This window comes from Cervus canadensis, chromosome 11 (genome assembly GCF_019320065.1).
Source record: "Cervus canadensis isolate Bull #8, Minnesota chromosome 11, ASM1932006v1, whole genome shotgun sequence".
In the NCBI taxonomy this organism is placed as follows: Eukaryota; Metazoa; Chordata; class Mammalia; order Artiodactyla; family Cervidae; genus Cervus; species Cervus canadensis.
This window is the reverse complement of record NC_057396.1, coordinates 23,395,200-23,683,557: the sequence shown is the minus strand read 5'-3', so window position 1 is coordinate 23,683,557 and position 288,358 is coordinate 23,395,200. Positions and strand designations below refer to the sequence as shown.

At 44.2% G+C, this 288,358-nt stretch overlaps 3 long non-coding RNA genes across 5 annotated transcripts; 2 read left to right on the top strand and 1 right to left on the bottom strand.

The window, feature by feature from the left end:
* Window positions 1-108,566: 108,566 nt before the first annotated feature.
* On the top strand, window positions 108,567-230,689 carry LOC122450610. Of its 2 annotated transcripts, none has more exons than XR_006272144.1 (3): window positions 108,567-108,835; window positions 229,161-229,258; window positions 230,560-230,689. It is a non-coding gene; the product is annotated as an uncharacterized LOC122450610 (long non-coding RNA). The 2 variants fall into 2 exon arrangements; XR_006272145.1 differs by lacking the exon at window positions 108,567-108,835 and adding an exon at window positions 222,794-222,838.
* LOC122450609 lies at window positions 208,386-223,591 on the bottom strand. The gene is made up of 3 exons (XR_006272143.1): window positions 223,542-223,591; window positions 216,141-216,235; window positions 208,386-209,554 (listed from the first exon to the last, which is right to left on the bottom strand). It is a non-coding gene; the product is annotated as an uncharacterized LOC122450609 (long non-coding RNA).
* A 6,845-nt stretch (window positions 230,690-237,534) lies between the features above and the next one.
* On the top strand, window positions 237,535-244,346 carry LOC122450611. 2 transcript variants are annotated; one of them, XR_006272147.1, is made up of 4 exons: window positions 237,535-238,003; window positions 239,588-239,800; window positions 241,305-241,361; window positions 244,147-244,346. It is a non-coding gene; the product is annotated as an uncharacterized LOC122450611 (long non-coding RNA). The 2 variants fall into 2 exon arrangements; XR_006272146.1 differs by lacking the exon at window positions 244,147-244,346 and adding an exon at window positions 243,206-243,273.
* Window positions 244,347-288,358: the final 44,012 nt, after the last annotated feature.

Genomic DNA, 288,358 nt, shown 5'->3' with positions numbered 1-288,358 from the left:
TTGCTTCTTTCCTTCTGTCAGAATAGCAGGTCCCAAATTAGGTTCAGCCTAAGTCCAGGAATGAGAAGACACATGGAGAATATCTGCAACTGCCAATATACTCTGTGAACAGAAAGAAATGCTTGTGGTTCTGAGCCACTTAGATTTTAGGGGGCGTTTGTTACCATGGCAAAGCTGGCTAATATAGTTGATGTCAATCAATGATGAGGAAATTAATCATGTCTGCCTTGAGTTAAGCTTTTTTAAACTTGATTTGTTTATTTAATTGATTGTTGTCATCTTCACTTGGGGTGAATAGCATTGATAAATAAGAGGGGTTGTTTGTTTTAATGAATCCATGGAAGAATGTTGACTTTTACAGAATCCACATATTATAATTTGACAAGTCCTATGGCTGGACTTCTAACTGAATTTCCCTTCATTTATGGTTGACTAGGTCTAAACAGAGTGTGTGGTTGTCCATTCTCTGCCCTGAACCATTGAGAACACTTTCACCAACCCTCTCCAGAATCATACTAACTTTATGTGGACAGCCGTCCTTCAACTCTGACTTAATACGTATTGTCTAAGCCTTTACTCTGCCTAAGGCCATGAGAGTATACATCCATTACTTCATTTGGCCTTCCCAACAATTCTTTAACAATAGGTAATATTGCTGCTATAGACTGAATGTGTCCCCCTACATTCATATATTGAAACCTAACCCCGACTGTGATGGTCTTAGAGGGTGGGGCATTTGGGAGGTACTTAGGTTATAGGGTGGAGCCCTCATGAACAGAATTAGTGCCCTTATGAAAGAGACTTCAGAGGACTCCTTCATCCCTTCTTCCATGTGAGGACACAGTGAGAAGATGGCCATCTGTGAACCAGAAAGTGGGCTCTCACCAAACACCAAATCTATGTTCAACTTGACCTTGGAATTCTCAGCCTTCAAAACTTTGAGAAATGAATTTCTGTGGTTTGTAAGCCACCTGGCCTACCTAGAGTACCTAGAGTAGTCAGAATTGACTAAGATAATTGTTATGCACCTTTTGAGGGAATCAGAGGTCCAAAGGGTTTTCCAAGGGCACAAAACTGGTAAGAATCAAATCATAATTTAACTCAGGTTTTTTCCTTCTTGACCCAGGGCTCTCTCTTTACTATCCCAAGATCCATGGATTGCACATGTTCTATATGAGGTTACCATCTAGGATCTAATCTGCCAGGAGCTCAGAGATACAGGTACACAGACTGTTATAGGGAGATGGGCCAGAAGCTAAGGCTTCTTATACTTCATACATTTTTATTTCAATTTATTTTATTCCCAGACATAAATTCACGTATATTATATCCCTAGAATGAAAAATTCAACAAGCTAGGAGCCTCTGAACTCTAGGGAGGTAATGGTCCTTTTGGGGGAGGTACTTCTGTGTCCTCTTAGAAGAGACGCATTAGTGGAATTAAAAATATATACCTCTGCAAGAGAGTTGGTCTCCAAGGGGGCTGCAGTCTTTAAAGAACATTCTTTCCTACTGTTAATTATCTGAGAGTAGCAAGACTCGTATTGTGGACAAAACAATAATAATAATATTAATAATTAAATAATAGCTTCAGTGTCAATAAGTATTTTGCACAAGGCTTTCATATAAATTATCTGTCTGCTGTCTGAGAAGGCTTCCAAGAGCCACTTGGATTGACCCTGTCTTCACTGCTAGCTACCATCTGTCTGGGGCTCAATAGTGCATGTGTCCAGGCCTGGCCGGGCTCCATCCATCACCTCCTGCCTTTCTGCCTCCAGAAAGAACAGACACTTGATGGTCTGGGAAACCTGGCAGCCGCTGAGAGAGACCCCTTCCTATCCTTGTACCTTTAATTGACTGGACTATAGACTTGCTGGGTGACCTTGGCTTCTTATGGGGAGATGAGGAGAAAAGATAGGAGTTTCCAGTTTGCCTTTATTTGGCTTCCATACAACACTTCCCTGATGTCTCAGATGATAAAGAATCTGCCTTCAATGTGGGAGACCCAGGTTTGATCCCTGGGTCAGGAAGATCCCCTAAAGAAGGGAGTGGCTAACCACTCCAGTGTTCTTGCCTGAAGAATCCCCGTGGACAGAGGAGACTGGTGGGCTACAGTCCATGGGATCACATGGACTCTCATCGCATGAGAGTCAGACACAACTGAGAGACTAACACACACACACTCACAATTTCCACTCTAGGAAGCAGCTTTTGTGAGATCCACTACTTTCTCCCCAGCATCTGAATCACAGATATATTTCCTCAGGAGCAAAGAAGTACCAGCAAGAGGACGCAGATGGCTCAGTATACATCCATGTCTACCACTAAAGAGCCAAGGCACAGCCATGAGATGGAAGGGCATCTCCCTGTGAAGAGTGCAAGTTCTCCTTGAGTCTGGCCTCAGGTTCCTTGGATGGAAGGGCTTGGGAACTTGGCAATGGCCAGGCCTACTTAAGGGGCACTGTGGGCCATTTTGCTCTTGCAGAGAGTTTTCTGCATCAGTATGCTGTCTGGGGTGCTTCCCTTCCCTAGAGTGATGCTGAAGGGCTGAAGAAATCACAGGTCTGTTGGCTGTGTACAAAGCTACAAGTCCTGTCCTCAACTTTTCTGCACCTTTCTATGCCTGGGGAAAGGTGAGGTTCTGACTGTACTTACCTCCTAACCTCATCTTACTGACATCTACATCTGGCCATCTGCAACCTGGACCAGACTGCCATACTGGAAGAAAAGAGTTACTTTCTTTGAGACATTCTGATTCCCTCTCTGTGAAAGCTGCTTCAAGGTCAAGTGAGGAATCATACAAGACCTGGTTTCTGAGTGCCTCAGAAGGTCCCAGGCCCTATATTCTGATCCCTACCCTAGCCTGCCTTCTTGTCCACTCCTGTCCTGGGATGTAAGGCCGTGGCTGCCTGGTTGACTGTCCCCTTCTGGGAAGGGAGGTGGTCTCAACCCTGCCCTCCCACAGCCCTAGCCCTCTTTGGAGGGCATCTTATACACAGTGTCCATGCCTCTCACCACAGCTAAGAGACAAGAGTGGGCCTTGGACCCAAGGGCAGCCAACTGTAGCCTGCCATCAGCCTGGGTGGTGGGCTTGCTTTAAAACCTTTGGAACTGGCCAGTTCCAGATGACTGGCCAAATCTGGCAGATTCTGCTTCAGAAGTTGAATGTTAGAGGTACAGAGAATGGGCTGGTGATTAAAGTGGGGGTGGTAGGATCCAAAGACACCAAAAACCAGCAGTAGCTCACTCTCCGTGGGGGGAAGAGGGGGTGCTGGTGGGTGGAATGCCTTCTCCTGCAGGCGTGACCAGTGACCCAGGCACAAAGGCTAGGGTGGCACCTCAAGGACCCCCAGGCTTGTCTTTTCATAATACTGCTTTCCTGTATTCTTGCAACAATCTCAGTAACCCAATTCTATTTCTTTTTATAGAACCTGAAAGAATATAAGTTGTACAGAACACATACTTGAGAGGCCTGAATTTAAAAGGCAGAACAAAACAATTGACCAGAGGTTCCTTGGACCCCCATCAACTTGCTCACCCGGGTCAGGCTGAGATGTATCTCTGGCCCTGCCACTGGGAGTGATGCACCCTGGGGGATTGGAGGGTTCTGGGTGAAGATGATTTGAGAGAAGGGGCTCAGAGAGGGACAAGCAAGGCTGTTGAGATGGGAAAAGCTCTGACCTAAGAAGGGGTCCCTTTCCTGTTCTGCAGATACTCTGAGCAGAGGAAGGGGAGAGTTGAGACAGTGAGATGAGGATGGCGGTGAGGATAGGGTGGGATTGGGGGATGGGATAAAGGAATAGTCTTCTGCTCCTAGGATCCCAGTCTCCCCAGGCTTCAGCTCCTGGCTCAGACCCAGTCAGACAGTGGGGAGATGGATGAAGTGGACGCCCAGTGTCTGGGCCGTCCTCCTTGCTCTAATTTTGGCTTCGTGTCTGATGTCCTCACTTCACCCTCTTTGCAGCCAGAGCTGAGCCTCCCTGACCCGTGGGGGAAAATCTAGCTTTGTGTGCCCGGAAGCTCAGTAACCATGGTAAAGAGAGAGGAAGATGGCTTTTGAAGCCTGCCTTCTTCAGGAAGCCTTCTCTGCTTAATCCCAGCTGGACAAACTCTTTATTTTGAGTTATCCAGGGAATGTGAGAGCTGGACTGGCTGACTGGGAGCACCAGGAGGACAGCAGCCATGTCAGCCTTGTTCACTGATACATGCGGAATGCTTAATTAACACAGCGCCCAGCCCAGAGAAGGGGCCCGATTAGTGGTCACTGATTAAATGAATAAACAAATGGATGCGTGATTGAATATACTCTTCTTTTTTTTTTTTTTTAAGCCAAAGTATCTTTAATCTATATGAAATAGTATGCAGCTGCTAATATGTAAGAGCAAAGTCATGAACTGTTATGGAGGGAGAGGAGAGGGTCCAAACCTCTGCATCCTGGGCTCCTCCATGTTTCTCTGCATCAGTTTCCTAGGGATTCTCTGCATATTTTGAAATTCCATGTGAAACTATTCTCATTTTCCCAGTGAAGAAACAGGTCCCCAAAGGAAAAGTGGCTTGTCTAAGCTAGAACAAGCACCCTGGTCTCCCGACCCCCAGACAATTTTTCATGTGCTCCATTTAGACTGTATTAATTCACTGTGCTGCGTGCCCAGCAAACAGTGGGTGACTGAAGCTTTGGGAGGGAGGGAAAGAATGCGAGGCGGGGGAAGGGGGGGACTTGTTGATTCCCAGGCTGTGTGCGCTGGCAAGAGTCATGAGCGACATCCGCAACAAAGGATGCGGCACCAAAATAAAATGTATTGTATTTAAATATTCCCCAAGTCATTTTGTGTATTTAAGTCTTAATTCATCTCCTCTAAATCTCTCCCCGCTACATTAATGTGACGACTTTGACAGAAAGATGAATAACATTATTAAAGGAGCTCGGGAGCAAATTTCACTCATAAAAATCTCCCATTCACTCACTTGCTTTGCCATTCCCACTCCACATTCTGTTCCTGTTCACGTCCCAGGTCTCCATCCCTCTGGGCCCCAGGCTGCTGGGAGGGAAGGGGTGCTGGTAGAGAGAATCAGAGGACAGGGGTACATGTGCATTTCATACTCACTTCTAAATCTTCCCCCCTTTCATTTGAAAAATAAATTGGTTGAGCTAAACCCCAGATGTGGCAAGATCCAGCCTGGAAAGGGGAAGAGAAATCAGATCCTTGTTTGAGAAAAGCCCCCTACAGGGACACAGGATGGGCACGAAGCAGGGCCGTGACCAGCAGGCATCCTCCTTGAGGAAGCACATCTCAGGAGAGCAGGGACCCTCCCTACAAAACCCTCCTCTGGGGATTCCGCCAAACCCACACCTTTCACGATGCTGGCTCCTGCCCAGCCGGAGGCAACCCTGGAACCGGCCGTCACATCCCGCTCCTCCTCCCAGAACCCTGCTTGGCTTCACTGGCTGGGGATTTATGCCCCTCTTTGCCAAGCCGCCTTGATGGATCGCTTCCAGGATGGCAGCAGAGTCAGTGGTATTCATCTCAGCTATGTCTCAACCTTCTCCTTTAAATCATTGCTCATGCTGGCAGCCGCTTGCTCGCTCCTGACAGCCTGGCCTGGGCCTGGCTGCTCCATCCATGGGACTCCCAGCTGGAAGGGCCTGCAGGGTCTACTCTGGCAGGCGCTGGAGGAGACTCCTTTGGCCTTTTCTTACCTGCCTAAGCCTCTGTTAGGCCATCTGACATTGGGGTCGCCAGCCCTGGAGCCCCAAGGCACACCTCTGATCCAGCACTGACTATTTAACAGGAAAGTCAGCTGCTGGTGTGGTGCCTGGGCTGCTAGCTCTTCTGGCCGTGGATGGCGCTCACTCTCTCTCTGTTCCCAGTGCCTAGTGGGGCTGCTGGCCCATCATAGGTGCTCAGAGACTGTTGGATGAACTCAAATTCTAAATTGGGCAGTGGTTACATTCTCTTTGGAAAACTATTTGGCAGTATCTACTAAAGCCAAGGGCTTCTCTGGTGGCTCAGTGGTAAAGAATCCGCCTGCCAATACAGGAGACACAAGAGACACAGGTTTGATCCCTGGGTCAAGAAGATTCCCTGGAGGAGGGAATGTCAACCCACTCCAGTATTCTTGCCTGGAGAAGACTATGGACAGAGGAGCCTGGCGGGGTTGCCAAAGAGTCAGACACGATTTAGCAACTAAACAACAACTGAAGCCAAACATACACACGCTCTGTGGCTCAACTGGACATGTATCCCACAGAAATGAGTGTGCATCTGTCTGCCCAAAGACATGCACAGGACTCTTCATGGAAGCTTATTCCAAACAGAACCAAACTAAAGGCAACCCATAGGTCCATTCACAGTGAGATGGGCAAGTAAATTGTTGTGTATTTACACAAGGATCCCATGACCCCTGTGCTATGTAGCAATGAAAAAGAATGAGGTCCTAGTCACACGACAATATGGGTGAATCTCACACAAAAGAAGACACAAAACAGCATATATTGATTCGAATACAGGTCAGAATAATGGTTATCTTTGAGAGGTGGGAGGACATGATGGCTATTGATTGGGAGGAAATATAAGGAAGTCTTCTAGGGTATTGGAAATTTTCTTGATCTTGCCAGTGGTTGGTTACATAGGTGTAGACACAGGTAAACATTCACTACAGATGTACCCTTATTATCTGTAATCTTGTAAGCTATATCTTATTCAAAATGGTGAAGAAAACGTGGCAGGATACCCAATCTTTTTGCATCAAAGTCTGTGCCTTATTGCACATGCATTCTACCTTCTGCATGTCCAAAACCATGTAACACTACCACACTAAGCTTTTTCCATGTTTTATATTATGAAAACAATTGATGTATTGCATATACGTTTTCCAACTATGCAAAAACATGCCCACCAGAAATTTTTATTTTCTTATTTTTTTGATGTATTACTTAAGTATAGTGGATTTATAGAGGCTTTCCTGGTGGCTCAGATGGTAAAGAACCTGGCTGCAATTGCAAGAGACATGGGTTCAATCCCTGGGTCGGGAAGATTCCCTGGAGAAAGGAATGGCTACCCATTCCAGTACTCTTGCCTAGAGAATTCTATGGACAGAGGAGCCTGGTGGGCTAAAGTCCATATGGTCACAAAGAGTCAGACATGACTGAGCGACTAATACTTTCACACATAGTTGGTTTATAATGTTATGTTAATTTCTGCTGTGCAGCAAAGTGATTCAGTTACACATATATGTACATTCTTTTTCATATTCTTTTCCATTATGGTTTATTACAGGATATTGAATATAGTTTCCTTTGCTATACAGTAGGACCTTGCTGTTCATGCATTCTATAATAGTTGGCATCCACCAGAAGTTTTAAACATATCAATCATCTCCCTTCCCTAATACCCTGAGTGAAAATTACTGCACTAAAGTGTATTTACCTCTTAGCATAAAACATATTCATTACTTCCCAAGACTATGTCTCATTAGAGTGAGATGGTGGGTAAAGAGGATGATTGCTAACTCATAAAGGTGGGGGCTGGGGACCATCATAGAGCAGAAGCAAAGTGGGCTTGTGTCCAAGAACCTCAAAATTATTGAGAGGTCTATATGCAAGACTTTACAAGAAGAGCAAAGGGCTAGAGCAACTCTTACTTTATCTCAGCTCAGTTCTCTGAAGACTGAGATGTGTATGTCCTGTGAATGCAAATGTGACTGGGTATCCATGGAGGCTGACCACCCAAACCATAGGAGTCAGTTTGAGAGAAGAGACAAATGATGTGGGGTTGGGCGGGAGGGGGGTGGTGCGGGGAGGAGAGGTGAAGTGTCAAAGCAGAGTCCAGAAATGAGAGGTAGTTCATATGGGTGAATTTCAGATTGCCATTTGTTCACTCCTCACCACCAAGATCTTATGCTAGAGCCCTAAGAAGAAAACCACTGAGGATATTTTGACTTAGTTTATAGAAAGCTCAGATCAACTTTGATTGAAAATAATAAAACTTAACAAGTGCCTTGTAAGTTTCCTTCTAGAGCTAAAATCTATGATTCTATAGAAAACAGCAACATTAAAAGACATATTAGCTAACTTTTATTATGTTTGCTAGGTTTCAGGCACTGTTCTAAGCATTTTGCATATATAGCTCATTTTAATAACCATATGAAGCACATACTATTATTAGCCCCATTCTACAGATAAGGAAACCAAGTCATGAAGAGTTAATGACCTTGCCCAAGGTCACACCCTCATAAGTGGTAAATCTGGGATTCCAACACAGATCTTCTGGTGCCAGAGCCCAAGCTCTAAGCTCCCACTGCCTTTGACAAGGAGCAGACAAAGGGATGTTCTCTTCAGAGCTCTCCAGACAGTTTATATAGATGAGGCTCCTTGCAGATTGGACAAATCCTGCCAGTGAGGGCCAGGGCTCTGTGGGATGACAGTATAACACCAAGTGCCTCCCTGAGTTGAGGTGGGGAGCAGTGGGAGGCAGGGTGAAAAGAAAAAGGAAAGGCACTTAAACCACACACACCACAAAGCATAAAACAGGAAGCGGTGCATGCTGCTTTGCCTTCAAATAAGGCTCAAATAGTTACTGTGCGTTTGACCTCAGTTAAGTTACTTAACATTGCTGAGCTCAAGGGCTCCATCTGCAAAATGGCGGGAGCAGTAATCCCTCCCTCCTGGGTCTACCACGAGGATTGTAACAACATGGAGTCCTGGCAGAGTATAGGGCATGATGAGTTCACTCTATGTGGTTGCTAAAGCTCTTAGATTGGGTCATGAGTTAAATGCAAATTAAAACTTCTTGTCCCTGGGGTTTTGTTTGGGGGGAGTTTGCTTTCCAAGGGGGGAGACGAGACAGACCACAGCAAAGCCAGCGAAAGAGTGTTCTAATGGGCTCCTTAGGATGTAAACGCAGTTTGGAACGAATACCGTCCTTGTTCCATTTGGGAGGGGTACCCATGGGATCAGGCAGGAATTAAGATACCGTGTGTGTGTGCCTGGAACTCAGGATGGGTGCTTCCCTGCCCGAACCCCTAGGGAAGACAGAACCACTGAGCTTAAGGGAGGGAGGGACCTGAGTTAGAATCCTGGCCTTGTCCCTCACCGGTTGGTGACCTTGAGCAGGTGGAGTTATATTCTCTGACTTACAGGATGAGCACAGGAAAAAAAATATACAGGGCTCTTGGTCCAGGGCCCGGCACACAGTCCCTAAGGGGTGATTAGTATTGGAGACATACAGTGATGCCATGGGAATGTTTGGAACATCCTCTTCTTAAACTTCCAGGAAGGGCACTGTGTCTGCCGCCTTGCCCTCTTCTACCAGAAGGAATGACCTTGCTGAATCTTCCTCAGTCCCTGGATCTGAAACCCTAAGAAAGTCTCTTTCCTCTCTCCCCCGACTTGGGACTGAACCACTATAGTAGAAAGTGTGCTGAAATGAGAGTCAGTTGGACTAGACTTTCAGTGATTTACTCAACAGCTCTGAACCTCAGTTCGTTGTTGCTGCTGCTGTTTATCTGTAAAGAGAGAAGGGCTATATCTGAAAGTGTAGTTGTGAGAACTAAACTAGGCATCCTCTGTAAAAACTGATGGCCAGTGTTCATAGAGTTTGCCATGAATCTGGGGGGTGGGCTTTCTTTACTGCCTAACCTCAAATCCCTACGCATGAATGCGTGCTTAGGCGCTCAGTCGTGTCTGACTCTTTGTGACCCCATGAACTGCATCCTGCCAGGCTCCTCCGTCCATGAGTTTCTCTAGGCAAGAATACCTGAGTGGGTTGCCATGCCCTCCTCCAGGGGATCTTCCAGACCTAGGGATTGAAACTGCGTCTCTTACGTCTCTTGCATGACAGGAGGGTTCTTTACCACCAGGGCCACCTGGAAAGCCCCAAACCCCTATGCATCTCCCCTTTATTCCCTAATGGGGACCTTTTCCTGCCCCAGTGGGTGCAGCATATTCTTGTTCTGCTCAGCAGGCACACTCAGGCCTCAGCCCCGGCATATCACACACACACACACACACACACACACACACACACACCCTCCCCCCCCACCCAACACACACATGCGTGCACGCACGTCCACCAATGGCTGTCATGGAGAGAAATAGCAGCAGGAGGAATTCCCCACATCCTTTCTCCTCATGTCACTTTGTTCTGCCTGCACAGGCAACAAATTAAAACAAGAACCCCCCATCGCCCAGAGCTGCCTGGGCTTCTGCCACAACGGCTCTAATAATAGCTGAGCAGAGAGGCTCCCCCCGTCCTTCAGGTCCTGGAGCGAAGAGGCAGCGCTTTTCATTGGCAGCCAGAGAAGTGGCTGGGAGCTTTGGCTGTGTTTATTCAATGCGACTTTGGGGTGATTATATATTGTTTCTTGTCCTCTGTCTAAGTGCTTCATCAGAGATAGGGGGGTGGGGGACAAGGGTGAAGGGGCAATAGTAGGCAGAAAAGCAAAAAGGAAATCCAAGTTCCCCAGGAAAACACACACGGCACGCTCAGTCAATGCAGGCACCAGTACACGGCAAAATTGAACTTTCCCTGCCTCACCGTGGTCTTTGAAAGCATTCAATTATCTGTCTGCACCTATAGAAAATGTTAGGGATTGCTTCCAGAAGCCTTTAAAAGGGTCTATACATAACAGAGAGGCACATACACTCTCAGCGGCAGGCAGAAAAACAACAACAATCTATTCATTTACCTTTGAAAAAGCCAAAAAGGTATAAATTCTGCCCAGAAATCAATCTCCCTCTCTCTTTCTTTCTTTGTCTTTTGCCACATCCTTTCCCCAACCTCTCACCCCATCTCGTGTTTATTTATTTATTTCTCAGTTAAGACCACAGAAACAGCCAAAGAAGGCAACATGAATGCAGAGGAAAGGAGCCAATTTATTTCGATGGAAATGCCCGCTCTGCTCAGGCAAAGCAGAAGCTTCTGCAACTGCTTCCCTGCGGGCCTCTGATCTGAACTGAAGGATGCAGCACCCACTACCTGTGGAGACACAGCGCCCATCACTTTAAGGAATGCCTCCTCTCTAGATTCTCCAAACAAATCTTTGATCTCTGAGTCTGTGATAATCAAAGAGGATCTACTGTTTCTGTTTTTCAAATAAGTTCATTAGCATCGTTTCTTTTTAGATTCCTCACGTAAGGAGTATCAGATGATGTTTTTCTCTCTCTGTCTGACTGATCTCACTTGGTATGACACTCTCTAGATCCATCCACGTTGCTGCAAATGGCATTACTTCATTCTTTTTCATGGCTGAGTAATATTCCTCTGTATACAGAGAACAAACTTATGGTTACTAGAGGGGAAGGATGGGGTGAAAGGATAGTTAGGGAGTTTGTGATCAACATGAACATACTGCTATACTTAAAATGGATAACCAGGACTTCCCTGGTAGTCCTGTGGTTAGGAATCCACCTGTTAATGCAGGGGACATGGGTTCACTCCCTGATCCAGGAAGATTCCACATGCTGTGGGGCAACTGAGCCCATGTGCCACAACTACTGAGCGCACATTCTAGAGCCCACAAGCTGCAACTACTGACGCCCTCACACCGTGGAGCCCATGCTCTGCAACAGGAGAAGCCACTGCAACGAGAAGCCCTTGCACTGCAACTAGAGAGTAGCCCCCGCTTACTGCAACTAGTGAAAGCCCACACACAGCAATGAAGAGCCTGTGCAGCCAAAAATAAAAAACAAAAATAAAATAGATAACCAAGGATCTACTGTATAGCACAGGGAACTCTGCTCAATGTTACGTGGCAACCTGGATGGGAGGGGAGTTGGAGAGAGAATGGATACATGTACATGAATGGCTGAGTCACTCAGGCTTCCAGGTGGTGCTAGTGGTAAAGAACTCACCTGCCAATGCAGGAGACATAAGAGACACTGGTTCGATCCCTGGGTCAGGAAGATTCTCTGTAGGAGGGTAAGGCAACCCTCCTCCAGTATTCTTGCCTGGAGAATCCCATGGACAGAGGTGCCCATCGGGTCACAAAGACGTGGACGTGACTGAAGTGACTTAGCATGCATGAGTTGCTCTGCTGTGTACTTGCAACTATCACAACACTGTTGACCTGCTATATGCCAATATAAAATAAAAAACTTAAAAAATCTTTGAAGTAGATGTAGCTCCTCCTACTTCACAGATGAGGAAAGGGAGACCCAAAGAGAGAATGGAGTCATTAAATAGCAAAACTGGGCAGCTAGTTGATTCCTGTTTCTCAATTCAGGTCTCTTCCTAACCCTATCCATTTCTGTTTTTGAACCTGGACTATTATATTATCTATCATGGGAAGAGACATCACGGTGGGGTCAACAGATAATGTGCGAAGTTACCCACTGCCACAAAAGGAAACTGGCTTGCAGACAATGTTTATTAAAGGCTGGAGGACATTATGATTGATAAAAATAATGAAGATGAAATTGATAAAGGTAATAATGAAGGATGGGGCAGAGTGTTGACTTAGAAGGTGAGTGCTCCAGGACTCAACTCAGTCCCCTTGCTTCCAGCTGTGTGACTCATCCAAGAGTTACTTCACCTCTCTGTGCCTCCGCTTCCTTCCCTGTGAAGTAAAGAGGTTGGGACTAGATGAATGGCGTTCACACTGGGCTCAGAGGAGTCACTGGGACTCTAAGGACTCTCAGGGGTTGCTGGAAAATGGGTGGATCTCAGGAATCTGTTTCTACCAGAAAATTCTCAACCTCTTAAAAAAAAATCTAGTTTCTGTATCATGGTTCTGCAGGGTAATTCATCAGAAAGAAGAGTTCTAGTGTTAATGGGGTGGGATCTAAAGGCTTTTCCTGCTAGAACATTCTGTACTGTGATGGTGCCATGACTTCCAGAACCCAAGGAGCTCATTTGCTGTCTGAGGGGCTTAGCGTCCCAGAAGAAATGACTTATGCTGGGTAAACAGCTCTCTGCTGGGCAAGGAGAGTCTGCATCCCTCTCATTACTCGAGCGGATCTGCACTGGGAGGACAGAGCTGGTAGGACGAGTCAGAGATAGAAATGGTGAAAGAGAGCAGAGAGTCTGAGGCTGGGGAGGCCAGACCTGACCATCAAGGACAAAGGGCACATCACCCAGTGAATGATCGGAATCACAGAAACTGGATGGGAACTGGAATCTGAATCAAAGCGGTGGCTGCCCAAGACAGAGCAGGCAGGGCATAGGACCATGTTGTGAACATCGTGACATCTGCCTTGCCTTTTTTTTTTTTAAGAACTTTTTTGATGGGGACCATTTTTAAAGTCTTTATTGAATTTGTTGAAGTATTGCTTCTGTTTTATGTTTTGGTGTTTTGGCCATGAAGCATGTTTGATCTTAAGCTCCTTGACCAGGGATCGAACCCTCATTCCCTGCATTGGCAGGTGAAATCTTAACCAACGTACCATCAGGGAAGTTCCTCTGCCTCACTTTTATGGGCAGGAGTACCATGTGTTCAATGTAGGGATATGGGATCCTGATTTGTGCCCCACCATCCCCACATCCCTGTGGATAAAAACCCAGGATGGCACAAAGCGTTCTCTGAGGCCTAAGTGTGTTTCTTAAAATGTTAAATGAGCCAGTCGGTTCCAAATCTTTTGGAGCAGAAGCAGTTCATTACATCCATATGATCAAGAGTCTAATTGTGAACCACAAAAGCACAAGTTGGCAGCATTTTGGAACCAAGAAACCTTACAGTAGCCCAACTTTGCTACTGCCTAAAATCAAGGCCGGCTTTTAGGGTCGGTTTGCATTTGGAACACTCAGCTCAAAGCAGATGGAATGGGCAAGATGGACCCTTTCCCAAGACTGGGCTGATGTCCTGGGAACGACTGCCTGGAAGCAAGGCTCAGAGTACTGTGCTGGGTGTGAATTGGCTTTACTAACATTAAATTTGGTGAGGTTGCTGCGAGGACCAATTACAACCCATCTGTTCCCAGCTACACGCATCTGAGAGGCTTGCTGAAGAAGGAATTTTGTTTCTGAAATGTGTCTGAAAGGTAATCACACTTACGTTTTCAGGGTTCTATGTCTGTTGTGTCTAATAAGTGAAATACTGAAGCTGTATAAGAGTCAGTTTCATTTGTCCCAATTTATAGATGAGTAGACAGACTGAGATGGCATAATGTAAGGTGGCATCACCAACTCAATGGACATGCATCTGAGCAAACTCTGGGAGACAGTGAAGGACAGGGAAGCCTGGTGTGCTGCAGTTCATGAGGTCACAGAGAGCTGGACATGACTTAGCGACTGAACAACAGCAGCAGACTGAGACTCAGAGCACCAAGTGACCTACTCAGGGCTTTTCAGTGAGTTAAGGGCAAAACTGGGGCTGAGACCCCATCTCCCACCACGAGCCTGGGCTCAGCTTCCTGGGGCCAACTACTCCTCCATGGACCCACGTCCGCTGAGCTCCTTAATCTGACCTCCTGAAGTCTCACTGACCCCCAGGGCCCCAGCTTTAGCATGGAGGGATTGAGGGTAAGTGAGAGAGTGACTTTCCATGACATGTGACTTGTCGACCAATTTGAAGAGCGTTTTCTTGGCCAGCGCTCTAATCCCAGTGCTTGAGTAATGCCCTGAGACCACATCGATCGGGATCCAGGAAATTCTGACCTGACCACAGCACGTTGTAATGGCCTTTGCCCGGGTGACCTTCTCCCTGTCAGAAAATACATCTTTCCTGCAAGTCCCTAGCCTGCAAACATCACCCGCAGCCAGCTTATCCCAGACAAAGGGCTTTTGAAACGGTCCAGATAATGCATCAAGGGGAAGACTGTTTTCCAAGTGTGTAATTCGTCCACTATTAACCTGCAGCTGTGGCGATGGCCCTGCCTTTGATTCCCGTCTCCAGTCAGGGGCACTTCTGTCACATAATGCATTGCATGATGCATGCAGAGGACAGGGAGCAGAGGCTTGTCATATCTCCTGAATGTCAATGACCCCTTCTCAGGCTGAGTGACACCCTGCTGGTTGCCTGGCTGTGCTGCAGGCCTGACCCACTGTGAAACGTGTGGTCTTCTTGGTTCTGCCAGAGAAGTTGTCCTGGAATGAGGGACATTCTAGAAGGGAGTTGGCATCTCTGGCCATCTGGAGCTGTGTATTCAGGAAGGATGAGACTTGACAAGAATACATGGCCTTCTCCTTTACACCTTAGAAAGGTGTCTCAGATACTCAGATACTAACAGCACTGGGAGGCTGTGTGCCTTTGCAGAAGGGACGCCCCTCTTCTGGGCTTCATTTTTGTTGTACACAAAATAGAAGGATTGGACTGCGTACTTAGTGTCAGATGAACTGATTCTATTTTTTTTTTCCGGATAGTTGTCTGTCTTGGATTAAATTAGATCTAAAAAAGCAAGGTGATAGGAAAGAAGAAAAGGAGGAGGACTGGGAGAAGAGGAAGAAGGGGAGGAGGAGGGATGAGAAGAAGGATGCTAAAGGCTGGAGTGAATTCTTAGTTTTAATCACCAAAACATGTGTGTACGGGGTGAGAAAAGAGATTTTTACCACGATCCTCCTGTCTTTTCCTTTCCTTTCTTTCCTTGTCATCATTATTCTAGTCTTAGAAAGTTTTCTGACCTCCCATGAGCAAAGCTGTGCCTGGTGTTCAAAGAAGCAGGACCAAGTGAAAAGGGCCTCACACGGCCCCAAGTTTCCACAGGTCCCGGCACTGGAGTGTGTCCAGCAGGTGGGAGCGGGCCTGTGAAGCACGAGGATGAAAGAGGCAGTGGATGACGAGCAGGCATCAGAGCCAAAGCACGGGTTCTGCGCCACTAAATGGACCAGGCAGCCGGAGGAGGTGGGGGGCGGGTCAGCACCAGTGAGAGTTTCAAAAGCGATGGGAGGCAAACGCTGAGGTCTTCCAGACAGTATCTTCAGAAAGGTGTGCACAGGGGAGGAGTTCAGTTGAAAATCAAGCCAGTTCAAAGACACCGGTTTTGGACAAGTAACTCTCGGCCACTGGCCAACTTTCAGAGTTAACCAGCTAATGTCTGGCCCAAGACTGATGGTCTGTTTAATTTGCTAATTCGAGAAATCATACACTAAAAGCAAAAACTCTTCTTCATTAAGTTCCCCCAAACTAAGGAGGGGCCCACATGAAAGAATAAAAATCAGAAAAGCAGAATCACATTTAGATTGTCAAAGGAATGTATTTCCTCCCATCTTTGGGCTCCAGTTATCCTCAGGATGGCAATCAGATGGTTCACCTGCAGAACTTCTGGAAAAAAAAAAACAATATCTGGGCCTCACTCCAGCCCTAGTAAATCCAAGATGAAGCCTCCCCAAGGTCTGGACCAAGAGTTAGTCTTGCCTCTTGAGTGTGGGTACCAGAGGATGTCAACCGCTCCTAAAACAAGAGCAGTAACAACTGCAAGACTTGGAAACAACTGCCCGGGAATGTGTGCAATCAGGCCAACTGTTTGTTTGACTAAACATTAAACATTTCAGGGCTAGACAGTGAGTTCCCTACCTTCTACAAGCTTTCAGTGCAGGGGGTTTGTCCAAAAGTCATCTCTGTGTCCCCAGTGCCTAGCACATGGTTGATGCCCAATGCATATTTGTTGAGTGTATAAGGCGCTACTGGTAAAGAATCCACTTGGAATGCAGCAGATGCAAGAAATCCAGACTCGATCCCTGGGTCAGGAAGCTCCCCTGGAGAAGGAAATGGCAACCCACTCCAATACTCTTGCTTGGAAAAAATCCCATGGACAGAGGAGCCTGGCAAGCTACAGTCCATGGAGATGTAAAGAGTCAGACACGACTGAGCACTTGTCAGTCAGTCAAGGGAATAACATGAATGTGGAATGAGTCTTCCTTTTGGAGTGGTGGAGTAGAAAGAGCCCAAGTTCTGACATTAGACATCTCTGTTCAAACCCTGGTTGTATGACTTTTTAATCCGAGTTCCTTGGGCAAGTTGCTTCCAATTGTGTTCCCCACTGGACAAAATTGGGGCCCATGGAGCATCCCTGTGCTCCACAGGGATGAATGAGTTAATCCGTGTGAATAGGCATCGACCCGTTTATAGCACAACATTCAATTAATACGAATAGAACAAAGTTCCATCTGGGCCTCTGATGTCAGATACTGGTTCAATTCCCCTGATGTTCATATGCATCACTTGAGACCCCACAGCCTGGAAATGCAGGAGGAATTAGAGACGGTGGCTCCAAAATAGCTCCCCTCAAGTACTTCAGCATCCTCAAATAAGACCAGAGCCAAAGCTATACTTAATGCTGAGTGGCCTTGATTAAAAAAAAAAAAAAGTCTCATTTTCCTTTAAATTCATCATCAGACAACACTCCCTTCTCCCAGAAGCTGTACAGGAGTTTGGGTTGACACGACACACCAATGCAGCAAGACAACATAATTTAAAGGAGCCCTGTGGCTTGTACATTTGAGGCCGACTGCTTCGCAGCGTTTGAGCCCATGCTCAGCGAACAGCTGGGAGATTAGGTACTAACGAAAAGGAAATGATTTGAAATATCCATGCCACGCTCCCTGCAAATCAGAGCGCTGCGACTTGGCAAGCTTCATCTTTCCTCCCCACCCCTGCCACTGAAATGTGTCTCCATACAGGGCTGTCTGCAGAGCGGCACTGAGATGTTTACGGCTCTCTCCCTCTTGGCTTCTGTGTCCGCTAGTGTGATAAAGGTTTGGCTTTGTTGTATCAAGTGAAATCACAGAGCTGAATGTTCTCCTTGTCTAAGAAATACTGCGTATATTATATTAGGTGGCCCCTTTGGGTGCCGTGATTCACCTCACTTATAGCTGTACCTTTTGGGGACCATAGAAGATGGTAGAGAAGGAGAGAGGAGCTACAGGGAGGTTGGAGCACATCACCTGGCCCAGCCCCCTGCCTCTGAGCAAGGACCTGCCTCTACCTTGTTCTAACTAGAGTAGCCTGGCCTCTGGGGACTTCCGCCAGGGACTGACGGGTCCTATTTGCCCAATCCAAGCGGAATCCCCTTGATCATCTAAAAGTCTTCCTCTTGGCCAAATCAAGCAGTTGCATTTCTGTTTTCTAAGGTTCCAAGTCTTCTCTTCTTTCATCTGCGTGTTAAGTCGCTTCAGTTGTGTCTGACTCTTTGCGACCCTATGGACTGTAGCCCACCAGGCTCCTCTGTTCATGGGATTCTCCAGGCAAAATTACTAGAGTGGGTTGCCATGAAGGGGACCCTCCTGACCTAGGAATCAAACCCAAGTCTCTTATGTCTCTTGTAATGGCAGATGGGTTCTTTACCACTAGTCCCACCTGGGAAGCCCCTTCTTTCATCTACTCAACTCTAATGTTAGTTTTCTTCTTAACTGGTCTTCCCCTGGAGACAGTTCAAATTGGAAAAAGAACTGTGTTGCCCCTTTCTCCTCACACCGCCCCCCCTCCAGTACTTCTCAGGGTCCTATCCTCTCAGAACTTCATAACTTACAAAGAAGCTACTTGTCACTCTTTGAGACAGGTGCAAATAATAAGCAGGTAAATAACAAAGATGCCTGTGCTGGTACCTTCCTGGCCCACTCAAGTCAGGGAAGCGTTGCTGGGAAAAAAGACTATCTCTGCCTGATGAGGATTGGATCCTCCATGGTAATGTTGGGACTTCCCTGGTGGTCCAGTGGTTAAGACCTCCCCTTCCAACGCAGGGGGTATGGTTTGATTCCTGCTCAGGGATCTAAGATCCCTCGTGCCTCCTGGCCAAAAAAGCCAAAACATAAAACAGAAGCAGTATTGTAACAAATTCAGTGAAGAATTTCAAAAAATGGTCCACATCCATGGTGAGGTTGAGCTAAGGCAGGAAAGGAGAATATTCATTCAACAAACAACTGAGATCAGCCGGACATTGTGGATCAGGTTAGCCTTTGCTGCTTCCCAAGTTCTTTGCCTCTCCCTGGTATCCTGGTGTCCAGCGCCTCAGATGAGAGAGCTTAGCAGACAGACAGCATCTTTTAAAGAAGACAGAGGAGGGGAAGCTGTGAACACACATGCTTTTTGTTGCTGTTACGACTGCAGATGCTGCTCTAACTAGAGCGCTTGTACCCCTGGGGGTATGCGGTGGCAAACGAGGCGATATAAAGGCACAGAATAAACAAATGTATCTTCCCAGGGCATCAGTTTTGCTTGAAGATACGGGGTTAAACATTTTTATATTAGAACAAACAGATATGTACTGTGGCATGGAATGCAAAATTCACATGAATTCCTGAAATAAAGCATAAGACTTCAAAGAAACGTCACTCTGGTGGCAGGCTGCTTCGGGCTCTGCCCCCAGACCCCCTGGGGGGTGGGGCTGTTCTCAACTCCTCTGCCAGGAGGAACTTGGATGGGTGGGAGCATCTGAAAGGATCAGGTGTATCCCACCTCTGAGAGAGGGCAGCCTTCCCCACAGAGCAGAGCGGGGTGTCCCTTGGGCTCCAAAGCCCACCGGGATGACTGTGTGGGAGCCCCAGAACCATGGAATGAACTAGAAGAGGGTGTTCTCAACAGCAGAGGGGCCTGGCAGACTGCTGCAGGACAGCTCAAAGAGCTTGCTCCTGTTAGAGGAGGACAAAAATAGCCAATTTCTCCCCGTCATGGAGATGCATCACCCCGGGGCCTGTCACCTCCTTGGAAGAAGTGGGATGGATTACAGTTATGGAAAGGCAGCAACTAACTCACTTTTATTGCAGGAGAACTTAGTCCCCGGCTGCTCCCAGGGGACAGACACACTCACACACTCACCAACACATGGAGGCTCCACGCACCTACCTGCTGTCCTCCGAGCCAGCCAGACTGAGGAGAGAGAGCAAATGTGATTAATGGGGCCACCCCAGGGGACTTGCTGGATGGCAAGCAAACGTGCCATACCACGGAGCCAATTTCAGTAACAGGTTTAAGGGAGCCCTGAGACGAGGCAGGGGGAATGCAGCTGACTCAGCCATTCCAGCCTCCTCTGGTCCAGAGGGAGCCTCAGGAGTAAAGGAATGGAGATTACTGCAGAGACCAGGGCCAGGGAGGACTTAAGGCTCACACCTCCATGGGCTGGCCTGAGGGTGGGAAAATGCAGGCATTACTAAGGACAAGGGGGACTTTTTCCATTCACAGAGTTAACATAGTTCTTGGTCTTAGACAGTGTCAGAACAAAAGACCACGCTCAATATTCCTAGAGTGCTTTACGTTTTCCAAAGCATTTCCATAAACATCATCTTATTTAATCTTTATGCTAATTTCATGAAGTAGGGATATAAAGGCTTGGAGAGTTCATTGTGGTTGTTTTTTTTTTTTTTTGCTACTGGACTCTAGAGTCAGGGCTGGGAACCTGGGCTTGGCATTGAGGTCAGTGTCCTCTTCACCCTTTCATGCTGTCATCAGATGTGATGACTATCTTAGCAGTCAAGGCTCTTGATGTTGAAACAGAGGGTCCAGGAGCAGGTCCAGGAGCAGATCCAGGAGAGGAGGGGCTTCAAGGTCTGAAAGCTCAACGGGCTCAGAGTCAGCCTGTTTCTGGATTCCCCCACGGGCTACCTGTGTGACCTTGGACAAGTTCCCTAACTTCTCTGAGCTTTTGTAAAATGGGGATGACCTAAGTACACCATGTGAATGAACAAAATAGCTTATATTATGTGCTTAGCACTGTATCTGACACACACTACTTTCTCAATAAAAATGAGATATTAAATATCTCATCTTTATTGAGAAAGTAGTTTCATTTTGAGAGGAAAATAGTTTCCACTTGCTTGGACAGGAAAGAGAAAATCTCTATAGCACCATGTCCATCAGAGATTTTCAGAAGATGCTGTTAATCTGAAGGAGGCAGCAATAAAAATCTAAACCCTAGAATGAGCTGTCAATGGAACCGAATTTGAACTAGCATCTGTTTATAAGGGCTTCCCTGGTGGCTTAGCAGTAAAGAATCTGCCTGCAGTATGGGAGACCTGGGTTCAATCCCTGGGTTTGGAAGATCCCCTGGAGGAGGGAATGGCTGCTCACTCCACTATTCTTGCCTGGAGAATCCCATGGACAGAGGAACCTGGCAGGCTACAGTCCATAGGGTCGCAAAGAGTTGGACACAACTAAAGTGACTGAGCTCACACACACACACACACACACACACACATATATATATATATATATAAAACACAAAAATACGTTGAAGATATTTTCTCAATCTGCACCTGGGGACATCCCCAGTGACTACAGCTGGGTACCAATGAGAGAAGAGAGGGCATCAGAGAAACTTCTTGTTTTTCTTGTGTGAAATAAGCAGATGGATCGCAGTGGGCTGAGAGGAGGGCAGGACCACCTATAGGTGATCAGGTGTCAGGCAGGACGCCTGCCCTGTCTGGGTGTGGCTTCTGTGGGTGCCACTTGGGGAAGGTGTGCATTGTCCATCTTCAGTACTAAAGCAAGAGCGGGTGACGTCCTATTTGTGAATGCATTTTCCCTGTACTCCTCCTGCTAAGAGAGTCTGACTCTCAGGATGCTCCTTTGAGACCAGATCAGAGGGCTAGGCTACTCACACCAGAACTAGCAACTGACCCCTCCTTTTACAAACAAAAACGCAGAGGCCCAGAGAGGGAAAGGCATCTGCCTTGGAGCCACACAGCAGTCTCTCATCTTTACCCCACTGTCTGGGTCCCCTCAGGCCCCCCAGAGCACTGTCTCCTGCTACTGACCTGGCTCCAAGCCTCGGACGCAGGCGCCAGGGAAGGTCGAGCCCCATCTGCCCAGCGATCTCCCCAGCTCCAGGCTGCACGCCAGCCTTGGGAAAAGCATGTCTTCTGAGGCTCCCTGAGTCCTTGACCAGGACTCCGGTACAATGCAAACAGGAGAACAATAGGGAGTGTGTGAGGGAGCCCAGCCGGAGAGGGTATTGATCATGTTTAAAAAAAGCAACACACACAGAGGAGCCCAGAAAAAAACCTTCCCAACACACCAGCTGGCTTAGCTAATTAGCGCGGGTGAGCCCGTGTCAGCCGCCAGCTCGGAGCCAGGAAGAAAACAATTCGCTCAACAAACAGAACATCTAAGAAGGAACAAAAAGAAAACAGCCTCTCTCCCCTAACCTCCGGAGAGTCCATGCAGCCCAGGGAAGGGGAGGCGATGGGGCAGGAGAAGTTCTGAGGGCAGGATGGGACTTGGGGTGAGGATGCTCTCAGGAGAGCATCAGCATCATTTAAACCAGGGATTCCCTGCAGGGCAAGGGGCCGAGGTGGCATCCAGGCTGCATCAGGGGTGTCAGAGAGCTGGGGGCTGAGCTGCCCCTTCCTCTCTGCAAAGGGAATCTTGTCACCCCCTCAGAGGGCTGACTCTGAGCCCTGCCTCTCTCTCCAGGGGTCTTCCTCACCCTGCTCACAGCTCCTTTTCTGGACAGGTCACAGTTCTGGTGCGAGCAAAGCCAGGGAGCCATTGTTGGTCCCACTGAACTCGGTCAGAAGGCCTCCCTGACAGCAGGCTAAGCACAGCAAGCAGATGCCTATGGTCCCATGGAAGATATCACCCGTGGTACTTCCTCTGGAGGAAGGGGAGGTGGGTGAGGGTCAAGGGACAATTGGACAATTCAGGCTCCTCGAATGAATTAATTCAGGTTACTTGGGGTCAAAGCTACCAAATAGTGAAAAGAGAGGCAAGGAAGCAATGTTGGAAGGGAGGAAGAAAAATGGGTGAAAGGAGGGAAGGAGGAAGAAAGAAGGAAGGAAGGAAAGATGTAGTAATTAAATGCTTCTCTCTTCTTTCCCCCCTGGTTTTCAGTAAGATCTTTTATTTACCACCTGTTCCCGACCGTATCACGTGAACACAGGTAGCCAGGTACCTGAGTAGGCTGGTTGGCTTTGTAAGTGTAGAACAGCCAGTATGTATAGAAATCATGTACCTCAATGATTCTTTAATAAGAAAATTTAATGAGTAAAAAAAGACTTCAGGTGTGTTTGAAATTTCTGCCCTTGGCTGCATTCTAATCACTGAAAAATATCTGTGTATTTTACTCAAACGTGGACATGCCTCAGCAGTCCTCAGGTACATTTGTGAAACCAGGCTTTTCACCCCTGTTGCAAAGCTAAGGAAATGGGCCATGCATTGTGTACCCAGGAGTCGTACCGGCAGACTGCACAGTGCTGGGCACCCACGCCCGAGGATTCCCTGGGCTCTGCAGATGGAGATACACCGTGAGCACGCTGTGTGTCCCACCGATGTATCTGCGACTCCTCCTCTCTGCTTCTCAGGCCCCATTGCCTTTTCTCCCACGTACTAGGAGCCTTCTGATCAGAAAGAAGCCAAGATCCGGAGGTTGATTACCCCTCTATTTCAGAATCCTGAGCTAGGATAGAATGTGCTAGAACAGAAAACACGTTGGAATTGAATTCAAGCACTTGTGCTCGAGTCTCAGCTGCCCCACTTCCTGACAGTGTGATACTGAATGAATCACCTCATCCCTCTGGAGCTCAGTTTCATCATCTGTAAAATGAGGAAAAGTACAATAGATAGCCTTCGGAAGTATCATATTAGAAAAATGGTAGCCCAGAAAGATTCAGAATATAATTTTCTATTTCTTTAAATTTTATCTATTTATTTACCTTTGGCCGTGCTGGGTCTTCGTTACTGTGTGCAGACTTTCTCTAGTTATGGTTAATGGGGGCTACTCTCTAGCTGCGGTGCATGGGCTTCTCATTGCGGTGGCTTCTCTTGCTTGTTGCAGAGCAAGGGCTCTAGGGAGTGTGGGTTGAGTCATTGTGGTGCATGGGCTTAGTTGCCCTGTGGCATATGTGATCTTCCCGGACCAGAAATTGAACCTGTGTCCCGTGCATTGGCAGGCAGATTCTTAACCACCAGACCACCAGGGAAGTCTTCTTTCTATTTTTCAAATAACATCATGGATGGATCTTTAAGAGTATTGTTGCCAGCATCACGACACAGAGATCACGGAGGCCTACTGGGGATCTTTCCCAATCCCTCAGATCCCATCTGCTGGTCTAACCTCCTCTCTTCCTCTCCTCCAGATCCTAAGGCAGGTACTAGGCACGGGTAGGGGTGGGAAGTAAGGCTATGAATTAGGAGGTCCCTTTGCGGAGTCTCTTCCTGTAAGTGTAGACACGATCATGTTCGTGTCTGTGTGTTTGTAAATGTACATGTGAACGAGGCCACGTTCATGTCCATCCATTTTTTGCTTTTATGTCTCAGTCAATAGTTTTTGGCAATGCCTTTGCAATACCATGAACTGCAGACAGGAAATAAGACCCATCCATTTGTGCTGGTACAAGCTAAAGATTTTCTATAAAGTGCCCACATTTCCAGGCTGGGGGAATGGATTTCACTGCAGGGAAAAAAAAAAATATTGTGAGGTGAGAGAGGTGCAGCAAAGGAAAATATTGGCCACTTTAATGATTTACAGAAGCATAGAAAACCTCCTCGCCTGCTGAGATTTCATATTTCCCCTCCTGCCAGTAAGGGGGCTGGGGCAGGGGGTCTGATTCGAGCTGTCATGTGCGGAAGCGTGAAAAAGCCAAGCCAAGGCTGGCCCCTTTCTGAATATTCTGTAAGCTCCAGTTAAGGCACTCTCTGACCCAAGGAGAAGGGGCTGGGCTGGAGAGGATGGAAAAAGGAATAAAAATGGATACTCATTTTAGGGGTGACTACTTGGTCTCTGCATAGGGTATAGAAAACTAGCCCTGGAAGAGATACTTAAGAAATAGGAAGTGACTTTTCCAAGATCAGCACTCTCATTTGTAGAGAAACTGAAACCATACCCCATTCCAAAATTCTTTGATCTATATCCACTATTAATGTTATCATTATTGTTAGTAAATTACCATCACAAAAAGACCACTGAGGGTTTCCTATGTGCCAGGAGCCATACTACCTGTACGAACACCGTCTTGTTTAACTGTCATACTATCTTGAGAAAATACGTGTTATGATTTCCACTTTAGATGAAGAAATTGAAACCCAGAGGGAGACTAAATAACTTACCAAGATCATGCGGCCAGTATGGGACAGAGTCAGGGCTGGAGCCAACTCCAGAATCCATGCCAGAATCACTTTCTTGCAGGTATTTCTGCAAAGCAGGAAATGTGTGGACAGAGTCGTAAATGCTACTCCCCAGAGAAGTTCCTCACCAACAAAGAAACACAGTCAAAGTCTCTGGCTTGGGCAATTTAGAGGATGGTGGCTTTAGAGCAAAGCCCAAGGTGGTTAGAATTAAACGGTAAACAAATGGGAAGCAGCCCCTTTCCTGTACGGTTGCAGTAATCTGAATGGCTTGCAGCAGCGAGTCGTGGGAATTGAGCTATTAATAAAGGGAGTCAGCAGAATGATTTACAATCAGACATTAATATGGAGATTTTCATAAACACAATAATTCACACCCAAGCAGAGTCATAAATGTAAAGTTGCATTAACTATTCTAGTTGGCATGGAATGCCACACACAGTGTGAAATTGAACACTCCATTGTACTCTAATAATGGACTAATGGAAAAAAAATTTAGTGGGGGGAGGGAGGGGTAAGGGTAAGGCAGTGGGGGACCAGATGCTCTATATTTCAAACTTGCCTAGGCCTTGCAAGAACCATCCCCAAATTCTGCTCTTGCCTTCCAATTTAAAAAAAAAAAAAAAAAGGGGTTTTATATTGGAATAATTTTAGATTTACAGGAATTTACAAAGTAAAGAGAGTATTATATATCATTCATTTTCCCTATATTTTACCATCTTATGTAACTGTGGCCTATTTGTCAAAACAAAGAAATTAACACAGTATAGTACTGTTAATTAAACTCCAGACTTTATTAGGATTTCACCAGTTTTTTCTTTAATGTCTTTTTTTTCTGTTCCAAGATTCTAAGCAGGATCCCACATTGCATTGAGTCATCACATCTCCTGCATTGCTGTTCTGTGATGGTATTTCATGACCTTGACAGTTTTGAAGGGTACTGGTCAGGTATTTTGTAGAATGTCTCTCAATTTGAGTTGCTCTGATGTTTTCCTCACATTTTGGTTGGGGTCTGGGTTTTGGGAAAGACCACCACAGAGTGGAATTGCCCTTCTCATCACATCATACAGGGGGTACATTATATCCGTGTGACTTATCGCTAGCATCGCTGACCTTGATCGCTTGGGTAAGGAGGATGGTATTTGTCTAGTTTCTCCATTCTAAAGTTACTATTTTTTTTCCCCCTTTCTGCATTCTATTCTTTGGAAACCAGACACTAAATCCAGCCCAGGCTGAGAGGTGGGGAGGATTAAGTTCTACTTCCCAGAGGGGGAAGTTTCTACATATATTATTTGCCTTACACTTATCAAAAATTAATTTTACATTGAACTCTTTAAATTTTATTATAAAATTCCCTGCCTTCTTAAACACATTATTTTGAACATGATTTGACTTTTTCTTGGTCATTTCCTATTCTAAGTATACTCTAATCCCTCCCTCTCCAAATGTGTTCAGCTCTTACCCTCCTTGACCTCTCTGTAGAATTTGACATGGTTAGCCCTCTTACTATGGAAAAAAAAAGAAAATTTCTCCCAATTGCCTTGCCATTATTCTCTTTTGCTTTCTCTTCTTCCGTCTGAACTCATCACCATTCCAAATCTGTCTCATTTCAGTCTCAATCTCTGCTCCTTTCCTCCCTTCCCCCACCCCAGTAGTTGTACTCTTCGGGCCTTCTGTGGTCCTCACTTCTCTCTCTCTCCAATGTTCCCCTTAGCAATCCTGTTCCCTAGCTGGCTTCAGTTATGAACATTATTCACAGGACTCCCACATCAATATTCACCCCTAGCCCTATCTCTATGGCTACCGTGCCCCAGTCTCAACTCCCTTCTGACCGTCTCCACCCACATTTTCCTCTAGCTCAAGCTCATCATCTCTCCACAGTTAGGGGACGGTCTCAGCTGTTTTAACAGAATCTGTAACAGTGGTCTAAACAATGTGGAAGGTTTATTTCTCACTTATGTGCAAATCTGAGCTGGTAGAGGTCTGAGAGGAGACAAGCAGTTCTGGCGGGGCCTCGTGTTGTTTTAACATAATGTTTTGGTGGTACCCTCGCCTGCATAGCGGAAGCTGGCTCCTTGCTGCTGTGTTTCTATACAGACCTTCAGGAACAAGGACTAAAGAGTGGAAGACAAGTATATTTTTAAAAGGGAATGATCTGGAAGAGATACACATCACTCTGCTCAGAACTCATCAGTCAAAACTTAATCACATGGCAATACCCAGTTGCAAGGTAGGATGGGAAATGAAGTCTCTAACTGCACAACAGAGAATAGAATAGATATTGGTGTCATATACAATCTCCGGAACTGAAGCCACCATTTTGCTTTATTTTCTGACTCCTATAACTCCTGGCCTACTTCTCCTCTTATTGTCTTAATTTGTTGTTGTTCAGTTGTTAAACTGTGTCTGACTCTTTTGACCCCATGGACTGCAGCACACCAGGCAGCGGTCCTTCACTATCTCCTGAAATTTGCTCAAAAAATCCATTGCGTTGGTGATGCTATCTAATCATCTCATCCTCTGCCACCCCTTCTCCTTTCGCCTTCAGTCTTTCCTAGGATCAGGGTCTCTTCCAATGAGTTAGCTCTTTGCATCAGGTGGCCAAAGTATTGGAGTTTCAGCATCAGCATCTTCTTAGTATTTGTTATTATATTTATACTTATGGGTGCTCATTTCAGGAACGACAATTGGAAACTTGGGTAGCTCTGAGAGTTCTCCTGATTTCCCCTTAGAAACTTCTCTCATGTTCAAGATCATTTATTCATTCTTACTAACACTGTACAAATTCAGGCTTTCACTACCTCTCTTTTGAGCTCTTGTAATCATTTCATAAACAATCTTCATGTGTTCAGTTTCTTGTTTCTCCAAACCATCTTCAGTATAGCTACTGGTTAATCTCAGATAACATAGCTCAACTCCTCACCCCATTCATACATTTTCTGTGGCTCCCTATTGCCTAAATCCAGAACTGTGGTATTGGAGAAGACTCTTGAGAGTCCCCTGGACTGCAAGGAGATCAAATCAGTCAATCCTGAAGGAAATCAACCCTGAATATTCATTGGAAGAACTGACGCTGATACTCCAGTACTCTGGCCATGTGATGTGAAGAGCCAACACATTTGAAAAGATTCTAATTCTGGGAAAGATTGAAGGCAAAAGGAGAAGGGGGCCCAGAGGATGAGATGGTTAGATAGCATCACCCACTCAATGGACATGAATCTGAGCAAACTCTGGGAGAAAGTGAAGGACAGGGAAATCTGTTGTGCTGCAATCCATGGGGTTGAAAAGAATGGGACACACAACTTAGAGACTGAGCAACAACAAAAACATTGCCATCTCAGAAAAGTTCAAATGCCCTAAATCTATCACTCAAGACCTTCCACAATCCCTCCCAGACTCTCTGCCTTACCTTCATTCTCTCCATTTTGTTCTGCACCATATGCATTTCCTTTATATGGCAAATCCTACCTCAAGTCTCACTCCCTGTTACTTTGTCTTACTAATAGGATAACAGCTAACTGTATTGATCACTTGTATTGAGTCCAGCTAAATATGTTATCTCATTAAATCTCACAACTCCGGAAGGTAAAGAAATAAACTGTTTTACAAACAAGGAGCAGAGGCTCAGAGAAGCAAAGTAGATTGCTCTTAATTATTTGATTAGAATGTGACAGAACAGAAGTTTGAGCCCAAGCCTGTGTGACTCCAGAGCCTGTGTTCCTAGCCTAGACCCTCTCCCACCCGAGTCACTGCTCAGGATGCTCCTTCAACTAGAAATGCCCTTTCCTCTTATCAACTTACGGCAAAATCTTATCCATTTTCAAAGCCTATCTTAATGCCACTTCTTCCATGAAGTCTTCCTTCAATCACCCAGGTGGAACTTTTGTCTCTTCCCTCTGATTCCTACAGCTAGGTATCTGTGCCTCTCTTTCAACATTTGGCATCTCCTACTTCACATTATAGTGTCTGTAGATATATCTTAATTTTTTCATACTAGACACTGAACCTGAGGACAACAATATTATTGGGCAGGATAGAGCAGTTTTATTCACTTTTTTGTGTCTGAAGTAGAGCATTTATTACTTAAGCTCAACCCCCACATATAAATACAGCATCCAAAATATTTCTCAAATCAAACTCTCCTTTCCCATTCCTAACACTGCTTCACTTGTTCAGGTCCTTTTACATGTCTGTCCTATATCATTGCAATTATTCCTGGGTGTCCTACTCTTATTATCCCCTCCATACAGCTGTCAGAGCAATCAGTCCTCATCACAGGCTTCCAGACTGAATGCAATGTACTCTAAGCACCCTAACCTCTATAAGATTAGCACAACTCTCAAGGATGTGGACCGTGCTTGTCTCTATTGTCTGGGTTGTACTTGCCCTTTCTTATGCTCTAGAAATATTGTGCACACGTAAAAGGTTTCACACTTTCATGGCTTTCTCAGACTGTTCTGCCTTTCAGAAAAGTTCTTTCCCATTTCTCTTTGTTAACTCTTACTTCAAGACTCACCTTGGTCAAGATGACCTTTCAGTTCAGTTCAGTCACTCAGTTGTGTCTGACTCATTGCAGCCCCATGGACTTCAACGTGCCAGGCTTAACTGTCCATCACCAACTCCGGAAGCTTATTCAAACTCATGTCCATGGAGTTTGTGATGCCATCCAACCATCTGTCGTCCGCTTCTCCTCCTGCCTTCAAACTTTCCCAGCATCAGGGGCTTTTCAAATGAGTCACCTCTTCGCATCAAGTGGCCAAAGTATTGGAGTTTCAGCTTCAGCATCAGTCCTTCCAATGAACACCCAGGACTGATCTTTAGGATGGACTGGTTGGATCTCCTTGCAGTCCAAGGGACTCTCAAGAGTCTTCTCCAACACCACAGTTCAAAAGCATCAATTTTCCAGTACTCAGCTTTCTTTATAGTCCAACTCTCACATCCATACATGACTACTGGAAAAACCATAACTTTGAATAGACGGACCTTTTTTGGCAAAGTAATGTCACTGCTTTTTAATATGCTGTCTAGGTTGGCCATAGCTTTTCTTCCAAGGAGCAAGCATCTTTTAATTTCATGGCTGCAGTCACCATCTGCAGTGATTTTGGAGCCCAAATAAATGAAGTCTGTCACTGTTTCTATTGTTTCCCCATCTATTTGCCATGAAGTGATGGGACCAGATGCCATGATCTTAGTTTTCTGAACGCTGAGTTTTAAGCCAACTTTGTCACTCTCCTCTTTCACTTTCATCAAGAGGCTCTTTAGTTCTTTTCTGCTTTGTGCCATAAGGGTGGTGTCATCTGCATATCTGAGGTTATTGATACTTCTCCCAGAAATCTTGATTCCAGTTTGTGCTTCATCCAGTCCAACATTTCTCATGATGTACTCTGCATATAAGTTAAATAAGAGGGTGACAATATACAGCCTTGATGTACTCCTTTCCAGATTTGGAACCAGTCTGTTGTTCCATGTCCAGGTTGCTTCTTGACCTGCATACAGATTTCTCAAGAGGCAAGTCAGGTGGTCTGGTATTCCCATCTCTTTCAGAATTTTCCACAGTTTGTGGTGATCCACAGTCAAAGATTTAGGTGTAGTCAACAAAGCAGAACTTTGAACTTTCTTGAACTCTCTTGCTTTTTTGATGATCCAGTGGACAACTTGATCTCTGGTTTCTCTGCCTTTTCTAAATCCAGCCTGAACATCTGAAAGTTCACGGTTCATGTACTGTTGAAGCCTGACTTGGAGAATTTTGAGCATTACTTTACTAGCATGTGAGATGAGTGCAATTGTGCAGTAGTTTGAGCATTCTTTGTCACTGCCTTTCTTTGGGATGGGAATGAAAACTGACCTTTTCCAGTCCTGTGGCCACTGCTGAGTTTTCCAAATTTGCTGGCATATTGAGTGCAGCACTTTCACAGCATCATCTTTTAGGATTTGAAATAGCTAAACTGGAATTCCATCACATCCACTAGCTTTGTTTGTAGTGATACCCCTTAAGGCCCACTTGACTTCACATTCCAGGATGTCTGGCTCTAGGTGAGTGATCACACCATCATGGTTATCTGGGTCATTAAGATCTTTGTTGTATAGTTCTTCTGTGTATTCTTGCCACCTCTTCTTAATATCTTCTGCTTCTGTTAGGTCCATACCATTTCTGTCCTTTATTGAGCCCATCTTTGCATCAAATGTTCCCTTGGTATCTCTAATTTTCTTGAAGAGATCTCTAGGCTTTCCCATTCTTTTTTTTTTTCCTCCACCTCTTTGCATTGATCACTGAGGAAGGCTTTCTTATCTCTCCTTGCTATTCTTTGGAACTCTGCATTCAAATGGGTATATCTTTCCTTTTCTCTTTTGCCTTTCGCTTCTCCTTTTCACAGCTATTTGTAAGGCCTCCTCAGACAACCATTTTGCCTTTCCTTTTCTTGGGGATGGTCTTGATCACTGCCTCCTGTACAATGCCATGAACCTCCATCCATAGATGACCTTTAAGAACTCCATATCAGGCTGGCTCATTTTCTCACCTAGTTTGTTCATATCTTGTCATGCCCAGATCCAAATCTTTCTTAGATGTACCACTTAATTGAAAATTATCTATTTGTGTGTGTCTGCTAATCCATTTGTTTTTACACTTTTTGAGGTCAGGAACCATACTTTGGTCATCTTTGTCTTCCTTGTACCTAAGTTGGTACATATATTAGGTAATCAAGTATAGAGTTGGTCAAATGAATCATAAAAATCAATGATTGTATTATGCCTTAATACAGTGATACTACCAGCCCTACTGAAGTTCATGTGGATTACTGCCTATATTGAAGGATCCCATTTTCTATGTTTTCCTGCAGCCTGTCTGCTGTCATTTCACACTATGGTGAGAAAACCTGCCTGGATTGGCTCTTCTCCCAGTAGACTTTATTGAAAGTCCTTATAAGAGAGGACTCTTGGTATGAATCAGAAAACCAAGATGGCTATGATAGTACTGGAACAAGAGTGTTTTATAAGTGTTGTGGCAGCAGCATCAATTCTACGTGATCAGATCTTTGTTCCATTTTGCTTCTTGGTATATTCTGGCTCTAGGATTCAGGTAAGAGAACCCAAACCAACTGGGACACAGAATGCACCATTTTGCTCTTTCTTCGCATGGGACCAAAATAAGTCCTAGATTGACCAGGACTATTCTAGACATACTGTTTCTGCATTCACACATTTTATCTGGTTTGATCCCCAGAAGATCCCTTTGCTGCTGATGGACTATTTGAATTTTACAGATAATAAAAGAGACGTGAAGAGGTTAATGGGCATATCTAAGGTCGCAAAGTCAGTAAGTCACTGAGTCATGCTGTGAATTATGTGTCTTCACTCAAAATCCAGTGTTCCTTCCTCTATCTCACATTTCACATGATTTTCCTGTGGGAAAATTGTATTTACATAAACCAGTGCTTTTTCAAGATCTTAGTTCCTCGACCAGGGATCCATTGTGGTTCTGGTAGTGAAAGCATGGAGTCCTATCACTGGACTGCCAGGGAATTCCAAACCAACACTTTTTCAAACCACAGCTTGCAAACCATTACTTAGTCATCAAATAAATTTAGTGCATACCAAAAAATCCATTGAACTGCAAGGAGACCTAACCAGTCAATACTAAAGGAAATCAACCCTGAATATTCACTGGAAGAACTGATGCTGAAACTAAAGCTCCAACACTTTGGCCACCTGATACTAAGAGCTGACTCCTTGGAAAAGACCCTGATTCTGAGAAAGACTGAGGGCAGGAGAAGGGGGTGGCAGAGAATGACTTGGTTAGATAGCATCACTGACTAAATGGACATGAATCTGAGCAAACTCCGGGAGATGGTGAAAGACAGGGGAGCCTGGTATGCTGCCGTCCATGGGGTTGCAAAGAATCAGACACAACTTAGTGACTGAACAACAATAAAGCAGCATTCAGAATGGAATGGGAAGGGATGGATAAGATCTGATAAAAGTATGAAATATCAGAAAGTGAGTATTGTTTATGAAACTTTTGTCCCAGGTTATAGTATAAGATATTCTTCTTACTCTGAGTTACAGTTTTTTTTTTAAAAAAGGAAACAGGTTGAATGTTTTTTTTTTAACAACCTTATCTAAAACTAAATTGCCACAGTGACCCTCTATTGCCAAATATGATATGAGTTTCTGTCCCTGTCTTCTCTGACTCTTGGTAGAATATGGTTCCTTCCTCTATTTTTAGCATCATGAAGCACTTGTCTCCCTTGGCCCTTTAAATCCCGCTTTTTCCTGGTACCTCCATCTTTCTGACAGTCCTCACTTTAGCACTTACATTTTGTTATTTTCGAGAGTTCTTCATGACCCTTTTTTTCTTCCTGTTCTGTCATCTCAGCGCAAGTTCAGATTTGACCATCAAATAAAAGCCGATATAACCGTTGATTCATGCATCTCACCCTCAGTCACCTCCCAGGTTTCCGACTCATGTTTTGAACTCTACTGTACATCTCCTCCTAGACAGTGTCCACATGTCTCTCAGAACCAACGTATCCAAATGAACCCATTATTGTCCCTTCAAATTCACTCTCCTCCCCCTGTGTCAGTAGGGACACTCCCATTCACCCAGTCATCCAGGCTAATGACCTGGGAGCCCTTCTTGACTCCTTTCTTCCTCTCCCGCCTCAACATCTAATCAATTGCCCTGTGCCGTCAATTCCGCCTCCTCTACAACTCTCCAAATTGTCTGCTCTGCCACTTTCTTAGTTCACAGCCTCATTATCTCTCATTGAACTCCATTCTCTCTCCTCCAGTCAATCTTCCACACTGCTGCCCCGATTTCAAAAATGCAAATCTGACCACACCGGTTCTTTATGTAAAATCAGCCTGTGGCTTCACTGGAGTGTGGACTAGACAAAGATCCATGCTTTTCGGCATTCCTTGTGAGCCCCTCCAATTCTTTCACCTCCCGAGAACCTCCCCTCTTGCCTGTTCTTGCGTGTCCACCCCGCCCCCACCAAGCTTCAGATCCACCTGCTGAAGTCCTATTTCAGGTTGAACCCCATTGCCACTTCCCCTGTAGGGTGCTCTTCTTCAGAAGCATTTCCTGTGTAGATACCTGGGTGCACCCATGACTTCAGGACATTCCCTCAATACACATTGCCTCTCAGATCACACTAAATTGTAATTGATTATTTGCATTTCAGACTCTGGCACTCTACCGTGAACCGTTCAAGAGCCAGAATTATGTCTTATCCACTTTCCTCTGCCTGGGGCACTGGCATATAGTAGGTGTTCAATAATGTTTGTAAAATAAATGAAGTCTCAGTTCTGCCATTTACTGGCTGTTACTTTGAGCAATTCCCTGAACCTCTCAAGCCTCATTTTCTTCATCTGTAAGTGGATAGAAACTAATGATTATCCAGTGCTTCTATGCGTCTTTAAATACGTTATTTAATTCTTACCACACACCTCATCTTATAAGTCAGAGAGATGATTCTTCATCTTATAGGCAAGAAAAAAGAAACTGGGAGAAATGAAGTAAATTGCAGTTGGAGAGCTAGTGGACGTAAGGGGGTCATTGTCAGGATTTGAACTTAAGTCTATCTGGCTTCAGAGCTCTTTCCTCTACATTGAGCTGCCATTAGAATGGAGATGAGACCACCCATCTCACAGGGATTAAATTTCTAAACTGTTAAATGCTGATTAAACTGTGAGATGATATTATTGTCATTAAGGTGTGTCATGGTCTACATACGCATGGTCAGAATTCTCAGAAACTGAATATCGGAAATCACTTCATTAAAGCTGGCTGCAAAGCCCCATGGAAATCAGACACCACTCTGGGGTTCTTTCTGCAGAATCCCTGCCCCGTGCCTGTGGATGCAAATAAATGGTGGCCACATGACAGGAGGCCCAGTAGAGCGTATGGATGCTGTGCCCAGCAAAAAATCGCCACGGGTGTGCTTGTCGGTTACAGGTTATGCCACCTTACAAATGCCCAGTTGACACAATTGTATTTTAGAATCTTCAGGCAGCTTTGTTGTTGCAACAGTCCATTTAGAATCCTGGCGTCATGCTTAGGGTCGCGAACTGCACTGCTTTTAGCTTCTGCCACCAGTTTATGAATCATTCTGTTTACAATCCTATGGATGGTGTCTGGGTGGCACGCTTGCAGAAAGACGAGGATATATGGCAGTGCCTGCCTCAGGACACATCAGGGACCACCCAGAGAGGCAAGAGGCAGGCTCAAAATATATTGCACTGAGCTCGCCAGTTAGTCACCCAAAGCTAACAGGAGGGTCCTGAAAGGACGGCTGCACAAGGGCATATGGCGCCACTGGACACCGGACCATCTGAATTACTTTCTCCCACTGATGGCAGGGATGGCAGGAAAGACAGGATTGTTATTTTTACTGACTGGGTGAACTGCCCTGGTGGTGGAAGGTTAGCTCCTTAATTTTCCCTTTCATCATTTGAACGTTACTTAATTCCATCTAACATCATTGCTTGTTAAAGTCTCTAGTTTTTTATTGCTGCAGAGAAACATGCTCTAACCAATCTGGACAAACCATGGACATGTCTGTAATTTAATGTCTGCTGACCCCAGTTTGTGGGGCTTTTTCTTCAAGCATGTTTTTCTTGGGTCTGTAAACCCTCACTTACACCCCCCCTGACAGCCTTTTCCAAACTCAGTTCATTTTCTTCTCAAGTTAATTTTTAAAAATTGGAGAAAACTTTACAGTGACGCTCTGCAAAAGCTGTGGAGAGAGACTGTGCTGAATATGGAATCAAATCTTAAAAAAGTTTGCCTTGTTTCCTAGGAACTATGAAATGTTTTCTATAGTGCATAACAGCTAGTTCAACCCTATATGCTGAAGCAAATACTCCCAATTTTGTCTCTTCAGAGACAGCTTCCTTTGAACACTCAGCTCTGCCCCCAACATGGTAGTCCATGATCAGTTTTGGGGTGCAATGACTAGGGATGAATCTGACTGTTCTTAAATATTGTCAGTGCTGGAAACTTCCTCATATACTAAGAAGTACTGTATTTACAATAGTCTGGCTTCTACATCACAAGTAGATAGTGAGTCGTCCAGGTTCATCAACAATGCATGTAGATATCAATTTGTTTCCAGTTTCTCTTGGGTCAGAGCTATCTTTAAATCTTTTTTTCTCTTTTCCCAGAAAAAGGAGATGGTAGATTATGGCCCCTCAGCAGGTGGTGCTGCACCTTGCAGAATGGCCATAAGATATCAGACCAGTTGGTAGAATACACTTGGTAGTCATGGCTTTCATCCTAAGGGTTCAACATCCCAACTTGCAGACCGCCATGTTTACCATGAAGGGGCACGCACGTGGGCATGCCTGTGTGTCACCATTTTAAAGATGGCAGGAGTGAGGCCAAACACACTAAGTGATTTTCCTTAGGCTGAATAGTTTGTAAGAGTCAGAACAGAAGCCAAGACTCTTCATTCCCTGTTCCAGCTCTCAACACACTGGCCCCAAGCTGTTTCTAAACAGGTTAGAGGGAGTCCACTTCTAGGGTCCTCTGGTCTTCCTGCCTCCATCTTTTATAACAATTCCTGTTGTCTTTGGGAGCTAGGCACACCTGTGGGGAACCAAATCCCATAAACCTGGCGCCTGAGTTGTGCCCCTGAGAGGCTGTGACTGCACAGATAACAACGTCGAGCAAGAAAGCTAATAGCCCAGCATGGCTCACGGCAGTGTTCTGAGCTTACCTACAGGTTCGCTGTGGCGTTACTTATGGAGATGACAGATTTACTGTAGCTCAACTTAATAAAATAACATTTATGGGAATGTCTGCACAATTAGAGCACACTTCAGGTCATAAATATGCTCCAGCCAAAGCCACATCGTCCACGTCCCCCTGCTTTGGGACACCGCTGTTCTTTGGAGATTGATGAGAACTGTGGCAGGTCATGAGCATCTGGGATACAGGGGAGGTGCCCAGAAAAGGAGAGGAGCAACTCCCCAGTTCTCAGTAGAGAATTCTCCTTCACAGCCCGTTCCTTCTGAATATCCCCCATCACAAATTCCTCCACTGGATCCAGCTCTCCCAGTTCGCCAGCACCCACAGACAGCAGAGCACACGAGAATTTAGGCAAGTAGACACTTGCTTCCTACTCTCCTAATTCTGGGTGTGTCCTCCTACCTTCCTGGCCTCCCTTGTCTCTTCTTTAAAATCTGGGAGTTGGGTTCATGATCTCCAAAAGACTAGGATCAGTTTGTTTACTTGGGGTCACTCAACAGTCTTGGATGAAAGCAAAACTTTGGGTCAGCATGATTTTGGAGGATTACCTCTGGATTTCATAGCTTTGAACTCTGTCTGACTGCTGTCTCTGCCTCCTACCTCTGGACAGCAGATAGTATCCAAGATGCTCCCCAGACTTGGAATTTAACAGAAGTGGTCTGGTTCCCCCAAAGTCCTGTCTCTCCCATCTACCATTATTTCCTATGGGGCTCACACAGAGGACACGCTAACTAGTGAGGGGGATAGTTGATGGTTTGATTCTATTAAGTAGCTTGCTGCAGAGTTTTAAAGCTGTGTAGACAGTGCGTGGATGGAATTGCTGAAAGCCTCTGGGGGGTAAGCCCAGCCTCAGTGTCGTAATGACCAGCTGGGAAGTGAAACATGTAACCAAACAACGGGCTGCTTTCTTTTCCACCTTGCCAAATCTCCAGTGTCACTGATTTTCTTTTCCCACTGACTTAATTGTTTTCTCAACGGATCTGACTCACTTCACAGATTGTTTCCAATCATGCGGACACAGCCCAAGTTGCCAAGTACGGTGGTTCCTGTTCCCTGCAATCCAGAGAGGAGTCCGGCTGACTCACCACACACTACCAGCCTTGTGACGGGGCTTCATCACACCCGCCTCTGGGTGCAGAACACTCTGCTGCTGACATGGAAATAACAGATGCTGGGAGACAGACACACAGAGAGACACACAGACATGCACACCGTATCAGGCAAGTGTGGTTAGGATACGGTGAAGCTCAAAGGACTGGGCCTCCTGAAATTTTGTAAATAGCCACTAACCCAAGACAAATCAGGCCCATTAATAATGGAAAATGCCAATCTCATTGATTTACCTGTCTTACAGTCCACTTGCTCTTCTTCTCAGGATGACAAACTCTACCTCTGATCGCCTTACCTTCTCTAATGCACAGGCCAGAAGCTGGGGCTGGCCTGGATGAGTTCTAGGAAGCCCAAGGCAGAGCTCCAGGGGATGGGGGTGGAAATGCAGTCAAGAGTTTAATTGGGAAGAAGAACTGGTCAGTAAGTTACAGAAGCATATCCAAAGGGATCACTGAAGCAGGGAAGACCTGAAATGGTTATAGGGAAATAGAGCTCATAAGAACCAAGACATAGAGAGGATGGATATAGGGCACCATATGCTGACATGAGTAACCAGAAAAGTAGGCCAGCAGAATGCGCAGGACAGGCAGCCAGGATGCTGGCTAATTTACCAAGAGCTCCCAGCCTTTGTGGTGTGGGCAGGCTAGTCTCGTGACATCAGAGCTGTGGCATGGCATAGTTATTTTACAAAACCATTTCTACTAAACTGTTTTGACTCTAGTTGAACATAGCCATCTTGTAATTCTAATAATTCCATTCCCAAATATATAGAAGTGCACATATTATACAACACAATCCCTGTTAAAATAATTAGAATAGCATTGTTCATAGTAATCAAAATATGGAACAAACCCAAATGTCTATTACCAGTGAAACAGATTATTGTGAATTACTCATGCAGTGGGATAGTATACAACAATGAAAAATAACAAACTGTATACAAACATATTATTGAACAAAGGCCTTGTGTGTGAGCCTAGTTACACAAAAATTCCAAAACAATAGCAATGAATCTATGGTGATTACAGTCGGGAGGTCCCTTTTGGAGAGGAAGCAGGGTATTAGTGACTAGAATGGGGACTAAGGAAAGCTTCTGGAGTGCTGTGAATTTTCGAATACTTCATCTGGGTGGGAGAGTTACACTAGTATGTCTACTTTCTGTGTGTATTAGACTCTAATACAAATCTTTATAAAAATTTTAGGCAGGTTATAAAAAGGAGGGCAAGAAAAGTTGACAGAATGCTATAAACACCCTCTGCAACCAAGTACCTTTCTCACATGAATGAGCAGGATCACACCTATGGATCCTGCAGGTTTTGTCTTGCCTGGTGTCTGAAGGTGCTTGGTCTGTGTGATCATCTCAGAAATTGGCAAAGAGACTGAAGAATGGGGGGAGGCGCAATCTGCGTATCCATGCCCTTCACCTACAGAGGAATGTATGGAAGAAGGCACATGGAGGGGACAGTAGGAGAGGGTGAAGGTGAATGCACCTGCTCAGGAGAGGGGAAAGACTAGCAAGGGGTTGCAAGCTGGGAAGGGGGCCCATGGCCTCTCACATCTGGACTCTGAAACCACCATCTGATGCCACGCCCCTCAGAAGTGCCCACGCTAATCACCACCAGCTGACACCCCCAGCCACATCTGCAGCACCCCGGCTAATCACTGCCCACGATTGCCTACACCTGTCTTCCCCGCCCGCCAGCCCCCAGCCACCTGCCTACCTGCCACTTTCGGTCCTCACGCTAAATCAATAACAAGGACCTCCAAGGGCTGCCTCGCTTCTTGGCTCGTGCCCCCCCTCCCCTGAAGCCCACTTCCCCTCCTCCCCTCTCCCAGCCCGATCCATCTGCCTGAGCTCAGATCGTCTCTGGCAGGACTGGCAGGCCGGCTTTCCTTGCAGACGGCAGGGCTCAGCCTGGTTTTAGCAGCTGCCGACGATGCAGTTTAAGAATCACCGTGTCTGGGAAAAGTCCATTAAAATACAGTAACAATGTATATTGTGCGGTGACCCTGGGGGCACCCAATTCCACCTTGTTAATGATCTCTTTGAAATAGCCGAGGCTATGGAGAGAGACACGGTTCAGAGGTCCCCAGCGCTGTGTTGTTAGGACACGGCTGCATTTGCTATGTTTGGGCAACTTTCCGGAATCACTCTCATGTTAATGGGGGCAGGTCCTCAGAGACCCACACAACCAATTAAAACGCTCTTCAGGAGTGTCTGTATCCAGTCACTGGGCAGATCTGTGAATATGAAGTCTGGGGAGGAGAAAGCTGAAGATCTGGTCAACTATTCCACGGTGAATGAATGTTCTAACTGTGAATCTCATACTTGTAGCCCCCACAAATTAAGGTGCTTGGATGAAAGTTACCTATTCAAAACACACCCACTGCCTTCACAGAGGTTCTATACGGTGCCCTCGACACCCTCGATCCCTGGGTTGGGAAGATCCCCTCGAGGAGGAAATGGCAACCCACCCAGTATTCTTGCCAGAAAAATTCCCATGGGCAGAGGAGCCTGGTGGGCTACAGCCCCTGGGGTTGCACAGAGTCCTCTGTAATCCACCTCTGACTCCTTGCTTTCCCACTAAGGAAGGAAACTGAAAGGCCAGTAAAAGGACATTATGAAAAGTGCTCTTTTAGATCTTCTCTATTTCACAAATAAAACCTTCCCTGACTTGATGCTTTATTATCGCTAACAAATTACTTGCAGTGTACCTCCTGGCAGATAAAACAAGCCAGTGTGTTTTGACACCTAGGCTGAGAAGTGCGGCCGGGGAACACAGAAACCCACAGCTAACCACACGATAAGGAATACAGGAGTAGCAGGAGAGAAGGATGAAAGAATTTCTCGGAAGGAAGACTTATTGAGCATTCAATAACGCAGCAAACATTTAATGAGCACCTACTTGGTGTAGGCTGTCTCCTAGGTAGAGGGCATGATTGGCTTATTTTGCAAGGGTAATGGAGTTTTCCACTACCTTTTTTTTAAACTGTGGTATAAGTCACATAATATAAACATTTTTAACCATATCTAACAGTACAGCTCAGTGGCACTAAGGACATTCACATTGTTGTGCAACTCTCACCGTGATCCACCTCCAAAATTTTTCACCTTCCTCAACTGAAAGTCTGGATTTAAGAATAGTTTAAAAAATCATCTAAGCAGAGATGGGCAGAAGACAGGCAGGGATAAAGACGTTCCAAGATATTTCATTCCTGTTTCCTTCCATTCCATTCCAAGCATTTACAGATGATTTTGTGACCTTAGTCCCAGGATTGGAGAATGTGAGAGTCTAAGAGGGAAACCTACCACTGGTTCATGCACTCACCTGCCTTCACCTGGTCATGGTGTCTTGCTAACCCACAGGTTTCATTCTGGAGAGATGTTGGGACACTGACTTTTAAACAGTGTCCCTCCTATACCCTTACCACCATGCCCCTGCTAATGTGAACAGGTTATAGAAGCTCCCAAATGAGGAATTAAGAGACATAGGTTTTAACGCCATCAGAGCATAATAATTTAAGGAAGACATTGAGGGTCCAAGGTGTCACACTTCCATCATTATAAAGGAGCTATATTCCCAGGGTCAACAAGGAGGATCTGCAAGTCAGGACTTTGCATTTTTTTAGAAGAATATTGCTGTTAAAACATGGACCCCTGGGAACTAGAAAACATCTTTCCCTAGCATCTATATAATGCTTGGCCACTGTTCAGGCCTACTCAGTCCTCACATGATGCGACAAAACTCTGTTCACTGTTTTTAAGCCCTGAACACACCTCCAAGCCCACTGCTGTCTGTGAACACAAGCTCTGTCCTTTCCTACCTCCCACTCTCTCCCCTTTAATTGACCAATTTTTCTCCCATTCCAGAATCTTCCCTAGCCTTCCATCCATTTGTCCACTCTAGCCACATTTGCTTCCCTTGACCCTGTGCCCCAGGCCAGCCACTTCATAAGCTCACAGTCACTTTAGGAGTCTCCACACTCCTAACCCATCAGTCCCCTGGTGCCAGAACCCAAACTCAGCCAAGTGTTACATGCTGTCCGACCAAATGCATGGAAGACAACCATGCATTCATCATTAGTTAGCTGGACCATCTTCTCTTCAGGAACCCATTCATCCAGCTTTTATTGACTTCCCCACTGTGACTCTTCTGAAATATTTGCATCCTCCCAAACCTGTACTTTCCCCTCACCTTTAATGTGTAAGGGCTGCGGTAACAATTTTCACTTAGTAGGATAAGCTTCCCTGGTAGTTCAGCGGTCAAGAACCCACCTGCCAGTGCAGGGGACGTGGGCTGGATCCCTGGGTCAGGAGGGAAGTGGCAGCCCTGTCCAGTATTCTTACCTGGAGAAGTTTGGACAGATGAGTCTGGCAGGCTACAGTCCCTGGGGTCACACAGACTTGGACACCACTCAACAACAACAACAAAGAGTTTTAAACAACAGAAATTTGTTTCTTCACGGTTATGGACACAAAAGGTCCAAGATCAAGGTGTTTGTAGGTTGTTTCTTCAGAGGCTTCTCCTTGGCTTGCACATGGCCCTCTTCTTCCAGTGTGAGTCTGTGTTTTAATCTCCTCTTCTTATAAGGACACCAGATTAGGGCTCACCCACCTGCCCTCATTTTATCTTAATTACCTCTTTAAAGGCCTGTTGTCAAATAGTCACATTCATAAGTATTGGATTTAAGACTTCAACTGTGGATTTTGGTGAGACACAATTCAACCCACAACACCTACCCCCAACAGACGAATTTGCTTTCTGTTTGTTGGGACATCAGAACCGCTGACTTTTTCCTCAACTGCCCTGCTTTGGACTCCAATTATTCCCTGTCTTCACACATTTCCCATTTCTTTCTCTCAGCTCTGAGGGGTTTTTTTGTTTGTTTTTACTTTTTTCCAGCTGAGCTTCTTCACTGTGGCATGAGGTCTTCCCTGGTGGTCAACTGGTAAAGAATTTGCCTGCAATGAGGAAGAACTGGGTTCCATCCCTGGGTTGGGAAGATCCCCTGGAGAAGGGAACGACTACCCACTTCAATATTCTGGCCTTTAGAACTCCATGGACTGTATAGTCCATGAGATTGCAAAGAGTCGGAAACAGCTGAGCGACTTTCACTTCTTCATTGTGGCATGAAGGCTTAGTTGCCCTATGGCATGTGGGATCTTAATTCCCCCACGAGGGATCGAACCTGCATTCTCTGCATTGGAGGGTGAATTATTAACCATTGGATCGCCAGTCAAGTCCCTACATTCATTTGAATAATAGTTTCTCTGGGAAGATTTACTGGGTCCTCTGGGCAGGGTAAATCCTTTCTTCATCTACAATGCCATTGTATTTTGTCTCAGAAGGAAAAAAAACTAAGCTTTCTAGAAGGCCTACTACATGCCCATTGCTATGCCAGCCACTCAGCCACTATATTCTTTCTTTCCCTTAAAGGAGTATTTCTTTCCTTTACACCGTAAATGTTTCTATTACAGAACCTGGCAAGTTTCTAGGGATTGTTTCTTTCCATCTCCTTCTCTTCTAGAGAGAGTAGCTATGCCCGGCCCTCCTCTTTATGCCTAGCACCCTGGAGTGAAACCTGGCACACAGAAGGAACCTAATCCAGGCCTGTTGAATGATCGAATGAATGAATCCTCTTTGTAAAAACTAAACTCTCTTGACCCCACTTAAGTTCTTGATCCCCTCTCCTTCTCTGAGCCCTTCTCCATGTATTATTCCTTTTCTTTTGCATCTTTAATATCTTCCTTTCCACTGGCTTAATTCCTTCTACCTGGTATACATCTCTTCTGCTTGAAAGGACATTTTTTTCTTCCTGCCTCGCTGCACTGGGGTTTCAAACGATCATAGTTCCTCCTTTTCCCTACAATCTAACTGAGAGAGAAGACCCGCCCCCATCCATGCAGATTATAACTCAGTGGGTCTATTTTGAGATGCTGGTATATTTTAAAGTCTTTCTAGATACCAGGTGTAAGAGCTTGGAATCTAAGCTCTGGGCTTCCACTTTCTTACATAGTTATCCCTTAAAAAAAACAACTTTCACTGTCATCGCCAAAACCACTCTCTGGAGGTCTTCAGGAATTTCAGAAGTTCCATCTTCTCCTGGGGCCTCTGTGTGAACTCAGACCTCTGGTGAGTGCATGACCCCTTCAGTCTTGCTACAACCCCCTCCTGGACCTCTCCTATTCCCCATCCACAAGGGCTGCTGCTTGTCCTTCTCCCATGTGCCAGATGGAGAATTCCCCAAGGACTGGTATCTTCCCTTTTTCTTTTTCCCCTCCTCATTTTCTTCTTGAATGATTCTATTCACTTTTCTAATTTCAAGCGCTTTGGTTCTACAGATGATTTCTGAGTCTAGATCTCAAACCTCGGCCTCACTAGAGTTCTTGGTTCACATTTACACTTTTCTTAGGAAGGGTCCACCTGAATGTCCAACACTCACTTTACCCATGATAGGTCTGTTTTGGATCATCCCAAAAGCAAAGCTTGCGACAAGGAATGGGTGCAGGGAGTCTATGTGAGAGGTGGTCCAGGAGGCCGGAGCAAGGTAGCAAGGACAGGGGAGGCAGGGGTAAGGGAGCATCCAGAGAAGGGAGCATCCTCAGGATGAGTGCTCTGAGCAATGCAGCCTCCATCCCTCTGGGACCTCCTGAGAAGTGGTCAGAGGGCTCTCCACACTGTGCTCCCGAAGGACCGAAGGTGGAGCATTGATTCCCTTCCCCGTTGGTTGGCAATTGTCCAGGGGATCCTTTTCCCCTTATTCTCGGGTTGCTCCTATGAGCAGGGCAAGAAGACTCCTAGGGTTTGGAGATGGCTGTGTGGCACAAAGTAGAGAGACGCCCAGGGGGCCCTTGAGGGGAGATGCAGGCAATGTGCAAGGTGATTGAGGCCATGTGGATCTCTCTATTACAGTAAATATCCCAAATGTACTGTGATCAGAGGCAGACCTCTCCCAAGTCAGCTCAGCCAAGAATCAAGTACAAAACTGTGAAACTTTCAATTCTTCCTCTCCCTTTTACTTAGCAGTTATCAGAACCTCATCCCCTTGATTCTAACCAGACCTGCTTCTCAACAGTGTTCCCGCATTGCTTTCTCACCAGCAGTCCCATCCCTCAGACTGTCTCATATTATATCAACATTCATCTACATTGCCTAGCTTCCACTTTCCCAAACTTCCTTACACCTCTTGCTAGATTCTTCTTCCTAAAGATGAAATTTGACATCAGTAACCTGCTAATAAGTCTTCAATAGCCTCAATGAATTGCCAAAATATGTTCAACCTCATAAACCCGGAGTTCAATGCCATTTTTGCTCTGAGACTACATCAACAGGGCTAAAATGTCATTCTTATTACTCTTCTTCCTGTACCTTCTGTCCAGGAGGTTCTTTGACTTCTTCAACCCCACTGCCCTGATTTCTTCATCTATGTCTTCTCCTCTTTCTCCCTGCCCATAATTTGTTAGATTCCCCCACAGCCCCATACACTGTAACGGTTCCAGTCTCATCTGTCCTTCCTGGCCCACAAATGCTCCTTAATCCTCCTTGAAGACAAGGGAAGTCCACTTCCCCTCTCTCTAAACCCTCAAACACTTAATCTCTTCTAGTTTACATCTGATTTCCCTTTTATCTTTTCACAGTGCAGTGATTTTCAGCTTGCCTTGCTTCTCAAGTTGAGTGTGACCAGGTCCTTGGTGGCAGGGTGGCAGGGGGTGGGGGGTGTAACTACATCGTCTCTGATTCTTCTACAGCATGAAGCATGGTGTGATGCACAGTCAATGAAGGGAGAAAGGAAGTCAGGAGAAGGGGAAGAGAGGGCAGTAAATCTGATCCCCCACTGAGAAACAGACTGCACAGTAGAGCAAATGTTACAAGCGAAGTAAGGTCTGGCATATGCCAACCCACCCACCTCTCCAACAGACTCCCACCTCCTTGAAAAGGACTTTATTGTTGCTCATTATCTCACCTGCCCTTGCCGCTGAGTGCCCCCCTGGAGTCAACCTCCTTCTGCCGGAGACAGCTGTTCCTGATGTCTGGGTAAAGGTTGTGTAGATTTCAGCTGGGGGCGGGGGTGGGGGGGCAGTGGCGGAGCTGGCAGAAGAAAGATCTTTTGCTAATTCCAGATGGCAAAGGTGAAAAATACATAAAGGAAGCATGCCAACTGTTTTCACACTACCCCTAAGCTGTGTCAGCATTATGTCCACAACAACCAGGGGAAATTAAAAAAAGAAAAATCAGTCCGTCAGACATTGCTTTGACTACATTATGTCAAATACTTGGTATCACAAATGCTGTACCTACACAAGGCTGTCAGATGGACTGAATGCACCAGTATATTTGTCACTCTATTGATGGGATTTAACCAGATAGCCAGTGTCTTTCTGCACCTTAGTAGAGTCAGTTGCTCTCCAGAAGTCTTCAGATATCCCAAATGACTGGTGGTTTTGGTCAAACAAGAGGCCTGACTCGCTCATCAATGACATGGCCAATTCACCTGTGAGTTTGGCTGTGTGCCGAGCCAGCCTCCGTCACAGGCTAGCCACACTTAATTAAATCAGCAGTCAGGAAGATTCCATTGCTCCTCAGTTCCTGGCCGCATGAATGGCAGAGGGCCAGGAATAGGGCCCGTGGGATTATTCATGAGCTGTGGTGAATCACAACCAACTAACTTTTCCTCCTTGCCTCATGTGCCCATTAGCCCAGAGACAGATCATGATGCTTATTGCTCTCCACATACTTTGATTAAAAACTAGTGAGGGCCGGGGATAAATTAGAAAGGATGTGGAGATAAACTTTGGGACCTCCTACCTTTCCCTCCAATGAGGTTATCCTTCATTTGAGTCATTTGTGTCAGTCCCCTCTCCCCCCAAAGCAGGGTCACCTGCAATAATGTTTATTTACCTACCCTGTGTTATTGTGCACCTGCCAACTCATTTATCCATTCAACAAATAGATGTGGGGCACCTCTGATGGGCTCAGACGGTTCCCCATCCTGTTAGGACAGTCTCAATCACAGGAGAGTTTTGTACGTAATACCTTCATTTAAGGGAGTGAGCCAGGAACTTCCTTGGGTCTTCCAGTGGTTAATAATCAGCCTACCTACCAATTCAGGAGACAAGGGTTTGATCCCTGGTCCAAGAAGATTCCATATGCCCCAGGGCAGTTAAGGCAGTGGACCACAACTATTGAGCCCAAGCACCACAACCACTACATTCCACATGCCTCTAGAGCCCATCTTCTGTTTTTGCAATAAAAGGAGAAACCGCTGCAATGAGAAGCCCACACACCACAACAAACAGTATCCCCCACTCGCTGCAATTAGAGAAAGCCCACACACAGCAACGGATACCCACTGCAGCCAATAAATAAATAAAAAATTTTTAAAAATAATAAAGGCATGAGCCAAAGGGTTGGGATTATGGGTACCCTGGCAGGCCCAAGGAGGAGGGGTGATTGTGTGGGGCATATAGGACTTCAGGACTTCAAAAATCAAAACAGGAACAGATCAGTCATCTTCTCTTTCTCTCTTGCTCAGAGGCAGGGCCCTTCTCTTACCACTCAGACAGGACTCTGTGTGAAACATGAAAAAGATAAAGTTCCCCATCCTCAAGGACATTATAACTGATGGGATTCCTTGCCTCACTCACCCTTATAAACCAGAATGAAGGACAGGACCATACAGAAAGTAGATTGGTCTCATCTCTCCCTCCCAGGAAAAGCAAAAAGCAGAGCTCTGCCCAGGCCAGCCATCCCAGCCGTAGCATCTGTTCATAGTGTCCTATCTGTCTTGGAACCCAACGAGTCCACCATGTGATGGATGATGTTCCACTTGATAGGGAATGGAACGAGCCATGATTTGTCATTCACCATAAAGTACTGCTATTTCATCTGCTCCCATTCCCCGGGACGCAGCTCTGGCTGTTTGCTCTATGCATCAGTTTATAGTTTATCCTAAGACTAATGATGCTGTATTTAAGAGGCAAGGTGGGGCTGTGTTTTTGTGTTCTACCAGCAGAGGATTACATTACTGATTGATCGTACACCGTTGTCTGAGGCAAAAACATTTTGAATTGATACCCGGATTTGGACTACAATCAACTTCCTCGACAATTGCCTCTTGGTACTGAATAGATCAAGGAGCCACAGCTTTCTAATAGGGCCTCAAGGAGATTTTGACAATCCCTGCTAGAAGTGAGCAGTTTGTTGCAGTGAATGGGAGGCAGATAGATCATCCAAAGGGCTGGCTTGCAGCTTCCAGGAGCCTGAGGATTTGCCCTAAGACCTCACGAGTCCAGACAGCTGAAATGCGGCAGGAACAATGATGTGCTGGTGAATTGTGACAGTCAGCTCTCTTAAGGAAAAAGTACAAGGCCTAGTTGGTAGCACTTGCCAATTTCTATAGTGTAAATACTCCCACTATCACTGCTTTCAAGCTAGCAATGCCATGTTCCTGAACACAGATTTGGGAAGAGATGGCTCATAAGCTGGTGCAAACTGGCTTCAGCACAAGATAGTGACTAGTGTGTATTACTTACACTTACCATCTTGTTCCAGCAACGTTTTTTTCTGATAAGGATATTGGGGCTCAGAGAAGGTATGTAGCCTACCCAAGGTCACAGAGCTGTAAAGAAGTTGAATCTTCTTACCCAAGGGTTGCACTCTTTTCATTATCTGTAGTCCAGGGCATGGAGCCAGCTTGTTAAGGCTGGTCTCTGATTCCAAGGTCTTTTGAGGCAGCAGGCTGCTGCTACAAGAAAGGGTAGAATCCAAGGACATGCACTTTACATCTAAATTTTCATCGTTTCAGCCCGATTCTTCCCATTGTTGCCACCTCACTTACGCTAGTGGGGAAATTCAGGTCTGCCTCTGAACTTATTTGTCAATCTCTAGCCCCAGTAAATTTCAGGAAAAGGATGTAAACTTCCATGGTGACTCTTGCCTGGAATCTGGGGAAGGAACAAGATGACCCTTAGGAGATCCCAATCAGAAGAGCCCACGAAGCCAACACAACAATCAATTTGGCCGGAAGACTAAATCACTTCCCCTTGGATTTGTTTTCTCCGTTTCTAATTTTCCCACCTACCGTCTGTGCTAGTTCATTTCCTTCCTGAAATTCTGAAGCAAATGAGGCAATGGCAGTGAGGAGGGGGGCAATGAGTGAGGGGGCCTGGGCAGGGACCCACCCTGGTGCTCTGGCAGGCAGGTTCCAGTGAGTGCAAAACAGCGGGGCACTGATGGCCATTAATATCCCCAGAAGAAATGCTGAAAGGCCAACAACCTAATTACCACTTATTCAGCATATTCAGCTGGTCCTCAGCTTCTTCTAGCAGTGTGTCATGCTATCCTGAAGTGGGGAGTCTGGGAGAAAAGGGGAATTAAGAGAATCAGCTAGCTTTTCCCCACCCACTGCCCTACCATCCTGTGATGGGGATGTTGGGCAGCCCATAGGCGCTGCGGGTCCTGGGAAGGCCCTGTGGCTAGAGTACCAAGGCAAGTAGGGTGCCCTGGGCAAGTTCTAGATGGTGGAGAGCAGTGGTCAAGGAGGTTGGCTGCTGATTCAGAAGCTCCACAGCTGCTCAAGATTCTGCGGGGCAATCGGAGGGGAGAAAGGACCGTAGGCTGCCTGCAATTTTCTGCTTCCGAGAAGGGCTGTCTTCTGGACAGCTCACGAGCCCAGGTGACTTCCTGAGAAGGCAGAGGAAGGAGGCGATCCAGCCAGTCTTTCGGGTACTCCCACCCAAGGTGCCCCGGGCACTCTCACCCTCATTCCATCCCAGGAAAATGTAATAGTCTGATTCTGTTTCTAGATCAGGAATAGTTTCTAGATCAGGACAGGATAGTGGGGAAGAGATCAGTGCTGCTTCCCCCCACCCTTCTCCCTGGTCCCAGCTTGACTGGCAGCCTGGGCAAAGAAGAGCCCATTCTAAATGCTCCCTGGGGTCCAGAATGGAACTCATTACATCAAACCTGCCGGTCGCCAGCAGCTCTGCTTTGTGAGCTGTGAAACAAATGTTTATCCACCACTCAGTGAGGTTCAGAGCTATTTAAGGAGCTCAGGGTATTGAGCTGCAGGCAAGAGCTGTGTGTGTGAGGCCAGTGCTGGCACGGAGCGAGGCGGGCACAGTCTGGGACTGGAGCCGCCCCCTTCCACGAGTCAGGGCAGAGCGATCGTAACAAGACTGGGGTTATGTGTCGCCTTTCATCTTAAGCCCCTTCCTCTCCTTTCTTCCATTTCTCCTTCCTTTTCCTTGTCTCTGATTCTCTTCCCTCTCCCTTCTATCACTTTCTTTTTCCTTATTTTCTCTCTTCCTTCCTTCCTCTTCCTTCCCCTTCCTGTTATCATTTCCTGCTTCTCTTCTCTTGGACAGGCCTTTGGAGTCCTCATCATACTTTAATCTGCCTTGTTCTCTCTTGTGGAGACAGTGAGGAAATTCACAAATTTACTCACAAATTTATAGAAGAATAAAAGAAAGCTAAGCCTCTACCTTCACAAAACTTCCAGACTAAGGAGAACTTCTCACAGTGTGATCCTCAAGGGTATTTGCCAGTAAAGGAATGGAGCGTGGTAACAGAGCATGCCCAGCCTAAGTTCCACAGGGATTTCTTGAATGACATACAGGCCAGGGTCCTCCAGATCCTAGCATCACTGGGCAGCATTTCTGGTTTTGAAAGGGCCCTGAAGATCACGGTTATATATGAAAAAGCTGAGACTCCCCTGCACTGGTTTTCATAGTTTTAATGAGGTGTCTACTCAGCTTGTATAGAAATGGCTTTTATTTTAAAGATAAGTGAAGAGGGGACCCAAGGAGGGTTGACAGATGAGGCTAAAGGAGGTGGCCTTCACTGCCAGGGACCTGGTGATACATTGTCAATTATTCTCCACATTAACTACCTTGATCCAAGGGTTATGTATTGGCCACCCCAAGCAGGAGCTTAAGAGAACAATGATTATTCCTTTTGTTCACAGATCTGGGAGTTGCCTGGGCTCAGGGCAACAGTTCTCACTGCTGCTTGTCCTTTGTTGTTGTTCAGTTGCTCACTCGTGTCTGACTCTTTGCCATCTCACGGACTGTAGCCCGCGAGGCTTCCCTGTCCTTCATTATATCCCGGAGTTGGCTCAAACTCATGTCCATTGAGTCGACATGAGCCGAATGCTGCTTGTTCTAATCTTCCCTTAATTCTCCTAATCATGCAGGGAGGTGGAGGTTACTGTACCCATATCACAGACAGGGAATCTGAAGCTCAGAGAGGTTAGGAAATCTGTCCTGGATCACAGAGCAAGAAAGTAGGAACTCCAGGATTTAAACCCAGGGCAGCCTGATTTCAAAGTTTATGCATCCCTAGTTCTTCCTGGGTGAGGGAAGCTCTCACAGTTACAATTAGGAGGTAGCTAGGACTGGGGGCATCCTGCAGGCTCTTCATTCCGCGTGTTTGGAGTCTGGGCTGGGAGAGACACAAACCACCGGAGCTCTCAGGGATCTTGTCTCTCCTCTGTGGTCCTCCCACATAGCTTCTAGGAGGCCAGAGTTCTTACAAGGCTGCTGAAGACTCCCAGAGCGAGCATCCCAAGAGAGAGCAGCAGAATCCAAAAGGCCTTTTCTAATACAGCCTTGCACACCACACAGCATCGTTCTGGCTGCATCCTAACTCTCGAAGGCAGGTACAGGGTCCTTTCAGGACGTCCAAGGGGAGGAGACCTAGACTCTACGTTTTGACAGAAGAGTGTCAAGGAGTTTGCGGCCATGCCTAGAGACCGTCGTCTATTGTTAAACTGTTTCTTAGGTTCAGAGGGTTATCTAGCCCTGTCCAGAGGTACTGCAGTGTTTCAATGCAGGTACTGCAACTGAACTGCCTGGGCTCAGGTCACTCAAGCTTTGTGGATTAGCCACGTGATGTTGGGCAAGTTACTTAATATTCTGAGTCTTGGTTTCCTCATCTGTTAACTGAGGTTAAATAATTCTTCACTCACAAGATTGTTGCAAGGATTAAATTAACATATATTAAGAATTTAGGGCTTCCCAGGTGGCACTAGTGGTAGACCCTCCTGCCAACGTGATATGTAAGAGATGCGATTTTGATCCCTGGGTCAAGATGATCCCCTGGAGAAGGACACAGCAACCTACTCCAGTATTCCTGCCTGGAGAATCCAATGGACAGAGGAGCCTGGTAGACTACAATCCACAGGGTCACAAAGAGTCAGACATTACTGAGCGACTTAGAACGTATGCAATAACTTAAAACAGAACCTGTCATATTGTTGGCATTCTACAAGTATTAGCAGCTATTATTATTATTATTCCCATTTTATAGATGAGAAAATTGAGGTGCCAAGAGGGTAATGATCAGCCTCTGTCATGTAACTAGGATTTGAACATAACCCCAATAGACTCCAAAGCCAAAAAGCCTCCCTGAGTCCCTGATAGCAGCACTTTTTCCTTCTTCCCCATGAGAATCTTTCCTAACATTAAGATTCCTTTATGTATGGGGATTCGGAATTTGGGCCCCCAGAACTTTGCAGAAGGTCCTACCCTGGACTTGTGACCCCTCTTGATTCTGACCATATTAGTCAAGCTGCATGGCCATGGATGGGGGGAGCCAGGCTCCCAACTTGGCCTGCCCTGTACATGTCTGACCTTACGGGTTGAGAAGGTAGAGATATGAGGAGACGGTCCATAAATAGCAGAAAGAGCACCTTGTGGCATTCAAGGACTGGGGAAACCACCCAGGATCTGACTACAAAAGGCAGGCATTTCTGAGTCTCTGCATCTTGATTTCCAGCTCTGTAAAGGCTACGGCTCTGTCCACCATTAGTTTGTTGCGAGAGCCTGAGGGTGATAAAGCTCCCAGTGAACACCCAAGTCCTGGCCACGTGTCGGTTATGAATTCAGCCCAGCAGAGGATGAGGTGTCTGCCTTGAACTATCACCCCACTTCAGAGTCCATATTAAGCTGGGGAGTGGACAGGTCAGCCCTGACATGGAGATGGAAGACCATCACTTTGGATGATGTGTCCTGGGGAGGTCAGCTGGTGGGGGCTTCAATTTGCCTGTCTGCCTTTCGGGCAGGTGAATACACTCACACACACTCAGACACACGCAGATATGAATGCATGCAATCTGTGCACTGATAAGTGTGGCTCACACACATGTCCACACATGCACTCACATACACACAGCAGCCTTCAGACCCCTGCTCCAACAGAAGTGCTTCAGATAAACGTCTATTGCCACCAGGCCCAGACCTGCCCTCTGGAAGCTGAGGATTGCCTGGAGTCCCTGAGGGCCCTGCTGGAAGGACACCTTCTTTTGGCTTCTAGAATATGCAGCTTCTTTTCAGCATCCACTGCCATGAAGCCTCCAGCCCCACATGGGCTCCAGAGCCCAGCCCCTGTGTAAGTTGCCTCGTGCTTAGATAGCCTCTTCTTGATCGCGCGTCATCTCCTGGCTTTCTTCTTCCTTTCTCTGCTTCTTCAGCCCCTCTTTTTCATCCTCTGCCGCTGTCCCTCCGTGGAAGCCTGCAGAGGGCATGTGAGCCCTTCCCAAGGCCCTTGAGGCCTGTGCCCTCTCTCTGTCACCAAGGAAGGAAAGGAGGTGAGGTGAGTCTCTGGGGTCCAGCGCAAGAGCAAACCCCCAAGCTGAAGAGGCACCCTGCTTTCCATTCCCAAATCCTGAGAAGACAAACAGCAAACTCCATAAACCCAAAACAGAGCTGTTTAAAGAATAGGGCCATGAGTGAGGTGGCGGGTCTCACCCCCCCATCCATCTGAAGGGAGGAAGGCAGGAGGGGTTGGGCTCCTGAGCATCCTGACGCTTGTTCTCCCCTGAGAGGGGATTTGTTTCTCGCTCAGTGAGAAACCGCATTCTCTAGGACCCACAGGCTGGGAGTGCAGGGCGCAAGGCTCAGCAGAGGAACTGAGGCTGGCCAGGCCACAGAGGCACGTGAGTGTGCGTGCAGGCTTAGTTACTCAGTCGTGTCTGACTCTGCGACCCTAAGGACTGTAGCCAGTCAGGCTCCTCTGTCCATGGAATTCTCCAGGCAAGAATACTGGAGTGAGTTGCCGTGCGCTTATCCAGGGGATCTTCCCAACCCAGGGATCAAACTCACATCTCTTATGTCTCCTGTACTGGCAGGCAGGTTCGTTACTGCTAGCGCCACCTGGGAAACCCATGTGGCCAACACGCATAATCTCACCTGGGTGAGCCTAAAAGTGCATCTCCAGGTAACATTTCAGGCTCTTCAAGTCAATTTGATCCTCTGAGCTCAATGGGGCATTACTGCCACTCCATTTCTCAATGAAGGAAATTAAGATGCTGTGGGGTTATGACTGGTGGTTCACTGTGACTCCCACCAATGTGAGACGGGCAGAGCATGGCCGGTTACTGATCACCAAATACTCTGCATTAACTTCTCACAGCTGTCCCAATCTCTTCTCCTGATCCCTGAGGAGTCCACTGGTCAGGCCCATAGTGTGTAGGGGCTGGGCAGGGCATCCCACAGGGGTCTTCCTGAGCCCACCCCTCCATGCTGGTCTCCAGGGCTCCTGGCTGAGGGTTCCTGATTAAAGAAAGTAACCCTCCCCAAAGCAAGGCGTGTATAGTCTATCAGGGCTTCACATCCCCCCTTCAGCTGTCCTGCGTGTCTTTGCAGAATTGGTCCTATTGTGGTTTTATTGTTATAGTTTATTTATAGTATTTGTTTTATACTATTGTTTTATATTGGTTTATACTGTTATTACTCCAGGCCTCAGGAAAACTCAGGGCACTGAGTTGAAGGGGCCTGCTCAGACACCTAAGACCAGAGAGTGGCTGAGCTGGGCGTTGCCTGAGAAGGAACCCCGAAGTCAGGGACACCACCAATCTGCCCTGGTCTCTCTTTGGCTCACAAGCCAGTGAACCTCTCTTTGGATTTTCAAAATTGTAGAAGCTGGATTTTGTCCAAAGTTGGGACAAAGCCAGCCGCCTTGAAGCCAGGTCATTCAGAGCAAGGGGCTTGAAGGGCCAGGGGAGGCAGCCAAGAGCCATCCTTTCCCTCTAGCACATGCTTGTACACACACACACACACCCACACACCATGGTTAGCTGGGAAAACTCGTGATTCTCTTCTGTCTTTTTCTGTTCTTGTTGATTTGGGTCAATAAAATGTGTGTGTGAGAAAGACCCAAGAGGGGGAATAAAAGTTCCAACCTCCAGGAAAAGGATAATCCGTTCAGCCTGATCTCCTAGGAAGAGCAGGCATGGGCTTTGAGGGTGGATGTCAGTGGTGTGTGGATTGGCTGCAAATCCCTGTGGCCCCGGCGGGAGTCCCTCCAGGCATCCATGGGGCTCTGTGTCCCCTTGGCTCCCTTCCCATCTGCTTAAACCACAGCAACTCTTTCCATCTCAGCATAGACCGTGACAGACTGTTTAAACCCCTCAGGAGAGGGGCCCTCTTTGCTTCATTTTTCTCTAACACCGCTGACCAATGGGTAGGCATGTGGGACAGACAACTGTCAACTCGGCGTTCTGTGATACGAGGGGAGCCCAGAGTCCTTTAGCCCCCAGTTGTCTCGCAGCCAGTTTGGTTACTAGAAATCCCACAGGGCCTGCTCTCCTTTAGTGCATCTCAGTCATCACCTCCTTATGGCCCCTTCAGGATGTGGGCAGAGGAAGTGGAGGTGAAGAAAGGAGAGGGGAGAGGAGGTGGGGACGAAGGAGAAGGAGTTCCTTTCTGCTCACTCTCTGTCTTTCAAAGCTGGAACTGGGGAAGTGTGTAGCCCTGGAAGGAGAGGCTGCTTCTTCACATGGTAGGAAGCCAAGATGGGTTGTCTGAAAGCAGACACATCCTGCCCACCAAGTTCCTCTGGGAGGCGGTACAGGGCAGTGATGAGTGGGTTTGGGAGTCAGAGCACCCTGGCTTTGAATGCCAGACTCACCTTTCACAGAGCTCTATAACCTGAGGCTAATTAAATCCTCTGAGCCTCAGTTAGGTCCTCTGAAACCTGGAGATAACACCGCCACCACCCCCAGCCTCATAAGGTTGCTCAGGATTAAATAAGACGATGTAAAATATTTGGCACATGCTTAGAACATAAAGGCTTCCCAGGCAGTGCAGTGGTCAAAAATCTGCCTGCTAATGCAGGAGACATGAGAGATGCAAGTTCAGTCCCAGTGTTGGGAAGCTCCCCCGGAGTAGGAAATGGCAACCCACTCCAGTATTCTTGCCTGGAAAATTCCATGGATAGAGGAGCCTGGCGGACTACAGTCTATGGGGTCACAAACTGTCAGACACGACTGAGCACACACATAATCCCACAATTCTAATAGCACATAAAAGGTGCTCAATAAATAGTCATTATTATGAAGCCCAGAATACTGTCATTTGGGAGTGAGGGGATGAAATTCAAATTGTAACGATAAATGGTAACAATTGTGAAGGGCTTACAACGCTCGAGGCGGTCCTCTAAGGATTTTACATGTATTAACTAAGTGAATTCTAACAACAGCCCTGTGAGGTTGCTGCTATTATTTGCTCCATTTCACAGATGGACAAGCTGAGGTGAGAAGTTGAAAAACTCTGCCCAACTACATATGGTGGAATATTATTCGGCCTGAAAAAGGAAAGAAATTTGGACACATGGTGTTACATAAATGACCCTTGAAAACACTACGCTACATGAAATAAGCCAGACACAAAAGTACAAATACTGTACAATGCTGCTTGTAGGAGGTACCTAGAACAGGCAAATTCATAGAGACAGAAAGTAGAATGAAGTTTATCAGGGCAGCTGGGAGAAGGGGAGATAGGGGTTGTTCATGGGTTCAGAGTTCATCATTTGCTAGATGAAATGTTCTGGAGGTCTGTGTGCACAACAATAGGAATATACTTAACACCACTGAACTGTACACTTAAAACAGTCAAGGTGGTGAATTTTATGGTATGTGCATTTATCACAAATATTTAAAAGATATGTGTTTCATCCTACTTGTAAAATGTGATTTAGACACACAGCTATGAGTGTTTCTATACACACACACACAACCATAACTGAACATCTTCCCTCCAAAGTAGTAACAGAGCATGTTTGTGTGTATTAGAATATGAGTTTATAAGTTTTCCATGTCTTCTGTAGCAACACATGAGTCTGCAATAAAATAAATTTATAAAAAGGAGAGTTTTTTAAAATAAACACTATCAATAGTATTTTTTCAAAAAGAAAGACCTAGAGAAAAATACCAGCACCTACACCACTACGACCACCAACAAAACATGTCCAAGGGAATCGAGCTAGCTGTAGCAGGGCCTGTAAGATGGGGGAACCACAACTATTGTCTTGAGTTATCATGAGGAGTAAATGCAATTGTGTTTCTAAGTGATCAGACATATTGTCTAGCCCCTAGAGGTGCGCAAATATACATGAGTGCCCCTAGACAGGCCATTTCACGCTCTAGCTTTTCTTTCTCCACTTCTGGGAAACACTGCAAGCCGAGAGTCACTGGCTGGCACGGGCTTGGAAAGGGAGGAAAAAAAAATACCTTCCTGGTCCTAAGCATAGCTAGTGGCACATGCGAGTGGCCGAGTTAGTCCTGCCATGCCTCCATCCCTACTGGAGAGAAAGGGAAGGCCTGTAGGAGGCAGGGGGATGGACCCAATGACTTCACAAAACACATCGCCTTCCCTCTCCCTGGCCTGCTCCACCCCCACCACATGCTGCTGCTGCTGCTAAGTCGCTTCAGTCGTGTCCGACTCTGTGCGACCCCATAGACAGCAGCCCACCAGGCTCCCCCAGCTCTGTTCTGCCACAGACTGGCCCGTTCAAATTGGGTGCATCCCTCCATCCTCTCATTTGCTGGCGGTAGGGAATAAATCAAGGCAGGGCTCCTGCAACTGTCTCTTTGGAGTTTAAAACAGGCCCCTCTCCCCTGCCCAGAAACCCGGGTCATCGCCTCTCCAGGCCCCCTCCCACTCTGGCTGCTGTTTTCAGCATGTATTAAAATGCCTCTCCAAGGGGTGCTTTAGAGGCACGCATGGCAGGGGCAGCGATCTAATACCAACCAGACAGCCGGACCCCTGGGCGGGCAGTTTTGATAGCCCCATCCACGAAGAAACTCACGGAGAAAGCAGGGAAGCAAACGCCTTTCCATCAGCCAGAACACGCTAATCGCCCCCAGGGAGAAGGGCAGAGTTCACCCAGGTAACAGGTGTGCCTTGTCTTAATGAAGACTGACTGTTTGCCCAGAGCTGCCTGCAGAGGTGGGAGGAAGTGGGGGAGAAGGGAGGTTGGCTGCTTGGCTCGGGACTGGATGCCCCCTAATTAGAGGAGCTTGCTTTGTCCCCTCCACGACCCTCCCCAGGGCTGGCCATGCCACAAGAAGGGGAGGTAAAGGGTATCCCCCCAAATAGTGCTTGCCTGAAAGAATGGTGGTGACTGTGATTACTTACAGGAGGTGTATTGACTTTGTGGGGTATCACTGACCTTCTTACTGCCCAGAAAGGTTGAATTAGGGGGGCCGCAGGGACAGTGATGGGACAAGCGGGAGAAAACAGGAGGACAAAGTAAGAGGAGAAGGAAGAATGCAAGTGTGCCGTGGGAAGGGAGATGGGGGATGAGAGCTGGGGGTGAGCAGCTCTGAGCTCCATTCGACATCAAGTGTTTATTATTTGTGTGGCGCTGGCCTGGGCAATGGGGACACAGGGAAAGAATAACCGTGGTCCTGTCCTAAATCCGGCTGGGGAGGCCGCCGCGTAAATAGGCAATTACTGCACAGTGCGAGGCTCTGCTGAGTGTCGTGGGAGCAGAGAAGAGGGAGAAGTCTGGAGAGGAACCAAGAGGGAGTTAGGCAGCTGAACTAGGCTGTCTCCCCACTAGGGCCACAGATCAGTTGTCAAGAGTGGGCAGCAATGCTTGGGGCTTATAAGAGGCTGTTTACCTTTCAACAGACCTAAGCTCCCCCCTTCCTCTTTCCTTCTCAGCTGCACCTCCTGCTAAGGAAGCAGCAACATGATCTCTGCTCAACAGATGGATGCAAGAGAGCACGGAGATTTCAGGGACTGGCCCATGGTAGCTCAGTCTGGTTTGAGTCCAACTGTCCTGTCCAACATCTCATCCGTCTTTCCTTCATCCAGACTTAACTGATGAAAATCACTCACCGTGGAACTGATCAAAGTTGAAAGGATGGAGTTCTGGAATGACCAACCAACAACCAAAACTAAACCATGACCCAGACATTTTGCCTAAAGCTCATCACAACAGTGCAAACTGGGTGTCGGTTTCCCATGGGAAAACAAGCTCAGAGAGGTTAAGTAACCTGCCCATCATCACAGTTCTCTAGAGGCTGAGCTGGAATTTCAAGCCAGGTCTCGGTAACCCACCATCCTGTGTTCTATGTGCCTTCACATTTCAGGGCAGCAAGGCTTCTAGTAAGAGTTAAGGGGAAGACTAAGGATAAGAATGAGTGGAGACGGCATCTCAAAACTGATCCAGTGCCGAGAGCTTGAATCTCAGTTAATTCCATCCTATGATTTATTAGTTACAAACAAGGGGTTGGGGAGGACAACATAGTTGTGTTGGTTTTGTGTTGTGATTTTTTTTTTTTTAATCTTTGAGATGTCCCAAAATGTTTACCTTGTAAATTTGTTCAGTGGAGAGGTGGGTAAACACAAGCTTTCGGAATGCTATCAGCATGGCCAGCCAGAAAGCCAGGCAGGTTTGCAGAGGTAGATGTAAGACACTGCACACAGCATGTGGGGGCGGCGAGCCTCCGCGAGCAGGAAGCATGACCTCAGCATGTAGCTCGCAGCCCCCACCAAGGCCAGAGAGAGGACAGGCATGCGCTGGGCTGCCTAGGTGGTCCTTCGGGCTCCACTCCACCCCCCAGGAGTGCAAGGCCAAACTGTACACAGCACACCCATTTCAAGCCTCGCTGCCTGCAGTGAAATGCTGTCTCCATGGGTCAGCCTTTCCCATCTCAACAGCCCACGTTCCCACTTGACTACAGAGCTTTAATCAGGCCTGGCCCCAATCAGACATGCAGTCCTAGCATTCGAAATGCATCCTGGGTGACCACAGGAGAAGGTCAAAGACCCTGGGAGGGAGACATGGGCTCTATCTGACAGCTCGATGGGAACCTGGGAGGTAGTGAGCACCCTGTCACTGGCAGCATCCAAGAAGTCATCAGATGGTCATCTGCACAGCCTAGTGTACTTGCAAAGGACACAGACTCTAGAATGACACTGGTCTGAGTTGGAATTCTGGCTCCACTGTTCACTGGCTTAACTTCCTCCACCCTCCGTTTACCCATCAGCAATGGGGGTTAATAATGGCTTCAATCATCTCCTGGGGTGGCTGTGAGCAGATGGTGCATGAATAGGGCTAAGCACAGAGCCCAGCGTTTTGTGAAGTGCTCAGCAAGTAACAAAAGCGATGAGGTAAAAGCAGTAGAGATGCTCAGGTGAGGAGGAGGAGGAAGACAGAGCTCGCAGGGAGGCATTTAGTAAGGAGGGATCTCGGTGGGTCCAGCCAGAGCAAATACCACCGTACTAGCTGTGCTCCTCTCTGAGACTCTAAAGAGAAGACCCTCTTAGATGGTGATCCTTTTATTCCACAATGAAACCCACCCAATCCCCCTACCTCCCTTGTGAGTCAGATGCTCCCTAACCACACCAGGTTGGACAGCGGGATGCAATTCTGCCAGTCAGAGCGCTGCTTTTCAGCATTTTGCAAACCACTGCCTTATTGGCTGTAAAGGCAATGATATCAAAAAGACCTCAGGGTGACTTCAGAGTTGGGAAAAATACCTGCCCCTAAGTCATACCCTCTGCCCTGGGCTGGGGGTCAAACCCCTCCCTCCTCGCACCCCCAGGAAATTCCTTCTTTCATTTGCTATAAAGTGATTTCTGCTGAACTGTGTGTTTTTGAAGTGGAAAATTGAAAACGCACGATTCATTCCCAAAGAAAACGGTGAGTTCACAGATGAGAAATCACTCAGGCTTTTGGTCCAAAGGGTTACTTGGCAGGTGTGAGGGGGGCAACCGCACTTTCTCCCTCTCTGAATCCAGAACCAAGGACAGACTAAGAGCCAGAGAAATGGGGATCCAAACCTCACCTTTATTTCTGATCCTGTTAAATGAGATGGCGTGGCTCAGGTCTGGCCAAGATGACTTGCCACCGCACCCCTGAACTGATCTGATCCCCTCAAACATCAGGATTCCCTGGTTGGATCAGAGTCTGCCCCCCTTGAATCTCACCTCAATGCTGACAGCTGAGATTCTGTGTCCTCTGTAGACAAACCAATTCCAAAAGGGAAGAGGAGGAGGAAGAGAGTAGGTCACACATAAACCTGAAAGTGACAAATCACTCTGCTGGGTGAGGAAGGGGACAGCAGGGGGCCAGGGGTGTTACTCCAGGGAGGGCCCTCCATGTGGAAGCCAGAAAATGAAGGGACAAGCACTGCCCAGATTTTTGTTTCCTAGACAATTAACCAATTGGGCTGAACATTTTTTAGGGGGTCGGGGGAGTCTCACAGGTATATCTGTTCATGCCTGGGGACAGCGGTCCTGCTACAAATGTACACGATATCCTGCGTTCCCACAACATAGCCAGACCAATGTCCCATCCACATACAGCTGGTTAATGATGACCATGAGCAGGTGCTCAGTACTCCTGATTTTATAAACAATGAATTCCCATCAACCATGTTCATGCATGCTCAGTTACTTCAGTCATGTCCAACTCTTTGTGACCCCATGGACTGTAGCCAGTCAGGTTCCTCTGTCCATGGAATTCTCCAGGCAAGAATACTGGAGTGGGTTGCCATGCACTGCTCCAAAGGATCTTCCCAACCCAGGGATCAAACTTGCGTCTCAGGTGGATTCTTTACCACTGAGCCACTGGAGAAGGCCCCCGTCAATCACATTCCTACCCAAATTTCCTGGGAAACCTGAGTACAGTAGGGCTTCATGGATATCCAAACATTCTTAATAAGGGTTTGAAGCATCTCAGTGCAGTACCCGTGGCTCAGGAATCCCCAGCCCACGACCAGTGACTTGGAGAGGTCTCTATGGGCTGAACTTTTAAGCCTCTGGTCAGCCATGTGTATGGTTGTCCTGTCCAAGAGAGGGAATGTGCCAGTCACCTGCTCTGCCTTCTTAAGGCTGCTTCTCCAGCATCAGGGTCTGCTCTCTCATGTATCTTCCTGGTTCCATAGTAAAACAGGGATGGCTTTGCTCCCAGGAGGCCCCGAAATGGGTCAGAACACTACGTTAATCAAATCTCCTCCAAAGCTCTCCTGCACCCAAGGCTGAAAGTTCAGAGCCTGTTCTCTTTCCATCCCAAATTTATGTCCAGTTGCATGGCCCAATATACTCATCAGAGGTTCTGTAATGAGATTTAATAGCAACATGAAGATACTTCAATAATAAAATGCATAAAGAGCTAATAAAAAATGCATAAAGATTCTTCAATAATAAATGCCAAAATAAGATGCCCCAAATTTGTATGTAAACCCTTCCCATTATCAAATTCCTAGGGAACAATTTAGAGAGTAGAGTCCCAAAGAGATTAAAGTCCAAAATCAAAGTATTTAGCCCCTGTGAATTAAAGTCCAAAGGGAGCCCAAGCTGCCCAAGTTTAAATCAAGTTCAAGGCAATGGAGGCCCTTTCCATTTTCTCACTTAGCTCCATCTCAGACAAGTGCTCTTGGTGTCTGAGCAGAATGGGGATTCCTTAAGTGGCTAGATCCTGAGCTGCCTCCGCAGCTCCTCGGAGAAGTAGTTCAACCCCAAGTCTTTTTTTTCATTTTAACAGTTTTTAACCCCAAGTCTTTTATGCCCTCTATTTTTAAGAGCCCAAAGAACTAATAGCACATTAAAAATGATCAAACTCTGACCCCAGACCAATACAGTTTAGAAGGTAAGATGATGTCAAGTCCTCAGTACAGTGGCCCAGGCAGAATTATGTTCCCAGCACCAGTGCTCAGGTTGCCAACGCCCATAGCAGAGCATCATGGTGCTCGTGAGAAGGCGGACAGCCAGAGAGGGTTCTGGTCCAGCCTCTGCACAAGTCCCAACGGCGCGTGCCTGCAGCCCAGAGTTCATGACCTTTGCCTCCACTGCACAGGGTTAATCCTGGCACTCTTCCAGGGATGCTCCACTCTTCCCTCCGGCTGGGAGGCCACACATCCTCACTGGTTGCATCTCTGAGTTTCCTCAGTCAGAGTTAACCCTTCCCTGCTCTAACCCTCCAAACCGGGACCAGAATCTGGAGAGTCACAGTATTGTATCCTCACCTGAGCCAAGATGGGTCCAACAGCATAGACTTTCCGGTTCCACTCACCTCTCTTCCGTCCACTCCTACCGAGTCCTAGTGGGTCACAAACAGAGAACTGGCAGAAGGAGAGAGGGAGAGAAACCCTCCACATTCCTCTGTTCCAGATAACAGCAGGCAGGGAAGACACTGCAGCAGGTCTTACCCAGGGAGAGGGCAAATAGATGCAACTCTAACTGAAGCTGGGTGCCTTGACCACGACACAGGATTGGGCAGTCTAAGCAGGTTGAGTTCAGTTCAGTTCAGTCGCTCAATCATGTCCGACTCTTTGCGACCCCATGAACCGCAGCACACCAGGCCTCCCTGTCTACCACCAACTCCCAGAATCCATCCAAACCCATGTCCATCAAGTCGGTGATGCCATCCAACCATCTCATCCTGTCATCCCCTTCTCCTCCTGCCCTCAACCTTTCCCAGCTTGAGGGTGTTTTCAAATGAATCAGTTCTTCGCAACAGGTGGCCAAAGTATTGGAGTTGCAGCTTCAACATCAGTCCTTCCAATGAACACCCAGGACTGATCGCCTTTAGGATGGACTGGTTGGATCTCCTTGCAGTCTGAGGGACTCTCAAGGGTCTTCTCCAACACCACAGTTCAAAAGCATCAGTTCTTCAGCACTCAGCTTTATAGTCCAACTCTCACATCCATACATGACCACTGGAAAAACCATAGCCTTGACTAGATGGACCTTTGTTGGCAAAGTAATGTCTCTGCTTTTTAATATGCTGTCTAGGTTGGTCATAAATTTCCTTCCAAGGAGTAAGTGTCTTTTAATTTCATGGCTGCAATCACCATCTGCACTGATTTTGGAGCCCAGAAAAATAAAATCAGCCACTGTTTCCACTGTTTCCCCATCTATTTCCCCTGAAGTGATGGGACCAGATGCCATGATCTTAGTTTTCTGAATGTTGAGCTTTAAGCCAACTTTTTCACTCTCCTCTTTCACTTTCATCAAGAGGCTCTTTAGTTCTTCTTCACTTTCTGCCATAAGGGTGATGTCATCTGCATATCTGAGGTTATTGATATTTCTCCTGGAAATCTTGATTCCAGCTTGTGTTTCTTCCAGCCCAGCATTTCTCATGATGTACTCTGCATATAAGTTAAATAAGCAGGGGTGACAATATACAGCCTTGATGTACTCCTTTTCCTATTTGGAACCAGTCTGTTGTTCCATGTCCAGTTCTAACTGTTGCTTCCTGACCTGCATACAGGTTTCTCAAGAGGCAGGTCAGGTGGTCTGGTATGCCCATCTCTTTCAGAATTTTCCACAGTTTATTGTGATCTGCACAGTCAAATGCTTTGGCATAGTCAATAAAGCAGAAATAGATGTTTTTCTGGAACTCTCTTGCTTTTTTGATGATCCAGCAGATGGTGGCAATTTGATCTCTGGTTCCTCTGCCTTTTCTAAAACCAGCTTGAACATCTGGAAGTTCTCGGTTCATGTATTGCTGAAGCCTGGCTTGGATAATTTTGAGCATTACTTTACTAGTGTGTGAGATGAATGCAATTGTGCAGTAGTTTGAGCATTCTTTAGCATTTCCTTTCTTTGGGATTGGAATGAAAACTGACCTTTTCCAGTCCTGTGGACACTGTTGAGTTTTCCAAATTTGCTGGCATATTGAGTGCAGCACTTTCACAGCATCATCTTTTAGGATTTCAAATGGCTCAACTGGAATTCCATCACCTCCACTAGCTTTGTTCATAGTGACGCTTTCTAAGGCCCACTTAACTTCCCATTCCAGGATGTCTGGCTCTAGGTGAGTGATCACACCATCGTGATTATCTGGGTCGTGAAGATCTTTTTTGTATTCTTTTTTATTTTCTTCTGTGTATTCTTGCCACCTCTTCTTAATATCTTCTGCTTCTGTTAGGTCCATACCATTTCTGTCCTTTATTGAGCACATCTTTGCATGAAATGTCCCCTTGGTATCTCTAATTTTCTTGAAAAGATCTCTAGTCTTTCCCATTCTATTATTTTTCTCTATCTCTTTGCATTGATCACTGAGGAAGACTCTCTTATCTCTCCTTGCTATTCTTTGGAACTCTGCATTCAAATGGGTATATCGTTCCTTTTCTCCTTTGCTTTTCACTTCCCTTCTTTTCACAGCTATTTGCAAGGCCTCCTCAGTCTAAGTAAGAGTCGAGTCTAAATGTTATTTAAAGTGTCATTGGACTTTTAAAGCTGGAAATTGTTTATCAAAGTCATGGATCTGTCTAAGCATAGATCAGGGGTAGTAGAATAACATCCCTTTTGAATAAATGCCAGTGGACAGTGGGAAACAATGGAAATCTCAGTGCTTTGTGATTTCATACCACATGTGAAAAAAAGTGAAAGTGTTACTCACTCAATCCTGTCCTACTCTTTGGGACCTCATGGACTGTAGCCCAGCAGGGTCCTCTGTTCATGGGATTCTCTAGGCAAAAACAGTGGAGTGGGTAGCCACTCTGTCCTCTAGGGCATCTTCCTGACCCAAGGATCAAACCCAGGTTTCCTACATTGCAGGCAAATTCTTTACCGTCTTAGCCACCAGGGAAGGCCATGTGAAACTTTCTCAAAATCCATGTGACATCCCCCTAGCACGTGATCTGTACCTCCCTATGGATGCTTCTCTAACCTGTAGTGTGTTCATTTGTGGGCACATCTGTTCTCTGGTCAGTAGGCTGGAAGCCTCTTGAGGCAGGTGTCTTCTTTATCTGTCTCTTATAAGTCCTACCAGAGTGCTCAATAAATATCTGAGGATAAAGTAAAGGAAAGGAGATTAAAGGTAGTAAAGCATCCATGAGATTCTCTTGCAGCAAAGATCATTGGCCTTCAATGGAACCAGAGAAGCATGAAGTTATCATAAAACTGACGGGGCAGTTTCCCTTCTTTTGGAATGCATCAATAGTCTTTGAATCCTTTCCCAAGATGACCCTTTGGTGCAGACTCACTTCTGGTCCCTGGTCATTAGGTCAGATCAGTAGAAATGCTACAGCGCCAGTGGAGAGATCTTGGGATGGGGTGTCCTGTGGTCCTAGTGCTGGGCCCAGGGATGCACGCCTAGAACCTATAAGAGGGGATGGTGTTGTCTTCTCCGGGCTGTTACAAAGAGACCGTGGAAAGGGCAGGTCTCCAATGTGACTGTCAGGTGCTGGCAACTGCCCACACTTCAGCTGCCCTTGCAAGGCCAGAGAAGTTAGTCTCTTTCTCTTGCTTCTGGAGATTTCCCTACCAGGTTGGGATCAGATGGCAATGTAGATGGCCTAGAAGACCCTGCCCTCCCTTTCCTCACAGCCTACACTTTTAAGGAGAGGAAGGTCAATTAGTTGAAACAGAAAAGTGGGATTTCAACACTTTCCCCTTCAGAACCCTGCTCATTGCCCTCCTTTACCCTCTGCCTTCACACTCCTTTCTGTCAAATGGGCTCAGAGTGGGTACTGAGAGGCACACCATTTTCACGTTACTCTGGCCTGCGACTGTGATGAAGTGGCATCAAAGCCTCTCTTGGTGTTATTTCTCTAATCTGGTGTGTGTGTGAGAGAGAAAGAGAGAAAGAGAAGGTTGGAGGTGGCGGGGGAGAAAGAAGGAGATGGGGAGAGGAAGATGGGCGAGGGAGTTTTTCCATCTCTATATATTTTTAATCACATGAATAATACACACTCATTGTAACAAGTCAAATAATAGAGATGTTATTCAGTAAATCATATCACCTTTTCCTGAAACCCCAGTGTCCTTGACCCTCAGCCCTCACAATCCTCTGCTTCTACCTAACCCTTCAACCCTATTAGAGACTCCTATACACACGCACACGCATGCACACCACTTCCTCATCTCCCCTCTCTCTGCAGCCCCACTAATCTCTCTCAGACATATTTGTTCCTCACTCCTCTATAGGCAAAGCTGATCAACATCCCAGTTGCTACTCTGGTCTGGAATTCACTGAACTGTTTGACATGTCCTTCACTTTGGAGAATCCTGAAATAGCCAGAGTAAAATTCCCTTGGCAGCCACATTTCTCTCATATGACTACAAAGAGTCCCCTCCCCAAAAAGGAGACCCCTCCTGCAGGCACAATCAGGAAGCTTGTGGAGCTGACGGGGAAAGGTAGGACTTTGAGACTAACAATGAAATGCATCTGAACATTTCCAGGGCTGAGCAAACCATATGTCTTTATGATTTGTGTCCTGGTCCCAGAGGCATCCCCAGCTCTATTGAACACCGATGGAGTTATTTAGGATCATAAATAATATTATCAGAGAGGGTCCACTGGGTAAACAGAGTCAGTGTGTAATTGTCGGAGTACGATATTGATCGTTCTTCACTGACTAATGAATTATTCTCTTTAAAAGCCCACAGAAATAGTGCACAGCATTTCAAGGTGTTGGGGCCTCTGTAGGATTTTCCTGAAGAATGGCTACTGCCTAGTGATGCTGGCTGCTGGAGCCAGAGAAGAAGGCTTCTTCAGCCAGTCTCCAGTTTCAAATTTCATACCCCACCTCCACAAATCTCACACACTGCAGATCTATTAATATCACAGAAGATGCCCAAGATGTGGGTGCCTAAGTATGGGCTTCCTGGCATACAATTTTGCATATTGTCTATAACGTATTTTTTTCATGCTCCAGGCTTCCTCAATGACCTCCCAGTGGCAGACTAAAATCATGCTTTTAATACAAGGCTACTGGAGGGAATTTCAAAAGATAGAGGATGATGTTAATTTCTGCACCTATGTGCCCATCTTCAAAGTAGAATCTCTAGCTAAACATCTATACCTTGACCTCTTTCCCAACCTGAAAATTTTCCACGCAATTCTTGACCCCTTGCTGATCCTTATTTTCTTAACTATGGAATGTCTTTTCACACATCGCCCCACCCTCATTTAGCTGTTGGCTTGTTTGTCTTTTTCTTAATGGTTTTTCTGAATTCTTTGTATTTTGGATGCTAATCCTTTATTGAATCAATTTGTTGCAAATGTACCCTTTCCATCTGTACTTTGTGTTTTCGCTTTCTTTATGCCATTGTTACGGTGAACACACATTCTTAATTTTAATGTAGTTAAATTTATCAGTCCTTTAATTCATTATTAATGCATTTTGTGTTTTGTTTAAGAAATCTTCCCTGCCTCAGCGTCACAAAGATAGCCTCCTTTATTTACTTTTAAAAGCTTTAAAGGTTGGCCTTTCACATTTAAGTCTTCAGTGTATGAGGAAGTTATTTTTATGATTTATGTATCAGCTTCCAATTTCACTTGTTTTTAGTAAATACAGGCAGTCATCCCAGCCCCAATGTTAAGTTGTCTCTCCTCTCCCTTGGGAGCTGCAAGGCCATTTGTCATACATTAAGTTTACCTATAGGAATGGGCCCATTGCCAGCTCTCTGATTCATGGGTCAATTCTTCTACTCTTGTATTGATAGCACAATATCTTAAAATCACATGAAAATCTCCTTCTGCTCATTCTGCCCCTCCCCAGTGACACTTTGATCCAATCTAATCATCAAGACTCACCTGCTCCTTCACCTCTTCTCAGATTGCCTCAGTTCTTCCTGCCTCTTCCTCGCCCTCAATCTCTTACTTCTACGTTTGCTTGTGGTGGTGGCGGTTTAGTCGCTAAGTCATATCTGACTCTGCCACCCCATGGATGCTACATGCATGCTACACTCCACTCTGTAGCCTGCCAGGCTCCTCTGTCCATGGACTTTTCCATGCAAGAATACTGGAGTGGGTTGCCATTTCCTTCTCTAGGGGATCTTCCAGACCCAGAGACTGACCCCTTGGACCCATGTCTCCTGCATTGCAGGTGGATTCTTTTACCGTTGAGTCACCAGGGAAGCCCCTACATTTGTTTACAATTTATTAAATAGCATCATGTGGTCCCTGCTCCCACCCCACCCCCAACACTTCACTCAGTACCAGATCCCCAGTAGATGTCATGAATACCTATTAAAAAGATTCAAAGAGCAGTCTCAGCTTAGATCTTCAAATCTCAATGGACTCGTCCACCCTGAAAAAAAAAAAAATCACTTGGGCCCTTCAAGATGAACTACACATCTTAACCACAAATTATCTTTTTCTGACCTAAGTAAACACAGTGGAGCTAGTGAGGCTGAAGAAACTCTGCTCAGGAGCAGAAACCAGCTACCCATCTTCCCCAAAGAAATCAAGGAGAGCCAGGAGCACGGGGGCACATGCTGCAAGAGCCAACCTCTACAGGGTTGGAGGTGGTCCTGGTGCCATCCTGAATCCCCAGGTGCCAGATTGCCAGCCCAGGAGACTCAAGTTCTTTGCCAAACAACAGAGAGAATCCTTGGAAACTCTTGTACTTGCTGCCCCCACACCAGCTTACAAAACCACCTCAGTCTTCCTATTCAGACCTGCATCTTTAGGCCACAAAGAAGACTGCCAAAAAAAGGACTCCTAGCAACTAGGAACACAATCTAGTCTTGCGAAAGCCCTAAGGAGAAGGAATCTTCCTGCCACTGGCTACTGTGAATTGCTCTGCAATACAGGTTCCAACCAGGTGGGGGAAGTAGAGGTTCACACTGATGTAAATGTCAGGGGACAGGAAGCGGGAAGTAGCAATGGGATGTACTTGGTGGTTGAGAAACAACTTGCCATACCTCATCATTCACTCAACAAATATTTGTAAAGGACCTACTGTGTCCTGGGGCCTCTGCGATGTGTTGGAGACTCAGGGTTGAAGCAGCGCTGCTCCTATCGGCTTTCCGGCACAGTGCCATGCCCAGGATGGCAGTGGGCACAGTGGCTGTGAAATAGACTCCTTAGCTACAACTCATTTGCCTTTTTTTTTTCTTTTGAGTTCAGTCTCCAAGTTAATTCAGAGCAAAAGACAGTTACTTAAATCCAGATATTTTATCTTAATGTGGGTAATTCCCATAATATCATACATTAAGATGTCTGAGTTCAGCTGCCACCCAACAGGCGGCAGGAATGTCGCTTCAGATCTGTTTTATTACTGCATGTGCATATGTTTCTATTTCGTTTATGGCACATGGGAGGCTGTCGCTAAATCGGTCTTGCATGCCAAGTGTAGGAATAGAAGCCTGAAGTGAGATCCTGACCTTATATAAGGTAGGCGCTCGGTGCCCTGAGATCGAGTGTGTGCCCACCTGTGTCCTGGTGTGTGTCTGTGCATGTGTGCGTGTGTTTAGGGCCTCAAAGGAGGTGGAGGAGGGAAGAGGAGAAAAATTTCTGACCCCACCAAGGACCCCTATAGTTCAGCCGTATCACTAGCAATTAGAAAAGTCCATCTGAAGGTACCAAGAGCCCATTGCATCTCAGAAGTCCCCATGGAGGCTAACCCAGAGGCTTTCTACTGAGCCTCATCCATTGGCAGTAAGAAGGTAAATTGCAAGGAGGGCACTTTCCGCCTCTCAGCCCTCCTCACCCCACCCAGTCATCTCAGCCAAATTAGCAACGCTTCACGGGACTGTTTGTTTGGGGCTGAAGCTGCTGTTTGCGCTCTCTTGTTCACTAAGATAGGCTGGGAAGCTGCCAAGCGGTTAAGGATCGTGGTTAGCCTGTTACTTGAACTGCTTTCTTCTGGAATATTAAAAGTTTTACAGCCTCAAGCAGTGCACTTTGGCTCCTAGTAATTAATACCGATTTTACCATAATATCTTATTTTTATGGACATTATCTTGTTTTTCATGAGCTGCAAAAATATCACTGCAGCTTATGAAATACATTATAATATCTCGCTTTGTGCAATCATATTTGTGTCATTATCTGGCCCCTGGAGCAACTAATTTAGCCCACATGATACAGAGCAATATTTATTCTGACTATGTCACACATATAAGCAGGTCTAGCCTTGGTCACAAATGTGTCCTTCTAAAAGGGCTACCTCCTTTGACCTTGCTTGACCTCTCCAGGCAAGCCTGGGTCCTCCAACCCCCTGACTTTATTTTCACATATTCTCATTATATTTTTTATCACATTGCATTACATTTGTATATTTCTCTCTTCACATATCATGAGCTTCTTGAAGACAGAAGCTATATCTTTTCACCTCTGTGGCTTTGTTCCTGTGTCAGAGGCTGATAGGTTGTATTTATAAGCATTTATTGAGTGACTGATTGACTGCAACATTGTTTAGCATATTAAATAAGTTTATATAGACAAAGAACTTAGCAGAGGACTTTACAGAGAGTCGGCATCCAATATATACTGGTTGTTATTAGTATTATTATAATAATTAATGGGAAGTCAAGATCGGTCTCCCTGTAATTTGTACCTACTGGTCCTAGTTCTATCCCTTGGGTTATGAGCCAGTGTTGGAAAGCCTAAAACTGCTTCTCTCAGCAGTAACCTAGCTGAGCTCCTGTCCGATTTCTGAGCAGTGACTGCAGTGGGGACACTAGGTCCTGTGGGAAGTGGGAGGGTAAGTTGACAACTCAGGGCGCCCTTCTGCCTTGGGGAAAATACTCATGTTTGTACGGAATATAAATGTTTACAAGGAGTTTGCAGAAATGCTGTTTTATTTTATCCTCTTTAAAAGCCAGGTATATCACTTTACCTGCAAAATTTGCAGATAAATTTTGGAAGAGGTCCTGCCCAAGGCCACACACAATACCAAAGGCAGAAGTGGAATTTGAATCCAGGATTTCTGATATATACGCGTGTATATTTCTGCATATACGCACACACCCACACTGCCCTGCCATGTCCTTTAAAGTCGCCCTTCATAGTGGTGGCTTCAAAAGATAAATGGCAGAGATAGACATAGGTACCCCAAAGTAGCTCATCCTGGCCTGATTTGGGGCAGAAATGCTGCCCTTGCCATCCCACTAGGTAACTGAAGAAGAGCACTTACCTTCCAATCCCATCTGCCCCTTCAATTTATGCCTTTGGTCTTGGCTGTGGCCCAAAGTCTCTCTGATGCTGTCTTCTCTTGATACCTTAATCCATTCATGGGGTTGACAGGCATAAAAGATGGAGCATATCTCCTCTAACTGTCAGCTGACTGGACCGCTAGGGTGGATGCACACCACACTGGTGGCCAGAAGAAATGTTGTCTAGTGCTGGCACGGAGGGAGGGACTTGTGATTGAATTATTTTACAGCCTCAGTTTTGGGGAGAGTAAACCTCACTCCGTGCAGAGAAAGGACTCTACACCCTCCCACAGACTCATAGTATCTGAGACAGTGGTCTTCACAGTGTAGAGGGAAAAGCAGACTCCAGTTTGACCGCTGATAAATCAAGTTGCCTTGAGCAAGTGACATTCCCACTTAGAGACTCAGTGACCTCTTCCATCAAATGGGTGGAGAAAAAAAAGAGCTACTCCAAAAGAGCCATATCAGTGAAGATGGGGAAAAGTGAACCCTTGTATACTGTTGGTGGGAAGGTAAATTGGTGAAATAGTAGGGAGGTTCCTCAATAAACTGAAAATAGAAACACTATATGTAGTGGAATTCCACTCCTAGGTATTTATCTGAGGTAAGAAAAACACTAATTTGAAGGCATACATGCACCCCCATGTTCAGTGCAGCATTATTTATGATAACCAAGAAATGGAAACAGCCTAAGTATCCATCAAGAGATGAATGGTTAAAAAATATGTGATATATATATACATATATAATATGTATATATAGTGTAAAGTGAAGTCGCTCAGTCGTGTCCAACTCTTTGCGACCCCATGGACTGTAGCCCACCAGACTCCTCTGTCCATGGGATTCTCCAGGCAAGAATACTGCAGTGGGTTGCCATTTCCTTCTCCAGGGGATCTTCCCGACCCAGGGATTGAACCCGGGTCTGCCACTTTGCAGGCAGACGCTTTAACCTCTGAGCCACCAGGGAAGCCCAATATGTATATACACATGCATATATATATGGGGTGTGTATAATGAAATATTACTCAGCAACAAGAAAGAATGAAGAGAATGAAAGTTTGCCATTTGCAGCATCATGGATGGACTTGGAGGGTATTATGCTTAATGAAATAAATCAGAAACAAAAAGACAAATACTATATATTATCGCTTATAAGTGGAATCTACAAATAAAACAAGCTAGTGATTATAATAAAAAAAAATAAGCACACTCACAGATATAGAGAACAACCCAGTGTTTACCTGTGAGGAGAGGGAAGTGGGGAGGGACAAGATGGGGCTAGGTGAATAAGAGGTACAAAGTACTATGTATAAAATAAGTAAGCTACAAGGATATTGTACCGCCCGGGGAATATAGCAGATATTTCATATTGAGTATAAATGAAGCATAACCTTTAAAAATTGTGAATCACCATGCTGTGCACCTGAAACTTATATAATATCATAAATTGACTGTATCTCAATAAAGAAATAAAAATTGAAATTAAAAAAATTTTAAAAGACCAGTGAGATGATGTATAAGAAAAGAGCTTTGGAAACTAAGGTCCATAAAAGTGGAAGCGATCATCCTGCTAAAGGTGACTTTTACAAACTTTCCATTTGTGTCTGTCATCTTCCCCCAGCTTAGCCTGTCCGTGACTTTTACACATCTCTTCCATGTTCTAGCCGCGGAACCATGATGACTCAACCTGCTCTATAAGATGACGACTTGCTGGGGCCAAGGCCATCCTGTACTCGGCCCGCTCTTTGGACTATCATGTGTAGAAACAGCATAAGTATGAGTCAAAAGGATTTTTCAGTTTTTTATATTAGTCATAGAACTGATTAGTATCTCAGTAGTTTTTATGAAACATTTCTTGTATTCTAGTCTATCTTGAGAAATTTTATGGGGGTGGTGGTTTGTGTGTGTGTCTTACAGTTCAACTTCGTAGACTTTAAAAAGCAACAAATTTTAAAGATACCATACTTCTGCAACAAGCATTTATTTCTCTTTCAGGGCCCCACAGATTGCATGGTTAAATCCACTGAGCAGTTTCCTTAAGTATCATACTTTTCGGGTCTTTCAAGTTTAGTGACAAAGGGGAGGCACAAGAAAAATTTCAAGTTTTTTTTCTTTAATATTTTTTTATTTAGCTGTGCTATGTCTTGGTTGTGGCACGTGGAATCCTTAGTTTCGGCGTGAAGGATCTAGTTCCCTGACCAGGGCTCAAACCCAGGCCCCCTGCATTGAGAGCACAGAGTCTTAGCCACTCGACCACCAGGTAAGTCTCTTTTTATTGTTTATATATTTTATTTATTTGACTATGTCTGTTCTTCATTGCACCAAGGCATGTGGGATTTTAGTTTCCTGACCAGGTATTGAACCCACATCTCCTACATTGGAAGGAAGATTCTTAACCACTGGACCACCAGGGAAGTCCCAAGAAAATTTTCAAGTTTTTGTTTTATAAATGTTAATGTACTGCATGTGATATATACTGAAAATGAAAAATGTGGAATACAGTTTTTATTTTGTAAATGCTAATGTATTAAACCTCTTGTACATTGAAAAAGAAAAAAAAATGCAGAAGGCAGCATCTGACCTCATGATCTGGAAGCCATGCAGAACCCAGAATAGCCCAATGGTTATCTAGCTTTGGATAGCAATTCACTTAAAATGCACTTTTCCATAAAGTCCTTGCCATTAAAAGTGTTACAATTTTAAATCTCAGTAGCTTCAGGTATTATATATCATATAAACTATCTGAAATCAGCACTGACCTCAAGGAATCATGAAATCTCAGAATAAGAAACCAGAGAGGTTATCTTTCTAATTCAACCCTTATGCAATTACTCTATATGGTTATGCCTCTCTTCATGACACAAACATAATTATAACTTCTCTAAAGGTGGAAAATGCTTCTGGTCCATCTTTGTGTCTCCCATCACAGTAAGTTGAACATAAGCAATGCTAAAAAGTTATTTTTTGAATGAGTGAGTAAGTTAATAGAGAATAAATGAATAAAGAAATGAACTTTACTTGCATAGCTAATGTGCCTTTCAGTTCAGCTAGTACATGAGCTGCCTTACTGGTTGACCATGACTTGAAATCAATTTACTCACTCAGTAAATGTTTATTCACTCAATCATTCATAAATCATAAATATTTACTGAGTACCTACTATATGCCAAACACAGTTGTAGGCACTCAGAATACATCAGTGGATAACACAGAAAAAAGCCTACTCTCATGAAACAATTTTCTAATGAAAGATAAACAAATGGCTGATCCAGTTGATTGACTTTTAACAGAATAAGATAGACTGAATTTCTCACTGCTGATTTAGTTTTCACAACATTTGGGTACAATATCATAAAATTAATTTGTTGACACCTACTGTTTCTAGACACTCTTCTGGGCATTTTGGGAAAGGATAGATTGATAGCATACATAAAGAAATTAATATTTAGGCAATGTGAATAAATAATACAGGTACCACAAACTTTAGTTCATTTGATTCTTCCTACCACACCAGTGATCTGGGCTATTAAATGTTTATATTCCCCAAGGACTTTATGGAGTTCATACATCACAGTGTGTGCTATGCAGATTTGCATTCGTCTGTCATTTATTTTAGAGGATGGTAGAACTGACAATAACTCTTATCTGTGTGTCTGGCCATAGCTGACAAGATCTCCCTGGGACCAACTGTCCTTTCCACAATGTGCACACAGTAAGATTATTCTTTGGTTGGAAAAGAAAGCACTGTTTGCAAGGTCAATGATTGCTTACTCCTTGACTGGGACCCAGGTTGGAGGAGTCTTTGCTCCAGAAGAGTGGTGTCTCCCACTGCCTCCTCCCTTCCTTCACATGGAACCTTCTAAGGCCAAATGGTGGCTCATCTGATGTGACCCCTTCTCAGTTGCCAGTGGTTCTGTTTCAGGATTGGAATAAAAATTGGAGTTGGGTCTGTGGTATCAATTGAACTGTCCACTAACCCCTTTATCTGTGAACTTGTCTGTGGGTCTTCTAACACCATCCTTACCCCATAGAGATACACATATGGTAGACAACAAAGGTGCTTCTCTTTATTCCCAAAACAATAGCTTACTTTAATATTAAAAAACCACCTACAAATCAAGTTGATTTGTGTTTTACAAGGTAAGGAGACACATTTTTATTGTTTATTTGATGCTTTGAAATTATATAGGTATACATTTGCAGAATTAATGCAACTTGAATATAATGCATAACAATAATTGATTAATTTATGTCATATATATTATATACATGTGTTTATCATGGAATATATATCTTCTTTTACATAAGGAAGCATTTATTTCATCTGTTAGCTGTCTGCCAACCTTATCTCTCACTGAAGGATAAGATCTCACAGCACATCCCATGGCTTAGATTCAGACTTTTATTCCTAATAGCACTATATTAATGCACACAGTGGGTACTCATTGCATATTTATTGAACAATGAATAAATTTTTAGAACTATCAGTTCAGTTCAGTCTCTCAGTCGTGTCCGACTCTTTGCGACCCCATGGACTGCAGCACGCCAGACTTCCCTGTCCATCACCAACTCCCAGAGCCTACTTAAACTCATGTCCACTGAGTCGATGATGCCATCCAACCATCTCATCCTCTGTCGTCCCCTTCTCCTGCCTTCAATCTTTCCTAGCATCAGGGTCTTTTCAAATGAGTCAGTTCTTTGCATCAGGTGGACAAAGTACTGGAGTTTTAAAAGTATAAATTATTATAAATACTAGTTTAAAAAAACTGAGGATCAGAGAGGTGTCTAAAAGTCTAATCTAAATCCTATTTATATACAAAAATAATAACATGAAACTAAAGGCCTTAATTTAATCCTTTAATATTTATGACAACTGCACTAATAAAGTAAGGGCTTCCCTGGTAGCTCAGTCAGTAAAGAACCTGCCTACAATGCAGGACATGCATGAGACCCCAATCTGATTCCTGGGTCAGAAATGTCCCCTAGAGAAGGTAATGGCAACCCACTCCAGTATTCTTGCCTGGAAAATCCCATGGACAGAAGAGCTTGGTGGGCTACACCCCATGGGGTTGCAAAGAGTTGGTTACAACTTAGCAACTAGAATCACCCCTGATTACTGCCCTCGGGTTGGTCTACCTCTTTTCTGACATCCATACTGCTTAGGGCCTTACATGTTTGCTGCTGTTGCTAAGTCGCTTTAGTCTTGTCCTGCCAGGTTCTTCTGTCTATGGGGATTCTCCAGGCAAGAATACTAGAGTGGGTTACCATTCCCTTCTCCAGGGGATCTTCCTAACCCAATGATCAAACCTGTGTCCCTTACATCTCCTGATTGGCAGGCAGATTCTCTACCACTATAGTTAGCTGGGAAGCCCTCTTACATGTTTATTATGACACTAATAAAATAGTCAAGCCTAGTTTTTCTATCCTCTCATGACTGAGGCTCAAAGGATAAAGAAACTGAGATTACAAGGATAAACTCATTTATTCAAGGTCACACAGCCAGTAAGAAGCAGAGGAGACCGGAATGTAGCCCAGGGGGACGTCTACTTACCATATCATGTCTTCTGAAAAGAAGGCACTCACTAAATACTTGCTGAATCAACAAAGTATTTATTGAGGATCTATTTTGTACTCAGCAACATACAAGGAGCTATGGAGCAGTAGAAATGTAAAACACAGTCACTGCTTTCATGGAGCTTAGCACCTAGCTGGAGAGTCTTGTTATCCACGAGCAAGTAATTAAATAATCATGAGAAGGGCCAAAATAAACAGCTAAGACCCTAAGCAGCATGGAGTTCAGAAAAGGGTAGACCAGCGCAGGCGCAGTAATCAGGGACGATTCCAGCTGAGTTCTAGAAGGAGTCAGGAGCACTTGTTCTGACACTGGCGGTGGTTCTGCCTTCAGGACCGCTGACTTGAACGATGCCCAGAGAAGGACTGGGCTTCCCCAGAAGTTCAGCAGTAAAGAATCTGCCTGCAGGGCAGATGCTGCAGGAGATGCGGTTCTGATCCCTGGTTGGGGAAGACCCCCTGGAGGAGGCCACTCCAGTATTCTTGCCTGGAGAATCCCATGGACAGAGGAGCCTGGAGGGCTACAGTCTATAGGGTCGCAAAGAGTCAGACGTGACTGAAGCAACTGAGCCCGCATGCATGGAGAAGGACTATCTTTGGCGCTGAAGTTCTTCATTTCCCTTTCATCCCTGTTTGGCAAAGACAAGCGGAGCGGCCACCAGAGGAGCAGGGGGAAAGCCATGCTCTCCTGAGCAACCCCATTTTAGGCACAAAAGCCCTTCTTCCTGGGGCCGCAGTGGGGGACTGCCTCTATTAACTGGGGCCCCAGGCCCTTAGGGCACCACTGCCAGGAGGAGCCCAGGGAGAAAGGTTTAAGGGGCAGACTCCCTTATCCCCAGAAAGTTGCCCGGACGATTTAATTAGTGTCCCCAGCTTATTACATCTGCCACTGTTTCTCCCCAAGGGACACAGCCGGGCCTCCCTAGGCTGACTGTTATCTTTCAAGAGCTCAGAGCGGAGTGCTTTTTCAGTAACCTCATCAAAGGATAAGCTAGGATTCAGATAAGCTTTTCAAGGAGGAAGTCAGGGTTATAATTTTCAGAGACTTCTGAATGTCACCTCCAATTTTCGACTCTTCAGTTCAAATGCCAGTTTGGGGGAGCCGGGCAGCCTCAGATATTGAAATGGCAACCTCTGACCTCAGCCCTTCTACATTCCTGGTCATCTTAGAGCCTGGCGGATCCAAGAGTTGAAAGTGCTAGAGATGTCTGACTTTATAATAATTCTGCTTCTCAGAAGTGCAAATTACACAGGAATTGGTGCTAAACTCTCCATTAACTACAGAGTCCAAGGAACCTTTAGTTTCCCAAATTACCTGTCAGTTTCTCTGCGACGCCATATAATTCTGTCGTTTAAGGGGGGGAAAAATGGTTGTAATTTGAAATTTCAGTGAAATTTCTAATTGAATCTGCATTTAACTTTGAAGACTTGATGTTTCTCCATTTCAGCAATGGGTTGAGTCACATTGGAAATTTCAGTTTCACCTTCCCCTGAATTCAACAGCTCCTTTTTTCCTCTCTCAATTGGGAGTATTCATTATGGTAGCACCAGCTGTTCATACAATCTTCATCCTGAAACAAGACCTTCAGAGATTCAATCCACCCGCCGCTGCCTCAGTAATGGGGGGGCCGGGGGAGTAAGAAAGGAAAACTAAGCTCAAATTATGTTTAAAAAATAATTTATTCCCTTTAAAAAATTGTAAATGATAGTACATCACAATTATTCTTGGAAATAAATTCAAGTGACTGACAGTCCTAATAGTAGTAGAGTTATAGGATGTTTTGGTTTCATGGTTTTTCAAGCTTTCTCCCTGAGGAAGCTCTGGAGTGTACACAAAGATGGAACGGGGAAGGAGGAGTGTCTTATTTTCTTCCCTCATTTGAACCAGAAGAATTCTATTTTTTAATCAAGGTATAGTTGATTAAAAATATTATATTATTTTCAGATGTACAGCATAGTGACTCAGTATTTTTTCAGATTGTACTCTATTAAAAGTTATTACAAGATAATGGCTATGATTCCTTGTGCTATATAGTATTTCTTTGTTGCTTATCTATTTTATACTTTCAGTTTATATCTGTTAATCTCCTACTTCTGGTTTGTCACTCCCCCCTTCCCTCTTCCCTTTAATAACCACAATTTTGTTTCCTGTATCTCTCTACCTCTGTTCTGCATATACTTTCATTTGCATTATTTTTCAGATGCCACATATAAGTGATATCTTACAGTATTTGTCTTTCTCTTTCTGATTTAGTTCACCATGCATAATATTCTCTAGGTTCATTCATATTGCTGCAAATAGCATTCTTTTTATGGCTAGGTAATATTCCATAGTATATACCATATTTTCATCTAATCTAATCGCATTTAATCTCATCTTATCTATCTCATCACATCTACTGATGAGCACTTGGTTTGCTTGGCTACCATAAATAGCGCTGCTATAAACATTGGGGTGCATGTGTCTTTTGGAATTAGTGTTTTGATTTTTTCCAGATATATCCATGAGTAGAATTGCTGGGTCACATGGAACTCAGTACAATTAATTAACACAATTAAAAGTGAAGTTCTTCTGGTTGAAATTGTCTGTTTGATTTTTGCTCAAGAGTTCACTTAAAGCAGGAGTTCCCCAGCTTGGAAAGGTGGACAGAGTTTGAAGTCTACTGAACATACATTATATTATAACTTGGGAAACTGAGACCAGAGAGAGAACTTTAAGTCTCTGCCAAAGCTATCTGCTCATTTAGCCCACAAATATCTGGGGGGAGCCACTTGTGCTAGGCGTGTTCTAGGTACTGCAGTACAGCAGTGAACTAAACCAAGTCTTTATCCTCAGAGAGCTTCCATTTTAATGGGAGGTGACAGACAATGAACCAGATATCACGATACACTTTGTCCTGTTTGTGTGTGCTCAGTTGTTAAGTTCTGTCCAATTCTTTGTGACCCCATGGACTATAGCCCACAAGTCTCCTCTGTCCATGGGACTCTCCAGGCAAGAATACTGGAGTGGGTTGCCATTTCCTCCTCCAGGGAATCTTCCCAACCAGGGATCAAATCTGCATCTCCTCTGTCTCCTGCATTGGCGGGCAGATTCTTTACCACTGAGCCACCTGGGAAGCCCAAATATATACTCTGTCAGGTAGTGCTGACTGTTACAAAAAATTAAAATATAATAAGAGGAGGAAAAATATGTGGGGCAAAAAATAAAAATTAAAAGTAAATAAATATGTGCTTCAGATGGGATATGCTTTTACATGGGTTGATCAGAGAAGACCTTTGTGTAAGGTAGCATAAAAAGACCTGAAGGAAGTGAGGAAGTGGGTAATGCAGATAACTAGAAAAGGAGCATTCCAGCAGGGAAACACTGGCAGAAAAGGCTCCTGCCTGGAATGTTCTAGGAACAACCAGAGCTGTGGCTGAAGAGTAGTGAGCAAGGGGGAGGCCTTGAAAAGGGCTCTCAGACATCAGAGGGGCCTGATCATTTGGGATGCTGTAGACCCTTGCTGGGAAAGATTGAAGACAAAAGGAGAAGATGGCAACGGAGGATGAGATGGTTAAATAGCATCTCTGACTCAATGGACATGAATTTGAGCAAACTCTGGGAGATAGTGGAGGATAGGGAAGCCTGGTGTGCTGCAGTCCATGGGGTGGCAAAGAGTCAGACATGACTGAGTGACTGAACAACAACCAATAGACCATAGCAAGCCATTTGGACCTTATTCTGAGCGAGCTGGGAGACTTTGGAGGATTTTAAGCAAAGAAGTGACATGATCTGACTCAGTTTTGCTGAAGGATCACTTTGGCTGCTAATTGAAGAATTGGCTATAGTGGGGCAGGGATGGAAATAGGGTCCAAGTGAAGAGGTTTTTTCAGTAACCCGGGCAAAAGATCATGGCAGCTTGGACGGGGTGGTAGCAGTTAAGTCATTAGGCCCTGGATATCTTCTAAAGATTGAACCAAAATGATTTGCTGTTGACTTGAATTTGGGGTGGGAAAACAAATGACAAGTCAGAGATTATGCCAAAATTTTATGGCCTGGGCAATTGGAAGGCTGGAAGCATCATTTTCTGAAATAAGGAAGACTAAGGGAAGAGCTGACTTAAGTAGCAAAATGAGGGCTTTGCTTCGGATGTGCTGTGCTGTGCTAAGTCGATTCAGTCATGTCCAACTCTTTGCAACCCCAGGGACTGTAGCCTACCAGGCTTCTCTGTCCATGGGATTCTCTAGGCAAGAATATTGGAATGGGTTACCTTGCCGTCCTCCAGGGGACCTTCCCAACCCAGGGATCGAACCTGTGACTCTTACATCTCCTGCATTGGCAGGCAGTTTCTTTACCACTAGCACCACTTGGGAAGCCCTTGCTTTGGATGTTCGAAAGTTAATATGCCATGAGACAGCTACCAGCCTTCAAATAACAAAAAAATTAAACGAGCACCAAAAAGTTTTATATATATATATTCCCTTCCATCTTTCAGGAGAAACACAAAAAGTAAAATAGAGTCAATTTGCAGGTAACTTGTCTGCAAGTAGTAGCTCATGCACAAGCTGATTTGAATTCGGCATACTAATTTTCTTTTTATTGAGTAACATATGCAGAGGAATGCAAGCTCATTTTAGCAACATTCTATGAAGAAAAGAGGTCTGCTGAAACTTGACCATCACAAAGTCTGTCTAAAGCCTACAGGAAGCTTGCTTATCAAAGTTATACACAGCACTCAGCTGGGAGGGATAGCTAATAACTCTGATGACAAAATCTAGATTCAAAAGGCAGACTAACAGGGAAGGATAGAATATACAAGATGAAATTAATCAGAATGACACTTAAGATCCCACCCTTAGATCCAAAACTATTTGTGCAATGGGAGAAGCCTCAGTCAGTCAGTTCAGTCGCTCAGTCATGTCCAACTCTCTGCGACCCCATGGACTGCAGCACGCCAGGCCTCCCTGTCCATCACCAACTTCTGGATTTTATTCAAACTCATCTCCATTGAGTCGATGAAGCCATCCAACCATCTTATCCTCTGTCATCACCTTCTCCTCCTGCCCTCAATCTTTCCCAGCCTCAGGGTCTTTTCAAATGCATCAGCTCTTCACATGAGGTGGCCAAAGTATTGGAGTTTCAGCTTCAGCATCAGTCCTTCCAATGAACACCCAGGACTGATCTCCTTTAGGATCGACTGGTTGGATCTCCCTGCAGTCGAAGGGACTCTTAAAGAGTCTTCTCCAACGCCACAGTTCAAAAGCATCAATTCTTCGGCGCTCAACTTTCTTTATAGTCCAACTCTCACATTCATACATGACCACTGGGAAAACCATAGCCTTGACTAGACGGACCTTTGTTGACAAAGTAATGTCTCTGCTTTTTAATATGCTATCTAGGTTGGTCATAAATTTCTTTACAAGAAGTAAACGTCTTTTAATTTCATAGCTGCAATCACCATCTGCACTGATTTTGGAGCCCAGAAAAATAAAGTCTGACACTGTTTCCACTGTCTCCCCATCTATCTGCCGTGAAGTGATGGGACCAGATGCCATGATCTTACTTGTCTGAATGTTGAGCTTTAAGCCAACTTTTTCACTCTCCTCTTTCACTTTTATCAACAGGCTCTTTAGTTCCTCTTCACTTTCTGCCAAAAGGGTGGTGTCATCTGCATATCTGAGGTTATTGATATTTCTCCCGACAATCTTGATTCCAGCTTGTGCTTCTTCCAGCCCAGCGTTTCTCATGATGTACTCTGCATGTAAGTTAAATAAGCAGGTGTGACAATATACAGCCTTGATGCTACTCCTTTTCCTATTTAACCGTCTGGTTGATTCCATTGTCCAGTTCTAACGTTTCCTTTCCTGCATACAGGTTTCTCAAGGAGCAGGTCAGTGTCTGTATTCCGATCTCTTCAGAGATTCTCCACTGTTATGTGATTCACCAAGGTTGGCCTGGCAAATAAAGAAGAAAGATGTTTTTCTGGAACTCTTGCTTTGTCTGATCATTCTAGGCAGAGTAAGCAATTATATCTGTCCTCTGCCTTTTCTAAAACCAGCTTGAACATCTGGAAGTTCATGGTTCATGTATTGCTGAAGCCTGGCTTGGAGAATTTTGAGCATTACTTTACTAGCGTGTGAGATGAGTGCAATTGTGTGGTATTTTGAGCATTCTTTAGGATTGCCTTTCTTTGGGATTGGAATGAAAACAGACAATTTCCAGTCCTGTGGACACTGCTGAGTTTTCCAAATTTGCTGACATATTGAGTGCAGCACTTTCACAACATCATCTTTCAGGATTTGAAATAGCTCAACTAGAATTCCATCACCTCCACTAGCTTTGTTCGTAGTGATGCTTCCTAAGGCCCACCTGACTTCACATTCCAGAATGTCTGACTCTAGGTGAGTGATCACACCATTGTGATTATCTGGGTCATGAAGGTCTGTTTTGTACAGTTCTTCTGTGTATTCTTGCCACCTCTTCTTAATATATTCTGCGTCTGTTAGGTCCATACCATTTCTGTCCTTTATTGAGCCCATCTTTGCATCAAATGTTCCCTTGGTATCTCTAATTTTCTTGAAGAGATCTCTAGTCTTTCCCATTCTGTTGTTTTCTCATTCTTGCATTGATGCTGAGAAGCTTCTTATCTCTCCTTACTCATTTCTTTGGATTCTGCATCAAAAGGTATTATCTTCTTTCTCTTTTTTGTTGCTTCTCTCTTTTCACAGCTATTATGTAAGGCACTCCTCAGACAAATCCATTTTGCTTTTTGAATTCTTTCTTGGTATGTCTTATCCCCTGTCTCCGATACAATGGTCATTAACCCTGTCCCATAGTTGATCAGCACTCTGTCTCTAGACTAGTCCCTCAAAATCTATTCTCACTTCCCACTGTTAATCATAAAGGCCATTGATTTAGGTCATTACCTGAATGGTAGTGGTTTCCCAAACTTCTTCAATTTACGTCTGAATTTGGCAATAAGGAGTTCTTGATATGAGCCACAGTCAGCTCCCTGTCTTGTTCTTGCTGACTGTATGGAGCTTCTCCATCTTTGGCTGCAAAGAATATAATCGATCTGATTTTGGTGTTGGCCATCTGGTGATGTCCATGTGTAGAGTCTTTTCTTATGTTGTTGGAAGAGGGTGTTTGTTATGACCAGTGCATTCTCTTGGCAAAACTCTATTAGCCTTTGCCCTGCTTCATTCTGTACTCCAAGGCCAAATTTGCCTGTTACTCCAGGTGCTTCTTGACTTCCTACTTTTGCATTCTAGTCTACTATAATGAGAAGCCTTAGTTTTTCAGAAATTCATATAAAACAAAGTAATGGGTGATTAGTTGATGGTAAGCTCATTATGTAATAGTATGGTACATGACTTTCAACAAAACCAATGTAACATTAATAGAAATGTAGTATCCTGAGTAATGAAGTTGATAATCTCATCCTACTGTGCACTGAACTGTCCACACACATAGGGCTAATTGTGCTCTTTTCCAGTGCCATGGGCTTCCCTGGTGGATCAGATGGTAAAGAATATGCCTGCAATTTAGGAAATCTGGGTTTGATCCCTGAGTAAGAAAGATCCCATGGAGAAGGGAATGACTACCCACTCCAGTATTCTTGCCTGGAGAATCCCATGGACAGAGGAGACCACTACAGTCCATGTGGTTGCAAAAGAGTTGGACACAACTGAACAACTAAACACACACATCCAATGTCTTCACTGAAATAATAGCAAGAAGCAACAGAATAATGGTCAGAATATAATGGGCTGGAAACTCGCATGGCTTTCAGAACCTATCTATAGTGATTGCTTTGGGGAGATGAGCACTGAGAGAACTGACTTTATATCTCTCAAGTTGATGATCTGCTCTTAGTTATTCCTCACTTTTGATTACTTCAAGCCGAGGGTGTGGGCTGATGCTTGTCCTCAGACCGAAGAGTAGGTCTACCTTTTACCCATTCTGAATACCACATAGCCTACTTGTCTTAATCAAAATACATTGGATCCCATGGACATGTAAACAGTTCTTTTGTAAAAGATTTAAGTGATCATCCCCAAAGAAGAAAAGGAAAAAGTAGAGAGGAAAGGGAAAATAGAGCATGGTTTAAGCTTACTCGTCTCTAATACCACATAAAAGGATGGGGACCTAGGCCTTCAGAAGGCATCCAACATAAGTGCTCTAACTCTCCTACATTCGCCTCTTTGCTCATCTTCTTTCTCATAGTCCTTGCCCTCTAATTCCTCCCTGAACTGGTATTTCTGTCCCATGTGCCTATTCTGGAGACTAAATTAAAAAAGGGCCCGTCTACAGTTCACTGACTTTTATGTTCTGCAGCCTTAGACATTCTCCTCTGCTCAGGTTCTTAGTGGCTCCACAATGGGGGAGAAAGATAAGCCCTATGCTGCTAATATGGTGGAAGAAGGCTTGGAGAAGATCCTCAAATTAAGTTTGTCACAATGACAGTTCCTTTCCAAAGACGACCCATCAACCATCAAAAGCATATGGCTCTTATTGACATAAATTTGACCTTATTTGTTGCAGAGATAGCTGGCTTCTGACCTGGAGATTTGATACTGGCAAACAGTTTTGCCAGTTAGGAGTTATAATTTCTTAGCCTCACTTGAAGCTAGGAAGGACCATATGACAAAAGTTCTTACCACTGGAATGCAAACAGAAGTGATAGCAACACCTTTAAATCTTGGAGCTTAAAAAGCGAATGTACATCCCCCAGTCTCTTTTTTCTAATCCATCAGCCAAATGCAGAGGGTTTCCAAGTCCCTAGACATGAACAGAAACATACTAAAGGACTTTGAACTCTAAATACCATCAGCAATGGCTTCCAGAATTAACTTGTTAAGTGAATAAGAAGACAAATTTCTCTTGTACTAAGCCGGATTTGGGGGACTTATTTGTTACAGAAGCAAGAGTTACTTTAACTAATATATTATTTCTTTGGAAAAATAACTGTGGAACCAAATGCCAATTTCTTATCACTCTAATCTCTGGTGGTGGAAGACAGAGGGGGATGGTGCTCATCCTAACTCATAAGTCATGAGGAACAGTTGAAGAAAGCTGAAACTCAGAAGCCTTGTGTGTTTGGGGAGATGGTGGTGATTATTAATTGATAGGGAAGGATTAATCAGTTATTGGAAGTTACAGGAAACCCAATTACCTTCAATGAATGGAATATCTTCCCCAAATGGCACCATATGCATGCTCCATGAAACAGGCATCATATTTACCTGGTTCACTGCTGTGCTCTCAGAGAAATCATAATAGCTGGCCCAAAAGTTGATACTCCGTCAGTTCAGTTCAGTTCAGTCACTCAGTTGGGTCTTACTCTTTGCGACCCCATGAATAGCAGCACGCCAGGCCTCCCTGTCCATCACCAACTTCCCGGGGTTAACTCAAATTCATGCCCATCGAGTCAGTGATGCCATCCAGCCATCTTATCCTCTATCATCCCCTTCTCTTCCTGCCCCCAATCCCTCCCAGCATCAGGGTCTTTTCCAATGAGTCAACTCTTCACATGAGGTGGCCAAAATGTTGGAGTTTCAGCTTCAGCATCAGTCCTTCCAATGAACACCCAGGACTGATCTCCTTTAGGATGGACTGGTTGGATCTCCTTGCTGTCCAAGGGACTCTCAAGAGTCTTCTCCAACACCTCAGTTCAAAAGCATCAATTTTTCAGTGCTCAGCTTTCTTCACAGTCCAACTCTCAGATCCATACATGACCACTGGAAAAACCATAGCCTTGACCAGACGGACCTTTGTTGGCAAAGTGATGTCTCTGCTTTTTAATATGCTGTCTAGGTAGGTCATAACTTTCCTTCCAAGGAGTAAGTGTCTTTTAATTTCATGGCTGCAATCACCATCTGCACTGATTTTGGAGCCCAGAAAAATAAAGTCAGCCACTGTTTCTGCTGTTTTCCCATCATTTCCCATGAAGTGATGGGACCAGATGCCATGATCTTAGTTTTCTGAATGTTGAGCTTTAAGCCAACTTTTTCACTCTCCTCTTTCACTTTCATCAAGAGGCTTTTTAGTTCTTCTTCACTTTCTGCCATAAGGGTGGTGTCATCTGCATATCTGAGGTTACTGATATTTCTCCCAGCAATCTTGATTCCAGCTTGTGCTTCCTCCAGCCCAGTTTCTCATGATTTACTCTGCATGTAAGTTAAATAAGCAGGGTGACAATATTACAGCTTGATGTCCCTTTTCCTATTTGGAACCAGTCTGCTGTTCCATGTCCATACTCTAACTTGCTTCCCTTTCCTGCATAACAGTTTCTCAAGCACCAGTCAGGTGGTCTGGTATTCCCATCTCTTTCAGAATTCTCCACTGTTTATTGTGATCCATGCAGTCAAAGGCTTTGGCCTAGTCAATAAAGAAGGAATAGATGTTTTTATGGAATTCTCTTGCTTTTCTTATGATCCAGCAGATGTTGACAATTTGATCTCTGGTTCCTCTGCCTTTTCTAAAACCAGCTTGAACATCTGGAAGTTCATGGTTCATGTATTGCTGAAGCCTGGCTTGGAGAATTTTGAGCATTATTTTACTAGTGTGTGAGATGAGTGCAATTGTGTGGTATTTTGAGCGTCCTTTAGGATTGCCTTTCTTTGGGATTGGAATGAAAACAGACATTTTCCAGTCCTGTGGACACTGCTGAGTTTTCCAAATTTGCTGGCAATTGAGTGCAGCACTTTCACAACATCATCTTTCAGGATTTGAAATAGCTCAACTAGAATTCCATCACCTCCACTAGCTTTGTTCGTAGTGATGCTTCCTAAGGCCCACCTGACTTCACATTCCAGAATGTCTGACTCTAGGTGAGTGATCACACCATTGTGATTATCTGGGTCATGAAGGTCTGTTTTGTACAGTTCTTCTGTGTATTCTTGCCACCTCTTCTTAATATATTCTGCGTCTGTTAGGTCCATACCATTTCTGTCCTTTATTGAGCCCATCTTTGCATCAAATGTTCCCTTGGTGTCTCTAATTTTCTTGAAGAGATCTCTAGTCTTTCCCATTCTGTTGTTTTTCTCTATTTCTTTGCATTGATTGCTGAGGAAGGCTTTCTTATCTCTCCTTGCTATTCTTTGGATCTCTGCATTCAAATGGGTATATCTTTCCTTTTCTCCTTTGTTTTTTGCTTCTCTTCTTTTCACAGCTATTTATAAGGCCTCCTCAGATAGCCATTTTGCTTTTTTGCATTTCTTTTTCTTGGGGATGGTCTTGATCCCTGTCTCCTATACAATGTCATGAACCTCTGTCCATAGTTGATCAGGCACTCTGTCTCTCAGATCTAGTCCCTCAAATCTATTTCTCACTTCTACTGAATAATCATAAGGGATTTGATTTAGGTCATACCTGAATGGTCTAGTGGTTTTCCCTACTTTCTTCACTTTGAGTCAATAAGGAGTTCATGATCTGAGCCACAGTCAGCTCCCTGTCTTGTTCTTGCTGACTGTATGGAGCTTCTCCATCTTTGGCTGCAAAGAATACAATCAATTTGATTTTGGTGTTGACCATCTGGTGACATCCATGTGTAGAGTCTTCTCTTGTGTTGTTGGAAGAGGGTATTTGCTATGACCAGTGCATTCTCTTGGCAAAACTCTATTAGCCTTTGCCCTGCTTCATTCCATACTCTAAGGTCAAATTTGCCTGTTACTCCACTTCCTACTTTTGTATTCCAGTCCCCAAAATGAAAAGGACATCTTTTTGGGGTGTTAGTTCTAAAAGATCTTGTAGGTTTTCATGGAACTGTTCAACTTCAGCTTCTTCAGCATTACTGGTTGGGGCATAAGAATACCCCATCTTAGATTACCGTGATATTGAATGGTTTGCCTTGGAAATGAACAGAGATCATTGTGTCGTTTTTGAGATTGCATCCAAGTACTGCATTTGGGACTCTTTTGTTGACCATGATGGCTACTCCATTTCTTCTAAGGGATTCCTGCCCACAGTAGTAGATATAATGGTCATCTGAGTTAAATTCACCCATTCCACTTCATTTTGGTTTGCTGATTCCTAGAATGTCAACGTTCACTCTTGCCATCTCCTGTTTGACCACTTCCAATTTGCCTTGATTCATGGACCTAACATTCCAGGTTCCTATGCAATATTGCTCTTTACAGCATTGGACCTTGCTTCAATCACCTGTCACAACCACAACTGGGTATTGTTTTTGCTTTGGCTCCATCCCTTCATTCTTTCTGGAGTTATTCTCCACTGATCTCCAGTAGCATATTGGGCACCTACTGACCTGGGGAGTTCCTCTTTCAGTATCCTATCATTTTGCCTTTTCATACTGTTCATGGGGTTCTCAAGGCAAGAATACTGAAGTAGTTTGCCAAGCACGGTGACTGCGATGGAGCGGCCGAGAGGAGCTACCCCACGCCTGAGGTCAGGGGCGGTGACTGAGAGGAGCAACCCCGCGTCCAAGGAGCAGGGGCTGCGAGGGCGCAGGAGGGCCGAGAGGAGCTACTCTACATTCAAGGTCAGGAGGGGCGGCCGTGAGGAGATACCGCTCATCCAAGGTAAGGAGCAGTGGCTGTGCTTTGCTGGAGCAGCCATTAAGAAATATCCCACGTCCAAGGTAAGAAAAACCCAAGTAAGATGGTAGGTGTTGCGAGAGAGCATCAGAGGGCAGACACACTGAAACCATAATCACAGAAAACCAGCCAATCTGATCACAGGACCACAGCCTTGTCTAACTCAGTGAAACTAAGCCATGCCATGTGGGGCTGGGTCATGGTGGAGAGGTCTGACAGAATGTGGTCCACTGGAGAAGGGAATGATACTCCATAATATTAGCTAAATAAAATTCTAAAAATAATGTTTAAAAATCTGTGCATTTGCCAACAACAAAACAGTGTGGCTTGAGAGTGATTTTCCCATTAATGAAAGTTCCATACCAAGTCTCAAAGAATGTTGGAAGGCTGGGCTAGATAATCTCTCAGCAGATGCTTTCCAATGTTTAATATCCTCCATCTCAATACCTTTCAAACCACTCAACCATCCATTTTATCTTTTGATCCTCATAACAAATCTGGGAAATTATCATCTCTCTTTTATAAGTTTAAAAATTGAAAGGTTAATGACCGATCCAAGGTCACCCTGCTTTTCAATGATGAAGCTGGAGCTAAAACTTCAGTCACTTAATCCCTGGGACAGAGTTGTCAGATGCTTCCTAATTCTGAAAATAAAGAAATAGAGAAAAATAGCACCCTTTATTGAGTGCTTACAGTGCTAAGAATGCTACACACACTTTCTCAATAATCATAACCACTTTGTGAAAAACACACTATGATTAATCTGTTTTATAGGGAGCATGTAAAGCCTAAAAGAATAAGTAAGCTTACACAGCTCAAAGATTGTAGACCTTAGGTTGGAACCCATTTGTCTCACCCAGGCCTATACTCTTAAGCTCCACAACTACCACCTTCTTGGGAGTTCATGGAAGACTTCACTGGGGAGGTGGGACTCAAACTAGTCACTAGAGTTTTAGCCTATCCAGGAATTGGCCACAAAATATTTCTTAGGAGCAAGAGTTCACATATATTTCTTGTGCCTTTGAAGTTCCTGATGATCTCCAAGGAACCTAGAATGAGGACAAGGTTGGAGGAGAATGGGAATCCATCTACTTATACCTTTCTAGAATTTTTAGATGGTGTGTTGTTTTTCAGTTGTTAAGTCATGTTCAACTCCTTACAGCCCCATGTACCACAGCATGCCAGGCTCCACTGTTCTTCACTATCTCCTGGAGTTTGCTCAAATTTGTGTCCATTGAGTCAATGATGCTATCTAACCAACTTATCCTCTGCTACTCCCTTCTCCTTTTGCCTTCAATCCTTCAATCTCCTTTTGCCTCCTTTTCCCAGCATCAGGCTCTTTCCCAATAGTTGACTCTTTGCATCAGATGGCAAAGTATTGGAAATTCAGTTTCAGCATCAGACCTTCCAATGAGTATTCTGGGTTAATTTCCTTTAGGATTGACTGGCTTGGTTCCCATGGTGGGAAAGAACTCCCTGAGTGAAAAGAAATCACAATTGGGTTTAGAACTTGAGAGTTTAAAAAGTCAGCAGAGAACCCAGAGTTGCTTTTGATGGTTTTGCAGGGGGGTAGCTATTCTGACCTTTGAACACTGCTGAGTAGACCCTTCAGTTCAGTTCAGTTCACTCACTCAGTCATGTCTGACTCTTTGTGACCCCATGAACTACAGCACGCCAGGCCTCCCTGTCCATCATCACCACCTGGAGTCTACTCAAATTCATGTTGATTGAGTCAGTGATGCCATCTAACCATCTCATCCTCTGTCGTCCCCTTCTCCTCCTGCGCTCAATCTTTCCCAGCATCAGGGTCTTTTCAAATGAGTCAACTTTTTACATGAGGTAGCCAAAGTATTGGAGTGTCAGCTTCAACATCAGTCCTTCCAATGAACATCCAGGACTAATCTCCTTTAGGATGGACTGGCTGGATCTCCTTGCAGCCCAAGGGACTCTCAAGAGTCTTCTCCAACACCTCAGTTCAAAAGCATCAATTCTTCAGTACTCAGCTTTCTTTATAGTCCAACTCTCACATCCATACATGACCACTGGAAAAACCACAGCCTTGACTAGACGGACCTTTGTTGACAAAGTGATGTCGCTGCTTTTTAATATGCTGTCTAGGTTGGTCATAACCTCCCTTCCAAGGAGTAAGCGTCTTCCAATTTCATGGCTGCAGTCACCATCTACAGCAATTTTCAGTTCGGTTCAGTTCAGTCCCTCAGTTGCGTCCAACTCTTTCCAACCCCATGAATCGCAGCACACCAGGCCTCCCTGTCCATCACCAACTCCCAGAGTTTACTCAAACTCATGCCCATCGAGTCGGTGATGCCATCCAGCCATCTCATCCTCTGTCATCCCCTCCTCCTCCTGCCCCCAATTGCTCCAAGCATCAGGGTCTTTTCCAATGAGTCAACTCATCGTGTGAGGTGGCCAACGTATTGGAGTTTCAGCTTCAGCATCAGTCCTTCCAATGAACACCCAGGACTGATCTCCTTTAGGGTGGACTGGTCGGATCTCCTCGCAGTCCAAGGGACTCTCAAGAGTCTTCTCCAACACCATAGCTCAAAAGCATCAATTTTTCAGTGCTCAGCTTTCTTCACAGTCCAACTCTCACATCCATACTTGACCACTGGAAAAACCATAGCCTTAACTAGGTGGACCTTTGTTGGCAAAGTACTGTCTCTGCTTTTTAATATGCTATCTAGGTTGGTCATAACTTTCCATCCAAGGAGTGAGCGTCTTTTAATTTCATGGCTGCAATCACCATCTGCACTGATTTTGGAGCCCAGAAAAATAAAGTCTGACACTGTTTCCACTGTCTCCCCATCTATTTCCCATGAAGTGATGGGACCAGATGCCATGATCTTAGTTTTCTGAATGTTGAGCTTTAAGCCAACTTTTTCACTCTCCTCTTTCACTTTCATCAAGAGGCTTTTTAGTTCATCTTCACTTTCTGTCATAAGGGTGGTGTCATCTGCATACAGCAATTTTGGAGTCCCCCAAAAATAAAGTCTCTCACTGTTTCCACTGTTTCCCCATCTATTTGCCATGAAGTGATGGGACCAGCTGCCATGATCTTTGTTTTCTGAATGTTGAGTTTTAAGCCAACTTTTTCACTCTCCTCTATACCCTTAAGGTGGCAGATATAGACTAGCTATGTAGACAGAAGGACTTTGAGAAGTTTCCAGTTACAGCTTGCACCACCTGCTCCTCATGGCCATGCCACCATTGTCTCTAACCTCCAGTGCTCTTTCTCCTGTATGATTCTTGCTTTCACTGCAGCCCTGTCCGCTTTTTCCCCAAGCAAATATTGAATCTTGCATCAGATCCTTCCCTGGAAACTTCAAACTTGGACATTTATCAAAAAAGGAAAACAATTACATTGCATAGGGAGCACCCAACTTCAATGGCAACCCCAGCCCCTGCCCTCTGATTCCCTAGACCAGCCCACCACTGCGGTAACTTATTTTCCTCTTGGTCAGATTCAAGACTCTTCTCCCAAACACTGAATCCCATCCATTTTGGTTAAGCGACACTAACTATATTGTAAGTAATAGCCGGCCTGCAGCAATGTCGCTAACGGGTCTGTCTGTGCCTGGTTATGAATGGGCCCATCCTCAGCAGCAGTCACACTGCTCTGGGCTGGGAGCTCAGCCCATCTTGCAAGGTCAGACCTCATTGGTTTTTGGACGGTGGGGAAATCTCCTAGGAAAACCTAGGATGTGACTGAATGGGCTATCCCATAGACGACTATCTCTCCTGGAAAGAGGTCCCTTTTTCTTTTCTGGGTCCAGGGTCACCAATGTCTTCCAAAGCCAAGTTTTTAAATACTTGGATGCAAGACTCAGGGTAAACCCTAATGGCTACCTCCTGGCCTCAGATGGTATGCACAAGAGAAATATATAAGGGATGTCTTTGCCCATCAACAACTCTGACTACAGCTTTATTCTTCATGTGCATCCAGCCTAGCAAAGCATCAAACACAGAGATAGCAGTCAGAGCATTTGTTAAATATAGCTTTATTTATTGAGTGCAAGGATGATGCTAAATGCCTTACAGATTTTCTTCTGGCTAAGGTTCCTAGCAAACCTGTGCAGGAGATGATGTGATTTGGCTAAGACTTGTAGAAACTAAGGGTCCAGCAGTTTCCCATCCTAGAGTACTACAATTGCTGAGAGGTGGAGCTGGCACTAGGTACTGACTCCAAAACTCAGTTCTCTTAAGCACTCCATCATGCTCCTTCTGAAAAGGGAAAACAATTGCTCTGTCAGATGCATTTTCACACCTGATCTTAAAAATCTGATCCAAGGGATCCATACATAAGTATGTGTGATTGTGTGTATGTGCAAATACACACATCTAAGTTTGTACTAGAGAAAAGGGAAATGATTCTGAAATAGTGGTTTGGGGGATGAAGTACCCATTGCCCTCCCCAGCTAGTCCTCCTGCCCTCTATCCCTGTAGCAAAAGGGATGACTTATAGATCCTTCAGCCCCTGAGTCTGTCTCTCACTTTTTCCCACTCTCACCCTTGCTTTTGTCCCCTCCTTCATTCTAAGCTATTAATTTTAGGACACTTTAGCTTGGCTTATTTCAAACCCAACTTTTTCCTAATAGATCTGACAGCTGAACTGCACTTCCCCAGTTTCTGACCCTTGGTAGTCTTCATGGATCCCCCCATCAAGTGTTTCCCCTCTAACAGGCTCAGACACACTCCTTGGCTGAGCTTTGGATTGGTTCATACAACCCCTTGCCTTCTTTCATTCAAGCATCATTCACGCGACAAATATTGCTTGAAGGCCTCCTCTGATCTGAACTTGGTTCTAAGAACCCATTGGTGAACACGACCATCTGAACCAACCCCTAAGTGGCTCACTGTTCACTGGGGAGACAGATAAGTAGTCAGGCAAAGATTATAGGTAGCAGAGAAAACAATAACTTTTCTGTTAAAGCTCGAGGCAGAATTCATGAAAAGTAAAGAGCTCTCTTCTGTTTAGTAATATACCTTGATGGGTCATATGTGGAAAAAAGTCAGGCCCAGATCCTGACCTGCCAGGAGGAGAGAATCCAACAGTTGCTAGTGGGTCCTTAGTGGATTCTTCGTTCCCCTCAGGGATCAAGCCTGTGTTTGCTGCATTGTAAGGTGAATTTTTAACCCCTGGACCACCAGGGAAGTCCCCCTGCTCTGTATTTTAAAGAGGAGTTTTAATCCATTTAGGTAGCCCAAGCAGGAAGAGTAAAGATGCTAGAAGGAATATAAATTGGGAAAGCCAAGCACATTTGGGAAAAGAACCCAACACCAAGAAGAGACAAAAGTCAGAGAAGGTGATGGTGGTGGGAAAATTCCAGGAACTTCTCAAGCCAAGCTAGAATTTGTTCTAAGTTCTTCGCTGTGTGCTACCCCTCTGCCTTGCCATTTAGCCCGTCAGTAGAATATGTGATACCAAAGTAGCCTCTGTTTGTGGCTTTGTGTAAATTATTGGACAGGACAACAAAGAGAAACCTCACCTTCTTCACATCACTTCTCTGTTGAGACCAGGATGGTAGCAGAACATGGCGCTGAGAAAGTAAAGAACACTGAAATTCCAGACCACGGTTGGTCACAGATGAAACTCCAAACAGAACCAAAGAGAAATGGAGGAGTAGCTTCAGACATGGATGACAGGGACCACTCCCTTCACACACACCTTTTCACAAACAGACTAGACCTACAGTAGTTCTCAGCCCTGACTGCATATCAGAATCACCTGGTGCTTTCAAATATGTGAATGCTCAACCTCATGATTTAATTTTTCAGAGTTAGGACCTTAGCATCAATACTTTCTGAATCAGAGAACAATGGTCTTTGAAGGAAAGAGGGGCATTCAGACCTCAATATAATGTGGTAAGTGTTGAAAGAGACATCATTAAAGAGAACCAAGGAACAGAGAAAGGGTAATGATGTATGGAACTGAGGCCTGAGGACTGAGCAGGAATCAGACAGGCAAAGGAAAGAAGGTGAAAATGGGACAATGTACCAGGAAGGGGAAAGAGTAGAATTGAAAGCAGAGCTCAAACTGTTACAAGGAGCCCAGGAAGGCTGAAGCTTGGTGTGTGTATGGGGGAGGGAGGAGCTAGGCAAATAAGGAGGGAAGGGTATATTAGTAGTGAGAAGTAAAGTCAAAGATCTAAGGAGTCCACATCATGGAGATTCCTGTGTGCAGTTAAGAACTAGATTTTTTTCTAATTCCTTTAGGATCTGTTATAAAAGACAATACCTATTTCCCCTTCACCCTCTCAATCCCTGCATCACTTCGCTCTTGCTACATAGCAAACTGCCCCAAACTCAGTGAGTTGAAACAACAAACCTTTATTATTCCTCTCAAAACCCATAAGTCCACTGGGTAGTTCTGATTTGGGCCAGGCTTAGCTGATCTTGGCTGGGTTCACTAATGAAATTGTGGTCAGCTGGTGGGTAGGCTGGGAGACAGCTTGTCCAGGATGCCACATTTGTGTCTGCTGGTTGGCTATTGGCTGTAGTATTGGAGTGACAGGGCCACATACCTCTCATCATTCAGCAAGCTAGCTCAGGCTTTATACATGGCAATGCCATCTTCACAGGAGAGCAGAAGCACACGAAAGCTCTTGGGTTCTAGACTTAGAACTGGTACCCTGTCACTTCTGCATTTTATTGGCAAATGAGTTTCTTTAAAGTTCAGTCCAGATTTAAGGGATAGAAGAACTGATAGAATTGCAAAGTCACATTGCAAAAGGCATGAATACAAAAAATGCAGCCATTTTTGCAATTGACCTACCACACTCCTGTAAGAGCCCTAACAGCCTCCATAGTTTCCTCCTGGTTTGAAATGGGAGGGGGTTCAGAAACACACTACTTTTCAGGAGCCATAAAATAACACAAATCCAGCCACAACTCACAGCAACCAACCAGCCACAGGCAAGGGCCAGGCTCCCAGTCCTAATTGCTCTGCCTAGTCTTCACAAGCCATCGATTTTCTTTTTCCCATCCTCTGCATCTCCAGTGTTATTTTCCTCACACCACAAACTGTCTGTTGTTTCCTGTGTCCCTCAGGCCTCTGTAGGCATTTTCTTTTACATCAGCACACAAAGAAGAAGCATCACTGCCCCAGGCAGCCAAAGTGAGTGTCAGGGCAAGACCAACAATCACAGGCTCTACTGGTGACAGGAGGTGGGGATTTCCCAGGGAAAGCTGGGTCCTTGCATGCCAACCCTTCTGAGAGGCAGAGTGCCGTGGCTTAGAGCTCCCCAGGCCTTTTCCCCCGCTCCATCCTCCACAAGACTGTGTGACAGAGCTCGTCAGCACCTGGCCAGTTGGCCCCCAAGGCTCATAGCAGCCACATCCCTTGGCCAGTCTCCCTTTAGACACCATGTCCAGCCTGGACTCCTCATTTAAGGAATGCAAAGGAAAACAAGAGACAACGTGAGAAAGAAATGGTGCCTCGGAGGACAGACCAAAGGAAACATACTCATGAAGAAGATAGAGTGAAAGGACAGGAAGGATTTTAGTCATTGACTCAATGTTTTAGAAAGACTAGCATCAGTGGGACAGTGACTTCCTGGCTATCTTTTCTGACGAACAAGTAGGAAATTCAAGACCAAATTCAGCAGGAAGGAATTAGGTTAGACAGAATGGAGAATTTTCTTCTGCAAGAGCTGCAGTAAACAGGACACAAGACAGAATTTAGGCAAGTCCCTTCACCTGAGAAGTTTCCAGTGTAGCTAGAGATTCCACAATGATGTTCATACACTAGTGAAAAGGACTGGCCACTGTAACTTCACTGTACAAATGTGAATGGTCTGGCAAGGAGTCTAATTGCAATGAAATTTTAAAGAAGGAAAAGGAGCTACGTAAATCTCTGTGGAGGTGGCAGGACTTGAGTTAAGAAGGACGTGTATAAATAAAAGCAAGAAAACAGCTCCTCCTATAAATACAGGAACTGTTTTAACAAAGGAAGCAGGTGCCGCTCTCATTTGTTGGGAAGTCTCCTCAGTCCTGGGCAAACTGACAGCATCGATCACCCCAAAGCAAGGGAAACTTGAATTCACAGCATCCATGGGAACATTAAAGAGGCCATTTTGACAAGATGGTAGGATTTAGGTCAAAAGCGACCCTGAAAGCTGAGGTAGGAACAGGATGGTCTTTGCAGGCTCCTTTCGACTTGTTAGTTCTACCACCTCTGTCTTCAGGAGACGTTTAAATTTCCTCAGCTTTGGTCATAAATGTCTCACTGGCCACATATCCATCAGAAAACTCCGTATTTTGGTTCTGTTAAGTGACTTAGAACACAGTGTCTTCCCCCAGGGTGCTCATAGGAAGACACTCTTAACAAAGTAGTATTACTTGTGAAGAATTATGTTTCAATATCTTGTACTTGGTAGGACTTCAATAGGTGCTTCTGGGATAAATAAATGGATGGGTAGCTGGATGGATGGACAGACAGATGGAAGGGAGGGAGGGAGAAGGGAAGGAAGGAAGGACCGGAGGGAGAGAGGGAGGGAGAGAGAAAAGAGGTGAAATTGAATGCAGCTTTGTGAATGGAATGATGGATGAGTGAATGGATAAATAGAGGAATTATAGTGGCTAAAATAATAAAACTATAAGAAGTTATATAATATGGCTAGAAAAAAAAAGTATAAAACAAAGTTGCATTTTCAAGTTTTTGAGACTGACATGCCAGCAATATCTTTTTACAGACACATTATATAACACAACATTACCCAGCCACACACACACATCACAGCTAACAATACCTCCATGTTCCCCTTCCAACTCCTCTCTACTCTCTTTCCTCTGCCATCACCAACAAAATGTTTTAGATAAAACTAAATTAGTTCTATTACTCCCACTAACATGATGGGTCCTTGGACTCATCACCTCCACCTCCTAGCCTCATTAACTCCATCTGCATCAATGAGAGGGTTGAATCAGATGGTGCCCACAGTCCCTTTTAGTGCTAGGATCATAAACCATTGTCTTCTCTTAATTTTAATAAAGTGAAAGAGAGGACATTTACATAGCACAGGAGCAGTATTTTGGGGCACGTCTATAAATTCCGAGTTGGGAACCACTGAAATAATATGGTATTTTCTACACATATGAGATAGCAAGTCAGAAAGAAGTGAAAGGGGAGGCTCCCCTTTTGGTGCTGACCATAGGACCTCTGCCCCCTCCTCTCCCTGAGAGAGGAACTGAGCCTGGAAAAAAAGGATGTGTTTCCATTGTCGCCTTCAGTCTGGCTCCATGTGGCTGGTGTGAAGTTGTACATTTTGCAGCTGAAGGCAGTGGGCTCCCCAGGATAATAGCAGCTGTTCAAGTGCATATTAGCACTCGAGATGCTTGATAAGAGGAATTAGAGTACCGCCCGGTTTCTTTATTTTTTATTTTTTGCCTGGCTGAATCAATAATTAAGTGTATTCTAATAGTGCAGTTTTGCTCGAGATTCTCATTTGGCTCAGGCATTAGGTCTAAATGAAATATTTAGTTGACAGGATACAGTTATGGAGCAAAACCACATTTCTGTCTGTATACTTTAATTTTTCTAATGATGAGAAACCACAGTCTGTCTTCCAGCCCTGGCTGCTGTGGCTTTCCTGTCATTTCCTCTTCCAGGGAGAAGATGAAAATCCCTCTTCCTCCTGCAGGAAAAATGCGAATGTCACATCCTAGCGACCACTGTCCTATGAGGCCTGGAGCCATGAGAAAATGTTACTTCCACCCATTTTTGCCTTAATGCAAACAGACTCATCAGAAAGGCATGCTGGGACCTTTGCCTTAGGCAGTGGGTAAAGAAAAGAAGCTGGGACCATGAAAGACCAGGATTGGGGCAGAGAGAGCCTATTTGGAAGAGACTAGCACCTCAATACATGAGGACGTGTAACACACAGCGTGTTGTTGGGCTGGGGTGATGCATAGGGATGCTCTAACTTAGACATTCCTTTGCAGTCAAGGGATGCTCCAAGTTAGAGAATGGTAGCTCCTGACCCAGGGGACCAATCTTTTCAGGGCAGAACCAGCCTATGCTGGGAGCTCAAAGACAACTGGGCCCAGAAGGGGAAGGCACAGGCAGTTAGGGCTCAGCTGGGCAGGCTATGGCTCAGAGCAAGCCTGCAATCCTAGCCTCATCCTTGCTGTGTGACACCGGAAAACCCCCTTTATATCTCTGAGCCTTTTTTCCTCAACTGTTGATAAAGCACCACGACCATAAAGGACCACCCAGTGATGGCTTCTTACAATCTGGTTCCAGCAGACAGGGACATCTAAAGGTCACAGTGGATGTATCCCTGCCCCAAGACAATCCTGTCTTCATTTATTTATAGGCACCATCTCTCACCCATGAATCTTCCCCTCCCCCTGCGCTTGTTGGACCTCAGAAAGTCATTCTACAGCCTTCCTTCACATTTCACTTTATTTCAGATTCAAGCAGTATCCACTGGACAACATTTTCTCACATTCAACCTAAATCCACTAAGCTCTTTCATAGAGCACATCTCTGCTCTTTGCTTGTCAGAGTCCACAGCTCCTTACCCAACCCCATCCTCCCCACCTCTGTCTGGAGGAGTCAAACGGCTCCAAAGAGAATCATCTTGGAAACAGCTCAGTGCCACGAGCCTTCCCCAGGTATTTCTGCCTTGCAAGTCCAGGTTGGAGCCCAGACAGGTACCAGCACACAGAAAAACAGAGACTGGGGTCTCAGATCATCAGCTCTGCACAGTTTGCTTTTCTAAGTGCCTCTATTCTAGAGAAATATTTTGTATACATTTGCTTCAGAAATTAGAAAAGGAGGGAGGGGTGGGAAGGGAAGAAAGACAAGTGATGTTGATCTTGAAGCCAGGCAGGCTGGGTTCACTCTGAGAGTGTTTGAGAAGTCAATCCATTCATCTACAGCAAAGTGGGCCATGCAGAAAAGGAATATTTGTCTAATATTTGCTCAGCCTATTGCGTCTTGCTGTGTATTCCCAGGTGTGCTGGCTTTTGGAGAAAGTTAATCTCTCTGTCTTAAGACCTCCCTCTCTGTGCCATTTCTGAGCAAGAGGTACAGAATATGGGGTTTTTTTGTTTGTTTTTGTGTATTTTTCTTATCTTTTTTCTTCTTTCTTTCCTTTTGGTTGTAGCTGGGCAGGTTGCTCCCTGTTGCCAAAGCACAAAGTATTCAGAGCAGGGGCAGGATGGAGAACAGAGGATGCCTTTTCCGTGGCCATGGATGAGAGGATGCCTATTCCGTGGCCATGGATGAGAGGATGCCTATTCCGTGGCCATGGATGAGAGGATGCCTATTCCGTGGCCATGGATGAGAGGATGCCTATTCTGTGGCCATGGATGAGAGGATGCCTATTCCGTGGCCATGGATGAGAGGATGCCTATTCCGTGGCCATGGACGGCCATGGACGGCCTTGGATGGCCATGGATGGCCATGGAGGGTATTCTCCTGAGAGTCTCTGTGGACCAGACACAGGAAGCACATATGCTGAAGTATCCACGGACAGAGCTGTGGAGGAGAAGTCTGGAGCCATACTGGACACCACTGGGACAATCCTCGGCATTGTTAAGTGTTTGTGATGCTTTTTCACAGCAACATTGCATTTTGATCCCCACAGCAACCCTGGAAGGTGAACAAGGCAGCCAGAGCTATGCCCAACTTCCAGACAGGCCACACGGAACCCAAGATGATAGAATAAATGGCAGGGGTGGTATAGTGATATCTACAAGATTCCCAGCTACTAGTAGAAAGAAGTAGAAATTAATCATTTCAGAGTTGCCAAGCATTTATCAAAACGTACCCCAGGAAGGGAAAGAAAAGAAAACAAAAACACCAGTGCTCTTACACACCCCTCTGCAAAAGCCCTGTCTCCCTGGTACTTCACAATGTTCCACCCTACCCCATGAAATATCTTTCATGCCAGTGTTTACTTGTAACCTAGAGGGAGCATAGTCCTCACTTCTGAGGCTTTCTTCTATGGAGGAGCACTGATTAGCATAGCACTCCTTCTCCTTTCCTTACCCCCTCTTCCCTAGACAGGAGGGGTGGATAACATCTCTGCCCCAGGAACTGACTGACTGAAGCATCAGTCAGCCAACTCTTCTGACATCCATCTCACCTCTCTCTTCTAGGTCAGTGTCTGGAAGCCCATTGTTTTCACATATTTAAGTCATGTCCTCAAACTAATCTGTGTTGATAACCAAGGTGATTGTGTTGAGCTCTGTCTTCTGCCCCCTTTAAGAAAAGAGGGAAGGAGGTAGGAAAAAAGGAAAGAAGAAATAAAAAGTGAAGGAAGGAAGAAGGGAAGAAGGGAGGGAGGGAGGGAGGGAGGGAATAAAGGAAGGGAGACAGAGGATAGGAAGGCAAAAGATTAGAAACTTCTATGGACTGTAGAACCTCACACCATCTATCTTATTAGGCCTCATTTGATCCATAAGAAGCCTAAGTTTTCTCTTCCATTCTCATTTCTCCCAGGAAATAAGAGACAGTTCTGCTGAGGGTCTTATCTCCTTCCACTGTCCATGATCAGCAGCTGAACTGGGGCCCATAAATCAGAAGACATGCCAGTCCCAGTTGTCATTGATTATGCTTCCTCTGACACTACATTTCCCCCTGACTTGAAATACATGTCAAGGCATGAATACATGCCTAATCCACCTGGATGAAAGGTCTGATATAGAACCATCTTCTAGATCCCACTGTCACTTTATGAAAATGCCCCCACTAAGTCTGATCAAAGGACAACTGTGTGTTTTGAATGCTCATAACTTTATCAGATAAAATCCCAGAACAAAGAGTTACTGGAATTCTAGCTAAGCAGCAGATAAGAAAAGAGAAGAACCATATTTTGAGGCCCTGTACACTATGTGTGATATCCCTGTTAAATAATCACAAAAAGCTTCGGAGAAGCATGGGTCTTAGATTTACCATGGAGCAGAAAGGTGCAAATATTATGGCTTTCACTAAAACTGCTGTCTCAGTTCCCAACCCACCTTCCAGGTCTCTGCTGAGTCTGCTTTTCTGATGGGACAGCTGAGCAGACACATAGGGCTTTGGAGTCCTAAGACTTGCACCACATTCCAGCTCTGCCATTTCACTATGTGTGATCTTGGGAAGATTACTACTAAAGCTCCCTGAAGCCTCAGTTTCTCTTTGACAAAATAGAAGAAATTACACCTAACTATACAGCTATTCTAGTGGTTCAATAAAATACAGTCACTTACTTCAAATATGTTTGTCTTTTCCCTTCCATTTCACTTTCTTCTGTCTTCTGCTTTCACACTTTCTAGGAAGTACATTCTTTTTTTATTTCACAAATCTTCAATTTATCTTTTTTAAATTTTGGTCACAATAACTTTATCTTTCAAGAGTTCTTTCCTGTTATGATATTGTTCCTTAGAAAAAAAATAGTATCCTGTTCTTGTTTCTGGAATACAAGAAACAAGAAGTATTCTCTTTCCACAGATTTTACAGGGATTCTTTTTCCTCGTATTTCTCTTCTGCTCCCTATGTTGCTTTTTTTCCTCTGAATTTCTTTCCCTGATAGTTTGGGCACTGCTTTTAAGTTTTCCCCAAATGTGTGGTGATCCTTGGTGGTCCTTAGGATGAGGCACTAAAATCTGACTGGAAATTCCATGTGTGTGAGGTTGTCAACCTCTTGGGTCCACTAGTCTACAGGGCAGTACCCACATCTTTGAGATTCTCAAACATCAGTGTCCACAGGGCTTTTTTCTGGGAATAGTCTTTCCCAGAGCACAGACCTCCTACCTCCTGACAGAGTTGAGGGAATAGAGAAGAGGAGTAGCCACTGGAAGAATTCAGAGTGTACTTTATCATAATATCTTTTTTCCACAGTGCATCTCTTTACCTTCACCCTCACCTCTTGTCCCTAATATAGAACTTCCCTCACTTAATTTCTCCAGAAGACAAAGCTTTTTGCCAGGTTGGAGAGGTATAGTCATTTGGCTGCAGAGAATGAAGAAGATCTGGGGGTCCAAATGCTCCTTAACTCATCTCCCTGTGTGCACCTCACTCCTGATCCATGCCCTCAGGACTCTGGTACTCCTGATCACCTAAGGCTTCCAGGGACTGCCTCTCACTTCTCATTGGCAAACCTCTCTGCTGGCTCTCAGATGTCAGCTCTTCAGTCTGCTGCATCATTAACACTCCAGCCTGCTATCCATTGTCAAAAAATTGTTGATATCTTTCATTCTTTGCTCTACCATCCTACTTGTCTGATCCCTTTGTTGCCATGGATTTCTTCTTTATCTATTCCTTGATGGTCATTGGAGCATGGCAGGGAGGAGGCTGGAAAACAGCAGGTAGAAAAATACCTGTTTAACCTAAAGGGGAATAGCTTCCTCAAAGGGCTATCATCACATCTGGCCTATGATAGAGGCTGAACAAATGTTAGTTTCTTTAGAACTCCCTGCTTCAGGCTCAGTGCCTTTAGCTTTTTGATTAAAATGACAACGGAGGACTTATCACCTCCTTGGATGATGCTATTTATGAGTGTATTTGTTTATTTTCTGATGTCCTGCACTAGAGTTAAAAAGCCATTGAGGCAAGTACTCATCTGTCTTGTTGTCCACTGAGGCTGCAGCATCTGGAACACTGTCTGATATTGAGTAGGTGTTTATTGTCTGAGTGACAGACTAAGAGAATAATTAGAAGATAGTATTGGAAAGGGGCTTCCCTGGTGGCTCAAATGGTAAGAATCTGCCTGCAATGCAGGAGACCTGAGTTTGATCCCTGGGTTGGGAAGATCCCCTGGAGAAGGGATTGACTACTCACTTCAGTATTCTTGCCTGGAGAATTCCGTGGACAGAGGAGCCTGGCGGGCTTCACAGTCCATGGGGTTGCAAAGAGTCAGGCACAACTGAGCGATTAACACACATGCAGTATTGGAAAAAGACAAGTTGGACCCATACTTTGGTGCCAAAATGAGGACTCTGGGCTGTATTTGATGAGCAATTAGAACCCGTCCAAGACTTTGGTGGTGCGAAGTTGAAGTCACCAAAGCCATCTTTAAGGATGAGGAATCTGATAAGTCTGTGAGCTTGAAGCAGATTTAGAAAATGGAGTGGAAACCAATTAAGTCCAGTAACATCGAGGAGAAAGAGACTGAGGGTCATAACTCAGGGAATAGCCGTGGGAATAAATAGCATTGAGAGATGGGCAGAAAAAGTGGCCTTCGCTGTCACAGTGTCAGGGTAAGTTGGCTGCCCCAGGAATGCCCAGCCCTGCCCTCCTTTCCCCTCGTAATACCCTGGACACGTTTGCAGTCCCTACCAACCAGATCTGGAGCCACGGCCGGCTGCTTTGCTTCGTGCTTTCCTCTCTGGCCGCCGCCTTTGCTGGATTTCTGCTCAAGGAGTAGCCCACAGCTGTCAGTTCAGTGGCTTCTTCTTTCTTCCCTGGTTAATTTTAAACTTGGGGTTTGCAAGCGCTGGCCACTACCATTGTTTTCAGTTCCCCAAAGCAGATTTAGATCTGATCACTGAGTTAAGGCAGACAGAGGCGAGCTGCTGCGTAGGTTCTGCCTTCATTAATAAGTTTCCCTGACAGCAGAAGGAAGTCTTTCTAGTCAATTCTTTGTAGTCAATTCCTGATCATCATCCTCCTGTTGTTAATATTGTTGTTAAACTCCCGAAGTCACACTGAGTGAAAGCTAATTATAATAATTAACAGAGAACTCCTGAACTTGTCAAACTGGTAATTATAAACCACAGGGACTTTTATCATTAATAGATGCCGAGGAAAGTGAAGGCACAGGGGTGCTGGCAGGGAGAAGCGCGCTTGAGATGTTCCGGTCTGGAGCCAAATCCAAGTGCCACCGGGATGCACGGACACAGCTTCCCTTGGCTCTGTGCCCAACACTGAGGCTGCCTGTGGTTTCCTGCAAACTAGCCCCAGTCATTCCACACACACACACCTTCTGTCACCATGTCTGAGAGGACCCAACGTTCCCCACCCACAATACACTCTCCTACACATTCACATATTTAAAAGACAGCAGCTTCTCTACCGGGGCCTTTATAGTCATTCAGTCCTTCATGCATCAAAATCTTTTTTTTTTAATTGAAATATAGTCAAGATACAATGTTGTGTTAAGTTAATGCATTGAAATCTTATTGAGCATTTACTAAGTACCTGAACTTACTTTAGGCATCAAAGATAAAATTGTGAATAAAATACAATACTTGGAGACTTCCCTGGCAGTCCATTGGTCAAGACTTCACCTTCCAAAGCAGGGGGTGTGGGTTCGGTTCCTGGGGAGCTAAAATTGCACATGCTTTGAGGCCAAAAAATCAAAACATAAAACAGGAACAGTACTGTAACAAATTCAATAAAGACTTTTTGAAAAGATGCAGTTCCTGACTTCAAAAATTTGTAGTCTAATGAATAAAAGGTGAGGATTCAAAAATACAATAAACATTTATAATTGCTCCAATGAAGGCACGTGCAAAGTGCAATGAGAGAACAGAAAAAAGGTTTATCAACCTGTCAGAAGAGGGACTGACCCTGGTATCAAACCAACATAGAACCTGAAATCTTGTTTCTAAAGCAGTGGTTCTCATCATTTATTATTCCTCAATGCCTTTAAGAACAGGCTGGAAGTCATGGCCTTTCACTCCAGAAATGAGTTCAGTCATTTTTGCTTAAATGCAAGATTGTTCCTGGAATTTCAACTCTTTACGGAGACCCTAAAGTCCATTCTAGCTCTGTTGGGGGAGTCTATCACTCACTATGCTAAAATCTCCTGCTTTTGTAAGCACTGAACACTGCCCAGTACATAGTAGGTACTCAATAAGAGACAGCTTTGATTATAGTCCTACTACCTCATGTTCTCTATGGAAGAACTTTATAAGATAAAGTATGAGGAAGTACTTCACTAGCTCCAAAGAATAAGGTGCAAGCTGGTTGCTATTATTGACAAACACTGGTTGATTCAGTCTGGTCACTGCCCTGTGTGCCCAGAGGCAGCACCCATCATGGCTTCTCTCCTGCCCTTTCCCAGGGCAGAGAAGGAGCCTCAGCTTTTCCCTGAGGAAATGATTCTTTCTCCCTTCTCCAAAGCTGGCCTAAGGCATCATAGGTGCCTGAGCGCTTCCCCATAGAAGCCTTAGGAATAGCCTGGTTTCCCCTGACCCTCCCCCAGACTATGGGTGGAATGAATTCTGCTCTGCTCCTGGGTGTGGTTTCCCCTCCCTGCCACTGATGTGGTCATTAATAGAAACAACTGCAGAGGGGTGGCTTGGAAACCTCTGCTGGCCTTCCTCCCCCAGCAATCTCCCCAATTAGACCAGCAATCTAAATAAAAAACCACTCCCTTGTAAGGCAAACATCATCTCAAGACAAGGTCCTCAGGACGCTCTTCTTAACAGATTACTTCTCCCAAGCCCTATCTAAACCCAAATGTGGGAAGTATCATAAAAAACAATTCTGCAGAGTCAGCTCAAAGGCCACCCCAGGGCCAGGGCTCAGGGTACAAAGGGGAACTTGGGCCATCCGAGGGACCCTGGTGACCCAGGAGGAGGGGGGAGATGCTGGCTGGCAGCGTGTTCCGTGTCCTAGCTGGGCTCCCTTTGAAATTTGGGGGCTTCTGCTGGCCGGCTGAAAAGGGCCAAACGGGTTCAAGTTAGGGCAAGGTTGGGCTGGCTTCGAAGTCCCAGGCCAGGGTGTATTTTTAGCACAAGCTCAAAAAATTGTCAGAAAAACTTGCAAGGGCTCCAGGGCCAACAGCAGCTTTTGGTTTTGGCTGGAATGAGAGGGACAGAAACCACATGCCTCAGAGGGACACAGAAAGGGGGCTGGGGGGCGGGTGACCAGGATGTCCTGGGGCCTTACTGCGAAAAGAGTGGAGGTCTCTGTGGAGGACCCAGGAAGCTGGAAGAGCAGATAGAAGTCAGGACGCTCCGCCAAAGTGTCCCCACTTCCCGACAAGTTCTGTGTCTCCTCTGCTGGAAGGGAGAGAGGGTCAGGCTAGGTTAGCTTTATCTGGGTCGCTTCTTGCCAGAGCCACAAAAGACCAGTTTCCTCCACGAGAGCTTTTGTTTTCTGAAGGGGCTGCGGCTCATCCCGGGAGGAGCCATTGTTTCTGCAGAGGATTTTTAGATCAGCCACTGGCTTTTGGCACCCTTCTCCTCCGAGTTCTCCCCCATTCTTTTTGTGCGGGGCCCGCTTTCCTGGACATAAACAACAAATGGTCCTATTCACCCTGGAGATAAGATTGTGCTTCTCCCAAAGTCACCGCTGTCCTCTCACTGCCTCTGGAACTGTTTGAATAATGAGGCTCCTGGAGAATTCATGTTGTTTTATCCTTTTCTTCCCCGAGATTGGAGATTCCCTAGGCAGGCCTGGTGGGCAGTGCCTACCGGGGGTTACCTGGGGGTGGTTCACGCAGGGCAGCAGCCCAAGAGAGCTTTTCTTCTTGCTGTACTGGTCCGGGCTCCATGCAGCTTTTTAGAATGTTTATATATACTGGTTTCTCTTCTCTTCATTAAAAAAAAAAATTTTTTTTTTCTTGCCAAGTCAAACAATGACTTTCATGCAAAGAATTCCCAGTCCTCCCGAAATGGTAGACCGCTTCAGCCTGAGATTTTTTTTTTTTTTTCCACCTTCTAGAAGCTGCCATGGCTCCAGCAGACTTGCAAAGGGAAACGGACAGGATATGTGCCAGAGTGAGCAGCCAGCTTATTATTTCAAAGCGCTCCCTCCTTTGAGATTCTGTCCTCCTCGCCAGTCCCCACTGGACTTAGAGCTGGAAGACCTGGATTTGAGATCCAGCCACACTGCTTACTAAGACTGTGTGACCTTAGGTGAGGCAATTGATTTATCTTTTTTTAACTTGCTATCTTACATTGGAGTATAGTTGATTAACAAGGTTGGATATTGGGTGTACAACAAAGTGATTCAGTTATACATTTACATGTATCTATCTATCCTTTTTCAAAAATTTTTTCTCATAAGCTTGTTACAGAATACTGAGCAGAGTTCTTTGTGCTAACAGTAGGATACATGCACCCCATGTTCACTGCAGTGTTGTTTACACTAACCAAGTCATGGAAGCAACCTAAATGTCCATCGACAGAAGGATGGATAAAGAATATGCGGTATATATACACAATGGAATGTTACTTAGCCATTAAAAAGAGTGAAATAATGCCATTTGCAGAAACATGACCTAGAGATTATCATGCTAAGTGAAGTAAGTCAGATGAGGCACTTTAAACCCTCATACTTACTGTCTTTATCAGAGTTGGAGGCTAATTCTGATTTCATCTGTTTGTGATGGGACTCAATAACAATAATGGATAGGAAAGTGATCTATGAACTAACCACTGAGAAATGCATGTAAAGTGCTCTGACCATTTCTTAGTACCTCATTAAAATAATCATGATTATTATTATAATAACCTGTTTAAGGGTAAACAACCAGTTTTGTTTTCAGACTTAGATTTAAATCTTGGCTCTGCTATATATTAGCTGTGTAACTTTGAGCAAAAGATTATTAAATTTTTCTATGCCTTAATCTCCTTATTCCTAAAAATGGGCATAAGACCATCTAATTAATAAGACTGTTGGGGGAGTTTAAAAGAGAGAACATAGGAAAAGTGTCTGCTATGTGGAAAGTTTCTAACAAATGCTGTTCCTTTTTCTTTTTACCTTTGATTAATTCCTTTGGGTATTCTTTCAATGTTTATTGAACATCTTTTATAAGCTGGATCTTGTGCCAAACACTTGAAAGTCAAGAGATAAAGATTTGAGAAATGCATTGTGTGGCAAGGATGGGAAAGATACTATAGCAATTCAATGGGCTAAGTGGTTTATACAACCAACTGAGAGGGACAGATGAATCCTGTCTAGGAGCTCAGATGGCACTTGACCCTGGCCTTGAAAATGTGCCCAGGATGTCTCCAAGGCAGAGACACCAGGAGAGGGCATTTCAGCAGCGAGATTTTGAACAAAGGCTCTGATGCCTAGAAGTGTATGATCTGTCAGTGGCAGGAGATGAGGCTAAAGAAAGCAAAAACCAGACTAGAAGCGTGCAAGCAATCGATGCAGAGACATTGGACCTTATCAGAGGGCATTGGGAAGCCTCTTAGAGGGTATAAGCAGGGAAGTGACATGGTCAGATTTGCATTTAGAAAAGCTGCCTAGCATCTGAAGAATGGCCTGGAGAGGAAGGGGAGGCAAGCAGTAGGGTAAGACTAGAGGCAAGAACCAGAACAAGAGGCAAGTGGGATAGAAGTGATTCGGGGGACAGATAGGGCTCAAATTAGGGAACTAGCAGCGGGGAAGAAGAGGTTTTGGACTCAGTGAAAATTCAGCTTTGTGAAATAAAGGAATAAGAGTTGACTTGGGTGTCTGACTCAGGAAAGAGGGAGGGTGGTGATCCCATGAACTCAGAGAGGAAACAAACTTGACATAAATGATCCCCAAATTTTTTTCCCCCAAATGTGTTTTATTTTTCAGACATCAGAGACACTGGGAATAGGAGTGACCTTGTGATCAGCTAATGATGTTCCTCTGATTAGGGATGAGGTTAAGGGGTTAATATCCTCAACCCTTTTAAGGCTGAGAGAAAAAGAGTGCCTCCCTTCATGTCCCATTTGTGTACTTTGGAGAGCCTTAGATAAAACAGGAGTCAATGTAATTGTTTCAAGGAGTATGAACATTGCTATATTATTTTATAACTACTTTACAACTATAACTACTATATTGTATGATATAATGTGGTAAAATTATAATATTGAGTTATTTAAATATTATTGGAATTATAGGCTTTTTTTAATGTTGCTTTGATATTCTGTGTTTTCCAAATTTTCTATCATGAACATAAATGTTATAAAATATCATTATTTATAATTATAAAACAAATATCAACCCAATAGAAATATGAGCAAAACACTTGAATAAACACCAAAAAAGATCTCCAAGTAGCCAATAGACATACAAAAAGATGTTTGACCTAATTAGAAATCAAGAGAACACCTTTTAAAACTCACATTGCAATTCCACTAGACAGGTAGCCAAATGGTAAAATGAAGAAGATGGAAAATATCAAGTGTTGTCATGGATGAAGAACAAATGTAACTCTTGACCATTGATAGTAAGGAGTCAATTCATAGAATCACTTTTTAAAACTTTTTGGTAGTTATGGTATTTATACTATTGTGGAACATATGCAAACCATGATTTAGTAATTCCACTCCTAAGTATAGAACCAAGAAAAATGTGTACATATATTCAGCAAAAAATATGTACAAGAGTTTTTATCGTAGAACTATGTTACCAATCTGGATAGTATACCAATATCCACCAATAGTACAATAGATAAATAAATTATGGTATATTAAGACAATGGAATACTATACAGTAAAGAGAATAAACCTTCTACTACTGTATGTATGTAACAATAGGAATAATTCTCAAGATTATGAGAATTCAAAATTCTCATAATTTTGAATAAAAGACAACAGATATTTATATGAAAACAAAACCAGTTCATGATGTTTGAAGTCTGGATTGTAGTAAGTGTAATTTGAAGGAAGCATGGGAAGGATTTCTGGATGCTAGTAATGTTTTATTTTTTAATATGTGCACTGATTATATAGATGAATAATCACTTATACAGATGTATTTCTCAGAATTCATTGAGTTAGGTGATATATATACTTTTGTGTACATATGTTATGCTTTCATAAATTTTCATCTAAAAATACTAGAATTGAAGGGATTGTTGATGATGGCCTGTAGCATCAATACTAAGGAAGACTCCGTCTACCTTTTTCAGCCTGGAGTTGGTATCTGAAGATGATGTTAGGAGATCAGAACTGGTGCTGGGAATAGTAACACAAAGTCAACATTTCTTCGTTTATTAAGGCCTAGGCTCTGAAAAAATCCTCTCCTTCTGATAAAAGAACAGTATCTGAAAAGGTGGTATTATTACAGATTCTACAGGACTAAAAACATGAAGCTAATATAAAAACTTTATACCAATACATTTGAAACTATAGAGGTAATGAATATATTCCTTAAAAACATAACTTATTAAAACTAACACCAAAAGAAAGAGAATATGATAGTTCCACATCTAATCAGAAGTCAAATCTACAGTTAAAAACATTGACACACACACACTTCAGACCTAGGTCGCTTCTGTATTGAAATCTACAAATTTAAAGCAACAATTTTACAAAAGCTTTTTCAGAAACTTTAAAAAGAGGGTGTGTGTGTGTGCTTAGTCAAGTTTAATTCTTTGCGACCCAAGGATTGTAGCCCACCAGGCTCCTCTGTCCATGGGATTCTCCAGGCAAGAATACTGAAGTGGGGAGCCATTCCCTTCTTCCCATCAGGGGATCTTCCTGACCCAAAGAGCGAACCCAGGTCTCCTATATTGTAGGCAGATTCTTTACTGCCTGAGCCACCAGGGAAGTCCCTAAAAAGAGGGAATACTTCCTAACTCATTTAAGAGTAGCAAACCTTGATATTAAAAGCTGACAAGGATATTACGAAAGAGGAAGTCTAAATTAATCTGACTCACAAACACAGATATAAAAATCCTGAGTAGCATCATCAAACAGAATTCAGGAATATGTGAAAAGAAGACTATTAAGACCAAGGAATATTTACTGTAAAAATGAAAAGCTGATTTAATATTTGAAAACAATTCTAGTTCACAATAATGATAGGAAAAAGAAGAAATTTTATACAGCCCTCTCAATAGAAGCAAGAACGATTATTAATAAAATCTAACACATATTGATGATAAAAGCTCTAAGCAAAACAGAAATAGAATAAAATTATTTTATGAGAAAAAATAACTATAAAATAGCAATCACCATCCTTTTTTAAATTAATTTTTATTGGAGATAGTTGCTTTAAACTGTTGTGTTAGTTTCTGCTGTAGAGCAAAGTGAGTCAGTTGTATGTACACATGCATTCTCTCTTTTTTGGATTTCCTTTCCGTTTAGGTCACCACAGAGCACCAAGTAGAGTTCCCTGTGCTACACAATAGGTTCTCATTAGTTATCTATTTTATACACAATGGTGCACATATGCTAATCCTAGTTTCCCGATTCATTCCACCCTTTCTTCTCCCACCTTGGTATCCACACATCCATTTTCTATATCTGTATCTCATAAAAAGGAACAAAATTGTGCCATTTGCAGAGATGTGGATGGACCTAGAGACTGTCATATAGGGTGAAGCAAATCAGAAAAAGGAAAGAGTATCATAAAATATTGTTTATATGCGAAATCTGGAAAAATGATACAGATTGACTTATTTGCAAGGCAGAAATAGCAAGCACCATTCTTAATGGAAAATACTGAAGATATCCTTTTGACCCTTTGAAAGGGGGAATAAAGCAAGGGTTTGCTTCGATTCAAAATTGTAATAGAATTGGTTAGACAATATCCAATGGCTAGACAATAGCCAATGTGAAAATTTTTGGAAAAAAGATCACAATTATAAAGTGATAACTAAACCTATAAAGAGATAACATTTGCATATAATACTGTTTTGTACATAGATAATCTGAAAGAGTATACAGATAAATAATCAGAATTCTAAAATTATTTAGCAAGTGGCTGGATATGAGGACAACATACAAAAATCAATTATATGCTTGTATAATATAAACAAAGAGTTAGAGTATGAATTGTTTTTCAGATAATTATAAGACATTCATAACAGCATCAGCAAACAAAATACCTACGATTAAAACTAATGAAAGATATGAAAGACTTCTACATATACATGTAATTCCACCACCTTCAACAACAAAACAACAAGCAAAAAACATACCAAAAGAAATCCCTATAAAATGTTATTGGAAAAATGGGTCTAGATCCAATGCATGCATGCATGCATGCTCAGTCACTCAGTCATGTCTGACTCTTTGAGACCCCCTGGGCTGTAGCCCACCAGTCTCCTCTGTCCATGGGATTTCCCACGCAAGAATACTGGAGTGGATTGCCATTTCCAACTCCAGGGCATCTTCCTGACCCAGGGATTGAACCTACATCTCCCTATCTCCAGGACTGCAGGTGGATTCTTTAGTGCTGAGCCACCAGAGAAGCTCCCCTAAATTCAAAGAGATACAAAAAATTTTCAAGGATTAAAAACCAAATTGTGCAATGATATCATCTCCAAGTTTAGCTATATATTCAATTTAATCCTAATCAAAATGCCAGTGAATTCTCCCTTCTTTCCTGTTTTCTTTTTGAAATTGAAAATATTATTCTACAATCCATATGGAAGTGCAAAAGGTCAAGAAGTTAAGACATTCTTGAAAAAGAACAAAAAAGTAGAACATATCATTAAGTGACAATAATTAAGACAGCATAGTATTAGCACAAAGATAGACAAATAGACCAATGGAACAGAAGAGAATCCAGAAACTACTATGCATAAATGATCATTGGGTCTGACATTGCAGAATAGTAGAGATAACGCAATCTTTTCTTTAACGGTGCTAAACCCTTGGATATCCATATAGAACAAAATAAAACTTGATTTTTATAATATAACATATATAGAAATCAATTTCAGATGGCTTATTTATCTAAAAGTAAAAGGCAACACCATAAAGTTTCTACAAGACAATCTAAGATACCATCTCTATGAAAATGTTAGTCACTCAGTCATGTCTGACTCTTTGCCATACTATGGACTGTAGCCCGCCAGGCTCCACCATCCATGGGATTTTCCAGGCAAGAATACAGGAGTGGGCTGTCATTTCCTTCTCCAGGGGATCTTCCTGACCCAGGAGCAAGAAACAAAAAAAAAAGGATTATTTGAAAGGACACAAAAGTGTTAAACATAAAGGAAAAGATGAATAAATTGGACTGCATAAATTGGACCTTCTATTCATCAAAAGATACTATTAAGAGAGAAAAAGCAGGTACAGAGTCAGAAACATTATTTGCAAGCCACATAAACTGACAAAGGACTCAATCCAAAATATGTAAAGAACTTATAAATCAATAAGGAAAGTACAATTATTTAAAAAGGATGAGAAAGATACTTAGTAAATGAGAATATTTTAATGACCAGTTAACAAATGAAAATAATTAAACTCATTAGTAATTAAGGAAATGAAGACTAAAACCACAGTGAAATACCACTACATACCCGCCAGAACAGCTAAAATTACACAGATTGGTAATAAGTAACAAGTGTTGGCAAGGGTGTGGAGCAACTGGAACACTCATACTTTGCTGATGGGACTGTACTTTGGTAGAATTATTTGGAAAACAGCTTACTACTAAACTTAAACTTATGCATACTTTGTGATCCAGCAGTTTCAATCCAAGGTATGTGTAGAGTAGAATAATGCATATATGCATAAAAATACATGCACAAGGATATTCATAGTGACATTGCTCATAATAGTATAAACTGAAGCAATTCAAATTCCACCAACAATAGAATAGGTAAATGAATGTTGTATATTTGTACAATGGTATACTACCCAGCAATGAAAATAAACTACAAGTGTATTCAACAATGAGAATGAATCTCCCATGTATGTGCATGTGCTGTCACTTCAGTTGTGTTCAAATCTTTGCAGCCCTATAGACTGCAGCCTGACAGGCTCCTCTGTTCATGGGATTCTCCAGGGAAGAATACTGGAGTGGGTTGCCATACCCTTCTCCAAGGGATCTTCCCAACCCAAGAATCAAACTCGTGTCTCTTACCTCTCCTGCATTGGCAGGTGGGTTCTTTACCACTAGTGCCGGAAGCCCCTCATGTGTATGATATGGATCAAAATAAGTCATATGCATCTAATATACTTAGTATGATTCCATTTAAAGTCCCCAAAACAAGCAATACCAGCCTGTGATCTCAGAAGTGAGGATAAGAGTAACCTTTAGGGAGAAGAGAGACTAGTGATGAGGAGGGATTAAGAAGAAGGTTTCTGAGGTACTACAGGTGTTTTATTTTCCTATCTGGGTAATAGCTTCACTGAGATTTGTTTTATGATAATTATAGAGCTATAGTTTCATGTTGTATACATATTTCTGTATGAGTATTATACTTCACATGCTTATTTTTAAAAATTAAGAAAAACAAGCATGAATATCCATACTAAACTAGAAATAGTTTAAGTTCTGGACTACCTCCATGGATGGGAAAGAAAAGGTCAATGGAGTTTTGTGAGGAGAGGATAAATTCATGAAAATGTGGGTGTACTTCAAATAGTAAATTCCCAGAAAATGAAGCTCCTTTTTAACAAAGTCAACACACAACCTCTTTCTCTTTTTTTTAAAGTCTTCATAAATCATGCAAAGCAGGCTACTTGCCTTGGCAGCTCCATCCTAAAATTACTCAACACACAGAGTCATGTGTCCTCACCCATTTGAAAGTCAACAAGTCTCAGCCAGAATTCTAAAAGTTGGTAGGATATTTCTTCTGTTGTCAGTTTCATTCTGCAGCTTTGATATATTTTAAAGATCACTGGGCTTGCAATCAGAAACTTAGGTTCAAATATAAGATAAAGATCTCTAGTTTGGCAACCTTTGGTCCTGGCAATGGTTTCTGGACAACTCTGAGCCTCAGTTTCCTCTTATGCTTGATGAAAAGGACACACATGCTTGCCTCCCAGGGCTGTGAGCAGTAGTGATTCAAAACACACACACACACACACACTCTTCAAATCTTAAGGTGTTGTGTACCTAGAAGGGATTGCCCCCTCCTCCTTGGCTCCCATCTCCTTGGCAACCTCCTTTTCAGGTGTCACTATCATCCTGGCCTTTAACCCTCCTCCCTCTGTCATACCAGGAAAGAATCTGATATTAGTCATTTATATTCCAAGGATTGATTGATTATTCTCCAACTGGAGCTCAGCCAGGCGTTTGCATTTTATGTCTTTTATCCCTAATTGTGGCATGAAAGACTTTTTCTCTTGTTAAAAAGAATTTGAGACTTCAGCAAGAAGGTGGTGAGCTCTAGGGGAAGGGAGGGGGAGCTTGAAATCACATTAGCCAGATTCTGCTGGTTCTGAAGGTGAGTTTGATTTAGCCCTTTTCAAGTGCCTTTTGTTTTGCTGGAAATGGCATGGAGCAGTAGCCAGAGGGACTGCCCTACTAAACGGTCCCTGCCCTCCTAGATAGGGTTGGAGAATAGACAAACAGCACTCGGGCTGTCGATGTCCCAAGTCTTGCAGAGGGTAAAAGAGAGCCAATCCCTCAGTTACTATCTTTGACCCAAAGCCTGTCTGACTCCTGGAGAGATAGGCTGCAGCCCTGCCTCCTGTCTCTCCCCTCCACTTCCTGATTTGAGATCAACTGTGTCTCCTTCTGCACCCCTAATCTTAGCCTAATCCCTGACATTCCTTCCTTTTGTCCCAAGATACCATGCTGACTTTCAGTTTGATTTTATTACGCTTTTAAAGACTGTTCATACCTTAATCCCCTTTATCTGGCATCCTGGCATTTATTCTTAGAGCTTATTTACTATTTCTGCATCTGGCTATCACATTTCAAAGCCAGAAATATGTTTTCCTATAATGTTTCTTCTTGGTAAATAAAGATGTTGCTGTCTCAAAGATGTTAAAAGGAAAGGGAAGTTGAGAAAGTTACAAGAAACTGAAGAGGAATTGGCCGAATGAATTGATGCAAATCAGACACCCAAAGATAGCAGAAAGGAAAAGCAGAAAGGAGCTTACTTGTCTATGAAAGAAACCTAACTAGGGTGGAGAGAGGGGAAACCCCAAGATCTTTTCTAGACCAACAAAAAGTACATGAAGACGACTTTGATGTAGACGTTCTGGGCAGAAACTAAGAAAAGAATCTCTAAGATCAGATTCTGAAAGTTGTGAAGGGAGTTCTTTGACTCAGCATTTAGAAGCAGAATTTGGGCAGCCAGTAAGAAATGCAAATTTGTTGAGAACTGAGCTTCAGAAATGAGACAGTGGACCTGTAACTGAGGTACCATGAGCAGCTCACACTGCAGTGAAATTCTTTTGCAGGGAAGTATCAGGCAAGGGCTTCCCACGTGGCATTAGTGGTAAAGAACCCAGCTGCCAATGCAGGAGACGTAAGAGAGTTCTATTTCTGGGTCAGGAAGATCCCCTGGAGGAGGGCATGGCAACCCACTCCATGTCTGGAAAAGCCCATGGATAGAGGAGCCTGGCCGGCTACAGTCCCTGGGGTTGCAAAGAGTCAGACATGACTGAAGCGACTGAGCATGCATGCATGTATCCAGCAAGGAAGAGACTGAGAAAGTAGGAGCCAGCCTCAAGGACAGGGCTAGAGAGAGGGAAAGTCTGATTCTCTGGGAGGTGGAAGAGAACTGTGAACTGAAATACACATGGGCTTTCTTCTTCACTGCAAGAGGAGATGCTTGTTTTTTGCTTTAAGGGGAAGTGTTCCAAATCTATTCATCCCAGGAAGTACTGTGGAAATTCACATTTCCTCTACTCCCCTCCCATCCTACTGTCTCTCCTTTCTCCCCTTTTCCTCTGGATATGGTCATGATTCCCCCATCTCCACCTTCTGGTCCAGATCTCCTCATCCCTCTCCCCTTCAGGATCTATGAATTTGAGGCTCCTTTCCCAAATCATTTGGTCGGAAAGAAATGGCTTCTTGCAGCATTCACATTAAAATTTGAAGATGAGGAAGAAAAAGAGAGGGGGAAAAAAAAAGTAGCTAAATTAGCAATGTTCACTCTGCGTGATTTTGCTTTAATCCAGGCCTGTGAGCTTGACAGGGCTCAGAATAAACGAAAGCAGATGTGTCCATCACACCAGCAGATATATTACTACTAATCCCAGACAAGACGGCAAAAACACATCATGCCTGGCCCCCACACTGTTTCCCTCTTAATCCGCTTCTAATTGTCCTGGGCATGCTGCCTGCACACCTCTGCACCGCCCCCCCACCCCCCTTCCCAGGCAGTGCCAGTGCTCCTCTGGTTTCCACTCTCCCTGGAAGAGGCCAGTGTCATGTCAAAGTGACTCTTTGCAGAGTTAGAGCAGCCACAGAAATCTGGGGTTTGCCTGTGGTTGAAGAAGATGTAATAGGAAGAAATCAGCTGAGGGCCTGGAACTGGAATCCTGGTGTCAGTTCTCACAATTAGCTATTAGAAAGGGTTAGAGGACATAGTTTATATACAAGTTATTTATCCAATTCCTGACACATAGTAAGCTGGGTAAAAGTTACCCTCTTTAACTAATAACTATCATATATTGACTGCCAACTCTGTGTGGTGCAGGCTTCCCTGGTGGCTCAGTGGTAAAGAATCCACCTGGCAATGCAGGAGACGAGGGTTCAATCCTTGGGACCAAAAGATCCCCCACAGAAGAAAATGTCAACCCACTCCAGTATTCTTGCCTGGGAAATCCCATGGACAGAGGAGCCTGGTTAGCAAAAAAGTCAGACGCAACTTAATGACTAAACCACCACCACCACCCTGTGTCATCCACACTGATTAATCAACAACAACAAAAAAAGTACATCTAAGTAATGCTTGCTAGTAAATGCTAGTAAATGCTCACCCAGTCAGGTCCAACTCTTTGTGACCCTGTGGACTATACAGTCCATGAAATTCTCCAGGCCAGAATACTGGAGTAGGTAGCCTTTCCCTTCTCCAGGGAATCATCCCAGCCCAGGGGTTGAACCCAAGTCTCCCACATTGCAGGTGGATTCTTTACAAGCTGAGCCACAAGTAGCTATTAAAAAAGAAAATGTCTGACAGTACAGAAATTAATTATTAAATAGTAAAGATACCCTGTCTTGGCATCAGTTCAGTTCAGTCAGTTCAGTCGCTCAGTCGTGTCCGACTCTTTGTGACCCCATGAATTGCAGCACGCCAGGCCTCCCTGTCCATGACCAACTCCCAGAGTTTACTCAAATTCATGCCCATCGAGTTGGTGATGCCATCCAGCCATCTCATCCTCTGTCGTCCCCTCCTCCTCCTGCCCCCAATTGCTCCAAGCATCAGGGTCTTTTCCAATGAGTCAACTCTTCGCATGAGGTGGTCAAAGTACTGGAGTTTCAGTGTCAGCATCAGTCCTTCCAATGAACACCCAGGACTGATCTTTAGGATGGACTGGTTGGATCTCCTTGCAGTCCAAGGGACTCTCAAGAGTCTTCTCCAACACCTCAGTTCAAAAGCATCAATTTTTTGGTGCTCAACTTTCTTCACAGTCCAACTCTCACATCCATACTTGACCACTGGAAAAACCATAGCCTTGACCAGATGGACCTTGGTTGGCAAAGTAATGTCTCTGCTTTTTAATATGCTGTCTAGGTAGGTCATAACTTTCCTTCCAAGGAGTAAGCGTCTTTTAATTTCATGGCTGCAATCACCATCTGTGCTGATTTTGGAGCCCAGAAAAATAAAGTCTGACACTGTTTCTACTGTCTCCCCATCTATTTCCCATGAGGTGATTGGACCAGATGCCATGATCTTAGTTTTCTGAATGTTAAGCTTTAAGCCAACTTTTTCACTCTCCTCTTTCACTTTCATCAAGAGGCTTTTTAGTTCCTCTTCACTCTCTGCCATAAGGGTGGTGTCATCTGCATATCTGAGGCTATTGATATTTCTCCCGACAATCTTGATTCCAGCTTGTGCTTCTTCCAGCCCAGCATTTCTCATGATGTACTCTGCATATAAGTTAAATAAGCAGGGTGACAATATACAGCCTTGACGTACTCCTTTTCCTATTTGGAACCAGTCTGTTGTTCCATGTCTGGTTCTAACTGTTGCTTCTTGACCTGCATACAGTTTTCTCAAGAGGCAGGTCAGGTGGTCTGGTATTCCCATCTCTTTCAGAATTTTCCACAGTTTATTGTGATCCACACAGTCGAAGGCTTTGGCATAGTCAATAAAGCAGAAATGGATGTTTTTCTGGAACTCTCTTGCTTTTTCGATGATCCATCAGATATTGGCAATTTGATCTCTGGTTCCTCTGCCTTTTCTAAAACCAGCTTGAACATCTAGAAGTTCTCAGTTCAAGTATTGCTGAAGCCTGGCTTGGAGAATTTTGAGCATTACTTTACTAGTGTGTGAGATGATTTCAATCATGCAGTAGTTTGAACATTCTTTGGGATTGCCTTTCTTTGGGATTGGAATGAAAACTGACATTTTCCAGTCCTGTGGCCACTGCTGAGTCTTCCAAATTTGCTGACATATTGAGTGCAGCACTTTCACAGCATCATCTTTCAGGATTTGAAATAGCTCAACTGGACTTCCATCACCTCCACTAGCTTTGTTCGTAGTGATGCTTTCTAAGGCCCACTCAAATACCTCTCCTCAGGAATCAACACGGTTAATTAAGCACAGTTAAAAGCTTGCATATGTGTGTGTACATATAAAGACATGAATATACATCTATGTATGTTTTTACATAATTGGTATCCTAGTATATTATACCATTATACAAACTTTTCAAAATTTAATATCTTGTCAACATCTCTCCTATGATAGTGCCTACAGATATGTTTTATTCTTTAAACTTCAATATGGTAATCCCTTTTGTCAGTGTATCATAACCTATCATTTTTAATTAGAGAACTATATGGGGTTTGAATTTTACAGCCACAAAATGGATTATGCAAAAAATAGTGACTCTACTCTTTTCTGTAACTCTTTAAGTAATCTGTATTTCAATTCCTTATTTTGTGTGGCAACTGGAAAGATAACCTCGTCAATTCTAGTAATCTCATTTTAGGATTCACTCAGTAATTCAGGTTTAAGGTCAGTAACTCTAGATTTCTTCCTTTTGAACCCTTCTCCCACAACCTTGTCTACATTCCGGGGTTCACAGGGCAATCATGATACGCATAGAGCCTCTGGTCTGTGGCCAGCCGTGGTGCTACCCTCTGAAGTGTACTTATTCACCCACTAGGTTGTTGATTATAATCTCTCCCACTGAGAGCTGGTTGTATGTTCATCTGCCTCCTCCTAGTTCTGTCAACTTTGGCTTTATATACTGAGTTTACCAAAAAGTTCATCCAAGGGATGGTGGGAGGGAGGTTTAGGAGAGAGGGGTTATATGTATACCTACTGGTGATTCATATTGATGATGGCAAAACCCAACACAATATTGAAAATCAATTACCCTTCAATTAAAAATAAACAACTTTTAAAAAATTAATTTATTTAATTAGAGGGTAATTACTTTACAATATTGTGGTGGTTTTTGCCATACATTGACCTGAATCAGCCATGGGTGGACATGTGTCCCCCATCCTGAACCCCCCTCCCACCTCCCTCCCCACCCCATCCCTCTGGGTTGTCCCAGTGCACCAGCTTTGAGTGCCCTGTTTCATGCCTCTAACTTGGACTAGTGATCTGTTTCACATATGGTAATATACATGTTTCAATGCTATTCTCTCAAATCATCCCACCCTCACCTTGTCCCACGGAGTCCAAAAGTCAGTTCTTTATATCTGTGTCTCCTTTGCTGTCTTGCACATAGGGTCGTCGTTACCATCCTAAATTCCATATATATGCATTAATATACTGTATTGGTGTTTTTCTTTCTGACTTACTTCACTCTGTATAATAGGCTCCAGTTTCATCCACCTCATTAGATCTGATTCAAATGTGTTCTTTTTAATAGCTGAGTAATATTCCATGATGTATATGTACCACAGCTTCCTTATCCATTCGTCTGCTGGTGGACATCTAGGTTGCTTCCATGTCCTGGCCATTATAAACAGTGCTGCGATGAACATTGGGGTACACGTGTCTCTTTCAATTCTGGTTTCCTCAGTGTGTATGCCCAGGAGTGGAATTGCTGGGTCATATGGCAGTTCTATTTCCAGTTTTTTAAGGAATCTCCACACTGTTTTCCATAGTGGCTGTACTAGTTTGCATTCCCACCAACAGTGTAAGAGGGTTCCCTTTTCTCCACACCCTCTCCAGCATTTATTGTTTGTAGATTTTTTGATAGCAGCCATTCTGACCAGCGTGAGACAGTACCTCATTGTGGTTTTGATTTGCATTTCTCTGATAGTGAGTGATGTTGTGCATTTTTTCTTGTGTTTGTTAGCCATCTGTAGGTCTTCTTTGGAGAAATGTCTGTTTAGTTCTTTGGCCCATTTTTTGATTGGGTCGTTTATTTTTCTGGTATTGAGCTGGATAAGCTGTTTGTATATTTTTGAGATTAATTCTTTGTCAGTTGCTTCATTTGCTACTATTTTCTCCCACTCTGAAGGCAGTCTTTTCACCTTGCTTATAGTTTCCTTCGTTGTGCAAAAGCTTTTAAGTTTAATTAGGTCCCATTTGTTTATTTTTGCTTTTATTTCCATCACTCTGGGAGGTGGGTCATAGAGGATCTTGCTGTGATTTATGTCAGAGAGTGTTTTGCCTATGTTTTCCTCTAGGAATTTTATAGTTTCTGGTCTTCCATTTAGATCAAATAACATTTTTAAAAATTCAGGTGTTGCAGAAAAACTCAAATGAAGTTTTTGGCCAACACAATATTTTGAAACTGTTATGGATTGCACACAAATTATGCAATATTTTCCATCTTTTTTTGATGTGGACTTTTTACTGTTACAAAATGAAATGACATTAATTATATATACTACATACTCCAGTATTCTTGCCTGGAAAATCCCATGGACAGAGGAGTCTGGTGAGCTACAGTCCATGGGGTCCCAAGAGTTGGAGATGACTTAGCGACTGAACTATCACCACTACATATGATATTGTGTATTTGTAATGTCTTGCCTTAAAGTCTACTTTACTTGATGTTTATATAGTTAACTACACCAGCTTTATTTGAGTTAGTGATTACTTAGAATATCCTTTTCTATATTTCTGTTTTTAATTTTCAGTGGCTTTTAATGAAGAATACCATTTATAAATAGCATGTAGCTGAAGTTTATTTGTTTATCCGTTCTTACAAGCTCAGTTTTAATTATACTACTTAATGATTTCATTTATAATGTAACTCTTTAAATTATTTATCCCTAGTATAGCTTACCAATCTAGTCAGCACTGTCTTTCATTTTGGTTTTTGTGTTCTGTTTCATGTTTTTATTTGTTTTTTATTCTTAATTTCTTGCTCCCTTCTAAATCAATCAAGTTTATTTATAATCAATCAAGTTTATTCATATTTCAATTTTTCTCTCTTTTTGTTCTTTTATTTGTATATTCTTTTGTTGCTCTTTTATATGGAGATTTAAAAAATGATTTTATATTCTTTTAAATACTGAATATTTCAGTATTTATCCTTAATTTATTACAGTGCATTTAAATTAATGCTTACATTAATTTTTAAACAATGCAATACTCTTACAACAGTTTAATTTAATGAGATTCCCTTCATTCTCTTTGTGCTATTGTTGCCCAGTAGTTTAGTTCTATATGTTTTAAATCTGACATGTGTTTTAAATTTGCCTTTCAATGCAGAGGGTGCAGGTTCAATCCCTGATCTGGGAGCCAAGATCCCACATGCCTTGCAGCCAAAAAACTGAAACATAAAATAGAATCAATATTGGAACAAATTCAATAAAGGCTTTAAAAATGGTCCTCATTAAAAAATTCTTTAAAAAAATTAATATGACTATATTTAACTACCTTACTGCAAAATTCAGACTTAAATTGAAGAAAGTAGTAGACCATTCAGGGATGACCTAAATCAAATCCCTTATGATTATATAGTGGAAGTGACAAGCAGATTGAAGGGATTAGATCTGATAGATAGAATGCCTGAAGAACTATGGATGAAGGTTCATAACATCACACAGGAGGTGATGATCAAAACCATCCCCAAGATGAAGAAATGCAAAAAGGTTGTCTGAGGAGGCCTAAAAAATAACTGAGCAAAGAAGAGAAGCAAAAGGCAAAGGAGAAAAGGAAAGATATACCCATCTAAATGCAGAGTTCCAAAGAATAGCAAGTAGAGATAAGAAAGGTTTCCTCAGTGATCAATGCAAAGAAATAGAGGAAAACAATAGGAGAAAGACTAGTGATCTCTTCAAGAAAATTAGAGATACCAAGGGAACATTTCATGCAAAGATGGGCACAATAACGGGCAGAAATGGTATGGACCTAACAGAAGCAGAAGATATTAAAAACAGATGGCAAGAATACACAGATCTATACAAAAAAGATCTTCATGACCCAGATAATCACGATGGTGTGATCACTCACCTAGAGCCAGACATCCTGGAGTGCAAAGTCAAGTGGGCCTTAGAAAGCATCACTACAAACAAAGCTATTGGAGGTGATGGAATTCCAACTGAGCTGTTTCAAATCTTAAAAGATGATGCTGTTAAAGTGCTGCACTCAATATGCCAGCAAATTTGGAAAACTCAGCAGGGGCCACAGGACTGCAAAAGGTCAATTTTCATTCCAATCCCAAAGAAAGGCAATGCCAAAGAATGTTCAAACTACTGCACAAATGCACTCATCTCACACGCTAGCAAAATAATGCTCAAAATTCCCCAAGCTAGGCTTTAACAGTACATGAGCCATGACCTTCCAGATGTTCAAGCTGGATTTAGAAAAGGCAGAGAAACCAGAGATCAAACTGTCAACATCCATTGGATCATAGAAAAAGCAAAAGAATTCCAGAAAAACATCTTATTCTGTTTCACTAACTAGGCTAAAGCCTTTGACTGTGTGAGTGAAAGTTTCTCAGTCATGTGTGCCTCTTTGTGACTCCTTGGACTATACAGTCTATGAGATTCTCCAGGCCAGAACACTGGAGTGAGTAGCCATTCCCTTTTCCAGGGAATCTTCCCAACCCAGGGTTCAAACCCAGGTCTCCCACACTGCCAGCGAATTCTTTACCTGCCACTGGGGAAGCCCTTTGATTGTGTGGATGATAACAAAATGTGGAAAATTCTTCTAGAGATGAGAATGCCAGACCACCTTACCTGCCTCCTGAGAAAACTGTATGCAGGTCAAGAAGCAACAGTTAGAACCAGGCATGGAACAACGGAGTGGTTCCTAATTGGGAAAGGAACACCTTAAGGCTGAATATTGTCACCTTGCTTATTTAACTTGTATGCAGAGTACATCATGCAAAATGCCGGGTGGGATGAAGCAAGCACAAGCTGGAATCAAGATAGCTGGGAGAAATATCAATAATATCAGATATGCAGATGACCCCATCCTTATGGCAGAAAGCAAAGAAGAGCTAAAGAGCTTCTTGATGAAAATGAAAGAGGAGACTGAAAAAGCTGGTTTAAAACTCAGCTTTCAAAAAATGAAGGTCATGGCATCCAGTCCTGTTGCTTCATGGCAGATAGATAGGGAAACGATGGAAACAATGACAGATTTTATTTTCTTGGGCTCCAAAATCTCTGCAGATGGTGACTGCAGCCATGAAATTAAAAGACACTTGCTCCTTGGAAGAAAAGCTATGACCAATCTAGACAACATATTAAAAAGCAGAGGCATTACCAACAAAGGTTCATATAGTCAAAGCTATGGTTTTTCCAGTAGTCATGTATGGATGTAAGAGTTGGACCATAAAGAATGCTGAGTGCCAAAGAATTGATGCTTTTGAACTGTGGTGTTGGAGAAGACTCTTGAGAGTCTCTTGAACAGCAAGGAGATCCAACCAGTCCATCCTAAAGGAAATCAGTCCTGAATATTCATTGGAAGGACTGATGATAAAACTGAAGCTCCAAAACTTTGGCCACCTCATGCGAAGAGTTGACTCACTGGAAAAGACCCTGATGCTGGGAAGGATTGGGGGCAGGAGGAGAGGGGGACGACAGAGGATGAGATGGTTGGATGGCATCACCGACTTGATGGACATGAGTTTGAGTAAACTCCAGGAGTTGGTGATGGACAGGGAGGCCTGGCGTGCTGCAATTCACTGGGTCACAAAGAGCCAGACATGACTGAGCGACTGAACTGAACTGAACTGAACTGAGTGCCTTCTGGCTTTTATAATATACGTTGAAAATTTATCAGTTTATTGTTATTTTTGCTTGTCTTTTTTTTCTGAATATTTTAAGATATTCTCCTCATTTTTGGTTTTCAGCATTTTGACTAGTACATGCTTAGATGAAGTTTTTTAAAATTATATTCTGAGTTTTTTTGAATCTATAGGTTGATGACTTTCATCAGATTTGGAAATTTCTCAGTGCTATTTCTTCAAATATTGCCTCATTTCATTATATATCCTCACTTCTGGTGAATCAAGTACATATGTGATTTTAGACACCTTTGTGTCTCTTAAGCTCTATTCAGTCTAGCCTTCTTCCAGGGAAGAGACTTCTAGACTTTTTCAAAGGAAAAGAAACTCAAGCAGACAAAAGGGGTTTTGCTGACTTGGGAAGACATAAGCAGAATTTGTCGGAGGCTAATGTGACTGGGATTTGCAGGTCATAGTACTGTAGAGGAGAGAACTATGCAGATGGAGAGCTTCAGAAATCTACCTAGGAGTATTCTTGATTCTTAGCTGAGTATTTATTATATATTATCAAGTGAAATTCCTTGATGCTGCAAAAATTACAATCTTTAGTTTGCTACAAGTTAAAAAAAAACACTTTAGAATTCATATAGAACTGGGAGACATCTATATTCCAGTCAATCACAGTAGAGAGAATTTACTGAATACTCAGGATATTGAATAGAGATCCCAATAGAATCATTTGTTAGTAGGTAAATTAAAGGTGTGTACATGCAAAAGTCTTTGAAACATCTCAAAAGGATCAAGCTGAACAACAAATAATTTAGCTACTTCCACCCTCCCCCCCAGCCCCAAATAAATGCTCTTTAAGCACATTAACAAAATCCAGTCATTCAACAGTGTAACATTCACAACGTCTAGTATACAGTCATAATTTATAGACATATCAAGAAGTAGGAGAATACAACTCATAATCAGGAGAAAATCAGTTAGCAAAGCATAGTCAGGAATAAGAAAAATGATGTAACTAGCAAATAATTTAAAACACTTTTTTATTTAAAAAACTCAAGAATTTATAGAAACTATAATCATAATAATTATATTAATTGCAATTCTAAAATAGAAACAAATGAAACATCAAAAGTTCACTGGGAAAAAAATATACATGTTCAACTGATTTTCAACAAGGCAATCCAATGGGGAAATGGTGTTGAAACAACTGGATATCTGTTTGGATAGAATGAACTTCATTTCTTAAGTCTCAACATGAACACATATTTACTCAAAATGGATCATGAACCTCTGTAAAAGATAAAATTATGGACCTCTGAAACAAAAGAGGAGAAAATGTTTGTGACCTGAGTATAGGCAAAAGTTTCTTAGATGGAACACAAATGAGAAAATAAAAAATTATAAATATAACTTCAGCAAAATTTTAAATTTCTACTCTTCAAAAGATTTCAGTAAGAAAGTTAAAAGACAATCTATACACTCAGAGAATATATTTTACGTGTATATACATATATATATATATATATATATATATATATATATATATATATAATGGCAAGGCAAGAGGCCCTGGTTCAATTCCTGAGGCAGGAAGATCCCCTGGAGAAGGGATAGGCTACCCACTCCAGTATTCTTGGGCTTCCCTGGTGGCTCAGATGGTAAAGAATCTGCCTGCAATGTGGGAGACCTGAGTTCGATCCTGGGTTGGGAAGATCCCGTGGAGGAGGGCATGGCAACCCACTCCAGTATTCTCATCTGGAGAATCCCCATTGACAGAGGAGCCTGGGGGTCACAAAGAATCGGACACAACTGAGCGGCTAAGCACACAACACACACACTATATATATTTATCTGATAAAGAACTTGCATCTAGGACATATAAAGAAGCATTATAGCTCAATAATAAAAGCACAAACAGCTGCATTTTAAAACACGGGCAAAATATTTGAACAGAGCCTCACAAAAGAAGATATGCAATAACCAATACCACCTGAAACATACTTAATATTATTAGTCACCAGGGAAATGCAAATTAAAAACCAAATAGAAAAGTATTCCATACCCATTCAGTTCAGCTCAGTTCAGTCACTCAGTCATGTCCAACTCTTTGTGACCCCATGGACTGCAGCACGCCAGGCCTCCCTGTCCATCACCAACTCCTGGAGTTTACTCAAACTCATGTCCATTGAGTCAGTGATGCCATCCAACCATCTCATCCTCTGTAGTTCCCTCTCCTCCCTCCTTCAATCTTTCCCAGCATCAGGGTCTTTTCAAATGAGTCAGTTCTTTGCATCAGGTGGCCAAAGTATTGGAGTTTCATCTTCAGCATCAATCCTTCCAATGAATATTTAGGACTGATTTCCTTTAGGATGGACTGGTTGGATCTCCTTGCTGTCCAAGAGACTCTCAAGAGTCTTCTCCAACACCACAGTTCAAAAGAATCAATTCTTGGTGCTCAGCTTTCTTTATAGTCCAACTCTCACAACCATACATGGCTACTGGAAAAACCATAACTTTGACTAGATGGACCTTTGTTGGCAAAGTAATGTCTGCTTTTGAATAAGCTGTCTAGTTTGGTCATAGCTTTTCTTCCAAGGAGCAAGTGTCTTTTAATTTCATGGCTATTAGAGTGGTTAAAATTTAAAACTCTGACAATGCTAAGCCTTGACAAGGATGTAAAACAACTGGAATTCTAACACATTGCAAGTGGGAGTGTAAAATGACACCATTTTGATAAACATTCAACATTTTCTTGTTTAGTTAAATCTACACCTACCATTTAACCAAGGAACTGCTCTGCTAAGTATATAAAAGAAATGAAAAGATATGCGCACAAGAAAGTTCAGTTCAGTTGCTCAGTCTTATCCAACTCTTTGTGACCCCACAGACTGTAGCATGCCAGGCTTCCCTGTCAATCACCAACTCCTAGAGCTTGCCCAAACTCATGTCCATTGAGTCGGAGATGCCATCCAACCATCTCATCCTCTGTCGTCCCCTTCTCCTCCTGCCTTCAATCTTTCCCAGCATCAGGGTCTTTTCCAAGGAGTCAGCTCTTCACATCAGGTGGCCAAAGTTTTGGAGCTTCAGCTTTAGCCTCAGTCCTTCCAATGAACACCCAGGACTGATTTCCTTTAGGATGGACTGGTTGGATCTCCTTGCAGCCCAAGGGACTCAAGAGTCTTCTCCAACACCACAGTTCAAAAGCATCAATTCTTTGGTGCTCAGCTTTCTTCATAGTTCAACTCTCACATCCATACATGACTACTGGAAAAACCATAGCTTTGACTAGTATGAAAAGGCTCATAAGAAAAGTCTATACATAAATGTTTATAGCTGCTTTATTTACTATAGCAAAAAATGAAAATAACCTAAATGCCTACCAATAGGTAAGTTATTATAGTATATTTATATAATGCAACACTGTTCAGAAAGCAAAAGGGCCAAACTTCTAATACACACAACAATATATATGATTTCAAAACATTATGCTGAGTGAAATAAGCCAGACACAAAAAGATGTTCTTTTTCAAAAGGCAAAATTTATCTACTAATAAAAAGCATATTAGTAGTATTCTAGAGAAATCTAGAGGAATCAGAGGGGTCATTGTCTGCAAAAAGTCACAAAGAAAATTTAGGGTGATACAAATGTCATTATTTCATTCTTTTTGATGCCATTTACAGCGAGATGGATGGAACTAGAGATTATCGTAAATCAGAAAGAGAAAGACTTTCTTATATGTGGAATCTAAAATATAATACAAACCACTGAAGCAATATCTATGAAACCAAAACAGACTCATGGATACAGAGAACAGATTTGTGGTTGCCAAGGGGAAGCAGTGGTAGGACAGGGAAGGATTAGAAGTTTTGGATTAGTAGAAGCAAACTATTATATATAGGATGGATAAACAGTAAGGTCCTATTGTATAGTGCAGGGAATTATATTCAATATCCCATGACGAACCACAATGGAAAGGAATATGAGCAAGAATATACATACATATTAAATATATATGTATAATCAAAACACTGCTAAACAGAAGAAATTAACCCAACATTGTAAATCAACTATATATCCATAAAATTTTTTTAAAAAAAGAAAATTGGGGTGATAGAAAACATGTATATCTTTTTTGGAGTAGTGATTATATGGTTGTAAGCATTTGCCATGAAGTTTTACAATTCAAACCAGTTGCTAAAATGCATTATTGTATGTAAATTAAATGTCAGTAAAATTATTTTAAATATAAAAGAGAAAAATTTACTGGAAGATCACTTTTATCCTGTAGAGGCCTTTTAGGATTTGTTAAGCAGGTTTACTTCAGTTTTGTACTACTCTGAGGATGTAGCTAGGACTCCTAACATTTGCCGCTTATTAGGATATGACCTTTCTTAGCTCTTGACTGAAAGTCTATGGGGTTCACCAAGATATTTCCATTTTATTTATGTCAAAATTCTAATCTTTACCTCCCAAATTGTGGTTCTTTTTCCAGAGGTTCTCCTTATGCACAAATAATTTAGAAATTATTCAAAGAACTAGGAAAATATCATAGATTTGGGAGACTCAACTGCAGGTCTTTCCTTTACTGTTATAATCTTTCAGTTAAAGTTTCTCTTGGCAGATCTAAACAATGAATGTCTCTTCTGCTTAAATAAACCACCACTCTCTGTGTGGGTTCTCTGCACCTCAGTTTAGAAAATGCCTTTGGGGACAAAGTGAGTATAAATGAAGTGTTCACTTCCTATATTATACTTCTGCTATAATCGTTCTCTAATGCCTAGAAAAAAAGTTTTTATATTTTTTATCTAGCTTTTAGAGTTGTTTATGGAAGGTACTGCAATCTGATTGGAACCAGAGTTTCAGGTGTAGTCTTTTAAAATCAGTTTTGCTCACACTTACAAAGTAAACAGAACCAACCACAGAAGAAACAGATAATTAAAGGGACAGAAATAGGAATGGGATACATTCACAATAAGAAAAAAAAGAAAACATGGAAAAATCAAAATTATTGCTAGTGTATGTCTTTGTTTTTTTCTGGAAACTATTTTTCTGTTTATCTTTGATATTTTCTCCACTCTTTTTTCCCCCAGAAATTCTTTTATTCAGAACAGAATTCTATTTACCAAGTCTCAACTTTGTTGTAACATAATATAATCCATTTATTATATTATCATTGATTTTCTCAATTTTTGTCCAGAAGTACCCAACTTACTTTGTCCATTTTATTATTTACTGGTTCGTTGATTTCCCTTCATAGTTAACACTAATAACAGATTTGCTAACTCTTTGTTGCTTTTTGATTGCATCCTTTTATGGCTGCAATGACCTCTCAAGTATATATCAAGTTCTCTTCTGCTCCATTATCATCTCTCTTTCATCTGTGGTCAGCTCTTCTTGTTCACCTTGCACATTTACTTCCTATCATAGGTTTTAGTCATATATCTAGTGGTTGTTTATTAATACTTATGAATGAAGAGCCCCATTCATTTGTTTAGTAAGCTGATGTAGGTTTCATGAGCCCAATCCTTATGTTTGCAACTGCACATGGGGAAGATTTACTGCAAATGTTGATAGGCAGTTATCTGCAGGCTTCTGGGTAAAGACTAGGCAAGCAGGCAGGCTGCTGCTACTAAGTCGCTTCAGTCCTGTCCGACTCTGTGCGACCCCACAGACAGCAGCCCACCAGGCTCCCCCGTCCCTGGGATTCTCCAGGCAAGAATAGTGGAGTGGGTTGCCATTGCCTTCTCGGAAGCAGGCGGGCTAGGAATAGTGAAATTTTCCAAAATAAGAGGGCAGCATTCTGGAGATGGAGTAATTTGGGAAGCATTTTTCTTTTGAATGGAGCTACATTCTTTCTTCTCACTCACTCCTTATTTTCTTTTTATGTCTATCTACAGCCTCACCTATCAAGTTTATGTCTTCTTGCTTCCTTTTACAGTATTTCCTGGGAGATTGGGGTTGAGCAAAGAAAGTGTAAGGGACCTACCTATTTTGATAAATTGGACCACTTAGGGCTGTTTCTACCAAATTTTATCTGAAAGTCTGATGGGCTGAATTCAGTGGTTTGGGGCTTGGTCTGGGACTACTGAGATTGTGGGTAATCATTTCTACAAAGAAATGTGAGAAACAGCCCCAAGCTCAGAATAGACAAGGGTGTGTCTTGGGTTTGCAAAATTTTTGGAAAAAAAAAAATAGCCTCCTATTAAATGGTCTGAGCCTAGAATCTGAATCTAGCTTGCTGTGTTTCAGGGATGGGGTTAGGGAGAGCTGGTTTACTTCTTTTCAGTGAAGTCTATCCAACTATACAGTGGAGCTGGGAGAGATTTGGAGAGCGGGAAGGCTGAGCAGTATCTGTTGCTTGGTTTCTTGGTTTTCAGACACAAATGAGATTATAGGGTACCGATCCTTTTAGATCTTTACAAATCACAATGATCAGTTAGTATTTTGATGTCTGTTAAGCAACCTCTTTACGATTTATAAGATTTCTTCATTGTATTTAGTCTCATTGTGAAGCTAGGCTTCATCTCTTTCCCACTAAGGAAGCCAAAAACTTTCAATCCTCCTTCTCTTCATTCTTTGGCAGCCCCAGTATAGGCAGGTGAATAAGCTCAGCACATCAGAGGCTTCTGCCCTGAAGTTTGGCACGCGTGTGAGTGGCAATACGATGATGAAGTGATTAGAATTCTGTCATGAAGTTAGCAGTGATGGCAGATGTAGTGAAAAGAGTGGTGTCCTGGCCAGACTGTTTTCTCAGCAGAATAGTTACTGCCTTCCTTTTCTTTGGCCCACTATAGAGACCTCAGCTCCATCTTGTTTATTACCCAAGGCTGCTCTTGTAGTTTTTTCTGTCAATTCTGACGACATTCCAATAAAACATCATTTTGTTAAGATAGCAAAAATTAGTTTCTATTTCTCACAAAATGACAGCAAACTAACTGATAAGAATTCACTTTCAAATTGAGAAGCAGCAAAGCACAGGGAGGCGTCAGACTGCCTGGATTTAAATCTCCAGCTTTGCCACTTACAAGCTCTGTGAACTAACCTGTAGATGTATCAGTGTCTCCTTTTTAAGTGTGGATAATAACAGTGCCAATCTCACTGGCTTGTTTTAATGCTTAAAGAGTTAATGTGTGAGAATGACTCGGAACAGCGCCTGGCACAAAGTAAGCACATTGTAATTAATACGTCTCCAATAAAGTATAGAAAAGCTGGGATTGGGTATCTAGCCTAGATATAGCAGAAAGCAATGAACATCCTATCACAATTCCAAGATGGAATCTTAGTTTATGGCACACAGCAGCAAAATAGTTAAAGATTACCCAGAGTTATCGGAATAAAGTGTTCATGGAGGGCAAAGCTTGGGAGATTGTTGTTGCTAATGCAAAGACTACAGGGTAAAGGAATTACTTATCTTGGCATTTGACAATTTTTTAAAAAGAAAATGAAGCATTTAAATTTCTAAATTCTCAGGCTTTCTACGAACACTGTGAAAGAATAAATTTTTAGTTGCATCTTTAGGACTGAGATAAGTGAATACCAAATTTATCAGAGATTATTTTTTTCCCCTGCGGACTGCCAAATTGTGGCATCTGTTGAATTAACCAGCTTGTAATGTCTCTTCAGTAGGGCCGTGTATCAGGAAAAAAGAGAACACTGAAACACTGGATTAGATGTATGTCGCAGGATTAGGAGATGTCTTGGTATATAGAACCCTTACCCATCACTGAACTTCCCATGCTCTTGGAAATAATCTTCCTGTGCCATGAATGAAAGAGCTACCTGACAACAACAAACCATTTTATCTTTCAGCCTACCCTCTCTAACCCCTCACACACCCTTCTTTTCTCCAAAGTCACAATTAAATTAGATCACAGCATACCCTAAGGAGGAAATGATAAATAAAATCAAAGAGAAAAATCTATTTCAAAGAATTGCAGGACTTCCATTTTATTTGCAAAGGTCTTTGGAATGTGTGTGGGAACGAATTTATGGGGTTCTCACCAAACTGGAAGGAGGCTTCCCAGATGGCGCAGTGGTTAAGAATCTGTCTGCCAGTGTAGGCAAAGCAAAAGATGCAGGTTCTATCCCAGAGTTGGGAAGATCCCCTGGAGTAGGAAATGGCAATCCACTCCAGTATTCTTGCCTGGAAAGTTCCATGGACAGAGGAGTCTGGCTGGCTACAGTCCAGGGAGTTGCAAAGAGTCGGCCATGACTGAGCAGCTGAACACACACACACCAAATTGGAAGAAGCATAGCTTTAGATTGGACTCAAGTTATCAGTATGAATGGACTTACTAGACAGCCTAGTTTTTGTGTTCTTGCTGGTTCGTGTTGTAATAATTTGTATATCTTTTTAATGAACATTTGCATCTGTGTTCTTAACTGATCCTCACTAAATAAAATCCAAATACCAAAAATATTTTGATCTAATGTATATAAAGGAAGTTTAATTTGGAGGGATGTAGGAAGTCTGAAATTAATCACAATGCAACCAACCCACTTCCTAAGTCCCTAGGAAGGACCCAGGAAAAAAATCTCTCCTCAATGAAACCTTGAGATCAATATTGGTAAAAGAAGTATGAGCATCTTTGAGAAACACTCTGATGACTGTTCTGTGTAGTCCAAAGATGTTGAGGAAGATGCTACAGTTAAAATAGGCCCCCAGGTTTCAGTGTGATGTGAGGATTTCAGAAGGGGGAAAAAAAAAGCAGAGACACTTAACTGGCAGAGGCAGAATGAGCTTGATTACCATTAACGGAAGGAAGTATCATTATGGTAGATAAAATGGTCTAACCCACAAGATCATTGATGATGGTTGATTGCTCATGGGATCTTTTGACTGTAAGGACTGGTTCCCCAATGAAGAATGAATAAGGAAATGCTATGCTAATAAAAATGACCCCCAGGTGTCAGTGGTTTAGCAGTTAAAAGTTTATTTCTCTTGTACATAAGTCTGCTATAGGTCTGAGTGACTCCCTTGGGCTTTTGATCATAGAGTGACTAGAGGCCAAGCTTGTTTCATGTTGTGATCTGATCTCTTAGCTTCCATGGTAGAGGAAGAGACTGCATCAAGAGCTTATGCCTGCTTTTCTGGGCTCCAGCCAGAAGTTTCACATGTCACTTCTGCTCACGGCCCATTGAGCAGAGCTAATCACATGGCAGCACTTAACTACAAGGGGAAAGGGAAATGGATAGACCATATAGAATGCTTGTGAACATTACTTTTTCTGCCATACCTACTGAAGTCCTACATTATGGATATTACTGAATAACTGGAGGCCTGACCTCAACTACCAGCATGTTATGATGATCCTGATCCTTCATGCAATTCCTAGACTCAAGTTCAAAGAAACAGAAACTTGCAAATGAAGACTGGGTACGCTTGAGGGACTATCCTGTAAAAATATCCAAGTGTACACTTAGAATCTTCCCCTTATTCTTCTCCAAAGGTAGATATGGATATTTATCCTCAGAAAAAGATAGGTATCTAAACTTTTTATGTACATTACCCATCAGGTCTAAACTGACACTACTGCTTATGTTCTCAGAACTCCACAGTGATCTAATACCCAGAATGGAAGCTTACACAAGACAGGTGACAAGTGGAGTTTTGATCTAAAGCATGGTAGTGGGCCAATGGTTATCAAAACACATGTCAATAAATGAAATAAATATACACAGAAATGGTCCTCTATCAGTACCCTTTACCAATGGAGGGAGGGAGATCATGAAAGAAAGAGACAAGAGGAAGCCTCTACACTTTGTGCTTCCTACCAAAAAAATAAGCCAAAACACAAACCACATCCTTAGGAGAATCATGGAAATCAGTGTCACCATAAAATACTCGAAAAGCACTTCAATTCACAGGCCCATTTGGTTCTTTGGTTTATCCTGCCAAGGGTAGATGAACCTTGGAGAATGGCAGTGGATTATTGTCAGTTTAATAATGTATGACTCTAACTGAAGGTACTTTTCCTTTCATGGTCTCCTTATTAGAACAAATCAGTATAGCCCTTGATATTGAGTATGAAGTTATTAATCTGACAAATGCTTTTTTTCTCCTCAATTTCCAACAAATGGAGGACACTAGAAGCAATTTTCTTTTACTTGATGGGACAAATGTACACCTTTATGACTTTCTCAGAGATGTCTCAACTCTCCTTGACTAGGACATCTCTTTTTCCACTTTGCCTGGAAAGAGTGATAAGCTGAGTTAAGGAACTAGGTGTTTGCTAATGGTTTAGCAAAATTATTTATAAGTTAGAAGGATCAACATTTGGGGATTGGAAGGATGATATTGTCTCTTGTGAATAATCATCAAAGTTTCCTACTGCAGAGAGTCAGATGGTATTAGCTTTCTTCTACAATGCTTGCTTGTGGTAGACAAACTAATGGCTCTTCATGGGTGGCCATGCCCTGATCCCTGGACCTTATTATGTTTTGCTACTTAGCAAAAGGAATTTTTCAGATGTGGTTAAGGCTTTGGATCTTGAGCCTGGAAGATTATCCTGTAGTATCCTACTGGACCCAATCAAATAACTTAAGTCCTTAAAAGTAAAGAACCTTTCCTAAAAGAAGAGTATGAGGGATGTAATAAAAAAGCCAGGAGAGATTCAAAGTGTGAAAGGAATTCAACTCACAATTACTAGATTTGAAGATGGATAGAGGAGGCAATACAGGGGCCTCTAAATGCTGAGAACAACCTTCAACTGACAACCAGCAAGGAAGTAGGGGCCTCAGTCCTACAACCTCAAGGAATTGAATTCTATTGACTCCTTGAATGAGCATTAAAACAGATTTTTCTTAGAGCCTCTAGAAAGAAATACAGACATGCTGACACTTTGGTTTTAGATACAAGAGACCCATGTCAGAGTTCTGACCTACAGAATTGTGAGATTAAAAAGTTGTGTTGTTTCAAGCCATTAAATCTGTGGTAATTTTTATGACATCATTAGAAAATTAAATATTGCTTATTATTTTTATGAACAAAGCAAAGTTGTTATTGGGATTCTATTCTTCAGAGTACATTCTGATGATCTGAATAAGTGGACAATATGGAGTGCTATTCCACACATGGAACACCAGATCCATACAAACATGGGACCAAGAGCTGACAGAAACACAGACTAAGAATAAGGATGTATCCTCAATAATTTGTAGAGCAGCAACCAATATCCCTATCCCCCAATATGATATATCAAAGGACCAGTTAGCCTCCTGTTGGCAGGTTGATTACAATGAACATTTATGTTATGAAGGGGCAATGATTTACCCCTTTGGAAGAGAAAGTTATTCTGGATTAAGAGTTTCTTTCCTTCTTAACATGTCATCTATGATCTAATTGTTGCCTTATGCATCATAATGACAGTCACACATTACTATTTCTTATCAAATAATTCAAATACTAGTATTAATAATTGATATTTGTACAGAAAAGAATTGACAGTGGATCGATACCCATGGGATTCATTGATCACAACATATGCACATCACCCAGAAATAGGTGACTTTATGGAAAAAGAATATGGACCTTTATAAAAATCAGTGCCAGTTGTGGGGGAATCTTGGGAGATTAGAGCATGTGGTCTAGGGTGAATTGGGTGCTTTGAGTAGGCAACAAATATATTGTGCTATTTCTACTATTAACCTATTGAAGAAATGAAGATGTGACAATGTATGTACATAGAGTGGTGAGGGGCTGTTCAAGGTTCACAGTTACACCCATAATCTTGATTTTGTTTGTTTCCCTTTCTTGTAACTGTGCTCTGTGTGTTTAGCACCTCCATGGTAACAGTTTATATTTTAAAAACACTCATGTGAGGGGCACTGTCCTATGTGACTTATATGGAATATCTCATTTAGTCATCATAATGACTCCATTGAAGTACTATATTGTCCACATTTTGCACATTAGGAAATTGAATGCAGTGAAGTGGTAAATGGTGGAACTGGAGTTTGAGTGCTCAGGCCCTTAACCACTATGCTACAATACCTCTCAATAGAGGAATGTTCCCCTGAGGAAATACAATTATTTAATCAAGTTGGAAGTTGTCATTGTCTCCTGGATGTTTTGGGTTTCTCATGGTCCTGAGACAACATGCAAAAAAATAATAATTTTGTAGTGTTAGATAAGATGGCTAATTCTCAGTATCAAGATGAAATAAATAAGGTTTCTACTATAAAAGGGGTGGAGAAGGGAATGGCAACCCACCCCAGTATTCTTGCCTGGAGAATTCCATGGACAGAGGAGCCTGGAAGGCTACAGTCCATGGAATGACAAAGAGTTGGACACAACTGAGTGACTTATAAAAGGGGAGGAAGAAAGAGAAGGAAGTAAATTCAGAGGCTCTTCTAGTACTCCTCCCAGTACCATTGTTTGCAATGGTGAAAATTCATAGGAGGCTCTACGCTCAGGATTATCAAGAGCTCACTTCCCTCAGAAATGAATGTCCTATGCACCACCTCACTCAGGAAGGAATTCCAACTAGTTAAGGTGCTAATTAAAGACCATGGAAACAGGAATTGGTAATAGAGAAAGGAAGTCATAAAAATTAACTACAATGTCATAATCAGCTTTGGAAAAAACAGACATAGCCTTTATCTTTATTTCTTTATTTGTGGTGTGATATATTTCACTTTCTTTTTCTTTCCTTTTTTTCATGAGTTGGTATAATGTGCATTGGTGGTGGTGAACTTCACAACTTGGTGAGCCAACCCTAAGACAGCATCACCAAAATCCTGTACCCAAAACTGGAGCAAGAGCTGCAAGACCGTAGTCTGTCTATCTTTGATCAAAGGTAGACATTTCATTTGTATAAAAGATAGGTGTCTTTTATTGAGTTGCTTCTCTTCCTTTCTTCTTTCCCTCCTTTGTTTATTTTTATTGTTCCTGATAAAATTTTAAGATTTAAGGAACAGTAAATGGATTTTCACCAACCAAAGGGATGGACTGCAATAGAGATTCAGCTTTTCCCACTGCTCTCCGACATCAAACTCCTTTCTCATTGTAAAGGAATCACCTATTATGCAGTCTTAACCTCCTATACTACTGACACTGAAATATCAGTTTCATCCTCCATTCCCTAGCAAGGAAATCACAGGAACAAGCCTAGACTTTGCCAGTAAGGTGCACCTAACCTCCCCACCCCAGATTTTAACTCTTGAGTAAGTGACAAGAAAATGAAAGATAGTTAGAATTCATCTACACCGTCAATGACAAAGCCCAGCCTCTGTTCTTAGTAATGTCACAGGAAGCACCTACAATTTTTTCAAGAGCATCAGAAGTGGCATCTGTTTCCACAGGAAAAGAGCAATGAGTAGAAAGAGGCTGTGTTGGGCCCAACTAAGGAAACTTTGGGTGGACCCACGCCAAAACTGCCAACTTAGTAAGAGTGCTGGCTTGTTGCTGAGGAGATCCCTGCAAATCCATCCTTCTTCATGACATCAAGACTTCACTAAGATCCTTTTTTTTCTAACAAAAGTAGGGGTGAATTCAGAGTCATCAGTGATTTCTAACTATTCATTTAATATTTTTAAAAGAAGATGATGACAAAAATGGAATGATCTTCATTTTTTCCATTAATTTTCCCATTAAAAAAAAAAGACATAGCAACTGGAATATCAAAATCAAAGAATCATGGAAAACATCTATAATAAAAGGAGAAATCATGAAATCCGGATATATACCCAGTATGTAGGAACAAACCATCAAAGAATAGTCTAATATCATCAGAACAAGTGATATTAACATCTGTGCTGAAGGAAAAAAGGAAAGGCAGTTGAGCTCTCATGGCCCCAAGGATATGAGAACTTTAAGATGCCAAAAGGATTTGCATTCTGGAGGCCCAGTCTGAGAACAGAGGCCAAAAGTGGGGAAGAATTCTACAGGAGCCAATTTGTGGGTGCATGCAAAGAGACAATGCAGTATTGGCTGTGCAACGTGGGTGAGTACAATCATGACAGATGGTGCTGAACCAGTCTGGACCCTAAAACCTGGAGCTAACCAACTAAATCTTGCTTCTGAGGCAAAGCATCACGCCAAGAAACTTCTGGGAGTAGAAATCCAAACTGTGCAGAAAAGGACTATAGAGGCATAAGAAGAGGAAGCTTCAAATAAAAGTAAGGGTGGACTTGGGAGAGGAGAAGAGAAGAGGGCAGGATGAACTGGGAGACTGGACTTGACTCCCAGTCAATTACTCCCAGACTGGGTGGCATATCCATTACTAAGTATAGAATAGACAGCTAGTGGGAAGCTGCTGTACACGCAGGGAGTTCAGCTTGGTGCCCTGTGATAACCTAGATGGGGGGCAGCGGTATGGGGCAATGTTGGAGAGAGGCTCAGGAGGGAGGGGATATACATATGTACATATCTGTGTGTGTGTGTGTGTGTGTGTGTGTGTGTGTACACACACTTGCAGCTGATTCATTGTGTTGTACAGCAGAAACTGACATAACATTGTAAAGCAAATATATCCCCAATTTTTTAAAAGAAAAGTAAGGGAGCGGTTGGAACAGTCGTATTTTGAGAAATATGAAATCCAAACAAAAGCCATGTTTTCAATGAGTTTGCAAAAGAGCAGAGGAGAGAACACTAGTGCCCAGAAGCTGGAAAAGCTGTCCAAGCCACCTTCCCCTAATTAACTCTGTTTTCCGTTTGTACTCTCCTAGCCTCCTGGGCTGGAGAAGGCAATGGCACCCCACTCCAGTACTCTTGCCTGGAAAATCCCACGGACGGAGGAGAGTCGGACACGACTGAGCGACTTCACTTTCAGTTTTCACTTTCCACTTTCTTGCATTGGAGAAGGCAACCCACTCTGGTGTTCTTGCCTGGAGAATCCCAGGGACGGGGGAGCCTGGTGGGCTGCCATCTATGGGGTCGCACAGAGCCAGACACGACTGAAGCGACTTAGCAGCAGCAGCAGCAGCCTCCTGGGCACAGAAGAAAACCTATGGCCACGCTAAGGGGTACAGCTTCAGGCTATTAAGAGGCAGTGGGTGGTTTTAAAGACAGAAATAGCAGGACAGGATTTGAAATGTTTCAAGATAGCAATTTGTTAATGACCATTCTGACCATGTGAGATGATACCTCGTTGCAGTTTTGATTAGCATTTCTCTAATAATGGGCAATGTTGGGCATCTTTTCATGTGTCTATTTGTCATCTGTGTGTCTTCTTTGGAGAAATGTCTGTTTAGATCTTCTGCCCACTTTTGATTGAGTTGTTTGTTTTTCTGGTATTGAGCTGAATGAGCTGCTTGTATATTTTGGAAATTAATCCTTTGTCAGTTCTTTTGTTTGCTATTATTTTCTCCCATTCTGAGGACTGTCTTTTCACCTTGTTTATAGTTTCCTTCACTGTGCAAAATCTTTTAAGTTTACATTAAAAAATCTATAAATAATACATGCTGGAGAGGATGCAGAGAGAGGGAATCTTCTTGCATTGTTGGTGGGAATGTAAATTGATACAGCCATTATGGAGAACAGTATGATTTCTTAAAAAAAAAACAAAAACAAAAAAAATAGTGATAAAACCACCGTATGACCCAACAATTCCACTACTGGGCAAATACCCTGAGGAAACCATAATTGAAAAAGACACACATGCCCCAATATTCATCATAACACTATTTACAATAGCTAGGACATGGAAGCAACCTAGATGCCCTTTGACAGATGAATAGATAAATAAGTTGTGATACATATATACAATGGAATATTACTCAGCCATAATAAGGAGCACATTTAACTTAGTCCTAATAAGGTGGGTGAACCTGGAGCCTATTATACAGAGTGAAGTAAGTCAGAAAGAGAAAAACAAATACCATATATTAATGGGTTATATCGACTCTAGAAAGATGGTACTGATGAACCTCTTTGCAGGGCAGCAATGGAGATGCAGACATAGATAACAAACTTGTAGACACAGTGGGAGAAGAAGTGGGGTAGGATGAATTGAGAGAGAAGGTTGGAAACATACACTACTATATGTAAAATTAGATACCCAGTGAAAATTTACTGTATAATGCAGGGAGCTCAAATCTGGGGCTCTGTGATAACCTAGAGGGGTGGGGTGCGATGGGAGGAGGGAGAAAGGTTCAAGAAGGAGGGGTCATACATATACCTATGACTGATTCATGTTGATATATGGCAGAAACCAGCTCAACATTGTAAAGCAATTATCCTCCAATTTAAAATAAATTAAATTTTTAAAAAAGAGAAAGCAATTTGTGATACCTATGGCAAACATGGCAGATTGTCCATACCCATCCTGATGTAGGAGATAGATGGGCTCCAGGTTAGACATTTACAACTGGCCTCCTGTTTGCATTTCATGGGGCTTGAAGAAGTGGGCCTCAGGCTGGATACTTATAACCGTTTGCACTTCCTGAGACAAAAGATAGATGGGCTCTTGTTAAGGCATTTACAATCAGCCTCCTGTTTGCCCTCCAAAATGGAAGTAACAACAGAAACAGGGTAAATAGCCAGTGTTTGTCTCTAAGGTAATAATCATGGCAAGGACAAAGAGGGGCAAAACCCTGTTTGAGGAAAGGATTAAGGAATCTTTGTTCTCCTTTCTTTTGGGGACAAGGCAGACACTACACATGCACAGATCCTTGTGGGTCAAAAGCGAGGGGATAATTCCATACCATAATGAGCCTTGCTCCTCCCAGAAGCCTTCACTTCAAGATTTATATTGGCTGAGGGGTGCATACACACCCAGGGGAGGTCCCCGGAAAGGTCAGGTGTAGAAAAAGAAACCAGATATTATGCCTGAAGGAATACAAAGACCCAGAAGAACTGCCTTATATAAATGACTTAACAGCCTCTTTACTGCCCTCCTCCTCACTAGGGGGACGGCCACACCCTTCCTCTCCCGGTGTGCGTCCTGTCTTGCTTCTCTCTCATCTAAACAAACTGTTTATGCGCTGTCCTGCTTCTTATTGTGCTTTGTCTCTAATAATAAACTTTGTACCTGCATTTACAGCTTCTGCCTCTGTGATAAATACATTTTCACTGGGGGCAAAGATCCAGGGAAAAATAGCTTCTAGCCTGTAGCCTTGCTGGTCTGGTGGCTAGGATTCCTGGTTCTCATCCAAGCTACCCAGGTTCAATTCCCGGGCAGGGAATTAAGATCTTGCTTCACGCCACCGCTCACTGCTGCCTCACCGAGATCAATCCCACTCTCTTTCTACTGTGCCTTTCTGTATTGTGGATGGTAGAATGCCAGGAACTGCAGGACCTAGGCTTTTTCAGCTGGATTTCAAGATTTAGCTTAAAGCAATCACATCTACTCACGCAAGATCTAGAAGGTAGAGGTGGGCATCCTTTCAGGCATCTGCTGTCTTCTGCTGGCAAGCATGACCATGAAGTAGGGCATTTGTGCACTGTGTTCCATCATCCAGTCATTCGATTCTCAGATGCCAAAACATTGGGCATAAGGCATCCTTTTTCCCAGTGTACTCTGGCAGGACTGATGTGGCTCTTAAGCCAACAGTTACAATACTGGCAATACTCTGATTCCTGGACTTTACCTAAAACCAAGTTTTCTAGGGTTTTTATTCCTAATCCCTAACCTTTCCTCTTGGATCTAGGAAGCAGCTTCCCAAGAGGATGAACTCTTGATATTTTTCAAGTCTTTCTAAAAGCGCAGTCTAGAGCATGCTCTTCCAAACTTTTCAAGGCTACCCAATTCTCTGTAATTCATCTTTTTTTATTTTTTATTTTTATTTATTTATTTTTTTTGCTTTAAGAAAGATATCATGGTTTCTGTAGCTTATCCCAGGTTTCTACTAGATCAAGAACTGCAGTGTCAGGGGAGAGGGGTCAGGGCAATGAGGGAAGACTCCACAGTCTACAAAGGACTTATAACACATCTTGAGAGACAGATGTAAATTAAATAGAGAGGAAAGTGGACATTTCAAACTAAAATGGAATGTTTAAGCAAATGCGCAGAGACCAGATTATCAATATTTTTCCACTTGTGACAATAAGGAAGCCAGGCTAACCAGAAAGAAGGTTATGTATAAAGGACCTTAGGAGGATGATAGGATGGGTGGAAGGAGATCATAAGAACCCTCAAAGCCAAACAGAGGATTTCATGCTGGATAGAATAGCAGCTGGATGAGCAGTGGGCTCTTGAGAAAAATGCAAAGATGAGAAAGATAAGTACATTCAAAGTGGAGAGTTGAGGAGTGGGGAGTTCCCATCCAGGCTGGGATGTTGAATTTATCCAAATGTTGAATTTATCCAAATAAAGTTGACAGTTTTTGCTTCTGCGGAAGAGTCAGGCAATATGAGGCTCTAAAGCCACCCCCACCCCCTTGCCCATGACCCACACCAACAGCAGACAATTTATATCAAACGTGACCCTCTTTCTTGAGGTAACCAGACTCAGCCTCAGAACTCTTCGCACAAAGCTCCAAGCAGTCATTAGCAATCAATAGGACCTGGCATGAGAAATAAAATCTACTAGTTGTACTCAATGTATTAAATGCTGTTCTAGCAAATCCTAACAGTTATAATAAACTATTAACATACTCTGTTTATTTATTCACATCTTTCATTGTAAACACAATTAACAATCTCATTCTTCTTAGACACAAGAATGATTTTAGCCATTGAACTCTTAAAAGAGTTACATAAAGTTGTCCGTGACTAAATATAGGTTTCAGAAGGCATAAGCAGATTGTGTCAATAGTCTGTCCCCGTGACAGGCTCTGAAGTACCTCTAATTCCTGTTAACATTTCCATGCACCGTATTAAGTTTGGAATCAGTGACATGTGTTTAGCATTACATGTAGTACAAATTCTAAGATTAATTTTTAAAAGATCAAATAAACAAACACTCAGAGATGCAGGCAATTCTTGCATTCATCTCATTCTTATCATTTGTCACTGTCAACATTTAGAACTGAACCAACTAGAGGCTTACAGATTCCTTGGCTGTAGTGATCCCACAAGAACCAGCCCAAAAACATTTGGGAACATAAACTCCAAAACTTGCAAAATGACAGAATTGTCATCCTGGACTAGACATCAGTTCTTGGGAACATTAGGTGACAGAATGGGTTTCCCCAATGTCTCAGTGGCAAAGAATCCGCCTGCAGGGCAGGAGACATAGGAGATGGGGGTTTGATTCTCTGGGTGGGGAAGATCCCCTGGAGGAGGAAATGGCAACCCACTCAAATATTCTTGCCTGGAAAATCCCACGAATAGAGGAGCCCAGCAGGCTACAGTCCACGGGTTTGCAATGAGTCAGACGTGACTGAGTGACTGAGCACACACAAGCACAGGTGTCAAATATTTTTAATGGGCTTTGGAGACAGAGTAACCTAATTCATAGGTGCGAGAGGACCTCAGTCCTATGGGGGTTAATAAAGCCCAGAAGTGAATTTATCAGTGTAAACACATGTACTGCAGATACCAAAACAAGAAGAGTAGTTCCACTAAGTGAAGGCTTGGTGATATTTTCTTTAAAATATCCTAAAAGGAGCTGAATATAGGGGATAGAGAGCTCTGCAGGTGCCCAGGAATATACGGATCTGAGCATCTTTTTATGCAAATTACATATGAAATCTTGTAACCAAACTCAAAAGAAAATAACTCATGGAAAAACAATCTTTGAGATATCAGTGATGATAACCCCCTCTCCATCTTCACCACTATGACTTTAGAACAAGCCGCCATCAACTCTCCCATAGATCTTTGCAGTAGTCTCCTTGCTGGCCTCCTTGTGTCCACTCCTGTGAAATATTTTCAACATAGAAGCCAGAAGGTAAATCAGACCATCCCAGTCTTCTGCTCAAGGCTCTCAGATGGTTTCCATATGATTTAGAGCAGTGTTTCTCAAACTCTAATGTGCATCAGAATCACCCATCAAGCTTTGCATCTACTCTAATAATCAGTGATGTTGAGCATCTTTTCAAGCACCTTTTCAACATCCATATATCTTCTTTGGTGAAATCTCTATTTAAATCTTCTGCCCATTTTTTAATTGGTTTGTTGTTGTTGTTGTTTATGTTGAGCTGCATGAATTAAAACTACAATGAGGTTATCACCTCACACTGGTCAGAATGGCCATCATTAAAGACTACAAACAATAAACACTGGAGAGGGTGTAGAGAAAAGGGAACCCTCCTACAGTGTTGGTGGGAATGTAAATTGGTACAGTCACTATGGAGAACAATATCAATCAATCACTTCAGTTGCTCAGTTGTGTCTGATTCTTTGCAACCCCATGGACTGCAGCACACCAGGCTTCCCTGTCCATCACCAACTCCCAGAGCTTACTCAAACTCATGTCCATTGAGTGGGTAATGCCATCCAACCATCTCAGCCTCTGTCATCCCCTTCTCCTCCCAACTTCTAGCATCAGGGTCTATTCAAATGAGTCAGTTCTTCGCATCAGGGGGCAAAAATATTGCAGTTTCAGCACAGGGCTGATTTCCTTTAGGATGGACTGGTTGGGTCTCCTTGCAGTCCAAGGGACTCTCAAGAGTCTTCTCTAAGACCACAGTTCAAAAGCATCAATTCTTCAGCTCTCAGCTTTCTTTAGAGTCCAACTCTCACATCCATACATGACTACTGGAAAAACCATAGCCTTGACCTATAGATGGACCTTTGTTGGCAAAGTAATGTCTCTGATTTTTAATATGCCATCTAGGTTGGAGAACAGTATAAAGGTTCCTTAAAAAACTAAAAGTAGAGCTATCCCACTCCAAGGCATATATCCAAAGGAAACCATAATTTGAAAAGATATATGCACCTCGCTGTTCCCAGAAGCACTATTTACAATAGCAAAGACATGGAAGCAACCTAAATGTCCATCAATGGACGAATGAATAAAGAAAATGTGATACATATATACAATGGTGTATTACTCAACCGTAAAAAAAGAATGAAATAAGGTCATTTCCAGTGACATGGATGGACCTAGAGACTGTCATATTGAGTGAAGTCAGACAGAGAAAGACAAATATCATATGACATTCTTATATGTGGAATCTAGAAAAAAGGTATAAATGAACTTATTTACAAGACAGAAATAGAATCACAAATGTAGAAAACAAATTTATGGTTACCAAGGCGGAAGGGGGAAGAGATAAATCTGGAGATTAGAATTGACATATACTATAAAAAGTGTATGAGAAGCTATTTATAGCATAGAGAACTCTACTCCATGCCCTGTAATGACCTAGATGGGAAAAGAATCTAAAAAAGGGTGGATATAGATATAGATATATAGGTCTATATGTATATGTATAACTGACTTTTTATAAATATATATTTATATATATAACTGATTCACTTCACTGTACAGCAGAAGCTAACACTGTCAGCCAAGTATACTTCAATCAAAATTAATTTTAAAAAATAAGTTTAAAGAAAATCACCACGGGGGCTCAGAAAAAAGAAATCAGCCAAGAGGCTGTTACAACACAGATTACTGGCCCCATTTCTAGAGTTTCTAATTTATCAGGTAATGGGAAAAGCCTGGGAATATATTTTTTTAAGTGAAGTATATTGATTTATAATGTGTTAGTTTTAAGTGTACAGCAAAGAGATTCAATTATATATTATTCAATATATTCTATATATCTATTATTATATTATGTGTATGTGTGTGCTCAGTCATGTCCCACTCTTTGCGACCACATGGACTATACCCCGTCAGACTCCTCTGTCCATGGAATTTTCCAGGCAAGAATACTGGAGTGGGTTCCCATTTCCTTCTCCATATTATATTATATTTTATATATATATATACTTTTCCAGGTTGTTTTACTTTATAGGTTATTACGAAATATTAAGTATAGTTCTCAGTGCTATATAGTGGGTTCTTGTTGATTATCTGTTATATATACTAGTATATATATATTAATCTCAAACTCACAGTTTATCTTTCACTCCCTTTCTCATTTGGTAATCGAAAGTTTGTTTTCTATACCCATACATCTATTTCTGTTTTTTGTTTATAAGTTCATCTGTATCACTTTTTTTTTTAATAAAAAAAATTTCTGACCACGCAGTGTCAACTGCAGGGCGGTGGTCTCCTGCCCGAGGTGCCCCGGCAAGGTGGGGGGGTTAACGGTCTCCCTGGGGAGACTAAACTCCAATACTTTGGCCATTTGATGCCAAGAACTGACACATTGGAAAAGACCCTAATGCTGGGAAAGATTAAAGGCAGGAGAAGGGGACGACCGAGGATGAGATGGTTGGATGGCATCACCGACTCAATGGACATAAGTTTGAGTCAGCTCGGGGAGTTGGTGATGGGCAGGGAGGCCTGGCGTGCTGCAGTCCATGGGTTCGCAGAGTCAGACCCTGATTTGAACTGAACTGAACTGGGGCGTCAATCAGGCCGCTGGGATGTCCGCGGACCCTCCCCAGGCCAGACTGGCGGAGGGAGGCCCGGCAGGCCCCAGGGCCCAGGAAGCCACCAACGGGCGAGGACTAGCGGGCGTCGCCAGGACCGGAGCAAGGAAAGTGAACGGCTGGGGGGCGCCTCTCTAGTTGCGGCCCTTGGGACGCTGGGCGGGCGCGGGGCTGGGGACGCCCAGAGGCCGGCCGCCCTCACACACCCGGCCTGCCCGCTCCCGCCCACCTGGAGGCCCTGGGCGGCCGCGCCCTCCGGGCGACTCCCGGCGGGAATATAGGCGGCTGAGGCCTGAGCTCCAGGGAGGAGCTGCGGCCTCCTCCCCAGGGATGCCTGGCTATGGCAACCTCCACGCCAGCTGTGTCAGTTTTTTTAGATTCTACATCTTAATGATATCATATTTGGCTTCGTCTGCCTTACCTAACTTATTATGATAATTTCTAGACCCATCTGTGTTGTTGCAAATGGCATGATTTCCTTCTTTTATGAATACTATTTGATTGTATGCATGTGTCACATCTTCTTTATCACTCCTCTGCCAATGGACATGTAGGTTGCTTCCACATCTTGGCTATTGTAAATATTTCTGCAACGAACCTTGGGTTGCACATACCTCTTCAAAAGTTTTCTCCTGATATAAGCCCAGGAGTAGGCTTGCTGGTTCATATGGTAGCTCTATTTTTAGTTTTTTAAGGACCCTCCATAGCTTTCTCCATAGTGGCTGTACCAATTTACATTCCTACCTACAGTGTAGGAGGGTTCCTTTTTCTCCACAACCTCTGTAGCGTTCATTATTTGTAGACTTGTTTGATGATAGCGGTTCTGGCTGGTGTGAGGTGATATCTCACTGTAGCATTGATTTGCACTTCTCTGATGACTAGCGATGTTGAGCATTTCTAACACCATCCCAGGAGATGCTGCTGTTGCTGGGTGGGGACCCAAGTGGCTTCAAGGCCACCGATGTAGAGCGAAAGCTAAGGCCTTACACTGGGATCTGGCCATGGGGGTCTGGTGTCATCACCACCCTGACCTCAGTTCCTGTTACTTTTTTCTTTAGTCTGTTCTGGACTCCATGGCCCCCTTACCCATTCTTGAGCCAAGCGTACGCCTTCCTGCTCAAACCTCTTTTCTGAACACTTTCCCCCAGGTAGTTTCACAGCACATTCTTCACCTCCTTTAATTCCCTGCTCAGAAGGCACCTCCATGAGGACCTCCCTAATCATCCTATTTAAAACTGCACACTTCATCTCTCTCCAGCATCTTTATTCCCTTTTTATGATTTATAGTTTTTCCATAACATTTATCACCAGCTGACATACTACTATATTTTACTTATTTATACTTTTCTTTTTTGTCTTCTCAACCACCAGCTAGCACTAAACTGTAAGCCCCATCAGGATAGGAAGCTTATCTTTTTGAAAAACCTCTTTTGTTCACCACTATAGCCTGCTTCCCAGGTGATGCAGTGGTAAAGAATTCTTTTGCCAATGCAAGAGATACAAGAGAAGTGGGTTCCATCCCTGGGTCAGGAAGATCCCCTGAAAGAGGAAATGGCAACCTGCTCCAGTGTTCTTGCATGGAAAATTCCATGGAGAGAGGATCCTGGCAGGCTACTGTCCATGGGGTGGCAAAGAGTTAGACATGACTGAATGAGCATAAAACAATTCTTGGTGCATGATAGGTGTTCAACAGTCATTTAACAAGGTGAATAAATTCTGAGAAGTAAAAGGAAAATTTAGATAAGTTTAAGTTCCATAGAAGCCAAGCTAGAAAATAATCATAGCTAGATTTCAAGATAAATAATATTGAATAATATAAAGTGCTTCAAGAAGTTTGAGTAAGATTGAAAAATGAGGAAATGTCTTTTGTATGTAGTACATTTTGTATTTTGTTTAAGAAATTCTTCCCTACCTTGAAGCAATGAGGTTATTCTATTTTGTCATCTAAAAACAAAATAATTTTTAAAATCTTTATTTTTTATTTTGAAATAATTGTAGAGTCACAAGAGGTGCTAAAAAATGTATGTGGACACAACAGGGTAAGGAGAAGGTGGGATGAATTGAGAGAGTAACATTGAAACGTATGCATTACCATGTGTAAAATAGAGTGGCTTTCCACTTTAAGCCAGTGGGAAGATGCTGAATGACACAGACAGCTCAACCCAGTGCTCTGTGACAACCTAGAGGGGTGGGATGGGGTGGGAGTGGGGGAGGAAGGCTCCAGAGGGAGGGGACATGCGTATACTCATGGCTGATTCACACTGTTGTACGGCAGAAGCCCATGCAACATTGTAAAGCACTTATGCTCCAATTAAAAATAAATTTTAAAAAACAGCAGGAGTTTAGAAATTACAGGGCATAAAGGATATTTCTTCCTCTGCTACCAGTACAAACTTCAGGAGGAACCTCCTCACCAACCATCTCTGTAAGCAAGAGAGGGTCAAAAAGAACATTCTCCCCTTCTATCCCATAGTCATGGCCATCAGGTAGATGTTTCTGCCTCTTAAACATGAGAAAGGGTAAAGATAAAAACCATTATATTAATAACAAAGTAATACAACTTAGCAACTGAAAATCAACAACAAAGTGTGTTTTTAAATATATATATATATATATATATATATATGGGGAATCTCCATACATGCATCCTTCACCCAGCGTTAGAACTGGGGTGAAATACCAGGATAAAGAAATTGACATCTCTGCAATTTACAGAGCATATTCAGATTTCACTGCACTCATATATATGTACCTGTACATACATGAGTGTGTATTTGTATCACTCTAAGCAATTTTATTACAAGCGTAGCTTCATAGAATCACTGCCACAATCCCTATACATAAGTGTATAGTTATCACAAGACTCCCTTCATGCTACACCCCAATAGCTACTTCCTCCTCTCTCTACCCCTGTCTCTGGGAAGCATTAATCTGTTCTCCATCTCTGTAATTATGCTATTTCATGAATGCTGTATAAGTGGAATCATGTAGCATATACACTTTCAACCATAACTTTTTAAACTCGGCATAATTTCCTCGAGGTTCATCCAAGTTGTTGCAGTTATCGAGTTTATTCCTTTTTGCTGCTGAGTAGTAATCCAGAATATAAATGCACCACAGCCTATTTAATCTTTCAGCTAATTAAGGACAGTGGATAGTTTCTGTTTTGGAGAAATTGCAAATAAAGCTGTTATAAATATTTTTGTACAAGCTTCTGTGTGAAAATAAGTTTTAAATTCTCTGGAATAAATGCCTAATTGTATGATTGTTGGGTGAATTTTTAATTGTAAAGGAAATATCAAATTATCTTCTGAAGTGGTTGTACCATTTTACATTGCCACTAGAAATATATAGGTGAACCAGTTTCTTCCCATCCTTGCTAGTATTTGGTGTGATTTTTTGCGTCAACTATTCTGATAGGTGTGTAGTACTGTCTCACTGTAGTTTTAATTTGCATTTCCCTAATTGTTAACGATGTTGGACATCATGTGCTTATCTGTCATCTGCATATGCTCTTTGATAAAATGTCTGTGCATGTCTTTTGCCCACTATCTAATTGGATTTTTGTTTTTTTATGTTGAATTATTATAGTTCTCTATGTAGTCTAGATATAAATTCTTTGCAACATTGCAAACACTTTCTTTCAGCATGATTTGTCTTTTTGTCCACTTAAGAGGATCTTTTGAGAGAAGAGCTTTTTAATTTTTCCTTTATGGATTGTGTTTTTGGTGTCAGGTCTAGGAACTTTCTGCCTAATCTTGGAACCCAAAGGTTTTCTCTTATGCTTTTTTCCCTAAGATTTGGCCCATGATTCATTTTGATTTATTTGTACATAAAATGCATGGTTTAGAATCAAAGTCCATTTTATGCTTATGGATAGCTCTAGTACCACTTAGTGAAAAAGCCCTCTCTTCTCCTTTAGTTATTTTTGCCCTTTTATCAAAAATGTGTTGGGTATTTTTGTGTGGATCTATTGCTGAGTTCTCTGTTCTATGGCACTGATCTATATGTCTATCCCCCTATTAATATTACATTTAATTGAATACACCGTGTGCGTGCTCAGTCACTTCAGTCGAATCTGACTCTTTGTGACCCTTTGGACTGTGGCCCGCCAAGCTCCTCTGTCCATGGGATTCTCCAGGCAAGAATATTGGAGTGGGTTGCCATGTCCTCCTCCAGGGGAATCTTCCCAATCCAGGGATCGAACCTACATTTCTTTTGTCTCCTGCATTGACAGGTGTGATCTTTACCACTCACACCACCTGGGAAGCCCATTGAATACCCTAGCAATATAGTAAGACTTAACATTGGGAAAAGTGGTTTCAAGCACTTAGTTCTTCTTTTTCAAAATTGTTTTGGCCATTCTAGAGCTTTTCTCTTTTCATAAATTTAAAAATAAGCTGATTTACAAAACAGAAATAGAGTCACGGTGTAGAAAACAGACTTATGGTTACCAAGAGGGATAAGGGGATAAATTGGGAGATGGGGATTGACAAGGCCACCTGATGTGAAGAGCTGACTCCTTAGAAAAGACCCTGATGCTGGGAAGGATTGAAGGCAGGAGGAGAAGAGACGACAGAGGATGAGATGGTTGGATGGCATCACTGACTCGATGGACATGAGTTTAAGCAAGCTCCAGGAGTTGGTGATGGACAGGGAAACCTGGCGTGCTACAGTCCATGGGGTCACAAAGAATCAGACACAACTGAGCAACTGAACTTACTAACTGACTACTATTATAAAACAGGTAACTAATAAGAACTCACTATATAGCACAGGGAACTCTACTCAATATTCTGTAATGACTTATATGGGAGAAGAATCTAAAAAAGAGTGTGTGTGTGTGTGTGCGCATGTGAGTGTGTATCTGATTCATTTTGCTGCACAGTAGAAATTAGCACACATTGTAAATTAACTATACTCCAATGAAAATAAATTTTTAAAGATAAAACCAAAAAATACAATAAAGTAAACTTGTTTGTTTCTACGAACAAAAGAAAACAAAAAGCCCTGATATCTGTTTCAGCTGATTCAAGCTTACCATTTCTTTAAGAACTGAAAAATGTTATGCCATTTCTGTCTGCTTCATGGGTTCAGATAAGACATCCTCTGTCATTCAAATTGGTGATTTTTAATAATGTGTCACTTATCTCTGGCTGTTTTTAAGTTTTTTCCCTTCACCATTAGTTTTCAGAAGTTTGTGATATTTCTCAGTATATATTTCTTTTGGTTTATCCTATTTGGGATTCACTCAGATTCTTGGTTCCATAGGTTTTTGCTTTTCACCAGTTTGGAAAGTTTTCAGCTATTATTTCTTCTGGGACTCCATTGATATACATGTTAGATATTTGTTGTATAAATCCCTGATACTTTTATTTTTTCTTTAGTCTATTTTCTCTTTATTGTTCAGATTGAATAAAGTCTATTGATTTGACTTCAAGTTCATGGATCTAGTGCTCTGTCATATCCACTCTGCTATTGATTCCATTCGGCAAGCTTTTCATTTAAGTTATTGTATTTTTGAGTTTATTTCTCTTTGGTTCTTTTTTATGACTTCTATTTTTTTGCTGAGATCTTCTATATGTTTCATTGTTTCAACAGAATCTGTAATTGATTATGGGGCATTTTGTCTGAGTTGCTTTACAAGTCTTGTCAAATAATTCAGCATCTCAGGATTGGTGTCTGTTGACTGTCTTTTCTTTTCCAAGTTGTGGTTCTTCTGTTCTTATAAAGGATGATTTTTTTTATTGTATCCTGGATACTTTGGTTATTAAATTAAGAAATTTTGATCTCATCTAAATCTACTTTTGCAGAAAGTTACCCTTTTTAAGTTTAACATATAGGTTCTGCCCTACTTTTGTGGTGTTAGTTCTAGTAAAAGTTCAGTTTTCTGGGTCCTTACAATGTTGTTTTCACTTGCTTTGTTCTTGGTGCTATTGAAATATTTGCTCAATGCCTGCCCCACTGTCTGCAGTGGCAGAAGGTATTCCCTTAGGCCACCTGTTACTGAGAGACCTTTGACAGAGGAGAAGAAAATCCCTGGGCCGGGGCCTCCCTATACCTCTAGGGGGAAAGCAGGGAGACACAGATCTTCATGGTTGTTGCCGCTGTTGACAGATGGGATAAGCTGCCAGTGTTCCAGTTGTTCAGTGGTGGCTTAGACAGCTCAGAGCTTCACTGTTTCCCGTGGATTAGGTCACCCACTGGGCCTGGCCTATGGAGCAAGGGCTGGGTGGCCTGGGGACTTTCTGCTGCTGCTGTGAGCAGAGTAGACCACCCACCAGCATCCTGGTCGTGGAGCAGGGTTGAGGGGGCTGACCTTCTTTGCTGCCACTGCTAGTTTCCTAGTGATGTAGCAGGGGTTGAGATTCCTCACTAGATCTCCGTTGGCTTTGCCTCTTTTTGGTCCCTTGGCAGTAGAGAGAAGATCTTCTTTTTCCCCTCTGTTTATGCCTGTCAGTGGTTCTGGGTTGCAGCCTTCTCCAGTGCCCAGTACAAGGATATATGAGAGATATAAAACAAAACAGACAAAAACAAACCAACCCAGCCCCCCACCCCCAGCAAGGAAACTCATCACATTGTTATTCCTCAAGTCCTGAGGTCTCTAGCCAGTCTGACTTTTTCTTTCCAGCTTTCAGAGTCCTTTTATCGTTGTCTGTTTAAAAATTCCTGGGTATTTAGCTATATTTAGAGAGAGAAGAAGCAAGAAAATGTCAGTCTATAGTATCTTGTTCTGGAACTGAAATTCCAGAAAGCAATATAATTTTGACTTCATAATCAGGTCTTTAATCCATCTGAAATTGATTTTAGTGTATGATGTGAGACAGATATCTAATTTCTTTTTCTCCCATATGGATATCCAATTTTCTTGGCACCATTTTTGAAAAGTCTGTCTTTTATCTAATTCTCTGCAGGATCACCTCTGCACTGTATCAAGAGTCTATTGCTTGGCTTGCTATTCCATGGCATTGCTCCCTTTTGCTATCGCTGCATCAGTGCAACACCAACCTAATTAACATATTATTTATAGTAGGGCTTGATATATGGTGGTGTAAATATTCTAACAAATGTTGTTTTTATATTTATTTTGTACCCAACAAACTTGTTAGATTTTTCTTCTTACATTTAAAAATTTATCTATGGAAATTTTTTCAATTTTCTACATGCACAGTTATATTTAAGTGATGACTTTTTTTTCCTTTTCAATCATTTTCTGGAGCTGGGGTTAATAGAATTCCTTGTCTTGTTCTTGCTTTCAAGAGGAAAGCATACGGAGCTTTACCATTAAGTATGGTACTTGCTATGTTTGCTAAGTATGATGTAGATATGTTTTATCAAAACAAAGAAGTTTCCCCTCCATTTCTACTTTGATAAATGTTTTCTTTATCATGAATGGATAGCAAATTTTATTAAAAAAAATAAGGTAATCAAAAGGAAAAATATTAACACTAGTTAAAAGAAGGCTGGAGTGCTTATATTATAATTAGACAACTGGAATCATAGCAAAGAATACTATAATAGATAAAGACCTTTAAGTCTTAATGATTAACGGGGTTGATCTATCAATGTGTGTGTGTATATGCCTGTGTGAATTGCTCGGTCATGTCCAACTCTTTGTGACTTCATGGACTGTAGCCTGCCAGGCTCCTCTGTCCATGGAATTCTCCAGGCAAGAACACTAAAGTGGATAGCCATTCCTTTCTCTGGGGGATCTTCCTGACCCAGGGATCAAGCCCGGGTCTCCGGCATTGCAGGCAGATTCTTTACCATCTGAGCTACCAGGGACCCCCTAATCTATCCACAGTATAACAATTCTAAACATTTATGTTTAGAATATAATAATAGAGTTTCAAAATACATGAAACAAAGAAAAATAAACCTAAGAAGAGAAATAGACAAATCCACAGGTATAGCTAGGGATTACTCTTGGAAATTTTTCCTCTTTAAATACTTGAGAAAACAAGTAACATGAAACCAACAATGATATAAAAGACTTAAACACACTATCAAACAACTTGACCTAACTGATATCCATAATATATTCCATCCAACAAGAATAAATTACACATTGCTTATAAATGTAAACAGAACAATTGTCAAAGTAGACCAAATTCAGCCCAAAAGCCAAAAAAGTAAATCTAGATAAATTTAAAGGGATTCAAGCCATATAATGTATATTCTTTGACCAAAATGGAAGTAAGTGTGAAGGTGTTAGTCATTCAGTCATGTCCAGCTCTTTGCAACTCTGTGGACTCTGGCCCTCCAAACTCCTCTGTTCATGGAATTCTCCAGGCAAGAATACTGGAGTGGGCTGCCATTCCCTTCTCCAGGGGATTTTCCCAAACCAGAGATTGAACCTGAGTCTCCTACATTGAGTGCATCTGAGCCACCAGGGAAGCCCAATGGAAGTAAATAGAAATCAAAAACAGAAAAATATAAGGAAAATTCTAAAAATTAGGAAACCAAATAACACATTTCTGAATAACCTATGAACCAAGGAAGAAACCAAAAGACAAAATCAAAAACATTTTGAACTGAATGAAAACACAATGTATCAGAATTTGTGGGATTATTAAAGCAGTACTTAGAAACAAATTTATATCTGTAAATATCTATTTTAGTAAAAATAAAATATCTCAAACACATAACCTCAGTTTTCACCTTCACAAACTGGTAAAAAAATAAACCTAAAGCAAATAGAAGAAAAGAAATAATACAGATCAAAGCATCACAGTAAAAAAAAAAACTTAGCAGCTTTTAAAATAAATATATGTATATGTATAAGGTAGTAATAAACAATAAATATTGTTTAATAATGACAAAACTGATAAGCCTGTAACCACACTAATCAAGGGGGAAAAAAGAGAGGACACAAGAGACTAATATCAGATATGAAAATGGATGTCACTACAGATTCTACAGATATTAAAAAGGTCAGAGGGAATTATTATGAACAATTTTATGCCAATAAATTTATTAACTTAAATGAAATGTAAAATTCCTTGAAAACCACAAGCTATCAAAGCTCATTCAAGAAGAAATAGCCTGAATAGTCTTACATCTATTACAGATATTGAATTTGTAAATAAAAACCTTCCAACAAAGAAAACTCCAGGCTCAAGTGGCTTCATCTGTGAATTCTGCCAAATACTGAATGAAAACATTAAAATGATTCTACTCAAACTCTTTCAAAAAATTGAAAAAGGGAATATGCACCAACTCATCTGAAACTTAGTACAGTTGATACAATGATAACAATGCAAAGACATTACAAAAAAAAGAAAAACTACAAAACAATATTTCCCATAAACCTAGATACTATAATTATAAATAATATTTTAGAAAACCAAATCAATAATAACATATCTTGACCAAATAGGATTTATCACATGAATTATTCCATGAATCAGTGTTAAAGTTGCTTTAATGTTTTAAAAGAATTAATATAAGTCACCATATTACCAAACTGAAAGAGAATAACCACATAATTATCTCAATAGATGAAGAAAAAGCATTTGAGAAAATCCAACTTCTATTTTTCATTAAAAAAAAAAACTCTTAGAAAACTTCTTTTCCCCCCTCAGATCAAGAACAAGATAAGGATATCCAGTCTCATTATTTTTATTCATTATGTTGGAATTTCTAACTATTGCAATAAGGCGAGAAAAAGAAATAAAAGGCATCTAGACTGATAAAGAAGAAGTAGAAATATTTTCACATACATATACATATGATTCACATACAATAAGATTGTACATCAAAAAAATTGGATGCAATCTAAAAAAAAGTTACTGAGACTAATATGTAAGTTTAGCAGAACTGCAGGTTGCAAGACCAATATACAAAATTCAACTGTATTTCTAAATATTGACAATGAACAATCATAAATTGAAATATTTTTAAAAGATAATATCACCAAAATATGAAGTGACTAGGTATAAAACTGGCAGAATATATGCAAAATCTGTCACTGAAAACTGCAAAAAAATAATGCCAAAAGAACTGGAAGACCTGAACAAATGGAGAGAAATAGCTTATTCATAGGTTCAAAGGCTCAATATTGTTAAAATGACAATTGTCCTTAAGTAGGTTCCAAGAATCTCTATTGAAAATGCCATAAGGTTTTTCTTCTTTTTATAGATTTAGACAAGTTGACTCTAAAAGTTATATTGAGTTGTAAAGGTAGACTAGCCAAAATAAACTTTAAAAGGAAGTGCAAAACAGAGAACTAACTCTACCTGTTTTTAGAATTAATATAAGGGTACAGTAATTAAGATAATGTGATGTTGGCATCAGATAGACTGACATATCAATGGAACAGAATGGAGAATCTAAAAGTTACACACACGCACACATACACACACATTGATTTTTAACAAAAGGGCAAGGGGGCTTCCCAAGTGGCACTAGCAGTAAAGAACCTGCCTGCCAATGCAGGACACATGTGTTCAATCCCTGGGTCAAGAAAATCCCCTGGAGAAGAAATGACAACCTACTTCGGTATTCTTGTCTGGAAAAATCCCATGGACAGAGGAACTTGGCGGGCTGCAGTCCATAGGGCCTCTAAGAGCTGGACACAACTGAGCAATTGAGCGCACACACATACCAAAGGCAATTCAGTGGAGAAGCATAGTCTCTTTTGACTTATGGTACTGGAACAATTGGATATCCACAGTGCAAAAAAAAAAAAACAGAAAAAAAGAATTCCAATCAATATGCAAAAAATAACTTGAAATAGATAACATATACCTAAATATAGTATACGATATATACATAAATGTAAAAGTAAAAACTATGATGATTCTAGTATAAAAACATAGTAGCAAATCTACTTCTTTGGATATTATACACTCTTTTTATTCTTTTTTTTTTTTTTTTTCCTTTTTTTTTTTTTTTTTTTTCCAAGTGGGGTTGTCATACATTGATTGAATCACATGGAATTTACATGTATTCCCAATCCCGATCCCCTCCCACCTCCCCTCTCCCACCCGATTCCTCTGGGTCTTCCCAAGTGCACCAGGACCGGAGCACTTGTCCATGCATCCGCACCTGGCTGTGATCTCTGTTTCACCATAAAATAGTATACATGCTGTTCTTTTGAAATATCCCACCCTCGACATTCTCCCACTAAGTACAAAAAAGTCTGTTCTGTATTTCTGTGTCTCTTTTTCTGTTTTGCATATAGGGTTATCATTACCATCTTTCTAATTCCATATATATGTGTTAGTATGCTGTAATGTTCTTTATCTTTCTGGCTTACTTCACTCTGTATAATGGGCTCCAGTTTCATCCATCTCATTAGAACTGATTCAAATGAATTCTTTTTAATGGCTGAGTAATATTCCATGGTGTATATGTACCACAGCTTCCTTATCCATTCATCTGCTGATGGGCATCTAGGTTGCTTCCATGTCCTGGCTATTATAAACAGTGCTGCGATGAACATTGGGGTGCACGTGTCTCTTTTAGATCTGGTTTCCTCAGTGTGTATGCCCAGAAGTGGGATTGCTGGGTCATATGGCAGTTCTATTTCCAGTTTTTAAAGGAATCTCCACACTGTTTTCCATAGTGGCTGTACTAGTTTGCATTCCCACCAACAGTGTAAGAGGGTTCCTTTTTCTCCACACCCTCTCCAGCATTTATTGCTTGTAGACTTTTGGATAGCAGCCATTCCTGACTGGCGTGAGATGGTACCTCATTGTGGTTTTGATTTGCATTTCTCTGATAATGAGTGATGTTGAGCATCTTTTCATGTGTTTGTTAGCCATCTCTATGTCTTCTTTGGAGAAATGTCTGTTTAGTTCTTTGGCCCATTTTTTGATTGGGTCATTTATTTTTCTGGAATTGAGCTGCAGGAGTTGCTTGTATATTTTTGAGATTAATCCTTTGTCTGTTTCTTCATTTGCTATTATTTTCTCCCAATCTGAGGGCTGTCTTTTCACCTTACTTATAGTTTCCTTTGTTGTGCAAAAGCTTTTAAGTTTCATTAGGTCCCATTTGTTTAGTTTTGCTTTTATTTCCAATATTCCCTGGAGGTGGGTCATAAGGATCTGCTGTGATTATTCGGGTCAAACCACTTGTAAAAGAATGAAACTAGAACACTTTCTAACACCATACACAAAAATAAACTCAAAATGGATTAAAGATCTAAATGTAAGACCAGAAACTATAAAACTCCTAGAGGAGAACATAGGCAAAACACTCTCCGACATAAATACACTCTTTTTATTCTTTTGGTGCTGAATAATGTTTAGTGGTAATCATCTTTCATTTCTATCTTCTTCTGTGCCTGTCTCTAGATCTCAGGGGCTGGAAACCTATAACCTACATCTCTCAAACTCTTTAACACTGGATTTTGAAATGCAACTTATGTTCTGCCAATAAATATATATAATCTGGAGAGCAAGACTGAGGAAAAGACCTTTCTTTCTTTGACAGTGGTGATGGCTGATGTACAGGTTGTAAAAACCTTGAAGTTTGCAGCAGCTGGATACTTTTTCACTGCCATTCTAACTTTTGTTCTCAATCATTCCAATGATTTAATAAACTCCTAATTCCTTGAATTTATATTTTAGCTTATTGAAATATTTTGTTTCTGTTTTCCTGTGCTGAATCATGAACAATATATTCTAAAATGAATAAGATATATGTTTAAGTTATCAAAACCAAATGTGAATAACCTAGTCCTCATATCACATAACCCAAAGATCTTACAACACTAACTCCATTAATTTGTTATTTCTAAAATTAAGTTGCAAGATTTTTATACTTATTCTTTTGTATATTCACTGTTCATGTGGATTATCCACTTATTTACAACTTTCCTTTCTCTTGATTCCTTTCTGCATTTTATATCTTCTATCTGGAATAATTTTCTTTTTGCCTGAAAGACATCATTTAGAATTTATTTTACTGAGGGCTTGTTGAAAACAACTCTGTTTAGTTTACCTAAAATGTCTTTATTTTTTCCTCATTTTTTTAGTTTATTTTTTTATTGAAGGATAATTGCTTTACAGAATTTTGTTGTTTTCTGCCAAACTTCAACATGAGTCAGTGATAGGTATACATATATCCCCTCCCTTTTGAACCTTCCTCCCATCTCCTTCCCCATTCCACCCCTCTAGGTTGATACAGAGCACATTTCAGTTTCTGGAGCCATACAGCAAATTTCTGTTGGCTATCTATTTAACATACGGTAATGTAAGTTTCCACGTTACTCTTTCCATACATCTCACCCTCTCCTCCTCTCTCCCCATGTCCATAAGTCTATTCTCTATGTCTGTTTCTCCATTGCTGCCCTGTAAATAAGTCCTTCAGTACCATTTATCTAGATTCTGTATATATGTGTTAGAATACAATATTTATATTTCTCTTTCTGACTCACTTCACTCTGTATAATAGGTTCTGTTTTCATCCACCTCATCAGAACTGACTCAAATGCGTTCCTTTTTATGGCTGAGTAATATTCCATTGTGTATATGTACCATAACTTATTTATCCATTCATCTGTCAATGGACATCTAGATTGCTTCCATGTTCTAGCTATTGTAAATAGTGCTGCAATGAACAATGGAATGCATGTATCTTTTTCAATTTTGGTTTTCTCAGGGTATAAGCCTAGGAGTGGGATTGCTGGGTCATGTGGTGGTTTTATTCCTAGTTTTTTAAGGAATCTCAATACCATCTTCCATAGTGGCTGTATCAATTTATATTCCCACCAACCATTCAAGAGAGTTCCCTTTACTCCACATCCTCTCCAGAATTTATTGCTTGTAGACTTTTTGATGATGGCCATTCTGGCTGGTGTGAGGGTGATATCTCATTGTAGTTTTGATTTGCATTTCTCTAATAATGAGCAATGTTGAGCATCTATTCAAGTGTTTGTTAGCCATCTGTATGTCCTCTTTGGAGAAATGTCTGTTTAGGTCTTTTTCCCACTTTTTGATTGGGTTGTTTGTTTTCCTGACATTGAGTCATATGAGCTGCTGGCATAATTTGGAAATTAATCCTTTGTCAGTTGTTTCATTTGCTATTAATTTCTCCTATTCTGAGGGTTGTCTTTTCACCTTGCTTGTAGTTTCTTTTGGTGTGCAAAATCTTTTAAGTTTAATCAGGTCCCACTTGTTAAATTTTGTTTTTCTTTCCATTACTCTAGGAGCTGGGTCATAGAGGATCTTGCTTTGATTTATGTCATCAAGAGTTCTGCCTATGTTTTCCTTTAAGAGTTTTATAGTTTCTGGTCTTACATTTAGGTCTTTCATCCATTTTGAGTTTGTCTTTGTGTATAGTGTTAGGAAGTATTCTAATTTCATTCTTTTACATGTAGCTGTCAGTTCTCTCAGCACCATCTATTGAAGAGGCTGTCTTTGCCCCATTGTATATTCTTGCCTCCTTTGTCAAAAATAAGGTACCCATAGGTGCATGGGTTTATTTCTGGGCTTTCTGTCTTGTTCCATTGGTCTATACATCTGTTTTTGTGCCAGTACCATACTGTCTAGATGACTGTAGCTTTGTGGTATAATCTGAAGTCAGGAAGGTTGATTCCTCCAGCTCCATTCTTCTTTCTCAAGACAGCTTTGGTCATTTGGGGTCCTTTGTGTTTCCATATGAATTGTGAATTTTTTTGTTCTAGTTCTGTGAAAAATGCCATTGGTAATTTGATAGGGATTGCATTAAATCTGTAGATTGCATTTGGTAGTATAGTTGTTTTCACAACATTGATTCTTCCTACCCAGGAACATGGAATATCTCTCCATCTATTTATGTTGTCTTTGATTTCATTCATTAGTGTCTTATGATTTTCTGTGTACAATACTTTTGTCTCCTTAGGTAAGTTTATTCCTAGATATTTAACTCTTTTGTTGCAATGGTGAATGGGATTGATTCCTTAATTTCTCTTTCTGATTTTTCATTGTTAGTATATAGATATGCAAGTAACTTCTGTATATTGATTTTATATCCTGCAACTTGGCTAAATTCACTGATTAGCTTCAGTAATTGTCCAATACTATCTTTAGGGTTTTCTATGTACAGTATCATGTCATCTGCAAACAGTGAGAGCTTTATTTCTGCTTTTCTGATCTGGATTCCTTTTACTTCTTTTTCTTCTCTGATTGCTGTAGCTAGGACTTCCAGAACTATGTTGACTAATAGTGGTGAAAGTGGACACCCTTGTCTTGTTCCTGATCTTAGGGGGAATACTTTCAGTTTTTCACCATTGAGAATAATGTTTGCTGTAGGCTTATCATATATGTCCTTTACTATGTTGAGGTAGGTTCTTTCTATGCCCATTTTTTGAAGACTTTTAACCAGAAATGGGTGCTGAGTTTTGTCAAAGGATTTTTCTTCATCTATTGAGATTATCATATGGTTTTTATCTTTCAATTTAATATGGTGTATCACATTGATTGATTTACATATATTAAAGAATCCTTGCTTTCCTGGAATAAACCCAACTTGATCATGGTGTATGAGCTTTTTGATGTGTTGCTGAATTCTGTTTGCTAAAATTTTGTTGAGGGATTTTGCATCTACGTTCATCAGTGATATTGGACTGTTGTTTTCTTTTTGTGTGTTGTCTTTGTCTGGTTTTGGTGATGGTGGCCTCGTAGAATGAGTTTGGAAGTGTTCCTTCCTCTGCAATTTTTTTAAAGAGTTTTAGAAGGATAAGTACTAGCTCTTCTCTAAATGTTTGATAGAATTCTCCTGTGAAACCATCTGGTCCTGGGCTTTTGTTTTTTGGGAGATTTTTTTATCACAGCTTCAATTTCAGTGCTTGTAATTGGGTTGTTCATAATTTCTATTTATTCCTGGTTCTGTCTTGGAAGATTGAACTTTCTAAGAATCTGTCCATTTCTTCCAGGTTTCCATATTACTGCCACATAGTTGTTCATAATAGTCTCTTATAATCCTTTGTATTTCTGCATTGGCTGTTGTAACCTCTCCTTTTTCATCTCTAATTGTGTTGATTTAATTTTTCTCTCTTTTTTTCTTGATGAGTCTGGCTAAAGGTTTGTCACTTTTGTTTATCTTCTCAAAGAACCAGCTTTTAGTTTTATTAATCTTTACTACTGTTTCTTTCTTTTTCATCTATTTCTGCTCGGATCTTTATGATTTCTTTCCTTCTACTAATTTTGGGATTTTTTGTTCTTCATTTTCCAGTTGCTTTAGGTGTAAAGTTAGGTTGTGTATTTGATGTTTTTCTTGTTTCTTGAGGTGGGATTGTATTGCTATAAACGTCCCTCTTAGAACTGCTTTTGCTGCATCCCATAGGTTTTGAGTTGTCGTTTTTTCATTATCACTTGTTTCTAGAAATTTTTTTATTTCACTTTTGATTTCTTCAGTAACCTGTTGGTTATTTAGAAATGGGTTGTTTAATCTCCGTGTGTTTGTGTTTCTTACAGTTTTTTCCTTGTAATTGATATCTAGTCTCATAGCATTGTGGTCAGAGAAAATGCTTGTTCAGTTCAATTCAGTTCAGTCACTCAATTGTGTCCAACTCTTTGCGACCCCTTGAATCACAGCACGCCAGGCCTCCCTGTCCATCACCAACTCCCAGAGTCCACTCAAACTCAAGTCCATCGAGTCAGTGATGCCATTCAGCCATCTCATCCTCTGTCATCCCCTTCTCCTCCTGTCCTCAATCCCTCCCAACGTCAGGGTCTTTTCCAATGAGTCAACTCTTCGCATGAGGTGGCCAAAGTATTGGAGTTTCAGCTTCAGCGTCAGTCCCTCCAATGAACACCCAGGACTGATCTCCTTTAGGATGGACTGGTTAGATCTCCTTGCAGTTCAAGGGACTCTCAAGAGTCTTCTCCAACACCTCAGTTCAAAACCATCAATTCTTCGGTGCTCAGCTTTCTTTATAGTCCAACTCTCACATCCATACATGACCACTGGAAAAATCATAGCCTTGACTAGATGGACCTTTGTTAGCAAAGTACTGTCTCTGCTTTTTAATATGTTATCTAAGTTGATCATAACTTTCCTTCCAAGGAGGAAGTGTCTTTTAATTTCTTGGCTGCAATCACCATCTGCAGTGATTTTGGAGTCCCAAAAAATAAAGTCTGACACTGCTTCCACTGTTTCCCCATCTATTTCCCATGAAGTGATGTGACCAAATGCCATGATCTTAGTTTTCTGAATGTTGAGCTTTAAGCAACTTTTTCACTCTCCTCATTCACTTTCATCAAGAGGCTTTTTAGTTCCTCATCACTTTCTGCCATAAGGATGGTGTCATCTGCATATCTAAGGTTATTGATATTTCTCCCAGCAATCTTGATTCCAGCTTCTGCTTCTTCCAACCCAGCATTTCTCATGATGTACTCTGCATATAAGTTAAATAAGCAGGGTGACAATATAAAGCCTTGATGTATTCCTTTTCTTAGTTGGAAGATGCTTAAAATGATTTCAATTTTCTTAAATTTACTGAGGTTTGGTGTGTAACCCAGGATGTGGTCTGTCCTGGAGAATGTTCCATGTGCATTTGAGAAGAAGGTGAATTCTTATGTATTTGGATGGAATGTCCTGAAGATATCAGTGAGATCCATCTCATCTAATGTACCATTTAAGACTTATGCTTCCTTATTAATTTTCTGTTTCGATGATCTGTCCATTGGTGTGAGTGGGGTGTTAAATTCTCCTACTATTACTGTGTTTCTGTCAATTTCTCCTCTTACGTCTGTTAGTATTTGTCTCATGTATGGAGGTGCTCCTATGTTGGGTGCATAGATATTTACAATTGTTATGTCTTCCTCTTGGATTGATCCCTTGATCATTATGTAGTGTCCTTCCTTATCTCTTGCAATCTTCTTTATTTTAAGGTCTACTTCATCTGATATGAGGATTGCTACTCCAGCTTTCCTTTGCCTCCTATTTGCATGGAATATATTTTTCCATCGTCACACTTTCAGTCTATATGTGTCTTTAGGTCTGAAGTGGGTGTCTTGCAGACAGCATATATATGGGTCTTGTTTTTGTATCCATTCAGCCAGTCTGTGTCTTTTGGTTGGAGCATTTAATCCATTTACATTTAAAGTAATTATTGATATATTGTCCCTATTGCCATTTTCTTAATTGTTTGGGGTTGGTTTTGTGGATCTTTTTTCTTCTCTTGTATTTCTTGCCTATATAAATCCCTTAAACATTTGTTGTAAAGCTGGGTTTGGTGGTACTGAATTCTCTTAACTTTTGATAGTCTGAAAAGCTTTTTATTTCTCCATCAGTTTTGAATGAGATCCTTGCCAGGTACAGTAATCTTGATTGTAGATTTTTCTCTTTCAGTACTTTAAATATATCCTGCCATCCCCTTCCAGCCTGCAGAGTTTCCACCAAAAGATCAAGCTATTAAGCATATGGGGTTTCCCTTGTATGTTACTTGTTGCTTCTCCCTTGCTGCTTTTAATATTCTTTCTTTGTGTTTAGTCTGTATTAGTTTGATTAGTATGTGTTTTGGCATGCTTCTCCTTGGGTTTATCCTTTATGGGACTCTTTGTGCCTCTTGGACTTGATTGACTATTTCCTTTTCCATGTTGGGGAAATTTTCAACTATAATCTCGTCAAAAATTTTCTCATACCCTTTCTTTTTCTCTTCTTCTTTTGGGATTCCTATAATGTGAACATTGGTGCATTTGATATTATCCCAGAGGTCTCTGAGACTGTCCTCAGAGACTGTCCTTCTTTTTACTTTATTCTGCTCTTCAGAAGCTTTTTCCACCATTTTATCTTCCAGCTCACTGAGTCGTTCTGCTTCAGATATTCTGTTATTGATTCCTTCTAGAGTAATTTTAATTTCAGTAATTGTGTTTTTTGTCTCTGTATGTTTGTTCTTTAATTCTTCTAGGTCTTTGTTAATTGATTCTTGCATTTTTTCCATTTTGTTTTCAAGGTTTTTGATCATCTTTACTATCAAATTATTCTGAATTCTTTTTCAGATAGTTTGCCTATTTCCTCCTCATTTATTTGGACTTCTGTGTTTTTTGTTTGTTCTTTCATTTTTGTAGTATTTCTCTACATTTTCATTAATTTTTTTAAACTTATGGTATTTGAGGTCTCCTTTTCCCAAGCTTCAAGGTTGAATTCTTTCTTCCTTTTGGTTTCTGCCCTCCTAAGGTTGATTCAGTGGTTTGTGTAAGCTTTGCATGGGGTGATATTTGTGCTGAGTTTTTGTTTGTTTGTTTGTTTGCCTGTGATGGGCAAGGCTGAGTGAGGTGGTAATCCTGTCTGCTGATGATTGGGTTTGTATTTTTATGTTGTTTGTTGTTTAGATGAGGCATCCTGCATAGGGTGCTACTGGTGGTTGGATGATGCCAGGTCTTGTATTCAAGTGGCTTCCTTTCTGTGAGTTCTCACTATTTGATACTCCCTAGGGTTAGTTCTCTGGTAGTCTAGGGTCTTGGAGTCAATGCTCCCACTCCAAAGGCTCAGGGCTTGATATACAATAGTCTGGGTAAAAGGCATCCAAGAGATGGTTGGACAACTTCTTGGGTCTGGAATAAGGGCACCTTCCTCAGCTCGTCACTCAGCCATCCTGAAAGGTTTGCTTCATCTCGAGGGTCTCCGAGGACTCAGCTTTACATTTGGGGTCCTTCTGAGATAGGAATGGGAGTCTGCCAAGAAGAGAGATCACCACGAGTGCCCTGGGCTTGGGGGGTGGGGTGGGGGGGGCAGGGGCATCCCTTTGCCGAAGAAGTCACACGAGTTTAAAGTGTCTCAGACGTTTTGAACATGGAGCATGCATGGATCTGCACAGGAGGCACTGCGGCCATGCCCGGATCCCATCATGATTCTCAAGGAGCTGCTTTCCTCATTATTAAAAGATATTTTACTAAGTGTAGAATTGTTCACTAGCTATTAATTTTGTCAGCATATTTAAGACATTATTCCTTTGCCATCTAGTTTCCTTTAATATTGTTGAGAAGTCAGTACTTAATCTAACTCTGATTCATTTGAAAATAACCTGTATTTCTTTAAATCTTCTATTAAGATTTTCTCTTTGTGTTGTTCTACTTTGTGTTTAAGTGTTTTGTAGATTTATAAGACTCCTTGAATGTATGATTTATGACATTCATTGGTCCTGAAAAATCCTTAGCCACTATCTCTTCAAACATGGCTTCTGTCCTATTTTCTCTCTTCTCTCCTGGGATTCTGATTAAACACATGTTAGCCTCACTTTATCCTGTGTATCATCTGACTACTTTATTTTCTACCTTTTTGTCTCTTCATGTCAAACATAGGCTACTTTCTTCTGACATATCTTCCAGTTTACTAATTTTTTTCTTCACTTGTGTTTAATCTATAATTAAGCCCATTTCTTCATTGTAATGGTTAGATTTTACAGTTTTAGAAACTCTATTTTTAAAAAAGACCTACTCTGTCAATCTTTATAGCTTCCTTCTCATACAAATACATTCACACTTCTTTTTTATTTCCTTAAACAGAGCATTATGGATGTTATGCTACACTTACCTTTCAGGAATAAGAGATTTCTTACCCAGCTGATGAGAATGTTGTTGTCTGACAATCTCATTGGAACTTGCCTTGATTGAAAAGAGATTCCTTATCTCAGTTAAAAAGAGGTCCTTCCTACAGCTGAGTCATATCCAAGGGTTGGTTGTAATGGGAATTAATAACCTAAATCCCTCCCTCCAATTCAGGGTATCTCTGAAGAGCCATCCTACCTTCAGAGTTTCTCCTAGTGTTGGCTGAGGTCTAATGAGATAGAATTTCAGTCTGGTTTCTTCCTCTTCTCAATCCTACTTTCTTTTCTTCCCCCACAGATGTTGATCCCTAATAAGCTTTCTAACTTTAATATCCATCTCAGAGTCTAAGTCCCTGAGAATTGAGGCTGCAATCCAGATTAAACATAGTTGTTTTATAACTTCTGTCTGGTCAAGATACTGAATTATTTGTTGATATGTTTCTATTTTTTTGTTTGTTTGTTTGTTTTCTGTTTTTCTACACTTGTTTTGCTCTTTACAACTTGGCTGTCTTTGACTTTATGATACCCATCACACTTGAAATAATTACTTGTAATATTTGAGGACAAAGGGAAGTAGTTGCTCTTCTTTGGAGCCAATTTGCATTGCTTCTTTCAAGTGCCATGGGTATATGCCATCCTATGCTGATTCTATGCCCAAAGGCTCCTTGAACCATCTAGGAGATTTGAAACAAGATTGCAGAACTGTAGGTGGGCTGGATTCCTTCTGATTCACATTTATATATATCCAGCTTGTTGAAGAACATATCACCTATTAAACTTCAAATCTTGTGCAGATATTGGATTTTCTCTTCTTTCCCCTTCTTTTCATAATGAATTCAAAAGAAAAGTTCAGAATTCACCAGACTGGCCAATGCTCTCAAGGCAAAAAATGTCTTCTGTGTTGGCTTTACCTATCACATTTTCCTTTAACTAATTTTCCCAGTAGTTTCATACAACTTCTTACCTACTTGATACTTTTAAGAGGACTTGTAGTTTTCTCTCAACAGGTAATTAGAACCAAATAACCTAGCCCATTATTATAGAGAATTAAGAGTACCAGTTCCACTCATTTCATGCAGATATTTTGACATATGATATATTCATGAGTGTTGGGGAAAGAATTGAGTTAGCCAGAATCTAGCAGTGGATATTAGTTTGCTTTGTTCAAAAAGACTTCAAGCTTCCTTCTGAGCCCAGAAGACGAGTGCCAATATGGATGAGTGATGTCTACCATGGTCACAGGAGGTGGTTAGCCACAGCAGGAGAAATCCTTGAGCCAGATAATTCTGAAAACCTCTTCCAATTCTATGGCCCTCTGAGTTAATTAATATAAAGGTCCATTTTCCCCTAAACTTCAGCTAATCCTCTCATTTTATAAACTGCTCAGCCTGATTTTAAGACTCTCTCCCTGGTCTTGTCCCAACCCATACTGCCAGACTCTCCCGCTGCTACACCATATGCACCACAAGTCTTAGTCAATCAGACTCTTGTCCTCCCCTGAACATCTTTCAAGCTTTCCATCTCCAGCAACTTGACTCCGAGTCTCACTGGTTGGAACACTTGCTCCCAATTATACACGTAGAAATTCTAGATATTCTTCAAACTTAGCTCAAATCTCACCTCCTCCGTTAAGTTCTTCTTGGTCTTCCTACTGGATTGCTCCTTCCTTTGATCTCTCAGAGCTTTGGAAACCTTTCCAGCTAACTTTGCCTTTCTCTTTTTCTATTTGGCTCTTTCTTTAATCTCTTGTCCTATGTTGTTAGGTGCAAGAGATTCAAGCTGGGACTGCCTTATCTTTGTACCTAACATTGCTTGATACCTCAAGTATCTCCTTCCGGAAGAGAAATTTCTGATGAAGAAGAAAAGCCTTATTCTTCAGTATTACTTGTTCTTAAGACTTGGGCAATTGAGGCTACTCATATTCTGAGGGGTAACTCTAGATCCCCTGAGTTGTGCTCACTTCTCCCCAGAGTCCTGGGACAGCTGTTTGTAGGGCCCATACTGAAGCATAGATGGTAGGACAAGGGGCCACATATTTGCATTGGTGCCAGAATCAGAAGCCAGGAGCCAGGCATGCCTGGGTTGCTATCACCCACCAGCAACAGAACTGGCCAGACCAAGCATAGTTGAGCATTTAAAATACATTAAAGGCCTGCTGCCTTTGAAGTTGGAAACTATCTCTATTTAATCAGAGAGAAACAACTTTTCAAAAGATTTTTTCCCCTCTTTTTTACCTTCAGCTTGCTGGCTTCTCCTGTGGTTAGTAGCATGAATAAAACATGCATATCCCAATTAAATCTTGATTTAATTTCACTTCTTTGCAAAGCTGATGAACTCCAGTGCTTTCATAAAGACACTGAGCATTAGCATTCTTTTGTTATGCACAATCCATTCTGAGGAACAAGGGGCTAAAAATAATCAGCCGCCTCTCTCCTGGCCTTGCCAAGCTCTCAGTGAGTTAGGGAGAAAGGAAAACACACACACGCACACACAGAGACATCTCCAGCCAGGCTAATCCTCCCTGTGGAGGCCCCCTGGTAATTGTGGAGAATGACAGCACATTTGACCACGAGGAATATCCTAGGGTTGGAAGGCAAACTCTGTCTGCACCAAAAAATACACCTTCCTATAGACTCGGGCACTTCACCTGGAATAGCCAGCAGCCCATAGTGATTAGAGAGTCCCTCCTACTCCTTACCCTGCTTCCAAGGAAGAACCAACAGAAAGTTCTGGACTGAACTGCACCATCCCAGAAGGCTGACTGAGCTTCTTGGTTACCACTAGCTTTTGAGTTTGAAAAACACAAAATTCCCCCACAAGTTTATCTTCATCATTTCAAAAAATAAATGTGTGTTGAGGACTGGAAGGAAATGCATGAACATGTTTGTCAGTGGTTATTTCTGGATGTTGGGATGATGGATCATTTTTATATTATTCTGCATGCTTTGCAGTTTCTAGACTCTTTTTAATAAGCAGAAATATATTTTATCATCCAAAAAAGTTAAAGAGACACGTATATTGAGCCCTCTACTATATTCTAGAAAAACAATCATCTCAGGAAGTGTCCTTAGCTTCAAGGAATTTTTGCTCTACCTAGGGTAACTAATAGTAGACAAGGTAACTAATAATCAGGACTAAAGACTGAGCTCTCGGTTCCAAGTGGTCTGGAGAAATAAATATCTCTGAAGGTAGCAAAGGATAAAGAAGATCTTCCAGAATAAGTGACACTAGAAAACTGGATCTCAGGGTCCAAGGGGCTGTGGGAGTCATTGAACTACAGTCATTGAAATATAGGGACTTGTAAACCGACCCTATATTTCATCTTCATCAGTCCCAGGAAATGATCCCCTGGTGAACACAGTCAGTATCTGACCAGAGACTTGATACTGTCCAAGTCAGTCTGATCCATGTTTGGATTTCTAATATTGCCTGGAGGTTCTCTCCCATATTGAGCTGAAGTGAACCTCTGGTGGCTCTGACTTGCCTTCTGAGATCATATATACTAGATCCTCTACCTCTTCTACCAGATGATTTCCTTCCCATATTTCGCATCAGCTTTCACATATTTCTTCTGAATTGTCCTTCTTTTCTTGCCAAAACAACTATAGATTCTTCAGTTGACCTAAAATGGCATGACTTCCAACTGCCAAGGGCTTCAAAAATGGGCAAAGCTCACACAAAATGAGAGACAGGGGAATGGACATGCTCAGCAAGGAAAATGGTACAAGCAAGACATAGATTTTGAGAGAGACCAAGTACATAGACTGGCTATGAAGAAATCCACCTATCTAGGGCTGAGTTTAACTGGGGAGTTGGCAAGAGGTGCAGGAGGAGTGGTAGGAGGCAGGTTCCCTGGGGAAAGCCTGAATTGTAGACTCCACATGCCCAACACTGAACAATCTCAGTCATTCTAAGAGGAGCCTGCTCTGAGATTAAGAGAGTCTTTTTGTAATCAGGTCCTATTGCTTCATGAGAGCCCAGGCCATTGTGGACTCAATAGGGGGAAGACCAGAGAGAAGACAGCCATGAGAAGATGCTGGGTATCTAGTTACTGAAGATGGCTTTTCCCCCAGCTTCCAACTTTCTCTGTGATCTGACCAGCAAATTATAGACAATATACAGCTGACCTGTGGAGAAAGACCCCCTGAGGTCTCCATGTTCTTGGGGAATATGTCTATCAGTTTAGTCAAACTGGAGCTGATTAGCAGCGACAAGTTTCAAAGATCTTATCCCTGAGATACAGGTCAATTTCATGGCTTGTGCAAGGAGGATGCTAGAAAGGAGGAGGGACCACAAACAACATGAGAGGCCTGAGCAGGCACTGGAGAGAGATCAGAGGGTGTTGGAGGACAAGTCTGGGGGTAGAATCCTCCCTCATCCTCATATTCTTCCAGTCTCATTGAGTTGGAGTGAATATCACACGGTGGATGGATGCAATGGAAATGGTTCAGAGGCTCCACATACTCAGGATGTCATGATGATGAAAATGCAAGCCTGGCATCTGTGGGCCCTGCAGCAAGAGTCCTAAGGAAGGAGCCTGACTGAGTTGCCCACCCATCTCCTCTTTCAACACTTGGTTCACTCTGTAAGTCAAGGCTGTATATTGTCACCCTGTTTATTTAACTTATATGCAGAGTACATCATGAGAAATGCTGGACTGGATGAAGCACAAGCTGGAATCAAGTTTGCTGGGAGAAATATCAATAACCTCAGATATGCACATGACACCACCCTTATGGCAGAAAACGAAGAACTCAAGAGCCTCTTGATGAAAGTTAAAGAGGAGAGTGAAAAAGTTGGCTTAAAACTCAGAATTCAGAAAACTAAGATCATGGCATCCGGTCCCATCACTTCATGGCAAATAGATAGGGAAACAGTGACAGACTTTAGTTTTATGGGCTCCAAAATCACTGCAGATGGTAACTGCAGCCATGAAATTAAAAGATGCTTGCTCCTTGGAAGAAAAGTTATGACCAAACTAGATAGCTTATTAAAAAGCAGAGACATTACTTTGCCGACAAAGGTCCATCTAGTCGAAGCTATGGTTTTTCCAGTAGTCATGTATGGATGTGAGAGTTGGACTATAAAGAAAGCTGAGCACCAAAGAACTGATGCTTTTGCATTGTGGTGTTGGAGAAGACTCTTGAGAGTCCCTTGGACTGCAAGGAGATCCAACCACTCCATCCTAAAGGTATCAGTCCTGAATACTCATTGGAAGGACTGATGTTGAAGCTGAAACTCCAATACTTTTGCCACCTGAGGTGAAGAACTGACTCATTTGAAAAGACCCTGATGCTGGGAAAGATTGAAGGTGGGAGGAGAAGGGGACCACAGAGGACGAGATGGTTGGATGGCATCACCGACTTAATGGATGTGAGTTTGAGTAAACTCTGGGAGTTGGTGATGGACAGGGAGGCCTGGTGTGCTGCAGTCCATGGGATCACAAAGAGCGATCAAGATACACAAAGAGATATGACTGAGCAACTGAACTGAACTGATAAAACAAGAGGCCCTCATGAAAGTATGTGAATATCCCAGACCACATATCTAAATTCCAGTCCTTGGCCTTAAGGCTCTGAAAGTTGGTCTTGAAGAAGGGGTGTGAGATTCAGGGGTGTGTCATGTTCTGTAATAAAAGCCAGGGCTGGGCCCTCTGAGCATGGACCCCAGAGCCCTGGTGGCATAGGACCAATGACAGTACCGATGAAGGTCTGATGACCCTAAAACACTGAAATAGAAGCCAACCACACAGTCCTAGCCTCAAATCCTAGCTTTAACACTGCTTTCTTAGTCAATTAAACTCTTACAGTCATAGACTCCTCCTAGACAAATCTGAGAGTGCACACCTGCCTTGCGGAGTGTTTAATGAGACAGTGTTACATTTCTGCCAAATATCAGCCTTCCAATGAACAATGGTTATTGCTACCTTTAACATAAAGTCACTCAGCAAGGGACAGGAAGCTTAGAACAGTGAGAAGACGGAGCCGCATCCTTGGGGGAAGGAATGAAGGAGAGTCGGGAGAGGCAGGTGACGTCTCCCCTGGGGGGGTGAAGACCTTCTCAGACAGCTTTGGTAGAGCCAATCTGTCCAACCCTGAACCTGGGACCACAGCTCTCAGGCCTTTGAATTTGTTTTGTGTTATTTCATCTGAGCAGGTTCCTGCCTCATGTTCAGGGGAAAAAAGTCTGCTGCTTTTTAAAATTTCCAGACCATCTCCCTCTCTCCACTTTGCACAAGTCCAGTCCACAATGAAGATTTCTCCTACACAGGCTGTACACCCGAGGCTCCGAGCAGCTCACACCAATAAACAGACCCCCGAGACCCAGGAGGCGCACACTGTGAGAAATTTACACGCTCATAAACAGACAGGTCTGCTAATATGTTTACAGGTCGGGGGTCTTTCTCCCAAATGCAGACGAGATATGCTGCAGTAAAAGGGGAAATTGTTCAGTCCTATCTTCCAAGCACGGACCAGGGAGGAATCCCTAAGACCAAGTTGACATAGCTCATAAATCTCCCACATTGCTGTTTGTCCCAACTTCCATCATTTCAAGCAACATGTGGGATTGTCACATTTTAAGAAATAAATAAAATGAAATTATACATTCGCCTTTGTGATCCTGATGTGCAGATTACATGTTATTACATTATGGATCTCACACCCTTCAGTGCAATTGCGCTAGGGTACGATTATTGGATTTTGATGTATTGCCAACCTCAAACCCAAATAAATATTTTTCTCCACTAAGTGATGCTGGGAGGGAAGGCACTTCTTAAACATAAAGCCTATTTGGGTGTTTTAGTGAGAAATGAAAGGAAACCAAAGTGAAGAAGAACAAACAGGCTGGCTCTGGGCTTCCACGGCAAGTCTTGTACATATAGTTCCCTAAACCCCAGAAAAAATAAAACAAACAAACAAAAAAAGAGACAGAAAGGAGACCTGAAGTGACTCTAATTCTCAGAAGAATCCATGCACTTGATCAACAGACTGCTATGTGCTATGTGCCAGGCATGGTTCTGGGCATCAGGGGTAGGACAGAGAAGAAAGCAGACAAAAATCCCTGCCATCTTCATGAAAGCCCGCATTCTAGTAACAAGAAGACAAAATCAACAAGTGAAATATATAGCACACTAGTGGGTAAGTGCTTTAGAGAAAAATCAGTTTAGTCAGCAGGGGACGGAATGTGGTACTGATTTTTTTTATTTTTTTATTGTGGTGAAAATCACATAATATAAACATACTATTTTAACCATGTTTAACTCTACAGTTCAGTAACACTAAGTACATTGTTGTGCAACTCTTAACATCACCCACTTCCCAAATTTTTCACCTTCCTTCACTGAAAATCTGTCCCCACAAAATATTAACTCCCAATCTCCCCTCCCCAATACTCCACCCCCCACTTGGCCTCTGGTGTCTATCAGGGTACTTTCTGACTTTATGAATTTGACTATTCTAGGCACCTTGTATAAATGGAATCAAAGTGTTGGTCTGTACCTACTGTATATTGGAGTGCATTTTAAGATTAACTTAATATACCTCCTGCAAACAGATTGTACCTTTTCTTTTTAATGGGTAGTCAGATATGGCCTTCTGGAAAGAGTGACATTCGACAAAAAGCCCAGTAAAAAGTGAGACAGACAGCCAACCCTGGAGATACTTGTGGGAGAGAAGCACATGGAAGCAGTTGGAACGAGTACAGAGACTCTGAGGCAGCAGTGGACCCAAACCTTCAGAAAAGAGTTGAAATGTAGCAGAATGAGGATGAGCAAGGGATAGTGACATGCAGGAGCAAGATCAGAGAGGGGATGGGGGATGGGATGGCCACACTGATAGGGTCTCGTGGGCCTCTGTCAAGACTTGGGACTATCTTAGGTCTGTTGTACAGCGACGGATGAAACAAATGCCACCCCAGCTTTTTCAGAAACTATGTATAATGCTGAAGCTGTAAGCAGCCAACAAACTATGTACAGTGTGAGAAATGTCATAAGTGAGGGAGGGGTACTGTAGGAGTGATGGGTAAGTCAGCAAGAGACTTCTTCCAGCCCTCCATCCTGGATACCTTTCTCCTGAGAGTCTGGTTATTTGAAGGCATAACTCAGAAAAGCGTCTGACCTCCCCTCTTTTCTGCCCTTGCGTGTACAAGGTAAGCCTCTTCAGTCGTGTCTGCTTCTTTGCAACTGCATGGACCATAGGCTTCCAGGCTCCTCAGTCCACGGGATTCACCAGGCAAGAATACTGAAGTGGGTTGCCAAGCCCTCCTCTAGGGAATCTTCCCGACCCAGGGATCAAACCCACATCTCTTATGTCTCCTGCATTGTCAATCAGGTTCTTTACCACTAGTGCCAAATGGGAAGCCCCTTTCGGCCCTTAATGTAGTTTAAACCACTGACAAACTTGAGGAACAAAAAATATAAAAACAGACATAGGATTTAATGTGGTACAATTTCACCCCTCACATTGGTCTAAAGAAATGTAACTTTATGTTGTTAAAAAATATGTGATCCTCTGATTTCCTTGATTGCTTTTCTGCTTTTAAAATCTGTAATCATGAAGATGGTCAAAAGGTACAAATTCCAGTTATAAGAGTAAATACCAGTAACTTTATAAGAGTAAATACCATGAATGTACAACATGATTAATAAAATTAACACTGCTCTATGTTATATATGAAAATTGTTAAGAGAGAAAATCCTGAGTTCTAATCACTAGAAAAAACTTTTTCTTAATTTTTGTACCTGTATGAGAAGATGGGTGTTTACTAAACTTATTGTGATAGTCATTTTGTGATATACTTAAGTTAAATCATTATGCTGTAAAAGTGCTGTATGTGAATAAGGAAAAAGTGAAAAAAAAGAAATTATTCATATTAAATCTTTTTTAAAAATTAAAAAATAAAATATGTAATCAAATTATTTTATTTGTTTTGGGGGGAATATCAATTTCTTTTAGTTGTTTCCAGTTTTCTCTATCATTTGTATTTCTCTTTTATGTTCAGTGTTTCAAATACCATTTATTTTGAAAGATTTTAAAATACCAAAGCTGTAACTGAGTACAGTGGAATTTGTTTCTGGTATGATGTTAATATTATACTAGAAAATGTATAAAGCATTGTTAATTTTATTACTGACACATACAATATGTTTACAAATAAACTATGGTATTGATCCAAAAAAGGGGGGGCGTGGATCTGAAGGAGACCTCTTAGAAGGCAAATGGTGTTTCTGAAGACGGACAAGGCCAAAGAAAGAGGGAGACAGAGAGGTCTGTCTGACTCTGAAGACTTTTCCAGTGGAGAACCTCCTGATTGCATCTCCCCACAGCCTCACCCCCAGTCTCTACTGGAAATGCCAACTGGAAAGGCTAGAAAATGAAATGGGATGTGAGGTCAGGGTGGGAGAAGGTAAACATTATAATCACATCATAGAGGTGAAGGATCAACTTTTTTTGGAAAAACTTACAAGTCAAAGCCAGCAAAAGAAGGCCTGCGGTTCCCATGGGTCAAGGCACTGTGGATCAGACTACAGAGTCATGCTCTAAGGAAAGGATGCTACTTACAGTACAAGCAGAGCAGCATGGTAACAGGATAAACAGGCCAACCCAGGTGCCAGGCAGACTGCGTGTAAATGCCAGCTGAGTAGGGAGTTATCTAAGAGTGCTGGCTGTTAGCACCTGGAAACTTGGTGAAAAGGTGTATTCGGGCTGCTGGGAGAACGGGGACTCCAGTCCCATAGGAGGTTGAGTTAAAACCCAATCTCTCCTATTAGAAGATGGGAGCTCTTGTTGTTGGTCCATTCCCAGGAGATTTGAGCTTCAGGAAACATCCCTGAACAATCTACTTGTCTCTCCTGTTGAGCTAAAAACAGACCCTGAGCAAAAATTGTCGTTTCATACTGTTCTGTTCATGGGGTGCTCAAGGCAAAGCTATTATTTTTCCAGTAGTCATGTATGGATGTGAGAGTCAGACCGTCAAGAAAGCTGAGCATCAAAGAATTGCTGCTTTTGAACTGTGGTGTTGGACAAGACTCTTGAGAGTCCCTTGGACTGCAAGGAGATCCAACCAGTCCATCCTAAAGGAGACCAGTCCTGGGTGTTCACTGGAAGGACTGATGCTGAAGTTGAAGCTCCAACGGCCACCTGATAGGAAGAACTGACTCACTGGAAAAGACCCTGATGATGGGAAAGATTGAAGGCAGGAAGAGAAGGGGACAACAGAGGATGAAATTGTTGAATGGCATCACCAACTAGATGTACATGAGTTTCAGCAAGCTCCAGGAGTTGGTGATGGACAGGAGAGCCTGGCATGCTGCAGTCCATCGGGTCAAAAAGAGTCGGACACGACTGAGTGACTGGACTGGACTGAACTGAACAAAAATTACTGAACCATAGCAACAAGAAGACTGATGCTCCTGTAGCATCTTAGAAAGGTATAGACAATCTTGTGATGGATGGAAAACACTTTAGGAAGCTTTGTGTAGTAGAGGGGGCTTCCCAGGTGGCCCTAGTGTAAAGAACCCACCTCCCAATGCAAGAGATGAAGGAGATGTGGGTTCAGTTCCTGGGTGGGGAAGATCCCCTGGAGGAGGGCATGGTGACCCACTCCAGTATTCTTGCCTTGAGAATCCCATGGACAGAGGAGCCTGGCAGGCTACAGTCCATAGGCATCACAAAAAGTCTGACATGACTGAAGCGACTTGGCACACAGGCACATTAGTAGAGAACTATGCAGTTGCCAGAGTATCACTGGCTTTCATGCCAGAATTGGTTCTTGGACGTGGAGAACATCATTTCACTCTCTGGCCAGCCAACTCTTTGTCTTTCAAGTAAGGCTTTTCAGACTCTGGTTTTAGAAATCCAGAGGACCCATTAGAAGTGTCCCAAGTGCCATTGTAGTATAAGAGGAGGCCTCAAGGGAGCCCCTCTGCAACAGTTTGGAAGCAGTGCTGTCTTCTGTCCAGAGAAGCACTACTTTGCGTTTTCTTTTTCTGTGAAAGTTTTCATCTGAAGAGATAGTTATGATGGATTTTTTAAAATAGCTTGAAAACTACTGAACTATGTATTCATGTTACATCCTTTTCTCACCCAACCACTCCTACCACATCAAAGCAGTGCCATGCTTAACCTACTCATCCCTTTGGTTGAGAGTCCTAAAGGGAGAAATGTCTTAACTTCCCTTTGCCATTAATTCATTATTTTTCTGCCTGGTCGAAAGTTTAGCCTAAGTCTTTCCTGCTACAAGAACACTAAAATTTGCTGGAAAACTGCCATTGCTTTTGTCTGGAACCCTTCCTGTGGATCCCTTCCTCCCATCTTCACTGGCTAACTTACAGTCACTCTCCAACTTAAAGCTCAACATTCAGAAAACTAAGATTATGGCATCCGGTTCCATCACTTCATGGCAAATAGATGGGGAAACAGCGGAAACAGTGTCAGACTTTATTTTTCTGGGCTCCAAAATCACTGCAGATGGTGATTGCAGCCATGAAATTAAAAGACGCTTCCTCCTTGGAAGGAAAGCTATGACCAACCTAGACAGCATATTAAAAAGCAGAGACATTGCTTTGTCGACAAAGGTCCATCTAGTCAAGGCTATGGTTTTTCCAGTGGTCATATATGGATGTGAGAGTTGGACTATAAAGAAAGCTGAGCACCCAAGAACTGATGCTTTTGCATTGTGGTGTTGGAGAAGACTCTTGAGAGTCCCTTGGACTGCAAGGAGATCCAACGAGTCCATCCTAAAGGAGATCAGTCCTGGGTGTTCTATGGTAGGACTGATTTTGAAGCTGCAACTCCAATACTTTGGTCACCTGATACAAAGAGCTGACTCATTGGAAAAGCCCCTGATGCTGGGAAAGATTGAGGGCAGGAGGAGAAGGGGACGACAGAGGATGAGATGGTTGGATGGCATCACCGACTGAATGGACATGGGTTTGGGTGGACTCTGGGAGTTGGTGATGGACAGGGAGGCCTGGCGTGCTGCGGTTCATGGGGTCGCAAAGAGTCGGACACGACTGAGTGAACTGAACTGAACTCTCCAACTCAGTATAACTGCCACTTCCTACAGGATGGCCTTCTGGGTGCTCCCTGGGCTTCTTCCCCCATACATTGCACTCAAATCACATTTATCTTTAGTTCTCCTATACTCGACTGTGATTGTTTTGAGAGCAAAAAATAAATCTGTCTTAATTATCACTGCCCACCTAGCCCAGTGATTGCTATGTGCTTATGTGCTCAGTCACTTCAGTCGTGTCTGACTCTCTGCAACTCTATGGACCAAAGCCCGCCAGCCTCCTCTGTCCATGGTTATACTCAATAACAGTATTTCTGCCATAAAACCTATTATCTGTTAAATTTATACCATATTCTAGGAACTGTAGCAGGCAAATAACACTCACTGTTTCACCTACTTCTTACACAAACCCTTGAGGGTAGGTATTATTTTATAGATAAAGAGACTGTGTTCAGAAAGCTTGAATGGACCTACCCAAGGTCACCAATGAATAAACAATATCATCATCTACATCTTGGCTTTTGAAAGGTGTTAAAGAGTAGGATTTAATTATCTCTACATTCTCCTATTTTCCAAAGTAGAAAATAAGGCCAAAGTGGCCCATGTTTAGGTGAGAGTCTAGGGTAAAGGCTGGTGGTAAAGGACCTGCCTGCCAATGCAGGAGACATAAGAGGTGCAGGTTTGACCCCTGGGTTGGGAAAATCCCCTGGTTGAGGGCATGGCAACCCACTCCAAAAGTCCTGCCTGGAGAATTCCATGAACAGAAGAGCCTGGTGGGCTGGCTACAGCCCACGGGGCCACAAAAGGTTGCACACAACTGAAGTGACTTAGCCCGCCCGCTTGCTCTAGGATAAAGGTTGGCCCCCTTACTCGGATATAAGAATATGGGTGGGATTTTAATCTGTCACTCACTGCTCTCTGGAGAATAAAGAAGTGGAACAGAGAAATCGTTGAGGGGTTCATAAGGTACATATGGAACACACCTAGCAGTCTTGAGAAGATTTCCAGAATATACCAACAGTCACTCATTAGCTCACAATAGAATGCAGGAGCGCCTGATATATATACACCCCAGTTCAGTTAATGCAACCAAATATTTAAAAATCACTTTTAACAAATGAGTCACTGAGGACTTATTCAATTAAATAAACATTTCCTGCAGCCCCAATAAAGGCAGGGCACTTTGGTCTGTATTACAAGACACAAAGGGGCTTACCCGGTGGCTCAGTGGTAAAGACTCTGCCTACAAGGCGGGAGCAGTAGGAGGCGGAGGTTTGATCCCTGTGTCAGGAAGATCCCCTGGAGGAAGGCTTGGCAACCCACTCCAGTATTCTTTTCTGGAGAATCTCATGGACATAGGAGCTTGCTGGGCTACAGTCCATGGCGTTGCAAAGAATGGGGCACGGCTGAAGTGACTTAGCATGCACGCACAGGATACAAAGGGCTGAGGCCACAGCAACCTCCCTTCCTGTGCTTCCTGCAACTCCATGTGAAGACCTCTGGCTCTACTCCAATGTGCTGGATTGTAATTGTGCCTTTTTGGCCTCTCTTCCCCACAAAATGCTTCCTCCTTCAGAGCCAAGTCACAATCTTACACACCTCAGTATCCCAGGACCTACCGTGCACATTGCACAAAGCATCGGTTGAATTGGATAAGTCAGATCTCAGCCCCCAGGGAGCTAACACAGAGAGACAAAACATGGATCAAGTTTATATGCTGGGCAGAAAGTGATGGGTCTTCCAGAGAACTAGAGCATTCCCTGGAAGTCCAGGGACAATGTTAACAGTGGGAGACGGGGAGAGCCATGATTGCCACTATTTGAGCAAAAAGAATGGTGAAAGCAGAGTGTGGTGGGAGTACGTAGGGTGAGGATTGCATGGGGTGGTCATGGAGGACAGACTGGAGGACCTTGCAGGCCACAGCAAGAAGGCAGGGCTTTACCTGTGGCAGGGGATCCTGAATGGTTTTGAAGAGGGAACACGGCACGGGAGTCTTGATGGTTTAGGAAGGTCACTCTGCAAACAGTGGGCAGGGTGGGCACAGCACAAGGAGACTGGGTAGGGCTGCTGGTTGGTAAGCTACTGCAAAAGAAAACAAGAGAGGTCCTTGCAGGGAGGAGAGGAGGGACAAAGGACGTGGAAGTGACAGGAGTGGGACTGTGGTCACATCAACAGACTTGACAACTGACTGAGCGGGCAAGGCAGGAGAAGAAGTGAGAAGAAACATGCTCTAAGGTTTGGCCCTGCCCACAAGCGGGAGAACTGTGCTAGACAAACAGGTAAGAAAAAGGCAAGTTTACATAGACTAAGGTGGGATAGGACACATCTGATTTTATGCACCTTGACTTTGAGCTGTCAAACTACATCTTAATTCATCACTTGTGACCCGTGCGAATTTCTCTTTGTCTCAGTCTCTTTAGCTGTTGTTGTTGTTGCTTATACGCCAAGTCGTGTCTGACTCTGTGACCCCATGGACTGCAGCTTGCCAGGCTCCTCTGTCCGTGGGTTTATCCAGGCAAGAATACTGTAATGGGTTGCCATTTCCTTATCCAGGGGGTGTTTCGGACTCAGGGGGCTAACCCATGTCTCCTGCACTGGTAGGAAGATTCTTTACCACTGAGCCACCAGAAAAGCCCCCTGTATCTGTTAAGAAGGGATAATATAGGATTTATACACAAGCTTGTGGTGGGAAAATTGCACACATGCACACCCACCCATGCATGTGCCTGGCACACAACAGCCCATCTGCCAGTACTGTTAGTATTGTTGTTAGGCAGGTGGACATGTCCCGCAGAATGACAGAACTGCAAATCTGCTGCTCTGGACTACAGCATCTCTTCGTGAAAGGATTCATCATAAGATTGCTTTAAGTAGAACATCTCTGGGCTTTTAAAAGGATTTTTTTTTTTCATTTTACTTACATTTCAGAAATCTATTCAGTGCGTTAAGTGAGGCACCCCCCTAGTTAAAATGACACCACTTCAATTCCTCAATGAAGACATTCTTTGAAACAAATTCCCTCTTGAAAAAGTCAGCCAGGACAGACAGAAAAAGTGTGAACTCCTCAGGGCTGGTGGCTTAGAGAGAGGTGGATGGCACAGGGGCAGGTGGGGCAGAAGTAGATAAAAACCCTTTTGAACAACGAGGACCTTGGAGGGTCTGGCGCCTGGGACAGAGGATAGAGCCCAGGGGAACCCCAGGGGAGCCCACCCCAGGAGAAACACCAATGTCCCAGGTCCCTCCTCATCCACAAAGACCTGATCTGTCTGCATATGAGCAGGAAGTTACTCCTAAGAACACAAGCCACTCCTTTATTAGCTCATCCCCTGATAAAGTACCTGCTTGGTTTCTCACTGTTGCCACTTGCTAATATTGCTTGGCCCAAAAGTTCGTTCAGGTTCCCCGAGGCTGTCACAGAAAAACCTGAATGCACATTTTCGCCGACCTAATATAAATCCTTATACGTGATGTCAGTTAGAGACGACTTCTTGGAGGAGGTGGCTTCCTAAAGGAATAGAGGCAGGAAGGGAGGGGACTGCAGCAGAGGGGAAGTCTGTGGACACCTCTGGTGCGGGAAGGAGGAGCCGGTGGGGACTACAGCAGGGACCTGGGGATGCTAGAGGCTCCTGTGCCCCGTGAGGTCAGCTGGCGGCACCCCAAGGGTTAATGTGGGATAAGAACCAGGCGGGGTGTGGAGGTCTACGTGTTCCCCACCCTGGGAGCTCTACAGGAAACTGCCTAATAAACCAGCCCAGAATCCATCTCCTGTTGCATATTTTATTGACTTGAAATTTTTTTTTTTTAATCAGTGGACTCCCAGAGCCAGATAGACTATAAAATAAATAAATAAAAAGACTCCAAGGCAAATCCAGGAACAAATTAGCCCTGTGCTTCCAGCCCCTCTACACCACCCTTCCTGGCCTCCCAGTCACAGTCCCCCTTCTTTATTTCCAGCTCTCCCTTCCTAGACATGTGAGGTCTGATTGATCAGGAAGGATTGTAAATGTGAGATTTATAGGAAGAGGGAGACAATTTATACCAGAAAAGTTTCTATCTGAGATGCAAGTGATTTATAAGTTTATTTTTTAAAAAGCAAACATGGAGACCCTTGTAAATAACAGCTTTATATATTAACTTTCTGATGCAGCCTCCTACCTATGAATGAGTGAACAGCATTAAGTTCCCATTTAGGAAACAAGAGCCTAAACCCGCTGGATTGAGGGACATGATTTATCAAATGCAGCCTGCTCCATTCATCAGAGCCCAGCTCCAGGATTCAGTGGCAGTAAGACTCTGCAAGCTGCTCCAGGGTTTCCTCTTTGGGTGGTATCTCTTGCCTTCATCTTTATTTATTTCCAAAAGAAAAAAATGTTGCAACTGATTGAACTGACTGATTGATATGTCAGTGCTGAGATTTATGAGGCCGGGCCCAGCTTCCAGGGCTGTCTCCTTATCCCGAGTCTTTTCTGATGTAAGCTTGGCCCCTCACCAAAGATTTGCATATGCCATGTTCCATCTTGTTCACCGTCTAAATTGCTGTATTTCTGGTCAAATCATCACCTCCTCTGAATCTCCTGGTCAAATCTTCGCCTCCTCTGAACTTCCTCCCAGAGGAGAGTTCCAGATTGGCCCTCCAAAATTTTTTACCACCAAAATATCCTATCAGTGATGGCTATGGGAGGCTGAGAGCCCCAGAAAATCAGATCTGTAAAAGGCCAGCAGGAACTCCTCTTTTCAACAAGGGGGACCACAGCTCAGAGATGTGGAGGGACTGATCAGAGTCACACAGCAGTCAGGGGCCAAAGTGGGAACAGAAAAAGGTGGGATGTGCATTTGTTGATGCCATGTCCAGCCCTCTTCCCACCACACTGAGCTTCACCAGAGAGCACTTACTTCAGGGTCTATGAAGGAAGCTTCCCTTATATCTCAGTTGGTAAATAATCTGCCTGCAATGCAGGAGATCCCGGTTCAATTCCTGGGTTGGGAAGATCTGCTGGAGAAGGGATAGGCTACCCACTCCAGTATTCTTGAGCTTCCCTTGTGACTCAGCTGGTAAAGGATCCTCCTGCAATGTGGGAGACCTGGGTTCAATCCCTGGGTTGGGAAGATCCCCAGGAGAAGGGAAAGACTACCCACTCTAGTATTCTGGCCTAGAGAATTCTGTGGACTGTATAGTCCATGGAGTTGCAAAGAGTAGGACACGAGTAAGCGACTTTCACTTGCACTTTCATGAAGGAAGCTGAGCTCCCTGGAAGTTTCCCCAGATGAGTGCCAGAGTAGGGGGCAGGAGCCTGAGCTTTGGGGAACTGTCATTGTTCACAGTGATGTCCTCCTCTGCCTGCACCGTGACCGCTGGGACCAAAGCTGGGAATCACAATCATCATTGCAGAAAGGCTCCCCCATTTGTCCATCCTGATTTCACGGGGCCTCCCTCCCCTCCACAACTCCTGACCTACGCATCGTTCTCGGACTTGCTCTTGCCCCAGGTCCTGAGATAGTATTACCCCCTCAACAAGCATTGTTTTGCCCTTTCGTCCTTTCTTATCTGCCCTCCTTTAATCTCTGACAGCATTTGTCTCTACCCCTCAGTAGACACTTAATCACTATCACACATAGTATCTGTCCTGCAATTAAGTGCTTCACCAGGTCCCCCTATGTGTTGGCTTTTGTCTCATGGGTATGCCGGGCACTGTGCTTACCAACTGACCCGTGCCAGCCAATGATCCCTGCCCCTCTTGGATGGGGCCATGTAACCGGTTCTCGCCAATGGACTGGCCAAGGCAATAGGAGCTGGCACACCTCCCCCAGCTCTACCTGCCTCCCTGTGGTAGCCTTGGAGACCATGAGCAACAGAAGATGCAGCCCCAGAATGCAGCAGAGTCCCCCGGTCCCCATCTGACTTTACGTAAACAATCAACAACATTTCTCATGCCAAGCCATTGAGATTTGGGGGTTCGTCACTGAAGGATGTACCTTCCTATACTGATTAAATTAGTTATTGCTGCTAACCCCAGTTCCGCCACTAGTGAACAGTCATTTTTCCACCTCTGGGCCTCAGTTTATTCACTTTTTTAAAGAGAGGCCGTTAAAATGTCAACTGCTGTATATTTCACACTTGCTATATCCCAGGCCATGTACTATGTGCTTTATAAGCATTAATTCACTGACTGATAATGACTGTGTGAGCTAGATTTCATTGTACTCTTAGAATGAGGAATCTGCGTTGGGGTGGGGTAGGCTGCAGAATGGCAGGCACCTCTTCCAGGGTTGCGCAGCTACTAAGTGGTGATCTGAAGTCAGAACATAGGCAATCTGACCCCAGTGCCCCATACTCTTACCACCATGCTTTATGACCACTAAAAATCCCTCAAGCACAAGTCTTCCAGAATATTAATATTGATCCCTCACTCTCTGCTGGTATGCATAACTTACAAATCAAATTGTAATTTATTTGAGCATAGAAGTGATGGGCTGCAGCAGCTCACAGACATGCCCTCCTCCTGAGCCTAGAACCCGGTGAACACGGAGAAGGTGTCTCTCAAATCCTGCTTGAATGGAATTGCACGACTCTGAAGTCAACTGAGATAAACATATCTCCTGCTTGGCAAATCTGACTCCAACCGTGGGATCGCATTAGGACTAAGACGATGAAAACTAGAGTCATTCAGCCTGATGATTTGATATGTGTCCTTCATTCCTCTGGCATACAGTAGACGTGCAGCTGCTGTGACTGCAAGTCACAGCCTCTGCTCGCTGCGAAATTATAGTCCTGCCTGAGAGTGAGCTTCACCTGAAAGCACTAAAGTGGTTACCTGATAGCACTACGGTGATGTGTACGGAGAAGCATTGACGCCCAAGTTCCGGGGAGTACTGCTCTCCATTACTAGTTGTGTGCTGGGAAATGTTAAACAGCTATTTGTTCCTGGGAGGAAAGAAAGCCCTAATCTGTGGCGTTTGCCCATTTCCATGGTGTAAATACTCTCACCACGGCTGATTGTTGTTTAGTCACAAAATCACGTCTGACTTTTTTGTGACCCCATGGACTGTAGCCCACCAGGCTCCTCTGTCCATGGGATTTCCCAGGCAAGAATACTGGAGTGGGTTGCCATTTCCTTCCCAGGAGATCTTCCCAACCCAGGGGTCAAACCTGTGTATCCTGCATCTCCTGCATTGGCAGGCAGATTCTTTCCCACTGAGTCACCTGAGAAGTCCACCATGGCTGATTTCAAGCTTACCAAAGTGACGTCACTGAACGCAGAGTTAGAAGACGCACAGTGAATTCTGGAGATGTCTGCGTGAGCAAGCTCCAATGCCTACTGCATACAACATGCAAAGGGTTCTTCCTTCCATCTCTATCGAGATATAAATCAAAGAGAGAATCATTTGGGAGCAAGTGGAATACAGATGAGAGCTCAGAAACAACTGTCTCAGGGTTGAGGAATATTAGATACTAAGGCTATACATGAAATGTCCTTCTGTGTGTGAAGGTTTTTGAAGGCAGGGAGAGAGAACAGATTCTCATCTGTCTCTGCTGGTTTATGTCCAGGTATGCCTGCAGGCAAATGGCTGGACCAGGTGACCTCTAAATGTCACATTCAGCCTAAGGATACTGTGATGCTGGCAGAATTTGCTCCTAGCTTTCTTCTGCCACTAAAGACATGCCAGGCTTTCTGGGGACCAGAGTCAGTAGTACCAGTACACCCAGTAGAATGCCATCAGCAAACATTCCCTGCAAAGTTGCTGACCTAGTCTTGAGCAGGTTAATTGCGGCCAGTGGGATGTTCAGCTGCCAGGGGAATTTCTAAGACTCTGGAGTCCACACTGCTGGAGAATGCAGACATACCAATGACAGCTCCTCACTCCTAAGGATAGCTACCAGGTCTCCCTGTGCTGGGCTTCTCTCCCAGGGTGCTCAGACCCTGGGAAAAATCCCCCCAGTCCAGACCCTGGCTAACCCCGCCCTGCAACACCCGTCCAGCCCAGCCCATCCTAGCTCAGTGGCCCCCGTGTCTGGCACAGGAGCCCTCCCTGCATGTTTATCAATCTCAGGGCTCACAACTGTAGTCCGGAGTCTCTCCTGGGAGAGAGCAGATAATGTCACAGGCTCCTGGGACCTCACAATGGCAGGAGACAGCAACCTGCCAAGGAGGAAGGAGGATGTGGATGGGAGCTGTTCACTTCCCATACACAGGAAGCTTCTAAAAGAGGGAAGACTAACCCTCTCTGCAATGAGCTCCCATGTGAAGGCATCACTTCCCCAGCTGGGAGAGGCTGGTGCCAAGGAAGGGCTCTGGTGAGACCTGTCCTACAGACTGGACACATTTCCGGAAGCAATCTAGATGGGCCCAGGGTCTACTCCTATTTTAAGGGGTACAGCTCCTACATTAATGGCTTGTCATTCTGAAGTAACTGAGAAATAAAAAGATGGGTTAATTTTCCTCAGGTCAAGTCTCAGGACGCAGAGTCAAAAACAGAACCCAGCAAAATGGCCTGGCAAGCACCATTAACACTTGGAACAGAGGCAGAATTAGATGCTCGAGTTCACAGCAAGTTGCTTATGAAGGCAGATTTAGGAATCAGGCCTTTGATCCGTGGTTCACCACTTACATGGACCCTGGTAAATAATATTCAATACGAATGATGACCCACTGGAAGCATAGTTTTTCATGGAAGAGTCTATGGATTAATTTGGTGGCAAAAGGAAAGCTGGGCTCAGCAGTTGTCTGGCTTTTCCTCTGGTTCTCTCCCCTACCTAATCAAAGACGAGCTTTTGTAAATGCCACACAGATTCTCCCCTGAGCCTGTCTCTCTCCTGCAATCTCCATTTCTCCCAGATACCTTAGTTCTACCATCTATCCATCCACCCACCACTTGTCCACTCATCCCTTCATTTGCCCATCACTCATCCATAAACCCACCCATTCATTTAATTACAATTTATTGAAATCCTACCATCAGAAATTCTGTTGGAAACTTGGGATGCTTTAGATTTTGTAGTGCTAAAACCAGAAACCCTGGAGTCAGATTAACTGAGGTTGCAATACAGACTCTATCAGCTTTCTAGCTGTGTGGTCCTTAACCCTTTACTTGACCACCCAAAGTCTTGGTTTCCCCACCTGTAAAATGGGAGTAATACTACTCTCTGTTTAACGTTATGCTGAATAGTAAAGAAAATACAGGGCTTCCCAGGTGTCATGGTGGTAAAGAATATACCCATCAATACAGGAGATGGAAGAGATGTGGGTTCAATCCCTGGGTCAGGAAGATCCCCTGAAATAAGAAATGGCAATCCACTCCATTATTCTTGCCTGGAAAATTCCATGGATGTAGGAGCTTGGAGGGCTACAAGCCACGGGGCTGCAAAGAAATGGACACAACTGAGTGACTGAGCACATGTGCAAAGAAAATATCAGTTCAGTTCAGCTCAGTCGCTCAGTCGTGTCCGACTCTTTGCGACCCCATGAATCACAGCACACCAGGCCTCCCTGTCCATCACGAACTTCCGGAGTTTACTCAAACTCATGTCCATCGAGTCGGTGATGCCATCCAGTCATCTCATCCTCTGTTGTCCCCTTCTCCTCCTGCCCCCAATCCCTCCCAGCATCAGGGTCTTTTCCAATGAGTCAACTCTTCTCATGAGGTGGCCAAAGTATTGGAGTTTCAGTCAGCATCAGTCCTTCCAACGAAAACTCAGGACCAATCTCTTTTAGGATGGAATGGTTGGATCTTCTTGCAGTTCAAGGGACTCTCAAGAGTATTCTCCAACACCACAGTTCAAAAGCATCAATTCTTCAGTGCTCAGCTTTCTTCACAGTCCAACTCTCACATCCATATATGACCAATGGAAAAACCATAACCTTGACCAGACGGACCTTTGTTGGCAAAGTAATGTCTCTGCTTTTTAATATGCTGTCTAGGTTGGTCATAACTATCCTCCCAAGGAGTAAGCGTCTTTTAATTTCATGGCTGCAATCACCATCTGCACTGATTTTGGAGCCCAGAAAAATAAAGTCTGACACTGTTTCCACTGTTTCCCCATCTATTTCCCATGCGGTGATAGGACCAGATGCCATGATCTTAGTTTTCTGAATGTTGAGCTTTAAGCCATCTTTTTCACTCTCCTCTTTCACTTTCATCAAGAGGCTTTTCAGTTCCCCTTCACTTTCTGCCATAAGGGTGGTGTCATCTGCATATCTGAGGTTATTGATATTTCTCCTGGCAATCTTGATTCCAGCTTCTGCTTCTTCCAGCCCAGTGTTTCTCATGATGTACTCTGCATATAAGTTAAATAAGCAGGGTGACAATATACAGCCTTGACGTACTCCTTTTCCTATTTGGAACCAGTCTGTTGTTCCATGTCCAGTTCTAACTGTTGCTTCCTGACCTGCATACAGTTTTCTCAAGAGGCAGGTCAGGTGGTCTGGTATTTCCCTCTCTTTCAGAATTTTCCACAGTTTATTGTGATCCACACAGTCAGAGGCTTTGGCATAGTCAATAAAGCAGAAATAGATGTTTTTCTGGAACTCTCTTGCTTTTTCGATGATCCAGCAGATGTTGGCAATTTGATCTCTGGTTCCTCTGCCTTTTCTAAAACCAGCTTGAACATCGGGAAGTTCACGGTTCACGTATTGCTGAAGCCTGGCTTGCAGAATTTTGAGCATTACTTTACTAGTGTGTGAGATGATTTCAATCATGCAGTAGTTTGAACATTCTTTGGCATTGCCTTTTTTGGGGATTGAAATGAAAACAGACCTTTTCCAGTCCTGTGGCCACTGCTGAGTTTTCCAAATTTGCTGGCATATTGAGTGCAGCACTTTCACAGTGTCATCTTTCAGGATTTGAAATAGCTCAACTGGACTTCCATCACCTCCACTAGCTTTGTTCATAGTGATGCTTTCTAAGGCCCACTTAACTTCCCATTCCAGGATGTCTGGCTCTAGGTGAGTGATCACACCATCATGATTATCTGGGTCATGAAGATCTGTTTTGTACAGTTCTTCTGTGTATTCTCGCCACCTCTTCTTAATATCTTCTGCTTCTGTTATGTCCATACCATTTCTGTCCTTTATTGAGCCCATCTTTGCATCAAATGTTCCCTTGGTATCTCTAACTTTCTTGAAGAGATCTCTAGTCTTTCCCATTGTGTTGTTTTCCTCTATTTTTTTGCCTTGATTGCTGAGGAAGGTTTTCTTATCTCTCCTTGCTATTTTTGGAACTCTGCATTCAAATGGGAATATCCTTCCTTTTCTCCTTTGCTTTTTGCTTCTCTTCTTTTCACAGCTATTTGTAACGCCTCCTCAGACAACCATTGTGCCTTTTTGCATTCTTTTCCACGGGGATGGTCTTGATCCCGGTCTCATGTACAATGTCATGAACCTCCGTCCATAGTTCATCAGGCACTCTGTCTATCAGATCTAGTCCCTTAAACCTATTTCTCACTTCCACTGTAAGGGATTTGATTTAGGTCATACCTGAATGGTCTAGTGGTTTTCCCTACTTTCTCCAATTTAAGTCTGAAGGACTTAAGGCCAAGAGAAGCTACCCCATGTCCGAGGTCAGGGGCAGCGGCCGAGAGGAGCTACCCCACGTCCAAGGAGCGGCGGCTGCATGGGCGCAGGAGGGCGGAGAGGAGCTACTCCACGTTCAAGGTCAGGAGGGGCAGCCATGAGGAGATACCCCTCATCCAAGGTAAGGAGCAGCGGCTGCACTTTGCTGGAGCAGCCGTGAAGAAATACCCCATGTCCAAGGTAAGAAAAACCCAAGTAAGACAGTAGTTGTTGCGAGAGGGCATCAGATGGCAGACGCACTAAAACCATAATTACAGGAAACCAGCCAATCTGATCACAGGACCACAGCCTTGTCTAACTCAATGAAACTAAGCCATGCCGTGTGGGGCCACCCAAGACTGACAGGTCATGGTGGAGAGGTCTGACAGAATGTGGTCCACTGGAGAAGGGAATGGCAAACCACTTCAGTATTCTTGCCTTGAGAACCCCATGAACAGTATGAAAAGGCAAAATGATAGTATACTGATAAGAGGAACTCCCCAGGTCGTAGTGCCCAATATGCTACGAAGATCAGTGGAGAAATAACTCCAGAAGTAATGAAGGGATGGAGCCAAAGCAAAACAATACCATTGTTGGTGTGACTGGGATAGAAGCAAGGTCCGATGCTGTAAAAAGGCAAAGGCATAGGAACCTGAACGTTAGGCATGAATCAAGGCAAACGATGGAAGTGGTTCAAACAGGAGATGGGCAAGATGAATGTCGACATTCTAGGAATCAGTGAACTAAAGTGGACTGAGATGGAGTGAATTAACTCAGATGACATTATATCTACTACGTGGACAGGAATCCCCTGTAGAAGAAATGGAAGTAGCCATCATGAGTCATCAAAAGAGTCTGAAATGCGACTTGGATGTGATCGTCAAAAAAATGACCAGAATGAATCTCTATTCATTTCCAAGGCAAAACCATTCAATATCATGGAATCCAAGCCTATGCCCCAACCAGATAATTGCTGAAGAAGAAAGCTGAAGTGACGGTTCTATGAAGGACCTACAAGAACCTTTTAGAAATAACATCCAAAAAAGATGTCCTTTTCAACTAGGGGACTGGAATGCAAAAGTAGGAAATCAAGAAGCACCTGGAGTAACAGGCAGATTTGGCCTTGGAGTACAGAATGAGCAGGGCAAAGGCTAATAGAGTTTTGCCAAGAGAACGCACTGGTCATAGCAAACACCCTCTTCCAACAACACAAGAGAAGACTCTACACATGGACATCACCAGATGGTCAACCCCGAAATCAGATTGATTATATTCTTTGCAGCCAAAGATGGAGAAACTCTATACACCCAGCAAAAACAAGACCTGGAACTGACTGTGGCTCAGATCATGAACTCCTTATTGCCAAAGAAAATATATATGCATATAAAATAGTACAGTCCCTGGAGACTAACAGTACTCACGAGCCTGTCCTTACATGCTGTGGAAGAGAACTAGGAAGATGGGATGTAAACCTTGACTTAGGAAGCTTTGAGTCAAACTCCAGATCCAAACTGGCGAGTTGGATCCTGACGACTAGAGAAGACAGAACGCTAGTCTACTCATCTCTCAGGCTCTCCCCTTATCCTCTTGGCCATGGTGGCTCTGCATGTGTCAGATCAGCTAGATCAAATGAGCTTCATTTCCCAGAACCCCTCTCTGTATGTTTCTGGTTAGACAAGCCACGAGACAGATTTTCCTTAAAGCTTTGGTGGGCGGACATGGAGCCACAGCCATGGCGGTTTTGACATTCAGAAGCTGGGACAGGAGGTCTTTGGGTTCACTCACTTATCAGCTCTCACCTCTCTTTGATGCTGGGCACCTTCCTCTGGGCCCTCCCTCAGCTCCTCCAGTGACTGGGTCTGGTAATTTTTCACCCCATCGTGAGAGTAATCACCTTCACTGTGGGTTCCCTGTTTCTTCATGCCTGGAGGTGGCGAGAATGGGCACAGATTCCAGCTGGTCCATCCTTGCAGATTCTAGCTTTTCTTGGAAGTTCAATTTGTCCTTCTTTCCCCACGTTATGTCTTTCTTCCCTTCATGGCTTCCCTGGTGCCTCAGATGGTAAAGAGTCCACGTGCAGTGCAGGAGACACAGGTTTGATCCTTGGGTCAGGAAGATCCCCTGGAGAAAGAAATGACAACCCACTCCAGTATTCTTGCCTGGAGAATTCCATGGAATGAGGAGCCTGGAAGGTTAAGTCCTTGGGGTTGCAAAGAGTCAGATATGACCAAGCTACTTTCACTTTCTTTCCCTTCATGACTGCCTTCCTATGGACATGAGGCTCCAGCATCAGATGAAATTTAGCAGCCTTACAGAGACTAAGCAGTTCCCACAATTGTGTAAGGTCCTACTCTCGTAACAAATCACTTAGACATGCAGGTTGATAGGTACATAAATAGATGGAGAGATAGAGATGTGTAGATATAAATGCATATATATGTATATATGTGCATATATCTGTGTATATACAAGTACATGTATATGCATGTACATAAGCGCATACATAAATGCATGTATATGCACACACACACACACCCCTCTTAATGGTCTACTTCTCTGGCTAACCATCATCTTCAAGAATCTTCTTTCACATAGCAGCCATGTCTACTAATATACCTCTCTCCTCCCCTGGGGGTGGGGAATATCTTCAGACTGATTCCTAGGGCCCCGCAGAAGAAATTCTCAGAGAGCAATATTGCTTCATCCCTTCCCTCTTCCATTGCTTCCCCACTCACCACCTCCTGGACAAACTGTAGCTTCCATTCTGGAGTCTGTCTTGACCTCTCTGTGGACTCTGGCTCCCTTGTTTCCTGTCTTCTCTTGTCCTACAGAGGATAACAATGGCAAACTCAGATCTTGAAAATGACTAGATAGTCCCAGTGCTGGTTAAGAACTCACCATTTATAGGAGCTACAGTGAGGCAAAAAGGCAGGGCACCTCCTGAATAATGGCATCTCTGTCTTAGCCTTCTTCTCATTTTGCTTTACCCTCTGCCCCTTATTGGTCTTATCTGCTCTCCAGTCTCACAAGTACCTATCTGTAGACTCAGGCCCTTGCAGAAGTTGTAGGTCTTTCAAGACTGGAACATTTCATTCATCCTCCACCCCCATGGCCCACTCTCAAGTCAGTCTATCTTTGTGGCAGTGTTACTTCTAGTCTGTTCAAGGCTTAGCTCATGGTACCAGTTACCAGGGCTAACAACGTGGGCGCCATCTTTGATGCTCCGCCTGCGTTAGCGGCCCTCAGTATTCATGCATCATATCCAATCAGAAGCCCGTGGTCCTGCACGTTTATCTTCCCTCCTAATATCTCTCAGAGGTGCTTTTTTCTCTGCAGTCCCACTGCTAGAATCCCTAATTCAGACCTTCCTTCTCTCTCTCGTGTTTTATTTCAAAAGCTCCCCAACTGGTCTTCTCAATTCCTGCGTGACTCCATTTTTGTCCTTTGTAAACTCTGCTGCCAGCTTAGTTCCCCTGAAATGTAACTCTTACCTTATTCTTCCTCTGATTAAAAGCTTTGAATTATCTCTCCATTTCCTAGTGAATTCATCCACAACTTCTTTCAAGAAGTTCAAGACCTTATACAATTTGATCCCAAACCCACCCTTTCAGACTTATTTTTCCATTGCTCCGCTGCATGTACCTGATACTTCCTCCCACCCAACTGAACTGTCTACCCTGCACTGAAACGTCCTATGTTTCCCTATCTCCCACCACTTTGTTTCCAATCTCTGCCTATGAAATCTGACCCATTTTTCAAAGTCCACCTCAATTGCTACCTCTTCAGAGAGTCATCTGAATCCTCCCAATTTGTCCCCCATAACATTTTGTCCTCCTGCAGGACCATTCACCTCAATCCTCCTGTCATGTTTATAAACCAGTCAGAACCGTGGTTCTCTTCATTTTTATCCCCACAATACATAAATGCTTGATAGTTCAACCAAGCTGCTGCCCCCACCAAGCCTATTCCCACTCAATCTCACTTCATGTGTCAAGGTTGTCGATTTTATTACCAGGAAACCATCTGCATATTCCTACCTGCTTTGCTCACCATGCTTTATACCTCAGATTAGAGGTAAGTTAGACTTTAGACTGGCTTTTAAATATCCCCAGCTGATTCTACTACTGCAGCCGATGCCTGTAACATTTATTTATAACTTTACAAAATTGGCTGTGGTTAAGATATATAAACCCGAAGGGGGCTCGTGCATTTCCAATACATTAAGGTATATTTAAAACATGCTGTGTCTTATCAGAGGCTTTAAAATACACATTACTGCAGGAGCTGGGAAGACAGGAGCAGGGTAATTGGCTAATGAGAATTCTGAACAGTGACTGGAAATATGGCAGAACTGCCCTTTGAGAACTGTGCTCGCACCTATTAATGAACTTTATCCAAGGCTCTAAAACACAGCCCTGTGTTTCAAACACAAGCCCAGGAGGCTGTGCGGCATGAATGCTGTTGCGTTAATTCACACCTCGTTATGGTGACTGGCACCAGCCATCAACACTGGTCAGAAGAAAGCTGCTGAAAAGTCCTTGAATAATTACTAAGGCTGGGTTTATATTATACCAGGTGCCAGGTGTTAATAGGGAAGGGCATGTTTTTCTAACTCAAAGCTTGTGCGTATGTTAGCGGGGATGTGGGGATGTATGTGTTTACATGATCACAATCATGCTTGAGCATGTGACTGTGAACACCACATTCTGCCATTTAGGAAGGACCAGGACATTGTAGAAAGAAGGGTGATGTGGAAAATCCAACAACTTTCCATCCTGGGACAGGACTGTAGATGCCAGATAGAGCTTCCCATGGTTCACAGCCCCACAGTAAATATTCCGATTAAGAGTAGTTCAAGTCCAAGCCATGAGCACTGTAAAGTTGGCAAACCGTTGACCTTGTGTTGCAACGAACAGCCATTCCCTTCACCTTAGGAGGGCAAATGGCAGCTTCCCACTGAGCCTCTACAGTGATCATCCAGAGCATAGCAAGCTACATTGCCACATGTACTTGCTTTATTGGGGTGCTGTTCGTTCAGCTTGCCAGCTTTCACTGAGTTCTCTGAATGCCCTCCTGTCATCTCTATGGGGGGGCCTCCCACTGCCTTGTTTTACATCAGCCCAGTGCTTTGGTCACAGACCATTGGACTGAAGAGGACACTGGGCCAATTCACTCAACTGTGCCCCATTGTTGCAAATCCCACTTCTCTGCTGATGATTCCAAAATCTGTATCTCCATCCCATCTCTCTCCCTACAAGTTCATTTTTGTCCAATGGTTCACTGGACAGAGAGATCTATCCGATGTGTGCCAGGTGATAACTCATGCAACCAGTCCCAACATAACATATCCTTTTCCTTTAGCTCTTAGATCTAAATACCTATGTCTGCTGACTTTAACTCCAAAACAGTTTAAGCTCTTGACCTGGACTCCTGCAACAGCATTGCGGCCCAGCTCTCTGGCTCCAGCCTCGAGTCCCTCAGGTCTGTCTTCCACGAGGGTTTAAGCACAGCTTTCCCTAAGGGTTATAACCTGAACATTAAAACCCACTCCCCTCATCAGTGTCTCCCTAGCATTTATAAGCTCCCCTTTCAGGCTTCAGCCTACTCCTCTACCTTCTTGCCCCCCACTGTGTGCTTTGCCTTTCGATAACACAGGACTACTGCACTTTCTCCAGATGCTCTTTCACCATGAAGCCTAGGCCTCTGAGACTGTATTTTCATATGATCCCTTCTTTATCTCTCCATTTGACCAATTCCATCTCAGCCTTTCAGACTCCACACAGTTACCATCTTCTGGGAGACATGCATGACTCCCAGGCCCCTAGAAGCTGACTAGGGGCCCCTTTTCTGCACCTCTCTAATAGCCTGGTCACATCTCCATCATTAAACTAAGCACACTGTAATAGAATGATTATTTTTTTAGGCTTTTCTGACCTAATAGACTGTTAGTAACTCGGGAATAGAGACTATATATATTTCTCTCCCCTTTGTATCTTCAACCCTTGATGAATATTTTTGAGTGACTGTATGAATAAATGAATGAATGGTGTGTGTGCATGTCAGAGATTGTTCCATAGGTATAAGAGGGGAGAAAGATCTATGTCAATGAATAGAAATTTTTGAAGCCATTGGACTCCTTGAATCTTGAATTTAACCCTGGAGAGATCAAGAAGGAAGCAAGATTATTTTTTTCAGTTTTATTGAAGACATAGTTGATGTATCACATTGTTTTATCCTAAGCTGTACAACATAATGATTTGATGTACATATATATTGCAAAATGATCACCACAGTAAGTTCAGTTAACATGCATCACCCCATATGGTTACAATTTTTTTCCTTATGGTGAGAACTCTTAAGATCTATTCTCTTAGCAACTTTCCAATATACAATAGAGATTATTAACTATAATAACCATGCTGTACATTACATCCCTAGGATATTTTTTATTTTATAACTAGAAGTCTGTACAATCTGCTTCCCAGGTGGCGCTACCAGTAAAGAATCTGCCTGCTAATTCAGGAGAACCAGGACACACAGATTCGACTCCTGGGTCGGGGAGATCCCCTGGAGGAAGGCATGGCAGCCCCATCCAGTATTCTTGCCTGAAGCATTGCATGGACAAAGGAGCCTGGCAAATTACAGTCCATAGGGTCGCAAAGAGTTGGACACAACTGAAGCTACTCTACACACACACACACACACAACTTTTGACAACTTCTACCCATTCTGCCCACCTTCTACCCCTGCCCCTGGCAACTACCATTCTCTTCTCTGTCTCTACAAGTTTGGTTTCTTAGATTCCACATATAAGTGAGATCATACAATATTTGTCTTTCTCTGACTTATTTCACCTTGCATAATGCCCTGAAGAGTCATTCATGTTGTCACAAAGGGCAGGATTTTGGAAACTACTTTTCTTTGGCAACTCTGGAACCCGAGGCTTCTGCCCATCTAAAGAGTAAGCAGTTCCTTGTTCTGTGCTCGGTGCTATCCAGGCAAGACAGTTTCCTGTCCAGCGGGGCTGCAGGGAGCCGTGCGGAGAGGGGGGTGCAGGAGAAGCCCAGGACTGAGCTGACACGGGCCCCATCACTCACTCTGCCAGGGTGAAAGTGAAAGTGAACTCAGTTGTGTTCGACTCTTTGCGACCCCATTGACCATACAGTCCATGGAATTTTCCAGGCCAGAATACTGGAGTGGGTAGCCTTTCCCTTCTCCAGGGGATCTTCCCAATGCAGGGATCAAACCCAGGTCTCCCACATTGTAGGCAGATTCTTTACCAGCTGAGCCACAAGGGAAGCCCGGTGTGGTGATGGTTTAATTATTAAGCCATCCAACTCTTGAGACCTCACAGACTGTAGCCCACCAGGCTCCTCTGTTCATGGGATTTTCCAGGCAAGAATACTGGAGTGCATTGCCATTTCCTTCTCCAGGGGATCTTCCCGACCCAGATCTCCTGCATTGCAGGCAGATTCTTTACCTATTGAGCTATAGGAATGTCCTCTGCCAGGAGCCCTTTGGCAAATTTCAGCACCTCCTGAGTTTCAGTTTCCTCATTTTGAGTTAGAGTAATAATTCTTGCCACTCAGGGTTGTTTTGAGAACTGAGTCAATGAGTGTGATGACTTAGAACTGTACTCAGTAAATATTCAACAAGTAGCAGATGTTACCATGAATAGTAGCGTGACATCAATTTTAAAAATCACCAGCTCCTCCTAAGAATGATATCCTTGAATCAGAGTTTTCTCAACCTCCACACTTTAACACTTTAAGTAATTCTGTGTCTTGGGAGACAGTCTCTTCAGTTATAGGAAGTTTAGTGACATCTCTAGCCTCCACCCGCCAGATGCTGGTAGCACTGTGTCCCCCCGTCACCCAGTTATGATGACAAAAGTTTTTCCAGGTGTTATCAAGATCCCCCGAAAGCACAACTACCTCTAGTTGAGAAACACTGCTTTAAAGAGAGAGGTAACCTCTGTTGCTTTGAATTTGGGCCTCAGTTTCCCTGTCTGTAAAGTAAGGAGAGCAATGTCAAGTCTGCTGTTATCATGGGAAGAAGAAAGATGGCCCCATTATAGAACCAGGAAAACGTCTACCATAAAGCTAAGCCAACTGAGCTATCAAAGTATTTGGTGGAAGTGGGGTGCTCTCTGGGCACAGATGCAAAGGCAGAAGACAGCAAGACAAGGAACTGGTAACAACAAAGGTCCATATAGTCACAGCTATAGTTTTTCCAGGAGTCATGTACGGATGTGAGAGTTGGATCATAAAGAAAGGCTGAATGCCGAAAAATTGATGCTTTCAAACTGTGGTGCTGGAGAAGACTCTTGAGAGATCAAAGCAGTCAATCCTAAAGGAAATTAACCCTGAATATTCATTGAAAGGACTGATGCTGAAGCTGAAGCTCCAATACTTTGGCTACCTGACACAAAGAGCCGACTCATTGGAAAAGACCCTGATGCTGAGAAAGATTGGAGGCGGGAGGGGAAGGGGATGACAGAAGATGAGATGGTTGGATGGCATCACCAACTCAATGGACATGAGTTTGAGTGAGCTCCGGGAGATGGAGAAGGACAAAGGAGCCTGACATGATGCAGTCCATGGGGTCGCAAAGAGTCAGACACCACTGAGGGACTGAACAATGACAAGTCTAGTTAACTTGATTTTTTAAATTAGATAAACTTTCAGCCAGCAGCAGAAGCACTTACATGGCACAAACCAGAGGCCTGAGATATAGCCATACCTCCCGCAACATTCCCAGCTGGTAGGAGCAAGGGTACAGGAAGGCCTCCCTGTTCCGTGCAGCATCATCCATTAGAAAACAAAAAAGGTACAGTAAGTGCCACTGAGCTCCTCCATTAATTGCTAAGTAAGGGGGGGAAAAAAGAGAAGAATAAAGTGCTTTTACCTGCTCGGCTGGATAATTAAAAGCTGCCTGAAGCACTGCTAACCTTTTTCATTATGGCAGTGTTCATTATAGAGCCAGAAAGAATTAACTACAATGCATTATCAGATATCGAAAAATATTAATAGCAAAAGTGAGAAAGGGAAAGGAGGAATTTTGGGCGAGTTAATTAAACCACACGTCCTCAATGACTTATTAAGTGACTGGTCGAGCTTCCTGGAGCTCGGCGAGTCCCAGAGAGCTTTCGATGTGCCCCTGGCTCCTCAGGAAATGAGTTTTCAGCCCGTGAAGCTGTAGTTTTTTTTTATCCTCTATTGCAAATTTTTCTTTCTTTCTTTCCAAATCTCACCAAGTGTGTCAAGTCTTGGATGGGGACCGTCTTGGAGCCAATAGCAACGGGAGCTCATTGAGAGCTCATAAAGGTCACTACTTTGGAACTGCATCGCAAGCCAGTTCACGGCATTGTTCAGCAAAACCCTTTCAGCTCTTCTGTAACCGAACAGGTGAGAACAGCTTATAATGAGGTCCCTTTGCTGCTTCTGTAACCAAAGCCCATGAATGAGTTCAAGACAGGCCCGCCTCACCAATCGTATTCCCTTCTACAAGACACAGTGCTACAGCCTGGCACAGTGCATAGGGTTGGGATGGGACCCTGGGGCCTTGAGAGCTGCTTAGAGTAAGTGTGCCGCTATTGACTCCAGAAAAATTGGAGCAGCCAATAGTTTCATGGAGCAGTACATGTTAGGGCCCTGCTGCAGTGGCAGAAAGTCCTGCCGAGCAAGGACCATTGTACTAGGAAATCTTTGGGGCATTGAGATGGCATCCTCTGCAGTTTAAATGCTTATTACAGAAAGGCATACCTATGACACCATCCTCCATAGAGCTCTTTGAATGAGCACAACTGACATGACAGTATGGGGTAAAGATAGTACATGTGCAGAGAAAACATCTTCGATGGCAGAGGGAACAAGAAAGGGAATAAAAGCATTTTCATTTAGCAAAAAGCAAAAATTGATGATGAAGAAAATGTAGTATTGATTTCTTTTTTCTTCCTGCTGGCATTGGAGCTTTCAATGAAGTCATAGAGCAACTGGGACTCCAACTTTGGTCCTACTTCAGCCTAATCTTGTTTTAAGAGTCTAGTTTGCGTGATTACTAGAGACAGGAAGAACGTTCTCCTTTGGCAGAGTGAGGGTATCTTTACTCCAACATGCCATCGTGACAATCAGACATTGTTCTGTTGACTCCCATCCTGCCCTTGACCCTGGGCCATACCTTGGCCTCAGTATGCTCTGCTCAGAAACTCAGCAAACAGCGCCACTTGCCCAGGGAAGAGCTTTCTAGGAAGTGGGTGTGAGTGATGGTTTATCAAGCTGCAGCCTAAATGGTTCATGGGAACAGGAAAGCTTCAGCTTATACATGAAAGAAAACAAAAATGCTACAGGGGCAGGAAGAAAATGTTGGGTGAAATCAATAAAGTCTTTGAAATAGGCCCAATGGTCATGTCTCTTCCTTACCATTATTAAGAGCTATGTTTGCGCAGATAGCTTCTTGCATTTTGCCAGCCCACTGTTGTTGTTTTTTTTTAATTTCTTTTATTGAAGTATAGTTGATTTACAATGTTGTGTTGATTTCTGCTGTACAACCAAGTTATTTAGTTATATGTATACGTACATTGTTTTTCATATTCTTTTCCATGATGGTTTATCACAGGATACTGACTACAGTTCCCTGCACTATATAGTAGGACCTTGTTGTTTATCCATTCTATACACAATAGTTTGCATCTGCTAACCGGAAACTCCCATTCCTTCCCTGCACTACCCCACCGCCTGTTTGGCAACCACCAGTCTGTTCTCTATGTCTGTAGTCTATTTCTGTTTCATGGATAGGTTCATTTGTGTCATATTTTAATTTCATGTATAAGTAATATCATAGGGTGTTTGTCTTTCTCTGTTTGACTTGCTTCACTTAGTATGATCATCTCTAGATCCATCCATGTTGCTGCCAATGGCATGATTTCCTTCTTTTTTTATCAGCCCACCATTTCTAAGCTGCAGGCAATGAGGGCTCAAGATTTTCATCAACAGTGTCTTCTCCCTGTTAAATGAGTTGTACATGGAAAGTATTGAGAACAGTGCCTGGCACTTAGTAAGCACTCAATAAATGTTATTGATTCTTCAACATTCTGTATCTTTTTCTGGGACTTGTCATGAACTTTCAATACCTTGAGATACCCTGAAAGAAGAAACCTAAGGATTACGCAGAGTAGGATATGAACACTGAATTCTGAAAAAGTCTTTGGAGGCAGATTTCTGTATGGAATGACACAGGCGTATTCCCCATATTGGCAAGAGTCTTAATTTTCTGGTTTCTAATCTATCCTTCTGGGTGTGTGTGGAGTGAAGAAGCTAAGAATCACTTGTAAGTGATTTCCAGATTTGAGATCAGGGTTAAAGTGAGTCACCTCCAAGGATCTGAGCCACTCCACAGGGTCTCTGACACCTCTGCCTTTTTCTAAGGCATGAACATAAGGATCTCCTTTACTCAAAGGTCCAATGAAATCATTTGACTTAGGACTATGTGAGAAAACTTTAGAATTCAGTGACTTGGAGCTTGAAAGTGAGAGTGAAAGTTTCCACTTTCCAACTGTGTCCAACTCTTTGCAACCCCATGGACTGTAGAGTCCATGGAATTCTCCTTGTCAGAACATTGGAGTGGGTAGCCATTCCCTTCTCCAGAGGATCTTCCCAACGCAGGGATGGAACCCAGGGATCTTGAAGGAAGTAGAAAAGAGGCTGCCCAGGGCTTTTCATAACCAGGCAAGGCTTCCAAACACATCATGCTTATTCCCACCTCTTTAACTCAGCTCACTTCCCACAGACCCCTTATTCTTCCTTGTATCTTTCAAGTACCATCTACCAAGTTCAACACAAGGTCCACAATCCCAGGAAGTCCTCTTTGAGGGAGCCGAGTCTTGGGTGACATTTTTTCCTCTTAACCTCCACAGTATTCCTTGAAATTTCCATACCCAACTACTCCAGATTGGTCAGTCTATACGTTTATTCATTCTGGAGAATTTGACAGCATTGTGATATAAATCTCTTTTCCATCTCGTTGGACACTGGAATGGTCATTATAAGTGCCTCTCTGGTTGGGTCCACTGAACTCTCACTATCTTTCATTCATGTCATATTTCAGCAAGTATTTTAGAGTGCTTTAGTGAGTTATTCAGTTGTTGTCCATTCTATTCATGAGCACTTGGAGGGAAAGCATCATTTATTTATCTTTATATATTTATCATGCCTGGAACAAGCACATTCAATCCGCGTTTGTTGGGTCATGGTGAACTGAATTGAATTGAACTGCACTTGTTTTTTTCCATCACAGGACCGAATTTGATACTGGGCAAAGTGTGGGCACACACCAATTATTTGCTGCTGGGCCTGAATTAAACCCCTCAATCCCCCATTCAGCCCCTTCACACCATGCCAAAGTTACATGACTTTATAATGAAGAAGCACACGGTTTTCTGGGCTTCAGTAAGCTTACTTGGACTTCCCTGGTGGTAAAGAATCTGCCTGCAATGCAGGAGACACAAGAGACATGAGTTTGATTCCTGGATCAGGAAGATCCCCTGGAGGAGGGCATGGCAGCCCAACCCGGTATTCTTACCTGGAGAATCCCACGGACAGAGGAGCCCGGCGGACTGTGGTCCACAGGGTTGCAAAGAGTCAGACATAACTGAAGTGACTGAATGTGCACGCATGAGCTTACTTACCCTACCAAACCTTTCTGGCCACCTACCAAGTAGACAACCTTGAGTAGTCAATAGCTTCTATTTCCCCTCTTATCTCTATAACTTAATTTACTTCTATATTCTAGAAACCACATAACTATCTGAAAAGAAAATACACATGTGTTTTGAAACTCAAGATTTCCAGGCATTCTGTATAAGGGAGCTTTCCTCAAATGCCTCATCACCCATGTGAAACCCACTGATACCTCCTTCAAGCATGGAAGGTATCACTCACTTCATTTGTGACTTTGGACAAGCAATAGCCTCGCTGGGCCTCCTGTCTCTTTTTATGAGGTTAAACCAGATCCTCTCCAAGATCATCACCTTCCTGTTCCAATAGCAGTTGCCTCTGATACCCTGTGGAAGACCTGGTTGGTTAGCAACACAGACATTTCTAACTCCTTTCTCTCTTGCCCTCTGTTGCCTTGTTATTGCCTTGCTATTGATGGGGGGGAAAAAAAGACCTATATTTATTCTCTCAGGTGCTCACACAATATGAACAGCCATGTGACAAATTCTCAACAGGGGCTTCTGGGGAATTTTTTTTTTTTTTTTTGCTTTCCAAGGTAAAATGGACAGATATGATGTCCTTTCTTTCTTTGTCCTGTCTTGAGTGAGGAGTTGTTAGCTGTATAATGATAATGAAGAGGCAAGAATGAGGATGAAACATCAACATATCAAGGACAGCGGTGTGCCTAATTCCTTGTTAACACATAGACACAGAAATAGCTAATTAAATGATAATACCAAATTAAAAACTGAACTGCCTTAATTCTTTACATTATTTTGAATGTACAGCTATGGTCCAGACCTGCATATGACTAGTATATTTACATTGTGACACACTTCTAACTAGTTTTTTTTAATTGAAAAGTAACACATGCACATTCTTAGGAACAATATTTCAGAACAATATAAAGCTGTGGGATCATCTCAGTGAAGGAATCTCTTGTGCCTTCAAGAATTTAAATTCCCATTTAGGCAGGAATTTTGCTGAAAGTTTTGCTGAAAGCCTCTCTGACACATACCAATCTAATTTCTAGTCAAGTGGGTTCATCAGATAAATCACTTTATTCCTTTGGGTCCTCTCCACGAGTATAACTCCAACTTGACCAAGTTCACAGGAACACATACACACACACACACTCCCACACACAATTTGCAGAGTGCTTTATATCACACAAATTTCCACGTACATTATCACATTTGATTCCTCTATCAGTCCTGTGAGATTTGTTGTTCTATAATTTCCCCTGTTTTGTACATGAGGAAACTTAAAGTGAGTTCCCATGATCTCACTCAAATGCAATGGGCTTCCCAGGCAGCACTAGTGGTAAAGAATCTGCCTGCCAATGCAGGAGACTCAAGAGACACAAGTTCTATCCCTGGGTAGGGAAGATTCCCCTGGAGAAGGAAATGGCAACCCACTCCAGTATTCCTCCCTGGACAGAGGAGCCTGGCAGCCTATAGTTCATGGGGTCACAAAGAAAATACTTTTACATAACTCAGTGGCAACTCAGGTTAAAATTGTGCACCCCATATCATCAACAATGGAAGCTGCCAGCTTTACCTTTTCCCTGTGCTGGGGCTAAGGCTCAGAATTTCTAGAACCTTAGAGGAAGCTCCAAGGACCATAGAACCCCATGGGAAGCATCATGTCGGAGAGGGGGATTCCCCTGCCCCATGGAGCTCAGCAGCCCTCAGTGGGAAGGAAGCAAAGCCTGTCCCCGCTCCAGGGCCTGGAGCACAGGGTAATTAACAGGGATCGCGGAGTTGGACAAATGCAGACTGACGGCGGGCTTACCTTCCCTCTAAGCTGCACCTTGGCTAACATGTTGTACAGCCAAACCCGGCCTCCTTGGCATGTTGTTCTTTCTCATTAATAAATAACTGCCCGAAACAATTACACTTCAGGAAACTAACCTTATTTTTCTCTTTCCCTCAGAGAGCTACCAAAAATTAAAAGCAAAGATGCTTAAATCAACTGGAGGGCTTCTGGGCAGACATTCCTAAGTGCAATCTGTCTAATGGGAAAGAGCTTTCTGGGGAAGGGCTGTCTGTCACTCTGCAGCAACCCTGCGCAGGCCCACCAATAGCTAAAGACAATACACATTTCCTTCATGAGAGCCTGGCCCTCTGCATACCTCAGGATCCACCTGGCCAACAGATGTAATTTGCCTCCCTATTCTAGCTCCTTCTGGAGCTGCAGGCATATGTCATTCTTTTTTTCTTTTTTTTTTTTTTAGCCAATATAGTATCATGAAAAGGTTGCAATATTTCAGCATCAAGCAGTTCCAAGTTTGAGTCAGAATTCTACCACTTATTAACTTTCATTTGACCATTTCGTATTATTTATCTACTGTCGCATAACAAAATACTCCAAAACTTCAGTGGATGAAGACAACATGCTTTTATTATCTTTCCATTTCTGTGGGTCAGGAATTTAGATGCAGCTTAGCTGGGCCTCTGCTCAGAGTCCCCCAGGCTGCAATCAGCATGTCATCTCTCGAGGCTCCAGCAAAGAGGACGTGAATCCAAGCTCACTCACGTGATTATTGTCGGGATGCAGCTCCTCCCAAGCTATTGCCTGGAGGCCTCCCTCCATTCCTTGCTGTGTGGACTTTCCCATAAAGCAGCTCACAACATGGAGGCAGGCTTCCATCAGGACGGACCAGCAGGAGACAGATGGAGGTGACAGTCTTTTCGTGGCTTAATCTCAGAAGTGACACCCCGTCACTTCTGCCATATTCTGTTTGTTAGAAGCAAGTCTCAAGGTACAGTCCACACTCCAGGGACAGGTGTTATACACGGACATGAGTGCCGGGGAGCAGGGGCCCTGGGGAGCCACTGGGGCACCTACCCACAGGAGCTTCTGAACCACGGTTTCTTCATCTGTAAGGGAGCACTGTAATAGCTCCCTCAAGGTAAGGAGAAAGAACCAAATAACACAGTGTTGAGATCAGCGCTTAGAAGAATGCAGGGCACACTGTCAGTGACTTCCAGAAGTTAACTGCCCCGCCTCTCCTCAGCCTGTCATGTCCCAATGATACATTTAGAGATTTATGTGCAAAGAAGGCTACAAAGTCTCCACTTCCAAGGATGAAGCAAAGGGATGCAGTGAGCAAGTCAGAGGGTCCCAGGAAACAAAACTGAAGGCAAGGGAAGCATTTGAGTTCTCTGGATGGGTCAGAGGCAAGCCTTCTCCAAGGCAGATGTTCAGAGGGAGTCTGGCTAAGGTGGCTGAGACCTCAAAGCCTGGATGATGGTGAGGGTTTATAAACAAGGACCAGACTAAGAGCAAACAGCCTCATGATCAGGACCCCTGACTCCCTATCACTAGTTAAGCCCACCACCCTCCCCTGTGGTATCTGACAACTCTATGAACATTTTTGAGTCAGGGGTGGGGGCAGGAAGTGGGGGGGTCCATACATTCCGAGGTCTCCTCTTCCCCCAAGGTCAGCGGACTCTGGAGCAGGCTCTGAGCGTTGATCACTTCCACTTTCCTCCTCTAATTCTCATCAGTTCATTAAAGCTTGACCTTCTGGGCTTCTCTGGCTACTCTGGATGTCCAGCCTGAGAGACCATTATATTTTAAAGGCTGTTAAACTGTCCAATGATATTTTAGCTTCTTCTTTTTTTTATTTGATAGCGAATCATCCATCACCTGTGTAAACTTCTAAGTAAAAACTCGGAAGAAAAAGATGGAGAATTATATAAAATTATGGTGGGATAAAGCAGTTAAATTTCTCTCTATCAACTGAGGCGAGGTGAGATGATGGTCAATTATCTTTTTCCACTCACTGATAAATCGCCCGCACCATTGAGACTGTCAGGGCCTGACTCATGACAAGCAGAGGAGGGCGTCAACGTGACCGGAGGACCGGGAACATAGAACGGTCTTGCAGATGGCCTTTCAGCTTCTTCCAATCCAAACCTTGACTTCCTGGCCCAGAATACTAGTCCGGGCCCTGACCATGTCCTGGGAGCCCCCCACCCACTTCTGACCACTGCCCCAACTCTATCCTTCCTCCCTCTCGTTATGCTCAGAAAGCAGCATCACCCACATGAAGCTCTTCACCAAAATCTCTCAAATTGACCTCATTATTTTTCTCTCACTTTCCTTATCCAACTTAATGGTACCATTATTCACCCAAGTTATTTAACTAGAAACTTCATCATAACCCCAAACACCTCCCTTTTCCTCATGTCCCACCACCCATGCACTCATCTCTGAGCCTGTCCTGTTGTCTAACACAGTGATTTGTCAACTCCAGCCCCTCCTCACCATCCCCGCTGCTGTTTCCTGGTCCAGACCCTTATCATCTCTTCTGTAACCTGTGGGAAAAGTCTCTTAATTGGTCTCCATGGCTTTAGTGTTTCCTCACAAATACGCAAATACTCGGGGCTTCCCAGGTGGTGCAGTAATGAATCTGCTTGCCAATGCAGGAGACACAGGACACACAGGTTCGATCCCTGGATCGGGAAGATCCCTTGGAGGAGGAAATGGCAACCCACTCCAGTATTCTTGCCTGGGGAATCTCACGGACAGAGGAGCTTGGCAGGCCACAGCCCATAGGGTCACAAAGAGTCGGACACAACTAAGCCCAGGACAGAATACAAATACACATGCATACACTCCACACTCCTTCCAGTTTGCTTTTAAGGCACCTTATGATTGCATCTCCTTCCCACAGACTTCAGGAAAAAGCTAAGACTCCTCACCCAGCATGTGATTTCCTGACACCCACGTGCCATCACCAGACGGCGGAGTTAGTAGTTTTCCTCACATGGTCTGTCTTATGTCCACAGCTTTGTCTGTGTTTGTTCCCCAAACCAAGTTCTCTCTGCTTCCTTTCTAGTCTAGCTGATCAACTTCTCCCAACCTTTGAGATTCAGCTCCAAAGTCACCTCCTTCACCAATTGTTTCCTAACCTTCCTCTAGCAGTTAGCCAAGCTCCTCTTTGTGTTCTCACAGAACCGTGCAACTCCTCCACTGATTTCTGACTTTGAGGGATATATATCCCCTTGCTCTTGGACTACAGGGTCCCTAAGTAAAGATCATGGCTTGCCTTCCAGCAACTAGCACCATCGTTGGCTCAGGGGCCGGCGAGTGTCTGAAAGAGAAAGTCACTCAGTGGTGTCCGACTCTTTGTGACCCCATGGACTTCTCCAGGCAAGAACACTGGAGTGTTTGCCTTTCCCTTCTCCAGGGGATCTTCCCAACCCAGGAATCGAATCGGGGTCTCCTGCATTGCACTGATCAGGAAATCACCAGGGACAGTGGAAGAAGAGAAACCAGATTAAGACATTGCTCTACCGTCTCTCTGTAGCCTCAGCAAGATTTCTGTGTCTCTGAGCTTCATTCCTTATCCATAAGTGTAAATGATATCTACAACCTATGAGCATGGTAGAAAGAAAATAAATATGACTTAGGAAATGAATAACTATTAGGGAAATGAGGAAACAAGGGGTGTTTGAGACGAAGCTGAAATTTCTATAATGACTTGGGTGAATGAAGGTACCATAGAGGAGAGAAGAAATGTTAGACCAAAAATAGTGTAGTAAAGAACCCAACACATAGTAGGCATTCAATTCTCCCTTCCTTGTGGGAGTCTAACAGCTGGAGAATAGGAAGAAATAGTGTGTCCCTTACATGTCCACCATCTCATTTCTTTCCATTTCAGTTCAGTCACTCGGTCGTGTCCAACTCTTTGCAACCCCATGGACTGCAGCACGCCAGGCCTCCCTGTCCATCATCAACTCCTGGAGTTTACTCAAACTCATGTCCATTGAGTCGGTGATGCCCTCCAGCCATCTCATCCTCTGTTGCCCCCTTCTCCTCCTGCCCCCAACCCCTCCCAACATCAGGGGCTTTTCCAATGAATCAGTTTGTTCTTTTACTGACCTGGATAGATGCCAAGGCCTGTGGTTGGGGCAAAAACCCCTCTGTTTGATATTGTCATCCCTGATAGACTCAAACAAGCTCACTGAGATGTCTGATCATCTCCCAAAGTGACTCTGAACTTGCTTGTCTGGCACTGTATCATGTGTCACGCAAACACAGCTGGACAGGCCGGTAGGGAGGACACGCCCTCGTAAGTGTCCTCTGCCAGCATGACACCGAGGGACCCCACCTGTGACAGAAGGACTGAGAAGCAGGCCCATGAGTGACAGTAGCTGATCTTGGACCCCCAGTTTCTGGCCCTGACACAGCTGGACCTGCCCCCACTAGGAGTTGCTGCCTGGGGAACAATGTGGGGTAAAGTAAGAAGTGCCAGCTGGGAAAGCAGGCCATGGAGGTAGAAGGGTTGGATCAGGCTGGAATGGCCCCATGAGCCAGGCAGCAGTGTTCAGAGAGTTCCAACAGTGGAGAAAGAAACTAAAAGGACACAGCCCAGGGCCCAAAAACAGGGAAAAAACAGGAAGACCAGACAACCCTAAGAGCAGAGAGAACCCATGTGTAACATGGAGTGTTTGGCAAACAAACAATCCAAATGCAGAATTTGGTGGGCTGAAATGGGATGGAGGATACTTAGCTACAGTTGATGCTGAGTCTTCCAGCCTTTTTTTGCAAAACAGACAAGCCCTGCTTGGATAGCGATGATTTAAAGGCACTGGACTGAACAAGAGAAATGGCAGTGCCTTCACCCATGAGGGTAGGTCCCACCGTATATAAACATCCCGATGAGTGGGCGTGTCAGCCTCCACTCAGACCCACAGGCGTCAGCAGAGCAACTGGCATAAGAGGATTCTGATTCCTACTGCATCCCAGCTGGAGAAAGCAGCTGGGTTTTCTTTTTAAATTTGTGCTATTTTTTCTTTTTATTATTTTATTGCCGCATAGTTGATTAACAATGCTGTCTTAGTTTCAAGTATACAGTAAAGTGATTCAGTTATATATTAATTTCTTTCAGATTATTTTCCACTATCTGGTTACTACAAGACATTGAATATAGGCCCCTGTGCTTTACGGCAAGTCCTTATTGTTTACATAGTTTATGTACAGTCATCGTATCTGTTAATCCTGTACTGTTAATTTATCCCTCCCCCTCCTTTTCCCTGATAACCATAAGCTTGTTTTTTATGTTTGCGAGTATATTTGTGTTTTGTAAACAAATTCATGTGTATCTTTTTAGATTCCACATATAAGTGATATCACATGCTATTTGTCTTTTTCTGTCTAACTTCACTTGTATGACAATCTCTGAGTCCATCCATGTTGCTACAAATGACAGCATTTCATTCTTTTTTATGGCTGAGTAGTATTCCATTGTGTGTGTATATTATACATATATTATATATACATACAGAAATGTATATAATATCTTACGTCTTCACCTGTTCATCTCTTGATGGACGCTGAGGTTGTTTTCATGTCTTGCCTATTGCAAATAGTGCAGCTAGGTTTTCTTAAGATGCTTGAAGAAGAACTGGGAGCTATAAAGTAACCCAAAATGTTGATGCTTCCAATTGAGTTTTCAAGTTTCTTATTTAATATGATTCCATTTATAGTAATTTAATTTATCGCAACCATTTCCCTACATCTTTTGCTGGAAAAATTTTCTTTGTCTAAATCTAAATTTCAGAGGAGAAATGCCTGAAAATTCTTGTTTGTGTCCTTATGGAATGATTTGCTCCCCAAAGATCAAGCATGGAGACTGAAAGTAGGAAAGCATAGACTTCCACTTTGAAGTGAAGGATAAAATTGGACTAAATTTGATAAAATACAACTTAGACTAAACTGGTTGTGTCAACATATGACATTATATGATACCGAACAAAATGGACTTTGGTTATTGCCTTGTGGAACCATTGTATTGAGGTTTGGGATTATGTAGACAGATGCAACCTTGGCAATTTCCTCTGAAAGTCAATCTTGGGATGAAAAAAAAAAAGAATGAAGTGGAAGAGAAAAATCCATCCTTTACCATTTGGAAAATCAGAATCAGTTGGTCTGGAATCAGGAAAGATGGGGAAGACAGGCACCTGCCATGGAAACAGAACAGCAGCTGGGCCGGGATCTAGCTGAGAATAGGGCTATGAAGTTGGGTTCATGCTCATGGATTCTGAGGACAACCAATGCTAGAAGCAATGAACTGCTATTATATTGAATGCTTTAATTAATGCTTATTAAAAGTCATAGTCTGACCTCAGTTGGGCTGATGGGAATTAGGAAAAGCTAAGCCCCATGGTTAAGAAGAAGCCAAGAGAAGCCTGGATGTCCCTCTCACTTAAGCCAGTTTGGAGTTAACAGTGACAACAGCCTTCAGCCAAAAATTTAGGACTAGACAGGCAATGATCTCTGTGCGATCATCAGCAATAGGGACAGTAGGAGGGCAGGAAGATTAGTGGACTAAAGAGACCAGAGAATATTTTGAAGTTCTTATTCCAGAAGAGAAATTGTGTGGATGGCCACTTTGATGGGACTAATTTGGGGCAATTAGGCTAGCGGGAAATCCTACCAGGTATTAAAACTCTCTTGGTTGCAAGTGAGAACAATCAGCTCTGGCTAATTTAAATTTTTTCCTTTAAAAGACAGGATGGAAGATATATTAGAAGGATAGTCGGGACATCTCACTGAACAGAAGGTAAAATTAGGCAATCAAAACTCAAGATTCTCAACTATATGAGTTGATGGAAGCTTATGCAAGGTGCAGACATTAATGTGGCTAGTTTCTGATTTCCAATCAAATTCTGTTTCTTTTTGTTTCAAAAAATCCAATTCAAAAAGAATCAGAATGGCTTGAGGGTCAGTAGAGACCTACCCATATGTGTAACTAGTTATCCCTATGTATAACTAGAGGAAGAATATCTTCACTCTTCCCACACTGTTTGGGCCCATTAAATAAGAACTGTTTCCATAATAGGAATATCAACATGTGTTCTCCACCATTTACTGTGACCCCTCTCACTTCTCTCCAAGAAGACACTATTAGTTTTCTATTGTAGAACAAATAATCAGAGACTTAGTGACCTCAAAGTGCATGTGTTAATTACCATGTTTCTGTTGGTCAGGAGACACAGCTCCACTGAGTCCTCAGCTCGTGATCTCATTCATAGGCAGCAAAGTGTCAGCTGAGATGTGTTTTCATCTGAATGTTCAAGTGGGGACAAAAAAGCTTCCAAGCTCATTCACGTTGTTGGCAGAATTTATGTCTTTGTGGCTGTAGGACAGGGGACCCTGAATTTTTGCTGTTGTCAGTTGCCCATGTATCGTAAAGGCCATCCCACTACCTTGCCCTGTGAGCTTCCTTCAGTGTAGTGGCTTCCTCCATCGAGTCAGCAAGGGATATCTCTCTCCCAGGGGACAGCTTATTGTTGTCGTTCAGTCGCTCAGTCATGTCTAACTCTTTGTGGCCCCATGGACTACAGCATGCCAGGCTTCCCTGTCCTTCACAATCTCCCAGAGTTTGCTCAAACTCATGTCCATTGAGTTGGTGATGCCACCCAACCATCTCATCTGCTGTCACCCTCTTTTCCTCCTGCCCTCAATCTTTGCCAGCATCAGGGTCTTTCCCAATGAGTCAGCTCTTTGCATCAGGTGGCCAAAGTATTGGAGTTCAGATTCAGCATCAGTCCTTCCAATGAATACTCAGGGTTGATTTCCTCTAGGATTGACTTGTTTGATCTCCTTGCTGTCCAAGGGACTCTCAAGAGTCTTCTACAGCACCACAATTTGAAAGCATCAATTCTTTGGCACTCAGCCTTCTTTATGATCCAACTATCACATCCATACATGATTACTGGAAAAACCACAGCTTTGACTATACAGACCTGTGTCAGCAAAGTGGTGTCTCTGCTTTCTAATACACTGTCTAGGTTTGCCATAGCTTTTCTTCCCTGGGGACAGCTTAGCCTCTAAGAGCTTTTACCTATTGAAGTTAGGACCACTCCCTTCTGATTAACTCCCAATCCACTGATTTGTAAGCTTAATTACTTCTGCAAAATCCCTTCACCTTTATCATGTTCCACTGACCAGAAGCAAGTCACAGGTCCCGCTCACGTTTAAGGGGAGAGGATCATACAGAGCATAAGCCTGAAGGGGTGGGTATCACAGGGCCACCTTAGTGTGTATCTGCCCAGGGACTTGGAACCAATGAGATGGACAGGGAGTAAGGCTTTGATCTCCTCTTGACATGCATATTCTCTCACATCTCACCTTTTCTCATCTTCCTACACACAGGTCACAAGATTTCTTGTCTCCTCCATGTAGTAAGCTCACCAGGGCAGGCCAGCAGTCGCTCCATTTTCTACCTATGACGAGGAAATTTCCATTCAGGAGGGAAGGAAAGAAAATTCATGTTCCAAACTTCATTAAGCCTCAGATCCAAACTTTATTTTCCTATTCAACTTTGCCACCCACAAAACCGATATATTGATCCCTGATTCCTTTCCAGTTGTTTCAGAACTCAGAGAGGAGAGCTCTGATTTATTAGAATCTCGAATGCCACTTGGTATTCTGAGGTCTGGCACCAAAGTCATGACCATTCTCAGTTAGACAGCCACCCTAAGATGTACCTCCCCTATGCCCTGACAACTCAGATGTAGAGGGAATGGAAAACTGGTTTTGGTAGTTGCAGGCACCTGACACTTATGACACTTTAATATAAGGGAGGAAAAGTACAAAGCGTGTCACTTGTCTTGGAGATTTAAAGGCTCCTCTACACCTCATTTGCACCCTGATTTTGGAAAGGGTATAGCTGCTACAGCAAACAACTAGAGTATTTATTAATGTACGAAGGCCTTTCCTCCATATCCCATCCAACCATAAACTCCCTCCATCTCTGTCTGTTTGTGTGTTTGTTTTTGACCCCTCTACCTCTTCTGACAATAGGGAGGACTAGGCTGTGTGTGGCCATGAGCATGCCATCCACAAGCATGCCTGTGTCTGTCACAACTCCAATACCCTCCAACGTTTCCTGGGGCCACAAATCTCAACACATCACCCTGTCCCACGAGTCAGGGACAGGTTAATTGAGAATGAGGCAGTCCAGACTCTAAACCTGCATCACCATTCCCCAACAAGGAAGAAGCAAATTCACAAGAGTCACCACATAGAAGCATCCTAAAGAGAAACTGAGGCACAGAGAAGTTGAGTAACTGTCTCAAGACACACAGGAGTCGGCACCCAAGCGGAAAGTTGGACTTGTTTGTTTGTAGCTCCTGATACCACATAGCTCCCTTAATACAGAGCTGAGGTGTTTAACCCCCCACATGCTTAACATCTCCTGGGAGACAGGCTGCTGACGTAAATAAACCAGGAACCCAGGGGCCCTTGGGGGGTCAGCTCCTGGGACACTTTAGTTAAGGCGGTTAATAACCACAGCAACATGATTTATTACTTAGCACTCGAAAGGAACTGGCTGTCACAGCAGTACCTCCTGCCCCAGTCTAGCTCCTTCATTTGCATAGGTAATGGTCATGTTATTAACAGCTCATTAGTGTCAGGCCCAGGTGACCAGAAAGACAGACTCAGTGGACCAGAGGGAAAGAGCCTCTTGCATTTCAAAGAAAACCCTATCAAGAGTCTTATTCCAGGGCCAAGAAGGGGCTGGTGTGACCCAGACACGGCTGGGAAGGGTTCTAAATGAGGAGGTCCCTTTCTTAATGACAAAGTATAACTCCAAATAGCATTGCGTGCATGCACGCTCCGTCACTCAGTCGTGTCTGACTGTTTGCAACACCATAGACTGTAGCCTGCCAGGCTCCTCTGTCCATGGGATTCTTCAGGCAAGAATACTGGAGTGGGTTGCCATTCCTTCTCCAGGAGCTCTTTCCAACCCAGAAATGGAACCTGCATGTCCTGCACTTATTGCATCTGCAGGCAGATTCTTTACTACTGAGCCACCTGGGAAACCCTCCTAAATAATATTAAATAAATGTTAAATTACTCTAAATAAAGTCTCAGACATGATCTCCCCTTGATAGGATGTGATAGAAATGGCATGTTACCTCTGCAGTCTTCTTCCCCAACACACAGGACCCCAGTCTAATCATGAACAAATCACATCTGAGGGTCATTCTGCAAAATATCTGACCAGTCCACCTCAGAACTGTCAAGGTCATTAAAAACAAGGGAAGTCTGAGAAATGGCCAAAACCAAGAGATATGTTGACTACCGGTAATAATGTATTTGGCTGCGATCCTGGAACAGAAGGACATCAGATAAAGGCTAGGGAAATTCAAATAAACTGTGAACTCCATAATAAAAATTTGTTAATATTGGGCCATTAATTGTAACAAATGCACCATACTAATAGAAGATGCTAATAATAGAAGTAACCAGGTGTGGGTTATGTGAGATCTCCCTGAACCATCTTTTTCTATAAATCTAAAACTGCTCTAAAATAAACAGCTGGATTTTATAACTCTCTTGTTATACATGATACAGTAGAACCTATGCCATGTTATTGTTCAAACTATCAGTGTTGGTCCTCAATGCCTTAGTAAGGTAGGGAGAATAGGCATCTTTACCTTTCCTTTACAAATGAAATAACTGAGATTTAGAGAAATTAAGTGACTTGCCTATGATCACATAGCTATTAAGTGTAAGAGATTAGTTTCATTCTCAGGCTTTTCAACTTAAAATGAATGTTATCATCTCAGAGAGAACAAGGATAAAGAAAAAAGACAGTGCAGGTTTCTGTCTAACAGCCAGAGCAGTTGGCAGTAGGGGCTGTTGATAGGGACAGATGAGAGGTCAAGGTCAAGGTCAGCCAGGAGTTCACGGTCATTCTTATAGGTCTCATATTATGAAACCTTAGAGTGAGAAAAAAAATCAATCAAAAAAAAAATCAACCTTTTTCATTCTCATCCTTTCCCAAACCTCCCCCACATCCTACATATGGAAACACAATCCAGAATTCTTGTGGAAGTATTTTTGTTGACTCAAAAAACAAACTGACATGATGACCTTTCATCCTTTTTCTCTTTACTTGGACCTCTAAACCTCATCCCACAGAATGTCAGTAACAGCCCCAGTGTAGAAAAGATGTGGTCCAGGTTTGCACAAAATGAGTCAAAGGGCAATCAGGACCCTAAATCTAGCTCCATTTCTGCTTCTTATACTTTCCTCCAGCCCCTGCTGTTTTCTAATCCATCTAGAAGCAAACAGGAGAGACTCAGCCATAAGCAAGTTTGGAGACATAGAGAGAGACATTGGTGACTAGGCCCTGCTATTGCACTCAGAAGAAAATGATGTAAGAGGAAGAAAAGAGACTGATTGTATGTGAGGCAAATACACTGAAATGCTCCTGATTTTAACCCAAATCCAAACCAGTTGGCCTTGGGACAGGTCATTTTCATCTCTCTGTGACCCAATTTCCTCTTCTGGACAATGACAGATCTGGAGGAGCCAATCTCTAAGCTGCCCCTGAACTTGGGCCTTCTGTGGCCTAGCTCAGGATCACAGATCTCATTCTGCTGATTAGGCTGGGCTCTCCTTGACGGGAAGAGAAGCCGATGAAAATGCAATCAGAGGGTGATAGACACACTGAATCAAAGTCATGATGTGCTTATTTTGATGAGTTGGAAAGTCCCTGGTCCCTTCTCTACAAGAAGAAAATGTTCAAGTAACCATGAAACTCACCACAGATTATTCAGCAAATGCCCACTGGCTTTATCATGCTACACTGCATAGAGGATTGGAGACAAAATGGGTATTGGGGACATCGAAAAGGCATAATCAATTTTTTAAGAGCTTATAAGCTCCCCCTATACAATCCAACCCAAGAATCACAAATATCAAACTGTCTGCTATGTCCTATATGTAAATATTTTATAATGAAGATGTACGTGAGGGTCAGGGAGGGAAGGATTGGGAGTTTGGGATTGGAGAAGTAAACTGTTATATATAGAATGGATAAACAACAAGGTCCTACTATATGACACAGGGCTTCCCCTGGTGGCTCAGATGGTAAATAATTCACCTACAATGTAGGAGATCCAGGTTTGATCCCTGGGTTGGGAAGATCCCCTGGAGGAAAGAACGGCATCCCACTCCAGTATTCTTGCCTGGAGAACTCTATGGACAGAGGATCCTGGTGGGCTACTGTTTATGGGGTTGCAAAGAGTCAGACAGGACTGAATGACTAACCCTTTCATATGCTATATAGCACAGGGAATATCAATATAAATATATATTCAATATCATGTGATAAACCATAATGAAAAAGACTATGAAAAAAGGTGCATATATATACATATGTATAATATATATTTTGTGTATATATATATAGGATGTATTATACATACACAACTGAGTCACTTTGCTGTATAGCTGAAATTAACACTACATTGTAAGTCAACTATACCTCAATAAAATTTTAAAAAGATGTACATGAGGGTGCACATGTGAGTGCATGTACTTGGAGGTTTATGTGCACAGTCCTCCTGCCCTGACTCACCCAGTATCTCCCCTTGCCTTATCACGATAATCTCCTGGAGGAAGAAAGCCCTGCGAGATGAGAATTTATCCTCTGGGATGCACTAACCCCCAGTGAGGCCCGAAGCTGCGGGAGAGCCAAGCATCTGATGAAGTCTTCGCCAGATCTTGGCCTCAGGAGTTCAGGGTCAGCAGATAGCAGTGGGGGGGTGGGGGGGTCCCCTGTTCTGCTCTGTGCCCTCCTCGACCATGCCTTCCTCCTTCTTTTCTACTCCTCCCCCAACCCTGCTCCCCGCATGCATTTCCCTCCCCTTCCGGCTACATACTGCCATGTCCCAGACTCTCCTAAGGACAGCAAATTACTCCTATCATTTTTAAAATGTAATCAACTGCATTTGATCCAGCAGGTGCTTTTGTGAGTATGAGTTTAAAAAAAAAAAAAGCAGATTGAAAAAAGTGGATAAAATATAAATTAAAAAAGAAGAATGGGTCTGGTTACAATCAATAACCACAGAATTATTGACTCCTCTTCCCATTACACTGTGATGCCTCTGTAATCTTGCTGGCAGATTCTATAAAGGACGCATCTGTGCAAGATGAGATGTCCATTGTCAAAAGTTATAATTCTCTCCAACACAACTCCCATAACAGCAGCTAGGCAGTTTCTGCAGAGCGATCTGGTGTCTGGGAACCACATGACATCACTTTCTAAAACCCATTTAGTGTCTCTGCCCCAGGCCCTCTCTGTCCTAAGCAAGTTGGCAAGAGGAAAGGAAGCAGAACCAGAAGCTGCACCCTGGCCCAGCCTGGTGTCCTGAGTTCACGCATTTCAGGCTCTCCTTGGCCCTTCCAAACCCCATTTTGGAGAGGCACATGCCTCTACCCTTAGTAGGAAACAATTGGATTATTCACTGAGGAAAAGCTGAAGCTAATCTCTGCTTCCCTGTACAAATTCTCCATGTGGGACTGTGGCTCAAAAGAACAATTTGGCTGAGGGGCAGAGCTTGGAGTTGGTTTCCATGGGTTTCTCCAGGGCAGGCGAGGGCAGGTTGTAGTCATATATCAACTAGGGAAAGCAACTCGCCTGCACAAGGCCCCAGGAAGCCAAGCCCCAGACCTACCAGGAGTCAAGGAGAATCTCCAACTGGGAGCCACGGACCCCGGCAGGCAGCCGCTGGCCCAGGGAGTCTTTTGGCAGTCCATGTTTAATCCCCAGGAGATGGTGTGGCCGAATGCGAAGGGCACTGGTCTGGGAGATGTGTGACCTTAACAAAAACCACCTCTGAGCCTCAGCACCCTCACTGCAGAGGAGAGTGTTGACGGGACAGCCTAACAGGCCCTTCCAACTATGTGACGAGTGACAGTCTCTCCTTCGATGCTGGGTAGGGGTGGGGGCTGGAGCTTCCATCACCTCTCAGCCTTCCCAGCCTGCGGGCTGATGCCCTCGGTCTGACCCCAGGAAGAGCCCCCCCTTCTCCCCAGAGGGGTTCAGGAGTCCCCCTGCTGAAGCAGGACTACTGGAAAGCCTGGGTGGTCCCTGCCCTCAGGGACACTCTGTCCAAACGGCAAGCAAAGCTCTGCTGGTTTTGATGATGAAGATTTACAGCCAGAAGTGAGTTTCCCTGGCAATATTGTCTGCTGCCTTTATGAGCAGCAATTACATAGCATTTGGTACCTGGGAAGGCAACCGGCGAGAGCTGAAATGGTGAAATGCTCTATCACTCCAAGGAGCACAACGCCTTTGGTAATAAATATTGACGTTCATTAAGACAAAGCCAGAATTCAATCTGTTCTGGGGAATTCTCTGCTTCCGGCCTCCAGAATGGCCCTTATTTACAAGATGTCCCTGAGGGAATGAGACAGGCTGGCTCACCTTGCTCCCCAAGATACATTTTATTCAACCGACTCGTCCTGGGCAAACGTGCATCTGACAAGCCAATTTGAAAATGAATTTGGTACATTTTTTGAGTTGATTATTTATTCTGAAAATGAATGCCTGCTCTGGTCAGGCTGACAGCTCTCAGGACGAGAGAACCCATGCTCACAGCTCCCGTTCCTTGCTTCCTCCCCAAATAAAGGGGCACAGAATCCAGAAACCCAGCTCTCCCAGCACTGGGGCAGGTAGCCCCTCCAGCCTCACTCACTGGTGCCCAGCCCAGCCTAAGTTCACGCTGCTGGGGGAAGGCCAGCGTGCAGAGACCAGGCTTGTGCCTGGGAGAAGTGGCATGGTGTGAAAGCTGGGCAGAGGGAGGGGGCGTCTACCCGCTCTACCCTACTGGATGGTTTGATCGGGCAAACACTTGACTCCCCCTGCCTGGAATCATCATGAGGTCCCCAGGAGAGACCCAGGGAAAGGGTGTTGGGAAGGGAGGGTCTTTCTACACCATTTAACTTCCATTCTCCCTGTTCCTTACTTTCACCATTTCCTCTAGACTGCCATCATGTCAAGATACCTTGGCGAATTTCACTAAAAGGTAACATTTTAGAAGGATGCGCTGAGAGGGCACCCCCTTCATCCCTCCCCCTCCAGATGTGCTTCCCAGAACTCTCAGGGACCCTGGCTTTCTAGTATAGTCCTAGAAGACTTCCTGTAAGAAGAGGGCTGTGTGGGAAGGATGTAGGAAGCATGTTTGGGAGATTTTGAGCTGCTCATGGCTAAAACCTCCCTGAGAGAAGTTAAGGTCATGGAAGGCCTTGAACGCAAGGCTAAGAAGCCTGGACTCAAAATTTGCCAAGGTGATTAGGTAGCTTTTGCTCAGTGGCTTTCAAGTTACTTTGAGATCATGAGACCATTTGTTCTAATGTACTTTTGTCCAGAGCCTCAATGTACAAAGTAGATAAATGTGAAACTATTCCAATCAAACAGATGGAAGACCCAGAGACCTACCCTCTCCCTTCACTCAGTATTTAGTCCCATTAATATCAGGATCACCTGAGCTGCTTGTTGAAAATGCAGGCTTCTAGAACCCTTCACCAGACCCACTGATTCATATCCTGCAGAGGTGGTGTCCTGGAATATGCATTTCTTTGTACCACTCTTGGTGGTTGGCAAAGCGCACGGAAGGTTGATCATCATGCTCCAGGGCTTGGCAGGACAGAGGGTAAAAACAGATGCATACCTGATTGGCAGGTAAATCCTTCCCTTGGCTTGACTGTATCCTGACCTGTGTTACTCACCTCCCTACCACGCACTCTGGTGCGTCTGTGTTCTGGGGCCTCATGTAACTGTTCGTGGTGCTGAACCTGGAGAGGCAGGGAGCAGAGGGAACAGCAGTTATAAAAACCCCACCAACCCCTTAAACCCACACCACTGCTTAGGGCCTCTGTGGCACTAGACACCACAGGCTCTGCAAGCACATGTTTTTAAAGCACCTTGAAATCTACATGCCCACTCCCAACTCCTAGTGTGAAAAGGCTCATCCATTTCCCAGACCAGCTGCAAGAGCAAATAGTTCAGGAGGTTGAAATCAAAGAACCTCAAACCAAAGTTCTTCAGAGACCTGCTCTCTCTGGAGCAGGCCGGGGGGCGGGGGGCAGGGGGGTGGGCAGACCCAAGGGGCCCACACTCAGGGGTGCGGTGTGGCTGGAGAGCGGTTTTTCCAGAGCACCAACCTCCAAGCCAGAGCCTGCATGACCCCCACCCGCAAAGGGGCAGCTCCTGCCCGCTCCATCGTGTCATTATTCTGCTTTCCAGATGGAGGGGAGGGGAAGCGGCCCTGAGCAATTAAGTGTCTAGCCTAAGGTCACGGAGCAAGTCAGCGCAGGCCCTCAGAAAGCACCAGCTCCTCCTGCGGATTTAGGCAGCGAGTGGGCAACATGCCCTCGGGCATCTGCCTCACGGCACCTTCATCTTGCCTGCCTCAGCAGCCTGGGCTGGCTCTGCCACTGCTCCCACACGGCTCAGCCAGCCCGTCACCACCCTGATCTAAGCCTCCCCTGCCACCCCCAGCCTGGGGCCTCTGGAAATCAGGAGACACCTGCCCAGGTAGGTGACGGCTGTCACGAAGCGAGCCCAGAGAGGAGGAGGAGGAAGAGGGGAAGCCGCAGTATCCGGTTTCATCTTTACTTCTCAGCCCACTAATTGGGGCAGTGATGGGAATGTGAGAAATACAGGCAGAGTCTCACTAGGATGACAGGGCAGCTGTAAGCCCAGCAGATGGGGTGTCATTGGACAGCCTGTTGTTTGGAACTGACCCCCCAGCACCGTCACCTACGGCCATCACTCCTCCTCCTTTTGAGAAACTGCTTCCCTGTCACATCGGCTGTGTGATTCTAACAGGATGTTGATAACCCCAAAGAGCAGAGATGGTGTGCAGTCCAGGTCCAGCCAATTACTGCTCCTCATGCCCTTGGGCATAGCGATGGTTCAAGGACGGACCTTGGACCATGTCTGGCCAATCACTGTTCTTCCCTGGGATTTCTTCCAGTCCAAGTATTGCGAGGAGGGTGTAGCTAGAGATGGGAACCTTCCCTGACACCTGAGAAAGACCTCTCTGCAGAAGGAAATAACGAAGCCAAGCAGAGACAGGTAGGGTGTAGATGCAGAGAAAAAGAATCCTGGTGACACCGTCCGAGTTCCTTAATCCAGTAGAAGCTGAAGTTCGCAGACACATGTGCCAGTAAATTCCCTTTGTTAAAATAAGATAATTCAAGCTGAGTTTTCGTTACTTGCATCCAAACAGTCCTAATAAATGGAGAGAACCATAGGGCCAACTGTCAACCATAAAACAAGCTGTTTAAGTTGGCATTGAACGCTGACCACAGAGGACAGCAGGCAGCAGGCCTAGAAGAAACTGACTCTGAGCTGCCCCCACTTTTATGACTTGGGTGATGGGATTTCTTGCTCCTTGAGGTTTTACCAAAGGGCAGTAGCCCTAAGGGCTCTCTTGTACCCTATGGAATTGGAAGAGGGAGTGGGTAAGTCTAGCCAAGAGCCAGCCATGGAAGGAACAGGTAGAGTTAGAGCAAAAAAAAAGGGGAGGGGGGAGAGAGAAATCTTCAAAAATGGTGCATACAGATTGAAAACCCCTACTCTAATTTGAGGCCTGATGAATGGAACTGAAACAACACTCTGCTGCTCACTGAAACTATTCTCTCCAAGGTCAACAATGACAATCTAACTGCTAAATCCTACAGCACAACCTCAGTTGCAATGTGTCCCCACCTGTCTACAATCCTAGAGCACAATTCTTAGTGCTTTCTTTCTTATTTTAAAAAATATTTATTTATTTCCCTGGTGGCTCAGATGGTAAGGAAACTGCCTGCAATGCAAGAGACCTGAGTTCAATCCCTGGATCGGAAAGATCCCCTGGAAGAAGGCATGGCAACCCACTCCAGTATCCTTGCCTGGAGAATCCCATGGACAGAGGAGCCTGGCGGGCTGCAGTCCATGGGTCACAGAGTCGGACACGACTGAGTGAGTAACACACACACACACATATTTGTTTATTTATTTGGTCTTAGTTGCAACATGTGGGATCTCTAATTGTGACATAAGAATTCTTCGTTGTGGCATTCAAGATCTTTGATTTCAGTTGCAACCTGTGAGATCTTTAGCTGTGGCATGTGGGATCTAGGTCCCTGTTCGGGGATCGAACCTGGACCCCCTGAATTGGGAATAGGGAGTCTTAACCTCTGGACCACCAGGGAAATTCTAGTATTTCCTTCTTTAAATGCCCTTCTCCCTTGAATTCCAGACTCTGTGCTAACCTAATCCCCATAGTGCCAGGACCATTCTTGTGTCTCTAAGGATGGCTGGTTTTTCTTCTCCCAACACTAAAGTATAGGCACTGCTCCAGATCCTCCCTTCCAGCCTACGTTTCTGCAGAAACTGTTCCTCCTGGGCCAGAATCGTTAGCCCTGATCCCTCTCGAAAGCTCCAATTCCCACTCCTAATTCAAAGACTCATCACCTTTTATCACATCCAGGGCATTCCCTGAATTTCTTGGTTCAGGGAGTGGACCCACAGTTCCCCCAGTAACTCAGGTTCCAAACTTGAGAGCCAGCAAAGACTCTTTTCTTCCCTCCGACCTGCACAGCAGGTCATCCTGGTCTGTAATTTCGTCTATGAATGTCACAACCTTCTTCCCAGGCTCTTTATTTCTCACTGTTAGTTCCTTAATGTCTTTATCACCTTGTACCTAGACTTTTGCAACAATCTTTTCTTTGCTCTAGTCAAACATTTTATTCAACAAGCATTTACAGTACAGGGTGCCTTTTATCGACCAAACCCTGTGCAATCTTCACATTCTCTAATTCATTCCAGACACTACAACCAAATTCATCTTCGTCAAGTACTACTTTGATCACATCATCCTGGGGCGCTAAAGCCTTCAGTGGCTCCCCATTGCCCACTGAGTACAGCCCCCATTCATCAGCCTGTCATTCAAAGTCCTCCATAATTTGTCCCCAACCTACCTTTCTGGACTTATTCCCTACTATTTCCTCTACATAGGCCTTATATTCCAGTCAACCTGATCTATTTATTTTTCTTTAAACAAGCATTGCAATTTTCCACTTCTGAGTTTTTGCCTATTCCATTTCCTCTGCATGAAAGTGCCCCCCACTTGTCCTGTGTCTGCTCTTATTCATGTCTCAGAGCTCAGTTCAAACATGATCACCATCTCCTCTTAACACATCTGCCAGAAGTGATTGTTCCACCCTTTAGAATCCTGTTTTTAGCATTTGGATTTGATGCTTTGCATTGTGGATCAGTGACCTGTGTTCTGATTCCCCATCATCAGAGTTCTTACCTGAAGCATCTGTATGAGAATCACAAAGGGGCTTGCTAGAAATAACAGGCTCTGGGGACTTCCTGAGGGTCTAGTGGTTAAGACCCTGTGTTTCTAGTGCAGGGGGTACAGGTTTGATCCCTGGTCAGGGAAGCTAAGATCCCACACGCCGTGTGGCATGGCAAAAAGACAAAACAGGCTCTGGCACCATGCCCAGAGAACCCACATTCTCAGCATGTACCCCAATGATATTCTTGTGCATTCAGATCTGACAGCAGCAGCCCTGTGAGACTGTAATTTTCCCAAGGGTAGGGACCACATCTTACCTGGCTTCATAAACATCAACACACCTGGAAACTCAAGTGGAAGGGAAGCTCCGAGATCACTGAGTTCAAACACCAGTCCAGTGCTTGACTATCCTCTCAACATCCCTAATAAGTTAAAATTTACTAAATTTTTCTAATAGCCCAAGTTTTCACAAAGAACATTCATCAGTGTTTAGTCTGATCACTGCGGAGACCCTACTTTATTAGGAGAACCTAGCTCAAGACTCAGAAGAAATCTGTCTCTAATATTGGTACCTTAAATGTTTGTCATTTTCATGAGAAACTTAGATTCATTTTTGTCTCCTGGATACCGAATTCTGTAATTGATCTCATTCCCTTTTTGTGTTGACCATGGGATACCCGTGGTAAAATCCATGGCCACCACCAGCAGACGGATGGGACTTTATTATCCCACAGGGAGCCTCACATTTGTCTCATCACCTTCTCCTAACCTTGTTTTACTTTTGCATCTTCTTCTTTTTTCAAACCAATTTTTTACTTTATCTTGCCATATCATTTGCATCTTTGCAAACTGTTTTAAATCCTTTGGTAAGAAGACAGTTATAAATAAATAAGATAAATTCCTGAATCTATGGATGTGCAAATGCTTTCTGATTTTTTTTTTTAAGATGAGGAGAGAAATTGGGTTGAACGATGAGTCCTTGGATTGGCACTTCTGACAGAAAGCAGGGCCAGAAAGAACATATGGAGTAAGTGATGCTCTAAGGTCAGAGTTGTAAAAAATTAGGACTTGCAGAGAAAACATGGATTCAGAAAGGATGATGAAGTTTTAGAACAGGAAGAAAAGAGAGTGGTTTTAGAGTATAGTCATAAAAGGCAGAAAGCAAGGAAAAGCTTTTAGAGCAGGAAGAAGTAGTTAAAACAGGGACAGTTACAGAGAACTAACCGTGGGGTCTTTATACCCAGAGAACGGAGGTCCTAATGCATTGTAGTTCTGAGGCTCCAGTACAGAAGGACTCCTGGTGGGTTCAGAAGGCTGTGTGGAGGAATGAACTTAGGGTCCAGGGAAAAAAGACCTTACCTTTCCCATGATTAAGAAAACTAAAGAAATGCCTCTGGGCTAGAATTGGAGGTTGAAATAAGAGTAAACAAGAAGGAGAGTCAGAAACAATAATAGAAATCTGTCCCACATTGAAGGCATGCCAGATGAATTGAATATGTGTGCCTGCAACTTTGGTATATTGAGGTCCATCTCAGTATAGTTATAAACTGTGTGCAGTTTAAGTACTAGAGTTGAGGTGGAGAGAGGGAGCAAAGCAATTATAGGAGAAACTGTTTTTTTAATTGAAGTATAGTTGATTTACAATACTGTGTTAGTTTCAGGTGTACCAGTGAAACAATTCATTGATATATATATGTGTGTGTGTGTATATATATATATATATCTCAATATGCCATGCTGAGTCAGTCATTTCTGACTATTTGTGATCCTTTGGACTGTAGCCCACCAGGCTCCTCTGTCCATGGGATTTCCCCGGCAAGAATACTGGAGTGGGTTGTCATTTTCCTCCTCCATGGGATCTTCCTGACCTAGGGGTTAAAACCGCGTCTCCTGCATTATACACATATTTTGCAGATTATTTTCCTTTATAAGTTATTATAAGATATTGACTCTAGTTCCCTGTGCTGTACAGTAATTCCTTGTTGCTTGTTTATTTTATGTATAGTAGTTTGTTAATCCCATACTCCTAATTTATCCCTCCTTCTCCCTTTCTTAGGAGAAAGTCTTGACTTCAGAAGGGCAGAGAGTGTCAGACTATCATCTGTGTAGCATGGAAGATGCCTGGGCCCATGGCCTACACTCCCACAGATGCTGGTAACTGCTAAACACCTTTGGGCTGCCCCAACTCAGGATCACAATGCGTCAAGCAGGCACCTCAGTGGGTATAAACTAGTCTTCATAAGCGTGTCTGATTCCAGCTCACAATCTAGGGCCCCAAAATATCATCAAACATAAGAAAAGAGAAAAATATTTATTGAATGGTTGTTCCTTTTTTTCATTCAATACTTATTGAATATTTAATGATTACTGAGCACTGCAGTAGGGAATGGAGATATAAAAGATACTAACACATACTTCTTGCCCTTAATAAGCTCCAAGCTCAGGGAGAAAATCTACGTGTAAACAAAGTACTACAGTGTGTGGTATGATTAACGCCATAGTTATGCAAAATGCTACAGAATAGATAAGATCACAGAGGATGAAACAACTAACCCTGCCCTGGGAAGGTAGAGAAGGGGGCATATTTATCCAGGGTTTTGAAGGATGAGTAGGAGTTGTACAGATAGAAGAGAGGGAACAGCAAACATCAAGGTACAAAGGCCTGAAAAAGAAGGGGATGTTTTTGAAACTCTGAGAAGTTTGAAACGATTAGAATAGTGTGGAATAAGAGTAGCAGGAGACGTGACCAATTTTGGAGATGGGCTGTGATGTTTCCTAACATGATATCCGAGAGTTTAGACTGTCTTTCAGGCAGAACAGTAATCTCAGACATGTTTGAAAAAAGAAGAAAAAAAAAAGTGACCCTCGAGTAATCAGCATCACCTGCTGGGAAATTTCCAGAATCCTGATATCTCATGGCGGGGGTCCACCCTGGAGCTATCATCAGAGTGGCAGGCTCTACATGCCTGAGGTCCAAGGAGAGGCAGAGAGGCTTGAAAGGGAGCAGGCCAGCTGCAGGGTTAACACTGTGAATGTAGCAGAATGTAGGGTGGGGTCCAGAAGCCCTGTTTTCCCTGGCTGGGAGCCAGGAATAGGCTGAAAACCTCTTGGTTCTGAAGCCCCAGTGTGGGCCTTCAATCCTTGGGTCCAGTTACTTTGCACAACAGCAAGAGTGAATTCGCATGCCAGGGAAAAATGAAAGGCTGTACTTCCTCCTTGGAATCAAGTTGTTATTGTTCAAATGCATTATTAATGACCAGGGCTGCAATCATTTATAACACGGTCATCACAAAAGCAGCTGTTACCATTTACACATAGCTCTCTGCGAGTGTGTTATTAAGGTAATATTTTACCATGCATGCGACTTGCTCAGGGGCTGCATGCCTAATGCTCAGCTTGAACAGATCCCCCACTCCCTTCTCAGAAGTAATCACTCCTTCCCTTTCTTTATGGAGACGCCAAATGCCAGGGAACAGAGACAGGAAAAAGAGATGAAAACAGGAAGCCTTGAAGAATGGAAGCAGAGACGCAGGCCATGTTTCCCCACCCCCACCCCCATCCTCTTCTCCTCCCCTGCCTTTTTTTTTCTTCTGAATGAAAAATAAAAATGCAGAAAACCTCAGGAGCCTTGTAACTTCCCAATTTTTGTTTAAAAATAAACCCACTGTCGCGGCTGTCACCACTCTTGTCTGCAGAGCGTGAGTTCCAACCCCACAGCCTAATATTTATATACAAGAAAGTAAATGCTCTAAAGAGAACAAATAAATCAACTTAGATTCTGCAAAAAGAGCCTAGAATTTGCCAAGAAGGAGAATTTGGCTGCCAGCATAGTCCTTGGAGGACCTACCAGCCAGTGGCCCCATGATGACAAAAGGTCCTGGTGACAGATACAGAAGAGCGGGGGGAGCATGTGTGGCCTCCCCAGGCAGGGCGAGCCTCCGAGCCTTTCTTACTCCAATAGGACGGATCTGAACATCTGCATCGAGGGTGCTAGAAGCACTGGTTGGGAACAGCCAGGCCTGATCACAAGACTCAAGAAAGAATTCAGGCAGCAGGGAAAATTGTAGAGGGGAAAATTGCCCCACACCCTAGGTGCAAAATAGGGACTGAAAATGCCGAACTTGCCTGAGCTTTCACCTGATCACTGATAGGGTAGCCTCTTCCCCGTTTCTAGCCAGGAAAATAGGGGCATCATGAGAGGACCCGAGGTGTGACCCTCACGGCTGATGGTTGAGTGCATGATGAAGGGGTAGGTCACCCAACAAATGGAATACAGGGGCCAGAGTGGTTCTACGCACTGGGAGAAACCTGGCTGAATGGCACAGACCTCATCTGATCTGAGAGATCATGGAAATTTGATGAAGGTCAAGAGCTGGAGTAGAAGGTTAGCTTGGCAAACAAGAGAATAGCAGCCTGTGCAAAAATCCTGGGGCAAGAGGAAGACTGGATTAAGGAACTGAGGGAAGAGCATATGCCGTGGCTTGAGAGGTGAGGGGAGAACAGTGCATGATAAGACCAAGGAAATAGTCTGACCAGCTTGCACACAGCCTTGGTAAGGGTTATGACCTACAATTTAGGAGCAATGGGAAACCAGTGCAAGATTTCAACCTAGAAGGACAGCATGGCCAAAAAAATTGCTCTTGGACCACAGGATGGAGAACAGACTGGAGGGTCAGCCCATGTGAGGTAAGTACAGAAGCTGTAACCAGCGGTTACATCACCAAAGGTGTTGGCCAAGGGAAAAGGAAAACAAAGAAATAACGTGGGAGTCAAATCAGCAAGGACATGGTGATCAACTGGATGACGGTTTCAGAGGGGGAGGAGGGCCCCAGTTTTCCAGCCTGTGTGGACAGAATCCCAGCCTTTCTGCACGTGCAGAAAGAGAACAGTGAGGGAAGCCAAGACTGAAGACAGGGATTCCAATTTTGAAAATGTTGAGTTAGAGGCAGCTCTGAGATAGCAAAGTGGAAATTCCAAGTACACCATTGGAAAGACAGCTGCGGGGAAGACAGAGAGGTCTGGATTGGAGGCCCACGAGGGAGACAGTGCACAGAGATGATGACTGAGGCCAATCCCACAGGAAATCAACTTTGGATAGAGTATGGAATCAGAAGAAACAAGGGCCAAGTCTTGAAGAGTAGGGATGGCTGGGAAGGATGAGCCCAAAGAAGAGATGGCAAAGCCCCTAAGAAGGAGAAAGAATCCAAGTGAACACAGCATCACAGGGAAGAGGAGCAGTGTGTGCTTCAACTAGAGAGAGTGATCAAGGGGGTGAACTATCACCAAGAGGTCAAGGGAAACAAGGGGCAAAAAGAAATCCATTAGACAATACAACAACACCAACCAGTGACTCAGGCCATGGCCTAATCTGCTGTGTATCAAGGCATTCAACACAGTGTCAGGCACATACATAAGTGTGCTTAGTTGCTCAGTCATGTCCAACTCTTTGTGACCCCATGGACTATAGTACTGGAGTGGGTAGCCTTTCCCTTCTCCAGGGGATCCCCCCAACCCAGGATCAAACCCAGGTCTCCTGCACCACAGGTGGATTCTTCACCAGCAGAGGCACAAGGGAAGCCGGACGGGCACATAACCTTCCCTCTATAAATCTTGGCTCTTGTTAAATTCCCTCTCTCAGGTCTTGAAATCTAATATTCTCCTATTCTATTGAAGTGGGGGGTGGGAGGCAGGGTAGGAGGAGACATAGGCTAACATTTTAACAGGAGAGCTTTAAGATTAAACCCAAAGAATTTCCCGACAGGAAGGCCTGTAAAACACCCATAAAAGCTGTTAAAGAAGATGATAGAATCCTGGATGAAATTAGGATCAAAACAGATTCCTGCATGTCTGGGACTGGTTGGACACAGCCCTTTCTTGAAGCAGAGGACAAATCCAAATCTCAAGACAGGTCAGTTCTTCTCTAGGTGGCCCCCTGCTTCCTCCCCTGCCCCCAAGGAGATGTGAAGGGGAGCCTTTTCATTTCAATAGACTGGAGCCCAGGTTAGCATGACCAGGGCCACCAGCAGAAAGAACCCAGAGGACAAGCACTGAAAAAAGAGGCTTGAAGGGTCACTGAGTGGCCAGGATTACAATGTAATGCCAGGCCTCGGGTCAGTAATGGGGAGGTATTAGTCATCCCTTCAGACCTCGGCTCCATTATTTTTGCCGGAAATGTGAGAATAGCTCTCACTAATAACGTGTGGAATCACTTCCAACTATTTGCCTTTCAAGTCAGCCTCCTCAGGTCGGGTGACATATCTCGTTTAACAGGGGGTGCCATTAGAGAGAAGATTTAACGTGCGGCTAAAAGCATTTGTAGCGGGAGCTGTGGGTGGGTTCCTTTTTAAGCTTCTGTGGCTGGTAACTTGTGTCTCTTCCCTCCGTGCTGTTGGGTTTTGTTACCGGAGCCTTTTTCTTTTCTGAAGGAGGTTGGTCATTAACCCTCCGCTGCCCAGAGCGTCCCCTGGCATGGCCAGGGCAGGTTGAGAGCAGAATTAGAAAGCTTGCCCACCATCAGCCGAGCCTGCAGGAGGCTCCTAGGGCTGGCAGGATTACTCCAAGCAGCTCTCCATCTTTATGCACCTACCCCTCATCCTGTTTGAATGACCTGGTGTCTCCTTACCCTGACCTCTTGCAGAAATATCACAGCTTTGCAAACAGAGCCACAAATGCACTGGCCCATGGAATTTGCATATCTACCCACAAAATGAATCATGCCTTTTGCCATGCACTGACGGGCCCAAAAGCCCATGCCAAGAACTGCAGGAAGGAAGGGGTGAGACTCTAGAAGAGGAACTTGTCATTTGATTGAACTTTCTCTTTTTTACTGAGACTTAATTTTTTTTTTCCCCTGAAGGTAAGGAGCCTTTCAGACCCTGCCTGAGCTTCTTAAATCTTTGCCCCCCTTCCCAACTCCTGGAGTCCTGACCTCTTGAGCCTCAGATTCTCCATCGGAAAGATGGAAACAGTAACTGCCACCTATCAAAATAGAGGCTAATTAAAATAGAGGTAATTAAAAACATTGAGCACAGAGCTAAACCTCTATTAGTTATATCTCTTTTGGCGACATGTTACAAAGGATCAAATCCCCAACCAAAGTGCCTAAACAAAAAGGGGATGTATTGGGTGGTGTACCTGACAAGCCCAAAGCTGAGCCTGGCTTCAGATACACAGAGGGGCACTTGGGGGCTGTCCCCAGGACAGAGTTTCTCACTCAATATTCCCTTCCTCTGTCCTCGTTCCATGTCATGCAAGACCTGGTGGCAGCAAGATGGCAGCAGCTGCTTCAGAATGGCACCCTCAGGATCCCAAGCCCAACAGAGAAGGAGCTGCTCTTCCCCTTAAGGACTCACCTGAGTCCCGAGCTGGACACACGTCGTGTGAGTTGAGTCATTCCTGAGCCAATCACCTTGCCCTTGGGCTTGGAATGTGATCACTGGTAAACTCCACCTGGAGGGGAAGAATGGGGGTGGGAGGGAGCCCTACCTATGTCAAAGCACTGAGAGTTGCATAAAAGATGTTTTCCCAAAGGAAATTTATATCATTACCAAAAAAAAAAAAAAAAAAAAGAAGCAGCAGCAGCAGGCAGGGAGGACATGAGGGGTCCAAATATAGAATTATTCACCGCAAATAATAATTTTCCATCCTGCTCTGTGTGCAAGAAAAGGATTATTTGATAGAAATGTGTACTAAAGGAGAGCTCCATGAGGTTCTCCCCCTCCCCCTGAAAAAAAAAGTATTCAGCAAAGAATCTCCTTCTCCATATACTAGTAATATATTGATTGCACCCTTCATGGCACTTTTCTCAATCTGCCTTCTATTCTTACTCCAAGCATCTATCTGCTCCATCACAACAGAGCCTCTCGAGATAAAGGACTAGGTCTTATTCACCTCCATACCCCTCACAGCACCAAGAGCATAAGGGGACATCCACTCACATAGGAGATGATTTCAGACCCACACTGGCTCCCAGTGTCTGGCTCAGTTCTCTTCTTTCCCCTCCCCGATCATTGCCTCTGTGTGGGGGGAGACTCATAGAGACTAAAGGCCCTGAACTCAAGGCAAAATGCACCCTGAAGCCCCCTCTTCTGCTAGAATGTGCTTCTACTACAGTTTCTCTCATACTGTAGCTCAGATGGTTTTCTAGATTCCCCACTACAAAGAAAACTCTCTGGGAGCAGACAGGATCTTATCTTTCCATTTTCTCTATCCTTGGTACCTGGAACAGCATCCGGCACAAAGAAACCGCCCTGGTAAGTGGTGTAGCTACCCCAGATCTCACTCACCATCACCCCCAGACTCTCAAGAAGAGCTTCCTGGTCAGAGCTACAGAAAAGGCAGGTACCCGTCCAGGTGAGGGGTTACAGAGCTGGAGGAACACACAAACCACGGAAACCGAATAGGCAGTAGGACTCATTCCTGTTCTCTGTCAAGCTGGAGCAGACACAGAGAGGGTACAAGGAGCCCAACAGGCCATAGGATGTAAACTGAGCTAACGGGAAAGTGGGTGAGGTAGGGGGGGTGTGACTTGATTCCTGATCAGGTTGGGATCCATGGGGAGGTGGGAGGCCAAATAATTAGTGAGGAGCTGGCAGTAGAAACCCTCAAAGACAGATGGATAACACGGCTATGGGTTTGGATGATCATCCTGGTCAGAACAGGACCCCAGTGGCGTCAGGAAGCTGAGAGGAACAGGCTCAGCTCCCTGGGATGGGGGTGGTAAAGGGTCAGAGAGGAGGTCAGTCCTAGCACCTGTCGGATGAGACTGAAGCTCTGGGGCAGGAGAGCTGAGAGGGAAACTAAGCAGAATCCCAGTGGTATGAATCGGACACTTTAGTAACAGTCAAGGGAAGGGTGTTTGCTCCCCAGTGAACTGGATCCTGGTCCTGTGGGCAGACATCTGAGCACAGCAGTGCCCCTGCCGGTAAGATGGAGATGCTGGTACCCGACCCCCCGACCCCCCACCCCAAGCCCAGTTAAGGCATGATGCACCTTAGAAGAAGGCCTGGGTGACTGCGCCCTGCGGGGCTGGGGAAGGCGGGACTGACAGGCTGGCCCGTGTGAGAAAGGCTTCCTGGCAGACTCCCAGGCTGAGTGTGTGTCCAAGGCCAGGGACTGAGCCACTGCCAGCAGCATCTGACCTCACGATCCCCCTAGTCAACAAGGAGCAAAAACAGGAGGCTCCAGAGGCTCCCTCGGCTTTGGAGAAAGCTCTGCAAACAAAACTCAGTTTTTAGGGGTTAATCCACAGCCCCAGGAGGAGGTGGGGGCCTCCTCTGCAGGGCAGAGCCAGCGAGTGGGCTGAAACTAAAGGAAAAGCACGGGCTGCCGGCCTGAGATTAGCCTGGCAGCAGCTCCAAAGGCCGGCCCTTCAATCGCCGGGCTTGTCTGAGCCCTCAAACGCGCCAGCCGCCTCCCACCAGCCCAGCTAATGGGGCTGAGCTGTGGAGGCCACCTCCTCTGTCTCCCAGCTGATGGTGATGGTTTGCTGCTCTGAATCTCAGTTCCCCAGCAACCACTGGACCCCGGACTCCACCTAGTCTATGGGGCTGACGCCTTGCATGTTTTCTCAGCACCCACCATGGACACAGCATCCTACCTCCTCACTCCCCTGCCTCCCGCCACTCTGACCAGCCCCAGGGTGAAGGGGTGGGGCGCCAGGCTCAGTCAGCCCTTTGTCCAGCCAGTGATTTGGGCTATAGATTCTATGCATGGTGGCGGTGCTGTGAAGTAGGGTGCCCAGTGGTGAGCGGAGAGACAAGAGAGAGGAGAGACAAGACACAGTCTACCCTTTCTCCTAAGCCCTGAGGCCCTGTGCGTGGGTGCTAAGTGGCTTCAGCCGGGCACGATCTTTGTGACCCTATGGAGGGTGGCCCGCCAGGCTCCTCTGTCCATAGGATTCTCCAGGCAAAAATACTGCAGTCTGTCTCTACCTGCTTGGGAACACAAGGAGCGCGGAATCTGAGCAGTTCCCGTCCCATTTGAAAGACCACACACACCACACACACACACACACACACACACACACACAGAGCCAAGAGCCCCAGGGCAGGGATGGAAGCTGAGATTGAAATTTACCATTTGCTCAAGCACAGGACCAAGCTCTGGTTTCTCTGGGTGCCCGATTTCTAAAAGGAAGGGGGGGGGGTCTCCTTTGACAGGCCGCACGGCCCCCATCCCTCGACACCCACCGCCACGCCAGCCCTTGCCTGGTGGGTCCCTTGTGAGGACCCCCAGCACGTCTCCGCAAAGGCCCGGAGCAGCCCTGGGAGGGGGTGTGGGCAGGAAAGGTAGTAAGGGGCCGGGTGGGTAGCGAGGAGGGGCTGCCTGGGCGCCGCTGTCCCCGAGGACCTCCCGGAGGGAGGGAGAGAAGCGCCGCAGAGGGAAAGGGGAGAACGGGCGCTGGCGCGAACGGGCGAGCAGCCGCGGCGGGTCTGTTCCTCTCGAACCGGCAGGCGGCTCCGCCGGCGCTTCTAATCACCGGCCGCGGCTCGGGCAGCTCGCCGCGCCCCGCAACCAGTCCCGGGGACCTTGGTCAGCTCGCGGACACTGACGGCTCTCGGACAGGCGTGCGGGCCCGCCCGCCGGCTCCCGGGGCAGCTCCTGCCGCGGCCGCGGTCCCCGGCTGCCTCCTGCCGTAGTGAGCGCCCGGCGGACGCCGCATCCGTCCCGGCGCCGCGACCAGGGAGGCGCGCGGAGAGCCCGTTGCCACCCCGCGCGCCCAGCCCATCTGCTCCCTTCACCCGCCTTCTTCCCCCGCCTCCGCTCTGGGAGGGGGAGCCCCGTGCGACCTCAGGCCTCCCCTCGGGGTCTGCGCCCCATCCTGCCGTCACACACACAGATCGGCTCCCGGGAGGAGCAGGGAGCGGCCGCAGCGGCGAGTCGAAGCCCAAAGAGCAGGTGGGAAGCGAGCTGGGGAAAGGGGCACAGGGAAACCGGAGGGAGGTCCCTCGGCATCCTCGGGAGGGGACAGGAACTAACTCCCGCGTCTAGTCCGGCATCCCCATCTGCTCCCGGTCGCTGAAAAGACAGCCGATTATCGGCAGCCCAGAACGGAAGGCAGCTCTCCTCTCTCCCGGCTCCCAGCTCGCTAACCGTGTTGGACCCCCTGCGTCCTGCTCCTCCCCTTGGCTATGAGCAGCTATGGCCTCTTGAGCCCCAAATTCCGAAGGCTGGCGTCCGTGCTCAGAGTTCCCAAGGGGTGCAGATCAGTGATGTCCCACACGGTTCTTGACAAGGACAGACAGATGCTCTCAAGCTTGTGTTAAGCACAGCTTCTACCTAAACGCCTCTTTCCACCTTCCCACCAGATTGCCTGGCCTCAGGTGCTCTGAAGAAATAAAGGCACCACTGCGATATTAGCCAGGTCTACCCGCTCTTGAGGAAGGCCCCGGGGCACCCATCTTTAAGGACACTACCTTATTCTTGCAGTCGGCCCTTCCCACCCCAGCAGCTCCCCTGCCTGGAGGACTTACCTGGTCACTGCAGTCCGCAGGGACTCCCCTCACCTAGCACTGAGGCTCAGCTGCACCCAAGGCCATGCTTGCTTGGAGAACAAGAACTCCTTGTTCTCCAGGAGTCTCAAGTGCCTGTGTTTGACTCCCCCGGGGAAAGAGAAGGTCCTCACAAGCAGTAACTACTGCTTTGCTTGTTTTGATTCCCATGAAGCTGAACTTAGATTGATGTAGCGTAAAGTGAAAGTGAAAGTAAAGTCGCTCAGTAGTGTCCAACTCTTTGCGACCCCATGGACTGTAGCCAGCACCAGGTTTCTCTGTCCATGGGATTTCCCAGGCAAAAGTACCGAGTGGGTTGCCATTTCCTTCTCCAGGGAATCTTCCCAGCCCAGGGATCAAACCCAGATCTCCTTCCTCGCAGGCAGATGCTTTACCCTCTGAGCCACCAGGGAAGCTTAAACACTTCCCTGATGTAGCTAGCGTAAGCACTCAATAAATGCCCATGGACTTGGCTAATAGATGGACAGACTTGCAAAGGGGGCACTGTCCCATCGAGAGAAAAAGATGACCTTACTCCTCTCTTCCATGCCAGGAGTAAACTAAGGTCATGTGTCCTCGGGCTGTCTCAAAAATCAGCAAAGCCCAGCCCTCCCCTTGTCCCTGCTTGCCTCCAGCCGCCTTGGCCCTCTGGATCCCGGTGGGTTTAGAGAGGCCGATGCTTGTGGCTCTTACCAACATCAATTTGCAGTCACCAGGATGCAACTTCACCCTATGCTGCGTTCATAAATTAATCTCCTGGGATTAGATTCTGTGTTTTAGTAACACTCCTGAGGCATTGTATTTACACATTAATAATAAAAGAAAAGAGTGAGACAAGTTCTGACAACTTTCAATAACATTCAGAAATAAAGTGTGAGGCGAGGAAGTGTCCAAAGTTAATTAAGACCATTTGGTGGTGACGGGGGTGGGAGGCGGTGCCTGCCGCTCTCTGACAGGTGCTATTTCTGAAACCCAGTTTCCCTGTCTGCAGTGTACCTGATGCCTGCAGAAAAGGAGGTGCTGAAATGAACAGAACTGCTGGCGTGAGCTGGGACTTGCTCTTGTGTGGTTTACACCGCTGTGGTCTACAGTGCTGTGGACACTTGGCTGGAATTTGTGGAGGGTCCCTATGAAAAAAAGGAGCGCTTTGGCCCTTCCCTGTGGTTAGCAGATGGTGTGTCCAGACTGTTCACATCTGCTCCGTGTAAGTGGGGTCCTAGAGAAAGTTAAGGGGTGCCCTATTCCTTGGAGAAGGGCTGACAGGTCACTTTCCCACTTTTAGTTATGAGAGCCTTCCAGACACTGACCTAACTAGAACATCATCCCAGAACAGGAGGAGAAATGGCTCTAGTACCGAAAAAGAGAGACTCCTAAAATTGGGTATGGAGTGAAGCTGGACGTTCCTGCCTAGTAACAAGTATGATTTATTGCACAAATGCTTGTATTTTAAGCTTGCATGAGTGCATCAGTCACTCAGTTATGTCCAGCTCTTTGCAACCCTATCGACTGTAGCCTGCCAGGCTCCTCTGTCCATGGGATTTTTCAGGTGAGAACACTGGAGTGGGTTGCCATTTTCCTCCTGCAGGGGATCATCCTGACCCAGAGATTGAACCCAAACCTCCTGTGTCTCCTGCAGTGCAGGCAAATTCTTTACCTGCTGAGCCATCAGGGAAGTCTGCGTACACTCTGCATTTTTGTTGTTGTTGGTGTTGAGGCGCTCAGTCATGTCCGACTGTTTGCAACCCATGGACTGCAGCGCGCCAGGCTTCCCTGTCCTTCACTATTTCCCGAAGTTTGCTCAAACTCATGTTCATTGAGTTGATGATACCATCCAGCCATCTCATCCACTGTGCATTTTTGTACTTTTTTCAGTTCCCTTTTAGCTTCTTTCAGTTTTAGAATAGGTCCTTTTTAAAAAATGCAGAGCCTTTCTTTCATAAAGGACTTAGAAGAGGAAGTAGAATTCTCTTTGTTTCTTTCTTGAGCCCAAATGGACCACTGTGTGTTGGGCCTGACAGGGACAGAAGGGAGATGCTCAGAGAAATATTTCCGGTGCTACTTATGGGGCCCCTCCAGAGTGGATCTTCTCAGAGTTCTTTTCTTCACTTTCTCCACAGTGTTTTGTTCATGTAAGGGACGAATGAATTCCTTCCTATCCCAAGGGATTTCCTTTGATTTTTATTGGCAGTAGAAATGAAATTGGCAGCATCAAACTCTTCAGCTGTATCCCAAATGATATGTAATCCCAGCTCATCATTCTTCATCTTTGATGGAGGCTATCATCTAAGAGAGAAGATGAAGGACAAATGGAAATGGGAGTTTGGAAGAGAATGATCATCCAGGTTCCCATCACAGTCTGAAATTTCCAACTCGATTAAGATTTTCAGCGAGTGATCATAGTCTTGTTTTCTATTCTGGACTTCTTGCTCTTGACTTTACTAAAGGGCTTCACAGTAGCCAGGCAGATCTCATCTGTCCCTTGAAACATGATGTTTCATGGGCAAGTATATCATAAGGAAAATGAGGGTTGGGTCTAGCCAGGTGCTTTCAATACACCTCCCATTCCAACCTTCTAACAAGGGAGAAAATTCAAAATAAAAAGAAATACCATCTGAGCAAAAGCCCTCACAAACAACAGACTCAGTTCCTCAACAGGGCCTCGCAGAAATTGACTCCTCTCTCAGATCTTATGTTTGCCTTGATTGCAGGCCTGTTTGTTCTCGATCACTGATGCTGCTGTTCTGTGGCTAGGTTTCTCGAGGAAGGTAAGTGTTTGGGAAACACAGGGATTGGGCACAAAGGAAAATCCATCAGCTGAGCTATACCTGGAGGCTGTCTGCCCAGGGGACTGGCCAGAGGAGAAAACCTGTAAACTGTGTGGGAGTTACAACACAGGACTTTGCACCAACTAGTTCATTCATTCACTCCAAACAGCTTGTGACAAATGTCAGTATTCTGTGGTCCACTATGGAGAGAGGTTTCTGAGAAGAGTAGACACAGTGCTACAGGTCCAAGGCTGTTATTTTAAGAGATGAGTGGAACACCACCAACAGATAGCTTCTGAGCAATCAATGCAGATACCATGGCTACATCTGTTTCTTGGGGACTAGCAAGGGTGGAGATTCAGAAATAGAAACTGCCATGCTTCCAAGATCTGCTGTAAGATTTGTCCCAGGGAGCCCTAATTTCATGGCCACACTCACCCCCTACTCTGCCACCCTTCTCCAGTTTAGATCCCCTTAGAAACTCACTTCTTAGACATCAGAATAATTATTCCAGCCGTCCTCCATCTTCAGCTATCCCTTACCTGGTCTACATGGCTTTCTAGGAAGAAAGGAAGTCAGGAATGATCCCACTGAATTCTAGGCTCCAGAATTTCAAGCATTTTTTTTAAGCCACTTCTATGAAACAGCCCTTGAGGACTCAGTGATTTTCTCATCATGTTCAATATGATGTAGACATTAAGCATGAAGGTCTGGAATAGACTATCTGGATTTGACTCTTGGTCAGAACACTTACTAGTTATGGGACCTTGGGCAGGAAGCTTAACCTCTCAGCTGTGTGTCAGTTTCCTTATCTGCAAAGTGTGGTGAACGATAGCCGACCTCCCAGAAGTATTGTGAGGTTATTGAGTTAATTAAATTAGTTGATCCACATAAATTGTTTAGAAGAGTGCCTGACATTATTATTAATAAGAATATGTTTAGTTTAATTCCTGCCAGCTGAGAAGGAGATTCTACATCCTGGTCTTCTCTTTTCTGGACTAGTTGACCCAACTTTTTTTTTAACCCATGCAACATTTCTCCCAGGCTGGTAAGGAATTGCTCCTCCACACAGAATTGATAAGGCCACTAGAATACCTGGCAACTAACCCAAAAGAGAGAGGAAACAGTGTTTATCATAATTTATAGGTTTATGTTCGCAAAGCTCCTGATCTTATCCCCGTGAGCTTCTGCCATCTCCAGCCCTGCCTACCTAGAGATACTGAAAATTTTCAACTGGCAGACTCAGACCTGCCCTGTCCCTAACCCTGTCTGGACCAAGCCCAGTTGTTTATTAGGGAACCAACTCCACCTGCAGTTGAGAGGAGATAACTGATCTCGTTTCATTAAGTCAGGCACCCAGTGGTCCCAAAGCTCAGCTCATGAGGCTTTTAAAGCCCAATGAGCTTCATCATTCCCACTAGTGCTCACTTTGTCCTCCCAGCAAGCATGGCTGGATTCTGTCCACTTCTAAATTTACACTCTGATCCTCAGGTGGCTCAGTGGTAAAGAATCTGCAGTGCAGGAAGCGCAGGTTCAATCCCTGGGTAAGGAAGATTCTCTGGAGAAGGAAATGGCTACCCACTCCGATATTCTTGCCTGGAAAAATCCCATGGACAGAGTAGCCTGGCAGGTTACAGTCCATGGGGTCGCAAGAGTCAGTCATAACTTAATGACTAAACAACAACAGCCTTTTCTGGAACTGTCACCTTGCCCCTAAATCTCTGTTCTAGAACCTTCCAATTTATCCATCTTATGCCAGTCCTTTTTCCAGATAAACTGAACTCTATGTCAGTACCCAACCACGCCATAGTTCTTGGCCTGGATCATCACTAAAGTGTCCACAGGGCCACGATCACCTGCAGCAGGAGATGAACTGTGTCGACACCAACCTTACCATGACCATCACTTTGCCTGGAGTCTCCCCGTGCTGAGCTTATGCTTAAGAGCCTGCCTTACCACGGAGGCAGATTCCACTACTCGCTACCCTGCCTGGAGTTAGTTTCTTTCTCTTTCCTTCCCTGTTGACCCATAGATTAAGTTGCTACATGCCCTGTGGCCAATGCCTGGATATTATGACAACTGCAAACTAAGTTTTATACGTGCAATTTGTCTGAGCTTTCCGCCTACCTGACGGCTCCACTAGGGTGCTTGCAAAGCACATCAAACTCAATAGTCCAAGACCAAACTCATGATCTTCTGCCCAAAACCAAACCCCCCTTCCACTCTGATGCCCCTGTAATCAGTTTTCCACGCTGCAACTAGAGTGATCTTTTCAAAATGCAAATCTGTTCATCACACACATACACACTCAAAACCCATTAGCTTCTCATTGTCCTTTGGATAAAGGCCCACAGAAGGGGACTTCAAGTCTGGCTGCCTTTCCAGCTTTACCTGGTCTCTCTCTTCCTCTCTATTACTGTAGTCCAGACCAGGCTGAAAGCACTCAGGGCACTTTGGAGGGGATAAGATAAAGGTTCTCCTTCTGGGCAGCCCCACTGGAAAAAAAGATGCCCTTTCCTGTGGGCTGACACAGCTGCTCATGAGACTCTAGCTTGGCAAGCGGAGCAGGGCCGGATGTCAGCTCCCTACACACCTTCCTCAGCCCAGCTATTCACCTCTGTCCACAGCATAGCCTTGATCTGCCGGGCCAGTCATCCTTGCCTTTTGAGTTCCCCCAAAATCCACCATGCTGCCTCCTACCAGTAGGCTTTGCTCATGCCACTCCTTCTGCTTGGGATTCTCCTGCCTTCTCTCTTTACCCAGTGATCTCCAACTTCTCCCCCAGAATCCCAGCTCAGCCATCACATCCTCAAGGAAGCCTGCTTGATCTCTCCACCTGTCCAACTCACCAGGACAAGTTCCTTTGGGATAAGCTCTCATCAGACAGCGTTCCCATGCTTCTTGAGACGATCTCATCTTATAAGCTTTCCCCACATTTGTATAACTAATGTCTGACTCTGTCATTGTATTACAATACAAGCTCCATTAAAGTAGGAACCATATCATTTTTTTTCTCTTTTTGTGTCTCCAGAATGTAACACAGTGTCAGGCACATAATAGCTGATAATTAAATATTTATTGAAAACCTACTGAGCACAGGGTGCTCCATGGTAGATGGTAGTGTCTGGACTTTATAATTGGAACAACTTAAGCTTCCCAGAGGCGTGATTAAGCATGTCAGAGAGGAAAATATTCCGTTCCACTTAATTATGCATTTTATTTAAAAATAGAAGTCTTTATTAAAACAACAAAGCATAAATATTAAAGAATGTATTTAAATAACTTATACAATTTAGTGCAAGCTTTAAAGGTGCATAAACACTGAAATGCAATTCAATGCCTTTTTAAATCATTTTCTATCATTATCTTGACTTTATCTAATCTGGTTGCAACGTAGGTTGGGAGAAGTAATTCATTTTGACTTTCCTAATTTTGTCTCAAAACCTGCTAAGGCTTGTCCACAACTCCAGCAGGTTTCTGGCCTCCCAGGCTTTAGGTCAGATTAGAGAAAAAGCCTTTGCAGGTGGCTTGCATCTTTGCTCCTACAGGGAGTGCTCCTACAGTTTTAGAGGGGAAAGGTCCTTCTCCTAAGGGTAAGAATTTTGAATATATATCACCCCACTCTTTGCCTGGTCTGGCTCACCCTGGTCCTGCAGAAAATGACAGATGGCTCAGAAAGGCAAGAGTGTGACTTCCACACCGAGACCCACACCTGACTTCTGCATCTGCCTCTTCTACAGAAAGAGAAGCTCTTTGTGTACAACTTCTGTTTCTCTATGGCCAGGATTTCTGATCAATAACTTGATCTCCGTACTGGTTAGACACCTTCCTAACAATTACAGCCCCAGAACTTAATGTTGCAAACAGAATTGAACTAAGCCCAGGACAGTTGTAAAGGAGCTGTCGCGGTGCCCTATGCAAGGTGTGGCCACCTGCCCATCCAAGGTGTGGCCACCTGCCCATCCAAGGTGTGACCACCTGCCCATCCAAGGTGTGGCCACCTGCCCATCCAAGGTGTGACCACCTGCCCTTGGGAGAGTGATGGCTCATACCACCCAGGTGATTTGCTCCTGAGCTTAGCCTACCCTAGGATCTTTTCCCACGGTTGTCTGTTTACAGGTACACAGAGAGGGAAGTCTTCGGGGTGGTGAGAGCTGGAAAATAAGAAGTCCGCCCATTGACAGAGTTGCTAAGAGGCCATTAATGCTAAGCTTCAGCAGTGGAACACAGAAAACGGCATTAAAGGATTTACTTTTCGTGACCATAATTCACAGCTAATGTACATTTGATGTTTAATGTATGAACCAGAGGTGACTTCAAACTCGCGGGCCTTTTCTAAATAGTGTTTTAATCTAAGTTTTAAAAAAAATAGAGGTTCATACACTCTGTCTGTCAGACAAGAGGGAGGGGAAAAAAGGCAAAGCTAGGTGTGAGAATCCAATGTGGGAGCGGGCTTTTGTTCAGTCCTTTATTGAGGTTTTACCTCTAATCTCTCCCTTTTTGATGCAATTTAAGATTAAGGAAATGAAAGGCAAGGCTGACTGTGAATGGTTTTACAAACAGGACAGCCAAGGGGCCCTCAGAAGACAGTTTTGTAAGAGGCTTTGGCTGCAATCCCTAGAAAGGACGGAGTTGGGAGGGTGGCAGTACCCCTGAGCTGGGGAACATGGCCCCAGGACGGCCAGCCCATCTGTCTGCCGGAGCAACTGACCTTCAGGGTTCAAATAGGAGGCGAGGGTGGCCACAGCACAGCTCACCATGGGCCAGAGTCAGGCTTGGAAGGCTAAAAAGCATAGCTGTCAGAGCAAGAGGCACCCTGCTCTGGTGAAAAGAGCCCCAAAGTAAACATTCCTAGTCTTGGGTCTATTGTGTAACTTCAGGTAAGTGGTTTGCCTCTCTGGACCTTGGTCCACTCACCTTGACAACAAGCCTCTGAGGATAAATCAGTGATTTCAAACGATCGAGCTTCAGGAGCAATGGATGGTCCAAGCTGAAGGACCCTGGCTCTCAGCACCTCTTCAGCAAGACCTCACACTCATCTCTTTCATAAATAATGAGAAGTGAAAGCGTTAAGTAACTCAATCATGTCTGACACTTTGTGACCCCACGGACTATAGTCCGCCAAGCTCCTCTGTCCACAGAATTCTCCAGACAAGAATACCAGAGTGGGTAGCCATCCCCTTCTCAACCCAAGGATCAAATCGAAGTCTCCTGCCTTGCTTGTGGATTCTTTACTGTCTGAGCCAAGAGGGAAGCCCCCAATGGTTTTATGTAAAAGGTTTCCCACTTCAGGGTAACAACACCTTGAAATGTACAAGATCAGCTGATCCCTAAGATGCTCTCCAGCCCAAGCCTAGAGAGTAAATATGCAGAAAACTCACCCAGGTGGATGTCCTCCAAAACATATTCTTTTAAAATGGGCAACAGAAATAGGACAGGACCTACAGATTGCAGAAGCCACATTACTAGAGATCACGGTATGAGGTGGGGCCAAGGATGTGTTCCTCGGAGTTCAGTTGATCTATTTCAAGGGGAGGAAGATGCATTCCAGCTGCACCACTTTAGAGAAGATGTAAAGTAAGCAGGTGGGTGGGGTTTTCTGGTGGGTGCAGTGGAGGGAGGGAGGACAATGGAAGTTAGGGGTATTTGCAAGGGAATTGCTTTATAGAGCTGGGTTATGGAAAGAAGGAAAGAAAAGGAAGGAATTTATTGGAGTGGGAATGCAGAGAAAATAAAAGTTTTTTTCTCTTCAATAAACTGGGGAGATTTCTAAAGCTCTCTTCCGCTAGAATCATGTTATGTGTCTGTGATTCTTTCCTATTGCTTAACATGGCTGGAGAGTTCGTCCATGGGGACAAACTTCATCCATGGGGAGTTCGTTGCTTCAGTAGGAGAAAGGCAGTCACAACTAAGAAAAGGAGTAACAGGAGTTTCCAAACAGGCCAATGAATGGAACCCATCAACAGAGACCTCAGGGCAGGCAGGACTTGAATCCAGTGATGCTTTCTCGGTTCATTCATCCAGTCCACGTGGCTGCACTTGTGCCTCCTCTGTACTAGGCTCTGTGCATGAAGGATCATGAGAAAGATACACATGGACCCTTCCTTCAAAGCCCATGAGGAAGTCAGGGGCTGAGCACATGGGATACACATGGGCCCTGCCTTCAAAGCCCATGAGGAAGTCAGGAGCTGAGCACATGGTTATGTGTAGGATGCAAGGGAGAAGCGTGGAGATGCAGAACATTCTGGGGTGTGATGAAGTTGTGCTGACTCACCAAGAAGCACGGGGGAACTTCTCCCCTCAAGACTTGTTCTGAGATCAACACAATGAGGTTGAGAGTCCCTCCCACATCGGTGGTGGCCCGTGTCCTCTCACCCAGAGCTGCTCCCCAAAACATTGTTTCTCTGTGATCCCTTCCACCTCTTCTTCAGAGGGAACCGCAAGGCTTTCTTCCATTCCTTTAAAAAATTTCTATTTCTTAGGTTGCATTATAAAACAATATTTTTTGAAAGAAAGGAGATGGACCTATTCCATCACATATTCAGAGATATATAAAACAAGCCTTGGTCATAGGCAGGTGACTAGGGTGGAGGGCATACTTGAAACCATAACTCATGAAGAACATATAAAGAAATGGGATGTTTAAGCAGAAGATGCAGGGTGAATAAGAGCTCTCTTTTCCAAAGTTTAAAGAATTGTCCTAAGGAAGAGGACCTATACAAACTGATGCCCCAAAAATAAGAACAAAAGTCAATGGGAAAATGGTCAAGAACAGATATCCTTGTCTTGATTTTTTTAAAGGAATTTTATTTTTAAATGACTGGACATGGAATGGAGGCCTTTAGGACATGAAGGACGGGTGAGTTCCCCAAGGAAGACATGTAAGCATGGACTTAGTAGCCATGGAGAAATGAGTGAAGAGCAAGCCCCAAGATCTTTGAGACACTGCCCACACTTGACATTGCCTGACTTCCTGTGCATCACAAATTATTCTGCCTTCTTTCCCCAGCCTTCAGTCCTTGTCATTCCTCTCCCTGACTCTCTGTCAAGCCCTCCAGAGGTCCCTCAAGATCCGGTAATAGAGGGATTTCTGCCTGGATGGACTCAGCCTCCCTGAGCGCTGAGCGGACCTGGTCCCTCCTGCAGCACAAGCTCCCTGATCATGCTCAGTTCCCCCCCGGTTAGACCCACCACATCTCACCCAGGCACACAGGGCCCTCTCTCCCATTGCACTGTGCAATGTGATTTACAATAAGAAATAGACTTTTGGTCTTGGTCCCCTTCTGGCACCAAGCTTCTAAAACCCTTGGAATTTCCTAAGTGACAAATGCCAGAAAAGTTAGGTTCATGAGTTGACTCTTGGAAAACCCCTACAACACCTAAGGGTGGGGGCTGGTTGCCAGTGGAACCAATCACGTAATTAGAAGGTTGGGGCTTTCAGTCCCACCTCCCTGACCCACAGGGAAGGGGGAGGGCTAGAGGTTGAGTTTAATCACCAATGGCCGATGATTTTATCAATCATGTCTATGTGGCAAAACATCCATAAAAACCCAAAAGGATGAGAGTTTCTGGGTTGGTGAACATGTGGAGATTTGAGGAGAGGAGGACACTTGGAGGGGGCGTGGATACTCAGCACTCTTTTCCCATTCTTTGACCCATGCATCTCTTCCATCTGGCTGTTCCTGAATCCTTTTATAATAAACCGGTAGTCTAGCAAGTCAAATGTTTCTTAGTTTGAGAGCTATTCTAGCCACTGATTGAACTCAGGGCGGGAGTCCTCGGAATCTGTCTACTCTGGTCCATCAGAAGCACAGGTGACAACCTGGACTTGGGACTGGTGTCTGGAGTGGGGGATAGAGACTTGTGAGACTGAGACTGAGCCCTCAACGTGTGGGATCTGACACTGTCCCCAGGTAGACAGTGTCAGAATTGTGCTAATTGCCTGGTGAGTGGGAACCACCCCCAACACACACACACACACACACACACACACACACACACAGGAATTAAGTATCAAAACTTTTACAGTGAAAGTGCAAAAAAGAGGATACACACCATCCCTTCTTAAACCACTGACCCACCTCACCAATGCACAAGTGCGCATGCCCTGGGAGTCAGTCCTTCACTGTAGACTGAGCAGAACTCATGTGGTCAGCCCCTCTGGCCCACTTCTGTCTCTGCCACTGCAGCTCTTGCACATGCTGTGGCACGTGGTACCTTTCCAGGCAAACTTCTACAAAGGCAGAGAGCGAAATGGATTCTGTCCAGGAGAACTAATCCCCCCAAATCAAAATCTTCCACATGGGGGTGATGATAAACAGATGCCTCTCATCTCGACAAATGAAAGGTCACCCACAGACAGTGCAGAGTAATTATTAAATCACTTCCCCATTTGTTCAGGATCAGTAGCAACCTCATTACCTGGATCCAAAGACAATATCTCTAAGTCCTGGGCATGGATCCAAAAAGGTCATTAATAACAGGATAGTCCCCAAATTTGCAGGAAAAGAAAGATCAGCTCTAATTAAGGGAGCAAAGTACTCCAGACCAGCCCTTTACATCAACAGTTTGCATGGTAATAACAACAATTTTCTTTTCTCAGGCACCGACTTTATAGCCTCCAAGAACAGTAGCCGGGCTCACCAAGCCGTTCCCTCCTCCACAAATGGGATGGGACAGGACGTGTGTGTTAAAGGCAGCCAACTGGAGGGGGATTTTCTTATTGTTGCTTCTTGTGGCTTCAGATCAGAGGCCAAAGACTAGAAACAGAGACTCAGATTCTTGGCTCTGTGCCCAGACATCTGGACTTTAAGAAGAGCCAGGCGCACGTGGGTCACCTCTTGGCAAAGAACAACACTTAGTCCCCGTCTAAGTTCTCCAGGCACCTGCCTTGAACAAGTTTATCCAGGAGTTGGATTTCAGAGGGCAGGCTGTCTTTCTCAGCTGCCATAGGTTTGATGCAGGAGGTAGATGCCAACCCCTGCCCCCCACCACTCCATGGTGAACAGTTGGAGTTCATTCCCTGTGGACGGAAACTCTAAGACGAAAATAGCAGGACAATTGAGAGAGGAGGCTGGGCCCTGCCCAGATAAAAGATACGAGACCACATATTTCTCATTCTTGAAGTCAAGGAGACCTTCTTGACTCGAGAGTCCCTTGGAAGTCAAAAAGGGAGTGGTGTCAAGGCTGCCCATAGGCCTTCTCCATGGAACCCATCTTGGCTGAGAGATGCGTGTATGCACATGGGAGGATCCTGAGATATACCAAATACAGACTCTGAATTAGGCAAATCAAAAGGATGGTCCAAAGGAAACCTGAAAGAAATGTCCCATATAAGTGATGAAAACTAAAGGCGCAGCTCTCTCTCTGAGTCTGCCTGTGTGTCTATCCACACATACTGTATTCTTTTTCCCTCCTAATGAATATTTTATTTGTTTCACTACTTTTCTTCTTTGTGGGAATTCTTTTCAGCAGATCCGAAGGGCCAGGGCCTTGTCACTGACCACTGGTCTAGTGGCTAGGATTCGGTCCTCACTGCTGCAACCTGGCCTCAATCTCTGGCTTGGAGCCAAAACCCTGCTTTAGAGCCACTGCAGGCCAAGGCCCCCAGAGATCAGGTTGATCAGTCAGTCAACAGACATCTTCAAACTACTTCCTAAGCTGGGTGCCCCCAGCTTTTGACTTCCAGCCTCTACAGAGAGATTCCATTTTGCTACCTATCAGATGAGCACCAGAACTGCTTCAGCCTCCCCTTCGGCTTCAGTCCCCTGGCTTTCTTCTTCCCTACCAGCCCAGAAGAAGGAGCATCAAGAGTTCAGATTCCAAACAGAGCCAGTGTGAAACCTGATCTGCCCCTGACCAGCTGGGGGCAGTTAGGCAAAGCTCCAAGCCTCAACTCCTCATCTACAAAATGGATTCAATCATTAATGGTCCAAACAAGAACTTGTTTAACAGTAAAAGGAAAGGGGCTTAAAATTGACTCAGAAACAACAGGCACAGGATGACCCTGTTCAGATCATGATGCATGGTCACCCTATTTAAAAGGGTTATTGTGAAGATCAAACAAAAGAATGAGCGCAAAATGCTCATCACAAGCCTTGACTCATACCAGGCATCAGAAATCATCATCATCGCATTACCCCAGATGGCCAAAAGGTGAAGAGTGGCCAGGATGGACCGAGGGAGACTTCCTGCCTCCTGTAGGCCTGTCACCACTCTCACTCCACACCCAAGGGTGCTGACTGGATGCTAGTTATTGCGGCAGTAAGGGCAGCAATGAATGGACACACCAATTCTCACCAAAGCAGAGCAGTTGAGGGTCACAGAACGTCCCTGTCAATGGGCTGACATCCCCCATGGCAACTCTGAAGGATACACACACACAACCCGCCTCTGGGTTATTACAGCCGATAGATCTGATTAATCTGATTAAACATGGAACATTCCATTTCCACCTCACTCAGCTCCATACTCATGGGGGCACCAGGCTAGATCCAGGTTGGCCCCCAAACAGGCCTGATAATTAAAACAAGTTCTGCCCTGGCTGACTGCATTTCCCCATTACTCTCTCCCATTACTGGAGATGCAAACAATAAATAATTTAATAACCTGGGTTGAGTCGAATCTGGTTCCAAAACAAAGTGTTTTAATTCTCCAGTGTGCCGGCTTTCAGCATTACTGTAATTCCATTTCCCTTCACTTGACTGGGCCTTTTGCTGCTTTTTAGGCTTCTCGTATTTCTCCCCAAGTTTTCCCCATGGGGCCCTGACAGCTGCATTATAGCAGGGCCGGCCGGGTAGCCAGCATGACATCACTCACTACTCAAGTCCTAGGCAGCAGTGAAGCAGCGGGCACGTACTCATTAGCTCAGCGATCAGCCTGAATCTTGATGGCCATAGAAAGCTGTCTGTGTGGCCGCGGGCAGGACACCTGGGCCCTTGCCTTCCCCCTCCATCCTTCTCTTTCTCTTTCCCTGCCTCTCTCCAGCCCCTTACAGTCTCTGGCAGTTCTGGCTATGAGAAAAGGACTCGGGGGTGAGGGGATCACTGGAGGGAATGGCAGGGGACTAGCCTCTACCCCCGGCCCTGTGGTCTGACCCCCATCAACACTCCCTTCCTGGCTTTACAGGGAATTGTGTTTAGTTGCTCAGTCGTGTCCAACTCTTTGTGACCCCATGGACTGTAGCCGGCCAGGCTCCTCTGTCTATAGGGATTCTCCAGGTAAGAATACTGGAGTGGGTTGCCATGCCCTGCTGCAGGGGGTCTTCCCAACCCAAGGATCGAACCCAGGTCTCCCACATTGCAGGCAGATTCTTTACCGTCTGAGCCACCAGGGAAGCCCAAGCTCCCTAATCCAGCTTTCCTAACAACCTTGGGCGTGTTAGTTGCTTAGTCGTGTCCGACTCTTTGCGACCCCACGGATTGTAGCTTGCCAGGCTTCCCTGTCCACGGAATTCTGGGGGCAAAAGTACTGGAGCAGGTTGCTATTCTCTTCTCCAGGGGATCTTCCTGACCCAGGGATCAAACCCGGGTCTCCTGCGCTGCAGGCAGATTCTTAACCATCTGAGCCATCAGGGAAGACCTTCATGAACACTCCCAGCCCACAAAGAGAGATTAGGTTTTGCTACCTTTCAAAGGAGAACCAGAACCACCACAAGCCCTGACTCTGGCCAAGAACAGTCTGCCCCTCCCAGCCCTCCCACTCCTCCCACTCCTCCCCCCTCCTCCCCCCTCCTCCCCACTGTCAATCCTCTCCTTTGTTTGAAGCCTCAGTCAGAATATGCTGGTGTGAGGGTTGTGCCCTTGCCCTCAGCCCAGCAGCCTGGGGCCCAGAGCCACAGCTGCCGGGGAGGAGCAGGGGTACGGGAAACGCACCAATGAAGCTTTCCTTTAAATAAAGAGCAGGCAAGCATTGTGCTCCATTGATTACAATTTTTTTTTCTGAATGTTGTGACATTTGCAGGAAGGCTAATTTATTCAAGCATGGAAATCTTTAAAAACTTAATTAAGTTATTTCTGTGATTTTCCATGCCTTATTGTTTCGAGTTCACATTTACTTTCATCCTTGTTAATAAAAAATAAAAAAGTGGGGAGGGGGCGGGGAGGGAGGAAATAGAGAAAAATGATCTCATAGAACCTCGAGAGACTGTTTCTAGATGCTCCTTCTCCAGCAAGAGGCCTCTGAGCCCTGGGGCAGAGAGGTGAAAAGGAGGGATGTGTCCTCCAGTGTCAGGATCTGAGTCAAGGCCCCACTTCCTTGAGGAACGGAATGGGAATAGCACAAAAACCCGGGCTAATCTTCCACTGTGGCACCTGTAACCAGCTTTGCTGCTGTTGTGTAATCGCTAAGACACTGACTCTTTTGCGACCCCATGGACTGCAGCCTGCCAAGCTCCTCTGTCCATGGGATTCTCCAGGCAAGAACAATGAGCAGGTGGCCATTCCCTTCTCCAGGGGATTTTCCCCACCCAGGGATCAAACCCATGCCTCCTGCACTGGGAGAAGGATTCTTTACCACAGAACCACCAGGGAAGCCCAGGGAAGGAAGCTTAGGTAAGTATAGACTCAAGTATGGTTTTTCCCTTAAACCCTATTGATTGCATAGTAGTGGACAGCGCTCCCTCAAGGCCAGCTGGATACTGCCCCCTGGAGAGTATCAAGGGGTGAGAGGATGGGGCATGAAGGAGGCAAGTTTGGAATTCAGAGAGTCAAGCCCAGTCTTCTAAGAGCCAGATGTCGCTCCAGGTAGCTGTGTTGCTTAGGAAATATGAATCTGGGACATATCAAAGGCTATTTTTTTCTCCAGCATGGGCCCCAAATCCCTAGAAGTTACATTCATTCTTTCTCTCAAAGACAGTACCAAGGGTTCCTTCATCCCCTCTCTCAAATTAGTTAATGGCCCTCCGTGAGTCACAAGAGTGACTGGGGCAGGGGTGAAGCAAAGAGCAGAGGAAGCCAAGAAACACAGGGGTGAGAATTCCCATTAGAAAATTAAAGCCATGCTGGCAGGAAGAATATGCAGAAGCTGTTCTGTAGTAAATATTAATTCTTCCAAATATACAAATAGAACACCGTGTGGTTAAGTTGGTTCCCATCCGGGGGTAAGTGCCTTGGTGAGTTGACAGGAGGGTGAGTGAGGAGGCACCAGATTTCATGTGTGGACATGGACGGTTGGGGTAAGGAAAAGCAACACTTCTTGGCTGCTAATTGAGGCAGGCTGAGCAGGTGAGGTTTAAAGCGTGAAAGGGTTAGTCACCCAGTCATCTCTTTGTGACCCCATGGACTGTAGCCCACCAGACTCCTCTGTCCATGGGATTCTCCAGGCAAGACTACTGGAGTGGGTTGCCATTCCCTTCTCCAGGGGATCTTCCCAACCCAAGAATTGAGCCCAGGTCTCTTGCATTGTAGGCAGATTCTTTACCATCTGAGCCACCAGGGAATCTTGGTGAGGCTTAAAGGGCTGCCTAAATGATAAAGGATAGAGGATCTGATGCAGGAGCTTATTAACAGAGAAACAAAAAGTAGTCCAAAGAGAGGCAGCGAGGACCGCTCCAGAGCCTGGTCAGAGTCTTCTGAAGTAGACGAAGAGGCCACAGAGAAGAACGAGGACAGAGAAAGTAAAGTTCTTCCCCCTAGAAGGCGCCAAGTGGGAAGGACAGGACCCCTCCAGAGTCCAGGCTGTGCTCACTGCCTTCCCACCAGGGTCTTGCCTGGCTGGAACCCTTCCTGCGAGTGATGCCAACTCAGAGCAGGTGGGAACCAGAACCCTCCACTGAGGGTCTCCTTGTATTTCCTTTCCTGGGGCTTCAGCTTTAATTTCAAACTGCCCCCATGAGCAAATACTGTCTCTTCACATGTCTTTGGAGTCCCTCCCTTTGATTGTAAAGAAATCATTCCCACTATGAACAGAAAGTATCCTGCCCCAGCCCCTAAACGGACTCTCTCTTCTTTGTCCAGGACATCAGACCAGCTTCCCCTGCTGGGGCCACAGCCCAGGTCATCTGCATTCTGATGACATTTGCACATATTATTTTTAAGTCATTAATCTCTGCCTGATATTGTGAGTCAAGAACTTTAATGGGAGAAATTTATGGCTTGTCTCCTCCAATCAACACAATAATTCATGGTTGTGTTGCGTGTGTTATGCTAATGGAGATTGCTTTCAACTGAGTGTTTTGTTTTTTTTTTCTCCTCAAAATCATTAGCTAGTTTCTCCTGATCTATTAGCAGGAGCAGCAGCATTACCTCCACCCATGCTGTCTGCCAGCACAGAGGGTCTCCAAGTGTGGCCTTAAAAGGCCTCCAGGCGGTCTGCCTGCTAATTCAAATGGAAAGTCATAGAAAATGCCTTTTCTTCAAGTGCAATCTCCAGAGCAGATTTGAATCTCTATTCAAAGGGCCCAAAATGAACATTTTCAAAATTGTAAGTATAGTAATGGTTACTTACTATAGGCAAAGGTTTCCCTGGACCATTATAAGGTTTTTGGTTTTTTTTTTTGTAGCAGTGAGTGCAAGGAGATGCCCACAGCTGGGCCTTTCAGTGCTGCCCTGAGGTCTGGGGTCTCTGGGAACCCTGTCTGTGCAGAGTGTCGAGGCATCGGCTGTAAGTAAGGCAACCAAATGTCAGGGTTCAGAGAGAAATGTCTCCAGCTGCCAGTCCATCCATCTCCTTCCAATGTCAGGATGGACAAAGAAGTAAAATAAAATAAAAATCAATGAAGATGGAGGAGGCTTTCACCCACTGGTTACGTAGATGCAGAGACCTGGAAGGCCGGGCTCACCAGCCCACCTCCCTCCCCTGAGCCGGCTCCTCCTCCTGCTCTTGTTGGCACCAACACAAAGCCCTGAGCTCAGGGGCGCTTCACTGTGTACGCTGTAACTCTGGGCTCCCAGACCCTCATAATTAGAGCTTACCAGAGCCTCCCTTGCTGAGGGAAGAAGGAAGAGTTGACATCCACACAAACGGATCTTTGGGCATGTTGACCTTTGGTTGGATTTCTACCGTGGCAACAGGAAAAAGGGAGTGGAGACCCTGTGGGGGACCCTAAATCTCTGCACTGCCCTCCTGTGATGTCGTCTCTGTGCACTCATGCTCTCCCCCAGCTTGATGCAAGCTTGACATCCAGTTTCTGGGGAGGATGGTAAGAGATCCGGCACCATCAAAACCCTTCACTGGCTCTTTAATGGGCTATTTTGATCCTGGGTTGGCTCGTGTTGTCTCCTGCTAGGCTGCCTTCTCTTCTTCCATGTTCCAACCTCCTCCCAGTGTTTCAGTCTCTTCTGATGAACCGCTACCATCCCCATGCACCATCCACCTGTTCTGCTAGCACACAACTGTTGTCCTCTGTCTTTAGCTCCCTTTGACACTGAACTTGCCTCCAGACTTCTATGCCATCTTGATCTCACCTCCTCATTCTCCCTACCCCTCTACACCATCTTGATTCTCAACCTCTGTGTGTGAACCGCTCAGTCTTGTCCAACTCTTTGCGACCCCTTGGACTATAGCCCACCAGGAGCCTCTGTCCATGGAATTCTCCAGGCAAGAACACTGGAGTCGGTGGCCATTTCCTTCTCCAGGGGATCTTCCCAACCCAGGGATCGAACCCAAGTCTCCTGCATTAAAGGCAGATTCATTACTATCTGAGCCACCAGGGAAGCCTAAAGACTTATATCACCCAAGCGTGTATCACCCAAAGGGTTTGTGAAAACACACAGTGTTGGACTGAGCCACAGTCTCTGATTCAGAGAGTCTGATGTAGGACCTGAAGTCTGCATTTCTAACAAGCTTCCAGGTGATGCTGATGCTTCTGGTCAAGGAACCACACCTTGAGAACCACCACTCTACATGCATGCATCTTACCTACTCCTCTCCAAGCAGTCTGGGGCATGATGGAAGCAAGTTTCTCTCTATATTGGATGCATCTCACCCTTGAGGCACCTTAAGGGGCCGTGCTTCCCTCTGCTCCAGTCACAGAAGCCAATCAGCCTTGCCTCCCCCTTTCCTCTGAATTGGCGGCGGCCCAGCTCCTGCCGCTTTCCCATCTCCCGGCCACTCTGAAGCATCTCTCTCCACCCATGCATGTGGCTTTTTGCCTTTTGCTTTTCTCTCACTCCCTGTGTTTCTTCACATCCATCTCTGTCTGCCAGATTCTCACATCCAGGCTTCCTCTGGCATCTATCCATCGTCCTCATCTATCGAACTGTGCAGATATTTACATTTCTAAAGCCCAGTGTGTTTTCATGATTCCTCCTACTTCAGCCAAACAAGGATTTCCCTCTCAAACCTACTCATCGTTAGACTCTGCAGTAGGGGGAGGGTGGATGTGGTATCCACTGGAATTACCCTTCTTGAGGCTGTTTCTTCATCAAGAACAGAAGCAGACAAAGCAGTACCCTGCCTTGGACCAACTGTCCTGTAGATCCTTATCAAGCACATCAAGCTGAACCGAGAGCCACTCCCAGGGGCTTTGTCATGAGTATTTATTTGTAATACTCAAGGACCAAGAGGAGAAAACAAACAAACATGTATTCCTTTCTGGAGCATAAGCCCTTGATCCCTGGGACGCAGTACAACAGGATAGAGGTTGAGAGTGTGCACTCTGGTCCAGGAGTGCCTGGTTTGAATCCCACCTCTGGCCCTGACAAAACATAAACAAGCACCACACCTCTCTAAACCTCAGTGTCTCCATCTGCTAAATGGGCATATACCCCAGGACAATGCCTAGAGAATTAAATGAGCTTAACACCTAGGCATGCCTGTGTGTTAAGTCACTTCAGTCATGTCCGACTCTTTGCAACCCTATGGACTGTAACCCGCCAGGCTCCTCTGTCCCTGGAACCAGGCAAGAATACTGGAGTGGGTTGCCATGCCCTCCTTCAGGGGATTTTCCTGACACAGGGACCGAACCTGGGTCTCTTAAATCTCCTGTATTGGCATACAGGTTATTTACCACTAGCGCCACTTGGGAAGCCAGCCCTAAGACCTGTAAAGGACTCAGTAAATGCTAACATTAGGTGCCCCAAACCTTGGAGCCTCGACATTTAGGTACAGAGATTGAGCAAAACCATGGATACAAAACTTTCACCCCATGACTGTTCTCACACTGGACTTAGCAAACCCTGGATTTTCTCAGCTAAACAATAACCATCCCCCATTTTGCCCTGAGCATTCAGTCCCCCAGCACTTAACTTAAAAGCTTTCTGCTTTGTTTTTTGTCTTGGTTTTTTTTTTTTAATAGAAAAAAAAATCCTATTCTTGTCTGTCCAGTGTTTTTCCAGCAAAAGCACGAGTCAGCACTAAGAATTCTCCTTGGTCAGCAAAACATATGTTTCAGTGGGGGAATTTGGGGGAGTTGGAGGGGGGCCCTAATGAGAAGGGAAGTCAAGAACTGGCTAGGAAACTAGCCAATTGCTAGGTGTCCCAGAGATTCCTTAGAAATAATTCCTTCTCTTTCCTTCTGCATTGACTCTGCTCCCTGCCACCCACAGAATCCATCTGTAAAAAAAAGCAGGCCAGAGGACTTGAGAGAAATCAGATCCAGAAAAACTGGTTGTCCCGGCCGCAGCCTGGAGTGTGAGGACAGGCAAGTTGCAGCCCTTCCGTGGACACTGGTTGCCAGCCTGTCTTCCAGAAATTCCGTACATGTGGCTTTCCACCGCAGGAAAAGTGGGGGTTATCTCACCAGCCACCCACCCCACCACCAAGGTGATTTCTGGGAATGTCCTGCCCAAAGACACTTGGCTCAACAGTCACGGGAAGGACCCGTTGGCCATTTATCACCCTAAGGACACTCACTCTTACTTCTGCCACATCACTACGGGCAGGGTGTGGCAAACTGCCTAAGAAGCCTGTCCCTTCATACCAGCCTGGGCAGCCAGCCTTCCCGAAGACTGCCAGGCCTCGCCTTTCTGGCTTGTGGACTGCAAGGGCTCGTCTTCCCCCATCTCCACACCGAAGAATCTGGAAGTCAGGCCCCACTCAGACACAGAGTGGCCAGAACACAGGCAGTGAGCCAGTGAAGCCTGATTTAAGATCCAGGTTCTGCCACTGGGATGAATTAGGCAAGCGACTTAATCTCATTGTGCGTCAGTTTTCTCATCTGGGATATGGGGATAATGATTCCTGCTGCAGAAAACCAGTCTGAGGCTTAAATATGTTCTAAAAAAGCCACTTGCATGTGTGGAAAGTAGACACCTGATCCTCTAGCAGGGGTCCCCAACCTCTGGAAACTAAGGCCTGATCTGAGATGGAGCCGATGTAATAATAATAAAGTGCACAATAAATATAATGCATTTGAATCATCCCAAAACCACCCTGCACATCCCGGTCCATGGAAAAGTTGTCTTCCACGAAATCGGTCCCTGGTGCCAAAAAGGTTGGGGGCTGCTGTTCTATCAGGCTCACACAATAAATGGTGGCTCTGGCGATTATTTAAAATAAGCTACAATAGTGATAGATTTATCTGTCACTGGAGTCAGGAAAAAGGTCAAAGTCAGCACCTCAAGTACCTTCAGCTGAAACAGACCTAAGGGTGTGAGAAAGCAAGTCCAAAGTTACCGGCGGCTGCTCCCTCTCCTCTGGCTGAAGTCCAGGTGCATTTGTATTCCTTTGCTGCCAGAGGCTTGTGCATATGGAATACATTTTCTTTGGGTGTCTCACCATTAACGTTTTCATTTCTGCTTAGCATCAGGGGCTTTGCCCGTCGCTGGCCTTCCAGACCACTAAGCCTGCCTTTGTCTGACTTGCTTTGTTCTCTCATTTCCTGATCAGCCAGGGAGCATTCCCTGGCGGGGGCTCTGGGAGGAGGGGCAGTTCAACAGGCTCTGAGTTTCGGAAAAGCAGGAATCAAGCCCCACCTCACACAGGGGGCCCCTCTTTCCCTCCCCAGCACTTAATGCTGCTTGTGGATCAAATGTTCTTTTCTTCCCAAGTTTTCTGACTCCCCACACATGTGCATGGGCTGAATTCTGTCAATAAACACAAAGGCGTCAGCTGCCATGTTTGAAGCTCATCAGTAAGCTGAGCGTGGCTCTGGAAAGATGACCTTCCACTTGAAAGAATATAATAACTCACACTTGTGGCAAGTGGGCAGTGAAACGACAGCACTGTCATAGCCACTGATTAATGGATGTACAAATTGGTATAACATTTCCGTGGATGGGGAGCCGGAGGGAGTGAGGGAGGCAATTAGCCAATGTATAACAAGAGTCTTTGAAACATTGACTCCACTTCTAGGAAGGTACCCTAAGAACATTGACAGAAATGTGGTCAAATATTATTGTGATACAAAGATGTTCACTGCAGCAGTATTTATAATAGTGCCAATTTGCAAGCTATCAATGATAAGTGATTAAATATATTTAATCATTTATCCACAGAATTAAATCATCCACAGAATTAAATACTATGAACCTATTAGAATAATATTTAATAGGATGGGAATAGGCTCATAATATAATCTTAAGGGAAAAAAAGATTATAAAAATGCAAATATAATGTGTCATTCCAATTTTAATTTGAAATTTGTACACACAGAAGAAAACAGACAGGAGGGGAAATTCTCTCTCCTCCAAAGATAAATATTAACAGCAGTTTATCTTTGGTGATGTGATTGTGAGTGATAGAGCCTACTTTCTTCAGTGTGTTTTCCGTATTTCCAATAGCAAACATGTATTATAGGTGAAAAAGAATGAAAATCACAAAAATTAAAGTGATGCTTTCCTCTCCAGGGTCCAGGATAGTAAAAAAAAAAAAAAAAAAGACAGACTTGCACCAGGAAACCCTCATCAACTCTGACCTCTTAGAGTGTGGCTTCAAAGACGCTTTCTGGTCCTGACTGGCCTGGTCCACCCTGACAATCATAAGACCAGAACCTAGTTGTCCAAGTGAACAGAGCTGGCTTGGCTGTGATCTCCTGCAGTCCTGCACATCCTAGGAGCCTTTTTTAAGCCTCCTGTTAGCAGGCTTTCCTCCTATTAGGTCACTGCAGATTGATTCATCTCACTTCACTGTGGTTTACAATTTGCAGTTCTTGACCCTGACATCCTCCCCTGGTGCTGGAGCCCTGTTTCTGCAATACCAACAAGCCAGTGGCAGCCACCAGCGGGTCAGCTGCAGGCTTTGTATCCTCCTGGCCTCTTAGCAGGCTCCTCACCCTCTCCCTTCCTCTCTGTGCCTGTCCAGCATCCACATACACAAGGCTGCAGCTTCAAGGGACCCTGTGTGGTCCTAACCATGATATAGGGGAAAAGAAGGGCAGGCTGAGACCAGGCCAATGGGAACTCAATTCTGTGCAAGAGTCCTCAGCTCTGGCCAGGCTACAAAACAAGAGGCTCTATTTGCAGAGTTCACAAAGTCTGGGACCCTATGCCTTACCTTTCAATGTGGAGCAGGGAGCTCACAACTGGGTGAACTCAACAAGCTGAAACATTCTGGGCTTCTAATTAAAAGGTAGGGTATTTGTAGAATAATCCATTTTGCTAATAATATTAGCAAAAACCCATGAGAGATAGAGAAAGTCTATCCCTCTGTCCCATGTTGCCATTTATGGAAAAAAAAAAATTGTCCCCTCATCCTCCAAGGTCTTTGGCCACCTGCCCTCCTCAACCTTTCTGCTTGATTTTTCACTTCTCCTCCTCAACATGGACCCCATCCATAAAGTCCACTCTGCCTACTCCCTGCCTCTGACATTGTTTTCAGTTGGTCCTTTCCCACTCTCCTTCGGGTGTAATAATAAGAGCCACTGGACGCAGAGGGAGGGAACCTGGATTCTACTCCTAACTCTCTGGTTCGAGAGTTTAGAACTGCAGGCCAGCCTAGAGCCTCCCTGGGCCTGAGTGTTCTGTCTGAAAATATATGGCGTGAATTAAAATTCAAAACACCGCTCCAGTTCTCACGTTCTATCACGCGTCTCATGACCATCCTGAAGTTTCCTGAGTGAGGCTGTCCCCGACCCTGAGGTCCACAGGCGTCCTCTGAAGTTCTCACAGGGAGAGGAATTTACTCTTCGTTTCCCATCGGTTTGCACAAGATTTGTGCTTCCTTGTTTGTCTTCTCCTGTCAAAATAGAAAGCAGCTCTGAATGGACGACTGTGCTTCTTCACGACCTCCGTCTATGTGTGCAAAACACAGGAAACAGTCAGGTGAGGCGGTTAGTTCTCTGACTAATGCCTCCCCCTCAGGCGGACTTGAAAAGAGACTCATTTAAATTTGGTTTTCCTGCCAGAATTGTCAGGCCTCAGTGGCCTTGGGAAATCACCTAGGAAGAAAATCACCATTTATCCAAACAACTCTGCCATCTGCACGGGCTGCCACCATCTCCGAACCCCTGCCTGGTCCTCACATAGCAGCGTCAACTCCCCTGTTCCAGCACCTCCGCCCAAGGTCATGGTCACTCCTGGCGAAGGGTGTGCCTATGCCCTCGGCCAGGATGGACCATCCAGGGAACACCAGACTCATTAAAAGCCAGAGCCTGTGTTCGCAACACAGCTGAGCTGGAGAGGCGGTCACCCAGGTATCAGACGCATCGCATTCTGAGAACCGCAACTGTCTTTGCTGTGTGACCCTAAAGAAATCACTTGATATCTCTGAGTCCCATACTCCCATTTCTCTGGAGTAGACCTCGTAACATTTGCCTTGTAGGGCTACTATGAGACTTAAATGTAATCAATTATGTGAGCATGAATTTTAAAATGTGAATATTTTACACTCTTCACACATTACGGGTGTTCTGAATTACTTGACCCAATAACACCTCCTTTCCACAAGGCCACTGTCAGGGGAGCTACATCAGTGAAGAAGAAGCATTTGTCTTGACACACAAAGTTGGAACTCACAACATATTCTCCCATTGAAAGGCTAGAATGCATGGGATTTGGTTGCTGGGGATAGAAATGACCATAGTCAGTACATTAGTTACATGTGAGTTAAATAGACTTTCAAGGAGTTCCCGGAAAACCGCTCCCTCCATTTAACATTTTTTCTATGAGAGAATAGTGTTTCCAATTCATCGAAACTAATTTCCAGGCAAATCTTTGGAACCCTGCCCATCTGTAAGTGGGAGTCTACCTTTGTTAAATCACCTTCAGATGCAGTCATTCTGTGCTACCTGGTGGGCTAACGACACATTTGCAGATCCCAGAAGATCTGCAATATCACAGGCACAGGTATGGTCTCCTGCCTTCCCCTACAGAGTGAAGAAGGGGTGGAAGGAAAGTAAGAACAGTCGCTTTCCTCAGCCCCCTCATCCTGCAGTCAGTGAGCTTTCTGGGCGGGATCCTCAGAATCTGACAGCTCTTTCCAGGTAAAGGAAGTCTACAAAAGACACACACATCGTAACAGTTCCGGATGAGAGGAAACCTCAGGACAGACACCTATTTCTCAGCCAGAAACAGAAACAGATCCCCATCCTAAAGGCAGCCTTCAGGAGATGAGAGGCAGGGGTTCAGGAACCCCAGAGCTGGTGGTGGATTACCCAGTGACTCCGGGTAAAGACAAGAGTATTTAGAGAGGGTTGCACTGCTTCAAAAACCTAGCAGGTTCCCAGTTTCACTCTTCCACGAGGGACGATGGCCAGAAGGCCGTCCAACCCACTTTTCTTTCTCCCCAGGGGCTACGACCGAAGGTGCAACTTGCCAAGTTGTATGCTTGAGCCTGAATTCCACCCACCCCAGCCCTGCAAATGCATAAGCTGAAGGCCAATCCCCACCCTCCTTCCAGCAGCTCAGAATGTGAGTGTGGTTAGAGATCTGGGGGTCTCTAAAGAGGTGATGAGGTTAAATGAGGTCATTAGGGTGAGCATTAATCCAGATAGACTGGTGTCCTTATACAAAGAGGACATCAGAACCCAGACGCAGAGCGGAGACCGCGTGAAGACACACAGAGAAGACGGCCACCTACCAGCCAAGGAGAGAGGCTGCAGAAGAAAGACACCTGCTGACACTTAGATCTCAGACTTCCAGCCTCCGGGACTGTGAGTAAGGAAATTTTTATTGTTTAAGGCACCCAGCCTGTGGTGCTTTGTTAAGGCGGTCCCAGCAAATACACAGCAGAACAGCACCGGGGGCAAATAGGAAGGAAAATGAGATACAGACTCCAGGAGTTTGGCTTCCCAGTCAAACAAACAGGCAGACGTGGATGGACGTGGTCAAAATACTTCCAGCTCGGAATCAGCGCCTGGGCTGCAGGGCTCACCCCCACCTGGCTCTCACACAGGCCCCTGGTTCCTTCTTTGATCAACCCAGCTGGCCTGCCCCTCCATCGCCCCCTGCCTCGGCACAGCATCTGCCAGCATCCCTGTTCCTAGAAGCCATCCTCCAGCCACTGAGGGGGTCCCGTGCCATCCAGAGAAGGAGAAAAGAGGAGACCAAGGAAACGCTTGTCTAGGCCACACTGTCTGGTTTCCCAGACATTCAAGACAGCTGAAGGCAGCACAGCTTGGGTGTGGAAATTTACTCCTCTCTCCCCCTCTTCTTATCCTGCCAGGCAAGCAGGTTCTTGTCCTTAAGGGACAAGGAGAGTCCGGCTGAAAAGAGGAGCTGTTCGTTTGTGCGTGTGTGTGTGTTTGTTTCATTGACATTTTATGAGCAGTTTCGGGTTCAAAGCAAAATTGAGGGGACCATGCAGAAATTTCCCATACACTCTGCCACCCCATGTGCATAACCTCCCTTGTATTTCAGCTCAATTTCCTTTTTTTTTGGCAGGCCACATGGCTTATAGGATCTTGGATTCCCGACCAGGGACTGACCCATGGCCCATGGCAGTGAAAGCACTGAATCCTAACATTGGACCTCCAGGGATTTCCCCGCCCAGTTTACTTCTGCTGGTTAAAACACCATCAGTCTTTCCCCTTCCTTTAAGTGTCCTCGAGCTCAGAAAACCTGTAATAGTTGGTAGCATTTTTCAACAGCCGACAATGTGCCAGACACTGTGCTAGCCATTTATTTACAGGACTTCTGATTCTCAGTCATCCTTGTATATGGGAAAGAGCACTCTCTGCTTTGCTTTTTTATTTTAAAAATATTTATTTTAGGACTTCCCTGGTGGGCCAGTGGTTAACAATCCTTGCTTCCACTGCAAGGGGCACAGGCTCTATCCTGGGGAAACTAAGATCCTCAGAGAGACCAAAAATATTTTTTAATTAAAAACATTTTATTTTATTAAAATAATTGTCAACCATTCAAACTGAACGTTTTCTGGTGTGCACATCTATGAATAGTTCTTGAAGTAGAGTTGATTTACAATATTGTGTTAGTTTTAGGTGTACGGCATAGTGACTCTTGTTTTTATCTGTGTCTCTTTTTTAAAGATTATATCCCATTATACGTCTGACTCAATGAACTTGAGTTTGAGCAACCTCCGGAAGATAGTGAAAGACACGGAAGTCTGCTATGTTATGGGGTCGCAAAGAGAAAGACACAACTTAGTGACTGAACAACACTAGGTTATTGTTAAGATATAGAGTATAATTCCCTGTGTTATACAGTCTATCCTTGCTGCTTTTCTATTTTATGTATAATAGTTTGTATCTGCTAATCCCACACTCCTAATTTGTCCCTCCTGCCTCCCTGTCGATTTGGTAACCATAAGTTTGTTTTCTAAGTCTGTCTGTTCTGTTTTGTATATATATTAATTGGTATTATTTTTCAGATTCCACATATAAGTAGTATCATATGGTATTAGTCTTTGTCTGACTTATTTCACTAATTATAATATTCTCCAGGTCCATCTACACTGCTGGAAATGACAATACTTCATTCTTTTTATAACTGAGTAATATTCCATTGGAGACATATACATGTATACACCACATCTTCTTAAGTCAGTCATCTGTTGATTGACTTGGGTTGTTTCCATGTCTTGGATATTGTAAATCGTGCTGCTCTGAATACCGGGGTTCATGTATCTCTTGGAATTAAAGCATCCCCGCTTAAAGAGGGTTTCCCTGGTGGCTCAGATGGTAAAGAATCCACCTGCAATGCAAGTGGATTGAACCTGAAGTCCCAGGTTCAATCCCTGGGTCAGGAAGATCCCCTGGAGAAGGGAATGGCAACCTACTCCAGTACTCTTGCCTGGAGAATCCCAAGGACAGAGGAGCCTGGCGGGCTACAGTCCGTGGGGTCGCAAAGAGTCAGACACGCCTGAGCAGCTAAGCGCACACACCCTGATTAAAGTTGTGAAAACTGAGGGACAGCCAGGTGAGGCACAGGCAGGCAGCTGGTGGGAGACAGAGCAAAGCCAGAAAGTTCACTTTGTCTGACTCTTTGCACTTTCCACTCTGCCCCTCTGATGAGAAAACATACCTGTGAAAACTCATTTATAACGTGAAATACTATGTGATGAAAGTGTTATTTCTGTTTCAATCCTTATTGTTAATAACTGGGAGATATAAAAAAAAAAAGAGAGAAATCTTCAACAAACATAGAAATCCCATGACTTCTGAAACTGAGATCTGATCTCCAACTTAAAAACCTTCTATGTCTTCGTTTTGCCTGAAGAGCAGTCTAAATTCCTTTGGAGACTGGAGCTGCTCCCCAATGCCTGCTGTAACAGCATTCTGTAGCTTTTCTTCATAGCACCTAGCACAATTTGAAGTTAAATATTGTATTTAGATGATTGTTTGATTAGTATCTGTCTTTCTGCACCAAACTGAAGCTGTATAGGTAGCATGACCATATAGTCTATACTGTAAACAGAAACACTTTTGAAACTCAAAAGAGATGCTAGTCATAATTATTCCAGGACAAGAACAAAACTGGGACACATGGCCATCCTGTGTAGACAACAGAGACTGACTCTGGTTTTCTTGCCGTTAGAGTCCCAGGGCCAAGTCCCATACTTGGCACGTAGGAGGTGCTCAATAAACCAATCTGCTGATTGATTCAGCAACATGTCCTTTGAAGATCTCTCACAATTGTGTCCCCCTGTTGGGTTGCACCCCACAAGCCTACAAGGTCTGCAAGCACAGCTTCAAGACCAAAGAAAGAGCCCAGAGTCAGCGCCAGGGATATTAATGGTTAATGGCTGGGAGAGCTTACGTGTCTGAGGCAAGGTCCTGGAGCGACAACCCCCACCCCACGCTGTGTGCAGCAGAAGGCTGGAGGACATGGCAGTGGTCTTCCCTCCTGGGGGGAGGGATGTTACCAGTTACAGGACAGGGTCGACAGCAGATTGGCTCATCGGTTACCAGGGAAACTAGCAGAGGGGCACGCCCCTCACTGTCCCTTTGATAAGCTATCACAGTGGAGACATTTGGATCTAAAGACTAGAACAATAGTAATGGGAGTGAAAGGGTAGGCCAAGTAGGTAGGAAGGTCAGTCATGTGAGTAAGGTATAGGTGAAGCACGCACTGGTAGAGCAGGGTATGTACAGAGAGCATGAGAATAGCCATCTTGGGTGGATTAACAATCCACCCACCATATCCTTCGACCTCATCTACTGCAAGTTCTCACATATCCAACCCTAGTCACACAGGGGTCTGCATTAAGCCCACCTTGGACACACCGTACGGTCTCACACCGCCAAGGTTTCACCAGCCTGCTGCTTCTACTCATGTCCTCCCTCACACTATACCTACCTGAATCCTCCCATCCTTAAGTCTTGCCAGCTCAAATACTGCCTCTTCTCTGGATTCTGGCTCCATTTCCCAAAACACTTGAATATACCTCTTAATGACAGACATCCCTCTGCATCATAGTTATTTGTGTGTCCTATCCCTCATCAGACTGTGAGGTCCTTCAGGTTGGAGCACAAGTTTCATTCATCTCCCCAGAGTCCATCCTAGTGGCAAACACAGATGCAGCATAGAATAAATGCCCATTGAGAGAATAAGAAAAGGTTGGACACCTCTGGGGTGTCAGCAGTAGAGAAAGATTAAAAAAGGAGTGCCCTTGTGTTCTGAAAGAATCACGTTTATGTAGTTGAGACTAGATAGCTGGTTGCTTTGTACATCACACTGTACTGGGCATATAGCTAGCACATCTTCAATCAATATCATCACCATGCATGGTCATCAGCATCAGTATTCACACTGCCAATTCCTTATGGATGACAATCTTTTATGGAGGTGTCCCCTCCTCTCCATCCTTCCTGTCTTCTACAGTCCTAATGCCAAGCCTCCATTGGCTGCTCACCTCCCCACCAGCACTTCCTTGTAATGGAACCAATCTTCTCCCCTGCCTTCTGTCAGCCTGGATAAATTTGAGGCACCCTTCCTTGACAGACAGACTTCCTGGCACATATTCTTCAAAGTACATGTGATGCAACGGCTGCTGTTGGACTCCTTGGAGTCTCCATCTTTCCCTTGGCCAGGCTGTTTGTATTCTTTAAAGACCTTTCTTGTAATGCTTGTGCTAACATTTACATCCCTGCTTAACTAGGCTGGCCTCTGCTGCCCTGGGCATTTCTTAGACTCATGCAGGAAGGAGTTGCAATCTTTCCAAGCTCTTCAGTAGCTCTTTTCCCACCCAGAGCACAAAGCCTGCTAGGAGCTGGACGTTGCTCAGTGCGCAGGCTGCCTGAGGGTTGGGTTACATCCAATGAAAGTTGGGCTAGGTTTAGCCTGTGTGTGTGCTTGTTCAGTCGTGTCCAACTCTTTGCAACCCCATGGACTGTAGCCCACCAGGCTCCTCTGTCCATGGGATTCTCCAGGCAAGAACACTGGAGTGTGTTGCCATTTCCTACTCCAGAGGATCCTCCTGACCCTGGGATCGAGCCCACATCTCTTGTACCTCCTGCACTGGCAGGCAGATTCTTTACCAGGGCACCACCTGGGAAGCCACAGGTTTAGCCTAGCCTAGATATAAAGAGGGGCTTTGGAAACAGTCCAGAGCTACAGCAATGCTCAGCCACTTATCAGCCCTGTGACCAGCCAATAATTTAATCTCTCCAGATCATTACTTTCCGCATCTGTAAAAAAAAAAAAAAAAAAACACAATCACAGTATTACATAGGGTTGGCGTGAAGATTAAATGGGAGCAGGAAAAGAAAGGGGCACATAGTAATTGCTCACTAAATGGTATCTATTGTTTTAAAAGATAGACAAAATTGTATTGCACACCTACTATATGTAAGGTATGTAGAGTACTAAACTCTGATATTAAAGAAGATGAAAAGATAAAGAAGATATAATCCCTGCCTTCTTCCAGTTCAAAATCAGAACTCAAAGGGAGCATGATAGCAGCTCTAAGAGATACAGGCAGCTGCAGCAGGAGCAAAAGGGAGAGGGTGTGTGGCACTGGGGTGGAGCAAAACTAGGGTGCAGGCTGAGCCTGTGAGATTGAGAGGAGCCTTGACTCTGACATGATAACATCTTGCAGAAGCAAATATTCCTGCAAAATCTCAGAGAGAAACTGGATAAAAACAATAGCAATGGCTTCTATTTTCATTAATTGCTTCCTCCAGTGTTTCACATTATCTCACTTAACCCTCTCAACAGCTCTGGGGAGAGAGGTGCTACTAACATTTCCCTTCCATCAACAATCCTGAGGCTCCAAAAGGTAAAAGGACATGCTCAGGATTACAGGGCTAGAAGTAGCCAAGCAGAACTTGAATTCAGATCATCCTGACCCCAAAACCAGAGCTCATAATCCCACACTGTGTGTGCCTGGTGGGGACACGTGGGACTGAGAGGAAGACCAATGTGGCTGAAGTGTAGGTCTGCCAAGTAGGCATGTGTGTGCTTGCCGGGCCCTTAGTGCAGGGGTAAATCTGAAAGGGGAAGTTTGAAGAAGAGAAGTAGGAAACTACTGAAGAAGATTCTGGAGTCTAGATGGAGGAGGCGCTTCAGCTCTTATCTCTGCTTTGCCTTAAGCCAACCCCCTCCCCGGGGGTGGGGGGGAGGGTATTAACAGCAGCCCTATTAATACCCCATCATGCTAATAACCTATTCTTCCCTGGTGGCTCAGATGGTAAAGCGTCTGCCTACAATGCGGGAGACGCGGGTTCAATCCCTGGGTCGGGAAGATCCCCTGGAGAAGGAAATGGCTACCCACTCCAGTATTCTTGCCTGGAAAATTCCATGGACGGAAGAACCTGGTAGGCTATAGTCCATGGGGTCGCAAAGAGTCAGACACGACTGAGCGACTTCACTTCACGTCATGCTAATGACACCAAAGGGATGAGCCCTGGGAGGGAGGGCGGTGCGTCGGGCGGTGCACCATGCACTGCGCCCTCTACTGGAGGAAAAGGCCTCCAACGCCCATTTTGCTGGCTTCCGGGTCAGGGCCAGGCCTTCAAATTGACTTTGACTTCACAGGAGAGCTCAGCAAATCCTGCAAAAGCAAAATACCTGGAGGAATATCTCTCCTTCTCTGGAGTTTTGGCAAACTTATTATCCCAATCAATATCTGAGTAATTACAATCCCCTGTGATCAAAGGGGTGGGGGGGGGAGCGTTCCTTTTCTTTGACCTCTTTACAGGCCTCTCTTATCTGGAAAAAGATTTCTTAATCTACTTTCCCTAAATGCCCTGAAGGTCTGCATGCCACAGAGGCCCCAGAATTCCCCAGTTACTTTTTACTTCTTCCCTGCTGCCTGACCCAACTCGAAGGCAGGCGGTGCTGGTAGGAATAGGCCTTTCAGCTCTGGCCCCCCACAGAACCCCCCAAGGGCAGGAGTGGCAGGGGAGCTGGGACTCCAGGAGCCCAGAGAACAGAGGTGAGTTCACGTCCCGCTCCATCTAAGAGGAAGTGGGGAAGGGCTCGTGGGCGGGGCCGGAGGACCACACCAGAAAAGAAGGTAAGCTAACTTATTGCTCCAACTATTTACACTCTGTACCAGCCAGGCCTTCGGGAATTGGAAGGAAGTCGGTTAGAAGTTTTCCTTTCAGTCCCTGACAAGGGATCACGAGGCTGAAAGGCATTTTTGTTCAGTTATCCCCACCATCCTTCTTCTGCTGCCCTGCATACCTCACCTATGCACCACCCAGACAAAAAGCAGTTATTCAGCTGGTAGGGCCCCACTCCAGGCAGTAAGACCACTTCCTACCTCGGCCTCCCCAAACCCCTCCAGGACCAGGAATTTTTTTCTCATGTGGGTCTCCAGAGGACTGGATGTGACATACGAACAAGAAAAGAGGGGCTGCTCCCCATTTGAGGAAAGGGGTGGGGGGCTGTGGAGGGGGTCCTCAGGGCTCAGTCTAGCCTGATGTATGATTTAGAGACCAGGTCCTCTCTGTGTCTCATGATTTAAGAAGTTCCCCCACTCCAGAAACCTAATTACCCCCCAAGATTTTTCTTAGGTCTATTCAGCTTTGCTTCTGAAGAGGCCCTTCCAAGAATGCCACTGGGTTAGAGTCATTACTCTGCCGACCGCTTGCCGGGCCGTTTATTGTATTTTTATGAGTGGAGTGCTGTGCTGCCTAATACATTTCCCAGGAAAGATTCTGTGGAGGGGGCTCCGGGACCGCAGCTGCTAACGGGGGAGGAGGGGGAGGAGCAAGATCAGCGTGGACCAGAGCTCACACGTGTCCCCCCCACCCCCCACCCATAAGGAGGGAGGCATGAGCCCAGAGAACATAAATGACTCAAGCAGGTCCTACACACATCTGAGATGAGATGGATAAGCCAGCTGAATACCCACTGCTGGGACACCTTGATAAACATTCCAGAGGCCATCCTGTCCAGCCCCCTGCCTCCAGGCAGATCTGTTCCAATTTACCCCAGACAGCATGGGACTCCACATCTCTGAGGCAGGCAATTTTGCCTTTCCAATGGTAGACCACTCCAGTGTTTAACAGCCTTCTCTCACAAAGCATTTTCCTTCTGGAATTAGCAATGTTTGTGCCAGAAGGGAACTTGGAAATCATATAGACAAAGCCTCTCATTTTAGGAAGGACAGAATCCAAGCGTCTCCACTCCTAGAGAAATCACTCCATCCTATAGTGCAGACATGCTTGGCCTGGGAGGGGATCAGTCACCCTGCAAACCCTTTCAACCCAGCTCAGAGCTGAGGGTGGCCCTATGAGCCAGCCCAGATCGTGGGTAGCTGCATCAATTTTCATAAGAGAATGACAGCCCTACCCCCGGGTTGAGATTCTAACCGTGTATGTGTATATGTAAGGCGTATGGGTTTGTCCTTAATTGGCAACCCAATAGCTGCTCTTAGGTATTTGGCAGGGAATATGATCTCAAACTCAGTGCCACATACTGTCCATCAAAAGCCTAGACGAGAGAAAGAAAATGAATCAAAGTGCCTGAAGGATGTGTAGTCACTCCTTGCTCTGGAAACATGAAAACAGAGGGCCTCAGGATTAAGCCATGTCAGCAGAGGGCCATGTCCTTCTGGCCCCCTGTTTTCCTGAGCTGAAGTTTGGCCTGTGTGGAAGGATGATGCTATAAGGAGCAGACTAAAGAAATGAGGAACTGTGTCTGCTGTGAGGCTGTTGTTGAGGCCCTTGATCGTCTGGTCATATAGAGTTCCCTTCAGGAAGGACACCAGGGAAGCACCTTCCGGGGTCAGCACTGGCAGAGGTGGGTTTCTCCTAAATAATCTCCTCTCTTTTTGCCTCCTCTTCTCCCTTCTTTCCTCCCTCCCTCCCTTCTTTTGTTCCTTCTTTCCCTTTCCCTCCTTCTCTGCCTTCCTTCCTTCCTTTCTTGTTCTCCCATCTTAGAGGCACTATAATTGTGAGACTAATTAGGTTATTAGGGTTTCAAACTCTTCATGCTCACAGTATCCTCTTTCCTTTCCCCGTGACAGTCCTTCCTTTCCTGTCATATTTTCTTTTCCCCTTTGCTTCTAATATATGTTATCTCACTCTGTTTCACATATCTGTGTAAGCTGCCATAACTGCACTTTGGTTCAAGGCAGGTATAAGTAAGTATGTTAATGAACTAATTAATACAGTTCAAATGGTGCTACACACACAGATTACATTTACAAACAAGTGCATTTACCAAGCTGATACTGGAAAGCTTCCCAGACCATATGGGCCTTAACTAAGAGTCTTGAAAGATGTATAAGATATAGAGAAGCACAAAGAAGTGGGGAAGTAGCCACAGTCCAAATTCTGTCCCTTCACTATAACCAAAGACTGCATCTTCTCAGCCTTCTCTCAGCACCGGTGAATCTCCAGTAATTTTACCCAATCTCCTCTCTTTTCAGGAATTTGAAGGCATAGAATTTTTTTAAAAAAATAAGAATTATAAAATCATGGAAAGTATAAATCAACTATGTTTCAATTAAAAAATTTTTGTTTAAAAAATAAAATCATAGAAGGCAAGGACCACAGAATGCAAATGAAGCCTAGAGAGGCCAAATCTAGTTCCTGGATCACTTAGAGCTAGTTCGGTGTAAGGACCCTTAGTGGCGGTATTGTAGTTGAGGGGGAAGAGTGGTAATTTCCCTATTTTACAAATGAAGAACAGCAGCTCAGGAGAATGTAGTATCTGGCCAAGGAAACTAGCAGAACCCCTGAGCTGTCTGCTCCAAAGTGAGACCTTCTCTCCTTGAATCCCTGGAGTGTTAGAGCAGCAGCACTTGGATCTCCCGGATCCCTCCTTCCTTACCTCCACCCTGTCTCTGGTCTCTTCCAGATCCCACAGCAGCCTGCCTCTGCCCACCAACTAACTCCCTCTCTGTAGACCCCGCTTGCCTAAATACCAATACTGATACCAAAATGCCAAAGTCTAGGTCAACATTTGAGCTAGTAACCAAAGGAGATTGCACCATCTTTGAGGGACTCTTCTTTCTGGGTCAGTTTAAGTGAGATCCTGGTCAGAGGTAGGAGGATAGGGACAAAGGAATTTTCCAGGCATGTTTTCAGGCTAGGGACTCCAATGGTTCTATTTTCTTTTGTCCAAGTGTAGGTAGCTGAGACTTATTTTGGTGCCTTGGGTAGAAATGTGATCATCTGGAGCCTTTGCTGAGTTCACACACAGGCATTTCCCAGGTGCTCCAGAACGGCTGTTTGTCTTTACATCAGGAAAAGGAGAAAGTGAAAACCAGAGACTTGGTCTGCACTCACCTCCCACACTCCCCAGCCACTTCTCAGAACCTCAGCATTGTTTGGTGGGCAGCTCTGCTCAGATCAGGGTCACACCCAAAGGCCCAAGGTGGAAGGAGAGATGAGTCATCCAGCCCCAGCCCGGAACGCAATGTGACTAACCAGCTCTCAGGACTACAGTCTATGACTTATGTGTGACTAAGCTAGACCCAGCACATCTCTCACAGGACATATCCCAACCCTCAGGCAGCCTGCACGCTAAGCAATCTCCAACTCTTAACATGCTTTGTGCTCTGAGTGGAAAATAATTACTGAATGGCTTGGAAAGATGGCAACTGCATCCTTCTCGAGTCTTAAGAAATGCTCAGGGCAGCAGCAGCCAGCCTAGTTAGGCAGAGTTATAAATACTAGCTCAGACATTATGTGAAAGGTCTCTAAAGGATGCAAACAGCCTACTGAAGGGAAGATGGAAGATTCAAGAGCCCAACAGCAGTTGTCGCATCAGAGGCCTCAACCTTACCTCACACCATATACAAGATGTCACACCACACGGAACTTAAAAAGCGAAAGTAAAACTTAAAAGTTATAAAACCTTGAGAAAGAAATAGAAAACTTTTGTGACTTCAAGTAACACCAAAATTAGGACCTGTAAAGGCAAAAATTGACAGATTGGATTTTATCACCACTAAAAACTTCTCTTCAAAAGACAGTCTTGAAAGACTTAAAAGACAAGTCACAGACAAAAAACTATTTCCAAAACACATATCTGCCAAAGAACTTGAATCAGGACTACATAAATAGCTTTCAAAACTAACAATAACAACATAAACTACCCAGTTTTTTAAAAAATGAGTAACAGGCATTTCACCAAAAAAAGATACATAGATGGCAAACAATCACATGAAAAGATGCTCTGTGATCTAAAGTGAGATGACTCTGCATGTCTCTTAGAGTGGCTAAAGTTACAAATGAATGAATGAATGAATGAATGATGCCAAGGGCTATGGAGGATATAGGACAACGAGGATGCTCTATAATTGTGGATGAGAATGTGAAATGATGCAGCCAATTTGGAAAACAGTTTGGCAATTTCTTATAAAGTTAAATATATATTTGTCATATGACCTCACAATTCCAATCTAAGTATTTACCATATGAAATGAACTGACATGTATCCAAAGCTTGTATATGAATGTTTAAAGAAAGTTTTTTCACGATCACCAAAAATTGGAAACAACTCAAGGTCTAGAGGATGGGTGTACCAACTGTAGTATATCCATACAGTAGTCCTACTCAACAGTGAGAAAAAATGAATTATTGACATACACAACAACATGGTTGAGTCTCAAATATTATGTTAAGTGAAACAGCCAGACTCAGACTACATACCGTACAATTATATTCATAGGATACTCTGAGAAAGGCAAGCTTTAGGAACAAAAAGCAGATCAGTAGTTGCCAGGGGGCTGAGGATGGGAGAGCAGTAGAATGAAAAGGTACTCGAGGGAAATATGGAGGGTTGCTGGAATTGTTCTGTATCTTTATTGTTGCAGTGATTACATGACTTTATGTATTTGTCAGGGCTTTACTGGTGACTCAGATGGTAAGAATCTGCCTGCAGTGCAGGAGACCTAGGTTCCATCCCTGGTTCGGGAAGATCCCCTGGAGAAGGGAATGGCTTCCTGCCTGGAGAATCCCATGGACAGAGGAGCCTGGCAGGCTACAGTCCATGGGGTTGCAAAGAGTCGGACATGATGGGGAGACTAACACTTTCATGCATCTGTCAAAATTCATAAAACTCCATGGTGAAAAGTTGTACCCTCAGTGAAACGCTGAGGGTACACCTCGGTCCAAAAAAAGTTGAAGGAACTCTTTGTTCTTGACAAATAACTTATGAGATACGTACTAAAAATTATTATCTTTACTTTACAGATGAGAAAATGGAGGAATAAAAAGATTATTTAACTTGTTGAAGGTCACAGAGCCAATAAGTGGTAGAGTTGTGATTGGGATCCAGGCTCTAGAGCACCAGGACCCATTCTCTTAGCCATCAGGCCATTCTGCCTCCGACACTTGGGAATTTATACTTAAGCATGTTTTGCCTCGATCTTCCCAGGTGGCACTAGTAGAAAAGAACCTGACTGCCAATGGAGGAGACATGAGAGATGCAGGTTCAATCCCTGGGTCGGGAAGATCCCCTGGAGGAGGGCATGGCAACCCACTCCTGCACTCTTGTCTAGAGAATCCCATGGACAGAGGAACCTCGCAGGCTACAGTCCATAGGGTGGCAAAGAGTTGAACACAACTGAAGTGAATTAGCACACATGCATGCATATTTTGCCCCACCCACTGGATTTTAACCAACCTGAAGATACAGTCTAAATCACCTTATTTGTGTTTCAAGTACATGAGAATACTTTGAGAATACTGTCATCTTTAAAACATTCAAACAGAAGCAGAGTGCAGAGGGGAAGCCCTACCCAAACCCCTTCTCCAGGAATGTTCTTGTTGAGAAGATGGCCTTCCACCATGGTGGATATACTTCAGTTCAGTTGCTCAGTCATGTCTAACTCTTTGCAACCCATGGACTGCAGCACACCAGACCTCACTGTACATCACCAGCTCCCAGAGCTTGCTCAAACTCATGTCCATCGAGTAGGTGATGCCATCCAACCATCTCATCCTTTGTCGTCCTCTTCTCCTCCTGCTTTCAGTCTTTCCCAGCATCGGGGGCTTTTCCCAGGAGTCAGTTCTTTGCATCAGGTGGCCAAAGTATTGGAGCATCAGCTTCAGCATCAGTCCTTCCAGTGAACACCCAGGACTGATCTCCTTTAGGATGGACTGGTTGGATCTCCTTGCATTCCAAGGGACTCTCAAGAGTATTCTCCAATACCACAGTGCAAAAGTATCAATTCTTTGGGCTCAGCTTTCTTTATAGTCCAACTCTCACATCCATACATGACTACTGGAAAAACCATAGCCTTGTGTAGACGGATCTTTGTTGGCAAAGTAACATCTCTGCTTTTTAATATGCTGTCTAGATTGGTCATAACTTTTTGCCCAAGAAGTATGCATCTTTTAATTTCATGGCTACAGTCACCATCTGCAATGATTTTGGAGCCCAAGAAAATAAAGTCTGTCATAGTTTCCACTGTTTCCCCGTCTATTTGCCCTGAGGTGATGGGACCAGATGCCATGATTTCAGTTTTCTGAATGTTGAGTTTTAAGCCAGCTTTTTCACTCTCCTATTTCACTTTCATCAAGAGGCTCTTCAGTTCCTCTTCACTTTCTGCCATAAGGGTGGTGTCATCTGCATATCTAAGGTTATTGATATTTCTCCTGGCAATCTTGATTCCAGCTTGTGCTTCATCCAGCCCGGCATTTCGCATAATGTACTCTGCATATAAGTTCAATAAGCAGCGTGACAATATACAGCCTTGATGTACTCCTTTCCCAATTTGAAACCAGTCTGTTGTTTCATGTCCAGTTCTAACTGTTGCTTCTTGACCTGCATACAGATTTCTCAGGAGGCAGGTAAGGTGGTCTGGTATACCCATCTCTTGAAGAATTTCCCACAGTTTGTTGTGATCCAAACAGTCAAAGGTGTGTGACCTTTGTGACTCCATGGACTACACAGTCCATGGAATTCTCTAGGCCAGAATATTGGAATGAGTAGCCTTTCTCTTCTCTAGGGGATCTTCCCAACCCAGGGATCAAACCCAGGTCTCCCACGTTGCAGGCGGATTCTTTACCAGCTGAGCCACCAGGGAAGCCCAAGAATGCTGGAGTGGGTAGCCTATCCCTTCTCCAGTGGATCTTCCCAACCCAGGAATCGAACCGGGGTCTCCTGTATTGCAGGTGGATTCTTACCAACTGAGCTATCAGGGAATCCCCAGATATACTTACATATGCAAATCATTTGCATCTCGAGTATCCCAGTCTGTCTCCAAATATGGACACATACTTGACTTGGAAACAAAAAACATAATAGGTTCGTATCCTTGCTTTTATAGACTAGTTGTATGACCCAAGGGACGGTAGGGCACCTCTATGTACCAGTTTTTTACATTTCTAAAACAGAAGTAATAATACCTATGTTTAATAAGGATAGATCCCTTATCACCTAGTAACAGCTCAGTCAATGATGTTTAATCCAAATGGGTGGGTAATTGGATTGCAAGATGGCAACTGCAATTTAGCTGCAAATACCAGGTCTCTGTTCAGTCGACTCTACTGAGTGAGGGTGATTCACACTCAGCTAGGTCTGATTTCAGCACCTGTTTTTTTTTTTAACAATCCACTACTCAATCCTAACAAGCGATCTGGGTCCTCTGTCACTCAAGGCATGACCGTAGGAAGTGACGGGATGGGAAATACACAGCCTAGAGAAGCGAAGATTCTTCAGGGATGTGAACATTGGTTTAAAATATCTGAAGAGCTGTCATATAGGAAGAGAAGGTAGATTTGTTCTCAGTTGCTGCAGGGCAGAACCGGAATTAATCTGGATGCAGATTTTGTATTATGGAATAAAATTGTCCAACAAGCACTCTTAGCCAGCAAAGGAGGAGCTGCCCATGAGGCAGTGGGCTTCCCAGTACTTCAGGTTGATCAAGCTGTGCAGTCATTTGTCAGAAAGCCAAAGAAAACCCCCAGTAAGTCGATTTCGGGATCCCATGCTTCTCAGTATACGTGCTTCACAAGTACACACAAGTGCACCTCCTCAGAACGCATGTAGGTGTACATGAACGTGGAAAGGGCCCGTGTGCCCCATCCATCCTTTCACCCTCCCCAATAATGGGGGTAAGTGGAGTTACATGCACCAGGAACCAAGGCAATACACAGAGAGATGGTTTCATCAGCTGGCCTTGCATTAAGAAGGGGAGCTAAGGAGAGAATGTCCTGCCCTCCAAAAATGCAGACCTATTTGGATCCTAGCTGAGGTCCCTTGGCAGCTGACACACATGCCCATCTGCCACGCTGGCACAGTGCCCCCAGCAACGGGAGCTCTGCTTCCTGCTGGTGGGTGTAGGTGCCAGGTGGTTGCATATGCCTGCGGAGGGGGCCTGGGTCCCACACAGCACAGGACACTTGCAGTCTCCATGCTCACCCTCTATCCCACTCACCCCCCACCTTCTCCCACCTGGGGTGTGGGGGTGCCCCAAAGCTACGGAGAGTTTAACCCAGAAGCTAGGCGCTGGAGGGGCTGGGGCTGCCAAGTGAACAGGCCTTGCCGCATCCAGCAGGCCATGGAGCCAAGACCACCCAAGGAACAGCCAAATGGACGCTTGGAAGGAAAGGCCGAGGCGCAAATGACACCAACTCAGAGGGCATCACACAGGGTCAGGCCCGAGAGAGCGACACAGGGTGACAGAGGATGCCCTGGGCTCTGTCATTCTCCTCCAGGAATGCAGAGGAGGAACTCTGGGGGAGGAGCCTCATGTTGTTCTACATCTGCCCTTAGCGGAGAAGTTCACCCTCCTCTGCGGTTGGATGAGAGTGTCTGGGCCAGTGGTCACCTCTGCCTGGCTGTGTGGGAGTGTGTCCACCACGTTGGCTTGTGTGTGTGTGTGTGTGTGTGTGTGTGTGTGCACGTGCGCGCATGTGCATGCCCACATCTGAGGGTTGCAGTCATTGCATATTGCTGATACTGCAGAAGCACATAAAGGCTGGGCAGCTAATCCAATCATTCATGCTTCCCTTGTTCCGACTCTTGGATCTGATAGATAAAAATGCCCAGGCAAATGACCAGTTTCATGGACTGCTTCCTCTTTTGTCAATACAAGGAATTGTGAGCTGTCATCTTGTCCCTCCCCTCCAGAGAGAGAACTCAAATATTTATGACCTGCTTTTATAACACTAATTGTATTTCTAATTGTTTTTCCCTCTCAGCAGCATCGCTTCCCTCACCCCAGTGACGATGGGCAGTTCTGGGGTTTATGAAGAGTGGTTTGTCACAAATGAAATTCAGAAGAGGTCTGGAACGAGGCGGCCACATTTCCTGCTTTGTGGTCTTCCTCCACTGTGAAGCCTGGGCTCTGGCTGGAGGCCAAGGCTATGTGTCCAGAGGGCCCAACAGCAAGGATGGGGTTCGCTGTTGTCTCCCAGACCCCAGAGATGAGGCTGTCAGGAAAACGTCAAAGGTAGCTCCTTGTGCTGGGTACCCTTTAATCACAAGCCCAGGCAAGCCCCTGCCTCATTTTCTCCACTTCAAAAATCTCTTTCCTCTCCCCTCTTCCCAAACTTCTTCTTGTGTTTCCCCTCAGCAAAAGGCCCATGGGTAGGTTTTTTTTTTTAAGGTATGAAAACTGATTTTTAGACTTTCAGATCAATGAAAGTACTGGAATGAGAGTGGTGTCCGGGGAGGCACGTTTGACTAGGAATCGGGAAAGCTGAGACCCAGTCACTCAATTATTCATTCATTCATTTAGACATCAAACATTGATGGGGGCTTCTCCATGAGAAGCATTGCCTGCATCCTGGGAGCAGAGAGACCACTGCCTCCTAGACCTTTTCTCTTCCCAGACCACAGCCTGTTCCTTATCCCATGGACGTGGACCACCAGGACCCCACAGTCCCCACCAACACTGCCTTCCAAGAATCACTGTCACCATATTTCACAGACAGCTGGAGGAACAACTTCACTTAAGTGAATAAAGGTCCAGACCAAGAGTTGGGAAGACCCTGCTTGGCTTCTTTTCTAGTTCATGACCTTGAACAAATCACCTAGACTCTCTCAAGTCCAGTTTCTTTATTTATAGGATAGGAATCAAAGTACTCTTGGACCTACATTGATTTTGAAAATTAGATAAGATAATGTAGGTAAACACTCTCTGTGAACTACATACATGTGAAGCAATCTGTGTATATAAGAAATCACTATTAATAGTAATCCCAGAGTCCTAGCTATCTCTTCCAGTTTTTGCAAGGCAAAAAAATGAACATTAGGGGGCTTCCCATTGGTCTAGTGGTTAAGAATCTGCCTGTCAATGCAGGTGACTTGGGTTTGATCTCTGGTCCAGGAAGATCCCACACGCCAAGGAGCAACCAAGCCTGTGCACCACAACTACTAAAGCTCCCATGCCTAGATCCCGTGCTCTGAAACAAGAGAAACCACCGTGATGAGAAGCGCATGCACTGCAGCAAAGAGTAGCCTCCACTCACCACAACTAGAGAAAGCCAGGGCACCGCAATGAAGACCCAGCGCAGCCAAAAGTAAATAAATAAATTTTTAAAGATCAATTTTTGAAAACAAATGGACATGAGGATGTGATGCTGGGGAAGGAGGTCTACCCCTATTGGCTTACCCCTTTTCAAAAAAGGTAGAAAAATCTTCTCTCCAGTAAATCTTGTAGGGTCTCTCCTGAGACTTGGGTCAAACCAACCAGCACTGCACAGATAAGCTCAGTCACAACTGGAAGAATAAAACAAGTGAAGTTGCTCAGTCGTGTCTGACTCTTTGCGACCCCATGGACTACCAGTCTCCTCCATCCATGGAATTTTCCAGGCAAGAGTACTGGAGTGGGTTGCCGTTTCCTTCTCCAGGGGATCTTCCCAACCCAGGGATTGAACCCAGGTCTCCTGCATTACAGGTAGACACTTTACTGACTGAGCTACCAGGAAGTCAGAGTTTAACCCCATAGGGTCTCAAAGAGTCAGACATGACTTAAGTGACTTAGCACTCACGCCACCCTAAGATGGACTCTTTGGCTACTGGTGAGATATGTAACCCTGGCCTCACAAAGCCCTGGATCTGTCGTTCAAATAAGGTTCCAGGGAGCTGGTAGAAGAGACTCTGGTTATTCTCAGTGGCCCCCCCACCCCCAGACCCAGCCTCTCCGTATCTCATTCCCAATGCTTTTTCATCTGGAGGCACCAGGCTAATTGGTGGTACATAAAGAAAGGAATTCTCTAAGCAGGTGAGCTTGGAAAAGAAGGTGAAAGTCACACAACATGTTTTACAAAGAACAGACCTCAGATCTCAACTCCTCCCAATCCTCCCCAAGGCTGGGGCAGTCTGAACAAGCAGGGGTGTTGGCTGTGGGGACTTACATAATCTATAAGACCTTGGATCAGTCTCTTATTTCTCTGAATCTGGAGGTTTTACTTCGTAATTGATAATGTAGTGGTCACAATGGTAACCACCATATGGGGTTAGAGAGATCATATGAGGTAATACTGTGTAAAGTCCTTCCAGAATGGTATGGCCTAGAGGGAAGAAAGCATATAGGACTTGCCAGAAAGCCTGGATTTATGGCTCTATTGTTCTATCTGACCGTGGCCTGAGTGAAGTCATTTAATGTCTCTGAGCTGTACTGTTTTTACCTGTGAAATAGAAATAATGATGCCCACCTCCAAGGGTGAAGAATATCAAGTAAGATGATGAAAGCCCTTGATGAGCTGTGAAGTGCATGTCAACATCAGTGACTTCCCTTCTGATGAAGAGACCGAGGGCCAAAGAAGCTCTCTGACCTGCCCGAGGCCCACAGCTAACATTAAACCTGGCCCACATTAAAAGTTAGCCAGTCACTGACTCCCAAGAGGTCCCCTGTCCACTCCTGCCTTCCAGGGAGGTGGAGCCTGTCCCCCCTGACAGCCCAGACTTGCTGCAGAGGCCTGCTGGCAGCCACCCCCAACCAAATGTGGTGGGGGTGGGGGTGGATTTTACATCGATTTGAATGCTGCTGTTTATATTTGCCTTCCCTCAGGAGTTAACTACAGTCCTTCCAGCATTGATTAGCTCCATCTGGTTTCCTAATGGAGTAAACACAGGGCCCCTTGGATATCGACAAGAATTTAACAAATATACCCCTTAGAACACCAAAATCGGCCATGGGACACAGCATTTACACGCATAGGCCACTTCTGCCTAAACCCCAGCTGGGAATGCACTGTGACTTCCCTTTGGCAGCTGCTGCAGAGGCTGTGAGCTGAACTCTTGTCTCCATGGGACTGTTTATAGTTTTTCCTTTTTAATTTTGAGGCAGGAGTGATTAATTTGAGCCTTGTTGAGGCAGAGGACAAAGACGTGTTGATCACGGCAGGGCAGAAGAGAGGCTGAGCACCTGTCCATCTCCGGGCCTCCAGGAGCTTCTCTGAAGGGTCTGGGTCCCCTTGGTCAGTCCCTCCCACCCCCAGCCCAGGGACCTCTCTGAGCAGGGATCTTGCAGCCTGGAGCTTGGACTGAGCCTTTCAACCACCCTCCGTCTAAACTCAGTCTCCCCGTCCCCTGCTCAAACACCCCACTCTATAGGCCCTTCTCCCCTCCAGCCTCCTCGCCCAAGCCTGCAGTCATCCTGGGCCCCCACCCTCCCCCAGCAGGGCCCGGCCTGCCTTTTCAGCTGCTTGCTTCTGGCAGCGCCTCCTGACCTCAGCCTCAGTTCAGCTCAGCTCAGTCGCTCAGTCATGTCCGACTCTTTGCAACCCCACAGACTGCAGCACACCAGGCTTCCCTGTCCATCACCAACTCCCGGAGCCTACTCAGACTCTCCCAGAAAGACTGGAGCAAGGCTGAGGGGGGCCGAAGGCTGGGATCAGCCAGGTGAGCTGGGGGGTGGGGGTGGGGGCGGTGAGGGTGGGCGCTCCACGGTTCCCATCTGCCCCACAGGGAAATTCTAGGTTAGGTTTGGGGCCTGTGATCAGACCTTCCCAGCTTTTTGAAACTAATCTTTTTTTTCATTATGCCTTTGAGTTGCTGGTGTGTGTGTGTGTTCTTTCTCAGAATAGCAATAAAATAAATTAGGAGGGAAAAAAAAAGCCCCAGTAACAGTGGACAGGAAAGAACCTCTGGCTTGACTCATTAATGAGGTGCGGCTCATTTGGGAGAAAGAATCCCTGCTGTCTTTGGGGGAGCAGCACCTTGCACAGGGTCTCTCCAGGCAAAACCTCCCTTCTGGGGCCCCCTCATCTCATTTGGAGCAGAGATTCAGAGCCAAGCTTCTGAGCATCCCTGAGGGTGTGCAGGTAGCCACGTCCTCCTTCCAAAACGAGGCCCATCCTGGAGGGGGCGGGAAGGGATTGCAGCCTTCTCTCCCTGTCCCCTGTTCCCCACCTGGGTTCCACCTCCCCAGGTCCTCAAGCATTAACCCACCCCCACGGCTTCCTAAGGAGCCGCACAATAGATTTATTGAGGGGAGCTATATGTTTCAGCAAGGCCGACCCTGGGAGGAGGCAGTGACCTTCTGAGGAGGCTCCCTCTGCGCTGACTGTATCCAACACAAGAGGGTCTTTCATAACCCTCAGGGCCGGCCCGTGCAGGGGCGGGTGCTGAGCGCACCCCTGACCCGCCTTATCTGCCCCCGTCCCGTCCCACCCCCTCCCCAGACGGCAGCATCCGGAGGGCAGCGGTCACAGGAACAAGCACTTCTGCCTTGAAGGAGACTCCGGACGGCTGCTCCTTTGTTTCCCCCACGCTTTGGCCTCAGACCAAAATCGAGTGGAGGGAAGGATGGAGAAGAATAAATAACTATATCTTGCAGGCCTTTTTTGAAGTTATGACACAATAGGAGATGCCGGGAGGGGCGTGGGGGAAGGGAGAAGGACCTTTTCCCTCTTTTCTGGGGGGTGGGGGTGGGGAAATTGCTACATTTTCTAATAACAAGTAACTAGAAAACAGCTGAACCTGAAAACTTCAAACTTCAATCAAAGTCACTCTTACAGAGGAGTAGGTGGTTTGAAAAGGCTAGAAAATAAGGGGGGGAAAAAGAAGAACAATTGGTCTGGAATTAATCAAGATATTAATATTAGAAAAGGTGGCAGAGCAGACAGGCTGTACCCAGGTGGCTGGGCGTCAAGAACGCAGAGCCTGGGGACCTTCTCAGCCCATCCCCTCCCCTTCAGAAAAGCTCCTGCACTAGGGACAAGACCTTGACTGGAGAGAGTTCAAGGCAGCCTTCAAAAGACACCCCTCCCAGCCACCAGCCACTGGCCGCTCTGGCCTCTCTCCCACCCACGCCTCTTCTCTGCAGCGACAGGCCAGCGTGGGTGGGGGACATCTGCCCCCAAGGGCAGGGACCCCTGGGGCAGTGTTTGACTGACAGCTGCAACCTACAGAGGGCCTTACACGGTGGGAAGCAGACACTTGGTCTCCCCATGACTGTCAAGCCATTCCCTGGCTCTCCACTCATTTAAACTAAAAACCCAAGTATATTTATTCCCTCATAGACCTGATACACTCCAGTGCTCCTGCCAACTTGCTTTGCAACTTTGTACACAGCAGATCAATGTGTGCAATTTAGGAACAAAGAAATGAAGACTTCGGTGAAGATGAGCCGGGTAGGGAGGGGGCAGGCTGGGGGAGAGGGGTGGCGCTTGGCTCCCGCTCACTGCCCCCCATCCCTCCCTCTTAAAACTCTCGCTTTCCCCCTCTATCCCCACCCACCCCATAGCACTGATCTCTGAGTCTTTAAAAGGGAGAGAAGGTCTTTGGGGCATGAACACAGAAGGACAGCTCTTTCACGTTACCCAGAACTAGCATCTTTTCCTGTGCCTCACGTGGAGTACAGGACCGTGATTGTAAGTTCATAGGAAATCCATCCATATGTCCTGCCCTGCCGGGCACCCCACAGAGCTCGGGTCCCCACTCCCCCTCCCAGCCCAAGGAGTTTCCGATTCCTCAGCAGACATTGAACAATGTGGGGACAGGTGACATCGTGTTGAACAAATACAGGTGCTATTTACCCTCTATCCATTTTTCTGACTATTCTTAGGGGGACTCAAAAAAAAAAAAGCTTAACTCAGTTCTGCTGTGAAAGGAGGTTGCGGAATCTGCTGTGTTTAAGAGAGCAAAGCTAGCAGGTTTGGGAAGATCCTTCTCCACGCTTCCAACCTCTCCTATCAAGGAGGCGACTCAAGGGGAGACAGTGGACTCAGCTCTGCCGGCAGGTGTTAAAACCACAGACCTGAAGCTCATTTTCATAAGGTTGCCAGCAAACTCCCTCAACACCGGAGCAAGGCCTTCTGCCCACTTTCACATATACCCTCAGGCTGAACATGGCTCCTTTTTCCCACCAACCTTGCCCTTGATGTTCACTTTCATCTGAATTTACTAGAACAGTGACAACGGAGAGGGGCACGGTGAATTTTGCTTTGAGCTCCACACCCCTGCCAGGAAGGGCATGAATGCCTCATAGGGTTTAGATGAAGCCAAAAGGATTCTGCATCTGCTGAGTGTGGGGCTCTGTAATGTGATTTTATGTACATTACCAGAGCCTTCAACCAGTATCACCTCCCCACCCCTGCCCAAATTCCCCAAAACACAGATGCAAACTTCAAGAACCAGCTAGATTGATTTAACCAAGGTCACACAACATGTGGGGTTTTGCTGGCGGCTCAGTGGTAAAGAATCTACATGCCAAGGCAGGACACACAGGTTGGACCCCCAGGTCAGGAAGATCCCCTGGAGAAGGAACTCATCACTACTCACTCCAGTATTCTTGCCTGGAAAACTCCTCGGCATTCCCAGGAAGTGCCTGGCGGGTTACAGTCCGTGGGGTCGCAAGAGTTGGGTACCACCTGTTTACTAAACTACAACCGCAGCCAGCCCACGACATGTGAGTTACGGCAGTAGGACTCAAAACTAAGTTCTCTAACCCCAGCACTCGTGTTCTTTCCTTGAAAGCACTGTGATGTGGAGGAAAGGTGGGCTCCTGGCCCAGGCAAATCTAGATTCAAATCCTAGGTCACATCTTGTTCCAGCACTCGCTAATGGCATGGCCTCGGACAGTTACCCTTCTGGGGTCTCAGTTTCCTCCTCTGTGAAATGGAGGACCTAACACCTCTCTCATGGGGTGGTTGGGAGGATTACATGAGTTAATGCCTGTAAAATTTAGCAAGATAGCAGGCTTGAAGTAGGTATAAATTGATGTTACTTCCCTTTTTCTTGACTTTCTTCCATTTTACAAGAGAAAAATAAACTGAAGATATGTTTTATGGTAGCTTAACATAATTGTACAACACAATGGTTTTCACAAAATGTACCCTGAAATCAGACAAAAGAACATTTCCACTCATCCCACCCAGGGCCCCCCTTACCCTCCCTTTCCAGTCACCATGTCCTTTCAAAGGTAATCATTATTCTAACTTCTAACACTGTAGATCCATTTTACCTGCTTCTGACTTAAATAAATGGAATCATCTAGTATATTCTCCATTGTGTCTGCTTGCTTTCATTCACCATATTTATGAGATTCATCCATGATGCTGCATTGGTTATAGTTTGTTCTCTTGTTTCTATATAGTTTCCCAGAGTGTGAATATACCCAATTTATTTATCCATTCCATTGTTGATAAATATGTTTTGTTTCTAGTGTTTTGCTTTTACTAAAATACTGCTCTGAACATTCTCCTGTGTGTCTTTTGATAAACTTACATGTTTTTCTGTTAGTTCTAAGAAATGTATGTTTTGCATCAGTAGAAACTGCCAAGCTGTTTTCCAAAATTGTTGTTCCAATTCTCACTCCTACTAGTAGTGTTGGAGTTCTGATTGTTCCATATCTTCACCAAATACTGGTATTGTCTCTTTTTCCTTTTAAGCACTCTGCTGAAAATGTAGTGATATTTCACAGTGATTTTAATTTACATACCCCTGATTAACAAAAGAGTTAAGCACTGTTTAATATGTTTATTGGTCACTTGGAGATCTTCTTTTCAGAAAGCCCAGTTCAAATCTTCTGTTCCTTTTTTTTTATTGAATTATCTGGCTTTTTCCTATTGATTTATAGGGGTCTTTACATATTCTGAATATGAGTCCTTTGAGAGATATGTATTTTGCAAATATCTTCTCCAACTCTGTAGCTTGCCTTTTTGCTTTCTTAGCTGTGTGGTTTTACTTTTTATTATCAATTGATGTTATTAGTTTTAATGTAGTTTAATACATCAGATTTTTTTTTCCCCTTATGGTTAGGCATTTTGTGTCCTGTTGAAGAAATCTTTATTTAGCCTGGATCCAGAAGATATCCTTCCATGCTTTTTTTTTTCCCTAAAAGCTTTCATTTTACCTTTTTCATTTAGAATTATAATTTATCTGTCTGGCGTGAGGTAGGGATTTAATTTTTTTTTTTCA